This window comes from Chelonus insularis, unplaced genomic scaffold (genome assembly GCF_013357705.1).
Source record: "Chelonus insularis isolate UGA/USDA-ARS -01 unplaced genomic scaffold, ASM1335770v1 contig_121_pilon, whole genome shotgun sequence".
NCBI classification, from domain to species: domain Eukaryota; kingdom Metazoa; phylum Arthropoda; class Insecta; order Hymenoptera; family Braconidae; genus Chelonus; species Chelonus insularis.
In genome coordinates, this window is record NW_023276363.1 from 729,054 (window position 1) to 988,433 (window position 259,380).

Genomic DNA, 259,380 nt, shown 5'->3' on the forward strand with positions numbered 1-259,380 from the left:
TTTATTTTTATAATTATTTAATTTATTTTAATTAAACTATTATATTAGATTGTTTATTTTTAATAAACATTCACACAACCTTATTTTTTTTTTCATACGAAAAAATTGCAGTGTTGAAAAGTCGAATAACTTATTCTACAATTTTCAGTTGTTATGCACTTATATAATAATTTATACATTACATATCTGTTTTTTTCATTTTTTAATAGTACGGTTTTCTTATTATCTTTCACACCACTGCTTAAATCTACTACCTTTCCGTCATATAAAAATAACACGCAATGCGAAGCTATCCGGCATTGCTTTGTACATTTGCCTGTGCTCCAATAAAACCAGATAATTAAAAACCAATTAATTATGAATAAAGTTGCTCTATTATTTTTTGTCTTATTGTGTTTCAAGCTCAATTGTATATCTGCATAGAAAAATTATTGCTGAAAATTTTTTGTGATTCTTAAAATATTGATAATTCAAAATGTTCCAATTTTCCTTTTTCAAATAATTTTAATGAATACATTAAATAAATATGATTCTTATTTCTTTAGATATTAAGTATCCCTTTAAACTTAAAATGTTAATATTTTTCCCTTTCTATTCTTTATTTAAATGAAATTGAGATCGAATGAAGGCGGAAGATCGATTGTGTATCGATTTCTCTAAATTAAAAATTAATTCTTTTTTTAAGTTGTGAAACTAACATTTTTTACATCTTAATTTATAAAACTAATTTTCTCAAAACATTTATATATTTATATATATCACTAAGATTGTCAAAACACAATAATTTTTCAATTAATTCAATTTTAGATAATCACTTGTAATAATTTTCGTTTATACTTAAAATAATTGACATTGAAAAGAACCATAGAACATCAAATATTTTAAGATCAAAATTCACGCAAATTAATATATTTCTTGTTGGTAATAAATATAATTTATATTCTATTAAATAATTCCATTTTTGATTCACACAATATAAATAAAATATTAAATAGCCTATTATTCTATAAATTTAATTTATAATAATCATCCTACTGGTCATATGATAATTTTAACATATACTTTTGGTATATGAAATCTTTAAAAAAATCATCCTATCTCAACCGATCAAACGCCTCAACAGATATTTTTATCATCTGTCATTATTTACACCCCATCAACTAAAGTTTTCGTAAAAATTATTTTTCTCTTACAATGTATACTTATGAATAATCAAATAAAGACTTATTACAAAAGTTTTATATACAAGAAGATGGACAAAGAAATAGTCAGCGATCATAGCAGAATTTTTCGATTCATCACTCATTTTGTATATATTTCATGATAAATTGATTCTATATTCTATTTTTTTAAATTTTTATTAGCCTAGCTCCTGATGTTTCCATTCAGATATTCCAATTATTTTTAAATAGAAACTATGTGAAATGGTATATACTTAATCATTTAATCCTTTCATTGGAAGACGACACATAAAATGAAAAATAAAAAATTTTCTCATAAAATTGCCCACTATCACGTTTAAAACCAAATATGCAGCTGAGGATAGAATTAACTCGCATATAATACCTAAAAGTTACGTAGATAATTTAACTTACCAATGACGAAATAAATCGAACATTGAACGAATTATAGCAGTTCTACAGCTGTTAGTTAATGTCTTCCTGACTCTGTCTTTTATGTCCATTTAATAAGAGGGTTGAATCTGTATTACCTTTTCACGAGTTTCATACAGATTTAATTGCACAAGTTTGTAACTATTGTTACGTTGTCAATTTTTAAGTTGACGAATAATCTACTATCTATATTATACTTTGAAAATGAAAGTTGGTTTTCATAAACTTTCATCATCAATGTTCTATGTCGACCGACAATCGAGTTCTCCATACACTATTGTTGATGCCTAAAATATAAAAAATATTTATAAATTAGTTATATTTTGATATTAATTTGAATCATGATAAAGAATAAAAATTAAAATTACCGTAGGAGATCTTGATGATGAAGAACAGTCATAATCATCTGAATCGAAATAAATTTCTGCACCTGGGAATATGTATTTACCGGGAGCAACTTGATAATATGAATTTTCAGGTAATCTGCTTGCTAGACTCTCTTTGATTTCAGACTGCCAACAATGTCTTTCTAAATCATGTCTTTTAGATTCCTCGTGTCCCAATGGACCTTTATCTTCAGAACTATCAACACTATTACAACTATCACCAATTCCCGAATCAATGGCAGAGTCAATAGACACGTGTCGAGATTTACCACTCGATTTGTCTGAATCTACTAAATCTCCTGCATCGCTCAAAGAATCAGCATCACCTCTACTTGTGGAATCAGTTGATCGATTTAATTCCACTTGAGAGTACATTAACGAATCCTTTTGCGAATCGTCAATGGTTCTTGGTACAACATGACACTCTTCAAGATTATACACATGACCATTATTTTCTGAAGTTGATTCAACAGAAATAACTCGACTGTATCGTGACGATGAATATGTAATATCATCTGAATCATCCGACGATCTGGGAGTTGATCCAGATGATGTTGGTAACGTTCTCATTCCTAATTGAATCCTTTTCGGACTACTTTCACTACTAGATTCATCTAACGGCCTCTTAGGGCTTTCTCCCAATAACGAAAAACTTGCTTCGGCAGTCTCCATATGGCCTGCATGGAATGGTGATATACAAATATCGGTGTTCTCTAATCTCTTAGGTGTGGTATTTGAATTTATCATTAAGCTGTCTTGACTCTCTGATGATACATTGTGGTATGACTTGAGGACAACTTCAGTACTATCCTGTGATAGATCTGGAGTCACCGTTGTGTCTTGACTTTGTTCCCAAGAGTCATCAGAGGTAAATCGAGGAGGTAAAAGGTGTGGAGCTTCTTCTAAAATTTCTCTTTTCCAACAAACTTCTTTAAATTCACCACTGATTAAATGGCATAATTGGTTGATTATAATATCGCCATCTCCCAAAAATTCAACATCGAAATTCAAATGTGGTAAAGATTCTCTATTGATAAGAATCTGTGGAACGTGTGATGGAATGGAGGATGGAATGAGTGCTACTGGTCGAACTTTTAATGAAGATCCAATTACTATTAATAAATCACACTCATCTTTATCCTTTGCAATTGCATCGTGGAACGCATCTGGTAAACCTTCACCAAAGAAAACAATATCTGGCTTCATTATACCTTGAGAAACTAATTCCGAAAAATTGTCATTACTGTTCATACTAGCTAATGATGGTGATAAATCGATGAAACATTTAGGACATAAAGGTATTCTTTGTGCAAAAATATCTTCTCGAATATCTTCTGCAGTTACTTGAAACTTGCAATTAGTACACGAAGCTGTGGCAAAAGATCCGTGACATTCAATAACATTTTCTATCCCAGCTACTTGTTCTAATGTATCAATATTTTGTGAGTAATTCCTCAATAACTTTTTTTGTTTTTCTAACATTTTAATAAATCGATGACATGGACTTGGTTTGAACTGACCAGGATATATTTCTCGGGCAAACTTGAAAAATGGTCTAGGGTCTTGGCCAAAGTAGTTGATATCAAACATGGCTTGTGGATCCGGTAAATCAGGAAAGTCTTGAGCTAATCGAGAATATATTCCATCTCTACTCCGAAAATCTGGTATTCCACAACTTACACTGACTCCTGCTCCAGTGAGGACAATAATTTTTTTACTATTTTTAATTAGCCGAACGACGTCGGTTATTGTATTAATATGATTAAGTTTCTGTCTTCTAGGTGGATCTGACATGATGTTAAGAACAAGCTTCCATAAAGTAATGTCATCCACCTGTTCTGGAATCTGAGTTGGATCCATGAGTAAATTTTGAAGAAGTTCCCGAGGATTAGCACCAGTCAACATCTGCTTCTGCACCCAAGAGGATGCGTTTCGCCATAAATGACCAGAGTCTTCGGAAAGTTCAGATAATCCTGATAAATCAGATAAGTTGGAAACTGTTGATGAAACTTCGTCTTTTTCATCTGCTGTATCAAGTCTAAAAAAAATTGACAAATATTTTTTAGACTTTTAGATAAATAATTTATCTTTCGAAAATCAAAAGTATTTCTACATACGGGCATCCAGTATCATCACTAGTTGAATCTGTACGAGACGGAGTTGATGATAGATGCATCAGGTCAGGGGTGGTAGACATAGATTTAGAACCGTCACTTAATTCGGTGAAACCACTATCACCGCCAAGTGGTTCTGTAAAATAAAATTATTTCTTTAAAAATAATCACAGCAATATTACCGATAACTATTATTAAATCAAAAAAATTATGGCCAAATAAAACGGTTATTATTTACTTTGAATTTTGATAAATATTCATTCATCGAAGATTTGAAACAATAAAAATTTATACTATGTATACTAATACTCATGAACGCTTTGAGTTATAGAAAATTATTGAATGTTAGGTGTAAAGGTCCAATAAACTGTAAACACGTGGGGCTAACAGATGACTTTGACAGTTTAGTTAATTTCGCGCGCTTTATAAACGTCAAAAGTTCATATTTTCTCTTTACCACGTTTTTCACTTTTATGACTAGTGCCATCTACAAGAATGTATAGAATGCATAATAATTCACTGTCACTGACCCTGTACTTCCCGCGTTAAAACTTTTAGGACTAAAAATATGAATCATCCGATAATTTTACATAAAAATAATAAAACAAATAATTAAATTTTTGAAAAATATCCTTTTTTATAGAACTCTAATAACTTTTACACCGAAAATAACACAGAATTATTGAGCAGAAAATTACGACGCAGTCAATGTACAACAATGGCGGCGTTCCCCTTCCTTTTGAGTAGTTGGAAAGGAAAAGACGCATCACGTATTGGGCGTTTACCGTTTTCGACGCCATCTTGAAATATTAAGAATTGCAATTAAAAATTAGCCATATTTTTTAATAAAATACCTTCTATTTCTCCACGCGGAGATGAACGTTGCGGTTTGCGCCCTGGAAAATCGAGATCCAAAGAGGCCGAAACACCGTAAACGTCACCTTCAATTTTCCGACGTTTCACTGAGGACGAATATTCTGGCAGCTCCGAACCTGACGCCATTTTCGACAGCAATGCAACACATAAGTTCAAACGATGACCGCTTTTCCAGTAGAGGTCGCCAGAAATTCCCCCACCCCCATTCTAAACTACCAATCCTATTCAATAATCACACCTCCCCCACTAATTTAACCAATAGCCACCTACGCGTAAAGATTTACCGTGAAGAACCCAAGACTTGGCAGCAATGCATCCATTTGTCCTATCATCTTGATTATTTTTTCCTTTATACAACGAATTTTAATCCTTATGAAACGTTTAATAATATTTCAACAATTATATAAATTTCAAGTATGATTTCTCCTTTTCACCGCTTCTCTTAGGAATTTTTTTTCATTATAAAAGCTATAAAAAATGTCGTAAAATTTTGTTGGCTTGTAGAAGTTCTTAGCTGTCTGAAGTATATTGTCATATAACCAGATAATTTATAAAAAAGATCTTTCGTATCTATTTGCAACAATAAATGTTGTTCAAAACCTTTTTAATTTCGAAAATTACATGAATTATTATAAAATATAAATAGAAGCCCTGGAAGTAAAGTTGAAATTCAATTTGTAAAAGATACTTGGCTTGGCGTATACTCGCAGTGCAAGCAATTGTTATAAATGAAAATTCGATGCCATCCTAATTTTTCTCTTATTGTTGGTAACATTGTTTGTTGTTCATGCTCTAACCGTATTCAGCGCCACACGCTTCCTTCTAGGCCTTTTCTAAGTAGCACGGCAATTCAGGCAAAATGGTATGTATTTTAATCCGTAAAATAAGTGATAATCAATAAATAATGAGAATATTAATCAAGATAAAAGTGTTCGCCGATTATCAATTGTTTATAATATGTGAATAGTGCTGAATTTTTGTCGTGAAAAGTGAAAAGAAATGCATACAAAGTTGTCAAACTAGGTTATCCACAGTCAATTACTAGGACAAATAATTAAAAGCCGAATACTTCAATCTAAACAATTATTCATTATTATAATAGTTATTTAAATTTGCAAATTATACTCACTATGAATTGATTTCATAATATTGGTCTAAAAATAATAGTTTTTGAAACGAAGAACTTACTAGTCTAATTATGTTAGTAAATAATATAACCTCAAAGTCATGTATACAAAATCTTTTATTTATTTCTAGACTGAAGGAACAGCTACAATCAGAACGAGAAAGTTCATGACCAATCGACTGTTATGTCGAAAACAAATGGTAAGTTTTTTTTAATCATTTGAAATAATTTAACAATACTTTAATCTAGTATACAACTATTTATGAGATTTATTAATAATTACATTTTTTTGATAGGTCGTGGATGTACTTCACCCTGGTCAACCTTCAGTTCGCAAGACTGAAATCAGAGAAAAACTTGCAAAAATGTATAAAGTTACTCCAGACGTTGTTTTTGTATTTGGTTTCCGTACAAACTTCGGTGGTGGTAAATCAACTGGATTTGCATTAATCTATGAAACTCTGGATTTCGCAAAGAAATTTGAACCTAAATATAGGCTCGCAAGGCATGGTCTCTTTGAAAAACAAAAACAGACTAGAAAACAGAGGAAAGAACGTAAGAACAGAATGAAGAAAGTTCGAGGTACTGGTAAAAGCAAGGTCGGAGCGGCCTCTAAGAAGGTAAGATTTATTCTTAACATTCGAAAATATTTTATAATTATTATCCAATATTCTATTTATTGAATTACCATTAAGAAAAACGATTAAGAAGTTTCTATGATTTATCTATTGTAAATGTATTTTATTTTTAATTGCTGCAATTTTAGAGAAATTTTATTGGCGTAATATTCTCGCAAAATTATAGAAACTTACTAATTAATTTATGATTAATTGGAATAATTTATTGGTGCATGAATATCAAAATTTTCAATTGGCATTTTATTCAATGAGCTTATTCTTATTGCAAAATTTCAATTCATAAATTAAAACTATTGTTTCATTTTGATAATAATTGGTGGAGGACAAAATTCTTTTCAGGCATTAATTCACATAAAACATTGTATACATATCATTTTAACGATTATGCTGATAACAGTAGAAATTAAAATAATTTCAATGTTACAATGGATGCTTATATTAATTTTTGCATGTTGTCATAAATGTATATTTTTATTTACATTTTAGGGAAAGAAGTAAAACAAACCATTTTTGTATATCAATAATTTCGAAAGAAGATGGTATTATAATTATGATGATGTATCAAATGGTCAGCATGTCTACTTATTTTGTTGGGATCTTCAGTTCATTACTTTTACTGCTTCTAATTCATCATTTTATGTTTAAACTTACATCACCGTGCCAATTATACGTACTTATCTGTGAAAAATTTAATTTCATCGATAGCTTTTTTTATTATCATTTATATTTGCTTTGAAAACAATCTATTAGTGCATGTTTCTGTATAAATTATGGTGTTGGAATTTATCATTTGAATCGATTATTTTTTAATTCAATGTCTCATGCATGTTGAAAACAAATTGGTGGTGGCTACGGAATCTATTTTCAAAATTAAATTACTCAAAATTATCAATGAACTCTGATTTATTTGGAAAAATCTTTTTTCTTTCTTACAGTAATTTTTCAACACCATCACGCAGGCTCCAATTTGTACATCAGCGTGAAAATTATTGTAATGTATTATTTGTTCATATAAAAATATTTATAATAAATTTCGCGCAATAAAAATTATAATAACTTTAATTTTTAAAAATTCTCAATTTATTTAGTTTAATTTTACATATTAAGTGAAAATTTTTAACTCTTCCATGGAGTGTTTTATTGTGGCGAGATAACTTCAGCAGATAGAGGATCTCTCATTGGGATTTCATTTTCATTATCATGTTTTAGTCGTGTTTCAACGATTTGTGTCGTTGGAGCTACAGACGTATTGATATCATTGACTCCAACAGACTCTTGAGTAGACATGAAACTTTCTCCAATAGTTGTTTCAGCAATGGTAGAAACATCAGTTGTGAATATTGTATGTTCAGGTTGGATTTTTTCACTGTTTTCAGTATTTTCAACTGGATTCAGTGAAGTAGAATCTACACGTCCATGGTCTAATGTTTCAATTTCTTCAGTATAAATAGATGGTTGAGCTGGAGTGGAAGTAATAAGTTCTTCTCGTTCTCGAGTGACTTCATCAACAGATTCAGTAGTTGTAGTTGTTGGTACATAATCAGGAAATTTATCATCAGAAGAATCATCAACTTTTTTAATGAAGTACCAACTTCCCATGCGAAAGCCCCAGTCACGATCAGGATTAAATCGAGTATTTGCTATTACATAACAAGCAATTATAGATTATTGTCGAAACAATTATCTTTTTAAAACTAGCACAAAAAACTGATAAATAAATTCATAATTACCTAAATCTAAAAAGAATTTATTCATAATTTCTTTTTTGACTGATTCAATTTCTACAGGTGGTGGAGATGGTGTAGTTGTTGTTGGCTTAAAAAAATGTCGAACTTTGTCCCTTACACCCCGAAACCAATCTCGAACACCTTCACCGAATTCTGCATGTTGACGTAGAGCAGGATGAAAAGTTCTTTCTGAAAAATTTAATATAACACCGAATCCTTAGTATAAAACAAACACTATATCCATTCCAAACAAATTACCAATTTATTTAATTTAAGTCTAAGATAAAATTTTAATGCTTTCACATAACGACCATAACAAATTTCTTATAGCTAATACCTTGTAACGGTGCAAAAGGAGTTACTACCGTAAATAAATTGTAACCAACGAATAAACAAAGAAAAACTTTAAAACCCTTCAAATTCATTTTTTTGTTTTTAGAGATTCTAAGAACAAACTGAAAATGCGATGCTAGAGTTCTGATGGGTCTTTTATAACATCTAGAATAGCGGAAATGCATGCGATGATCTTGTTAAAGTAATTTTATCGAGAATCTAAGCTGACAATTCACAACGTTATGAAATATGATGTCCTTGAATATTTCTAATATAATATAACTTGGATTTATATATTTTATTAAAAAAAAAATATTTTTTTTTAAAAGCATCACGGAGTGAAAAGTATTAATACTAGAATATTTCATCTTATTTTTTTTATTCTATCAACATATCTGATCGGTCAAATGATAAACTGAATTGCAAAAATAACAAAAGTTTATAGAATTTTCAAACAATGCTTCTATTTAAAAATATTAGGTATTAATAATTTTAATAATTCATGATTATTTAGAAAATTCCCGCGCAAAATAAATTTGTAAATTATTTGGTAATGCTATCTGTAGGATAATTTCAGAATTACTTGATCACATGACCGTGTATTATTGTTAGCATGTGATGTTTAGTCGTGAGCACAACAAAAACATTCGTTAATCATAATTAATTTGAATATTAACTAAAAATCAAACAAAAAATATTCTATGCATAGAAAATTTAAACGAAGATCGATAAAAATTATCGGTAAGTTTATCTGTGATATTTTTATAAATCAATCAATACTTTGCTGTAAACATTAGACATTCTACTCATGATTACAACAAAACAAAAATTTCCAATTATATAGAAATACATGACATAAAAAGTGTATTAATAATAATAAAATAAATTTTTTTTCAGATCATATCAGTGAATTATAACAAGATGATTGGTCAAAGACTAATTCTTTTTTACTGCTCGTTCACTTGCATTTATTTCCCCTGTATTCTCTTTTTACTCAATTATAACAATACTTTATATAATGTGGGAAAGTACAAATTTATTCCAATTTTATTGATATTAATGTTTGCAGAAGTGATAAAGTATCTATTTTCAATTCTCTATAATCAACGACATCATTTTGATAAGATTGATTCTAAGGCATTATTGAATTCAAAACCAAGAAAATCATGGTCTAAAACATTCAAAGATATTCTTCGATTTTTTATTATACTTATTTCATTATGTATCATATATTATGGTGCAATTGTTTTGTTTGGAGCACCATTATCTACTCATCATGAAGAAACAACAATGCTCACAATAGTTTTAAGTACATTAACATTTATTCCACCTTGCTTACATTTGGGTGTAGAAACAGCATTAGCGGTTTTAACAGGAGCTCAATCTGCTAACGGCAATATTATTGTAGAAGCAATGGGTCGTAATATTAACTACACTCTACTGGGTACTTGGCTTGGGGCAATTGTGATACCATTAGATTGGGATAGACCCTGGCAAATATGGCCAATTCCTTGTGGTATTGGTGCTCTTGTTGGATACATGGTTGCACATTATGTTACTCTTATAAAGACTTTATATATTGTAAAGCCTTGGCGAACCAGCAAAAAAGTTCATAGGCAATTATGATGATTTTTTCATTGATTCATATTTTATAGCTTTCAGTAAGAAAGACATTTTTAATTAAATATGTACATTAAATTTACGTAATTTTTAAATTCTTCGATAATAAATGTTTATAAAAAAAAGACATTAGTGACATTTATTTATTAATTTTTTTGTTCACTAGGATATAATACTTAAGTATATATAATTTATTAGTTGGCCATTTGATCCAACAATTCAATTTGACTTGAATTCAAATTATATTAATTATAGGTTTCAATGCCTACGAGATGTCACTACCATTGCATTTGCAAGTGATGTAATTGTAATGTGTATATAATACACAATAGCATGACAAGGGTGGTATAAGTTTCAATTGATCGTAATATTGATATTGTACGATTAATTGCGAAGCTACAATTGCGGAAATCACTAGTTATCAATCAATCTCTCATTAAATAACAATACATAGTATAAAATAACTTACTATCATTTTTTATCTGTGCTCTTTCCGGTTATTTTTTATCTATTTAATTATATCGGAATGGCTGGCACTACAGGAAAAGTAAGTATTATTTTATCATCTTTATTAATAATTATATTTATGAATTTATTTAGAAATATAAAATATTCAATACTAAAGCAAATAACTTACATAATTATTTTGTGCAATGATGATCATCTTAGGTTAAAGTCTTAATGTCAATAGGTTATCAAGTGTCGCGCAGCAGTAGCCTGGAAAGAAAAAGAACCATTATCTATTGAAGAAATCGAAGTTGCACCACCAAAAGCTCATGAAGTGAGAATTAAAGTTATAGCTGTTGCCTTGTGTCATACCGATGCTTATACTTTATCTGGAGCAGATCCTGAAGGAATATTTCCTTGTGTTCTCGGTCATGAAGGTAGCGGTATTGTTGAGAGTGTTGGAGAAGATGTTACTGAATTCAAGCCGGGTACATATTACTGCAACCTTATTTAGTTAATTATAATTATATTCAAATATTAAATCTAACTATCATGCTGCAGGTGATCATGTTGTACCTTTGTATATTCCTCAATGTAGAGAATGTAAATTTTGCAAATCTCCAAAAACTAATTTATGCAGCGTTATTCGTTTAACTCAAGGAAAAGGGCAAATGCCTGATGGAACTTCCAGATTTACATGCAAAGGAAAAACTTTAGCACATTTCATGGGCTGTTCGACATTTTCTGAATACACTGTTGTAGCAGATATTTCATTAGCCAAGGTAGTACATACTTTTATCAATGAAAAAATTTTTCAATTAAATATGAATTACCTGGATAAAATTAAATTTAAATATAGATTGATCCTGCTGCACCTTTAGACAAAGTTTGCTTGTTGGGATGTGGAGTTTCCACAGGTTATGGAGCTGCTTTGAATACTGCTAAAGTAGAACCAGGAAGCAATTGTGCGATTTGGGGTCTAGGTGCTGTAGGATTAGCTGCTGCACTTGGCTGTAAAGCTGCTGGTGCTTCACGTATTATTGGCATTGATGTTGATGAATCTAAGTTTGAAAAAGGTTGCTTTTTGATCCCATATTCTACAGAATTGTTGTACAGTTGATTACACAGATATTATCGTTATAGGAAAAATCTTTGGATGCACTGAATTTATCAATCCAAAAAAACTGACCCGTCCAATAACTGAGGAGTTAATTGAATTAACAGATGGAGGATTAGATTATACATTTGAATGTGTTGGAAATGTAGTAACTATGGTAAAATCACAACTTAATAATATGTAGATGTTTTCAACAAATAAGAATAACGTTCTATTAATTTCATAGCGCCAAGCATTAGAGTCTTGTCATAAAGGTTGGGGCACTTCAGTCATTGTTGGTGTAGCAGCCGCTGGACAAGAAATTAGTACTCGTCCATTCCAATTAGTCACAGGGCGAGTATGGAAAGGTACCGCTTTTGGGGGATGGAAATCCAAAGATAGTGTGCCAAAACTGGTTGATGAATATCTGAAAAAGAAACTAAATCTTGATGATTTTGTTACTCACCAAATGCAATTCGATAAAATTAACGAAGGTTTTGACCTACTTCATGCTGGAAAAAGGTATAAATTCGAACTAATGTAAAAAAACAATTTAGATAAATTTTTTCGATCTAAATAATTATTTTTTCAGCTTAAGAGTGGTCCTAAAGTTCTAAAAATGAGGATAATCCAATGTTTACACTTTTATAAATGACAATATTTTTATAAATCTTATTGACATTTTCTTATGTGTATTTGAAAATAAAGTTCAGTTAATACTAAATAATATTGAATGTTTATTGTTATTAAGATATATTTATTATGATATAAGCGAAATCTCCATCTAGACATAATAAAAAACTTATAAGAAATAAAGTCTTTCGAAATGTAAATTTTGTGGGGTATAAAAACGGTATCATGTGGGTTTAACGATACGAGCATTTTACTACTTCATCGTCGTTCTGTAAGTAAAATACAAAAAATAATCACCAACATGAACTTCATTGTCTTCTGTTTGATGATAGTCCTCGTCGCTGTTTTGGCTCTTGCCAATGCTGCTCCAGGCTGCAATGATTGCGACGGGTAAAATTTTCTCTTAGAAATCTTATTTATTTTCAATCTAATAATACTCTTGTTCCAACTTATATTTATGGGTTTAACTAATTTATTATTTTTCATTCCTTTTAGTGGAAGCCTTGTCAATGTTTCTCCAGCTCTTGCTACTGCTGTTGGACTAGTAAGAAATAATCTTTTATAAATAGCATAGAAAATGAATTATTAAACTAACAATTAATCCAATTATTTATTTTTCTTTCAGAATGTACTTTCAGGATAAATGAAATTAGATAAATTTAGCTAGAAGAATTTATTAATAATTATTACATCAAACAATTCGTACCTAACAAATGCAGAAATGTCAAAGTTGGAATTTTCATTATTTAAATGATTCACAACAGTATTGTATGTTCACTAAATTTTCAAACGCCCAGGATCCACCAAATCAAATAGTACAACAAATATACAACAGTTCACATCAAAAAGTTTTATCCTGCAATAGACATAGACACAACACATATGACTGCTATCATAAATAATTCATTTAAATTTTGGAAATAACACTGCATTACGAAAATTAGGCGAAAAATAAACAAACTTTTTTAACAAAAAAAACTTTTTATTGTTTTTTTTCCCTAAAACTTTATTTAATGTATTCAAGGAAATCTTTCGGGATAACTGATCGATGCAGAATGACTGATAAGCATATCTTTGAATCAAATGTATCAAGTCATGTTGTAGATTTATTATACATATTACGTTGTCTTGTTCTTGAATGGATGTATGTACATATTGATAAGAAGAAGTGTAAAAGTAGATGTAATATATTCAGCAATTCCAAACATTGGTATTGCCAAACAATTATTGACAATTAAACTGCTGAGAAAATAAGGAAAATTCAAGCAACATAAATTATTTTTGACAAATTCAAAGTATAAAAGGAAAAAGAACAAATTGAATTGTTTAAGTGAATAAAATGACATCACTTACAGCAATTTCTGTAGCTATTTTGCTTGCTGCTTGTCTAGTGCCATACATTGTATGTCAGAGACCTTACGGAAGCCCGGTAATTATTTTAATTGTTCATTTTGAATAAATAAATGATAAATCAATGATAAATAAATAAATATTTTACAGTGTACGGAAAGCATTCAATGCCAAACTAATTACTGTCGTGCTTCACGTTGTATCAATTGTAAGCGAATTATTTGAAGAAAAAAGATTTTATTCAATTAAATAATACTAATTACGGTTTGTTATTACAGATGGAGACGTAAGTGATGATGTAGATGTTAATCCATGTGCTACTGTCTTATGTAGATACCCATCAATCTGTGTTCTTCATGAAGTTCAGTGCATTCGAGCTCCATGTCCACCAATAGCTAGTTGTGAGAGACGTCGAAATCGTCCTGGATGCTAAAATAACATTAACATTAAAAAATATTAATTCTATTGATAATATTACGATGTTATCTAAAAATATTACGAATTAAAATTAAAAATGATTTTAATAGATCTTTATTAACATTGTACTCTCATTATTTCTATGATTCATCAATATTTTTCATTGCTCGTATTAGTATGAGGATAATTCCGGGATTCCCCGCACGAGACATACCTCAAAAGAGAGGTAATTGTAACACATGTTCATGAAACAGCCTTGGCCATTATCTGAAACAACATTACATACATTCAAAATGAAAATATTAATTCATTAAATAAAACCGACCTACTTCAAAGGCTATTATATATTATTATCGAATATCGATAATTTTATTTGAAATTTATTTAAAAATGAAAAAGAATTCAATATAAACTTATAGGAATATTGAAGGTAACATTAAAAAGTTATTGAATTGCTTATTTACATACAAAAGAATTTGATAGATGAGAAATTTGCGACATTAAAAATACATGTATTGTCATACAATAACATTCTTATGTTGTAAATATTAATAAAAGGAGGAAAACCGCTATTTTTAGTTTACATTGTGAGTATAAAAGCGGATAAGTGAGTTAGTAGCTTCCAACGCGAACATCAAGGCACGTTATATAACATCACTGGCAGTTAAAGTTGATATAATATATTTTAGAAATTGTATTAATTAATAATAAGCCATAAATCACAAAATGACACACTATTCTGTCATCTCTATCGCTATCTTCTTGGTGGCTGTGGTAGTATCCAGCACTGCAGCTCAAGATGTTGAGGTATTTTCATCATTAATCGTCTAATAATTAATAAAAAGTGTGCAGAAAAATGATTTAACTTGAAAACATTTCAGTGTACAGATAGTGTCCAATGTAGTACCAACTATTGTCGTAATGGACAGTGCATTAATTGTAAGTAAAGTAATGAGAAAAAATTTTAAGAATTACAAGATCATTAATTAATTCAATTTTAGATGGAGATGATCCTAATGATGTAGGCATGAATCCTTGCAGTAGAGTACGATGTGCTGGTTATTGTGTTCTCGAACAAGTTCAATGTATCCAGTTTCCTTGCCCACCTGTGGCGAAATGTGTTCCATACAGAGGATCTCCAAGTTCTTAAATTATAAATTTTTCAAAGTTGATCTTAGTGCATAGATCTGAAGTACTCATATAATGAAAGTGTACTGTTGGAACATAATCTTCTAATACTGTAAATTCACATATCCAAATGACCTATAATTGATGATAAGCTTTGAATAATTCACCTCTACTAATTTTGACTAGAATATTTATCATTAGCAGTCTATAATTAATCAACTCAAGTATGAAACATGTTATATCACTTCTCTAGGATTCGAATCAAATATTATTTGTGATATATACATAATTTATAGAAGGAAATGGATACAGTTAATCATTATATTTACTTTTTTCAATTTTAATCCTAAAACATTCCAGCGATTATTGATCTCAAATACGTCAGTATACATATGAATATCTGTCTTCGATAATCATGATTAATTGACTATTTACTCTTTTATAAAATGATTCAAACTACCACTAATTTTCAAAATTGTGGAAAATCTTGTTTCAATCCATTAAACAATCATGTCAAGCTCAATTAAATTATAAACTATTTAATATTTTACAAATCAAGATTCATCACAAATTAAAATTAAAAAAACAATTAAATATTTATATGTATGCATAAATGAAATATGTATTATTTGTTTGAAAAATTCCATCAAAGAATTTTTATTTTAAATAAATATATAAATATTGAAAAATGTTAATCCAAGTATGTTACGATACACAATATGCAATTGATTTTTGATTGCATTAGCTGTGATGAAATTCGTGGTTCTGTATATTATTTACTCATGAGTAAAATTCGATAAATATGATGATAAAAATGAATGCCACCAGATAGACATATATTTTTTTTTATGATGAAGGTGCCGATATGTCGCAAATATTTAAATCAATAAAATCTTGATATTAAAAAAATATTATACTTGTCAACAGTGAATAATTCTATACTCGATATACTTAGGACAGTCTTTTATTTATTCAATATGTAATAAAAAACGCGAGTAATTAAATAAAAAATATTTATTTCAGTAGAAAGTAATTTAATTCGTTGATTATTAATATGAAAAGAGATTTAAAAACTTATGTACTAGATAGAAGATGAATAATATTGAATTATGAATTAGAAGTACCTTTCTTCTGAGAGAGATAAAATTAAATTTTTGTTACGATCTTATAAGATAAATTCTTACCCTTCAACACCATTTATCTTTAAAATTTATTTTATTTTTTTTAATTCACACAAATGAAAACGAGTGTCATTATTCAATTGATCAAAATTAACAGTAAGAAAATATTTGTAATTAATTATTTCATAAAATCAATATGTCAAATTGAAAAACAAGGAAGAATGTATATTTTTAGAATACATGAAACATATAAAGGAGATTTACTTGATACATAAATTGCAGTAAAGATTTACATTCAATCATAAAAATCTCGTTACAGTGAATTCCATCATAAAATGGCACAATTTTCAACGATATCTATCGCCATTATCCTTGCAATTTTTGTTATATCGGATGTTTCATGTCGATGTTTCTGGGTATAGTTATTATTTTCGCAATTATTTACATTCATATAAATCATATAAATAATCCATACATGATATAAATTTTTCATCATGATTTACAGTGCAGTGAAAGTAATCAATGTAAAACCAAATATTGTCGAGATGGACGTTGCATCGAATGTGAGAAAATACTTTTATAAGCTAACGAAATGTTTGTAGCAACAAACGAATTCATCCGAGTTTGTATTTCAGTTGGAGATGATCCTAATGATGTAGGAATGAATCCATGCTTCACAGTACGCTGCGCAGCTGGTACAGTTTGTGTGCTCCAACAGGTTCAATGTTACCAGTTTCCTTGTCCACCTATAGCTAGATGTGCTCCATGTACATCAATATCATGTAATTAATTATCATGTAGCAATAAGAAACGATAATTACAATATATAATTTAATGATTATTACAATGTTGTCGTTGTTCATTGTTAATAATTTCTAAATTTTTTAATTATTATCAATATCATTGTATATGGTATATGTGTGTGGAAGATATAAGATCAATATTTCTACAACAATCTTTATTAATAATAAGTTCTTACAGCCATATGTATAATACTAATCATACGTGGTACCTACAATAGCTTTAAAATCAAGTAAAAATTTTTTATTCAGTTTAATCTGGAGTTTGTTTTTGACTTATAAATTAATAATTGCAGTATGAAGTACCATAGTTTCATAGTTCACTTATTATTGTATATTTAATTATATACAATGTGTTATACATTATATTAATTAAAGAATCTATCCCATTATCGAATTATTTATCAATTAAGCTAACTGGATGTTGCAGAATAATATGGCGAGATGCTTTAACAGGCATTGTTATTGTAACAATAACATTCAGCTAAATTTTCAGCAACAACTATTTCATTGGGTTTTTCAAAACACCAAATAATGAGATATCATAATCTTATTATAGATAATTAATTGATTAATTAATTAAATATTAACGCATGGTTTTTTAAAAATAAACATCAATCATCGAATTGTTGGAAATTAATAACAGCATCATTTCATAAAATATGTAATTTGTCAAATAATTTCCTTTAAAAATTTTTATACAGAGAAATAATATTGAAAAACGAAATGAATTTAAATTTACGGGGACGGAAGAGCTTAATGTGTTGACATCTTTAGCTTCACCTATTTCATGGCATCTAAGATATTTTTCTATTCACATTGTTCACACCAATTTTATCTCTATAAGTTATACATACATATATATATTTTTTCATTAAATCTATTCTTCTAAAACATTACCACAGTACTTGTTTTGAATACAAGTAGCAAGTAAAAATGTTTATTATTACATGAGGATAAATGGAATGTGAATCACGAGTTTGACCGTTATTGCTTACTAAGTAACAGAAAAATGATTAGAAAATAATGATTTATTAATAACTATTAATATGAGTACTAATGATACTGAACAGTGGCTTTTGATGTTTTCGGAAATCAAAGTATCATTGCTCTTTAATAAGTAAAGTATCTTAAGGCGTTAAATAGTATCATGCTGAATATTATACTTAATACTTGTACAATTTGCAGTACTATCAGCTTAATGATTACAAATGATAACAAATAATATTTTTAATACATAGTTTAGCTTGGAATGTTTATACTTTTTGTAATAATGATTTTTATTTCAAATTTTATTATTTTCATTAAATTTTTTAGTCTTATAAATAATCGATAATTAGAATATTTATAAATGTCGTGTGCATGAGGCCGAAGTTTCATTTATGTACTATTTAATTATTCAATAATTAAATATATGTTGATTAAGATCGTGCGAGAATTACTTTTGATTGAGTTGAAATGCAAATTTAAAAAATGTGTGAAACTAGATTTAGTATTACCGGCCGCTATTGTGTTCACAAATTAGCGAGGGACGGCAGGGTCTTTATTTATTATTTAATTAGCAAGAGCTCAATCTGCTTAAGAGACTCTCAAACATTGACAACATTGATAATATTGCCCTTGAGAAGTCAAAAAGCTGATAAAGTTTGTCTCATACTTTCTGCGCACGGGAAAATGCTTTCCAAGATGATTTACAAATAAGTTTCAAGGATGTTTAGAAGTCAAGTGGTTGATCAGCAGAACCCTCAAGATCGTTTGCAGAGTCTACGCCATCATCGTCTTCATCGTCGTCATCACTTAGTTCGTTCTCCAAATTGACACTGTTTGTTTTTAAGCCGTCATTACTTATCTTACTGACAATTGCATCTGTGTAAATAAATTCACATTTGAATAAATCTCAATTTCATTTTCAAGAAACCTTGACAATATATTACTCACCACAATCAGGTTTAGTACCGCGTGTTCGGGTACCAGCAAATTCAACACCATGAGGATCAACACACCAACAAAGACCAAGTCCACGATGACATTGTGTACTGCGGTAATATCCCCGAGAATCACAAACTGGAGCTACTTCTGGTGATGAACGTCTACGTACTGCAGCACAAGGCCTTTCTGCTTTTGAGAAACATCCGCACCATTCTGGTCCACTGACAAAAATGTCTCTGCAAAAATTCATAAATCGTTTTGAAAAAGGCAATTTTTTTAAACTACTCATTTTACTTGTTTCGAATTAATTATTTATTAATCATTAAATTATTCTACATGTGTTATCTTTTTATTCTAATTTAACTTCCTACATAAATGCTTTATTAATTAAAAATATTCTCAAGTAATGTTCAGTTTTATTTAATTAAAAACCATTTCTGTTATAACTAGTGAAAAAAAAAATTTATAACATTTTTCAATTCAAGAATTTCTCTCAGAAATTAACAATTTAAAGTTATGTATTTTAATATTAAAGTATAAAGAAGTTTTTTGTAATATGATAATTAAAATTTTGTTAAAATGAAATGTTGCTTTTCAATATAATTTAAAAATGTAAATTAGATTTCTTTAATGATAAATTACAAAGAAAATTTTATTATATGTTGAAATGATTAATATTCAAAAGAATACTTTTTTCCTGAAAGTAATTCAAATTTATAAATAACAAAGCAATTTTATATATTACATTTAGATAAAATGAAGTTATATTTTTAAAAAAGCAGTCTCTTTCAGCTGAATTATTAAGAGGAAAAAACTTCAAGACTAATTTTATGTTACAGTATTTATCTTGGAACACTTGTAATCGAAGTTTATTGAATACTTCTCTTTGATAGCTAAAATAATTCTGAAGTAAATCAAGTAGAATAGATTTAAACTGAGGAAACTAATGAACTTATAAGAATTTTTAATTAATAATTATCTAAATTTTAAACTTATATTATTTCTTCAATAATTTATTGGATTTATAAAAATAAAAAATTTCTAAAGTAATAAAAATTCAATAAAACGTTTAACATCAAACATAATCATTATATTTTATGTTTCAGAAACCTTCAATGTCATGCAAAATTGATTAAAACTTCAAGGTATATTCTAATGACTCCCGGATAACTACTAAAAACCTCTGAAAAATTATATTTTAGGAATAAAGTAGATAATCTGTTGAAGTTTTAAATAGAAGACTTTTAAATAATGAATTGGATTTTAGAATATATTTAAATGAATAGAAATAAAATTTAAAAATTGACCTTTCATATTTAACTGTCTTATAAAACTCGAAAGCATTAATGAGGCTTTGAAAAAATCATTTTATTTCATATCCTATTACATTACAAGCGTAGTCTGATGTAATCATGTGACAAGTGGAAATGGAATTATTTGACTTACCCGTCTGTGTCACATGCATCAAGGAAAGGCTTTAGACACGGTTCATTTTGATCATGTTCTAGGCTATAAAGTTCTCCAAGTGAAATTCTACGATCTCCATCACTATCCAGGTGTCCAAACATCCATCTCACTTCAATTTGACATCCAGCCGGGAAGTGACCTAAAGTTAGGAGAAATGACCAATAACTCTTAGATAATTCGAAAATTTCTGAACTAGTTTGGGTTATTGGCACTATTACCACTAAATTCCATCAACTTTCTTCATTACTTTAGTACTGAACAGAGCTTAACTACTCTTAATAAATACGATTCAAGTTTCTGAATAATAATTAAAAAAAATATTATTACCTTTTGATTTAACACGTTGACGACGGTATTTAGAATCTGCCATTACCACTGAGAACCAATCCAATAACCTATTAGCCATAGCTGGTCTAGATGATGGTGGACAGTCTGCATTTCGTAATCGGTTGAATTTAGCATCTGGAGATTCAAAGGTGGGCTTTACAGTTACCAAGCTTTTGCCAACTTCGTTGCTCATAGAATGCTTGATGTCTTCTTCATATTTACTCTCCAAACCCTTCAACAATCAGATAAATAAATATTAGAACTGTCAAGTTTTGATGATCCTTGAAAGTTTCTACACAGTATTCATTGCAAGAGGATTAGAATAACAATTTTTCAATGTTTTATCAAAAAAAAATCTACATTAATCTATATCATAATAATTTGAATAAATTCTTTTTCAATTCTGAAATTTTTAAATTCATAGTTGCAAATGAATTCTCCAAGTGTCTTTTGTCATAAATATCCATAACGTTCAGAAACCTGGATTCCTTCTGTAGGAGTTTGCAGTTCAAGTAATGGTCGAGGAATAAATGAATCTAAAGATGGGATAAATTTAGTTATTGAAGGAATATGGGTTAATTGTCGATTAAATATGATTAAACCTTCAGTTTATATGTTAATAAAGTTTTTTTATCATAATATATTAAAGTAATATAGAAATATGAGCATAACTATATTAATATTTTCACTATCAAATCAACTTGGTGCTTTTATTATATTAAAATAGTTTGCTAATACTTAGTCAGGCTCTGAAACCCTTAACTACATCTAGCTCCATACTTTTCAGTTTTGTGAGTTGAAAATTAAGCTCTTATGTAATATACAAACTGCTTGACGGACAATGAAGTCAATCTGGATGAGGTTGGGGGTTTGAATTAGCGGTTTCAGAGCCTTCGTATTGAAACTCCAAAATAGCTTCCACAATATTTGGTAAGGTAATACACAACCATTCAATATAGAAAACTAATTAGTTAATTAATTAAAAGTAATTTGTGGAATAACATGCTGTATATGGTGTAATTTGGTATTAAATTTCTATTCGTATGGCCTTTGTTGACAATTCTACTCTTTTATATTTACTTTAAAATGTAATCAAGTGTTTTTCAAGATTATTTATACCTTTACTCAGTTAGTAGTAGTCTCGTATACTTCACTTGTTTACGTGACAGAAAAAACTATCGTAAAATTTCTTTTTGGTTTCTTCATTAAAATTTTATATCTTTGTAAAGTATATTACTCATAAAATATTTTACAACCATCTCTATTCTCTTGGTAGGATCAAAATTTAATTTTAAAGGAGATTTTTTTGTAATTGTTAATCATCCTTAAAAATATTTTTTTAATGTATTTTCTATTAAGAACTTTACATATTATATGCGAAGTGCAACTCCAACTTGCAGTCTGAATAATTATTAACTTTTCCAACCCACACGTTTACAGAAATTTCTCGAAAGTTTTAATTATTTTTAACACGAGATATTTCTTTATATAATTATTAGTTGTAGCTATTTCAATTAACTCAATTAATAGTCCCTTTATCTATAGTAGTAATCTTTTGACTTTTAATTTTATATATGCAACATTAAATGTTCCATTCACAAAACACTAGAAACATTAAACAACGTTGGACGTTTCTTTGATTGTACGAATAAAGCCAAAACATTCACAGTAATTCGAATAGTATAAAATTACGTGCACTTGAAGTCAAAACTGATTACAACTTGCCTAAGTAAAATTTTACCCTTTAAATTCAGTTGGTTGGTTTCGTTAGTGTATCGCTTTTATACTTGGGTAATTATTTTCAATGTGCTCATTCACTCTAGTCATTTTTATCACTCATTGATACAAATATTATGTTACGTAAAAAAATTACATTAAATCAAAAAGGATTCCCTTTACATAAGAGACTCATTCATTTACTATTTCTTAGACTTTATTTAGTAGCTGAAAATATCTCATTTTATTGTGAATAACTCACTTTGTTACTCAATTTTTGTTTAATTCTTTGAAATCTAATATCAATTACAAACATATCTTCATTTATAATAATTTTTAATAACTTCATAATATAAATCTGTCATAATTTATATTTTAATTAATCTCCTAAAATTTATCTGTGATTTTTATAATAGGCATATTTTCATTTAAATACAAAATTAATCTTATCACATAACAAATCCACTCGTTCTAACTGTGAGCTTACACCACAGTGCATATTTAAATGGTTGGGAGGCATGAAACAATCAAAGGTAACATTCAATATTTAAGTTGAGTCATGCAAGTGTCAAATTCTAGAAAACTAGTGCGTGCTCTAGTGCTACATATCATACATATAACATACATAGTATATACACTCGAAGTCATTTCGGAAATTACTTTCAAAAGCACTCACATACATAGCTATTCTATTCAGCAATCTCTCTAGTATTTTAGTGTTGGGAAATCCATCGTGAAAATAAATCGAAAAATAAAAATTTTAAAAACACATTCTCACATCCGAGTATTTTTTTTCATCTATTGACAATTCATTTAATTGAATTTAAACATAAAAGCAAGTCCTAATAAAATGACTGTGGCAAGTTTTAGTGAGTCGATTTCCAAAACAAAATTAATTTTATTTATCATCCTATAATTCTGGATATATAGTGCACATTTTCTTTCCTCCAGTTTCCTAGTTTCTACCTTCTCTTATCCACTTACATTATTACGTCATGATCATGTAATATTATTTAATACTCGCCGAGTACACAAGCACAGCGGTTAAAGGATGAATGCACGTATCAGTAAACCGAGACCCGTATATCATCAGTGTATACGTGCCTACATTTATAACGTTAGCAATATATAATAACTCTAAATTATCAGAAACTTCTCTAGTGGTCTACTCTATTTAGATACTTGATTTTCTCCATGAGGATATTATTATTTTTATGTGATTTTTGATCAACTATTTTTCTTTAACATTCCAGTGTCTACACGCAGATAATTTTTTTACTAAATATAAGTGCAAAAAGTGCACGTGCAAGTTCACGTTTTGAAGTTTAGAAGTAAAAATACTTCTATTTGATAGTAAATTTGGAGTTCTTGTAAGTTTACTTGATACTTAAGAGGTGTCTTAGTAAAATAATTACTTAGGATAACTCAAAAATTACTTATGACAACCCAAAATTTACTGTTGAATAGAAATATTTTTACTTCTAAATTTCGAAACGTGGACTTGTCACTTTTTGAACTTACATTTAGTAAAAAAATTCTCTCTGTGTACTAATAGTGTTGCAAATTTTTACATATCAATAATTCTACAACTCATATCATGATTTGCATAAAATATGAATATTTATAAATTTACCTTAATTTTCTTGCTATATTTAAGGTACTGATAATGATGGTTATCATAATTAAAATCTCGTGGAGTGAGGGTGATGTCTCGGTTACGGCCAGTCTTTCCCAAGAAAGTTTTCTGAAGTTTAGATGGTGGTATTTTTTTCGTGTGTACCTTGAGATCAGATCCACCTAGAATATTATGAGAATAAATATTTGATAAATTGATTATGTTTTAGTGGATGTTATGATAAAAGTAACAAATTGTGTATGGACATTCAATGAATTGTGGAACGATTGTGCGTGAATATTCGTTTTACGCGGACAAATTCAATTAGTGTGGTAGCTTTCAATAGTGGGTGGTGGAACTGGAGGGTAACGGGTAACGTACGTTTGTACGTAGATATTCGAAAAGTTAAATTTTTTCAATAAAACCCTGATATATATTTTAAGAACGATTATTTCACAAATGTGTTATCTAAAATATATGTATACACATGGCGCCATGTGTGCATTTTTTCAATATATGGTCGTTATTCGTACATATTTCAGAATCAGCCAACTGCGTTATGTTCAATTAAATATGTTACGTGATCTTTTTATTGAATTTTTATCTACGCAACAGAGAACGAGAGGAAAAGGAAGTTTAGTGATGGATTAATTTCACTTCACTGATTACTACACTGATGAAAAACAAGATGTAGGGATGTCTATTATACAAGCACATAAGTTACCTTTACACGGACAAAATCCTTTGCACGCGATATGAACTGAAGTGTGATGAATGCAGTTATGGTACTCGAGACGGCATGGAGAACTGTAGGTACGATTGTCAGAACCACACAGGAAGTTAGGCTTTACGACCGGACACCACTGGCACCTGGAAATTGATTAATGTATTAATCACCAAATGATCTAGTGATAACTAAAGATTTATTGATACGACTGACACACATGGAGCTTAAGTAAGTTATGAACATCAATCCGGAAGTTCCAAAACAAATTATGTTTAATATATTGCCATTTCTACCACAAAAAAATATTATATTCTTACAGCTTATGATCTGCATCATTTGTGAACATTAAATGTTTCAAACAATAATTACTGTTCTTATGTTTAAAAATAATTAATGTAATATTATGGTTGATTTTAAAATGATAAAACTTTTTTTAACAGTAGATACTACGACCAGGTAAAGCAGGTCTATGGTCTATCCTGCTATGCTAAATGAGAAATAAATTCTCTTTTTCATCAAGGAAAATGTACTATACAATGGATTCAAAAAATTCTCTCCAGAAAATGAACATAAAGAACGCATCTTGAAAACGACGCTGCCCTAAAAATATTTCAGAAGCTTTTTGTTCGTCCTTTATTTTCGCAATGCTCATTTCTCATATTCTGCATGTGAATTATGACATCGCTTATTTAAAATGTTTTTTATACATCATTGTTTACTCCAATCTATTTGTAAAACTCTTTTTTAAAAATATTCAAGCCAGACTGAAAAAAATATAACGTTTCAATAAGATCAGCTGTTCATTGTAGTAGTCTATTTACTCCAATTAGACCAACTCTAATTTGATGATGGTTAATGCAATAATCGTAGAAACAAATAAGATATTTAGACCATGTCTCTTGGTAATAAAAAGTCTTGGAAACTTGTATTTTTTTGTAAAAAAAAATGCATTAAAAAGAGAGGGAATTCGTTGACTAGAAGCTATTTTCATGTACATAATAAACATTTCAAAAGATTCAACATAACAAGTATTTTACATTACTTCGATACTGAATCTGTTCAATGGGGGATCATTTAGAGAATGTTTTCTACTTTGATGCTGAAAACAATCGTTTGATGCAGAAATCAACATGAATCTATAGCAAAATACGGTTTCAATTTATTTGTTTATACTACCATAGAATTTTTTTTCCTCTTATTCGTGACACAAAGTAATTCCAATAACAGATAGTTCTATTGCAAGACTTGAAATTAATATCCGATGTGTTTCCTGTAAACAATCGATTGAAATTGTCAAATTTAACGGAAAACGAAATTATCTTTTTCAATACAATGATTATGGAAATTATTGATTCCTGAATTTGATGTTACCTCAATTACTTTTTAATTTAAACTTGAATAAAGATTCTGATTTCAACTAAATAATTATTTCCTGTTATTTCTAAATGATTCAATAAAATATAAACTATTGATAGATTAATAAAAGCTGTAGAATGGAAATTTTCAATCATCATCAATTCATTGTGAAAATTCATAATTCACAGTATTCCATCTTCTCTAATGCATATACATCGCTCAGAGTCTCATGAAATACTAGCCATAAAATTACATTTTGAACAGTTCGAATAATTCTCAGTCTCTCCACCTATTATTTATGGATTTATTTTCGATTTTCTCATGAAATTTCTTATTAAATTGTTATTATTTTTTTTTTAACTGAACGGAATAAAACGTCATCAGGTCGTTAATAGTAAATGCATTCACAAGCATTTACAAATATTTTTTCATTCTTTTTATCACAATAGAAAGCACTTTATTGTAGACTGAGAAAAAATTGTAACATAGATAAAGCTTTTTTCTATAGTATAATTCCAAAATAAACGTTATTTGTAAATGCTGAGCAGAATGCCTCACTAATTCTTCACACAGAATTATTTAAACAAGTAAAATAGATCTTAAGAAGTAGAATCACACAAACGAAAGCATCTTCAAGTGATGAGAATCAAGATGAGCATAAGCGTATGCTCTGTAAGTTACTACCAAGTTTTACTCTCCATATCACAATCCAAAGTCAAAGAACATCATATAGAACATTTTCTTTGTTATTTTGTTTCAACATACTTTTAAAACTTTTTTTTGATGTTTCAAAGGTAATAGCAGCTGTTTTTAGTTTTTAAGATTGTTCTTTACAAACATTTGAATTTACTAAATTACTTTGCAAACAATAAATATAAAATATGAATTAATTGAATTCATGTTGAATGAAAATTATAATGATGTTTTAAATATTTAAAAAGTCTGTGGAAAATAATTAATTGCGACTGAAAATATTAATTAAAGCATAAAGTCAAATAATGTCTTTCACAGTAAAATTATTTGTTTTTTACTGATATATGAGCATTCATTTAATTAGTCATTAAAATATTATTAAACCTGCGCACTGCTAAACTAGTTATACTATCCATAGGGTCAATACACCAATAATTAAATATGTACCCGTAAATATGGGCAATCGTTTATGTGTAATTTTTGAATATTAAATAAGCTCTTTCACTAGCTATTTATGTAAATTATTTATTTGCTATTTATTGACGGTTTCAGATATCCTCTATTCTACTGTATTATACGGTCCTCGAAATTTTATAAAATATTCTTTTATTTACCTTTTTATAATTAGCATGTTTTATGATATTTAATTATTCTGGCCTATTTTAATAAAGCTTTTAATGAACTTTTTGTTATTGTTCATATCAATCCTTTCAACGTTGAATTCATTGACCTCTTTGTTTTACATCTCGATACCGACAAAAAACAGTTAATTTTCACAAATAATTAATTTTAATTACTGACATAGTCATTACTTAGTTATTGTAATGAGTTTAATAAATTTTCAACTTGAGAAATGCTAAATAAATAAAATGGCATAACAAATAAAGACTAATTTATATTTGTGATAAACAAATGTGTTTTAATGTACTCAATAATAATATTTTTAATATAATATAAATGTTTTTATTTTTTAAATAAAGATTTATGTTATAAATTAATGGACTACAATATTATTGCTATGAAAATCTGGTTGCATTTAGATGTTTAATGATGGCATGGTAATTGAATCGGGTATTTTTAGGAGAGTGGTGAGGGTTGATGAATAATAATTGATGTGCAGTTGTAATCTCCTTTATCATAAAACACGTGAAACGCATAAAGTTAGTTGATGAGGACTTTTTATTTGGAATATAATTGATTAAAAAAAAAAAAGGAATTAATTTTTCTTACGTTATTGGTACAAGTTTATAACCAAGTTTTTAGTTGAAAATTGGGTGAAGATAAATGGTGGTTTGGACTCCAATTCATAAAATATTTGTATAAGAAGTTTAGTTTTCTAAATTCAAAGCGTCAATATTTGAATAATAAAAAGGTGAGGTGTGAAAGTTTATAGATTTTTGTTTTCTAGTAAAAAGCTTGTGTATTGTGTATGTATTGTTAGTAATAGAACTCCCACGCATTCACGTGAAAAACTTTTGATTCACGTCAACCGATAAAATTCTATGAATGCGAAATGTAATCCCCAACGGCACTCATACAAAACTTGATATTTTTCAATCGCGTTTCCTCTCTCGTTACGAATACTTTGACTTTCAACATGTAATAAATAAAAGTATCTATTTTTTTTATTAAAGTTTGGTGGCACGTTAGAGAAATAGTAGATAAAAAATTGTCACTAAATTCCAAGTATAAATTTTTATAGCCTTTATACCAGACGAATTCAAGCTTTCTTTTGTGAAATATTTTTCTAAATTTCTTTATAATTAATTTTTAAATTAGCATTCATGGAGGATTAAATATTATTAATTATTCTACAGCCTTTTAATTGAGAGAGAATATTTTAAATGGTAAAAAAAATTATTTAAGCAATTAATAAACTTATTAATAAAATTAATTAAAACAAAGTATTCTGTTTTATTGGATATTTTTTTTAAATTTCTATATTTCAGCCTAATTTCCAACTTCTTTTCAACATCATGAATTATTCATCTTACGATACAACGTATTATAAAACAAACTTTAACAGAGAATAACTTTTATTGAATCCATGATAAGTTGCATATTACAAAACATAAAAATACCAACAGACTTAAACACTAAAAAAATAATATGATTCTGTAGCAATAATATAAAAGTTGACTACCACACCTAAATGTGAACTCGTAATAGTTCTAATGCTATAAACCAATTATTATTCTTTAAAAGTTAAGAAACACATAAACGAAAGCAGCCATAAATAATAAATGTGCCTTTACATTTTAGACAAACAACTCTCTTAGTCTATATGACAATAGAGAGAACAAAGAGAACAAGCAAAGGATTCATGAAGGCGGAAGAGTAGGAAGTAAGGGAGAATAAGGAGGTGAATCTTCTCTCTTTCGGTCGTATATGCTAGTATACTTGGCATCGTGCAACTCCTTCGCTTTTATAATGTACGAGGCCAGTCACCACTTTTATTGCCAAGTGAGCTTGCGTCTACCAAGACTTGACTCGTGCTTCTAACCATTGCTTAGAGTCATTTCGTTTTCTCGAAAATTGTGGCCACATCATGGATAACGCTATGACATGCTACCGCATCTAATCGTTATCTTTTATCCTGCATACCCTCAACCTATATACATTTATAAACCCCAAACTATAGCTTCATCTCCTTTGTTCGTTTATCTGCTTCTAAAAAATCCTCCAAACGAATCCGAGGATATTGACCGTGCCAATACGGATTAATTCCGTAAATCAAGTGTCTTAACTAACGTATTGTCTCTCAACAGACTTTCATTTATTTCGAAACAATTTTTTCCGACCTTCATCCGGGTTATCTCATATTTATCTACCACCAGATTGTGTAAGCAGACTAATAGGTGAATGCCACCAGATAAATGACAAATTGTTCTAATTTAAGAAAAGTAGATTTCTTTTTTTTTGGAGCTTTAAATTAAAAGTTTTTCTAGATTAAAAATATAGTGAAGTGATTTTTCGATATTGGAGGTTTTATTTTCAATATCAAATTTTCATTTATTGGAATTAAAAGAATACTTTTCCATACCAACCATTAGCTAATTGCCATTTTATTATTTCAAAATTGTCGGACTAAAATCGAATATCTCTACTGCTTTCTCATATTCATTTGGTATATCTTTATAATTACATTTATCATCATTTCTGGAGTTGGAAAAAAATTTTTCTTCATATTTCTAAAATAATTTTTTGAGGATTTAAATGTATCATTTATAAAATATGTAAATAAAAAAAAGAAATTCCGTTTCTTCAATATAAAAATATGCAATGAAGAATGTTAAAATTGCATTACAACATTTTTTGATTCTTCATGCAATAAAAATTCATAGAATTATTAGAAATGTATATTTCTCATAATGTAGAATAAAAATAGATCAATTTATAACTGAAAAATTTCCGTAAAAATTCCCATGCGTATATATAAAGAATTATGCTGCTTTTTAAATTGTACGGATAGCCTTTTTAGTGAATAAGTTTTAATTTACGCGAACCCTGGGGTAACTTTAATTATAAACAAACATAGAAAGCTAGTGTACGTACTCGTATAATTAAAACTGGAATAGAAGAGACCACTTTAAGATTCTGAGATTGTTTATGTATATATATATATAAATTTAAATAGTACATAGATGATGAGGTAGACGTAACAATTTAATTGTGATATAGTTTAGGGCATATAAATTATTCTGGACAGATTGTGATGGACAGAATTTCTAGATAATTGAATAATGGATTAGAAGAATAAATGAAAAATTTCAAAGAGTTAATTGGCTTAGTGAGGATATGTGGAATTGAGGTAAAAGAGGTTGGTAGAAATGTCCTTTACTACTCTGTGGGGCATTCGAAACGATGCATGCACGAGCCCAAAATTCTCTGAATTAAACATGAGTCGCCTCAACTGTACGTCGATTGACGATAACGAGACTAGACAGGATGTTGGACAATTTCACGCTTGGAATTCTGATCATGTCGACTTTCTTTACATTTAAGTTTCTCTAAACACACATATTTACATAGATTTGCAGTTTATTTTACATTATTTTCAACCCTCCAAGGAATCATTTTAATGATGAGTATTCTTTTAACAGTATGTCAAGTGTGAAGACAATTGTCTTCCTCCCTCCCTCCCTCTCTTTCTCTCTCTGGGTCATTTGCAAAAAAATTATTCTCAACTTCAGCAAACTTTCTTTGTTTCAACGCATTATGTTGAACTTGTAAAAAAGTCAAAGACAAAGCACAAAGAAACATGCACTTGGATCAATAGCTAGATGTAACACTTGTGTTTCACATGTTGCCTACGGTTGTGACAGTTTTAGGTCAACCTCATGCTATTTTTCTTCCAAAAAACAAGACAACGTGCAGAGAATGCTATTTTAAATTCTTGTAATTTTTTTATAATGATACTTGTACCTACTTAAGATTGAATAGAGAAACATAAAGATTGCTATATACTACTTTTACATTATATACTTGACTTGGGTGGTATTTTAAATTACAAAATTAATGGAATACAGAGAATGCATTTCCATTTACCAATCTACTATTATAAATGAGCAGGTTCAATATATATCCAGTTAAAGCAATGCTATCTTCAGATATAATTTAATAAAATTTGACCAATGCTCAAAAATAAATTAATCCTCTTGGTAAATAATTAATCAACTTGTCATTTATAACATGGATATGTAGAAGTGGATGCTTCATATTATTGGTATGAATTTATTTGACGATTCAAGCGCTACCAATCATCTTCAGAATATTAATTATGTGTATAAATAACATGATGAAATTAAAAAGTTGAATTTACTAAAATCGATAAAGTTTTAATACCAATAGTGGACATCTTATGAGTGATAGAAATTATTTAGAGATGAAATTATTCACCATGAGACTACTTGAGAGATATTTCGACAAATAAAATCATCATATTCACATGAAATTATCATTTTAATTAATATTAATATCCATCAAACTAATTTATTGGTAATATACATAAATAAATGTACTGAAGTCTAATTTATTATCAGAAAAGTGTCAACAATATGTCTTGTCATTTTTATTTAAATTTATATTTATTTTTAACTGAAAAGTTGGAATTATTTTGCTATTCACGTCTCAACAAGACGTAGAAATAAATTATATGTATTTTATTATGAAGAAATGTTTCTCAATGCAATAACTCCGTTAGGAATATCAAATTAAAATATTGAAATTCTCACTTGACTTCATCCTGGTCTTCATCATCATCTTCAGAATCAAAGAACGCATCATCATCGTCATCATCATCATCACTATCAGTTGAAGCATCCTTTCGCAGTCTTCTTTGTTGAACAGCACGTGATTTGGGAATGACAATATCTCTGTAGATGAAATTAATGAATAAATTAGCAATTATATGTCAATAAAAATTAATTAAATGGTTAATACTTCATTTAAAATGGGTAGAAATGAGAAAATTAATCTGAATATGTACTCTAGAGGCTTCATATAGGGTATTCTGCTAGGTAGGGCAGGTAGATGAGAATTTTGGCGCTTCGTTACGGCATTTGAGACTAATATGGTCATTTATCGTTGCGAATAAATGTAACGGTAGTTGAGCAAACTCGCTGTGGATATTTGGTGGTTTACATTGAACATTATTAGTATACCAATTAGCTAGCTTAATACCTTCTCAATAAATTCATCTCTGATATTATATTTCTTTACAGATATCTATTGAAAATAAAACCACTAGTTAATCCGTAGTTTATTAGTACTTACTGATAATGTTCAATTTACTATTGAAGATCTTATCTTGTCGTATTAATTAAATATTCGTTACCCAGATTTATGCAGTTCTTTCTTTGAGACACAAACTGCAGTGAAGGTATCCTCCAAAAGACACAGCTCTTTCTTCTTGCAATTCAAAGGACGACAAAGTTCACCTGTGAAAAGAAAATTTTGTGATTATAATTGCAAATTGAAAAATGATCATTCAAAAGATGAATTGCAATTTTGTAAATTATTTTTTTCGTTTTATTTATTGTTTTATTGATTTTACTTTACAGCAATTGACAATTTGAATTTAATAAACTTGTCAATACCGTTAGAAGCATAGTAGCACAACTTAATTATCGATTTAATTGAAATAAATAACAATATCAAGTGTATTGAACTAAAAATAAATGTCAGAATCTAAATTGTTTTTTAGATGTGTTTTAGAACATTATCTGCAAGACACAATTGACCTTAGCTAATAGTCAACATGAGTATTACGTAAATGTAGCATATTTGCTGTGGATATGTTAAAAACACTTCACAGTGGCAATGTCTGTAAGAACATTTATGTAATTAAGTTTTATGTAGATTAAATTCAATGTACAAATTAATTAAGATTGGTCTATGAAAATTATATTACGTACAGACTATTGTGCAATGAAAAGGTATAATCATAAAAATAAGAAAATTTAATGGATCAAAATAAACATAGAATTTTCTGTTATTTTATATCTATATTTTAATTATTTAGTATTATCTTCTTGAAAGGTATTTCCTCAGACCATTTGGGTGTCTGGATGACTGAAAAATTAAAATTGTAGCTCTAGTGTACATTCGAATGGTTTTAGACTAATAAAATAATTTATTAGGAACGAAAAGGTATCGTTCTATTCTCATAACAAAAGGTCACTATTTCTGTTGTAGAATAAAATTTCCAGTGAATACATTTATCAATACAAAAAATAATGTATGAAAAATCAATTAATATTATTAAGGAAAAATACTGAAGATAAAAAAAAGCTAAAAAACTTTTCTGGTTGTTGCTTAAATATTTGTTCATTTTTTAAGAATTTTTTAAAACAAGTAGTATGACCTGGTTTTGTACCGACACAATGACTATGATCCATAAAGACTTTTCCCTGAGCTTCTATCGAAATTCCCTCATGTTTTCCAATCTTTTTAAGCGAAACTTTGTTAGTTTTACAGAAAAATAACGAACTCATGAGTGAAGATAATTTGTTTTTTCCATAAAAATTTTTTTTAATCAATCATTTCACATTTATAAAACAAAATTCGACTATCACAACTGACTGCAGACGATAGTTTTGATTTCTGTTAAACTCAAATGGTTAAATGTCGATTACAAGGATCTTTTGACAAGCAGAAACGAAACGGGGTGGATTTGTTTTTACCATTTCACCCCATACGTGTAGTTCTCAAAACATGAAAGTTAGTAAAAAGGTTTTTGAAAGAAAGCTGTGGTATCGACAACATCAGACAAATTCTGCGTTAAAATAATCTTAGCAGGGGTAGTGGAATAGAAGAAAAAGTTAGAAAGACGGAAAGAATGGAACAAGGGCGAATTACTGGATTTACAGAAAGGGAAGGAAATCGAATGGTTGGCCGTGTAAAGTTCGAGACGTGGATCTTGGAGTAGACAGACGGAAAAACTTACTAGAACAAATTTTATCGTGAAAACCGGAGGGAACTCTCGTAGTTTTCAAATAGACACTTTCAAGAATTTACGTTTATGCACATGTCATTTCAATCGAAACTTTCAAGTGATAATGAATAGAATCAATAGAATTCTCTAGTACCATTGAAAATAGAGAAAAGTTTTGATATGGTGGTTGATCTACTTTTTTCTATTTACTCTTTAAATTTTTTTATAGGATTCTCTTACAGCTATACTCATTTAATTAATTTCATTTTATACTTTTATGTCCCGTATTACCGACTACGTTGTAAAACTATAGCATAACGCATTAATTTGTGATTAACTGCCTCAAAAGCGTACTTTTTTTACCCTCTAGTATTTTAATTCTCTTTGAAAACCATAAACGTAAGAAATACTTTCTGCACTCGTAAAATTGCACGTTAGTGTAATTAGAGAAAATTAAATTAGTGTTTTCATTTTCATCTAAACCAACATGGATTAATCTTCATGGTCTACATGTATCTATGTACCCTCAACTCTGTAACAGATATTCTCCTAACTTAATTTATTGCACGTTTAAATGTGTTTTCACGCATTTTAAAGGTCACTTTAAATAAAAAAAAATGACAGCTACAGATATTATTGATAATTTTTTCATTTTTAAATAAAAGAAACAAAACATACAAAAAAATACTAGAATATCATAGTCTAATTAGAGATTGAAATAATACCCAAGCTTTGAAAATAACAATAGACATTTTATTTCCTATTGTTCGATATTCATTCTCCTTTGAAAATATACGATTGTTGAGACATCAATATGATTCTGGTTCCGACGAACAATAATTAATGGAACGTCATGAAAAAATTCTAGCCAAATTGATTGAGTAGTTTTTTTTTATTCATGACTTTCAAAAAAATATGTCAATTTAGTTTATTCTTTCATTACTTAATATTTAATATCTATTGATTTTCATTGATAAAAAAAATACATCTATAAATATAAAGAGTGCTATCAATATGTGCAAATAAAAACTCAAAGGAGGATTTATTTTCTACTTAGTACTACAGAGAAGTAAGTTTTCCATTGTTATAACAGAGTTTGTGTTTTTTTTAGAATAAAAAAGTTTGACGAATGCAACTTATTCGAGGATTCAATGAATATATTTTCAGTGAATGTATGCAAGAAATATTAAAGTGTATCAAAGGTTAAGACCTACGACTGATAGCTTAGAGAATCGAACAGGGTGAGGAGGAAACAAGCGCATTGAATGTGGCGGTTACCATGGTAATAGGGGAGGATATTCCCTCCACCATTTTAGGGACGCCAATGAGACTTCAAACTACCAAACTTGTCAGCGTGAACGTAATAAAATTTCTACTCCGTTTTTCAATGCAAAAAATAATATGGATTTGGACTAGATAAAAAGATAAGATTTAGGAGATAGCTAACTTCTAAAAGGTAGTGTTGATGATCCTTCAGAATAGTATAGCTTTGAGAATATTGATGACACTTAAATGAAGAGTGATGTACACACTTTTCCAAGTAAATATTAACCATAAATAGGAATTTATAAAAGTTTTTTTTCGAGCGTTTTAAAAGTTTACACCAGAGTCTTTTTTCTATGAAAAATATTGCGAGTCAATAAACTATTTTAATATTTTCAAAATAAAAGTCTATGTAAAATAAAACTTTGGATGGAATAAATGAATAAAAAATATGATTATAAGAGAGATTGATTACTCAATAAAAATGACGTTATCAATCCTGTCATATTTGTTATGCAATTTAAATCTAAAAATGTTCTATTTATGTACATCGTATATTCGCTGTGGATAATGAAAGGTACATAATATTAAAATAGTACATTATTAACTAAGGGAGCAAAGTATAATATTCTGACTGGGGTGTAAAATTGCATTCCGAGCCGAAAGCGAGGGTGGCAAATACCTAGGTAAGGATATCTCACTTTACTCCCATGGCAAACATACTATTTTTTATCATACTATCGTCCAAACTTAAAGTTTTTTGTCTATTTTGAGGTTGGAAAAGTGACGTTTTCTCACAGTGAAAGACAACACCCGTCTGGGCATGTGCACAGATTTTTTTTTTGTCTTTTTATGCGGGATAGAATACGTCGCTTTAGAACCTGAAAACGGGGAGCAAATGTTAACTTTGGGCGGGGATATGAGAAAAAATAATTTTTAAGCTCTTTGAAATTGGAAAACTGATATTATTTACATTTATGTCTTTCAATATATTTATAAATATTATCCACAAATATTTATTTCATTGCAGTACTTATATCTTATTATTTTAAATTGAAAATAAAATGAATTCTGAATGAAAATAAATATTTGAATATGACTTAAAAATTACTATTTAACAAAATGTTTGATATTTGTTAATAAAGTATTCAAAATAAATGATATGAAATTACCTGATAATTTATATCACTGAAAAATATTTGTGAAAAAAATTTTACACATGCAAAGATCAATATGAGACTACGCTTCACTGGATGATGTACTCAGACCACTTGAGAAGATATTACTCGGTTGGTATGACCAGTCAAAGGTCATATAGTTTTACCTGGACCTTTCACCCTTCTTTCACTATCATGCTCGGCTTTTTTATTAATATTTCAGCACACCAGCATTACTGAGTAATCATCTATCAAAATAGTTTCTTCATATAATATATTAATGTCGAAAAAATTTTCATTCGATTTATCATCAGCTTTATAGATAAATGTAAGAAACGTTACTTTTTATTCACGCGAAAAGAAGAATGAAATTTTCTAAGTATATACAATGTGATTGGATTAGAATATCAACTATCTTGCAGACACGTTTCGACACCTTGCATATCAATTTACTCAGGGAGTTGAAAAATAAGGTTACTTTTCATTCTCATTATTTTTGGAATAAAATTCTTTTCGATTTCATTTTATAGTTTCGTGCTGGCTAAAATCGAATTTCAACTTTGACTGGGCAACGATATTGTCATATTGATCTCTATAAAATTGAGTTAATAATTTTTAATAGTATTACTGAACAAAAAAAATTAATTTTATCAAAAAAAAAAATTCTTATTATAAGAATGTATGGTAATTTTATACTATCGCGGTCCCTTCGTTATTTGGCTCTAGAAAATTGAACAATCAACATTTTGGAGTGATTTTTTTTCTAAAATCTTCGTTTTTACGGCGAATTTATGAAAAAAATTATGTAAATGGAAAAAAATGAAAATTTATATTGGTTTCAGGGCTTTAAATGTTTATGTAAATGCACTCATTCACGTATAACTGTTGATAACTTTTTTACCAGTTATCGTATGGAGTTGTTATATTTTTTTTCATAATCTACACACAAAAACAAACAAATTAAAAAAAAATTTTATGCAAAAATGTTGATTTTCCATATTTTTACAATTTAAAATAATAACAACTTTTCTTAAAATTGACGATTTCTTATATATCATCGTTTGTGCCTTTCTGATTAAGTAATTATCGAAATAATGTGAATAAAAATATTCTCAAAATTTTTCAATTTTCTAGAGCCAAAGAACGAGGAGACCGTGAAATTATAAAATTACCGAATGTATTTTAAATGTTTTGTAAAAAAGAAAATACGGTAATTATTCGGAAGTGGGGTCCACCCTATTTTTAGCTATAAAAAATCGAAAAATTATGATATAGGAATTTTTTTTTTTTTCATTTTTACGGCGCATTTATGATAAAAAATAGAGCTATATCGAAAATACTTAGGAATTAGTATAACAAACTTTTTGTTTTTCTAAGTCTATTTTATTTGCAACTTTCCGTCTCAAATGTAACTCAACACATCTGTACAAATTCAGCAAATTGAAATTAGGACTAATCGAACCACAAGGACGAGATCAGACTGAAACCCGGTTCGACTCAAACCGAAAAAAGGATCAGATCAACTCGAACCGGACGAGATAAGTCGATAAGTTGTGTAAACAGGTCAAAGTTGAAAGGATAGATAAAAGACGGCTAGTTATTTTATGGAATTTCGATTCGAGTTAGTAATTGATATAATTTAATATTTCTTCAATGAATTTCAACAAGTCAATTTCCAATGATAAGAAAAAACGACAAAATGATTGTATCAACTGAAATAACATAGACAATAAATTTTTAGAGGATATCAAAAGTATAAAGATGAATAAAATAGGTCATTTTTGACGTAAAACTTTGGTTATTCGTAGGAATATTGAATGAAATCCAGAGAATATTGAATGATATTGAATAGATGCTTCAAAAATGGAATGTGATAGCTTATTTTCAAATTCAGATTTCTGAGGGGAAATTTTTTTGAATTAATCTTGTACATTCCTCAGGAAAAACCTTGCATACCAAAATAATCCAGTAATAATGCATGAAAAAAAGGATTTCAAGAATAATATCCAATAATTTCACTCTATAAATAATTGCCGTTATATTTGGATTTCAATTAATCATTGCTTTTTCATTTTTTAATGTTACTTCCAATGAAACAATAATATTTTTCTATTGGAAATACCTTGAAGCACTGAACTAAATCAAATAATTTTTTCAATGATTTCTATTAATTTTTAAAACATTTTTAAAAAATTTGAACAATCGGATTTTATTTTTTTTCTAAAACTATTTTTAAAATAAATTTTATATAAAAAAATAGTCTCTTAAAAATTGATAGCATTCCATTAACTTCCTCTTAAATAACTTTCCAATATTAAATGGATCAATAAAAAGCATCGTCTTTTAAAAAGATTATTTTTACAGAGTAGACTTTGGTGGCCTGTATCTAATAATATTCTGCATAATAAATATTCTCTTCATCAACGATATTTATCCCAACTAAGAAGTTTAAATTTTTTATCCAAAGATAATGTAATTATTTTCATAACCAATTAAGCTTCAATAATGCTTTCAAAGCAGCTAAACTACGTAGGTGTATAAATTATATTGGTAGTGATGCAGTAGAATAATCAAGATAATTTGACAGGATAATAGTAAGGATCAAACGTCTAGTACAGAATCGTTGAGTATAATCCTCAACGTGCTAATGAGAATCCCTAGATCGTACATTTTGCCATGCAAATGACATGAGAATGATGTTCATACGTAGAAGAGACGCAGTAAACGGGTATATACTCTCTAGGAAATGCATGAAGCTGAGCTGAATGTCTGGATGGTGATGGACCCAAGATAATAGCTCTATCCACAATCTTGGAAAGGGAACGAAAGACCAGAGAAGCTTGAGACAAATCAATTGGGATCACAAATATGGTAGGGTGAGATGAGTCGACAACTATTGAATAGTGTTGGAGCCATAAAGGATCCCAACATGCTCATGAAAGATTTCTCTGTCTTAACATCGACTACATGTATATACATATTCATACAAGCATGTATATGTTGCATTCGACACCCTCCACACTCGAGGGAAATTCTAGAAAACGAGATTTCTAAATGCGATTGAGGACAAAACTGCAGTCTATACTACTATTAAGCATTCTAGTCAGCTATAAGACTTACTAAGATCTGACTTGCATTTATTATTTTTCGCCATTCGGTGACTAAAAAATTCGATAGGAATATTTCCATAAAGTATTTTAATTTTATCTATTTCATTAAAAAATACTCAATACCTGAATATTAATAAAAGATTGAATTTATGCAGCATCGTGTCTGCATTTTATACACCTCGAAAACACTAATAAAAAATTCATTTCGTATCTAGAAAAAGGCCAACGGCTGTACGAATTCTCCATGATTCGTGATAAAGACATATAAAGACGAAATATAGATCACACACTTCCAACAAACCGTATTAAATACGTGATCTGACTTGGGCCTTTTTATGTTTGTTTATTGCATCCATTTCATATGACTTTATTTTTATTCCTCACGTTTGAATAAGGGTTAATGAGAAAAATAGCATTTACAGCAACGTCGTCACTTTTTATAGAGAAAATGATAAAGTTTTATTCATTTTAGTGAAAATTATGAAATTATTAATGATATTAAATTTAAAACTTAAGTGTCCTCAAACTTTTAATATTTCATTCTGTCTTAGTTTTTGTCACACTTTTTTTTACAAACTATTTTTTAGAAAAAAAATTCATGTGTAGTCTCTGATTCCAGAAGGTTTCTTTTCAAACATTGTTTCCATTTTTTGCAAAAAAATTTAAAGATTTTCAAACTTTTTCTTCGCATTCCTTTTCATCAAAGAAGCTGAGATAAAGCATAATCGTTTTCAAAAAATTCTAAAACATTCTCTTGGAATTGCTGAACTCTATTTTTATGTTTATGTATATAAAAGGTTTAATATGTTAATCAAAAGTCCAATAAAATTCATCAAAATATTAAATTACAAAACTCATCGTTAAATAACTCGATTGACATTGGAGTTTTGATTAATGATCAAAACTAAAATATTACTAATCAAAATACGTTTAACATTACTCACTGTTTGGATCATGTATCCATCGCTTTTTATCTCCAACTTTCATGATTTTCGTATCATCCTGAAACATAAAACATAATAATTAATTAATAGATTGATCGAAAATTGAACTTTCAAATTAGTTTGAACCAATTAATGAGTTAACAGAGTGTATAAAAGTTTTTTTCCTGACGTATATCAATATAAAAATATGAGATTAAAAATTTTCGATATCATATTTTACTTTTGGAGCATCAGATTTAACTTTTTTATGTCGTTATGAGTGTGCTTGTACTGTAAACTTCGATGGGGTAATACTCTCACGTAGCCAGATATTGAATCCAATCCAGATTTTAATCCAAAAAACCACTCAATAGATATAGTTGCTCCCTGGTATTACATGGATTATATAGGAAGATAATTACATAAAATAAATATTATCTAATATGACGAGAAAAATGGAATTTCGTTACAAACGAAGTAAAAGATAAGCCAATATTTGATTTAGTCTTTGAAAATAAATTGAAGGTTTGAGTCCAAGAGAGGAGTTTTTATAGAAATTCCAGTCGTGCATCTTTCGGGTCCCAAAGAGACGTGTTTAATTGCACGTTAATTAACGCCAGGTACTAGCAGTAAGTACAGAAAATTCTGTTGGGAATACGTAGCAGAAAAACGATAAAGTTGAAAAGATTTAGAAAGTTACCTACTAATGTAACTTTCAATATAATTTTTAAGTAAAAGTAAAGAAGTGCTAGATGAATGCAAATTATTATTTTAAAATAAAAAAAAATTTGTCTTTTTTGGGAATTCAATTAATAGAAATCATACTATCAGAATTTAATGCGTTTCAAATTATTAAATTTATTGCTAGTCATTTCCGACGCTTTATGTCCACCACCATACTATAATAGGTTATCTTCAACTAATTGTTCGGAATGGTAAACTTTCCCAATTACCACTCTTATGGTCCGATTTAGTTTCATCGAACTCGGACCATACGATTGGAGTCTAAAACTTTGGATATATTAAATGAAGGAGTCCAATTTGTGGTTAACATTCTTTATCTTTCATATATATGCAACACTTATTCTTTCATCGGACAGAAAAGTATTGCTCGAAATGAAAAAATTCTCCACTGGAATGGATAAAATATTGCAACGAATAGATCGTTTATCAAGTGGTATATATTATTTTTTTTTTACAATACTTGCGATAACAATATGATCTACATTAGTGGAAATTATTGGTATGATAAAAATGGAAAAAAGTTCAAGTTGATACTTTCACGCCAACTATTAGTTATATTTAATCCACTTGAGCATGAAAGAAGAGCTTGATAATTAGCTGTGTGCAATTATTGGATTTTTATAGAGATTAAAAATTAAAGATAAGAGGATTTTCTAGTAATCAATAAATATTTATAAATAAAAAAAGAAAGATTGTAGAAAAATTCACTGTTAATTATTTTTTTTTTATGATATTTATTTACATTTTAGCAAAGTTAGCAGAGTTTTAACTAACTAGCAGTTTAATCTAACCAAACTAAATTCTGCTGAGTAAGAGAAGCAACAAAACACACTGTTATTTATATTCATAAAAATTTTTTTACATTATTTTATAGCACCTGATTTAAATATTTTGATAAATCCCTTATTAATAATTTCCAGTTGAATAATTTGTCTTTAATATTCAATATCATCAGATCATGAATGAAATATGTAAATAATGAAACGTTTTTCGAAGATAATCCATCATAAGCCATTTAACCAAGTATTTAAATTTACTATGTAAAGAGGAAATAGAACATTGAAAATATATCGGTAAATTCTGTGTGTAGATTTTATAAACTGAGTATACATAATACAATCTGCAATAACTAAAATTTATTACCAGCATATTTTGTAGTTTTATTTAAATATGTCATTATTTAAATACCTTTAAAAAGAATAATTCATTTTTGTTTCTTATGCCTTTTTTTTAAAGCAGCTGAAGATCTAAAAGCTTTCTTGTTTAGTATTGTTATCCTAACAGTAACAGAAGTGTAACAGTGCGAACCATTAAACTTTTCACATTTATTGTGAAATTTCTTTGAATTCGCTTCTCGAAAAGTTGAATGGCAATCAGAAAGAATAAATCGAAACTAAGTGTCGAGTAGAACAATGTAACGAGAAAGAATGCTTTCCAAGTAAAGTAACGAACTAAATAAAAGCATAAAAGTGAGAAAACGACAACCTAAATGAAAAGGATAGTTTTTATAATTATAAAAAATGCTTTAAATATAGTGAAACATTTCACTATTACTGTAAAAATATTTTTTTTATAGTAATAAAGCGTCATTGAGATAAAAAAATGAGAGAAAAAATAAATGGTACTTTTTTACAGTATATTATTTACTTTTAAGTGAAATGTCTTGAACCATTGATTTAAATCCTTATCGATTTATCGTAAAGTAATATTTCATTAAAAATAGATACTGAACTGGGAAACTAAAATACCGCAAAGTTTGTGGCAAAATAGAAAGTTCTTCAGATACATTATTTATTGTATGCACTGAGTGGAATAAAATTAGAAAATAAATCTTGTTGAAGTTCAACTTTCGAAACAGAAATGTACTAGTTATTTAGGGGGGGGAGAAAAAAATTTTGATTCCTTTTATTGAGAAATATTTTATTAAGTATAGTATAATATTCCAAAAGTAAATTTCCAATTCATATCACATTTCAATAATTTGATATCAAATTCGTGATACTATTTTCCGTTTGTACTTACCTTTCTATAAACATATGAAAAATTTTCTACGCAAGCAAAATCAAAATTGTTAAAGAGATATGCAGGACAGTAAAAGTAATATATGAAGTTAGAAATAAGAGATAAAATCATGTTATAGGAATTGCAGTTACAGAGGTCAGCAGATTTTCGTTCAACTTTTTTATCTTTCGCTTCGGCAATTTACTACCATCCATTACGTTCCTTTGTTACACGTCTCTACTTGCTCCTTCCTTCTTCTTACTACTCTATAGATAATGATGATTCGTCAGAGACATTCGATAAACGGCGTAAGTGGTTTTCATATTATTTTATTCATTGAACACAATTTTTACACTTATTGAACTTTGGTCTTGAGTTATTTCAACTTTTTTAAGTTTTAAATCAAATATTGCAGCTAAAATTTTCATTTTATTTTTATAATACTTTGAATTAAAAAGGAGTAGTACATATTACATGAAAGAAAAAAAGAGAAAAATTAAAAGGGTTAAACCGTAGTTAAAAATATCTAGACCGCAAACAACCTTTGAGCTCATTTTTTTGTAACATTACCAGAGCCTATTGATTAAGTATGGCTCTCGAATCGCTGTTATTTGAGTGAACTTCTAATTTTAGATTTTGCCTAAAGTTATCCTAAAAATTTACGTGATAAAAAATGGGAAACGAGTAATCAATCAAAAGCATTTGAATTTTTATTTTTTTTTAAATACTTTTCCGATGAAAAATGATAATTGAAAAAAAATCAAATCTTCTTTTTTCAGTGAATTTGGCAATTTAGTATAGCAGCAATAAATATACTGATAAAGATGAGCTTAACATGAAGTTAAACAATAAACCCAATGGCACTCAATGATTTCGTATAATTTATAAACAAAAAGGTTAAAAGGTTTACAACTTTCTATAAAGTGAATTTCGGTTGCCAAGTGTTATTTAAAAATAATTTAAATCATTGTAGAATAAATACTATAAACATTCGAAATTTGTTTTGTTCTTTCCCGTGAGACAGAATTTAAAATATTTTTTTAACTTCAAAGTCTTCAATTACAACTTTGAAGTTTAAATTCGAACTACAAATATATCATTATACATATAATCTAAGTACTTTCGATTTGAATTTTGTTGTTTTGTCGGCTTTAACAAAGTTGAGATTAAAAATGGATCTTATAAAATTTATTTTGAATCTCAAAAATGTATCAATGGCATAAAAACAATTTTATAAAAATTTATGATGACATCGATGACCAAAATAAGATTTTTAGATCAATTTAAGACACCAAAATCTTCGATGAGGTTGATAATTCCCAAAATGGAATTAAATTATAAGCGGAAATTAGAACATCAAAGGAATAGAAGATTTTGAAGTTAAAACTGAATTTTAAATTTAGTCTTGGGTTTCTATACTTTCTTAAATTAAGTCATTAACTATTGACTGGAGGCAGGATTCTGAAGCAGATAGAAAACCAAGAATACAATTGATAAAACGTATTCCGAATGTGTGCTTGAAATTTTAGATCAGTCTAAAGATTGGAACTATTATTAATGGTTTTTCAATATTAACAGATAACCATCTGATTTTGAATCACTTTTTCCCATGTTAAAGATGACTTAAAACCCATTGTTATTTATGATTCTCAATCATAAGTAAAAAAAAAAATCTTTCCAATCTAAAATCTTTCTTTTTTGTTACGATATTCAAATGAGTTGGTTTTTTTTTCAAATAAAATGCAAGAAACTCTAAGAATCTTCTCATTGGAATGTTCACTTTTAAGTAGATCAATGAGTTACATAGATAATCGACGTAAACCAACAGACAAATATAAATATTTACCAATTAAAAGTGAATAATAGTACTTCTAACTTCTCTCTTTGTAGTTCACTTCAAGTTGACTTACTTCAATAATTTAGCTACTTTTTACTTTTCTTTTAAATCTAACAATTAAATTACCCCATAAGATTTATTTAATTAGATAAACCTTAAATAAAAATATTAGATTTACGAGATCTTTGCTTCATATAATAGTAAAACGAATAATGATAATTTTAAAGCAATAAATTACGTATGAAACATCTTAACCTGCAGCAATTTTATATACATTAAGCTAAGCATAATTACATCTAGGCTGCAAGAGTTGGACCATATAAATAGAGGAGTTTTCGTAGTGTGGGTGTTCACTGACATCCGTTTATGAAATAGTACACAGATGTTCATACACTAGTGCCTGCCTATATAATCTGTTTCGCTAGGTGTGAGCCCACTAAAATCCTGTACCTCCTCACTATACTCCGATTTTCATTTGTGTAAAACGTAATCGCTTTTACACAATATATATGGATATACTCAACACTCAACCAACATATGAACTTACAGTCGTTATTGTACACAGTGCTTGTATTTCCTGGAGAACAAGATGAGAGAAAAGCCCTAGAGTCCATACTCTGAAATACACTAGACACAAATATTTCTTGACCTTACCATTTATCTTCCCTCTATTCCCTTTTTGGGCTTTTTTTAGTTATTTATTTAAATCTAATAGAAGTTTGTGTGTGCATGTCCTATTTACTTATTAATTTGGTGGTTGAAACAGGTATTTCTCGAGAGGATAACCACGTTATTTTAATTTTTTATTTATCAACAAAACAATAAATGATTGATATTTGATAAAAAGTTATGGTAAATTTATTGGTTACCATTTTATTTATGGATTCACTTTATATCAATTTATTAGTAGTAATATTTTTTATGCACTCAGTAAATGGAAGTAAAATTTTTGGTAGATTAACAGAGATGCTAATAAAGTGATATAAAATACTCAACTGAATTAAAAGTGTTCAATACATTTGTGCATATACATTATTTAATCCAATGGCATTGTACATGGTAAATTTGCACATTGCAAAATATAGCTTAATCGAGTACGATGGAGAAAGATCACTTGATGTCATGTACTTTTAAAGGTTTAATATAAATTCTTGTAATTTAAATGAGTTTGCTGAAACTCATCATTCAAACGATTAATCAAGTATTTGATCATTTAACCTTGTTTATAATTCTTTAAACTTTTTAAATTAAACTCTTCTTTAATCAACTCAATTACACTTGGATAGATTTATAATAAGTAATAAAAAAGTTGTTAATGATCTGCAATTTTAAGCATTTTCATAAAACACTAAATTTTAGCCATGTGCTTAAAATTATCAGATTCTTCAAAGTTCTCGAGAATGAAAACAGTCTACTTTTGTGAAGTAAAAGTTTGAGTGGAGTTTAGAACGACATGTGGTGTACGTATTTACATGGGTAAATTATTTGAATAGCTTGTTGAAATATGCGAATATGTATTTACCATATGAGCTTATGTTTGTCGTCTTGTTGAAAGCATACCACTTTTACCTTGATCAACATCATCACCAACTTTTTTATAAATTAATCTAAACTCATTTGCAGCTGTAGAAGTTGAAATTTATTTAAATCAACCTTATGTTAATGTTTTAAAAATTTTTACAGAACCAACAGTTATTGCTAAAGTACATTCAAAGTATTCATGTGGTAAAGATACCATTTATCATTCAGGATATGTAGAACTTGCTTTAAAGAATTTTGTAATCAAAAAACATATCTTATTTGTCACAATCCGTTGATGGTTTATGATCTTGGAGAACCATAAAACTTGATGTTCTACTGAATGATTAATTATACAGTCAATTGATACTTTCTTGACTGTACACAAACATTTATCAATTTCCATCAACTATTAATTAAGCTGACTGTTATCTTCATGAATTGAGTTGACTTTAAAAAACATACTAAAGTTAGAAGTACGTTATTCATCTATATTATTAATATACTCGTAATTATATTTACTTATTATTCATTTAAAATAATGAATTACTTCACAACTCTTCTTGTTGATTTATAAGAGAGGATATTGGCTATAAATGCCAATATATAAATACTACGAATTTTATTCATATTCATATTATAGATAATGAATGCAGCTTCGTGAATTGCAGTAAAAAATTTGAGGTATAACCTGGAATTGACAGATAAATTTTTACAGCAAATGCACGTTCATAAATTCTGTAGACTATTGAAATGGACATAAATTTATTACGTGACTCAATCTTGCTTCAACGCATGAAATATTTTATATTATAATACGTATTTCTTTATTCTATTATACAAAGTTTAATAAATAAATAAAAAAATAAGGTTTAAGAGTGTGCTAGAGACAAGCAATATTAAATAAATATAAAAAAATGTATAAAAGATAAATTAATAGATAAAGTTGTGAGTAGTAGAGTCAGGAAGGCGTTTAAAAGTTTTACTGACAGTTTGCGACAACAGTGGTTGGTTATCGATAATACGTCAGGTGTTAAAAAAATATTGACTTTCTAAAACCATCAAGATCGAAGGTAAATGACTAGGACATGGCACTTTTTTTTAAAATCAATTTTTAAATATATTTTTGTAAACAAGATGTAGAACAAGATAAAGAATCATGACGAGTGGAAGTAACTGAACGGATCCAGTGTTGGTATTTAAATTCGTCACGTTTCAGATAACGTCGTGAGGTTGTCATGCTTACTTGCTTACGCTATCCTCTGCTCTGGGAGAAGAGAATAGCACCAGAGGCGAGACTTTTCGTGCATAAACTCTGATAAAAACGTATTTTAAATTTTTCCATGATATAATATTACGCGAGTAATAATTTTCGTATATTCATATATTTCATGGACGTTTATGTAGCCACAATAATTCAAAATTTTCTCTTGAAAATAAAACCTCAAGTGATATATTAGTTTCTACGACCTAATTGTCCATTTATTGTGATAGGAAATTTATTTTCTAACAGTCATCTTTTTTCTTTTTGATACAAAAAGCAAATTGGCTGGATCAAGTCTGTTACTATGGAATGAAAACTGAATTTAATTATTATCAAAAACATAATCATTACTTGGTATTTCAGTTGTCAAATAATCTGTGTACTGTTACAACTGTATTCAAATACAGTTTAATTCGAACAATTTTTTTTCAAAATGAATAGTATGTTTTTTTCGAATAAAAATTTCTTCTTTTTCTAAAGTTTTTAGTTCAGTATTTTTAGAATAAAATGAACAACCAGGTTCACAAAAATAATTGGCAATCTGTGGAATGCATTAATATTCAAAGCATAAAAATTGTTTGTTTTTTTAGTATTATGAAATATTGTTGATAAATATGAATCATCATTGTAAAACCATTCAAAATAAAATATTCAAAAAATATTCACTCAATAATTAATAAAAAAAACATCAAATAATACGCTATTTTTTAAAGCCATATTACTAATTAAATTCCTATCTATTGAGTGACGTTTTAATTGATATTGCCAAGGTTCTATTGTTTTCATAAATTCAACAATAATTTAATTTCTCAAAATAACTTATCAATATTAGCAGTGAATTGATATTCAGATTCTATTCATAAGATATCTTCAACAGTCTGTATGGTTAAAACAAAACTAGCATATAAAAACAATATGAAAAAGAAGAAAAATTGCCAGAGAAAAAAAAAGGCAAAAGAAATGATTTTCTTCTTCTGTCGTATTCTGTTTATTTGAAGAGCTGCTGAAGTAATCAAATACTGGCTACTTCCTACTTTTCTCTTATTCTCTTTACTTCTCCACTTTCACTAGGCTCATAAGCGATCTTGCTTTTGTATTTCTCTTTTATAGCATTATTACCTTTCTGCACTATTAGCTAAGACAATATTTACTCAGAATCAATGGAATACTTATAAAAACTTGAGTATCAAATACTTTCATTCTTTTCTTGTTGTTAAAAAAAAAGATAAATTTTCTTTTCTTTCTTTATTATTTGTTGAATTATTTTTTACAACAATTTGTGAGAAATACTATTATTATATCCCACAAACTATAATTTACTTTATAAACGCTGACAAGAGCTTATGCAAAAATGAGATTCAAAGTTGTAGAACTTTGAAAGTAAAAAGAGGCGATAAAAAAAGTGTAACCATCTAAATATAGAAATACAAACAACAGTGTAGGCAGACACTGTATAGAGACATAATGTAAGTAGAGCAAGCAAGTAGTATAATACCGGAAGGTCAGCCTGGCCATTAGTTGAACAAACGAGGATTCAACTCATTCAAAGATAAGACTTACTATGGAGTGTCTTGACTAACCGCAGTCTTATTTCGATCCCGTATAACTTCTCTTTCTATTTCCGGTCTACTGTTCGCTTTATAATTAATATTGTTCGGTATTAGTTTGTTATGAACTCGGATGTAGTCAACTTACGGATTACTCGGGGAATTTCAAGTTTTTCTGTCAAAGTTTTTGTTTATTCATCGACTTTAGCATTAACTATGCACTACACAGAAGATTATTTATTAATTTTTTTCTTTATTATTATTAGAACGAGACATGATTTATTAACGTTGGACATTTATTATCAAAAAAAATTAATAATAAAAACTGAGAATTTTTTTTTCAGCAGTAAAGTGAATTTAATAGCCAACCATCAAGCTTTTTTCCTAAACACTAATAGATACCATCAAAATCCTGACCTAAATTTGTAACAAGTTCGCCCTATAAGTCTACCAAAAATAGCATGTTTTTTTTAACGATTTGCCCAATAGTCTGGAAATAAAAAATATTTTTGTCACGGTGTATTCACGGAAATAAAAAAAGAAGAAAAAATCTATATTGATACATATCTACACTGCAGTCTACCAGGAACAAATAACTGTTGAGTGATAGATAATACCATTGATCATTAATCAAATAAATTGAACGATAACATAATATTTATATTTACATAAATGATTCGTCAGGAAACATCTGATCCTAGAATATTAATATACAAATAAAACGTTTGAATGTTGAAATAAATACAATGAAAAAATTTTAATTATCCTCAAGAGTCAGTATACATGTCGACTTGGCTATAAAAGCGAATAGGAGTGGTGCTACATAATTGAAATGCACTTCAAGTGGAAACAGTCTACGTTAGGTCAGTCTTTTGAGACCAGTTTCCACGTTTCTGTCATCTAAATTCATAATAAGCCGATCTAACCTGTAACTTAGAGGTGATGGTTTAGATTTATAGCAAGACGAATAGGACATGAAGCGAATTCTATATGTATTTCTAGTGTTATATGTTCAGAAAACCATACTATCACTGAAGTTGACATTTAGACATAACACGAGATCCGTATGACATGTATAGCACTCTAGAGAATGAACTTAATATTATTACCATGTCTATCCATAAATATAAATATATATATTCACGTTGAAATTATTTTATGAGAGCAATGTGCTTTGAATATATATTTGCAAATAATAACCATGAAATATGCTCTTCTGATACACACTGGTCACATTATGGCTGATAAAAATTTTATTATAGAAGTCAACGTGTGCAATATTGATAGAAAGTAACACTCTGGTCAACTAGAGTTCAAGACCAAATGATATATTATTTATATCCATCATTTTTTGGTATCAAAAAATGATATATTAATAAAAACAAAAAATTAATTGTTTTGAAAAAAATATTTTATAAATGGAAAGAAGTAATGTTTGATGAGAAAATATTTATTTGCACTGCCATCAAAAATACTCGACTGTCTCAAAAATAGCTGATGAATTGGAATGAGAAAATATTTATTGATGGCTATTTAAAAAAATATTGTTTCGTTTGAATTAATTTTTCCTGTAGCCCAGATAGTGTAAAATACCACATGTTTACAAAGTAGAGAGTTTTTCCAATAATATTTTTTTTTTTTTTCGAATTGCAAAAATTATGAGTAAACGGTTATCGGCTTTTGATGATAAACCAAAAAAACTCGTTGATATTGAATTTATTTATTTATCAGGTAAATATTTAGTAAGCTATATTTTTTCAAAAACTATTGATTACAGAGAAACACATCGAAATAAAATTTAATTCATTTTAGTGATTCTTTTTTTTTTTAATTTCCCTTAAATGATAGTAACGATACTATAATCAAATTTATAATTCTTCTCAGACTTCCTAAAATTATGATGTTAATGTATCTTATTATCTAACTATTTTGTGTTAAAACTACTTGCTTTTATTTCCCCTTTTTTATTTTGTGTTAATTTCATTGACCTTTTTATGTTTATAGAATGCTAAAAATGATTTTACAGTTGAATTTATTTCAATTTAATGATCAATTCGTCATTTTGCAACGACTAATTTCAATTTGATGAGGGAATAAATTTTATATTAACATCAAAAAACCAACTTTAATACACACATTGGACATGAAGAAATAATTTATCAAAAATAAATCAGCTCTGCTGAATTTTATTTTAGTATATAGAAATAAACTCAAGGTTAGTTACTTCATTCGACGCATTGCGCTTGGCTTTCATCGATCGTTGGAAAATTCACAGAGGTCACAATAAATTCTAGTGACCTATCGAACTCCAGAGTCAATGATGGTTTTCAACTATATGCTTATTTCTTGCACGTGAATTACATCTACATGTATATTAGGATAATACAACACCTGTACTTGTTAGGCTGGTATGCATAGCATACTTGTAGCTATACATAACTCAACTATGCAACATGTAGCTAACACGCAAAGCGCACCACTTAACTTCCACACTTGTCAATATACAATATGATATAATAAATACCTCAAACCACGAGCCTAACTGCATTACGAAGTCATTTCCGCGATGTGTAAAGTATTTTTACGATTTTATAGATGATACATAACCTTCAGGACATCATATGTACACGTGTATACTAGTTGTTACATCCCCATTTAACTACATGTGATAACAGTAAGGAAATTCATAAAGGAACATGTAATGAGACAACGAGGTAAACGGTTTTCCAATATGCAATATCTACTCAAGCCACATAAAGATTTATCTGGATAATTTTTCATCGAGATCTAGATTGAGGAAAAGGAAATGAAAATAGTTATGACATTATTGAAGATTTTTTCCATTTATAATATTATTTTATTTGCTTCATGTTATTTTTCAAACATCACTTATGACTGAGATTGAAAAAAAAAGAGACACTAGTGATTAATTTTAAAAGCAATAAATGAAGGTGATGTCAACTATAAAAAAAAATTATTTTAAAAAGGAAATTCTTGTTCGTGTAAGCTAAGAAATAAAACTTTAATCTTACAGATAAATGATTGGTGGAGAAAATAAAACTGGAAATAACATGAGTGCATTCAAGTAGCTAATGTCGTTAATCTCATTACAGCCTTGACATAGAACATAATTTTTTTTAAAAATAAGATCCAAGCTTCAGATTTTTTAAGTTCATAAGTTCGTTTCAAGAGGAAAAATTACAGACTTAAATCTTAAAATAGACTAAGATCTATTTTAGAATTTAATTGAATCATTCAAAGATGTGGAACTTTGATATTTGACTTGAGTAGATAAAGTAGTTTGATATATCAAGCAAATATACATTGTTAAATTGTGGATAAGTTTTTTTATGTATCAATACACATTGTAATTGTTTTAATAGATTCCCTAGATACTTTATCAGCTCATGAATATGTAGACATTACAAAAATTTTTTACTGGTAGATTTTAAAAACGAAACATTGCAATAAATTCTCTTTTTATCAAGTTAAGTTATTTCATTATGCATTTACACTCATAACGAGTAGATTATTATCAAGATGATTATGTTTAATTTCAGTTCTTTGCTTTTTTTTACTACATTCATCTTACAATTAGCAACTTTTTCTTCAAATTATTACACTCATGGTAGAAGACGTATATAATTTTGCATATTCAGTTAAAATTTTCAAGTGTTCACTTTGTTGAATTACAAGAAAAGAGACATTTTCTCTGTGACATGTTGATGACAAAGCGAGATTAATTATTATTCTTACAATTAATTACAGACTTACAGAAGTTTAATTACAAATTGAGTAATGTTCTGCATAAGTTAAATTCTTTCTATGATTCAATCTTTACTTTAATTCATTTCAACAAGAGGAATAAGAATAAATCATTTTTTACATTTCATTTTAAAGATAAGAAAGATAAAAAAAAACTGAATTCAAAGATATATTTTTTTTTCATACCGTCAGGAAGCGTTCAAAATCCACGTTTGGTTTGAATTTGGAATGTCTATACGTCGAGCAGCTTGAAAGCTATTAGTCTGTGATGGATCACAAACAGGTAGACATTCCTCTTTTCGCATTAGATCTATTTATAGATTAGTGAGATCCATATCCGTCTAATTTTTATTTCAAATCCACGTATAATCAGCTTTACTCTGACATTTATCTTAAATTTATGAATAAAAAATTCTTTCACACTTTTTATACATATATTACTTTTATTTTAGATTCAATCGCATAACTTGAATATAAAAGAACCAAATGATACTCGATTGGGATAGAGAATATTCTAACAAAACCTCAATGTTGTACTAGAGTTCAAACTGGATCTATGCCATTCCACAATATTTCACGAAAAAATTTGCTTAGTTCTGCATTGATTGAGATATTACATCCATATGCTGGAAGCTGGTGGTAGAATACAGGCATATCAAGTTTCGTTTCGTAATATAAGAAATCGAATCTGTCATTTTCAGCTCAAAATATTGAAATAATACTGCTGATAGTTGAATAATTATTTTAATTGGAAAATGAAAAAATGGTAAATATTGAAGATAAAATTGGATATATAGATTTTCAACGTCAAGTAGTCTAAATAAAGTTTCATAAAATTTAACAGCTTAGACAGCACGATTTCTACTTCTGTCTAGATTTAATCGACCAATCCTAGGGTTTAAACTAGTTACTGTTCGAAAATTTCCATTGGCAATGCCAAAACTTTTTTTATCTTTCTTTATTTGAACTTTAACATTGCCTGAGGGTTATCTAGATCTATTTCATCTACGTTTCAAGTGTCTGCGGCAAACGGCATGGTACTAAAATTATCAGTTGGAGGTTGAATTCATAAATACGTCAGATTGTTGATTTTAAAAGATATTCGTGAAAATATCTACAAAATATTAATAGAATAATATTTGATAATGAAAAGTAATCGACTTCACAAGTTGCAAAATAAAATAATTATAAAACTATCAATATTGAATGAGTTCTTTAAATAATAATTGTAAAATAATATGCCTGACAAAACGTTGATGATACTACTGTTTCACTTTTTGAAAATTATACAAAATTTTAATTGATTATAAGTTAAATACTTTTGTGCACTCAAATATTATATTCAGGTAATTAAATATATGATGAATTTTATCAAGATTGTATTAAATTAAAAAAATACAATGACTCGTCTTCATTGCGATGTTCCTTGAGTAATATAATTATTTGAAATTAAACTACCGTCATATTTTTAATGCAAAATATAATAAAAGAATGTTCTTTGAGATAATATTTAATTAAAAAACAAAAAAAATTGTCTTTTTTTAACTTCATTAAAAAAACCTATTACAACAAAATATATGTGATTATGTTCAAACAAGAAATTTATTAACTGTAACAAAATCCTTTTTCACCGAGTACTAATTAATAATTAAGAACATTAATGTGTACTTTATTTTAAAACATAAATATTAAAGGAATTTTTTGCCTGTTAATAAATGAAAAGTTTTTTTTTTAAATCGTAGAATACGGTCTTTATATATTATTATATTATTACCCTCTTGAGTAATTTTTTTTGTTTCATTACATTTCCCAAAGGAAATAGAATCCAAGAGACTGCATTTGACTGCTGCATTTCTCCACCCACAGTATACAAAGAGCAGAGTAAACAGACTAGGATTCATATAGAAGTTAGTGCCGTGTACAGTCATACGGATGCCGTATCTAGTGTGTTTGCACGTACATACGTAATGGACAAAAATATAGGTACAGAATGAGCGAGTGGGATACCAACACTGGCTAGGCAGCAGAGAATTAAGAGAACATAGCCTGTCGCAATGCCTTGGGGAGCTCCCAGATATACTAGACATCAAGTGGAAACTAGGAAACGACGAAACAAAAGAAAAAAAGATTAACATAAAAACGAATAATGTTATTTTCTCCATCTATTATAGCTTCTAGCTTCTTACCATGAATTTTTTATATAATATCCACTCATATTGGCATCTATTACCACTTGATCATTCCAGTAGAAAATAAAGTTTTGGTTGTTTTTTCGCAATAAATATTAATTTATGAATAAGATTAGAAAGAGAAATAATTTTATAGCAGTGATAAAATATACCGTTATATACAGTAGCTTTGCTCGAAAAACTGAGGAGAAATACAATGTAAAAAAAAGCTATTTTATCACACCACTGTTGTATGTATAAGAGAAAAAGCGGTTGGGAATTTGAAAGCTGAACTGCACGTGTCACATATCTCTTCAATCACTCCAATTTCATTATTATGATTTTTTATTATATAAAATTCATTCAAGAAACATTTTTTTCCAAAGAAAATTCCTTAATTTTTGTTTCCACATTGCAAATTCGGAAAAATTCATGTGTTTAGTAATAAATCACCTAAAGTGTTTAATAATTAAACACCCAAGTGTTTACAATGTTGAACACCGTAAACAAACCATGGCATTTTTGTAAACAACAAAAAGTGTTTTAGAATCGACTACAAAATTACCATAGTTTGTTTATGATGTTTAACATTGCAAACACTTTAAGTGTTTAGTTTCTAAATACTTGGGTTTGCAGTGTATTGTTGGGATATTTGCGATAATGAATATAATTTTGTAACATTGTTTAGTGATGATTAGCAACAAAATAAGTTTTGTGGTAGGGTTTATGGTATTGAAACAATAAAACTAAAACAAGAAAGTGTTTTGTGCCTGATATAGGACAGTTGTGTTGCAAGCACAGTTTTTTCCATGCAATATAAATTGCATCTAGGATTTAAAGTTTATTCAACTTTGGAGAAACTTTAGAGGTTAATTCAAAAAAAAAAAGTTTGGGAAAAACCGAAGAACTATTCTTAAAAATTCGTACTTTTGGATTAAGGGAAAAATTGTTTAACATGTCAGAGAAAATCCAAGCATAACCAAGTGCTAAGTTTAAATAAAATTAAAGAATTCTTTTGATAAAAATTCTCAAGTTTTTCTTCACCAAAATGTGAATTTATATTTTTTACATATTTAAAAAAAGTCAGTGGATATCTGTAATTAGCATAATTTTTGAATACTGTATACTGATAGAAACAAAAGTACTGTTCCATGGAAATAATTTTTTAGGAATTTTTATTAGTCAATTTAGAGTAAAATTTACTAGTGAAAAAAAAATTAAAAATTACTATTTTATTTTGTTTTTTTTTTTAGTAAAAATAGCTAACAAACTCGAGAAAAATGACTATTCTTGTTGGTAAAAATTACCCAAAAATGGTAACAAGTCCTCTGTTGGATGGTGAAAATTTCTGGAAAAACATTTATAAATTCAAAAATGTACTTTTTATTCAATATATTCATTAAAAATACACTGCGAGTCCAAATTGTAGACACTTTTAAAACGCTAAGCCTCTTCAATTTTAAATGTCATAAACAAACTACAGATTTTTGACACACTACGAAACGTGTAAAAAGTGTCTACAAATCATGCATAGTTTGTAAATGGGCATTTTACATTGAACACACTTCACGCGTGTTATTTTAACACGTTTGTGAAATCCTGGGTTTTGCAGTGTACTTATATTCTTATACTGACATTAAACATTAAATAGAAAGTACATTTTTGAATTTATAAATTTTTTTTTTTAAATTTTTTCCAACCAGAATAGTACTTTTTTCTAAGTTTATTAGATATTTTTACTAAAAAAAACTAGTAATTTTTCATTTTCTTGGCTAGTAAATTTTACTCTAAATTTCCTAAACTGAATACCAGTAAAATTTCCTATAAATTTTTTCCGTGTCGATATTTGGATAGAATCTCAGCTAAAACAGGGGGAAAATTTAAAGTAAATTAATTTTATTGTTTAAATAAATGTGGTGTTAAATATATAACTGTTATTTGTGGTTACTTTTTTATCCGAAGCAATAAATTTTAAACCACGTTTTTCAGTTTCTTAACAGTAGAGTATTCCAGATAGTTGTTAAAAAGTGCACGTAACACTTGATTACCTAAAAAAAAAACTCATACAATTTGCCGCAAATTTCTGTAAGTGTACTTTACTATTACCCCAGTTTGCCTTGATATTTCTTGAAGTTTAAGATATAATTTAATATTAACATAATTTTATTACAATATAATTCATCAAAAATACTACTTTTATGAAATTTCATTGCATAACAGAATAAAACTTATCGCAATGCTACTTCCTGTTAGAAACTCATAAAAAATAAAATAATAATGATACAACTAAATTATTAGAGCATTAGTTTTATATGAAATATTACATTTAAATTCTACCAATTATGTGTACTAATTTTTCATCAAATAATATCATTATCCTAATTACTGTTCGAAGGAAAATTCATTAATTTCCTCAATTAATATCGAAGCTGATAAATCATCATATTGTAACAAGCTTGATTAATATTTTAATTATAATAATATTCAATACTATAATTGCGATTGGTTAGAATCAATAAAACTCCTTTAAAGATATTGATTCTTACAAAAAAAAAAATATTACTATTTAAATAAATGATTTTTCATATCACTATAATTTAAAATGGTTTTTAATAACTTATGCTTTTAAATAATGAATAGAATAAGTACGAATAGCAAACTTGTGATAGTCAGACAATCCAGACAACATATCAATGCTTAGGAAAGCTTTTGTGATTCTCCAGAGCTAGAAAATTTTTATTCCTACCAATCTGTCAAACGTCGTATAACACAACAGACAGCACCTAGACAGTAGAAATATGTAAAATCACACGTATCTATTGATTTACCGAGGTAAATGGAATGAAAAGTTTTTTTTTATATTACTTGAAGTATTTATCATATACTCCAGAAAAGAAAGAAAAGAAAAATAAATCAAATTAAAAAATATAAAATATCTACAGTAAAAAAAATCCCATTATAAATGTATAAATTTAGATGAGAACTTTGTGTAAAATTAATCTTAAACGAACAAAAAATGGTATATTCCAGTTATTTCTCGTGCATTCTACTGTTTTGACAAAACACAAAGGAATGTATGTTATAAGTTTAAAATATTGCGCAATATAAATTTTGCAGAATAAAAATAATGACTAGAGTGACTAAAGTATTGTAAAATATTTAATAGTCTTATGAAAAAAAAAGAAAAACAAAATAAAAAAAGAGAAAAAAAATTCATATTAAAAGTGTAAAATAGAAATCTCATAATAATATTACTACTTAAGCAAAGTACTTTCACAATCCGTACGAATTTTAATTAAGATGAAAATGAAGATTTCATTGAAACTGAGAAAAAATAATCAAAGGATTATTTTACAGGTCAATGCTAATGATAATTTCAAAAGATACTTTTCTTTTGTTAGAATTACAAAAAAAATTGCAAATTTCAGCCCAACTTTTGCTAATGCATTAATCATTAAAAATAGAAACTCAAAGATGTGAAACCAAATCATTCTAGAGTATGATTGTCGTTTTATTCATTTCTTATGCTATTAAATGTTTAAGAGTAGAATGCAATCGCACTCTAGGATGAAGTAGAACGGAAGTGAATTCAATTCCACTGAGTAACGTGCAATGCAGACTCTGCTTCAGTTTTATTTACATACATTTGTGAATTAGAAATTGCAAAGGACATTTTCAATAGACACCAAGTACGTAAGAGAATTCACATTCAAAGTAAAGACATTATGTAAAAATATTTCGCCAACAGCAGATGCTTTTTTTCAGATCAAAAAATTATTGTACTTTAATAGGAGAGAAAAGTTAAAAATTCATATGAAAATATTAAAAAAATACTCCATTTAATTCACAAGAAAAAATGTTAAAAAACCATATTACCTAAATTACAAATGGAAATAAACCAAAAAAAAAAAATAGGTAATATGAAAAATGTTGAATAAAAATGGAAAACTAAGTAGAAATATCCCTTTTTATTCCGACATTTTTCATATAAAAAGTCCAAAGAAGAAACTAATTAAATTTTCTCAATTTTTAAAAATATAAAAAATGGTAGTGGTATTAGTCTTTCCTTTAATCTGAATGCAGGTATTACGTTAAGTTCTTGATGGAAAAAATGGCATCAAAATGAAAAGGACTCTTTGAAAAGCGATAGAAAGTACGAGGATTTTCTTTGCTGAAACGAATCAAGTCAGCTAAGGCGAAAGTAGTGCCAAGAGTTCGGAGAGCTGACAGAGTATGAAACCTCTTGTACAATCGCAAATCGACGAAGGTGATCATAAAACGAAAAGGCTGCTTTTTCAAACTTCTAGAGCTTAAAAAAAAGTGTTTGAATTTTAATGCTGTTATAAATTACATATAAATCTTATTTTTAGTCTTAAGACGACGTGTATGATGTGTTTTTTCCTTCATTTACTGTGTAAATGCTTAACCTGAGGAGTTAAAGCTTTTTTTTTAGTCATTTTTCTTCCAAAAATAGAAGAAGATATGTAATAAGCGTGAAATTGAGGGATTTAACGGTAAGAACATTCAATTTTCATATACTTTACTACCTTTTTTACATCAAAGCACTTTAAAGATAAAAAAATTATTGCAAGTAGTTGAAATAAATTGATTCTAAAGTCACTTTTATGGATAACAAGAATAAAGAAGAACTCTTGTGATCATTAGACATAGATATGAAAAGTAAAAAAAAAATTTAAGAATAAAAATTACTACAAAAAGATATAAGATTTAACAGATAAAACCTCGAGAAGATTTTCTATCTTGCTACATCCTCAGGGAGATTGTTATCTTGCTTCAATAGTTCGTTGGTCGTTTTAGCTTATTCAAGATATCAAAAAGTCTCTTACTATCTTACTAACAAAAAAAATTCACTTGTGAAAGGTTTTATTGCATTTTTTATATCATCATTAAACATTTCTTTTGAATTTTAAAATTTTTTTCCCCCATCAAAAAGTGTCCACTATCCATCAAATTTAAGATAGCGACAACTTTTGAATATTTCAAATTATTTTGATGATGATAACAATTTTTATCACTGGAAAAAAGTTTCTTTTTACTGGTCACCTATTTTTAAAAACCTTTGAGAAAAAAATATTAAATCTAGAGACAGCATTTTAGAGAGAAAGAGTTTTTTTTCCCTCCAATGTACCTTTTTGTACTTTGCTGTACCAATTTTTTTGATCGAGTTATCTGTCGCTAAGACGAGGGCTTGCTCTCGAAAATAAAATGCTGAGAGTGTGTGACTAAAATTGATAAGAAAAATGAGATAATGGTACAAAGACAGAGCTTAGAATTATTATAATAATAATAACAATAATGAGAGTGCAGCTCTTTTATGTAATTTTTTTTTTGTTAAATCCTAGAGAAAAAGAATAATAAAGTATTTCTACATGAACAAGTTTTATTACATATATACATATATATATATACATTCACGAAATATTTGCCAAGGACATCTCGATAACGATTCAAACAATTTTGTTGACTAGCCAACTAATCGATATGTCTTAAAGTAACTTAAAGCTGACGATGTTTTAAATCAACTCTACCCAAGCTGGTTTTAAAACATTTAGAAATTGATTAAAAATCAAAAATATTACTATCTAATTTATTTAATCAGGTCAATGTTATTTTTAAATTAAAACTGAAATATTATAAATCTAATTTAAAGTTAATTAAATGATTGTTTAAAAATAATTTTTGTTTAACTGTCAGCAAAAAAGTTTTTAATTAAATAGATATTTTTTATACTAAATAAAAAAAATTTAATAAACTATTCAATTGACAGATTGATATAATTTGAGTTTAAATACTACTTCAACTTGAACTCTCGAATATGGTCTACTTAATTCTTGAGTTGCTTTGCCTAATATGACACTTATAGAAGAGTAAACTCAGACTCAGAAAAGCAACTAAGACCAGGGCCATTTAGCAATTATTTATGTAATGGGTAACTCTATGGTAATTTGAGGGTAACTAAAAGGTACCAATACAAAAATGATCAGACAAATTATTGATCAATAATTAGTTTACTATAAGTTTTTTAAAACCTGTGATTGATCAACTATTGATTTATGATAAGAGTATTATTGGTTGACATCGAAGCCATTAATGTTGGCATATTTTATGGCACATCTAAAGCTACTCTAGTAGTTGGGTCATGTTTGGGACTTTAAATTAGGGTCAGATATAAATTACTTCCTGGTGTGTTTAATTAAAATAATGAATTAATTATTATTTCTAATACATTTAACTAAATTGGAAGCTTCTGATGATTTTTTGTAGCTTTAAAAATCCATGAATACTTGCAGAAGGCATAAAAGCGGCTAATACAGCTAATGATGTTGGTCTTTGATATTATGCTCCAACTCAAATGACAGATTATAATAAAAAACTTTGCATGAAAACTTTTGATTCAACATATCACCACAGATAGCCACTTACTCTTCATTCCATCTATAAAAAGACTTCACTCAGGCCAATCGCCGTTGACTCTTATTTCTTATGAAAAGAAAAAATGTGAAACAAAAAAAAGAAAGAAATAAGCAGTGAAGCAGAAAAAAGGAAAACGTGAGCGCAGGGATTATCCTCATGATTTATAAGTATATTCGCTTGTCTCGTTTGCTCTTTATTTTAATCCACCGTCTTCCCAACATAGGATCTGGTGTCATTCAAAGTATATCTCTTACCTTCCTCATGAAGCTTGATTAAAGGAACAAGTAAAACAACTTACACATTATCGAGATAAAAAAATTCACACAGAGGTAATTTTCTGCTTCTTAAATTACACTATAATAATAAAATGAATTATAAAGAAATAAAATAAAAGCAGATTAATTTAATCATCGATTCATAATCTGTAAGGATGAATAAGTTTTAATTATTAAGGTTTCACTTTCACTAGATCAGCAACTGAGTAATGATAAGCAGTGGTAGTTTTCATATCACAGATTAATGAAAGGCTCTATCCTGGACAGTGCTGCGTATGCATAATGGTATTTGTGCTTCATGTGTTACGCATATTTGTATGGTATGAAGATAGAAACTCATCGGGAAGACGTATATCGTCAAACGGCGTGATAGAGATAGAGAGATGCATTGTATGTTACTGCTCCAATCACTACATACCTCTGTGATTTGCTTGCTTGCTATCTCAGTTAATGTGTTTACGAATTTGCCAATTGTGTGCATCCCAGGTTATTCCAACAAAAGCACACTATGTATTCAGGTCAAAATCAATAATTATAGCCTATAAATTAAAATTAAACATACTAACATTCCTTTTGCTTTGTGAATTCTATATTTAGATCAATGATTTACTCCAGTCACTCTTTTATTTAGATAAGTTCAGATTATTTTCAACAATGAAAATTATTCCAATGATACTTTAGCTGTATTGCTATTATGTTGGCAGAGGTTTTCATTTGGAAAAGCTTATTTCTTCTAGGAAGAAGATAAGTAAAATGCTTTTAATGAATTCTAGCAACTAATTTGACTTTAGTTAGTCAGTCAAAAAAATTGAACATTCATTGTCATAATCCTTGAGTCAATTTTCCATTCAGTCTAGCCGGAAATTGAACATAAACCAAAAGGAATGGGTGAAGATGAAGCCCTAGAATTGTTATTGAACTTTGGATTTCTATAGAGAGATATATCTTCATATAACTAAAGTGATATTGTGGTTAGCACTTAAGCAAAAATCTTGATTTTTTTCAAGAAACAATAAAAAATCTATTAATTGAGAAATTTTTTTCTCAAGAAAAAGTTTCTTTTCTTGGAGAGAAGAAAGTTTTTACTTAGGAGGTAAAATTAGAAATAAGTTTCTTCAAGTGTTATACAAGTTGAGCTGGAAAAAAAGTTTGTTTATGAGTAGACATGTAAATTGACAATTGTATGAATTCTCTAAATTACATCTTGACCTATTCAATAAGAAATGTCATTCCTTTAATGACGTAATTTTTTAATTATATCAAGTTGAAAATGTCTCTAAGAGAGTGCAATTTATTTAATTATAAATTTGAAAAAAGTTTTATTTTTGAAAATCTTTTCAAAACTTAAGAAGATTTAAAATTTATTACATAAAATCTGAAAGTGCATTTTATTCTCACGGTATTACCTGCTGAAAGTAGGATTGAATTGACAACAGGAGAGATTGTTAGAGAAAATGTGTAACTCTCTGCAATCCTGAAAATTTTTAGAATTTTATCTTTGGCCATTATGGAAAAAGATGAGTCAACAGATTTTTTGCGAACAGACCAAAGGGAACGTTTCGTTTAAAATGGCTTTTAGTTTTCAGCTATGTAAAAAGCTAAAGAAATACCAAAATTTATCAATGTCAATTCTAACCGGAAACAATACTCGTGTAATTACCAAACTAATCAAAAGTCAGAAGGTGAATTTTTTATTTTAAAACTCATACCCAACAATAAATACAAACATTTTAAAAACTAGATTACGTTAATGAGAGTTTTTTTACTAAAAGAGTTAGAAGTTTGCAGTTAAATAAAAGATATATCATTAACCTAAATTGTTACGGATATATTTTTGAGATGGATAAAAAAGAATCCAAAACAAACTAGAGAGACTTTTTGACGTAATTTTGAAACCGGAAATTGTTAAACGATTATTTCTTTGAGAGTTATGAAAGTTCAAAGCCACAGTAACTTCTTTATTTGAACAGTCTATACTCACTGGAAAAATTGTACGATTAAAAGAACAGTACTTTTATTAACAAAAAAAACATACTTGCTTTGATAGTTCCTTCATTTCAATAAAATTCAATACCAAAATTAAAAAAATTTAAAAAAACAATATTTCACTTCAGAAGTCTATGAATTTTTAAATACCTCTCTATTGCTCCCCATCCATGTCTCTCTTTTTACTTATTGGTAAAAAATTTCATTAAAATGGTTGCTTTCAAGATATTTCAATTAGTTTGATGGGTAATCAAATTATTTTTATTAAAAATTGAATATACGAATAGAACAATGTTCAATGTATTGCACTGTCCATTTTAATTAAAGACTCTGATTCTTTACATAAAAATTATCAAGTTTTTTTTAGATGTAATTCAACGTCCAACTCTCGGTCATTCATTTTCAGCTCCATCAACATATTTTTTATATCAGAACTTGACTTATTAATGGAGAGAAAAGAATTAAAAGCTAGTACTGACATCAAATGATGTTGTTTTTGACATAAAATTAATTAAGTATTTATTCAAATTTTCGTAATTATTTCTTAATGATTAACTAATGTCATTTATTTATAGAAAATTGAAAGAAATTTTCTACAAAGTTATAACCGACGACAACACAGTAAATCATAATATTTTTTCAATGCACTTCGATTGTTTTTATTCAACGTCACCTATTGAAATAAAACACTTTAAAATTTAAGATTGACAGTGAAATAATTTTTTAGTAAGAATTAAAAGATGATAATAAGCTAATTAATGACTATAACTGTGATCGTTCTAAGATCCACTAATATTTCATTCTTATTTTTTCAGAAAAAATTATTTTTCGCTGAATAAATTCCATCCAACTATTCTCTTTATGTACTATACTAATGAATATTTGTTTACTTATAAATTTTGTAGAATAATTTTAATGATTTATTTAACTCAACAGGCAATTTAACTCACCAAAATCTTAATTATGCATACGCAATCATTGTTATTTAAACTAGGTTCCCTACTTTTTTTTTTCACTTAATATTGTGCACCGACTCCATTTCCATTTTCATTAGTGTGCAACTTACTACAGCTCTATGTATACATTCAAATTCTAAGCTTTTATTATCCAATTATTTGTCTGTTAATGAATGTATATGATATATGTAATCGTTATTGAAGTGCAAGCAATTCAATTAGTTTTATGAATAGGCCGTGCACTTACGAAATAGGAATAACGAGTGTACAAAAAATAAATGAGCAGAAGAAAATGCAACAAAAAAGGACTACAAAAAAAATGTATATTCATCTCTCTTTCTCTTTCTCTCTCTCTCTTTCTTTCTAGTTTCTAGTGAATAACGAGAGGGATGTTCGTAGGTGTTTGCTTCAATCGTACCAGCAGTTTTTATCTTTCTCCCTTTTTTCTGTCTGCAGTCAGTCACATTGTCTTTTTGTTTTATCTCACGTACTTTATGGTTCAGTTAATATACGAGTTGAAATATGCACGTCAGAAAGGTGATCGTGAATTTTCTATGTTAACGCTGACAAACCTACACACTTGTATTTTTTATTTACTGTTGAAAAGTAGCTTTTTAAATGTAAGCAATCAATGCCTTATTGACTTGTCATCAAATTTATATTGTAAGATACCGCAACATATATATCTATGCTAAATAATATTTAAGTGATATAACGATGGAAAATATCGAGCAATAATGCAAAACAATAAATACACTTAAATTAAATTTTTGCATGATTTTTGTTTTCAATCAAAATATTTTTTTTATTAATAATTCCTAATTTTTTTCGCATAAACTCATTATTCTATTGTTAAGGTATTTTAATCGTTTCGGGTCGTATCAAAAAAAAGAACCAGGGCTCTTTGAAAACAAATTAATATTTTTTATTAAATATACACACTAGATTTTTGCATATTAATTGTCTTTTATTACTTCGAAGAACATAAAAAGATTCAATAAAGAAGGTTAATACCTTTTTTATAGGAGAATTTAGACTAAAATTATAAATAATAATTTATTTTTTCAGGAAAGGTACGATAAAACTTGATTTTTTTTTGGGACAAAGTATTTATTATAAATGTATTTGCACTACACAATTTTTTTAAAAAAATTTAAAAAAGTTTTTGAAGGAATTTTAAAAAAACCTAGTCTTGTAGTCAATTATTATTATTATTAGTATTAGTTTAAATAAAGAAAAGAGTGAACTTTGAATTCTAAACGGCAAATCGCTTTTTTTCTTCAAAACAATCGTTTTATTTTCTAATAATCTTCAATTCTAATCTAATCCGAAAAAAATCTTAACAAATAATTAATTTTGATCGAAATACCTCAAGTGATTTTTTTAGCTAAAATTTTTCACAAAAAATTATTCAAATTTTTTAAAAATGATTTTTAAAACTTCATCACTGTTCAAGTCAAATTTTTTACAAAAGCTATATCATGATATTGAAATTTTCCATTTTATTTATGTTGTGTTCAAGCTAAAAATTTAAAATTTTATTATACTCCATAATTTATGTATATTGTGTATAAAATATCAAATAAACATTACGAACATTGGTTTGTGTATATAAACAGGCACGGCTTAGCTTGTTTTACGTTATAACAGCCTCCGTAGAATATCGATTCCTGCCTACATGTCCTTGCTTCACTTTCCTTGTATTCTGTCTTTCTCGTGTCGCGGTTATACCACAAGAGCGATTTGCGGAGGGTGTAATACGCTGAAAATGGGCTTTTACCGCGTTACGCAGACGTTAAGAAGTTACGAGACTTGCTGACTATTGCTTCGATTGAGAACACGGAAATGCTGAAATGGGATTTATTTTTTTTTTTGTACTTTTTTCACATATCACGATACATTTATTTAATTTTATTAAAAAGATACACTCAGGATAAAATCACTTTTAAATTGCTCGAATTTATAGTAAAGGATTTCACACATTTTTGTGGTGAGCTGAATGAATGTATGTATACCAAATATAAAAAACAAAAATAAATAAATAAATTGAAAGAATACTAGATAATGATCATGATGTCAAACAAAAAATTATAAACTGTCAAAATAAAAAATAATAAAATGAAAATATAAATTTTTTATTAACAATAAAACAACAGGTGAATATTTTTAATGCACTCCTAGTCTTATTCACTCTCATCTCTGATGAAAATTTTGATGAGATAAATTTTTTTAGATTACCAGAACGAAATAAATTGATTAAATGATACAAGTACACACATCAGTACTTTGACATTCTAGATCTAATCAGGTTTAATCAGATCAAAAAACACTAACATTGTTGATCAATAAAGCCTGATTTATTTGAATCTTATTTGATCTGAACTAGTCTGAGGAGATTAAATAAGGTTTACACAAATTCTAAGTCAATAAGAACTAGTCTATCCAGATTTAATGTTATGTGAATGAATATGAATAAATCGTATAGGATTAAATACAATCACAATACTAACTAGATTTAATTCAATGTAACAAAACCTCTCAGTTACACTGAATTAAACCACACAAACAACAGTATTTTTGTAAGAAAAAAAATGAATCCCTTTATACAATTTAAAAGTAATGAAATCATACATCATTTCCTGACCTTCTTCAAGCCCTTTTTTTAATATTCTTACCAAGCATGTACTTTATTTTTTGACAACAAAGGACTTATTTAGTGTAATTGCCAAAGAGGAAAGGCTCAAACAAAACCAAACAAATGTTTTGATATTATGAAACAAACGAGAGTTGATTAATCAAGTTGTAACATTGTATCAATGCAAATTAGATAATATAAATGTAAAGACTACGCTGCTCGACATTTTGTATGTATCATACTGACAATGAGTTTAAATACAGTTGATAATGGATTGATTTGGCAAACAAGAGGTAACATGGAAAATTGAGAACAGAATGAGTTTAACAGTCTCGCAAAATAATGTGTATAGCCAAACTTTGCTACCAGATTGACGTTATTCCCTCAATCGGCCTCGTTGCTCGTCCATTGAGCGTAGTAAAATCCCACGAGATCAGTGAAACCTGTGCGTGATGCACGAAAGATTGACATCATTCACTAACTCACATTCATGTCAAATGTTCAAAATGAAGGTTCAGTTCAATCTTTCTACTAAATAATGCTCCATGTGTAGAACAACATCAGCTAAACAATTACATAAAAGATAATGATGTCAATATAGCTGAAGTGTGGAGATAAAATAGTGCAGTGTAATATAAAATATATTTTGATGCGTTTGTTTCAGTGGGATGAGTTGTTTTAATGAGAAATAAATTTCTGATGTTGCATAATTGAGCAACGTTTAACAATATCACATTAGCTTATTATTATTATGTTCTAAAAATATTTATTGAGAGATGTCTATCAATCTAATAAAATCTTTCAACTTTCAACAATGAACAATTTCATGATTTTTTTTAAAATTAATTGTTGAAATTTTCGACAGCTCAATAAAGTCAATTAACATCGGAGTATTGTTTAATTAATGATCCATAGACCGAAAAATTAAATTAATTAATAGCTTTGTCCTAGATATCGATTCATGAATTTATTATTCATGATGATGGATTTCGAAATCAACCTCTTTGAAGTTCTATTCTTTTACAAGAGAATCAAATATTACATTAATCGATTTACTTATTACTATCAGACCCACTTATAGAGATACCTTTGAGAATATCTGTTACATTAAAAGATTAAATATTCATAAAAAGAAACTTTGTAAAGCAGAAAGAATTAATTTATTTTATTTTTATCTAAATTAATTTTTACTCCAAAAAATGAAAACTCATAAAATAATGAAAAAAAAAAATCAATGATGGAACGATTAACGATACTAAAAGTTTTTGCGTGTGTCATAACTAAAAGTCTGGCGCACGTGTTCGTTCCTGACGTGATAAAAATGTTGCAGACCATCTGCATAGAAAAGAAGAAATGGTGAAGAAAAAATATTAAACTGGACTACGAATAGCGTGAAGAAATGGGTATGAGAAAAAGTTTTACAAGAGACGAGTAACACAGCGGAAACTTCTTAAAATATTTCATGTTTAGACTATGACAGAAACATCTTTCCCTTTAACGTTGAAATTTTCTTTAGTTTACACTGATAATAATGATAACAATCGGAAATCGATCGTCTATTTTCACCCATAAAATACATAAGAAAATTTCACTTCACAAGTGCTACAATCAAGAAATACTTGAATATTCTTTTCATGATCATCGTTACTTTTTACTTATAAAAAGTGATCACCAAGTTTTTTAACTACCCTCATATTCAATGTAAGTAATGACATTTTTATCCCATGAAAAATATATTTCAATGCAGAATTTTTTCGTTATTCATGAATGAATGTGTAATAAATATGTATTTAAATATTAATAATTTTTTTCCAATTTCATGCTTCAATGTGAACCAAATGAATTAAAAAACAATTATGACTACAAAATTTCTGATATCTCATTAATAAAAAGTAATCTAGCTTATCAACTATTACAATTACAAATCGGCTTAAAACTTCTCCTCTCAAACAAACATCATAAATGGTATCAAAATATTTGTTAAAAAATGTTACAGACAGTTCCAATTTACACCGGCTAGTATTTTCTAGTTTCCGACAGAAAAAAGACTGTGTTTCCGTTCATCTATATCGTACAGAAAAAAAGAAAAATATCATCTATCGAACCAATTTTAAACGTACGCATTCGACAACGCAAAGCTTCCTTTCGGAAAAAAAAGATAAAAAAACTGACTGAAGAGTTCCAGGTCATGTCTCTCACGTTTATGTAATCGTATTGAGAATATTCAATATACGGATATATTTTACATTGAGAGTTCTGTTACTTTTACTAGCTTTTTCGTGCCTTTATAAACTTCCAAAATGCTGTGAAAAGTACAGGAGAAGACGTATGACAAAAAGAAGTCGTCTTGGCCGGCGCCCGACAGTCTAGCCAATATTTTACTAGTGTTATAAGCACTGCCAAGTTATATATATATGACATAAGAGTTTTTCTTTGAACCAGTGACGCGTCAACGTTCTGCTTGATCTTTTATTCCTTGTTTGAGAAGTCAAATAGGGGAGTGTTTAGAATTGCTGAATGTGAAAGAAAAAATAAACAATAATACCATGGAATCACTGTGACGAAGTATTTTACGTATTTCTCTTGTGACTACTTTCCCTGATCCTTCCTTTTCTTTTTCATTTATATACACTTCAATGCTTGTATATAACTGTTCAAGTCTATATAACAACTCGGAAAATACTCTTTCCTTCTCTTGCTCCCTTTCAACCTGAAAAATGATTGCACCATCACAACTTTGTACTTTATTCTCTCATCACTATCCCTTGGGTGATAAGTTTCCGGAATTTCAGAGTTACAGACTCACGACAATGAGATTGCAAATGCTCATAGGAAGGAGTAGCATACACACATGGACTTTTGCACATTGATAATAAAGAGTCTGAGTAAATAGAAATCCTTGGTGTGTGTACGAAGGAAATTTTATATAATTTTTTTTTTTTTTCACGACAAAAAATAAACCTCTAACTAAAGTCTCAGTTTAGTATTTCATTGTCAATCATTTTTTTTTAAAGATTTATAAAACCAATTATCAAATTTTAGGCAATAAAAAGCAGATTTGATTTTATTATTAATAAAATTAATTAATTAAAAATACTAATAATGAAATTTACATTTTTTTCGTCAATTAAAAATGCTCAGTTAAATAAAAATTATTTACCAAATAATTCATAACTCAAACTAATTAAAGTTAATTAAATTTTCATTTTTCAGAATTCGTAAAATAGATTCAATGACGATAATAAAATCTTTTTATGTTGAATACTCCATCGTTTAAATTTTCCAAAAGAGAATGTTATTTTAAAATTTGCACCTTTAATGGAACAATACTCACATCATAATCATAATCTAACCATTCATACATATGCTTATGTATGCACATCAACAATCAGATCACTTGGGTTTAAGTGTGGAACAACATAAGTGGTAAATTCTCCAGACAAGACTCTATAGTAAACTCCAAGATCTCCAGTAGTTTTCTGAATTTTCGAGATCTCGTTTTTCTGGTGAGGATATATACACATATACATATATATATATAACACAGATATATATATATAACAGTTGGCAAACTCTACACGACTCAGTTGTGATTTTCTTTTTTATCCTATCGAATTAAATTTTATTGGTCGCTAGACGGTTTCAAATAAAACATGGACAACCGTATAAACGTAGAATATATACGTGCAAATCAGAAGTATTAAATTCATGGAATACGATATTTTTTTAAAATTTTTATTATGAAGAAATCGAATTGTGAATCGATGGACATTTTACAGGAAAATATCCACAGTAACGATATGCATGAGTATTGAAATTGGAGTTATAAAAACATAGTTACAAGGTTGTGATGTAAAAATATGGATATTGATCGGTTGAAATATCTATAGAGTCACGTCCAAATTTCGGCCTTCCTACTCAATTTGTAATTATAATTATTCCCTTCATCGCGTGATGATTAGTCAAATTAAAACCTATATTCAAATGTTAGGTCACCGATTATTAACATTTTATTCCTCAAAAATAATTCAACAGAAGAAGAATTAAAATTTAACTAAAAAGATAATACGAAATTAAAATTCTCCACGGTCATAAAAAAATTATATGCACTTAAACTACCTCTGATTTTAATAAAAATATCACTCGAGATTTTTGTATTTAAAGTTTAAAATGAAATTAAATCTATCCTCAAATGTCATTAAGACTTTTTTGGCTGTAAAAATGTTCTGTTCTGTGTAATGACACGAGAGTAAAATTCTACATCATGGCACCATTAACCCTAACCAATCGTTAATCTTTTACACTATTATAATCGATGATTCGATTAACGATATCTTTACTTTTATTTCTTTTCAACGTATCTTCCAGTAAAAAATGCCGTGTTTTCTTTGATATTGTTCATAAAATGTTTAATCGCATTTTTTGCGATATGAAATATCATCTGGAGGCATTTTACCGAGAGAATGATACTGTGAAAAATTTGAAATAAAAAATATCTAGATTAAAAAAAAAAACTAATAATTTAAAAAATGAGGACAGTGTAATTGTTGAAAATAAATGATCAATGTTATGAAGCTGAATTTGAAATTATATATTTATTCTGATGATTATTATATCTAAATAAATATAAACAATGCTGTGCTAATCTGAAAAAGAACACTTAACTGAACTATACAGCATGTATAATAAAAATAAAACAAAAGTACATATTTTTCTCTCATTGTTATATTTTTCTCTAGACGTTTTTATTTTCATTTTAAACTCAGAGAAAATAGTAAGCAGGTCAATCTATGAAACCCTACAGCTTTGCAACCTACTACTCCTCTTGCGAAAGACTTAATATGCGCACATAACAATGTTGAAATACTCGTCTTTCTATCCACTACAAAGCTTTGATATTGAGCTAACCAGAAGAAGTCCAGAGATAAATTTTCATTCAAGACATCATACACCATTTGATATCTTATGATTCTCATGTAATTTAATTTCTATCAAAAATATATCAAATGATAGACACCCTTCAGCAGTTTAAGTGCAAACACGTAACACATTGCGTGACGTGCATGGGCGTGGAATGTAGCGGATCACTATATTTCTTCAACATAGCAGTATCCTCGATTATTCATTGTAAAAATAAAAATGTAAAATGCCTTGGTGATATATTTATTTTTAGATTTCTCACTTTTTTTTTATGTGTATGTCATTCTTATTAATAATTGTGCAGTTTATTTATATTTATGCAACTGACAAGATTTATCAAATTACCATTAATGGTTATTGCATATTGTTTTTACCTTCGTCATCTCAAAACTCTCATACTGCTGCTAAATTATCGATTAGTATTTTAAAAAATGTCATAATAAATCCAATTACTCCAATGGTATTGAGATCAACTAATTTACATATGAATATACCGTAATATAACTTGAGTTTTAGAGTAATGGCATTGCTTAAAATTTTCGAAAATCCATTTATCTAAATGCCATTGTTATTCAGGTTTATTATATTTAACCGATATTCATTAGTGTCAATCAATTAACTCGATTATTGAATTTCTTCAGAGATTAAAAATTATATCTAAGATTAAATTGTATACTATTTTTAAGAGGCTAATATATTTATAGGATGAGACTAATCAACTAATTAATGAAAATCCAATTTTTGTAATTAAACTTGACTGGTATTTTATATTCACTTAGAATCTTCAATAATAGTTTTTATCAATTAATTAAATTTATCAATTCTAAATAATACTGGCTCAATTATAAACTGTTTCAAGCACCGATAAATAAATTAAATTCATGATAAATTTTAAATAAATGATTAATGTAATATTATCATTAATTTAAATAATTAATTATAAGTGTAATTAATTAAAACTACATTCACTTGTTTCAGGCAATCAGATAAATGTGTTTACTTCGAATAAAACTTTTGTTCTTAGTACTTCCGTACTTGTCGAATTTGTTCTAGAGATTGTAACAAAAGAATATATAGACCACAATAAAGTTGTAGATGTATAGAAATTTATTTTAAAAGGAAAATTTAGTAAAATGATATTTTTGCATTAATATTGATTTTATGTTCAAAATAAACTTGATGAGAAATAATGTAAAATTATTAATTAACAAGTTGATTTAAGTTTCAAAGTGTAATTCAATCTTGGCCCTATAATTTTGGCATCTTTGTTCAAACAACCTATACTATATCGCCATTGAGAACAGGTTTTTGAATGTTGGGAAGCGCAAGAATGTCGACGCATGTTGCTGCACCTTTTTATTTATTTTATATTAGTCCTCAAATTCATGAGACCGCAGAGAACATTGTATGAAATAAGAAATGTGAAGACATATTTTCCATCGTACATCTTCATTGTACATTTATGAAGATACCTCATATTTAAATGATGTAAAAAATATTTATCTTAATAACAATGACTATTTGTACTAGAAAGAAATATATTAATTTAATATGTACAGAATTGTTTTTAAGATATAGAAGTATATATAATTAAAATAATATCATTATCAAGTACGTATAAAACTTTTGTCTGTAAAATCTTTTCAACAGAAAAGTCTCGGTAAGAAATTAACGAAGTAACTTTAACGTATCCCAATCGCTGACTAAAAGTTTTTAAGTTTTTTTTTTCTGTTTTCAGCCGTTGAGAATATTAGCGAAGTCGAAAGTAAAAAAATGAACGGATGAAATGAGTTTTAATTGTAGATATAATGATAAAAAAAAGACCCAAAGTAGAATACCTATCTCATTTGCACGTTCTATGTTCTTTCAATAACAAGAATTATACAATATCCATGCTGTAGCTTTGATTTATTTCAAAGGCAGCTAATTTCCTTGAATTGTTCATTATTTTTTATTCACACTTCAAACGAAGCTATTTTTATGAAAATTTATATTTATTTTGAATGTAAATTTATTCATCTATCTTGACATAACAAAAAATGTATGAATAAATTAAATGATATTGAATGAAAAAAAATTCATAGATACATGCTTCAATATTATTGAAAGAGCATAATAAATATTTTACGATATTTATTTAGACACGCATTATCAAATTAACTTGTAATTAAAAAAAAAACATAAATAAACTCACCTCTTCAGCAAACTCAAAATCGCCATCAAATTTACGCTTGCCATCAGTTGTTGCAATCACAGCAAAAATTGCTATGAGCAGGAACACCTTACACTGAAGCCGCCTCATATTTCCTTTTTTCACTCCCACGAGTATGGTTATTTTTGTGTGTTATCCGCAAATTAAACTAAACGTAAAAACGATAATAAATAATATCACTTGATAAAGAAAATGTCAAAATAATTGGGATAAAAATCCCGAAAAAGTGATTAAATTAATAACACAAATATATTGTAATTAAAAAAATCTTTGCTATGATTAATTGTACGAAATAAATAAATAATTTAAAATTTAACTATAAGACAATAACGACAAATATTAGTTTTGTTGTTGGTACACACGCGACGAGAGCTACACGCACGATGTAGTAAAACGCGTTATGTGAAAGCCAGCGACCCCAATTGTGTCGTGCTACTCTCCAGGAGTCGAGAGGATTATGACTGTGCGCGAAGAGAAGGGTACGGTTACACCGCCAACGCACAGATACACACTTGACGCCATTGGTTGAATTCCGGGGCAGGTATGAGCAAGACAGTAAGGGAGATAGAGAGAGAATCAAGCGATCGAGTGTGTAGCAGATAAGGAAATGATGAGAGTAGTGGTGTATACATAGGGACGATACTCACTCCACCCTACGCCATTTCCTCGGCATGGATCGCGCGAGCGCGGCGTCATCCGCGATGAAGTCGATATTTAGTCTCGATGTCTAGCTTTTCTTTTCCTTCTTCATAACATTTCACTTCTTTCAGACTTTAATCTCTTCTTTTAGATTCATCTAATCATACCAAAAAATAATACCATTCATTAAAATAATCTGTTGAATATTAATTACCTCAATTCTCACTATTTTTTATTTTCATTAATCTTGTACTTTCCACGATACAAATTTGTTTTATAAAGCAGTTAGTGTTTAAATTGAAATGCAATTGTTACATCTAATGTACCTTCTTTTTGCTGTGCAATAAATGATTGTTCTCAATGTAATTACAATAGAACTTAATTAACAATATCATGGAATTTGTTATGCGCAAGATAGATAATCAGTACATACAGAAGAAAAAACCTGCATTGCGTTACAGTTAATTTATTTCCGATCTTATCACCTTGTCCTTCGTGTTTTAATGTTTGCATCTTCACTTAAGATGCACGTAATGCCATTTATCAACTGCAATAATACACATGAGAATTCAGTTAATCAAATAATAGGTTTTACTCTATTACAACTTACCAGTTGGCTCTGGTTGTTCAGGCTCAGCAGGTTCAGGGGCTTGATTTAAAATATCTTCAGCTGCACTTGCATCAATTTTAAATGGGCTCCCATCCACAGTTAAATTCATACTAAAATTACATACATGTCTACCTTTAATGAGATTTTCTTCAAGTAATTTATATGTAAATAATCATATTATAACTACCATGAAATTCCAGAAGTTTCAGTCTCACGTTTGATAAGATTTTTCCAGTGCTCGTGAACTTCTTCTATAATGTGTAAAGCAAAATCACGAGGTTTTGCTTCACCATTAAAAGCAAATTGATTTTCTGGTTTTCCATCAGGAATTTTATAAATTTTAAACCACTCAATTGTTGCCTTCAATAAACCAGGATAGTGTTTTTCCACATCTCCGATATCTAAAATTAAATATACTCATGTAATATTTCATGCGAAAATTGTAAGCTGCTTGAAAGATTATTACACGTCATCTAATACTATGCAATCATCTTATAAAATGACAATAACAGTATGACTAATAGATGAGGGAATGAAATTCTGAATAATTTAGACTTTTATAATAAATTATTTAGATTACCATTCATCTGCTCTGCTAACGGATCATCAACATTGATAACTATAATTTTCCAATCAGTTTCACCTACACAAAAAAATAGTTAGAGTAAAACATAAGGTCAATTTAATTAAATGGTATTAATAAACCGTGAAAAAGTAAATCTTACCTTCATCAATTAGAGCTACAGTACCAAGAACTTTAACTTTCAAAACTTCTCCTCTCTTTGCTACCTAAAGAATAAATATGAAACATCAAGTAGTAATAGAAATTTTTTAGAGTGAATGATATCATTTATTATACTAATTACCCGGTAACCAATTTCAAGAACATCAATGGGATCATTATCTCCTTTGAAACCGGTAGCTTCGTCAAGTACTTCCGGATTTTCCCAAGTCTGAAAGAAATTTTATTATTTTTATCGCTCTTAGATGTTTATTTTTTTCATAGAATAGTACTAATAATAACAATATTATTTTTACCTGAGGAATTGCACCGTAATTCCAAATATATCCATGATGAGGGAAACAATTAGGTACAAATCGAAGCTTCCCTTTTTTGACATCTTGCTTAATTGGATTTAATTGTTCTTTCAAATTAATTTCCATTTTTGCATTTGTCCATCGTGGAATCTCAACAATCATGTGAAAGATTTTGTTACCTTCGTCAGCATAGAGAGGTATATCGTGCATGGGTGAGATAGGACTTTCGTCATTTCCTGAAATAGAAATAATTAATTATTCTTTGTGCTATCTATCATTACAGCAATTGAACATTCAAGGACATTGAATTATTTCTGGAGTAATTTTTCTATTTAAAAATTCCAAAAGACATTTTGAAATCATCATCATCATCAATATAATTAAATTAATTGGAAAAATACAGTTACTTCTCTGATAATTACTTGTGTATTTATTTTCAATTGTAACATTTCTAATATTTTCAACTTTCACTAGTTGACTTGATTCAGAAATTTTATACAATAAATGTCAAAGGTAAACCCAAGAATATTCATAAGAAAATGTCATTCCGGATTTATTTCATAAAAAAAATATAACTTGCAAAATAAAATCATTACTAGTTTACTAGGTTGTGAGTTCATGATATGACGATGAAAGAAACAAATAATTGTGCTTATTATCGCATGAAAAGTCAATTGCGGATATTACGGCAAAAAATAATGAGCATTAAGATATCATTACTCTTGACCTTTTAAGTAAAAAAAAAAAATAATGTTGTTGGTCGGTAAAGCGTTAGGTTATATCAAGATCCAATTGTTATACTTACTAAAGTATATTCGGAAATCTGTAGTGTTTGGTGCACCACGCTCTACCGTTGAATAAGACATTGTTAATTTTGGTTTTTTAATTTGTAATAACTGTCTAGAGCTATTCAAACGTCTTTTTGTTACTAATCGAAATGGAAAGACAAATCTGTTTAAACTGAAGCTACGAAACACGTGTAAACTCGTTACGGCTGCCATTGTGACATCTGACGGGGATAGATAACACTAGATAAGAAATTTAAAATCAGGTAATAATCTATCAGTAATGACGTGATAATAAAAAATTAATTGTCTTTTAGTTTACAGTTATATTAATAGTCTGACTACATATTGGTTACTCTACTCATTCATTGAGCTAATTATATACATATGAATAAACATACTTTTTTAAAAAAGTTGTGTATAAAAAATGTATTAAATAGATTCATTGTCTTTAATAATTCATAAGCATTAATATTATATGATAATCATACATATTTCAAAATAAATGGATTCTTCGAAAATGAGTATTGTAATATCTTTGTACAGGGTTTAATAAAAAAAAACTTACAACTAAAAATAAATATTGGTTTAGAATGTAAAATTTTCTGAATTAAAAAATATTATCAAAGATACAAATTATATAAAATTTGTTTAAATCTAATCTCTTCTATATCAGGTAGCTTCTTGGTAAATAAATTTTTTAATCGCTGCAATACTTATTTATCCTATAATAGTCATGTAGATTATTTTGATTAATAACACTGAATTGTGAAAAAAAAAATACCTTTGTAATATAAATACGAAAATTCAACAACTAAAATATGTTTTTTGTTATTGATAGTGTCAGATTAAAAAAAGTACTGAAAACAGTATGTTTTTAAATAGATGAAAGAGTTCAGAATTCTGATTAATTTAAATTATTTCGAATAAAATCTAGGAATGCAGCAGTTTTTGTGTAAACTCCAGGAATTCCAGGTTCAGCACAACGCCAACCATATGAAATAATACCAATAAGGTAAAATGCTTTTCTTTTATATGCACTATTTTTGTTAGCCCACGTGTACATCAAAGGACCACCACTATCTCCCTAAAATCCCAAAAAAAAAATTACAAAATAAGATATAGAAATATTACAAACAATAAAACAAAAAATAATTTTACCTGACAAGCATCTTTGGCTCCATCATTGTAACCAGCACATAATACACGATTATCGATAATAGTATTTTTAAATCGTTTGAAAACATCTTGACATTTCTTTAAATCGATAATTGGTACTTGTAACTGTTGCAAGTGCGTTGCACTTGGACCTCGGAAATAAACAGAACCCCAACCAGCAATAAATGGGGTATGCCAGAGCAAATCCTTGTTGGCTATTTCATCAGGATATGGTATGCATATAGGTTTTATAAGATCTGTGACAAAATTATCAATTACTTCATCGATTCTCTTACATCCATTATAAATATTAATTGAAATAAAATTAAAAATATTGTCCTCTTACATGAAAACTGAACGTCTTGTTCGAGTCTCAGAATACCGATATCATTGGTATAGTGTTTAGGGCTATACTCTGGATGTATTATAGACCGGTCAATCGGTATATCTATTGGTGATGCTCCATCGTTAACAGAATCATTAAGATCAAGATCACCAAGTCGAACAATATAGAGATCGTTACGCTCATAGATACAATGTGCAGCAGTTACAACATGACGCGAAGAAACTAAACTACCACCACATAGCCATCCAACTCGATTGGTTTTTTGATTGAGATATCCAAGTGCAGCCATCCAAGGCCAGTTTCCTGTAATAAAATAAAATTTTAATAAAAAAAATAGTTTATGTATGAAACTAATAACTAACAAAAATAAAAGATCACCTAATGATGCAGGATTTCCACCAACAACTCTTGTGTAAGTACCATTGTCGACTATACCACAATCAGGAGCAAAAAGTGGTCCAAATTTAGAATTTGGTGATATATCTTTCGGTGGTGGAGTTGGTGCTGGTGTTGTGGTGGAAAGTGGAGTTCGATCATCATTGCTCATTCGGCAACATACTTTTGGATCTAGACCTTCAAAACCACATACAGAGCTTCGTAGAAAATCACCAACTGCAGTACCATGAATACGAAGTAATGTTATAAGGGGTTGACATTGTCTAATATTCAAACATACTCCCAACTCTCCTGTAGGAGTTCGACAATCATATTCTGTAAAAATATAGAAGTATTTAGTATTTTCTGTGATTGTTTGCTGCTTATTTATACTACTTTTCAATTAATGATGATATCAATTCTTGAGAAATTGTATCATAGTCATGAGAATTTCTGTAATTAAAAAAAAAATCAAAAATTGCGCAAAATTTGCTATCAATAAATTAGTTCTACGTCGATAAATAAATGATCAATAGTTTTATTGAGTTATTATGCAATAGTAATCTAGATGTTTCGCTTGATCTTCTAATAACTGTCAACAGTATAAAATATTTTATGTACAAATAAATATGTCAATGATTTTTTACAAAGTTTTCCTGCCAATGACTCATAAATAATTAAATCTTATTCTGGTGACATTTCTATTCTATTAGATGTTGAAGAATAAATATTTTCATCTGAGAATTCTTTGCAAATTGCTACTAGTTAAAGATCATCTATGTCAAACGAAAAAATATTCTAACACGTAAATAACTTTTCAAAGAATTCTCTACTCTAATGAATTAACGATTCAGAGAAGTATTAAATTTCAACATCCAATATCGAATGTCCTTGTCTTTGCTTAATTCGTATGTATAAACACATACGGAGATTGACCACATGCCTTTCGCGGCCAAAAAGACCTGAACCTTGACCTCGTTAGTTTAATGTTTGATTAAGATAAAGGATTCTGTATCATTCTGAAGACGTACTGACCCTGAGATTTGGCTGACGAGATGATAAATAACGTCAGAACTAGGAAGATGGAGCTCATCGATCGCTGGCACATAATCTACAACAATTAAAAGAATTAGTTGAATAATAAAAAAGTCATCAATCATAAAGAGAACTAATAACTAAAGTATAAATAATGTTATTCTTACATAAATGTTAGAAAAAAATTAAAGGTACTTGAAAAGCAGAATATGTATAAAGTATTCCCAAGAGGTTTTCTTTTCACGTCAATTTTTTACTAAACAAGTTATTGTATTTGAAGGTCAGTTATCTACGAATTGTTTACTATTTTAATTGACCGGTTTATGTAAATGCGTGTTATATAAATTAGTTGAATTGATAAATCCAATGTTGGTTCAAATAATTATCATGCGTACGCTTGACTGCTTTAAGTTGACAGAAATTATTATACTACCCCATAATTATAATTTGGAAATCCCCTAGTACCTGTTACTTTCTCAAAACCGGAAAAAGATGTACGTAACATTCAAAAAGAGTGGGTTCAAGGCTATATGAGAAATTTTTTGCCTCTCTACAATATATTAAAAACCTGAAAATTATATCACAATTATCCTTGATGACTTTTGATTTTGATTGTCAGGTTGGAGCATCAAAAATTCCATTAGGTTTAATTTTTATATTTTACTTGATTACTTTTTATATGAATAAAAAATAATTCGAGTTTCTATTTAACTGTTTTAAAATAAAAATAAACAGTTATTATTTTTTTTATTTTATTATATTTTACCACGTGTACCAACCAATTCAATTGTTTATTAATCACGAATGTACACTTATAAAAAATAGTTATTATCAGAAAAAAGTAAAAGAAAAATTAAAGAAAGAACAATTTTGAAAATAATCATATTATAAAATCGAAAACATGTGTATAAAATAAAAAAAACATTATAAAAAATAGTGTTATATTAAAATGAAAAATCTACGTAAAAAATAAAAAGTTTCTAATCAATTTTCTTTTCATAGTATTAAGACATTTGCAATATGCAAGCACTACACTTCAAATCAATTATTTTTATTTCATATTGACTAGATTCCACACAATTATACGATAATTATGAATAATACCTTTGTAAAGTTGTAGAATCTCTAGATGAGAAGGAGAAAATAGGAATGAATTAAAAATGATCGAACTAGCTGTTTGACACGCAGCTTCAAGAAGACTACGTCGGCAGAAGACTGGTGAAGTTCACGCTGACATTCTCTTTATATCCACCAGTGATTCCTCACCGAACGGAGATCAGACTTCTACTCTTTAAATTATGCTTCCACGATGACGTATAATTTTGAGTGGACTTGTAAAAATAATTTGTAAATTACTTAAAAGTTATAATTTTCAAGGTTGAAAATTACTTTAAACTCATAAAAAAATACTATGATAGAATTCAAAAAATAATTGGTGAATACAAATCGTTAGAGAAATATGAATATTATTGCGTACTTGGGTTGAAGAAATGAATCATCGTACATTTAATTACAGATTCTATAAAAAAAATCCTTTTTGTTGTTTATGTTGACTTCATTTCATATTTAATGGATACCGTGCTGGAATTGAGTAGGCTTCAGTGAAATGAGCAAGTGGGTAATTCCATCGATTTAAATAATGCTGGAAGGTGACAACACGCAAAAAAAAAATTAAATGTGTCACTAATGTAATTTTTCAGACAAGATCTTGATTTAGATCCGATATGATAAAATACAAAATACCGGATGAATTAATTCACCCATTACTATTAATCAGAGTCAGGAAAAAATAGAGTATAATTGGCATGATGTTTGAAATTAGGATGATCTTGAACAAAAATATATCTAAATGTAACTGATTTTAATGGATAATAAATTGAAAAATAATCACAAAGAAGTTATATAATTTTAAATGATTGTGTATTTTTTTTTTTTCTTTAAATTGTTGATGGATTATTATAGATAAACCTTTGCAAGTAACAATAAGTTCAATTGGTTTGATATTTACATCAGACAATTTTTCAAATCATTCAAACTTACAAAATTGATAAATTGTTACAATCTTTATTTGATTTATTTACTTAACGAATAAGTGATAAATGTACTGAAAGTGTATAATTATATTATATTATCTACACACTTAATACACATAACAAGAAATGCAGCACCTCATTTCATCGCCTATTGTTATGATTAAATATTCTTAATAATAATACAATATTACAGTATACAAAATTCTTTGTTATATCTTAAAAATATTTCAAAAGAATAGAAAATTATTCATAAGCGAATAGTGTATTTTGGAAGTCACATTTTGTTAACAACATTTAGATTACATGACTGAAAATCAATAATGAATTTTCGTCGAATTTTGAAAATATTACAAATAAGTAAAGTCTATTTGGCAGTAAAATGATAAGTGAATTTTTTTAGTTCAGCTTTTCAATTTATTATACATACCTAAAATTTTTGTCTCTTACTAAATTATTTACTAAACACGTTAGAAAAAATAGGAATCGATAAAAAATCACATTTTGGCTTTTTTATGTTATAAACATTACAAAAAGTATCAATAACAAATTTAAATGAACAATAATTACTAAAATAAGATCAATCGGTCGATACATGAATAAGATAAATTTTAACGTTAATACATTTAGATTCAAAAATAAAAGATAAATTATTTCTTATTCAATAAAAATATTTCGCAATAAATTTTCAAAAATCTAACTTTTGAATAATACGAAATTTAAATATTATTATTATTCTATATAATAATGATAATTTGATTGTAATAAAATTTTTTAATGTCAGTAAAAAATTTATTTCAATTTCTTATCATTCTTTTATCAATCAGGAAATTACATAGATCTTTTTTCATTTTCTATATTTAAGTTAACATTAGTGTCATCAATAATGTTATATTTACAAAAATTGAAAAGGAAAAATAGATTCTCTAATCTATTTGATAATTATTACAACAGGATATCTCAAGTATTTTTATGTTCATTCCATAGAATTTCTATAGTTTTTTCACTACAGAATATTATTACAGCACCATCAGTGAAATCGAAAAAATGATGTGCCGAATAAGTGTCGTGAATCAGGTCGATTTAAATGAGTCTAATAAATAGATAAGATAATAAAATGAAACAGTTGATCGAACATTCTTTTCTCCTCTATTTACTCTGTAATTATTGATAGTTTCTATATTTCGATTCATTATTCTAATTTTTTAACCACACAGTTGATTCAAATACATTCATTACATATATAAATATATTTCGAAAAGAATTGTTATTCTATCAAATTAATTCATTTATTATCTTGAATTTAGACTTTGGTTAAATAAATATATACACTGTTCATTGAGTACATATTTGACCATGTACACGATTAATCATTAAAAAATTGCTGACTAAATGTTTTGTAAAATTTCAATAATTTACAATATAAAATCGCATTAATTATTCATACAAATTTTCGCTAATTCGCAATATATGACAATATAAGGCCCTTATAATATTAACGTAAGTAAACAATAAAAATAATGTATAGACAATTGTAAAAATTATAAGTGAACATGACCGACCTTAGACTATGTAGCAGCAGTTAGTTCTTTGTGAAGAAAAGTTTCTATATCCACTCGACAGATAGGACATCGTTTATTAGTACACAGCCATTGATCCACACAGTCTATATGGAATAAATGCATGCACGGTAGTCTTCGGACACTTTCCAAGTCTTCGAACTCCGACAAACATATTGTACATTTTTCAATGGCATCTTCTCCATTTTCAACCTTTTTTACCTGTATTAAGAAATATACGAAAAAAATCAATTGATTGATTAAAAATATTAATGACCATTTTGTAAAAATAAGAGAATATATAAAATGTTATGACCCGAAATACATGAAAAATGTATCGAATACTTAGTTAAATTTTAAAATTTAAATTTTGGCATAAGCTCGTATCACAAGTTTTTGAATTTAGTTAAAATTTGAAATAAGCTGTTTAATATTAGTGATAGAAAATTATACACTTATATCTTTTGTGATGTAAATTTAAGAATGCTCCACTTTTATAAATCAAAAAGAACTTCGTAAATTTTAATAAAATTTTTAAACATATTTATAAACTTCAAATATGTAAAACATGAATGTCTTCTGTTTTAATTTTGAGAATATTAAAACTATAAGTAAATAGTAATAACCGTATAAAGTAGTATATTTTGAATGTTATTTTACACAGATTATTTCATAATATTGCTTTAAAGGTAAATATTGTTTACTTACGCGCTTATATTTGTGAGGGAATGTATGACTTTCTATGGATTCTTGTGTGGCGCCACAACTAATATGAGACATTCGTCGTAAGTCAACGATGCGCATAAAATTTTCCAAATTTGTTGACATTTGTCTTCTTGCATGTTGAACAAAATCTGATATTGGTATTCTGATGTCTCTTACCCTTTCACGAGATACATTTGGCTAAAAAAATTGGAATGTAAAGAAGAAATCACCAAATAGTTGAGGTGAAATAATAAATTGTTAAGTAGTGTAAAAATAGTTACATATGACTGAAGAATGTGAACATGTGGTATATTATGGTTACGAACCATGTGTGGTCTTCCTAGATATGGCTGCCAGTGATACATATGATGATGAAAATGTTGATGCACTGGCTGAATGACTGGATGAATGGTATCTGGTGCAGGAGCTTCTAATTCTGAATGAGGAGGCATTGTATTCATCTGTAAAAAAAAATTATTAAATTAGCTAATGACAATTTTATCTATATATAGAGAAAAAATTTCAAATTACCATTATCGGAGGCGGTGGATAAATGGGATTCGTAACTAAAGATTCAGGTCCACTAGCTTCTGGATGACTATACACTGTTGGTTGTTGTGGAGGTGGTAAAATAGGATATTCAGGATGATTGTCGAGATGATTTACATTTTCACTTCCTGCACAACAAATTCTAGAAATACTACCGGGATTCGAGTTTTCATTTGGTACGAACCGTCCTGATTGGTACATATGGGCATTCGGTGGAGTACACCTGGAATAATAAAAAAAATAAGTACTTAAATTTTATAGCACCTTTGTATTATAATCATAGATACTTACGTATGCACTACCGATCTTCGCTGATAAAGTCTACGACGGTGTATTTCCTGAATACGTTGTTGAAGTAGCCACATTCTTTGGTAAACTGGATGCATTCTCGGGCTCGATAAGCCAGTTGTTCCTGATGCATCTTATAAACAATGAGTATACATTTGAAATTGGTTACTTGAAAAAATTCAAGAAGAAAGAAAAATAAATGAATACCTTGATAAGGAGGCCTATGGTGATCTAGGTATCCACCGACTCGACGATAGTTCCCATTTGGATACATATGCACATAGTCAGATGGCCGATGTATACAATACGAATTATTTCTATAACATAATTAATATGAAAAACCTTATAAAAATAGAGTAACTTATAATAACAAAATACCTAGAAGCAATGTCTTCTGCAGTTGATACTGTTGGAGAAGTATTAGCTGTCGTAGGAAGAGTATGGTTTTCTTCATCAGATTCTGCTGTTAAATCTACAAGCGTGACCGTACGATCGTTTTGCTCATTATTCTGAGTTGTATTCTGCATGAAAATAAAATTCAAGATTTTAGAATATATTTCTCATTTATTTTATTAAAAAATAAAATCTTTTCTGATCTACCGATTTATTATTAGAATTTGAAATCCCTAAAACTTCAATTGATTCATCTTCATCATCGCTTTCACTACTTGAAGACCAATCTAATTGCAAATCTGGTGCTGATGGGATATCATCGTGACCTAATAAAAGATGTTGATATAGCTACATTCTTTTGTAGATAAAAATATAATATCATTAATGATACTTACGTGATGGTGGTAGTTGTCGAGATGATCCATCAGAGTTTTGAGCAGAAGTTGTTCCAGATTGGGATGGTGATCTGCGATAGGTTAAAACTTGTCTTGCCACATGGTTGGAGTTGTCATCAATCGTGCCCGTAATATGGTTGGCAGAGCCGGTTATGCTAGGAATATTCAAGAGATATGGGTTTAAAGTCTAATGCAGTTTTATCTTTTCGAAGCGCCGTGATTATGCTGAAAATACAAATCACATCACAGTAGCAACAATTGGCTGCAAGGCCAATCGAAGATCCTTCTACTAAAGCGATTAATCATTGACATAAGTGTTGAATTGCGTCTTTGTTTCATTATAATTATCACAACAATAAATGATACGTAAGTAAATGATACCTGTAATCAACTGGTGCATCCATGGGTCTTGATGGTCCAGCTGTGTGAATATTGTTCTGTTGTTGATAAACGACTTTATTAACCTCCCGTTCCATTATTCTATAGTACATTTGTCTCCGACGAAGTTCACTTATACGTTTTTCTATTTCACTATATATCCTCTGAGTTGACGGAATTCTAAAGGACCTGGGTCGGCACCTATTGTTATTTATATGAAGTTGTCGCCAATATTCAATATTAGCGGCTCTTCTAGTAGAAGATGGTGGATATACAAAATGATGATCGGATGAAGATTGTGTAGGTTGATTTAAAGTTGATCCACTACGACTTTGTAATTCAGCTTCTTCAATATCACTTTCAGCAAACAAATGCTCATACTCCATTTCCGTACCTTTAGATTTTCCATCGTCAAAAGTTACCATCATTTAGTCATTTTCAATTCAAATTCTATATGTGTCTAAAGTATACATACCTGCAGGACACCTTTGGGGAGAAGGATCAGCTGCTGAAGAGAAAGCTGTATCAAATATATCGGCTAAGGATGTAGAATTAGTGTCTACAGATCCTGTAGCTGAGTCAGCATTGAAAAGTCCATTTCTATCTTCTGTTTTTGCTCTTCGCAGAGTTTCCTCAGTATTTTGACCCTCTGCCATACTATATAAGAATAGAAAAATATTATAGAATCGAAAATATTGTCATTCTATGATTCTTTCATTAATATTTCTATTAGATTGACGTTAATCATAGTAAAATTTGTATGGGAGTTGAATCAACTATGCATTGATGGCTGTTTTATTCTTATTTTTTCGCTTTCTATTAATAAAACTATGATAACTGCAGGATGATTTAATCAAGGTAAATCTTCTATCGTACAATGAACCACATGAAATAATGAGGTTGAACTTAATTGACCATTGATCTAACTAGTGAAACTTATATTTTATGCATCTTTATGTACAAATATAGCTTTATGCAACAAGGGAAAAATGTTTAAACATTTTGACTTGATATGCAATATGCGTAATAGAGTGTCAAATATCATCAAGGTCATGTTTCCAAATTTGATTTCTTCTTTAAAAAACTATCCGACTAATATACCGACGAAAAAGCAATGGAGATAGCACACACATTAAATATCAAAAAAATTCTTTAAGATTGTTTTTTAAAACAAGGACGTACCTTTCACAAAGTTTTCAAAGTTGATAGTCTAAACCTGCTTTTTTTACCACGTCATTTTGTGTGCTATAAATTTTCTCACATTGATACCGTCGTTATTAATATAATAAAACCCCACAGCACATCGATAAAAACTCATGATTCACACATTTAAGAAATTATACTAACTAAAAATTGTATAAAAGATACCACTCTGACGTAATTTCATTTCCGTAGAAACAATAAAGTTCTGCAGGGTCCACAGAACGTCATTACAAGTTTGTACTTCTGTACAGTTCTGTAGATGAGGAAAGGTGATAGCCCCTGCGGCTCACTTCGCAAGGCTAAGAATAACGTGTTCACTTGAAGAAGGCACAACTTCTTTTTACAAAAGAGTAAATTCACGAACTCTCTACTCATGAACACATAACTTGACAGCCATTTTGAAAATACTCATTCTATTGATATGGTAGGATGCAATTTTTCCAACTGCAAGAGAATCTTCTTGATTCGCCATCTATGATAAAAATACTGAAACTTCAATTTGTTTTTTTTTTCTATGCAGAATTGGTAAATAACAAACGTCAAAATACGGCATTTTCGAGAGGTTATATCCAATAACAATAAACAATTATAAACACACCAAATAATTGTTTATCCAAAATATCACTTTATATAAATCACTTCTAATCATGGTAAGTCAATTTTTTAATCGATCATTATTAAAATTTAAAGACTTTATTAATGAAAAATGTTTTTATTCTTTTAGGCTCGAAATGCTGAAAAGGCTATGTAAGTATAACCAAATAATTTATTATTAAGCTAAATAAATTTTATACATCTTTTTTGAAATTTATTTTTATTTTCTCATTAACATTATAGACTTGATGTACCTAAAGTTCAATTATTTAAGTGTATTTATTCATTTTTTTATTCAGGACAACGCTGGCTCGTTGGAGAGCAGCTCAGAGTAATGATGGATTTAAAAAAGAATTGGAACGACGGCCTTATCTTGCATCAGAATGTAGAGATTTGAGGAAAGCAGAAAAATGGAGATTACAAATTGTACGAGAAATAGCGAAAAAAGTCACACAAATACAAAATGCGGGTTTAGGAGAGTTTAGAATACGTGATCTTAATGATGAGATTAATAAATTGTTAAGAGAAAAACGACATTGGGAAGCACAAATTAAAGAACTCGGTGGACCAGATTATTCTCGAGTTGGACCTCGCATGTTAGATCATGAAGGAAGAGAAGTAATTAATAATTAATCAAAAACTATTGTGTCAAAATGATAGAAAGTATGTATTAATTGATGAATATTAATTTGAATGGTTTAGGTACCTGGTAATCGTGGTTACAAATATTTTGGAGCAGCAAAAGAATTACCGGGAGTAAGGGAATTATTCGAACAAGAACCACCACCGCCACCAAAGAAAACTCGAGCTGAACTTATGAAAGATATTGATGCTGATTATTATGGGTACAGAGATGATGATGATGGAATTTTAGAACCTTTAGAATTGAGAGAAGAGAAGAAGAAAAGAGAAGAAACAATTAGCACGTGGGTCTTTAAGGAAAATAATGAACCTGAAATAGAAATGGAAATTGAGAAAACGGCACAGAAGTCAATACCAACTCAGGAAGAAATTCAAGCTGTATTGTTAGCAAGGAAAAAACAAGAATTAATGGAAAAATATGGACTTTGATCAGTATCTTTTTTATTTTTAGCTTACGTGATTAAGTAACAACTATCATAAATGTATTAATTTTGTAATATCGGAATACATTTCTTTTTATAAAACGCGACAAGTGTAATTGATTAATTAAGTAATAACATTGATCAAGGTAATTTTTTGTTTGTGCAGTAGACGTTTAATTTTCAATGAATTAATCATTGAGAAAAAGGGTGCGTTAGATAAAACGTGGACAAAAATCCAATCACATCTTTATCAACACTCCTTAAATTTCAATCTATAAGTTTTAAATTGAACGATTCTTAACTTCTTGTTCCCTTTCTTTTCTTTATTAGCAATGACAGATTGACAAATTAATTGAAATCCAATCACATAGATTATCATTATTATTATAATTCTTATTAAATACGAACCAACTGTAGAAAAAATTGTGATTCCATCAATTACAAATAGATCACTCTTATATTGAATACAACATTATTTACGAGAACCTCATAAAGATTCTAGTATTATTCGAAAAATGCTTAGCAGTAATACATCGAAAGTATATTCGATTTTCGTGAAATTCTTTGTAAAAATGTAGATAATCTATACTTTTTTGGCAAATATTTCTAGTCGCAATATTTATTTTCTCATTAAAACTTATTTAAACTTTAATCAGGCAATGATTCTGGATTTTTTTTCTTCAACTATGTACTTCTTTCAGAAGTGAATGAAATAACGATATGAATGTAGATTAAACTGTAGTAAATAATGTTGAATGGTTTAAAAATTCAAAATCTATAATTACTGAAAAATTCACAGCATTCATTTTTTTGACCATTATTTGTCAAATTTTCATACTATACTCAATATATTAATTTTAATTTAGCATTACTATATCTGTCATTCATCAAGATCAATATTATTCTAACTGTAGCCAAATAGTATCAATACTAAAAATCACAATCTGCATTATGAGGTGCGGATGTGAATTGTGCGTCGTTGAGTGTTAAATACTAAATCGCAACGTACTTAATTAGCACGTTTTAAAATATGTTTTTTTTTGTTTATTTTTTTTTCTCTTTCAGAGAAAATCTAGATTAATCGGCAATGGTTTAATCTAGAACAATTTTTTTAGTAAGAATTTTCTGATATTGTGCTGAATTAAATTTACAATGAATAAGCGTTTAAAAGATTAAAGGCACGAAAAGTAAAACTGAATAAGTGACAATTGTTGACCCAGGCACAGGTGATTAATACATGAAAAAAAAAGATAAAATAAAAAAAGATAAAATTCATGTTGTAAATTAAAACCGGTTGACAATGTGTTCATGTAAACAAGATTCTTTTGTTTTTACCAGTTTCACAAAAAATGACTTCGTCTTGTGACGAAACAATCAAAAGTTGAAGCTGCCCATAACCGAAGTACGTTCATTAATACATACAAATAATGTCACCAAATATTCTTCATGAAAAGGATGACAACAATGGAAAATTGACTTCGGTGTTCCATCGGGCAGTAAAAATTGTTATGAGGATTATTGATCTCTCAAAAAAATGTTTCCACGTCTCAAAATTACACTTCCAAAACTAATCAGGAACCGTCTGTCCCACTCTCGAAGTATTCTCCGTCATTTCATTAACGGAATATCTTCAATTGAACAATTCTCTCAATACGAGATTTCAATTAAATAAACTTTCCCACAAAACTTTTCCATTTCCAAATTACGGTCGTAAAAGAGCGTGCCAACGCTGTACTTGAGTTGGTTGTCTAGAAGCACGCATATCATTCCAATGTTGAAGCTCTTCCGGCCCAGAGCTATTTAATCCAAGACACAACCAACCAATCATTTCCCGTCCTTTTTTACCCATCGCTGAACGTCGTCTATTATAAACTGAGATAAAAAGCGTAACATCACCAAGCTGAAATAGGGCTACCTGAAATATAAAAGTCTCTTTGTAGAGTGGATTTGGTTGTGCTCGTCTCAATCCAGTTTTAGATCGCCCCATTTCATGACTGTTGCTATCAACGAGTGTAAGCTTCACATATGTATCCGGTGGTTTTGAATCATTGCCTCCACCACCTCGAAAATGCGAACCTTTGATTATCTCCACTGACAATCGACCGGTAGTTCCATTGTAGGCAAGCCCGATTAAAATTTCAGCTATGCTACCACCCTTCATACTACTTCCATAGGGTGGTGTCGTTGGAGATGCGTATGACTGAACTGACTGTTGAGAACCTGTCGAATCACTTCGAGTTAAACTCGTTGTTGTACCCCACTTCTGAACCTGTGAAATGAATAATTCATCATAATTTACTTTGTTTCATATATTGAAGTGTACGTTAATAGCATGTCAACTATACCGGTGAAGAAGGTGGAGATTGAAGAGGTAAACACAATGTAGTTTCAAGTTGAAGATTTATTTGATCAAAACAAACACGAGCTTCTCCCAAAAGTCGTTCTCGACGCATTCTGCCTCCCAACAAATAAACTCGTAGCCTCACTCCCATAGCATTAACATCTTCTGGGTTGACACGAGGCAACAAGAAACTCTCCATATACTGTGGTGATGTACCTTGACGAACACGAGTCTTACGTCTCTGCTTCTTTGATGGAAGTAGCACAAGTCGTACTTGGCTTCCTCCTATTCCCGAAGGATAATTAAGTCCTTGAAGAACTTGTACAGTCATTTCGCGCATTGGCGCATCATATAAAAATGCAACTTCTAAACTTCCCAGTTCATCAATGATTCCTGTTAGTGGTGGTGCTGTCTCACTCGAAGAAGGAGTACAAACTTCTTCAATTACTTCTTCTGATTCTCTTGTTTCCAAAAGAATGTTAGAAGATCCAACCTCGACAATACACTGATGAAAAATAAAATATATTATTAGATATGTGTTCTTGTTTATTTAAAAAAGTTTTATTAGTCTTTAAATACCTCTTGTTGATCGGAAAGGTGTTCTTCGTTGCAGTTATGAGAAGGCGTAACTGTATCTAGAGATAACAATATATCATTTGAAAATCTGTCTCTCAATAATTTTCTATAAAACTTAGACGATAGTTGAAATGCATATCATACCAACAACCATTGGTCCATCTTCAGCTTGAATAGTGAGTGTGTCAATGTGGTGTCGAGAATGAGAGTTTTGTAATCGCCGTAAAGCATCTTCTTCAGAATCAGAACTTGTTTCAGGATCTGAATAAGAGAATATTTTATCTAAAAATAAAGAAAAATGAGTTAGTTCAAAGATAAAACTTTTTTATATAAATGACATTTATGAGAAATTATACCTAAATTTTTTGAAACTGGTGATGTAGAACAATTGTTAGGATCATTAAGTGGTACATAAATTCCACCGAACAGAGCTGTTTGTGAGACAGGTGTAAATGTCCATTTTTTTGCCAGATATAAAAAGAGGACTAGAAGAACAGTGACAAATGCGGCTATAGCTCCTAGGAAAGCAGTCACCCCTATAGAGCCTGAAATAATGCATAAATTTTATTTTATATATTCTTTATCAAATATAGAAAAAGATGAAGTTGATAAAAAATTGAAAACTTTTTTTCATTTATATTTTCTATTTTTAAGCGTTTTAATAAGATGAGGAGTATCGTTACACTAAACGAAGTGGAATAAGGTCAATGGTGGGATTGCATCTATGAATGAAGAACGTTCTATACTGCGTATATATTCTTCCGTAGATCCTTGACGTGTACATGTGTGTGTGTAAAGCTCAACTAAAAGAAAATTCTACGCCTCATCGACTATAAAATATTTTTTAAATCTTGAACATTTCCTAAGCAACGATAAAAAACGTATAAAAATATATTCCAAGAGTATAAAATACAATTTTCCCTATGAGACCTTGAAAGTAATATGGAAAAACTATCTACAGACAACAGATTCGATACAATAATTGACGAGCAAAGTGGACTTACCCGTTAGAAAATGGTCTGATCCAGTAAGAATCATTATTCTTCCGTGTTGATAATTTTGGTAGACTACTTGATGGCTGGGAAATAGCCACAATGAAATGAAGCAGACATTATTTAATGTCTAAGACGACACTCGTCTGGTTTGTTTGATTACAAACGTGGTTATACGCCGAATAATACGTGGGCGGGGGTATACAGCACTCTGTTGCTCACCAGGACGTGTTAGCAAGGGTTGAACGATGACATACGCTTGCGCAACTCTTCTTGAAGGGTGGTCTTGGCGCAAGTCTTTGCCCGCAATTCCCTCACATACCCCGGTTAATTTAATGATGAAATATTTTTTTCTATTTGTTTTTATTCTGTTCTTTCATTTATATTATCAATGATTATACATAAGCTTTAAATTAATTAAAAAGTTAATAACGTGATGAACAAACCCTTGCATGTATTTCAATGTTGATATACTCATATTCTTGAAATTATAATAAACTAATATAATATGAAGCACTTTCGAGATTATCTTCATTTCTTTTATCATGCTGAATAAACAGTTGGATTGTTAATTTCGTCAACAATAAAACATTTGAAAATATTCTTGTAAATAACAAGTTTCTCATTTTTAATTTATTTATGATTTTTTGAAAAGTTATTTATGAATTGATTTCTGAATGAAATCATTTTTAATAATATATACAATTTTTTGTTTAATAATAGTTATTTATTTATTATAAATTTTAGAGAATTATTTTTTACGTAATCTGTTATGAAATTAAATGTAAGTCATGTTTTCTACAGCTGATCAGTTATAGCGAAATCATACATGTGTGTATGAAATTGGAATACAGCCTAGTTAGAATACAGTACAAAAATTTCAAGTGAATCTTTGATTATCATTTCATCGAAATAATTATTTTTAATAATTTAAGTAAATTACATAGCAAGTGATCATTAATTATTTTATTATTAATCAGAAAATATTGAATTGGAGTAGTAAAAATATAATCCTTTTAAAGAGACCAATAAATCCGGTTTATATGTATTCATTAAAAGTATAACCTCACTCGAAAAATCAGTAGAGTGGTATATTTTTAAATTAAATCATAATAAAAACAATGTAAGTCATTCTTCTTTAATTTTTAAATGTCATTATTTACTCTAATATGGATTAATATTTTTTTCTCTGTCGTAAACATAATGATTTTTGTTTTAGGAGAAATTTGAGCATGAGTTGTATGATGATGTTACGGCTAAAACCCAATAGGATAATAAAAATGTATAATTGGAACAAATGTTTGTTCAATTTAAGTGATAGATTATATTGTAAAGCTGATAAAAGAACAAATGGATTTCGAATGGACAAATTAAACATTAAAGCAAGAAGAAAGGCATTAAGATTGAAATTAGCACAAAACATCAGAGCAACTAGAGATAAAATGGAAAAGATTATAGAAAGAGAAAATATTTGGACTATTCCTAATTTTCTTTGTGTAGGTCGAATTGTATCAACCCCATATCTAGGTTATTTAATAATTCACTCACAAGACTATCATGTAAGCTCCTTCATGTTCTAAATCAAATAATAATCGTCAGTCGTTTATATGGTTCAATCTATTTCAACTAATTTTTATAAAATATATATATATATATTTAGGCAGCGTTATGGATTCTGGGATTTGCAGGATTTACAGATTTAATTGATGGATGGATCGCTAGAACGTGGGTATCCCAAGCTTCTAAATTAGGAAGCTTTCTGGACCCAATGGCTGATAAATTGCTTGTTGGCACACTATTTTTATCACTAACATGGGTTGATTTGATACCTATTTCTCTAACATGTCTAGTAGTCATGCGTGATGTTATTCTAATAGGTGCTGCATCTTATATACGATATCGGTCGATGCCTAAACCTGTAAGCTACTCATCATATTTATTATTAATCTATTATTCCAATATTAAATAAAACTAATGATTGCGGTCTTTTTTAGAGAACTTGGAGCAGGTATTTTGATCCTAGTCATGCAACAGTTCAATTAACACCCACATTTATAAGTAAATTAAATACTGCAGTTCAACTATCTTTAGTCGCTGGTACTCTAGCAGCTCCAGTATTTAATTACGTAAACCATCCAATTTTACAAGGTCTTTGCTATCTTACAGCAGCTACAACAATCGCTGGTGGATTTAGTTATCTTTTTACGAAAAATACCTACAAGTTACTATCAAAAAAATCATGACCATTATAGAATTAACTTATATTGTTGATTTTTTTATAAAATTAAATTTTTATATTATTGTTATATTTATAAAATTATTGTAAATCAAAGGAACTTATTTTAAAATAAAAAAATTCGCCGTACTAAACTTTATTATCTGAAAATATAAATAACAATATATATATTAAATATATAAATTCAAGTATAGAAGGGAAATGGTGATATATATAATTCATAAGCAGAATGTTCTTGAAATCTGTCATCTCGTTCAACACCTACAAAATCAATTTCTAGTTTAAATGGACCAGCCGGTTCTACAGCTGTAATGCTAATAAATGTAAGCTTATACATAAGAACACCAGCCTGTTTATCTTGTATTCTTCCTTTGCTAGAGAAGAAAAATTTTGAAAAAGGTATTTTAACATATTGCCAATACGGTCCACCTCGAGTATGCAGAACGTAACTCCAAAGATCATGCCACGATATGTCAAATTCGTTAGTGGGATGAAGGTTTATCATATAATTTCTTCCATCTCCACGAACGCGTAATACTATGTGAGTGTAAGCATCCCATCCAAGTGGAATAGTTCGATGAAATGCTGCTCTACGTCTTACAGATCTAAGATTGCAATATCCTGTTCTTTTTATTACTCCATCTTGAATTGGACGAGTATCAATATTTCCATGAAATATCCCATGACCTTCTGGTGTCATTTCCAATCTATAAATTAAAATAAGTCAAGTATTTTTGTTCTAATTTTAATATTTATGTCATTACATGTTTTACAATGGTCTCTTACGTAGCATATGATCTTCCAAAACCAAAATCACTATCCATAGATACAACCCAATCATTTATTCTTGCTGGATCACCTTTGAACTGCCATTGAATATCAACTTCATCATGTGGCAATCGCCATATCGGATCCTGGGTAAGTTTGGTCTTAATCTCTTGTCCCATTAATTTAAATTCATCTATTACAAATTGAAGTCGTTCCTTGAGTTCTGTCAAAGGATCATCTGAATATTTGATCTCTTCTTTTCCATCAGTTTTTCTATAGGCAGCAGGTTTTCTTGGTTCATAAAAATTACATGTGTGACTAGTTGTACTAATAGTTCGACAATGATATATTTTAGAAAATTTCAATAATTTTATCAGTCGTGATGACATGTCACATAAATTAAATATTTTTAAATATTGGAGTAATATAACTTAACCAACCACTGAATTCAACTCAGGGCGAATTTATAAACAAAAATATTGTTATGTCAAGGAATATGATCATCATAGAAAGCGGCATATGTGAACCGTAGCGCTACACAGCGTCAGCTCATGTACTAAGCATTTCATGTATTGTCAAAGGTTTCAGATTCGCACTTCTGTGTTACAAAGGTTGTGTTTTTTTCTTTGCTTCTGTCAAAATAATGTGCGGTGCATTTTCCATAAACATTCATATTATTTTGTAAAACTTTGTTAAAAGTATATAATACCCTTAATTTATTGGAAAATCTGTATACCTCGTAAATAATATATAAATAATAATGCAAATACTTTGTAATTGTTGATTAAATTATATTATATATTCGATATTATCCAAAATGTTTTGTTGTTTGCGAAACTGTTTTGATGGCCTTGGTTTTTCGGCTGTAAAAACTCCACATAAAGAAGTAAATCCTATCACACTTGACACATCGCACATGGGTAATTTAATTATTTATATTTTTGATAGTAAAATAATCTAACATTATAATATCAATCATTATATTTATAGGTCATGAGGTCGTCATAGTAATGAATGGGTTACGAGTTTGTGGACAAGGTTGTGCTCTAACTAATGTTCCTCTAGTTCAAAGTAAAAGCTACTTTGAAGTAAAAATTAGGCAAGATGGCATCTGGGCTGTTGGTTTAGCAACTAGATCTACTGATCTAAATACTGGAGTTGGTGGTAATGATGCTGAAAGCTGGGCTTTGAATTCTGATGGCATCATTAGACATAATCAGCAAGAAATCTGCAAAGTCCAAAATCTCGCCCAAGAAGGGGATATTATTGTAAGTTAATTGTCGATAAAAATATTGAAAAAATATATTTAATAATAATTCATATTTCAGGGTGTGTCTTTTGATCATATAGAATTAAATTTCTACGTCAATGGCAAATCATTAAATGCACCAGTAATGGGTATTAAAAGTACAATATATCCAGCTCTCTATGGTAATTTTTATAAATTGATACTTCTTTTAATTTAATTACTAACAAAATGTTTGTTTTTTTTATTAATATTTTTTCTTACGTTTTGCAGTCGATGATGGAGCTATTTTAGATTTAATTCTACAAGATTTTATCCATCCAGTCCCAGGTTTTGAAAAAATCATGGTGGAACAATCTTTACTTTAATTCAGCTATTATATTTATTATAACAAAGTATAAATATTGTTTTTGATCGTAACAAAACATATGGTATTATAAAAATATTTTGCAAAAGTATTTTAAAGAGATTAAAGAATTAATAAATCTATAAGAATTGTATAAAAAAATATAATAATTTATTTAATTTTGTTCACGATGTATTAAATGGTGTGTGTGAGTGTGATTGTAATAAAAGCTGCATTTAAATCAATAAAAATTTCTATCAATTCAATACTAAGCTTATTTAATTATTCATTTACCCAAAACAGAATAAATAATTCATATAAAGTGGATTAAATGAGAATAAGCTCATGGAGAATAATCAGAATTTATTAAAAATTTTACACAATAAATATTATAATTTAGTTACAATTACTACATGATTCTTAATTTTTTTTTACTAAGTAGTTAAGAATTGAATAATCAATTATTTTTTTACACATATGCGTATACAATTTTTTATGTTACAACATTAATGTAATTTTATGGCCATCAAATTTAAGTTGTATATTTCGTTGATTTCTCTAGTAATTAATTTACTTACATATAGTGGAAATTTTTTAACATTGTAGCATACATCCGTTAGAATTGATACAATATAAATTTATGTTAGTAATCTGAGATAGACATTGATTATTAAATTTTTAAACAAATTCATGTAAAAATTTTTTAATTTTTTTAATGTACACTATAACTTGCATTCATATCAAATAAATTGAACCACAAGTATTATTAAAAATATTTTTCAAAACAGTTTCACATTCAGAAAAGCTTTTAATTGTAAAGTTTTGAACAAGAGAAGAATTCTTTTTACACGCTTTTCGTTCTTAATAATCAATAACTGTCACAAAGAAAAGATCCTTGAGTTTCTTGAATATTGATATTTACTGAACGAAAAAGATGAAAAATTATCAACAATTTATTGACATGGTTTGTATTTTGTTCAAAACTTTTTGTGCTGTAAAATACTTAATAGATTATGAATTATTTGAAATGATCAATAAACCACACAAATCTTTGGTTATTACATAGAACAAATAAAATGTAAAATGTTAACGTATGTATATGTTTATAAAAATACGAATCAGAGCTCAATAGATTCGAAATAAGATTAGAAAATGATATGCGTATGGATACATGAAACATATGTATATAAAAAAATAAGACTAGTTAGATTAATGAGATTTTTATCCTGCTTATATAATTCATGGCTACCCTACTTAAAAAAAAAACAAATACATAATATTATGAAGTATATCCGTCGGTGGCATTTTTCTTAATTCTATATGAATTTTTTCAATGATTTAGATTAGTAGTAATATACCAGTGACAATTGATAACTATATTGTCATTCATTTAAAAAACTGACAAAAATTGTAAAAATGATACTGTGTATATAAATATCATTAATAGATTTGTTTATTATTTACGTCTTATTTATAATAATTACGGTAACCAATTAAGTCTTATTGCACTTGATGTGTTTATGTTGCATACCGATTAAAACTATTGATCAATAATTTGACTTTAGATTATAAACAATAAATTTTTATTCTGAAAGCTAAACTAATTTGTTTTTAATTAATATTAAGCGTATCTTACTATTATACACATTATCTACGCAACATTTCAACTGTTATAAACATATTCACAAAGAATATACAAATACTATCACTGTTGAACTTACATGTTTTATATATACACGCGCTTTATTATTCGATCTAAAATTTATTTATCTACTTGCATATATGTGCGTGGCAACTTTCAAATGTAAGAATCAATGTATATATGGCAATTTCATCTACTTCTTAATTATTTTTTTTTAGTAAAATTTTCCGATTATAAAATTATTTATTTATAAATTTTGATGAATAATATCTGAGTTTTAACATTCAAAAATTAAATTATAACAATTTTATAATGAATTAATTCAATTTCTTGATAAATATTTACATACATTAGTTCTCAACTTTCTAATTTCATTAATAAACGATTACATATAATCATATAAATTTCTTCATTCAAGTGTATAAGACCGAAAACATATGAAATATTTATTCAATAATCAATAGATAGATTGTTCATCTATAAATGGACACTATTCAATAAATAGTATCAGTATATCTTCAAAATTACGTTACAAAACGTACATAATAAAAGTTTAATATTATTTTCAAATAAATCTATACGACTTCCTGCTCGGACGTACAATTCTGAATACTAATTTCAGATCTTTGTATAACATTCTTAATGACATGAATATTACATTATATACTTCAAAAGACACTTGCATTCATCAAAATTTAGTTATTTTAATATCCGAAAAGAATATTAAGTGTAATATATATTCTATCGACTATGTATTGTTCATCATTATCTTAATGTAGTTACAGATAAATTATTAGTATCAATTCGTATATTTATTTCTGAAAATGGCAGTAATATATTAAATTAAACTTATTTCTTTTGTATACTTTTATCTAAAAATAATAAAAGAAACAAAGCATAAAATCTCTGTAAATGATATGAAGATTTTCGAATCACTACATTATCACTTATTATCTTGCAAATATTTCTAATCATTTCTTAAAAAAAGATATGTTAAGCAGTATTATAAAACTTAATTTTAGAATAGAGCAGAGGAATTTCGAACGTTGACTATGTACAAAATTCATGCTGTAATATGTATTAATTATTGTTAGAATTAGTGTAGTATGTGTAGGATATAATAGAATATATGTTGAATAATAACTATCAATAAAACATAATTTTTGAGCTCTTCTTAAATTGTGCATAGAATTAAAAGCAAATCTTATTATTGGAAAATAAAATATCTAAACACAATAATATATTTAAAGAAAAATGGTTGAAATATTATTATGCTTAATTTTTTCTTAATTTGTTAATGAAAATAATTCTCATTTCTTTTTCTGATCAACGAAAATTTTTCATAAAAATATTTTTTTAACAAATATATGTATAATGAATTGAACAAAATATATTTAAAATCCATGTAGACGAATAATTAATAATAGAATGAATTTTGTGGCTCTGCTCAACTATTTAACAATTTATAAAAAAGCGAATTTTCGGGGATTTCTTTGGTTAGAATGGTTAAACTTTTGGTAAGTGGGACAAATTGAAAATCTGTACAATCAGCAGATCCCTGAGTTACTTGAGAATTCTGCACTGCTTTTATATTTATCAATAAAAGCAATTTAATCATTATCTGTCGTATCTTCAATTACTGAATCCCAATTAAATTCCGTAGCACTTTGTCGTGATGGCAACTCACCAAGATGCTGAAAGCGTTGAATAAAGTATGGATCACGATCTCTTAAACGCCTGAACCTCTGAAATACAAGATCTTTGGCAAAATCATAGAGCTGAAGATCAAGATGATTCAGTTTCCGCACTTGCTCCAATTTGTCTGGACTCAACGTAGCCATTGTCGCTGCACTTAATGTAGCATTATGTTGTTCGAATGCAACAGCAAACCTCATGCCAAAAATTTCTTCAAATGAATATTGTCCTACCTGAAAGAAGGATGAATATTAAAATGATATAAATCCTATCGTTTCAAAGAATCACTAAAAATAGAAGAGAGAGAGTCAGTTCTATTCATTAATAAATATTCATATCCTTTTCGAAGAAATTTCTTCAATGACATTTTGTTTTTGTAACGTACGTACTTTTTGATATTCGGTGAGCATAATAAATGGCATAAATTTTAGATTTCGTTTAGCACTTTTTATCATAAGGTTATCACGTTCTGTACTGGATAAAGACGAATTGTAACACCCAACAAGTGATAAATCTGCAAGCATTCGTGTTTGTCGATTGTTTGCCAGGTTTGTTGGACATTCCATGAACTGTGAAAGAAGAATAGAATTAAAATTTTGTACACGTCAATTTTACGTTTCAACAATATACCGTGTGACAGGTGTTAATAATCATTTATAATTGTTCTATTTAAGATATCGTAAGTAGAGATAATTATAAATAATTACTTAAGATAACTTAAGTAGAATAAATAATTATAAATAATTACTAACACCTTGATTTGGTTACTAGGGATGAGTTATGTAAAAACTCGTATGTGTTGTTTTTACATTTTAACGATGCATTGTGTGACAGTTGTCAGTAATTTACTCTATTTGAGTAATGTAAAAAAGACTATCAATCATGAATGATGAGTTATAAATAAAGCGTGTACCTCTTCTAATGTAACTCCTTGCCAATTAGGGCCAGAATAACATTGCCGAATGTTAGCTACGTTACCACCACACCAATGTCTTGCACCACGCCATGTGGCTCCTCTCTGAACATGTCGAAATTCTGACAAATATCTTGCAACTGGATCACGAATAATAGTTATGTAAAAATATCTTCGTTTTATTCCTTCGCCTTCAATTTTATTCAACTCTGAGTCCACACAATTCGTGAGTTCTGTCCAATCCGCGTGGAGTCCACATTTCCAACCAGTTGAATAGCGAGAAAATAACCAGTTCTCATCACGGTTCGGACGATAACAGAAACAACGTTTTTTTTTTTTTTGACATGAACATGGTCTTTGCAGATCCAAATCTCTAACTAAATGTTTCCCAAAGAGAGTTCCTCCTGCAACATGAATTGATTAATCAATTGAAGAGGCAGCTACGAATGCAATTATTGCTACTTATGTCTTGCGTCGATTTATCCATGTAAAATAAATCAATTTTAATCTATTAAAATATTTACAAATAATTACCTGTTTTCTGAATGTGTAAAAAAACTATCACATCATGAGCGTTGATATCAAACTGAGAAGTATCATTATTAAAAATATCATCATATCCTAAGCTTCCCTGAATGCTTTGCAGCTTTGATGATGGGTTAAGTGATAATAATGAGTTTTTGTAAGCATCTCCTGAATATGTAGTTGGGCCATATCCTGATCTTGGGAGAAACCCTTCAGATAATCGCGTTGATTCCTTGATATCACGATTAGTCAATGCACAAACATGATCTGGACAAAAATAACCGAGATACACAATACCAGTAAGGGCTAACACAACACAAATACCAATTACACCCCGTAACCGATTGCTACGGATACGAGTTTCCATGGTAGACGTTTTGTCATGTGTATCTTGTGATAAAAAAACCACCAGTTCACTAAAACCATTTCCATTCAGTCGTTTGCCCATCCTCCCCCATTATTCTATTTGTTTTTTTCTGCATTTAATTTTTTCTTCTTCGATTTATTTATACTCTCTGATTAAAATGTTAAATGTCTGTCTCGTTCAGTTACCGCAAAACAACGCTTGATCATTCTTAATCATGTTATATGGAGAAACTGACCAAAGAAACGATTCCCCCCTACTTGAACTGTAATATAAAGTACGTGTCTTGCACTACTGATTGAAAGTTACATCTTTGGCTAATTCAACTATACATTGATATTTAGTTTCAATTGGCGGTAGATAAAAAAGAAAATATTTTTATTTATACTAGTCGGTAAAATAGAACTTTGAATATTTTTTATCGACTGAATTCATTGCATCTGATCTAGGTACATGAGGTCGTCACTCTGACGTCCACGCCCTTTTAGAGAGTGTGTAGAGAGCGTCCAGAACAAGTTCATTTTGTTGTTTGATCGTAGTATTTCGTTTTTTGATGCAGTTTTAACTTATTTTTTCTGATATTACATTTATTTTGTGAATTTAATTATCATCAAACAATCCAAGGTAAATAAATACATCGAATTATATCTTTTTTATTAATATCTTTCACTTTCAGTGTCATCAACGGTTATATTTCACATCTTCATTTGATCAGGTTATTGGTTATCCCATCATTCATCGTTTTTAAATCACAGTAATAAATGTATTGGGAGTGATTTAAAACAAATATAAATATTACTATATCCTTAAAGTAATTATAATATCATTGATTTCATTTAGAACAATTATTCATAACTAAAAAAAGATATGATATATCTAATTGCCGTAATTGTCTTTGAGTCATCAAAAAATCGATTAATAATTTCTGAATATTAGTTGGCTTTATAAGATTCAAGTATTTTTATAAATGATTGTTCATTTGTGTAATCATTGTCTCAATATAGATGTTGGTCAAAAATAATTCATATCCATCTCTACCTTGAATCAAAACAAAATCCAGTACCAGTCTTACCTTGAAAAAGTAATCTTTCCATGTCTCGTAACAGCTGCGCATGATAACTTCCGCGGCGCAACAACGCGATGACCCATGCTCGTTTCTATTGATTTTACCGTTGGCGGTCGCCAGAAGACAGTCCCTGTTCGATGTTGAACCAAGTCAAGTCGTTGTGACATTAAAAATTCTATCTTGAACTTTGGTAAAGTTCTTGCTTATTTACTAAGAATTTTATTCAACAAGTATACTTTTTTTGAAATTGTTTATTATATTTCAATAATCATAATTGAATTTTCTAAATTAGATAATTTTAACTTAATGTACATTCATTGTGCAATCATATTCAGTGACTTTCATAATTAGGGTGTTATTTTTTAGAATAATTCTAATGCTGAAACTCTGACGTGTTATTGTTTACAGTTATCCCCGGACATCCATCAACGTTTTCGTGACAGAAAGAGCCATTTGAAGAAGTCTTTGTAAAATAACGAGGCGGGAAAGAAAGAAACATGCCAGCACCAACGTCAGATACGGCTGGACCAGGAGAGGGTGGTCCTCCTCGAACGGAGCTCCAAGAGTTACAGTTAAAAGCTGATCAGACAACTGATGAAGTGAGTTAATGACATTACAATTAATAAGATCAATTTTATTGATTTTAGAACATCATAGAATAACTAGGCTATCAGAAGTAAAGTACTCGATTAGCATATCAATATTAATGACAATCGAATACCTAATTTCATTTTTTGAAAATGATAAATGATATTTCAATACAATGCCCAGTTTTTATGATGAATGATAAATCTTTTTACTTCTTCATGAGTTATCGTACATGTAAGATGATTTTTAGCATCGTAAAATTATAAGAATTGTTTTATCATTCGTGGGCGTAGAAATGAGAGAGAGAGAGAGAGAGAGAGAGAGAGAGTAAAGATTATAGAAACACTATTGCAAAAAATGTAAAATCAATGTAATTACAGAGTTGTTAAATTTCAGTTAAAAGTAAATAAAGATTAAACATGTTAATAAAGAAAATTTAAGAGTTAGGTACACAATCACAAAATAATATATTTGTGAGTATTTTAAAATAATGATTTTTTTTTGTTACAGTCCTTGGAGGCGACAAGGCGTATGCTGGCGCTATGCGAGGAGGTAAGTGATCAGCCGTATTTATTCCATTCGTTCGCGTGACTTCTCTCCTTACCCCGTTGGACTCTCTTATCCATATTCTGTTTTTCCCGTTTGTTCATTATAATAATGATTTTTAAAAAAATCGAGGGTACTTTAATCGTAATCAGCATTCTTACATTTGAATTTTCATCTCGTTTCAGTAATAATATAAATTATAACTATGATAATAAGTTTCAATAATTATTTTAAAATAATTTTAATATCAATGTTGTTAATAATAGTAATGATTAATGATAGTAATATGATAGTATTATTAATAATAGTAATATTAGAGATAAAAAGGATAAATATTATTTAAGTCGTTTGTCGACTTGATCCTTTGCAACGACGTTGAGGCAGCAAGGATGGAAATTTGTGTATTTGCACTAAATTTTTTTCGTTAATCATTTTATTTTTTGATCTTTCTTCCTGTTAATCCTTTCACAAAATGTGAATCAAGACCATGCACTTGTCGGTGAGGCAAATTTAATAACGCACGTAGATAAAAATAAATATTTTGTCGAGCTACCGAGCGTTTCTTTTTTTTTCTGTTTGAATTTTTTTCTATTAATTCAATTATCTTGTTATGAAATTGTCCCAATTGCAATGATACAAAATCGTTTGCTGTAAAAATCCTTGCACTACTTTCTTGATTAAAATTTTGTTTTTATTTATAATTTCATTTTTATTGAATACATTGAGTTTTAATTTTAGTTTGAAATAATAAAAAATAAGTTAAATTTTTTGGTAAATCGCGATTTTAATTTATGTGTGTCTTTCTAACTACTACTATTACTACTGTTTACTGTGATCTATTCTTATTCTTTAGTTTCTAAGTCTAGACTCTGCTGCACAAAGCAACAAAGTCTTGATTGCGCTTGAATATTTTCTCTTGCACTATCGCGACTCACAAAAAATAGCTGGATGTTGTCGATCTTATATAATATTAACGTTTGCCCGTCCTTAATGTTAATTATATTTATTAATATTTATCTGTCTGTCAATCTGTCCGCTTGCTTTTCTGTCTTTGCGCGAAGTCAATTCGTGATTCATGTGAACGTACGTGTGGTATGTCTGTCGTCTGTCTGTCTGTCTTTCTGTTTACCTATTTATTAATTAATCACATCGATTTGTCTATATTAATTAACTTTGCCTGTCTGGCTGCCCGAGTGCTTGCACATCCGACACTTTGTAATCTATTAAACAATGTATGGCTGCTCTTTACACGTCACGGACTTAAAGTCTCTTTAGAATTAAATACTCCAGCGCAACTTAAGAAAATGAAAAAAAAAATAATCTTTGTCAAAATAATAAATATCAACAAAAAATAAATAATAAATAAATGTGGGTAATGTGCATGGAAGAAAATAATAATCTATACGCAACATTTGCAAATTCCATACACCTTCTTGTTACTTTAATACCAACATATATCCCCTTACTGCCTCTCTACTGGCCTTTAATTAAACTATAAAACCCTGCAATGTCTTTAATATCTATACTATTTTTTCCAACCATAACATTTTCATTAAATAATCATACCTACTCGCTTATTCATTACTTTTAATAACATACATGCAATTATCTTACTATATACTATAGAATATAAACGAATAATCAATAAATATTTTATAATCACGATGGTATATGATAAATAGCAATAACAAATGAAATGTAATGCAATATATCATACATCATCAACAATATATACTATATATACTTTATATACTAAAAAATACTGTATACTAAACCATTTAATACTCCGACTCTTTAACACTCGTGGTGGTTGTGTGTGTTGTGCTGCCTCTGTCTGTCAAAATAGAGCAAGGAGGCCGGCATCCGCACTCTGGTCGCACTCGACGACCAGGGAGGTGAGTTAAAACTCCTCTATACTAAGTCATTCATTCGCGTTTATCACATTTATCAAATATTGTATGTCAGATTATATCAAACTTCTTGATTTCGATGTATATTAAGTATTAATCCTTGATTGCCGCACTATTCAGTCGACAAACGTCATTTTTTTTTGACACCATAACATTGTTGAAGCTTTTCCCTATTTTTTGAACATTTTTTTTTTAGTATATTTTCATTATTATATTCAAGTAAATCAAATTTATCATCAACTTTTGAGTAACCCTTGATCCTTTTAGTTTGCTCAATTAAAAGTTACATTTTTTTGACATTTTATTAATTCATAAGAAATGTGTGAAATGTATATAGCGAAGTATTGTAGTTTTAAAGAAACTTTCAAATAAAATTATATTAAAAAAAAATAAAAACGGTCAGGTAAGATGTTGTTATGATGGTAATTGATGAACATATGACGCGTTTTTATGTAGAGTCTTGTGACTGCAGTAGATTATCCTGATCTTTATAGGTTGGTTGGTGGGTTAAATTGTTAGGAAGTAAAAGAAAAAAAAAACTTCTATAAAGGAATTGAATATGAAATAAAAAATGATATTATTGAGATTGAGGATAAATCAAGAGAGGTGTTAGGTATTTTATCTATTGTTTGAGCCATATTATAATGACATTGAATTGAATCGAGACAAAAGAACAACTGATTGCGCCTATTTTTTGTGTGACAGTTTCATATTTTACCTTTGACTGGTTTGACCACAACCTTCATATTCCTTAAAACCATCCTACTGCCACCACAACCACCACCACACCACTTCAACGTCACTTCCACTGTCACCCTCTCGATGTTCAAAATAATCAGACAGGATATATTTAAATATATAAATATTCCAAACAATACAAGTATCACACAGCTCTCTCTTTTTTCTCTTTCTAGATGCATAGGATAAGTCGGGATAAGTCTAAGTAATTCATTTATTTATATAATTGATTAATTAATTGTTTAGTTTTTTATTTGCATATATCTTGATTTATTGCTCTCCGGAATTACCCTATGCAAACTTCATTCACTATATTCTATTTATGCTGTTAATTATTTATTTTCTTTTTTTTTTTTTTTTTATAAACATCAACATGAATGAGAATAAAAAAAAAAGTAAGCAGAAAATTGAAATTAAATGATAAAAAATAAATGAAAATGATTGAAAAAGTAATTAAGTGAAAAAAAAAAAAAGAACCACTAATCATCTCTTTGCTCTCTCTTTCTCTATCTCTAATATCGCATCTTTCTATAATTTCTTTTTTTCTATTTATACATATATTTCAATGGGCATATTTCAATAACTATAAATACTCATTCATTCTTAAACCTCAACATATATACATTTGACAATTACTTATATATGCTCACTATAAGTTTAAAAGGGAGCTTCTTACTGTTTTGCTTTTTAATATTAATCGTCATCTACGAGTCGTGCAACTCGTATATATAAGTAGCAGTAGTTGAATGTGTTGCTATGTAACTTATGAATATTTCAAATAAAGTTCAACATCGGGTCATTCTTTTAAAATTTTCACTAGTTTTTTAATATTAATATATATGATTTTTTTATTTATTTTTTTTTTAATTTTCAATGTACTCATCTTATATTTTTTTATTGTTATATGCATTAGAATGTCTCGTTGTATTATTTCCGGGGCCAGGATGCTTGCTAGTTGATAAATTATTAATAAAAAACTCGTGGAATATTATTTTATCTTGCTTTTATTATTCATAATTCTAAAGTTATTTCTAATAATAGAATGTATTTTAATGAAATTACAATAATTTGATATTAAAAATGAATTTATTCAATTACTAATGACAATTCTTAGTGGCCTATTTTTATCATTTAATTATTGTCCAAAGTAGAAAATAATTATTTACTAAATGAAATTGAATGATAAGTAATGAAATATAAAGGGTGCAATCTTCCTGGTCTTAAAAAAAATTAGCTGATGGATCTAGATAGGAACGTGTAATAATTGAATTTAGAGAGATATTTTAGAAAACTTTGTTAGTGAATCTCTTGGTAATATCGGACGGGCTTTTTAATGTGCTTGTCCACATACACATGCCTGCCTTGTCTATACGTATATTAATACCTATATACTATCTCTATACTTCTACATATTCAACTATTATAGGCACCTAATACCCTTCTATTTGCGTCACTAGTTTCCTTATTCTACCTCCACTCAGTACCTTTATCATTCTACGACATATTACTAAACTTATACTACTTACCTTTACTTTTTACTTTGATACTTGAATTACTATACTATAATTACTAATAATTATACTACTACCTAACTACCTACTATTACTGTCACTACTACTTAAACTCAATGTTATGTTCGGCAGATATAATAGGCGCTTTCATGTCTCTTCTTAATTGTTATATATATATATATTTATTTGTTTACTTTCTCGAATAAAAAAACGACACTATGCACAACAAATGTCGTTGTCCTGAATTAATATTAATAATAATTCGTCGTACTATTTAATTGTGTTATCATTGTGTTTAGCTATCAACAATGTGTCAACAAAGAGCAAAAAAATTAATTGGACTGGAAAATTTATTATTTGCCATTTTATTTTGTTGACTAATTATTATTTTGTGGCTTATTTAAATTTAACAGGTTAAGTGGAGTAAATTGAATACAATAAAAAATATTTTTAGCATCACTGAAGAATTTTTTTTGTTAATCATAGTTTATGAATTGGTGCATACACAGATATTTTTAAGAATAGTTAAAAAAAAAAAAAAATATCGATATTTTTATTGAAAAATTTTTTAATATTCGCATCTATTTCAATAGACAGACTCTCATCAAAAATGATGAGGACTATGCAATGCTAACTTTTATGACCACTAAAAATCGTTTCAAACTGAAATTAGAATTCTTTCTCTCAGAGAAAGAAAAAAAAGATTAATGATAGTCATTATTATGCTACACATGTTACGTTTACTCTACTTAATCTCGAATAAAAAGTTAAACATTTCTTTATTTTATTATACGGTAATAGAAAAATGATTTTTAAAAATAATTCAAAAAATCCAAATGTGTTTCAGAGCATTAAATAAATAATTCAATAATAATTACTGGCAATGGTATTAACATAAAAATCAGGTATCTAATAAAATAAAATAAAAGAATGCATTGTCCCAATTAATTTTTTTTAATGAAATAAATTTCTTCTTTTCATCCTTCTTCTCTTCTATACGGGGAATGTAACAATGTGAAAATCGGACTAAAATCTTTCATTTCCGTCGTTGAAGCACTTGAATATATTTATTCGTGTAAATGATTCTATATTATTTGTCTTGATGGCTGATTATTTGACCACTGTGCTTGCTGCCATGAGGGACGCAAATAATCGTATGATGAATAGATGGGCTTAGAACGCGTCGATATTATATAATAACCATCCCTACATAGTAGTGCACAATATTCTATCTATCATTTCGTAACCTTTTATTATTATTTTTTTTTAATTACTCTTATGAATGTCCCTGTATTACTCGTGGCCCTCTGGCCATTTATTGTTGGGGTTAGTCTTTGGCCAAATTATCCCTCAGGGCATACAGCACGGTGGGCGTTTCTTTTTCATTCATTTCGCAGTTTAATCACACTGAATGATGTTTCGTTCCGGTTGCATCATTGGCCGTCTTAGAGCGAGGATATTGGGGCGAATACTCTGGTGATGTTAGATCATCAAGGCGGTAAGCTCTTTCTCAACCGTTATGATTTTTTTTTTAAAATTCGTCTGTAACTTCTTCTGAAACAATTTATACTTGACGCCGCAATAAAAGATAACTAATTATTGACGTTCAACAAATTTTTCATTATTAATTTTACTGACTACTAGAAAACATTTATGGCATTGATTATTGCTCTTTACTGGTGACGCAGTGATTCATATCATATTAATATACTAACAACAATAACAACACAAACAGCACCAGAATTAATATCAAGTAGTTTACCATTAGAAAGACTGAAAAATAATGTCAGGAGTATGACACTAGTATTTTTACCTAAAATATAAAGAAAGATATTTTAAAATTGAAAAATTTTCCATTCTTTACTGGTTTTGATTTTGAATTTAAATGATTATTTTAGTTTGTAGTAAAATAAATGATTAAAATATTTTAGAAAATATTTTCAATTAAAACCAAATAAATTGGGAAGACTTTTTCAATTGAGAAATATTTTTTTTTTTAAATAGATGGTATAAAGATAAATCCCTCCCTCAACAGACCAGCAATCCTTTTAGGCACTGATGCGTTAGTTTAGTTGTATGGTATATAAATATTATCATAGATTGAATTAGTTGTTTGTAACCGTGTTGATACGCATTTGTATGCACATATTCGGCCAAAAAAGACGTGCCGCTTTGTATTATTGACATTCATTGTAGAAAGTAAAATTGATTAATTAATTAACTAATTGATCATAGTTAATTATTAATTACTTACACATAGTTATATATTATAATAAAAAATTAAGATCAAGTATAAATAATGCTAGTAATCTGACAAGGCTTTATCAATGCTATATATATATATATTTATTAATGCGTAATAATGTAATATTAATTATCGTCTTTTAGCCTTTTCGCACGTTGCGTTTTTTCGCGCTATCATCAAATTAATAGTTATTTATTGAGCGTAATACTGAAAAAAATATCGACAAGAAATTTTTGTAAAAAAATGATATGAGCATCTATTAGACACATTTTGTTGATTTTCGTCCAGCTAGCCGTCCGCCCGCTCGCCAAAGGCTGCGCTTTCGGGCATTCGACGACGCTTTTTTTGCTTCAATCCAGGGTTTGGATGGAAGTATTTAGTCTTTGTAAATTTTTTTTTTCTTTTTTATTTATTTATAAAGCCTTTTAAGCCATTAATGTTCAAGTAGATGAGGCAGAATCATAGCAACATCGGCAGCGGTGTGACGGCTGCGACGATTTTTTCTCATGTTAACATTTTCTTATTGACCGGTTGCCTGTTTAGAGCCACGAAGTCGGGATGAAATCTCTTGTAATGCTGGATGAACAAGGCGGTAAGCCATTTAACTAGACTAACTAATTAATAAATCCGTAAACTTTAGAACAAAATCGACATTGTATGAATATTTATTATCATGTATGGCATCAGATGTTAATTAATGCCTAATTTAAACAAAAAAAAAATACGCCAGCGTTTTATTACGAATTTTTATTACTCAATACATGCGTGAAACCAAACACAATTTTAATTGTTATATAATTATTCAATTAATTTTATTTATAAGTAAAACAATACAATATACTTCATATTTATCGACTTGGAAATAACGAAATTACGTTGACGTAAAGACGAATTAGTTGAAACATTTATCAATATTTATTACGAACTAGTAGGATAATGAATACTAACAATTATTTACAAAGCAAAACACTAATATATTCAGTCAAATAAATGAATTTAATTAAAATAGATAATTAAATTAAAAACAAAAGCCCACTATTAACCAGTCATCTAGTCCGCCAACCAACCAAAATAAATTAACATAATAATACTTTTCTATTGGTGTTAAATAATGGTTATATATTTATGTCTAATTTATATATATTTACACTTGAAATAAACTTTACAACTAACTAAAACCTTTGACTATATACTGCAAGCACCAATATTGATATTTTTAACAGCTTCCATTCTACATGCAGACCCAATTTATGACTTTACGTAATATCTACTTTGTACGTATAAAAAGTATCAGTAACATTTTATTAACATTATTCAATCTTTAATTAATCACTCAGTCATATATTTTATAAATTACAATCATGACGCTGTTACTTTTGCTAATTTTATCATCATTAACTGTCATCAACATCATCGGTCTCACGAAAAATGAAAGTTTTTAATAAATTTAGATAACAATTATGATTTTTCTTTTTATTTACACACTTAAAAGTTGATATAATTTTATTTGATTGAACGAAATAATCTGTTTCGTATTATTAAAAACTTTCAATTAATAAAATAACTATTAGCAGAAAAAAAAAAACAGTTTTGAAAGTTTTTAATATGATTTTATAGATCGAATTTCTATTTGTAAATAGTTTATATATTTATTGAGAATTTTTAAATGATGATGAATTTTTTATGTGTTACGATAACACATATGGTAAGTTTTGAATAAATCACATGATATACTGCAATTGGTATTTATAAAAAGTATTCAGTAAATATTAATGTTGAATAAAAATACTCTACTTCAATCACGAATATTTATTTTGTTAGTGTGTCATGGAAAAGAGAAAATTATGTTTCATTAGTTCCATGTAAGAAAAAAATTATGGTAATATTAATATTAAAAGCTTTCAAATACTTTTTGAGAAATATAAAAATATTCAAAAAATACCAATGAATATATTCTTTTAGCTTATTGTTGGCCATTGAATAGTGGCAAATAAGGGAAACAACATTTAAATTGATGCTTCGAAAGTAGTTGATGTAATATAACATAAATTAATGCTCATCCCTTTGTTCTTGTTTTTGCCAATTAACAGAGCAATTGGACCGAATCGAAGAGGGAATGGATCAGATCAATGCAGACATGAGAGAGGCAGAGAAAAATCTCACGGGAATGGAAAAATGTTGTGGCCTTTGCGTGCTGCCTTGCAACAAGTATAATTTTTTTTTAATACCTATAGATTTTAGCCACACATGTGTGTAATTACACTATCGATTGGAAGTTTATTTGTTGCAACGGTTAAATGAAACAGAAGTTAAAATAATAGATAAATAACAATTTTTGTAATGTTCGATTTTAAGGGGAGCGAGTTTCAAGGAGGATGAAGGAACGTGGAAGGGTAATGACGATGGAAAAGTTGTGAATAATCAACCACAGCGAGTGATGGACGAACGTAATGGACTTGGACCTCAAGGTGGTTATATTGCTAAAATCACTAATGATGCTCGTGAAAATGAGATGGAAGACAATATGGGTCAGGTTAATACAATGATTGGAAATCTAAGAAATATGGCTATTGATATGGGAAGTGAACTCGAAAATCAGAATCGTCAAATTGATAGGATCAATCGTAAAGTAAGTCATCTATTCAAATTTTTTACATTTATGCACATTTAATATTCATTTCTTCTATTTAATAGTTATAGTATTTTTTTAATTTAATTTAATTTTCATATGAAATTATCCTTTAATGAGATTCAAAAGTTTCTAATTATTTGCAAAGAACTTTATTATTCATTATTCATTATTATGATAGATTTAAAATAGAAATGCCAATTAATATACTTTGTTGTTATAAACTTTAGTAAAATCCCTTACTTGACATTCTTCGATATTTTCATTGATATATACTTGCATTACATCAACATTGAAATTAATTTACAGGGTGAATCAAATGAAACACGAATACAAGTGGCAAACGAACGAGCACATCAATTACTTAAATAAGCAGTTGAAAATCGTCAGAAGTATATTAAACAAAAATTTATTTTATTCCCATATCCAGCCTATTCGCTAAATTACAAAAAATTATAACCAGAGAATGATCAGATTAAGATTCTCTGTGTATGTAATTGAAGTTTTGTGCATCATCCATCATGTTTGCAATATGCAAATCGAGATATTTGATTGATAGTTTAGATTTTCTGGGATCCAATCCATTTATAGTTAGATATTTTTGACTTGAAGATTCATTAGAACATTCATTAGAAATCAGATTAAAGTTTGAATATTCAAGTATTGGATTAAATTAACAGTTAACACCATTAAAAAGGAAAACAAATAAATTAATAAACGAATAAAAACATATGAACATACACCCAAACCTAAACAATCATAAGCATACAATACATCATAATATAAATCTCGATTATTGCATTTATTGTTGTAAAACATTTATTATTATATATAAAGTATTATTATAATCAGTTTTAAAATGTGTTAGATTTGCATATTAATAATTATTAATTTATCTATTTATATTGTCATTATAAAAGAAGAGACAAATAATGCTGTTGCTTATTTTATAAAAATATTAAATAATTAGTTAATTAGTAATTAATTATGCACAAATTAATCTATAAATTACACGAAGTTTATGAAAATATTGTCGATGGGAATAAAGAGAAATTGTCGTGGTAACATTAATAAAATTACGTTGCCTTGTGTACAGAATGTTCTATTGACCATTGAATTCTAAAGAATGAAATATAAAATAGAATTATTGTAAATCATAAAATATGTTATCTTTTTTTTTACCATAATCATAACTATAATAGCTGTGCTTGTGTTAATTTATGCATTCCATTGTGTTTTTCCTGTTTTTTATTTTTTGAAACTATGGTACGCTCGTAGTGAAGATGACTGTTGTGAAATATATTGCAATAAATAGTTAAAAAAATTTTTGAAAAAAAAACCTGCTTCAAAAAGCAGATTAACGGCGCTACCGTAGAAATTCACGTATTTAATCTCCCTCGTGTATGCTGTCTTCATTTATTATCTTGCACATTACATAATAAATAATAATAGTAATAAAAGTAATATTAATAATAATGGTGATGATAATGATGATAATGATGATGATAATTATTGAAATCAGATGAAAGATAAATTATTTAAGAAAGAAAAATCATTGAGTACCTGTCTTGTGTGAATTGTACAGAATATTTGCTTTTGAAAGATACTTATGACAGACATATCGATTTCGATACTGTAAAATGTGACGGTGAACTCGATTTTGTACAACACGTGAATGTCTACGTTTATCGAATAAAAGATTCAATGTATTATTAAATGAATTCAACGCGTTAAAGTAGATTTAATTTTTCTTAAACTAATTGAACAGATTGTGAATAAATGTAGATATGAACAAACTAACAAAAATGATAAGGAAGCAACAAGCACTAGAACAATTCATAAAATTTTCTCATTTTTTCGTAGTGATTCTAAAAATAATTGATAGTATATTTAATAAAAATTAACTAAAAACATAAAATAAAATAAAGAAAGCAAACGAGGGGGAAAAATTTGTTCCACTGGTTGCGGGCAAATATGAACAATGTGCTGCGCACGGTTCCACTTAATTATAAATTTTGATTAATAGTCTTATTTATAGACTATATTACGTATTATATTATCAACTTTTATTCCTAATCCTACGTAAAATGTATAATAACGTAATGAAGTGAGATTGAAAATGCCTATGTACTTTGGATCTTGAAGAATAATAAACTGCTGTGACATGTAAAGAACTTCTATTGCTATAATCCTTTTACTCTTTTTATGTAAAATTAAAAATAATCAAAAGTACGATAACTGTGCTGAGCAATAATTACTAAAATGAGTTCTCTATTACAGCATCTTTTTAAAATTAATCTTTACTGTGAAATAAAAATAAATAAATAATAGATTAAAACAAACATTTATTTGGAGTTTTTTTTTTACTTATTAAAAAAAAAGTGTTTTTCAAATTTATTGATCATCTTTTTACATAAAAATTCTTTGTTCATCGATAAAATTGATTCAAAAAAGATCCTTTGAGATCAACTACTGGTAAATGTGTCATTGAATATTTCGTCAGTTAAAAACGTTATCCTTAATTAATATTTCTGGTTAATTGTCTTGATTTGTATCCATATCGTGGACTCTGACGTTTTGGCGTAGTTAAAGTTGGTACTGCTTTTAGTGGAGTTCTCCTTGAATCGACTACTGGTCTTCGTACTAAAGACCGTGCACTTTTTGGTGTCTTTGTTGAAAGTGGTTTTTTGATATGAGGAGTATTGCTTATACTAGTCACGTTCATCATTTCAACAGCATGATTCACCAATTCATTTTCACGTACTGTTGCATTCGTCTTTGCAGATGCATAAAGACGTCCTTGTGAATTTAAATTCTTTGTGATTTCCTCTTTTGAATTGTCTGTTTGTCTATTTTCTTGATCTGATATAGGACTCTGTCGTCGACGTTTTTCCAACGATTGACGACTATTCCCATTCAAATCACTTGGAGATTCAGATTTAAGCCTCGCTCCATTACTCTTAGGACTTTTAAATTTTTTCTTCCGAGTTTCTATCGAATTTTTTGCTTCTTTTGAATCTCTCGAAATACTTATTCTTTGCTGTTGTTCTATTATAGTTTCTGGGGTAGTTTTACCTTTATTGTGATCAAATAATTTGGCCTTTGCCAGCACCATTCCAGCATTCTGTGTACGAAGTTTAGCAACCGATGCTCGACCTGTTTGAACTACGGATGCATTAAACGTAGGTCTCAAAGGAGTCACTGCATCTAAATATGTACTTGCATTCTTCCAAGATATTCTCTTATCTAATCCAATTTCAGATACGGGTGTATCGCTTTTTTGTTTAATACTTACTTGACTATTTATTTTTTTAAATTTATCTACACGATCAGTAAACTTTGAGTATTCTTCAATAAGTTCATTTCCATGAAAAGAAGATGCTCGGCGTACAGGTGTGGATTTAGGTATATTGATGATTGATACATCTTCTTCATCATTCAAAAAAGAGCCTGTATGTTCAGCAGTATGATTGATTAACGTGCACAGTTGTTGTTGTAAGTAATTCAATCTTGCATTAGTTTCTTCACTGCAAAAAGAATTGACGTTTTGATCTTGATATGATCCTGATTTAGTTGTTACAGGCTTTGGAGTTAAATCGATATTATCAGTTTGCTCCGAAACATGCCAAGATGACATACGACTTACGCGCTTGCGTCCAGTTATCGGTTTTTCTTGTGATCGTCTGCGCAAACTACTGATTCTCCGAGCACTGGGTGACCTTATAACTTTATGTTCTGCTGATCTTCTAATTTTCAATTCTTTAGAAAGACGTCTTGCTAGGTGATCTGCTGAAGTAATACTTTCAATACTCGCTTCGCCTAAAGTTTTTTCATATTCGCTTTGTACTTGGTTCAACGAGTTAATCTTAACATTTCTATTAACAGTGTGATCATGCAAAGCATCTAACTCTTGAGAAATACGTGACTCAATGGCCGATACTCTATTTTTAATTTCTTCATATTCACTTTTTGGAATTTTAACATATTCTTCAGATGGTTCGTCTGTGTCAAAAGATTCTTCATTTCTGTAAGATAATGTAGAATCTAATTTTTTATTTAATGCTGAATGACGCCTTGGAGATTTTCTTGAATGGTTAGATGAATTAACGTCTTCTCCATTCTCATCTGACAAATTTATTTCTGCATCCGTAAAAATTTTGTCATATTGATCCATTTCATTTTGTACATTCAATTCTGTTTGTTTTTTTCTGGGTGGCGAAGAAATAAGTGATGAAGCACTCCAATTCTGTAATCGACGTTTCTTCATACTCTTTTTAGATGATACTCCACTTGATGTACTCCAGCGTCGTTCGATAGGTGAACTTTCTGAGTTATTTCTATCTTTGTCAACCTCTAATTCATTAATCTTTTGCTTACTACGGGACACGAAACGATCTAAACTTATACCCAATTTTTTTGGTTTATCAATCTTTGTATGTACTCCATTTGCTTGAATATTATGTGATAAATATTTTCGAACTTTAGATTTCTGGGTCGTAAAATTTCTTTCTTGAGAATTTTGATCTCTCACCGGCGAAGGAATTATTGATTGCGAAGAAAGTACTGTACTTTCTATTATACCATCTAAAGATGGTCGTTTCTTTTTATTATTGATAGATGCTATCGCGATTTCTCCATTCTTTCGTTTTTTACAAATTTTTGTAGGAGAACTTTGTGGAGTATCTAAGACTGATGATCTCAATCGATTTTCATTGATAGGAGGAATATTTTCAAGAGATCCGTTCTTCCCTACTATTTTCTTTAGCCCATTAAACATTCCTAAAAATTGAATAATTAAATTAATGGAAAAGTAACAGAAATAACTAAACGAATATAATTTATTTCAATATATCTAGTTTGCACATAGATTTCAAATATCTTGAACAAATGTAAAAAGTTTCTCGAATGGTTAAAACTTTTTTCACTATTCGATGTAACTTATTTTCTTTTGTTCAAGACGTCATTAATAACTTACGAGTAAGACTTCCACTCCTATGCTTCTTTTTCTTTTCTCTAAAACGATCTCCACTCAACCGATCAATATCTCCTTCAGTGCTACAATAAGATTCAGCTTGAATATTCTCCATTATATCTTTTGGTATGACACCAATTTGTGAAGAGTTTTCTATCAAAATCTATCAATGAGAATGAAAAATAAGTAGTATGAAATGTCAACTATGAATGTATAATAAACTTCATTGCTATAAACAATACCTTTACAATAGATAAATGTGCTTCTAAACGGTTTTGCATGGCAGTTATTGTAGTTTCTCTTAAAGGCATAATATTTGGACCGATAACTTTAGCAAGATTATCAGAACTCATTTTATTTTGGTCTTCATGTTCGGAAACTCGACGTAAAAAATCCATAAGAAAAGCTAGTGTATTCAGATGAGGAGCTGGTAAAAGTAAACAAGCCATCAAAATATTGTCTACCTTCGAACTCCTCATCATCCCACATCGTACGAATAAATCATGATAAGTAAAAGGAATTATTGGTTCAGGTAGATCTCTGAAATACTTTTTTAAACAATTAGCTACATCAATAGCATGATGTTTCCCTCCTAAACCATGACCATTGTCTATTCGAGTAACCAGCTCTTTTAATCGTGCTTGAGATCCAGCTTTTCTGAATAATCCTTCTTGATTTAAAAATTTTTCCAAATATAAAATTGTGTGCTTGACAAATACCGGAACATAAACGATTGCTCCAGATGCCAATTGAACTCCATCCAACGGTTGAATCGACAACGGAACATTGAACACTTTTTTGGAGTTATTTACATGTTTGTCATTACTCTCTACTTTTCTGGCACTTTTCTTCACTCTATGTTTTATCCCAAGATTTTTTAAATGACTCGTAACAATGTCAAATACTTTATCTTTATCGGAAAGATCATATATTAACATTTTTAAAATAACAAATAAACTTTTTAAACATTAGCCTTGCGCTGTGAGCGGCTAACTTGTAAGCAAACAATACCGGAAAAAGCATTTAGTTATTAGTTCAATGCATAGGTGTCGCCACCCAATACTTCTCTATCTTGAAAAAATCAATTGAAAATAAATGAAAACCTCAATCAAAATATAAAATAATTTTATTCAAAAGAGAAGGATTTTTTATTTGATTTTGACTAATTTTACATTTTTTTTTTACTAAAAACGATGATTGCAATACTTTATAAAAATTTTTATCGACTGAAGCTTCAAAGTCAAAAAAGAAACTATAGATGATTACAGTTGACAATTCCACTGAAGTTTGCTTTAGCTGTTCTGTACGTGAATCCTCAAGTCATCCAGGTTAACCAAAAAAAATTTTTTTGCCGTCAATAAGTACCACTAATTAATAGAGGCGATGGAAAAGTCAGGAAACGTCTTAACACTTACTGTAAGTATTTTAGAAAGATTTCATTTATTATTTACAAATAATTTTCGATGAAGAATTGGTACTACTGGATATCGCTTTATACTAAGAGTTATGTACAGTTCTTCATAGCGAAATAATTAATTTTGAAACGAAATTATTTTAATAGGATTATAGTGAAATGGAATCCAAACCAGTAATGGGTCATTACTCTGGAATTGATGATGATTTAGATGTTGAAGATCTTTACACAAAATATAAGGTAATAAATAAGTGTAAAGAATTTTGAACGTGTTCTTTAATGATTCATTTCTTTGCAGAAACTTCAACGTATGTTAGAATTTTTACAAGTTCAAGAAGAGTACATTAAAGACGAGCAACGTAACTTGAAAAAAGAATATTTACATGCTCAAGAAGAAGTAAAACGTATTCAAAGTGTTCCTCTTGTAATTGGACAATTCTTAGAAGCTGTTGATCAAAACACCGGAATTGTTGGTTCAACAACAGGCTCTAATTATTACGTTCGAATTTTATCTACGATAGATCGTGAATTGTTAAAGCCTTCGGCTAGTGTTGCTCTACATAAACATAGCAATGCTCTCGTCGATGTTCTTCCACCAGAAGCAGACTCTAGTATTTCTATGCTTCAAGCTGGTAAAATTTATTTTAATTATGTTACGAAACAATTAATTAAATTGAAAGAAATCAATTCATATTGTTTTATTTTTATAGATGAAAAACCTGATATCCAATATAGTGACATTGGAGGCATGGACATGCAAAAACAAGAAATTCGTGAAGCAGTAGAACTCCCATTAACTCACTTTGAGTTATACAAGCAAATTGGAATAGATCCGCCAAGAGGAGTTTTGATGTATGGTCCACCAGGATGTGGCAAGACTATGCTGGCAAAGGCTGTAGCTAGACATACTACAGCTGCATTTATACGCGTTGTTGGTTCTGAGTTTGTCCAGAAATATTTGGGTGAAGGTCCAAGAATGGTTAGAGATGTATTTCGTCTAGCAAAAGAAAATTCACCGGCTATCATTTTTGTTGATGAGATTGATGCAATTGCAACTAAACGGTTTGATGCTCAAACTGGCGCTGATCGTGAAGTTCAGAGAATTCTTTTAGAGTTGTTGAATCAGATGGATGGATTTGATCAAACAACCAATGTTAAAGTAATTATGGCTACTAATCGAGCTGATACATTAGATCCTGCTCTTTTACGTCCTGGAAGATTAGATCGTAAAATTGAATTTCCATTACCTGATCGTCGACAAAAACGACTTATTTTCTCGACTATCACCGCTAAAATGAATCTTAGTGAAGAAGTCGATCTCGAAGACTATGTAGCAAGACCGGACAGAATTTCAGGAGCTGATATAAATGCTATCTGTCAAGAGGCAGGAATGCACGCAGTACGTGAGAATCGTTACATAGTTCTTGCTAAAGACTTTGAGAAAGGATATAAAAATAATATTAAAAAAGATGAAGCCGAGCATGAATTTTATAAATAAACAAACAGCTTATGAAATTAAATTTCAATTTTTTACTTACAATAATACATTACATGTATATGATAATTTAGTAATATTTGTCAAATTTCAATGCTAACAAAATAAATTGTCTGATGAATTAATTATAAATATATACAGTGTTATTTATTTCATTTATTCCTATATCGTATGTAAAAAAGATATGTATTCAAAAAAAAAATCAATTTGACGGAAAATTATTTCTAAAAGCGCTAGTGTCACTCATAAGAGATAGAGCACTATTATTGTTTTCAGTTGATAATTCTTATTTTCTATCATTTAGCTGTAATCATATTAATAAAAAAAATATTAACGATACAGTAACAATTAAAATGGACTTACCGAAAGTATTAATTGTTAGTACTGAAATTGGAAAAGCAAGTTCACTTGTTCAAGGTAAAATTAATTGTCATCTAAAGGTTATGTCAATATAAATTTATTGTTATAGAAATTTTATTTATAATTCATTTTTTATAAATAGAAATGGATGGAAAACTTTTCATGGATAACAATGACGTAAAATATTTTTCATGGGACATTAACAACAAATATTATTCAGCACAAATATTATTGTGTGTAACAGAAAGGATACCTCCAGAAATTCCTGCTGACAGTATTGAAGCAGTAATACTTCATTATGAATCAAAGGCAATAATAAGCAATTTAAGAAATTTTAATTTACTGTTTCATGTGTGAATTTACGTATAATTAATTGACTCAGGGGGAGGAGCCACTCATATTGGATAAATATGTACCATTTATCCAGACACTCAATGAAGCTGAGATATTTTTATTGGCTTGTGAACCAATTGATGATTCACAAAAAAAAGAAGAAGGTATTTTTCCAGATGTGATTGAGGATTTCCTAAATGTTAATTTAATTTATTGAAATTTTTAGTAACCGAATGGTGTTATACTCATAAATTTGAACTAGTAGATATGAAAGTACCAGAAGCAACTAGTGAAATGGATGATGATGGAGCTCATGAAAAATATGGATTAGAAAGGCTAATAGAAGCTTTACATACTCATACTTGGCCTAATAGAATATTAAAAGGTTTTTATTTCATTTTATATATATATAAAAAAAAAACAATTAAATGGTAAATGATTGATGTATTACATTAAAAACAAAATCAAACATACTTTAGGCATTCCTAATGGACGAATTTCAACTTCAAATGAACCCGATGTAAATGAAATTAAAGAACAATTAGACAATATTCAATTGAACTCCGCTCGAGATGGAACAGATTTTTCGTTAGTAGATCGAGCATTACTAGGTAGGTATTTGTGTTATTATTTGGTTCAATAATTGATATAAAGAAATGAGATTTGATTCATTCTTTGCCAAAAATTTTATTATTAGATGGTATTCTTGGAGATACGAATGCTGATTTTGGTGAATTATTGAGTCAATTAATGGCAATGAAAGAACATGTAGCAACCTTGGAACCCAGCAATCGGCGAGTTGCAGCCGAACAACTTGTTACAGCTTTTTGGAAAGCAATGGGAGGTGATTCGTCAGAAATTGAAGATCCTAACGAATGAACTTTCAAAACTTTAATTGTTCAATATAAATATTAACTGTATATCTCAATATTATATAAATAAAAAGGTAAATTTATAGAAGCAATGAGTTGATGCAATTGACTTAATTTGAAATTAGCGGGCAAAATTTTAAGTCATACCACCATTGCACACTTAAATTTGTATCGTCCTGTATTAGCCTGTCACGTTGGTAGTCTTTAGTTTAACCAAAATGACCGTCGCGTTTGTGTACGGCCTGATTTCGTTTACAGTTTATAATTATTTATAGTGTTTTTTGTAACTAATTTGCAGAAGTAATACCTAAAATAATTTTCATTATTGTAGAGTGTATACAAATATTTTATAATTGTTCGAATAATTATGAAAATTATTCACGTGGTTAACTTTGTAAGCATTCATTAATATATATATTTTTATTGAACAATTATTATTTATATGGCACGACTACGGTTTCCGTGGCGCCACGAAATGATAATGAATTTCGATAGAACAGTCCAAAATAAGACGAAAATGAAGAATAAAATTTTTTCATATCTCACTTAGTTTTCGAGATATTGATACTTTAAATTTTGGGTTTATATGGGCTTATACATGGGCATAATTTTGGACTACAGAATTAGAGGGTTCTCTCCGGTGGCGGCCTTCGGCCGCACCGTTTAATGAAAAAAAATCACCCTGCAAGTACATTGTACCAAGTTACAACAATTTTGCGAGGCAAAAAAAAATCGCGGCGCCACGGAAACCGTAGTCTCCCCATTTATATTAACAAAAAAATTTTTTAACATATTTTAGGTAGTGAAGATATTATAGTTGAGTCGTACAAATTGAATAATCATGGAAGTATCAAAAAATAACGATACTCCTACCTCAGATGACGTGTCTCAAGTTTGTCCTGGTATCATAAAACTAAGAGACTCAGATACTCCTGATAGTAATAAAGGATTACAAGAACATGATTCTGCAACTGATAGTCCTAAAATTACGAAGCCGGTTTTAGGAAAAGCACAAGCTAAAAAGAGATTAATGGCTTTTGCAAATAATTTTAGAGTATCTCCTGTGTTGAAACTTAAAGATAAGGACGCCAATGTTAGTAAGAATCAAACGATGAATATTTTTGCATCAAGTAAAAAATCTAGCAATGTAAAAGATTTAATGGAAGAAGTAAAAGATGCACGAAATCGAATAGAAAATGAAATTGACTTCCAAGAACTGTTAAGTAATGCTAGTTCCGAAAAGAAAAATTATAAAAAACATAAGAAAAAGTCAGAACCAAAAATATCAGCCATAGAAGAAATTATTCGTGAAGAATCCAAGCAAAAAATGTTATTGGCAAACATTCCCGATAGAATAACATTAGAAAATTCTGAAAAAAGTGAAAGAGATGATCGTGATAGAAATTATGGTAGATATTCACAATGGGATAGAAAAAGATTTCGTCGCTCAAGTAGCCGGGGCAGAGGCGATCGCAGACGACGTAATAATAGACGAAGAGAGCGATCTAGGAGTCGTGATAAAAGAGAAGGAAGCCAAAATAGTGATAAAAGAAAAAGTGCTTCACCAGAGACTGATCAAAAAAATAAAATAAAATTAGATAAGTCAGACAAGTCATCTAAAAAAAATGATAAACCTCGTGAGAAAAGAAAAAATGATAGTCGAAAAGATGATTACAAGAAAGATAAAAAAAATGAAGAAAATCATCTTCTGAATAATTGTGAATCTTGGAAAACTTTTAAATCTCACGGTAGACAAATAAGAGAAAGATCATTATCTGATAATTATGAAGATGCAAGTACAGATGTTAAATTTAAAACTGCTGAAGAATATAATGGACATTTAGAGCAAATGTTAATGCTCGGATCAAATCGGTTAGAAAGATCCTATGCTGTTGCTGATGGTAAAAATGATGACAGAAAAGTTTATCCACCAGAATCCATACGAGTGACTAAATGTAAAGGATCTTCTATTTTTTATAGTGAAAATCCAGATATTTCTCTATTTTTTTCGAAAAAACAACTTTTTCAGTTACTTCCTGCCGATCGTTGCAATTTGCTCAAAAAAATTATTGATTCTACAAAAGAAGTAAAAGTAGAAGAAAAAAACGAAAAAATAAGTGAACGTACATGGCTTAAAAAATGGGATGAATCAATCAATAAAATTGAAAAACTACATCATAATGAAACGTCATTCAATAAACAGGACACCAATATATTACCGAAATCCAAATGGGATAGTGAAGAGTCAATAGAAATACCGAAAGATAGTACACCTAGTAATTCACCAGAAAATAAAAATGAAACTGAATCAGCAGATGATACTTCAGTAGCAGCCGAAAGTAAAGAAAGTAAATCAGAAGAACAAATGGAAGTAACATCAATTCCTTTGGTATCTGCTTTTGTTCCGAAGGTTGAAAATGTAAGTAACAGTCCTAGAAATGATGAGAAAACAGTTGAGGATATTCCAAAAATGGTTGAAACAACAGCTGATATAAATTCGCCTAAAATTGGAGAAAATCTTATTTCAGAGTACGAACAATTTATAAAAATTGTGAATAATGATAGTGAAGAATTAAAAAATTCAAAAGATAAATACTCAGGAGCAGAGTTTAATGATATTAAACAAGTAGATGACAAAAGTGTTGAAGAAAATAGCAATAAATCAGTTGGTATAATTAATGATAAAGAAATAACTGAAATTCCATTGAAAATGAAGAGCAATAAAGAAGATAAAGCTTGTAATAGTAAGAAAAGTGATGGTGACGAACACATAATTACTAAAAATTCGAAAAATGTCATAGAAAAATTGAATACGAGTGATTGGGAAAACGAAGCAAAAAAAGATGAAAAAGAAGATGATTATATAAAAGACAATAAGAGAATAGAACGCAAGAAAATAAAAACTAAAAAAAAAGTATCATCTAGTGAAAGTAGTAGTTCATCTTCTTCAAGTTCATCCGATTCTGAATCACAAGAAACTAAAAAAAAACGAAGAAGAAAGAGTAAGAAAAGAGCATCAAGTTCTGATAGTTCTAGCAGTGAAAGTGAAGAAAGTAGTGATGACACAGAACGTGATAGAAAGAAAAGAAGAAGAAGAAGTAAACGGAGAAAGAATAGAAAAAAATCTAGAGCGAAAAAGAAAAGAATCAAAGTGGAAGATACTGAATCAAACTCGAGTGATTCTGACGAGGAACATGTCGTAAGAAAGAAAAAACAAAAAAGAGATTCTAGTAAATATCGAAAAACAATCAAACGACGATCAAAGTCTGCTGATAATAAGAAAGTACAAAAAACAAAAAAAGAAGAAAAAATGATATTGTTGGATGATGAAACTCTTAATGAATCTGATTTGGAAAATTTGAAGAAAAAAATAGTATTAGAGGCGGAAAGTATTGATAAACAGTGGCCAAAAGATGATCCATTGAATTCTGAAGAACCTGAAGAAACAGCCAAATTTGAAATTGTAAAAAATGAACAAAAATTAAATGATGTTGAAAAAAGCGAAACTACTGATGCAAAAAATACTGTTAAAGATAGTAAATCTATTCAACCATCATCAGGTGATAAAGAAGTAGAGAAAAATACTGATAGTGAAGCCACCAATGATCATCTCAGTGAAAAAGCGGCCCATAGTGATAACTCTAAAAGTAAAAAATTGAGAAAAATGAAAAATAGACGTCGAAATAGTAGTACAAGCAGTTCCTCAAGTGTCAGTAGCTCTTCATCTTCATCATCAAGTTCAGAAACAAAAAGTCAAAGCAGTAAAAAACAAACTAAAGAACGATCAAAACGAAAATCTCCAGATTTATCATCAAAATTAATTAAAAAATTCAGAAAGTATCATTCCAAGTTAGCAACATCATTAGATTTCGATGCTTTAAATTTTCCATCATTAACTCAGCTTGAACAAAAAATTAGTAAAAATCGTAACACAATAGATGACTGGGAAGTTGATAGTCAGGATGAAACAAACGAATTTATTGAAAAATTAAAAGAAAAGGCATTGAAAAAAGAAAAAAAGATTGAACAAGAGGTTAGATATGACAGTAAAACTGATACTTATATTGCTGTAGAGAAAAAAAGTCAACGTGAAAACAAAAAGAAGCAAACTGGACCTGTATGTGCTTTGAGAATTTGGGAAGATGAGGAAGAAGAAGGTGAACGAGAAGCAATGATGTTAATGAAACAGAAAATCGAAACTGATTCGAAATTAAAACTATGGGAATCAAATACTACCGAAAATCCTGTTGAAGAGAATAAAATCATAATATCAGAAGAACCAAAACCCGTTGAATCGCCGATAGTTCTTGAAGAAAAAGAAGAGAATAAAGGTGGATGGGTAGAAATCATTCCTGAAGGTGGTATTAAGCCCACTGAAGTAGTGTCTAATTCAGAAAGAAAGAAACCTTCAAGATGGTCTGATCGAAGTCCAAACTTAAAAGACGTTTCTGAAGAAAATTTAGTACCAGTGAATTGGGAAGAAGAAGAAGTCGTAGATTGGGTTAGAACGTCACCAGAAATAAAAAATAAATCATTTTCTTTGAAAAGGTCGAGAGATTCAAGTGATAGCAGTAGTGATAGCTCTGATAGTAGCAGTAGCAGTGATAGCAGTGATAGTGAAGAAGAATCGTCACCAATACGTCCAGAGTTATCGAAAAAGTTAGAACTTCGTGATGAAAACTCTCATTCAAGCAGTAGATCTGGATCGAAAGATCTGTACCTGAAGAGTGGTTTAGAAGAACCTTATGTTGAAACTGAAGCTATGAAAAAATTACGCATGAATATATTTGCTGATTTTGTTGCTAAAGATTCACGAGATGGATTTTCAGAACAGCTTGATTCAAGAGGGTCTTCAGAAATACCTCTATTGGTGTCAAGAATTTCAAGCCGTCCATTATCTTCACCTCTCAATGACAATTCATGCTTTGCTCCTAAGCCACATGAAATTGATAGTACTGCTGAAAGAGAAGCAATTCGACGAGGCTTCCGTGATTTTACTCCGAGATCTGATTCGAGATCTTCGTCTCATGATTCAAGACGTAGACTATCACCAAAAAGAGATAAAGAAAGGCCAATAATTCGTAACAGTGAAGAAAAGGGAAGTAATTGTAGTTATCGAAGTGAAAGTAGATGTTCATTAAGAGATTCTTCTAGAGATCGAGGAAGAAAAGATGATAGAAGTTTGCGAGGACATTCTCCTGAAGTTGAACGTAAATACAGTCCTTTTAATGAACGTGATTTTAGAGAAAAACGGCGTTCCCCAATTTCTTGGGATAGAGCTCGTAGCCGAAGTTGGAGTCGAAGTCGTAGTAGAAGCCCCTATAGAAGAGACGATCGATCTTGGGACCGATACAAACAATCTAATTATACTGATGATCGAAGAGAAAGATTTTCTTCAAGGAGTCCACTACGAGAACGATCACCATTCAGACGAGATCGTGGAAGAAGAAGTCCTGAAAAAGATAAAATCCGAGAGCGAAGCCGTGATAGAACTTGGAGTCGTGATAGGAGTGTTGACCGGCCTTATAATCATTTGGAATCTGTTAGAAATGAATATGATAGAAGAAAGCGTGAAGATGATATCGAAGAACAAAACCATTGGAGAGACGATAGAAGAATGAGTAGAGAACCATTGAATGCTATGTATGTTAATAGGCTTTCTCCTGATGTTGATTTTAATGACAGACCGTATCACAGAAATAGTAGTTTAGATAGAAATATTGACCGTGGTTCGCTAGAAACTGATTTCGATAAACCTCACTACAGAAGTAGAAGTAGAGAGAGAAAACCCCGTGATTTCGATTGGGATCGATCACGAGAATCACCTGGATTAGATCAATTTGACTCTAGAAGTAGAAAATTATCAGAAACAAGACCGAGATCGAGGTTATCTCCAAGACCACATAGCCCATTACGGCTTAATCGTCGATGCCGTTCGCGATCCCCATCTTGGAGTAGATCTAGGACTTATTCAAGATCACGTTCTCGATCAGTCAGTCGAAATAGATCAAGGTCTAGGTCAAGATCAAGATCAAGGTCACGATCATCATCGAGATCAAGATTAAGGGTAAATACTTCAGAACGTTCTTCGAGATTCCGACGCTCGAGATCCCTTTCTCCACAAAGATTTTCAAGAATCGATGATGATAGATTTAGAAGAAGTATCAGTCAAGAACGTGGTAGACGTATTGAAACGATCATTCATCCTTCAGGAATCAAGTCGACACCTCTTGAAGAGCCTTCAAACATTTCGGAATCATCTGAAGTTAATTTGCCTCCAACAGCAGCTCCATATGAATATCCTTACTATCAAGGAAATAATCTTACCTATCCACCGCGTTTAGATAACGCTAATCCTCCATCAGGATCACCAAAACGTCTTTCTCTTGATGATAGATTAGAATTAGAGCTTGGAATTAAAAAAGCTCATGAACCATCACCTGTGCCACTTCCTTACAATCATCCAAAGTATACTCAACCAGTGTTACAATATCCTGGCATGCCAAGTGCTCCAAGAGGTATAATACCTCAAGCATTAGGTTCTTCAGAGTCAATGCAACAAATTGGTGGTCCACCTCGACCAAATTTTCATTGTCCAAGTGGTAGTTCTATCATTCCTCCAAGCTCTCTTGTACCACCTACATTTAATCGTCAACATGCCTCTGTTGTACAAGTAGGAAATGTTCTTCAAGTGGTTCCCGGTGACTTTGGTGGTCCACTTCCTTCAACTACAGTCAGAAATGTAATACCAAATCCATCATTACCTGGTACATCGTCGAATGCTGAAAATCCTAATCGAGTAGTTCGTGTAGGAAATGTTTTACAAGTTGTTCCAACTACAACATTGGATTGGAGTGGTAGATCACCGTTACAAACAGGACCTATTTTAGCTAACTCAATGCATATGGGAGTACGCCCATCCGTGCCTCTAGCTCCATTTTCTACTACTTCTGTTTTACATCCCAATTCACATCCGATTCCTACTGTTTCTAGTACAGTTCCTATTAGGCCGCAGAATAAACCTACATCTACACCAGCATTACCCATTACTGCTCTCCCTAAACTTGAACCTCCTAAAGCACCGCCAGTAATACAACCTGTTTACAATTATGAAGCTATTATGGAAGCAAAACGTAAGGAAAAAGAAGAACGCAGGCGATTAAGGGCAGAGAAAAGGCTTGAGAAAAAACAGAAAAAGTTAGAAAGGTTAAAGCGTCGAGCTAAACGTATGCAGATGAAAGCTGAAGCAAAACCTGAAGGTGTGGAAACAGAAGTAACTGGTGAAGATGAAATAGAATCATCTATTTCAGTTCAAGAGCCTAAACCTGGTACTAGTGAAGATTCAAATGATCAAATTATTGAACAGCCAGAACAAACTACTCTTCCTGGAGGTGAAGATGAATACGATGAAGAGGGTGATATAGAGGAAGATGAAGATGATATGGAATTTGTAAATGAAGAAGAGGTTGAAGACGACATATCTAAAGCAATGAGTTCAATAAGCCAACAAGTTGATGCTGATATTATTAAATTAGCAGAAAATCCGGATGCTGAAACAGTAATAAGTGGTTTTAAGACTGCAGTTCCTTTACCTTCACCACCTAAGAAGGGTATTTTAGTTCCTCCAGGATATTGGGAAGAGAAATTTCCACATGATGGTTCTGAAAAAATAATGAACAATGCAGAAGTCAATGAAAATGACGAGTTAAATCTTAACGAAAATCAATTGGCTGCAGAGCAGAAAGATAATGATGAAGGAAATGATGAAAATGATAAAGATACAAAGTTGAAAACGCCAAGACAACGTAGAGCTCGTAAATCTGTACAATTCGCCGATGGAGTAAGACCTGGCGAAGGAACAAGTCCTAGTGGTTGCGAAGGAGACTTACCATCTCCTCCACCACCAGTTCCTATTTCAGCAAATGATCCTATGCATGAACAAATTAAAAGATCAAGAATTCGGAAGAATCGTAAAAAGGCTAAACGTATCAAACCAATGAAGATAAAAAAGAAAGTCAAGGTAAATTTTTTATACATTTAATAATCATTCACAAGCATGTATTTCTTTATTTATGATTAATTATCAATTTGTTATTTTCAGGTAAAAATAATAAAATTGAAAAAGCCAAAAGTAACACCATTACAAGCTATGATGATGGGTGATTCAGATGAAGCGGATGATCGTTCACCACCACCGCCACCACCTGGGTCTCCACCGCCTCCTCATTTGTGGCCAAGTTATCTTGCTGCTTACAGTGCAACTCTACGTCCTGCTGATACTGTATCACCCAGTGGAAATCAAGCACCACCTCCACCTACTCCTTTACCATTACTTGTTCCTCCACCACCACTTAATTATACCATTCAACCGTTGGGTAAAATATAACCCTGAATATCAAGCTATGCTCTTCCGGATACTGTGTAAAATGTTCATCTAATATAGATCATTGACATTCTTCCTGAACTTAGACACAAGTTATTTCTACTCTCGTCCAAATTATGAATGTATATATGTAGTAAACTTTCAATGTATTTAATTAATATTGTTTTCAGTTAATATATTTTTGGTAAAGAAAAGCCTGAATACAGTTTTTGTTATATCAAAGTTCAGAATGTATGTAATAACAAATTAACTTTTTTTAAAGAAGTTTAATTTTTAAGATTATGCGAATTTTTTGGCGATAATGTTAAAATGTATATATCCTCCTTAAACGTATTAAATACAACTGTATTATAAAAAAATTAAGTTTAAATATTTATTCAACTCAATTCGTAAAAAAGAATAAAAAGTTATTTTTAAAATACATTAAAAAAAGTTCATTTAAAACTTATAAATTGTTTGTAAAAATGATAAACAAACTAATGAAAAAAAATTCTAAAATTTTTTAAGTACTAATAATAAAGAATTTATATAATCACCAATAATAAAAAATAAAAAAATTCTGACTTAGCTTTTTCTTCAATTCAAATTTCGCGTCTGTTCCACGATTGCGCAACAGCTGTTATTTGATTGGCGGAAAGAGTATTTAAAATCAAATGTTTCTCACTCGGTCACCTCAGTTCATACTGAGGACACTTCTGTGAACGTTCGTTCATTATTCCGGTCGACAAGAGTACATTTTGAGTACATATGCACTCGCGTGACCTTAAAACAGAACGTCAAACAATAGTTTTTTGGCAAAATTAATCAATAAAAATAGTAGAAAAAATTGAATTAACCTTTAAATTAGTTTCCAATTATTATCAATCCATCAAAAATTCATTCTGATGAATCATTCATTACATGAGCATTGCAAATATGAAAATAAATTACATGATCAGTTTAAAGTTCAGTCAGCTAAGTGATATGTATAGGTGCGAGAGCATGTATTTGCTTACTTGGTCATAGTATTCGAAAAACTGTTGTGAGTTGCAGTTAGTGCGCGAGTACTTGGATAATTTGTTTCCTTGTACTCGTGTACCTCATCTATTTTGATTTTTTACCACTACTTTATTTATTAATTAAATAATCAATATAAACATTGAAGTCGCAACAACATTGAAAAAAGGATGCCGGCCAAATTAAGTAAATTTATCGTAGAAACTGCCAACTGTAAGGATTATGTCCATCCTTGGGTTAATTCTTGTGTAATGGCACAAGTTGGACTTGGATTACATGCTTTACAAGAATCTCTTAGAGTGTATTCGACTGTTTACATTGTATGTTGAATGTTACAAATTACTAATTATACTTTCATGTGTTTATTATTCAAGTTTTTATAACATAATCATCAATTGAGCTAATTATTGGATGATATTTACATATATAAGCACGTTTGTGCATAATGTTACCATTAATAGTGCATAATATTGGTATTATGATTAAAATACTAAGTATATCGCAATCGATTATAATAATATTTTTTTGAAATTACAGCTAACTTTATTAATGAGAGGAAAAACACCATCTAAAAATGATATTTTACGAACAATACTAGGAATTTTACAATCAACAGCTTTCTTATCATGGAGTGCGCTTACATATCCTGCATTTATTTGTCTATTGAGGTAAAAATTAATATTTGTTTAAATTTCAAAAAATTGTTAATTATTTTAATAATATTCTTTGTTATAGGAGAATCTTAGGACATTTCAATATTTTAACAGTATCATTTTTACCAGCTTTTTTGTCCAGTTTATCAGCTATTTTAATTGAAAGACCTTCTAGGAGACCATTGTTATGTCTATATGTTGCTAATATTGTGAGTATTCAGAACAGTACGCATTGTTTTTAAAATGATTATCAGTGATATGCGAAAACATACTTTTCAAACACATTATAATTAACAATAACGTTAAAAAATTATTGAGTACTTATTGTTGTATGTTATGAAGTACTTATTTTCATAAAAAAAAAAATTTATAAAGACAATATTTCTAAGAATTTATTAATATTTAATTATCTTTTTCCGATCCACTAATATGTTTTTTTGTAATAATCTGTATTGATCAAAAAGCTTTTAATTGATACAATTATCTGTATAAGTAAAAAATTTTCAGGCGACAGAAACGTTGTTTAGAATGGGGGTGTGGCGCGGCTACTTCAAAGAAATTCCTTATGCTAATGTTGGAATATTTGCTGCAAGCATGGCCACGTTACTTTATTTTTTTCGTAGTAAATCTTCCAAACAAGACTCCATATTTAAGATTATAAAACTCATGGTGGGTCCATATGAAAATCCTGATTATGTTGAAACGCGACGTCTATCTCCTGAACCTTCCACGAGTAAACATGAAGACAATCCATTTAGTGATAAAATTTCATCGCGTATTAAATTGAACACATCATTAAATCTTTTGCAAAAATCTTTAAAAACATATAGAAATCTTATCAATTGGATTAAATGTTCAGGAAAACATCGTACGTGTCCTCATCCATACAGTTGTTCATCTTTTATCTTAGGAGTAAGTATAAAACATTTCATCATGATATATCATTAATAATTTAAATTGTTGATCGTTTAAATGCAATTTTATTTGAACGATTCAATAGCTGTATATAAATAAATATGATAAACATATATAATTAATTCGTTATTTCTGTTTTTTTAGGGTAGTATAAAATTATTTAGTATTGGATTATGCATACAATTAGGACTCAAATTAGCATTTCAAGTAAAACAATTACTATCTAAACCGGGAGTCTTAAAGGCTGAACTATGTAAAAAAGATAATTTCAATTTAGCTCTCTTCCTTGGTGGATTTAGCGGGATATATCGGGTAAAATAGATCGTAAATACATAATTGAATATATTTGAAATTACTCAATATTGATACTGATCAAAGCATTTTACTATCATTGCAGTTACTTTCGTGTTTATTAAGGAGAACATTTAATAAAAATTCAAAAATGCATGCTATTCCAGCTGGTTTATTAGCGAGCGTTGCATTTTTAATGTTTCCTAATAATACTATTGCTTTGTATGTCATGTGGAAGGCATTGCAGGTAATTAAAATCAATTTGAATAATTTATATCAAAATAAATATTCATAATCCACTAATTTTTTTTAGTTGTCGTGGAATAAAGGAGTTGAGAATAGAATAGTACCAGAAGTTAAATGGTTCGTTATATTTTTGTATTGTTTTTCTACAGCTGTACTTTTTCATGCAGCTATTATTGAACCACAAAATTTACGAGCATCATATTGGAAGTTTCTATTGTCATTATCAGGCGGAAGGTTTGTTAATTCAAAATTTTATGCATATAAATAATAATAATATAATCATTTAAACAAATTATAAAATGAATAATGATTATTATTTTATTTAGAGTGGCTGCAATGGCGCGTGTTCCACTGGACCCATTTGGTCTAGAATCATCAAAATACGTAGAAGAAGTTATGACGAAAACGAAAACCCCAAGAAACTTCAATTTTTCATTTTAAGTATTTTTAAGTAAGTTACCAATCGTTTAATGAATTAAAAGTCTCTCAGGTTGATGGGACATGAAAATATTATAATCATTATGAGAGAAAAAAAGTCTAATTATTTATTTACTATAATATAAAATTAGAGCTATTAAAAATTCAACACAATAGACATAAGACATTATTAATTGAACAAAATTAAATACTAATTATTGCAGAATTATTGAGTTATTCGCGATATTTTATTTTTGAAGTGAAAAGTATTCCAAAATATGGCAATAATTCTGAAAACTTTAAAGGGTCCAATAAAAACATTTCAAAATATTGAAACCAAAGAAATGAGAGTATAAAATTAGCAAAAAATGTCAACCATTAAAAAGTAGTTTCAACAACGAACTAGTTAAGATTTACCTGATGAGTTATTACTCAAGTTCTGGTTTATAAAACGTTTATGAATGCGAATTATATACATATATATATTAGTTAGATTATGCTAAAATTTTGTTATTACTATTCGTATATTCCTAAAAAAAAGATAATTATTAATAAAACAGCCGTCCACTTTTCATAATGAAAAGTTTGTTTAGCTGTAGGAAAAAACCGGCTTTGAGAAGTGTACAAAAACATAAAATTCATTAAAGTAGTTTATAAAAACATGATTATACAAATGGTGCCTAGATGTTGTGATTATATTGAAAGTTTTTATACTTTTCGTTATGCTTTAATTTTATTCATTATTCAACGTAACAATTAGATGCAATGGTAATAAAAAATGTATCGTAATTTTAATAAAAAAGTTAATGATATATTTTCTTAATCTTCGTGTCATAATCATATCTAATAAGTAAAAATAATACATTCAATATTTTTTGTCGATTTATATAAAATTTCTTTTTGCTTGATCTTTATGTAACAAAGTAGCTGTAATGAGATTATCATTTTAATTAATTTTATTTTTTTTAACTACCTCTATAGCTTTAGTAATTGTAACACCCGCATTAATATCTATTTTTTTTCTCTTTCGTCTCTGTTTCTTTCTCAATACTTCTTCCCATTTCACTTGACTATCAGAAATTAAATTCTCTAAATCTACAAATCCTGCAGTAGTATTCATTGACTTACGTGTAATTGGATAAAGAACCTTTGATTGGTCATCATTTAATTCCAACATATCTAATTTACCTATTTGCCAAGGTAGAATTCCAATATCACTAGTTGCCCAATTAATATTTTCTGATTCTTCTGATAATTTCCAACTACTGTTTCTCTTTTCGTTGTCAGCCAAATCAAATTCTTTAACTATTTCTTCTTCATTCATTGGTTCATTCTCATCACTAAGATCCAAATACTTACGTCCAGTTATTTCGATTAAGTCTTCACGAGTATATACCTTATCTTTCTTATCACATGAAATATTAAAAAAAGACTTCTTTCCAAGGTAAATTCCGATTAAATCTAACATCTTGTTTCTTACTTCAGTTTCTATGCTGGGCACTACTAAATCTAGAAGTGGTTCTACATATTCCAAAGTAAATTCATTTGGATTAATTATTACTTTTTTAACAAAATTTATATCACTAAATATTGTTGGAATGTCAGATTTAATGTCTAACCACAATCCATATTGTAATTGTGGATATAAAGATTTCATTTTTTCTTTTATTTTTGACTCTAGTATTTTTGGAGTTAACTTTTTCTTGCTGTTATTATATGATTGTTCTAACACTTGCATTTCTTTTTGACAAAATTTTAATTTAATTAATCCCTGTGCAATAGATTTTATCCACAATGCTGCAATTAATTTTTTTTGTTTCGTTCCATTGCTTACACTATCCGAATTAATGAATTCAATTAATTTAAATACCAGAGAATCTAACATATTTCTCTCATGTAACATAGCAATAAAAGGTTGCCAAAATTTAATAATTGCTTTAGGTAAATGAGTCTTTTCCCAGTTATTTTTTAGATTGGATTTAGTCAAGAACAATTGAAGAAATTCTCCAGTAGGTAAAAATAATTCACTGTTCATAATAACATTCAATGTTGTTGTCGTTGAATCAAATGATAGTTTCTTTTTGTTCAAAATGGAGTAAATTTCTGTTAATAAATAAAACTTGGCTGTTGCTAAACGATAACCACTGTCATTATTTTCATTTATATTTGCATTTAGATAACGTTTCGATTTTTTAGAAGATATTCGTAACTCATTAAGTGTTTCTTGAAGCTGTTCATCCGGTAGACTAGATACAGAGGGGTATTCTGCAGTGTTATAGAGGCCTACGGCTATCCATAATTCAATCAGGTTAATAAGAGTATTTGGAGATTCATTCTCGGCATCTACAGGTTGTGAATCATTAATGAATTCTTTTTGAAGAGCACGAGCTTCTGCAACCCAATACTCATTGTGTAGCCAAGTAAGTAAGAAATTTGCTGCAATTCTAAATAAATCAATAGAAGGTAATTGATGACCATGAGCAGCATCGTGTCTTAAGTTGACAATCCATTCAGGAATATTTAATTGCTTGGCAATTTGGAACAGCGATGTTTGTTTTGTATGACCAATATTGGAGATATGATTTAGAAATCTCATGATTGTTGTTGAGTATAGTAAACACAAATCATTTTCATATGATAATGGCAATTTTCCAACGTTGATTTTTGGAGTCCACTCTCGGTCTCGAAGACAAACGTGAATTAAAGAAAAAGTACAATCTACCCCCACTGGTAGTTTTGGCATTCTAAAGTATATTAATAAAATAAGTACAAACGTTAATATATAAATTTCAAATACATATTTACCGAGCCTTCCATACGAGTAAAGTGTCGTAAGCTTTCAACTGTTTGGAGTTATCATTAGAATAAATTTGTTTATAAACTTGATACCACTCTGGGCTGAAAAAATATTAATAATTTAAATCAATTATAATTAATAGTTTTATTTGTAAAAAAACATAAATAAATTTCATAACATACAATGATAACCATGGTACACGTTTAAAGCCTTCATTTCTTGAGAAAAATGCCATTTTGATTTATTTATATAATTGTCATGGAAAATTAGCTAATTATATATTTATCGAAGAATATAACTTTGATGATTTTTATTTAATTACAAGACAATTAATTCAAATTATAAAACATGTGATATAACCTATTAAATGTGTTTTGATAATTCTAACATGTGACATGCAGCTCTGTCGATAAAGAAGTTTCATCGTAAACTTGCGTTCAACTTCCCTCTCTCACTTCCGGTTGCAAATTTTTTCGGTTTTACAAATCTAACCGACACTATTTACGCAGTAGAAAAATCCCATTAGAAATGAGATTTTAACATTAGTACATAAATATTAGTACAGGAAACGAATTCAATGTGGTGTGTCAAATTTTTGATGAAATATTTCCTGTAGTGTATATAAATTATTAGTGTATTTTGATGCACAATAAATGAATAAAATATTTAGTTGCCGAAACAATACGTTTTTTCACTATTTTGATTTTTTTTCTTTCGGTTCATAGTGAAATTAATGACAAAAATAGCAACCCAACTAAAACAATTGAACCATACAGTAGTAATCGCACATTGCAATGCTAAACCTGTATTAATTTCATCACCACGCCTCCAATTATTAGCATCAGGCTCAATGTAATCCATGTAATCAAAAATAGCACCACAGTTTAAACGATTATAAATTGCCTGTAAAATAAAATTATTATTAGATAGGTTTACGTTGACTAACTAGAATTCATAGAATACACTTGTTAGAGATACACGTTTTTGCATTAACATTTTATGTATCATACCTCAGCTTCACGACCTGATGATCCTAATAAATGGATCAGATTTTTTTTGTATTGCTCACAAGTCTTGTAATATCCATCAGTTATGACAACTGTATGAGCTAGTGATAAGCAAGTAATTAACGCAGCTAGGAAAGTGGTTGGCATCCAGCTTTTACAAGAAGTACGTCTCTTGGGAGTTATCACTACAACATGTTCACTATTATTTTCCCTGTAAGTATTATTAATATTAGTTTAATTAAACTGATAAACTCAAATCAATTTTATTTAGATTATTTATCAATTGATAGAAATTATCATACCTGTTATAGCATACTGGTTGACAAGCAACAATTCTAGGGTCACTTAATTTTTTATTAATTAATGATCTGTAGCCATGGTAGAGACCGAACATCAATCCAAACACTATAGCTGGAATAGCAGCTAATGAAACGAAATGGCAGATTTTCACATCACCGCCCATAAATTTACTAAAAGTATTAACACTGTATAAAATACACCCACAGTCAACATCAATACAGAGATTCAAGGTCCGAGTCCAATATTGCCAAACAGTCACAATACATATTACTGATATGACAGACAATAGTGCAGATACTAAGTATAAAACTGCCAAAAATTTTTCTGCTTGTGCAAAGTTCATTTTTGATTACTTTTATGATAGATCACAATGTAGTTTTCAGATCGTGGTCATCACTTTTTGATTTTTTTCAAGTTTTCAACATGGTCACTTTAAAATACACTGAAACATGAGTTTGAAAAAATACATTTCAATTATTTACACAAGAAAACATTCCGGATTTCAAAAGTGTGAAGAAACTCTAAAATTAGTTATGACAATAATCAACATAGTTTTTATTTGGTACAATTTGTATTTTATTAATATTATTTTTATTTCATATAACATTTAAGATAATGATATTTTTTTAATTATCAAGTGTTTGATAAAATTTAAACGTTGTAAGTTTATTTGAAATATCTGGTACGATTATAAATAGTTTGTTTAGATTAATGAAATTAGAACGAATCCATAGTTAAAATTTATAATCAACAAAAATTAAAAAACAAACCCCGCCCTTTGTTATATTAACTTTACAATTTTCAATGTATTCCTATCAACAAATTAATATCTCACCATTAAATAAAGATCTTCACTCGTTATCGTCATCAGGCGTAAATAGACATACTGTTCCACACCAAATGTGACATCTAATATCGAAGTTCAAATATTTAATCAGTATTTGTAGAACTTTTATAGATGAAATCAATTAATTATTGATAAAATTTATTATTCAGAATATTGAGTTGATTAACTTGAATCTATCATCTATGATATTCAGATTAAAAGTAAGCTATCAAGAAAACTTTTAGAAAAGAAATTTTACTCTTCGTAGTACTCTGAATTGATATGCTTATCATCACAACACTCAACCTTTGTTATCATTGATGAAAATAGTCATTCAATACGAGACACTTGTGTATTTTAACCATTTTTCTCAATTAGGATTAACACATTTAAACTTTGCACTCACTAGTTCATCTATGGATACAAAGTGAGTATTTTCACTTTAGCAAGGTGCGTCTGATTCATATTCTGATGCATGTGTAGACATAGTTGGTACCATGCCCCTTTTGTAATGTCAAGTTATCATAGATATGATGAGATAAGATTGTGACATGTTGAACAATATTGTGTAGAATAGTGTCAATAATTATCGTCAATAAAATATTTAATTAATACACCTGCCTAATTAGTTATAAAATAATATACGCAGTAAATTATAATAAGTAAAAATTGTTCTAAATTAAGTATAATTTATATTAACGGTAATAGTAAAATACATTATTACTATTATTTTGTTGTGACAGCATATACTATATTTATTAACATAATATTCGTTTATGAAATTCACTATTTACATGATGTTGGAGATTTCGTTGCCAACGCAATATTCATCGGAGAACGATACTCATTTAGATCTACAAAAAAAAAAATTATCTAATTAAAATAAATTTAATATGTTATCTTGAGGAGCTAATAGAAATGTTTGGTGTCAATAGATAAACACTGAGACGGGACACACTTTATCTATTTAGAGGAAATTCAACCCAAAAAGCATATCATATACTAATAAATGCATTTCTCAAACAGTATACTTATTTTAATTAAAGTTAATAAATGATTCATTTTCCTGTTCATAGTTGTTCATCTATTGACTGGAAAATTCAGTATTTTCATTTGATAATATTAGTAAAATAAAAACTGTAAATAATGATTTTTTATCAAGTTGCAGTAGTATTTCTCAATATTAAAGCATGAGTGTTTATTTCTAAATTCTTCAAGAATTGATGATACATGTTTATAATCAAGATATTTCAATAATTAGAATATTTAGATAGCTTGTCATATTAAAAGTTTTTTTTTAAAAACATTTATGAGAGCCATTTTGAAAATTGAAAACTTGTATAAAATTAACTTGGGAGTCATTTATTCGTACTATATACATAATTAATAACGATCAAATTTAGAAATAATCTTAAAATCTACAGATTATTATATTCTACTCCTGACGTTACGAATCAATTTTTTAGGATAATTATTGTGATAATGTGGAATATTTTGTTGTGGGAAAAATATTTACGAAATGATTAAGTTTCATATAAATAATGAAGCTTCAGCTTTCGAAACAAATACGAAAATTTAGATGCAATTGCTGACTAATGGTACTTCTGGTACACACGTGGTCTTACGCTGGATTAATGTTGTGATGCCTGAACTCAGCAAGAACCTCTCGACTGTTCCATAAACAATACATAGATGCTATGGCAAGACCAACTCCACCACCCATCATACATTTTGGTAGTCCAGCTGTAAATATAAATCAATTGATTAAATCCATTCTCAGTAATTTAAGTCTTTAAATATAAATTTATTAAAAATTAGACTAACCTGTCGATTTAAAGAGCATCCCAGTAGCCGTTGCGGCTGCGAGTGTATTTAGTGAATCATCAGTACCTCTTATCCATGAAAGAAATACTCCAAAACTACTATACATCACTGAGACAATTCCTAATGTGTTTGCAACAGAAGCACCATTTTTCATAACATGATTGATTAATCTGAAAATAATATATATGTAAAATCATGATTGATAATTGTTAATATTTAAAATAAAATATCATACTGTGTTCTCCTAAGTGCTCCAGTTTGACCTGCCAATGTTGTTGCTTTAAGTCCTTTATAGAAACCGGCTGATCCACCGATTCCTGCACCCAATATACATGCAGCCCCAATTTGACTAAATGCTAACTCAAATCGTCCTCTTTGTTTTGCAGCTCCTTCAGGAAATATAAATTCTGGTTGGCTAGTTGGTATATATGCTGGATCAAAGTTTAAATATGGACTAAATGGAACCAATTTTTGTTGCGAAGATCCTGAAAATGAACAAAAAAATTATTTATTCTTAGAATAAAAATATAACATCAACTAAATTTGGTGGTTTTATTATAAAAGTGTTTAATTATTATTTATTTTGGAAACCAAAGTAAATTCTAAAATCAAATAGTGTATCAAAAATAGTAATTCTTTATGTAGCATGCTTTGAATCATATAGATATAGGTTAAAATTACGAAATTTTGAGAAAGACTACATTTTTTATAAATAAAAATATACCATACCAGGAATATTAAGATTATCCTTGTCCAACGGCGATCCTGGATAAGTACTATCTGGTATTTGATTATTTATTTCTATCATTTTTCTGAATTTATGAAACTAATGGAGTTAAATAAGCAGTCCGCAAATGTTAAAACATACGAATGAGCATGTAATATAGTTTAACACATATAGTTCAACGCAACACAAAATTTAAGGAGAGGGGTGATTATCGTGTGAGGTTTTTTACTCAATACGAGTAACTAATAAAAATGAGTCCGTTTGAATCTTTGTTTTCATATTATTTTGATAATTTTAAACTTTCATAAATTTTATTACATTTGAGCTGAGTACATAAATCAGTCATAAAAGTAACAATATGGGAATCTTTATCTTTCTGTTTTCCACTTTCATAAGCAATCACTAATGTCATTTTTGCATCTATATTTGTTAATACATATGTTAATAAAGTAGATTGTGCATCTTTTATATTTTTAATATAGGAAATTTTATCCATTTGCATTAGTTCTGCTTGACGTTCTTTTATTTCTTGTCTAATGTTATCCCAATAGATCGTTGGTTTTTGAGCTAATGCCTGAAAATTTTAATTAATAATCAATTTTTAAACAGTTAAAGAAAACAAATTTTCTAAACTTACATTTGGACAACTTATAACTATTGGGAAGTCCTCAGTATGATTGGATTCTCGATCAGGATGTCGATATCCAGGACCTGAATTTTCAGTACCTCTTGCATCAAAAATAATCAGTACAGCAGATAAATCCCACTTTCGTTGAAAGCTCTGTATCCTGAAATTAAAAAAAAATCGAAAGAATGAAATAACTAGATAGAAAATGGTATCAAAAAAAAATTGATGATTTACTTGTGATAATAATCAAGATTTTGTTTGCTCATGATATTTCTCATTTCTCCAGGACTTGTTTGTTGACTCAATGTCGTATGAAAATATAAAGAACATTTTGCTAAAATAGCACTACGTAATTTCACAAGCCACTGGTACAGTGCTGGTTGCTGATTCGCTTTCCGAAATGGAGCTCCAAAACCTAATTTCCATGACTGTTAATAATTCAGAACATTTTAAGTAGTATTATTCATAAATTTAATGAATGTTATTGAATAATATTATAAATTTACCTCTTTACTTTGTAAAGTCCTCTCCCAGGCAGACATTCGAGTTTGAGCACCATAAAGTGCCATTAATGTAGGTAAAAATCGCCAGTTTTGTACTTCTACTTGAGCTTTTGTTAATTGATATAATATTTCACATTCTAATCTGAAACAAATTTCTGTATTTGCATATATGAATGAAAAGAAAAACTAATCAAAGGCAAAACTTACGTAAGAGTAGTTTTTATAGCAGTTAACGCTAAATGAGAGCATGATAGCAAATGCATTTCAATAATTCCTTCAATGATTTTCAAAATTTCTTGATGTTTCATTGCCTTATTTCCAATACTCATGTTATACATTTTCTCATAGCTTGAGTAGAAAAAAAAAAATATTTTATTCTGATAATAACCAATAAATAAAAGTTCAGTACTAACAAATCAATAAGCTGAATGCGAGCAGTGATAAATTGGCAAAGTTGACTAGAAGCTTCAGCTACTGATGCACCACTAGAATTTGTTCCTCTTGTCATATCTTCAACTCTCTTAAGATCTCCTTTTAAAATTTCATAAATTGTTTTCAATGAATTCTAAAAAGAATAAATATTTGAAAATAAAATATTTTGTACCATTGAAAAAAAGGAATCATACATCTTTTCGTAGGAAGCCTTTGTTTTTTGTATGTAAAAATCCTAGATCAACATATGATCTTTCTGCTAAAACAATTTGAGGCAGGTGCATTAACAACATTCCCCATGGTCCCATTTGAGTTGATTTACATGATTCTCGCTCTTTTTCCTAATTATTTGTACAATTTTAAAAAACTTTACATCATGTCTAAATTAATCATTATAAATTGCATAATTACCACTGATTCTTTGGCTTTTTCGAAGCACAATTGAGTTACGTGTGTAAAAAAATTATTTAAAAATTCTTCTTCATGGTCCATTTTCAGTTATTAATTTTTTAAAACTAATTAAAATTTAAACTATCTTATTTTTATTATTATTGTCTTGTTTTTTATTACAATATTACTTAGTAAATATTTCATCTTATACATATCTCTATAATATAGTTTGACTGATGAAAGAAGTGGCTTCGGACTTTGAGCTTGACTATCCACAAAACATACGCCAGCGCAAGCGCGTAAGGATTTTTATGAAATGATGTTTTGAATGATTTATTTTACAGTACTTAAATTCATTATAACAAAAAAAATTATTTATTAATTTTATCTACAAATAAAAATAAGATAAAAGTTAATTACAATCATTTACAATGCCAATATAGCTCTTTTCAAGGCACGTTCTTTGTTTTTGCGTTTCTTGTTGGTTCTTCTTCTTGATAATGTTGCATTGCGGAATAACTGTACTTCTTCTTTTTCTTCTAATTCATGTTGTATGAATATCATCCCATAAAGATTACGTCCCATAGTATCCTAAAAAATTGAATTTTCAATCATTTTTTTTTGAGAATTTAACGTTGAATAATATGATTACATGAACATGCAAAATCTGAACTTACTCTTAATTCAGTCATTTTTTGTAACGTTAAATCTCTGATTTCTTCTAAAATAGGTATCAATTTAGCGTTGGCTACTATTGGTCCATGATGAGCACTAATTAAATGCAATGAAATTCTGGATAACAACTCTGAATGATAACCAGCACGTAAAAGTTGTGGTAAATAATTTAGGATTTCGCAAGCAGCAGAATACGGTAAAAGTGAAAGAGTTTCTTCCATATCACTGAAAGAAATTACATAATTTGAAAATAATTGTCAAAATTACGTATACTAATAAGATTTTTTCATTTTATAATTTGTTCTATACCTTGCTCGAACTCGTTTGAAAGTTTCCAATAAATAATCTTCCGTCGTTTGAACATTTAAAGCTTGCATTAATAACGGTAATGGTGGAGGAGCATTTGGTGGTTTAATTTCAGCACATTCTTCATTGTAAGTTTTTGTTATTTCCAAACACTCTAAGATCAATTCTGCCTATAAATGAAAAAATTACATAAATGAGGTAATCATGTAAATATTTTTTTTATTTAGAATCATTCTTATTACTTACTGCTTTCTCAGTATTGACTGTTTTTCTGGAAGGAAATAATTGCTGTTTTTGTCCTGAAACCATCGTTGTTTCACCTGAAATCATTTCATTTTCTTCTTTCTCTCGCTCTTCTTCAGCTTCATCTTCTAATACCAATGGCTCTGATGATTTTTCATATAATCTAATTGCTTTATCTGAACCTGAAGATGCAACCCATATACCATTTGGTGATACAGCACAACTCCAAGCTTCTCCAGAATGGCCTCGTAATGTAGTAATCTTCCGAAAATTATCAGCATCCCAATATTTTATTTTCCCATCTTTACCACAAGTAAATAAATAGTGCGTCTTAGGAACAAAACACAAACCCATTACGGAATCTTCATGTGCAAATAGAGATTTATGACAATCTCCAAAGTCCATTCCCCAGATTTTAATATTTCTGTCTGCAGATCCAGTTGCAATTAGCGTACTGTCGCTAGATATATCCATGCATAATACTGGCAATTTATGTCCGTAGAGAGAAACAAAAAACTTGAAAGTATCCATATAAAAAATTTTTACGGTAGAATCAAGAAGCGCTACGGCTATGAATTTATTATTAGGACTTATTCTAATGCACAGTACACCTTCATCTAATGTCAAAGTCTTTAAATGAATCAAGGATAAAACTTTACCCTTCACTTCAGGATCTGTATTATCAATTAATTCAAAATCCCAAACTTTAACAGTTTTATCGCTACTACCGCTAGCAATTCCTTTCATATTTGGAAGTAACACAATGCTCCATAATTCTGCAGTGTGTGCTGCAATTTCTTCCAGAATAATACCAGCGGCAATATCCACAATCAACATTTTACCATCTTTCATGCCAACAATGAGATGTCGATCACCAGGTACAAAAATTAAAGATACTGCATAGCCACATTCTACTGTTCTTAAACAAGCTAATGATGGTCTGTTCCATAATTTAATAGCATCACCACTTGCTGTCGCAAAAGCGAGATTATCTGAGCTAAAACAAATTGCGCGAATATCAGTTCGATGCCCATGAATAGTAAGAGAGCGCAATCGTGAAGCTTCATTTTTCTTGTTGTCTAGTGATAACGAATATAATTCTACACTGTTATTGTTTAATCCAGTACACACTCGGATTTCACCTCCTTTACCCATCACTAAATCTATTGACTTTGCAGCACTTGAAATTTGAATTGGTTGAAGACGTTGAACTTCATCTTTTAACGTAGCGGCAGCATTTGAACTAATTAATTCTCTACCTTCTTTCTCGGCTTCTTTTTTTTCTTTATTGAGGCGTTTGGTTAATTTTTTTTTCACTTCATCTTCCGCAGTGATAGAAAATAGCTCCACACTTTTATCAGACCCATGACAGGCAAAGACTTTTTTTAATGGATCAGCACGTAAAGATACAACTCGACCGCGACCAGCGCGGAGAATACTACCAACTTTCTCAAATTTCAAAGGTCCCTTTTCTTTGTCAGTATTTTCATCATTTATATTCAAGTTATCTAAATCAATATATGTAGAAGTTTCGGCATTATTAGGAGATATTTTCCAAACTTGTAATTCATTATTATTACATCCTGTAACAAGATACTCATCATTTTTTATGAGAGTAAATGCCCATACTTCTGAACGATGGCCAACAATTGTTTTGAAATTATATTCTGTATCAAGATCCCAGCATTTAACAAAAGTATCTTTCGAAGAGCTGATTAAAATATTATATTCTTCCATGAACATTACTTGAGTTATTATTCCTTTGTGGCCTGTTAAACGACAAATGCCTGTTTCTGCAATGACATCCCAAACGACAATATCACAATCCTATAAATATTATAACATAAAATTAATATTGGAATTCATTCGATTCTTAAATAACAATAAAAATTGTACAACCTTTGAGCCAGAAGCCAAACGATGACCCAATGAATCATATGCTAGAGTTGTAATATCACTTTTATGACCAACGAAAATACTTTTGTTCTCTGCCGATCGAAGATGAAAGGTCTTAATTATACCATCGGCATAGCCAACGGCTATATGTCGTTTGTCTGGTGATGCTGATAAGTATGAAACATCAGATTTTTCACCACTCAGTACTTGTGCCTAAATTGAAAATGAAATTAATAATCTAAGTTAATTAGAAATAGTATATTATAAATACCTTTTCTCCAAGTTTGAGATCCCAGATATAAATATGTTCACATCCTCCAACAGCAACAAATCTACCTTCTTGATCTTCCAAAGCAACAAAAACAACATTGCATTTTGCACTAGCAATAATATTTAAACTACCGGCTGGAATATAACGCAAATATTGCTTCGTTAGTCCCATGGTGAATTTTTATAAGAACTTTCAATAAATTATGGAATTTTTTCTTTAAAAATATTTTTTACACAGATGATTGTAAAAACGTGTTTACATGACGCTACTCCAAATTGGAGGTTATAAATACAAACTCACGTGTTGCTAATTTGGTATAGTCAAGTCTCTCAAAAAATCATCTTCGGCTGAAATCGGAAGACGAAAGGAGTCGCTACTAGACACTTCTCGTGTTTGCACCGGATTAAAGTGCTCAAAAAAATTGTTAACCTAATGCGAAATAATTTTTATAACTCATCACAAGTTGTAATAAATAAATTAATTAGTTCATTTGATTAAATTTTCAAAATGTTAATGATTCCATTACTAGAAAAAAATCCAAAGTCTTTTAAAGATTGATATGAGGTTACTCATGTTCCATTTACAGCAGGTATTTTAAAAAACTTGTAATATAAATCTTTTCTTCTATTCATTTAATTTACATTAAATTACAGTAATTACAAAAAGAGAGTTAAAAAAATATTATATTTTCAATATATAACGTATTATCATGTGATAACATGAGCGTATTTTTTTACAATTTCTCTGTAAAAGTCAAATACACATTGACTTGCATCACGACATTTTTTTAAAGATTCGATTAATTCTTCATCATTGAACCTTCCTGTTGTATAACAACTAATACAATTCTTTTTTATGTTGTCAAAAGCAAAGGTGAATGTTGCTCTAGCATTCTGGAATACATAAAGAAATTGAACCACGATTAAATATAAGATAATTTTATTTTTGAAAAAAAGGTAGAAGTATACCTGAAGTTGTACTTCACTAGGATCAATAATAATATTCCTGGAATCTTTATCTATCATACAATGTACAGCAGCTACAGTGAATTTCATAGGTAGATTAGAATTAATTAAAGCCACACAGGATGAATTGATAGAACAAGCAAGTAACTGTAAATTATAAAAAATTACAAACGTTTAGAATTTATTCTGATATAATAAGATAAGAATGTTAAATGGACTTACACCACCAGAATCTTCCATTTCTTGAACATTAATTGAAATGGATGTACTAGGATGAAGAGATACCATAAGAGTAGATTCAAATGTTTCTTTAATATATAGCTCTTTCACTCTATTGTCAATACCTTAAATAATAGATTTGATAATAATTGATCTGAGTAGTTTGATTAGTTTAATTCAATAATCGATAAAGTATTTACTTGGAGGTCCTTTAACCGGAGTAAATATAACCTCTACACTTGCTTTATCATGCATTAATTTCTGTAATTTAACTTCGATAGGTCCATAAACTCCTGTGACTGTGCATGTATTATCTGAAAATAAATTCTAAAACTTAACATTCTGTTTCGTTTAATACTTTAGTTAGAAAACAAATAAAAACCTTTTATGAATATTGAAGAACCATCCGGCATAGATAACAGATTTGTTTCACAGTTCATCGGTTGTAAAATATATTCAGAATTTTCCATCTTCAACAATTTATTTATTCGGACATAAAAGTGTATTGAAATGAATTTATTTAAAATTAATTTAAAGTTTAAATATAATAGCTCAATAGGTACATGACATGTGACAAATTCAATGAGTTCTCGCTTTTTACTATAGTCCAAACGCTCATTGATTACGAATAAACACATGTGGTATTGTAAAGCTTCTCTCATTTTGCATAATAAAGATATATCTTTTTTTAACTTTGTTGAAAAATTTAATATTAATATTTTAAAAAAATATGCAATGCATATTACATAAAATCGATTATTTTAATAAGTTTGAATATTTAATAAATTTACATAAATTTTCATTTTTTTTCTTCATTATAAATTTTAACACTTTCACAAAGTTTAAAAATTTTTATGCATAATTTATGGCTAATTAAAACTAAAATCTGAGTTAATCATTAAATAATTATAATTATGAATAATAAGAAACAAACTAAGATTTTCTTAACAATGATTACCTAAATTAATTATCATTATCTACACTTTTTGTAATGGGATCTTGTTGTTCCATTACTTCTGGTCCTATAACATATTGATTTTGGATAGGAAATTTCAATGGAGGATGATAATTATTCATATCATATTTCTGTCCAGTACCAATATATATATTTCCAATTTCTCTAAAAAAAAAACAAATATATAAAGTTAAAGAATACTTAATATTGAAATAATAATGAAATACGCTACTTATTCGTGGTAAAAGCATAAGCTCCTGGCCAGACATGGGATCTAACAATAGCAACGCCTGTATTTGATTGCATTGAAGTAGATAGTCTTGTGCTCCAGACTGGTATATTATCTGGAGTGCTATCATTTGATAATGGCGTTAGTAGTGGTGGTCCAACTTCCTCATGATGATCCACATGCTTTTCAGATTCTTCGTCATTTTCACTTTCTTCATCCTCAGTTTCTTCGTCTTCACTCCTTTCAGTCTATGCTGAAAATGAGTATTTTAAACAACTGATATTTATTAAAGTGATGTTAATTTTAAAATAATATTACATTTGTTCTTCTTTCTGATGGATTCCACCAACTTGTTCTGCCTTGTTGAAAAATGTAAGCACTGTGGTGGCACCAATTAGATAATAGTTGATACTTTCTTAGTGGCAGTTGTTTAAAGTCTGGATTTATCTCTATTGTAATTTCTGAAATTTTATGTGATAAATTAATTTATATAATAAAAGCTTCTATTAATCTGGTTGCTTTCAATCATTCAGTATATATTATTGCTATAATTTTTGTTTATGATCCAGGAATCAATGATAACTGTTCAGAGTCATCTGGTTATTGTCACTATTCGTTTATAAAATAAGAAGTACTCTCTAAAAATATAACCTTCTGCATTGTCTTCTGTTTCCTCAATACTATCGGTTGAATCTTGGTTTAAGGTAAAGTAATCTTTAGGTGACACAAGTGTTGCTGCACTAATTCTTGCAATTTGAGCTCGAAGGTAGTTACTTTCATTCCCAACAAAAGGTGGAAGCGTGCGCACCTAAAATAATTATCTCATATATATTTATAAGCATACTTGTTAGATTGACACACGTTGTAATTAGGAAATTGCATTATTACCGGAGCTGTTAGATATCCTGTAAAATTCCAAGTAATCTGTTTTGCTAATACAATCTGTTGTGGCGCCACCAGAGGTAATTCAATCCAATCATCTATGCCAGGAGAGTTGCAAACAAAATAAATCTATCCACAGAATGTTATTTAATAACCAAATGTTTTACTAATCATAAAAGAATGACGAAATAAAATATAAACATTTACAGTTTTATTCAAACCCGTTCCTATGACTTCATGAGGAATCGGCATTGAGGATATTAAATCATATTGGTATGGCTGAAGAAATGTTGAATCAACAATTTCTTTTTCATCATGAGTGAGTTCAGTATTTTCTATTGGATCAGTTGCAGAATTAGAATTTTCTTCGCTAGTTCCATCATCATTTTTCTGTGCTTCTATTCGATGAACAATCTCTTCATCATTTAACTTAGCTTCAATGATATAATAATTCTTGACACTGCCAAGAATTTTACCCCAAAAGCGTACATCTGTGATCGGTTTTTCTTGAATAAGGTTTTGTATGGAAAAATTGAGTAAAATGCATTCTGATCTAGATAAAGCAATATCAAAATGTTCTAAGCAATGGATTATATCTAACAAATTTGGAGTAGATGTCTTTTCAGATTCATTGGAAGGATTGTCATTATCTTCATCATCATTATCATCATCTTCATCAAGCTCTTTTTCATTTTTCACAGATAATACCTTGAAAATAAAATATAAAATTCACTATAAAACCGTTTTCCTCATAGAGGATTCATCAATTTGCATAATTTCACATACCTGAAAAAGTTTTGAAAGTTTTTCAACTTCTCCATGTTCTATCGGTATATCAAAAATTTCTCGATGATTCAATTGATGTCTTAACCTCTCCTGCTTTAGACGATAACTATATATTTCAAAATTGTCCATGACATTTTCAGGACGTTCTGTTAGAATTTTTGCCAAAAGCTCTGATATATGGGTATACCTTATTTATGACAGAAAAATTTTTTATTCACAAATCTTAACATGTCATTTTCAAATAATATTACAAATAAAAATTATCATAAATTACAAATCTTCTCCACAATGAGAGCTTTGTTTGTGAAGAAACATCTTTGCTTCATGAAGTTTAAGTTTGGTGCTAGAAGTTGATTGAGACTCGTTATCATCATCCATGTCATTCGATGATCCTAAATATTGGTGATCCATGTTCATGCAATGTTAGTCTACTAATTTGACTATCGTGAATCATTTGTTTATCTAAACATCAAATCTATTGTGGGTAGCTTTTTGTCACATGATCATTTTATTTCATATGACTATCACATGGAAACCACATACATTTTTATCAAAAATCTGACCCAGTTAAATTAATGAATCGCACTTCCAAAATGGGAGGATTCGCTAATTAAAATTTAGGCATTGAGATAAAATGTGATATTAAGAGAAAAGAATGATAATGAAACAAATCAAAAAACCTCATATAAGATAAATTAACGTAATTTTTTATTGTACTAGTGCAATGCTTCAATGAATGAAGTGCATAATGAATGAAATGAAATGGATGAATTCTATAATGGTATAGATTTTTTCATTTCCTTATTCATTCAAGCATTTTAGTGATAAGATACCATATAAATAGCAAAATTGTGTCATCAACGACGAAAAAAGCTAGAACTTTAAAAATTTTTAAAACAGATTTTTATTATAGAGTGAATCAAATTATAAGTTAATCTTGTAATAATTTATTCGTTGTGGTTTAAAATTTATTTTTGTTATTACAATAATAAATATATTATTGTAGACACGTACGTATGAAAATAAGTGCGTGGACAAATCTATTTATCACTACTCCGCACATCCTGAATAGTCGTCTAATCAGGTTTTCTAAATGAGGGCAGTACCAAGGATGATCGTCATTTCCTCTCCTGTCAGATACCACCTCCGCATAATTGTTCGTAATTATAATACTGTCATTATTAACACTCGTAAAAAAGAATTGATTCAAAAAACCTACTGTTTCTGTTATACATCAGAGGTCTGTTAGGGTATGTTCTAGATGTATCCACAAAACTTGCTTCGCAATTAGTCTAGACAATAGTACATTTTAATTCGTAGATGTTAATTGAATTGATTAAAAAAGGATAATATTTCAATTATCTTAAGAAGCACGAATCAAGTACATAAAACTTTATCGTCTCATTATTGCATCAGATTAGATTGAATCATTGACATGATAAAACGAATCAGGATGTAATTTCACTCGTTCTTTAGACCAGAATCCGTCTCGAGTAAATTGTAATGTAAGAAGCAAGGAAGGAAGGAAGTATGAGTATAGGTTCGTTTTGTGGTCCCTGACCAGTCGGCACAGCTTCTTGGTCTTGGTCTATCCGGCAAGCAGAGGCCGGCGCAGCTGCCCAACGCGGTACATAGAGTTTGCTGGAGTGATTCGTTTTTAGTTGGTGGCCGACTTGCGTATGCGGAGGTGGTGTTTGCGCGCGTATATTATATGATCTACACGTAACATCAGTTTGTGTATTCAAGAGAATTTTAAATAGCAAGAATTTACAGAGATTTCAACATATCTGCAGTGGTTTTGTCTTTGTGTCGGCAATGACCAACGTCCATAGAACGTGGTTAGTTATTTTTATTAAATATTTTTTTTTTTCATCTATTATTGAATGAAAAATTGATTCACTGAATCAAACGTGTTTGACCAACATCGAATACATTTTTTAAGTTAAAAGTATATTTGCAAGAATTATTTGATTATTGAAGAATGATTTAGCTTTCTTGATGATGTTCTGATGTTGTTTGATGAATTAAATAATTTCTGAAATTTATTTTCAATTTCTCGTGACTATTATATGGTCATGAACAAATTTAACATTCATCATTTTACAAATAATCAAAATTTATCGTATCACTAGACTCTTCAGTGAAAACTAAACTGCCTTCTCGTGACTCACGAGGTCTTCTCAATTCTTAAGAGTCTAAGCATGCCGTTAATTCGTGCGCTAGGATGTATATGTATATATATATATTCTACGAACTTTCAGAAATTACTATGTAGATACACTTTCAAATACTATTAGGTTTTTATATAATTCTTAACCTTGATTTTTTATTCGCGCACAACTCTTTCAGGAACCTCAACCAACTTACTCTGCATTGATTATTTATTTTTCTATTACATCATATCCATCACCATTCATCAATTTCATTATAAAAATCCCTTAATTGTTTTGATTATCTTCTATCAAAATATTATCGTAGATTCATAAAATATTTTATTTCCTGAATTAAAAAGTTTGGAAATTTTTTCTTCTTTAACTCGACTTTTTATATCTGTGTGAAAAAAAGACATTTAGAGTATTAATAACTAAAGTTTATTGGATAGAAGAAGTAATTACAGCTTCATGTTTGAAAGATTGTAAATGAATGTAAAAATTCAAAATACTCAAATGTTTAATTTGTCTATTCATTGAACAGAAGTTAAAGAATTCTGAAAAGAGGCAAAAAGAAAATACAAGAGGGATGTTACATTCAACACGCTAACTCCGTTACATGTTTTTCTCGTGTACCCAAGTAATGGTTTGGATAACACGTGTTTTCCAGTGTCATTCTTCACAGCATTTGTTAGAGAAATTACGTTGGTTGACCTCCCGCATTATCCCTATTTTTTCTATTAACACTTCACAAAAAACGTCGATTTAAATTTTTTCATTCATCTTAGAAATAAAGTCTCGTGATTCTCAGCCCTTTCATATAAAAAGTTAATGCAATAATATGCGTATCAGTATAAATCAATTGGGTAGTATTAATTATGATAATAAACTAAATGATTTTCTAAATCAATAACTGAAGAAGTATGATTGTTTTTTATTCATAAAATAGATCTTATCTCATAAATATTCTCGTAATAATTTCAAAGAAACCTATATATTTTAACAAATGACACATGATTGTACAAAGATCACTTTTATCTGTAACTTAGCCGCCCCTAAAAAAGTTGAGGAAAGACATTCCACACATGTTCATTGATGCAGTGCTTAAGTATTCATGAGAATTGAATGGTAGTGTTTCTTTAAAATGAAAAATATTTATGTCTGACATGATTGAATGAAACTTATGCACATAAATTTTTCATGTATTTATTTAAGATAGTTAAGAGTATAACACATTCATTTCTAGATTTGTTACTACTCAGAATTTCATCATGATGCTCAAAAAAAAATAAATTCTTATTTCTTTCATTAATTATTGTTCATAACGAAATTAAATCCCACAATCCTAGTATTTCAATGATTATTCATTAATTAATTTGGCAATAATTAATATTCAAACTCGTAAAATTGAAAAAATGAGGAAGAGAAATTTGATGTATTCTGTGCTAAAATATTACCACCATAAAAGTCGGGTTGGGAGGAAGTGATGACTTCTAGGTACAGATAAATATTATGGTGTAATATTTATAGAACAATATAACATTGACGTAAGCTACCGTTGAAAATTTTTTTTTCGTTTCACAAATCAATTTTTTATTTTTTTTGGTATGAGTTAAATCATATTGATTTGTAATGTTAACATTTCTATTTTAATATTTGTTTATTTATGTATTTTCGCTAATGCTAAAATGAAATTACATCTGTAATCTTTTTGATATTTATTTGTTTTAATATCAAAGCATGAATTTAAATGACTAAGATTTAAGTTATTTCTTCCACGCGTTATTTTATCTTTTTAACTCTTAATTTCGTACGTTCAGTTTTTTATTTGCTTAATAATATGATAAACATGCAGGGTATTCAAGTTTTATCTATTTACATTTTTTGCTACAATGCTTGTTGCTATCATGTGTAATATATCGTCTCTCATATATTCTTTTACTAATCTCAATCTTTTTACACTATAAAATTTCATGATAGTTTACGTTGTCGTTATGTTTATTGCTAAGCTTCGTCAGCGTATGTTACTCTGATGTTGCAAAGACCTCAAACGCGCTGTGCTTGGTTGCTTTTAAGTTACTTGTATTTCCTCGACGCACCCAATATATATTTCTCACCATAAAATATCTATCTTGCTCCTTTACTTATGTACATACGTTGTTTTCACTTCTTCTTTGTGCCTTCACATGCTTAGCTAGTCAGTTTTTGTTTGCCAAGTACACGCGAAAAAGCCTCCTTTCGTTGTCATATCCTTTTTTTTCTCTTTACATGCGTGTTGTTAAACAAACCCGGTGGTATTCTACTGAATTGCTCATTTATTATCAAATATACTAATAACTTTAATTTTATCATTATTAAAATAAGCATAATAATTTTTTTTTATAAAATGAAATGATTATTTTTAATAATCATTAAATTTTTATGTCTAAAATGAAAAAGAATGTAAACCACCCTTGGGCAGACAGAACAGAGTAATTTTTAATTTTTTTAAATCACTGGAAATCTCGAGAAAATCCAAATGTTTAGTAATAAAACGCTTAAAGTGTTTAATAATAATAAAACACCTGTTTACAATGTTAAACACCATGAACAAGCGTTTAAAATTCATCTACAAAATTACTATAATTTGTTTATGGCATTTAACATTATAAACACTTTGAGTGTTTAGTTTCTAAACACTTGGATTTGTAGTGAGATATACTAAAATAAATTGATAGATGTAGAAACAATATCGGACTCCTTAGATGAACTATTTAGCCTTTAACATCTATAGTATTGCTATCATAGCAATATTTCGCTGGTTCATACGATTAAGATAGTTGTGACAGCTATCTAGATAGTTATAATAGCTATCCAAATAATTAGAGTAGTCATAAGGATTGATGTGATAGCAATCTACTGAAACTATACTTTGGATTGGTCCTACAGCAATATATTATCTCGTGATAGTAAAAGTTATCTTGCAAAATAGTAAAATTGTCTCTTTACTTCTATTCCATAAGTACTCTAGAGTACAGCTGTTCTTCTCTTGCAGAGTAAATTTTATTTTATCTGTGTAAAGTATGATGGTTATCCTAAATGGCAAGGAAATTTTTATTCTATCCTTTTCTCCATGTAGAAATTGAACAAAATTAGGAATATTTTTAAAATTATTTGTTACATTTTCCTTTAGAAATAATACGATTTTCAAGATTATACTTGGATTATTTTTATGACTTTTCCTTTAAAAGAATCATGACGCAAGTGCTGTCTCGCCGTCTTCTCGGTGCAGACAGCCTGGCGTCGATTTGAGATTGACCTTCAGTTACATACATGTGAATATGATAAAATTGTGTTCTTTTACGATATTCCTAATTTTACTTAAAACAAAACGTATGATGTCACTGAGAAACTAAACTTTTTAGATTTTAACATAATTAAGCGTGGCGATAAGTGAAGACTTCTCTATCTCTGATTGAACTCCGATAGAGAAAGTCACGCTTTCGTATCAAATCTCGATTAAACTGTATAAAATTCATAAACTTAGTAAATCAAAAAATAATTTATATCTAAGAATAATGAAAATATTTAAAATTTTCTTGAAATACCTCGAAATGTGCAATTTTATCTCCAAGCTTTCTCCAATAATATCAATAGTTGTAAATAATACATTTTTTCATGATAATTATGATGATTATTTGCAAGTAATTTAGTGATATAGTAAATTTAGAGAAGTAATTTTAATATAAAAGGTGTAGTATAAATATATACATAAATTGAGAGTTAATTTATATTGGAAAGTAATCATGGTTATCTGAATAAATATACTACGAGTCATTGAATACTATAATGCCTTTACATTTACCATGTCCTACGTGATACATATCCTAAGTTAATGGAGTACAGATATTACGATCAGTAATCGAATAGCCATGCATGAATAAAAAAGTTGAAAAAATTGATAAAAACTTAAGTAAGCTAGCAGGGCATGACTTTATCATTAATGCTGTAATATGATTAAAATACTTTTAATCATACAAGCATTCAACTTCTTTTTCACTAATTTTATTGATATTATGCAGAATTTTGAAAAAAAAAACACCTTCGATAGTTACAACTTGAGGAGTAATTAATCAGAAAAAAAAAAATTTTAATATGAATGATAATTTAATAATAATAATGATAGCAATGATGAGGAAACTTAATAAAAATTTAATGACATTAATTACATCAGAGTTAATCAGGCTGCGGCTACAAGAGGTGTTGTGGCTGCAATCTGTGTTAAGTGGGTAATTCCCAAGATCAGCATCCACGAGGAATTTTTCACTTATTAAGAATTTCTTTGATATAATTGCGTAGGCTGAGATACGAAGAGTAATGTCCGTCCGGATAATGTTTGTTTCCCGGATGTAAATATGCTTCTATCTCATCCCCCGCATTTCCTTATATCCTTAAGTGTTTAAATTAAGTTGCGTACTCAGAACATTCTTCCATCTTTAACTGATAAAAAAATTGAAATAAAATAAGAAAATGTTGTTTAAAAATGTTAATATTAAAAAATAATTCAGATGGTTTAAAATCGAGACATTCGAAATGTAAGCAGTCCCAATTAGTCCAGTCAATATAGGAGGCTTGGCTCCATTTGTCTTGAAAATTTTTGTACAAAGGGCAATTTTTAATTTTCTAATGTCAAAATATCCGTAATGACCTGTAGAAAAAATGTGCCCAAAAACGAAAGTGCGCTGATTTTTTTTTATATGATTTTTTCGCATTTTAGTGGTCCCGTGTATCTAAGCGAGACAGCACTATAGGCGGCACCACGTGCTAGAGAAGGACATAACTATCGGAATGAAAAAATCGTATTTTCGATAAAAAAAATGGAGTTTTCTTGTTCAATATTATTTTATTAATTATTTGATATTATTATTAATTTGATATTTTTTTTTATTTTTTGGGTCGAATATTTGCCTAAAATAAGTAAATAAATAATGAATGAATATAATAAATAAATATATTATTTACTATAATGAAGAAATTTTTTATACATAAATAAAAAAACAAATTTTTATAAATAAATGAAAAAATTACCAACTTTAAGAAATTGATGATTTTGTAGGTTTTTTTGTTCATCAAATAATTAATAAAATAATATTGAACAAGAAAACTCCATTTTTTTTATCGAAAATACGATTTTTTCATTCCGATAGTTATGTCCTTCTCTAGCACGTGGTGCCGCCTATAGTGCTGTCTCGCTTAGATACACGGGACCACTAAAATGCGAAAAAATCATATAAAAAAAAATCAGCGCACTTTCGTTTTTGGGCACATTTTTTCTACAGGTCATTACGGATATTTTGACATTAGAAAATTAAAAATTGCCCTTTGTACAAAAATTTTCAAGACAAATGGAGCCAAGCCTCCTATATTGACTGGACTAAATCCCTTGACTGAATAGTGAAGACCCTTTTTTACCTTTGCGTCTCATAAATGTCGAGATGCTGTTTCAATAGCGTGCCTACAACCGATTATTTTCCGCACGGGCCATTTTTTGCTCCTCAATCGTGGCTAGACGGCTTCGCTCATGCCTCTATCTAATTTTGCTTCCTTCTCCTCTTTTTACATTCTCAATCGTTTGATGAAATTTTTTTCTTATTTTCTATCTATTTAACATCGATTAATCATTATACAAAAAATGTAGAAAAAATGTCTTTTCTACATTTATTATTGTTAATATTTCACAAAACTGATAAAATTATCTGATGAAATATTCATGAAGTGTCATGTAATATGACTTTACAAACACTCGTTGAAGATAATTTAATCATGATTTTAGTCTTGTTATTAGCGAGGAATTGAGAAAGTATCAGTGAAAAAACTAATATGCTACTACGTTAAATGAATAGAGATTTAAACATAGTGTCAGCACAGCAGCATATAATAGGGTAAAAGTTTTGTTTGCTCTTCCATGAATATGTAAATTTATCGAAGACACACTAAGAGTTACATAGCTGGTCTGACGGGATACCAGATATCTGTAACTATAGCACTAACGAACAGACCGCCAACATCAGGTGATTCTTCTTTATTCCTCTTTTATAAGTCGTGAAAGTTATATTGAAAAATATGCACTTACCATAGTAGCTGTGCTAAGTTATTTAAATTGTTTTTTTACATTTTTCCCTCTTCAATATTATTCTAAAGATTTTCCCTTCAGCAAACTATTACTTAATAAGATAAATATTGAGAATGGCAGAATTTTTAGAAAAATTTATCATGCATTAATGTTTTTTAAATAATTTTAATTTCAATTGGTTATTAAATATTGTCAGCTAAGGTAAATGGTTTTAAATTTATTTTTCATAACCCTTGAAAAATATATACCATTGAAAATTGAACATTAACATAATAATATCTTTTAATTTTTATCAGAACCGGAAACATCATGAAATAAATGATTTAATTCTGATTCATCTTTACATTGGAAAACACAATCACCATAGATAAAGTTGAATAAGCTATGATTCTTGGTAAATTATCAAATCAAAATACTGCATTTTTAAGTCATCGATTAAATTACGTAATAGTTTATTTTATCTGAATTGTTAGAAATGAAAGAACTAAAGTTTAATTTAAAATAAAAAAAAATTCTATCTATTCTATGTAGCATGTCTGTATTTTTCTTATTTCTTAATATTATCTCATATAAGATATATCTGTAGCTCTTGATGCAAGTAAAAACGAAAGAATTCAAGTACTAAAAAAAATACAGATAACTTACAAGGCTTGGTGGATAGGAATAGAAAAAAGAGCGGAGGAGAATAATGAACAGATGGTCGATGATATAATTATAAGAAATTCTTTCCAATGTTTTATGATCATTTGTTTATTTAATTTTTCATTTTTAAGCTTCATCAAAGTTTTCTAAAACAACTTTCATCGTTAGATGTAAAAAGAGATGAAATAAGTTAAATATTTTTTTTAAAATGAACTTTTTTAATTACAGGTCATTGGTATTATTAGTATCAATAGCAATATGGCAAATCACCGACACTGCAGCCAAATATGTAAGTAATAATAAATTAATAATCAATTAAAATTTTTTATTTTGTTCAATCAAACATAAACATTTTTTGTTACAATCGTGTATTTGCTAATCTTATGTAAAAGGGCTTGAAAGTAGATTTAATCATGACCTTGGAGGAATAAAGTTGCAAGTGTATAGCAGAAAAAGAAGGAAAATAAGATGAAATAGGAGGAAGAATGTCTCGCAGCCTGAACGAGTCCCGCCGGCATTCTTCTAACTTTTATTACCTTCCCACATAAACGCCAATAAGCTGCAGCTTCGAGTTCATTCGATCACTGTTTTCCATTCTTATTTTGTTTTTTTTCATCAACTCTAACTGTTCGAAAAATCATTCATTAATATTTACACTGAATTATAGTTTATATAAAAAAGAAGATATGCTAAATGACAATTTTTTTAATCAAACATAAAAGTTTAATGACTTGCACATAATTGAAATATTAAAAAGCAATTTTGTCGTATTACTAAAAAATGCCATAATAAAAGTAATCAATTCAATATTAAGATGCATCATAAAAGAGGCCGTAAGTAATATAATGATATAAAAATGAGTAAAAAAATTTTTGTACATACACTACGTTTGATATTCACCTCTTCATAGCATTAAATTCAATTTTATACCATGAATAAGAATGTGGCTCCAAAAAAAAAAAAAATTAATTTTATTCTGAATATATTGATGACTAAAATATGTAGTACGTGTTTGTAGTGATTGAATCATCTTCATCTGTTTAATTATTGGTAAACATAACGCAATAGTGTTTGACAAACTGTGACTCAGAGTTAATTTAGTACATCGAAGTCAAGGAAAATAATTATTTCCCCTAAAGGCAACTAATCTCTGATGATAATAAAATCATGACATGTCTACGCTATGTAACTTAATTTTATTTATGACGTGTTTCAGCATCATATTAAATTTCGACATGGTAAACATAGAAGACGACACACGGAAGGATATCTTCCAAGCAGTTTTGTGACAGACAACAATGATCCTGAAGAAGGACTTTGGGGAGCATGGTCAACACCAAGTTCATGCTCTCGATCCTGTGGTGGTGGTATTGCTTATCAGACCAGGCATTGCTTGGATGTTGAGTAAGAATTATAGCCTTGTTATTTTTTATTTATATATTTTTACATTTCCAGCACCATTAATTTCGGATTTCATCACTCCAAAATCAGAGATAACTTATTTTACAATCAGATTTCATTGATTATTTATGATGATGAAAATTTTTAATTAATTTAACACATAGATTGTGATAGTTTGGTGATTGTATGAAGAAGACATGAAATTGAAAAATTTGTGAAACAAAAGATTATGAGAAGAAATTAATCGCCAGCAGTGCATGAAAGAATCACACGAGTGTGGTGGTTTGTTTGAAATATTATTCACTAGAAACCGGTTTTGTCAGTAACCCAAATTTAATAGCGACCTCCTAGCAACTCTCGTGCAAAAGAATTGAATTATTAAGAAGTAAAATAGAATGGAAGATTCAAACAATAATGAAAGAGAGGTGCAGAAAAAGGTCCCACTTTCAAAACATTTTCCATAGGAAATTTATAACTCATTTTCTTTTATTTCTTTCTTTCAAATTTTATTTTTATCCTATGGGATATAAATTATTTCTTCAACTATATTTTGATAATGACTTAGAATAAAATTATGAATGCAACCTGTAAACATTGAATGAATTGCAAAAGTGTATAAACTACAGTTAATTGTCATTTTTAGATCTAAAACCTTTTAACTTTGCTAGAATTGTTTTGAAACTTGATTTTTATTTTTCGTTTACAGTAGCAATGGTTATGACAGGTGTACAGGAGCAAAAAAAAGATTTTTTTCGTGTAATATCCAAGTAAGTGAGCTGAAAAAGAGTTGTAATTCATAAAATAATAATTCTATTCAATAGTCAAAGAGATTTATCGATTGAATGAACTTTTATCATAGCCATGCCCCAATCCAGTGGACTTTCGAGCTGAACAATGTGCTGAGTTCAATTCTAAACCTTTCGAAGGTGTATTTTATGAGTGAGTATTATAAAATAATTTCAAATTTAAAAATATTAAATCAACATTACACATACAAGTACTCTTGAATATCCATATGTTGTTGTTATGGTTTGATCGTGCAAATTTGCAGTTCTTTGATATAAAAACATTGGTGGAAATAAAATGATTTTTTTATTGCAGATGGATCCCCTACACCGGTGCACCTAACAAGTGTGAATTAAACTGTATGCCTCGAGGCGAAAGGTTTTTTTACAGACATAAACGCAGTGTAATCGACGGTACGCCGTGTGATGTCGAAAAAAATGATGTTTGTGTGGAAGGAAAATGCATGGTAGGCATAGCTTAATTTTACTTTTTATGATTACTTTCTCCCCTTCTATCAAAAGAAATTACAATATTTATAAAAGTTCGAGAATGATATTACCCGTTACAATAATTCTAGGGAAAAAATAATCTAATTATAGTGAACCAGGGTGTATTTTATCTTACAAACCTTTCATTAAAATTTTTTATCACCTTGATATTTTGTAAAAACATCACGAAGACGAGTAAATTTGATCGATTTCATGGTACCAAAAAATTGGATTCAGCAGATTGGCGTAATGAATTTTTATATGATTTTTAGACAGTGGGATGCGACATGATGTTAGGCAGCGATGCACGAGAAGATGCTTGTAGAGAATGCGGTGGTGATGGTTCCGATTGCAATACTGTCAACGGCTCCTTCGAGACCAATGACCTTCAAGCCGGTAAGTAAATCTTGAGATTAGTCTTATGACCTTTTCCCACACTTTATAAGCATACATAAGCTTTGTTATTCTAATTTTTATCTTCATATGCTTGGTTCATTTCTTCTAGGATATATTGACATACTTCTTATCCCTGAAGGGGCAACAAATATAGTTATTAAAGAAGTCGCACCATCCAATAACTATCTTGGTAAAACTTTTCATTTAATTCACTTGTTTTCTAATACTATATTCATAAATTATCGGTATATCATGTATATTATTGAGATTAATGAGATGATTAAATAGTAATTTTTCTATTTGAATGTAACTAGCAATTCGTAATACAACGGGTCATTATTATCTAAATGGCAACTGGAGAATAGACTTTCCCCGAAGCATAAAATTTGCTAACACGATATTTCATTATTCAAGAGATCCACAAGGTTTCTCCGCACCAGACATGATTACAGCTTTAGGACCAACTAATGAAGCAATTTACGTAGTGGTAAATACGTACAATTATTATATACTTATTTACGAGTCGTGTTGAAGAATATTCATTGTTTTCTTTTACAAAAAAAAGCTCTAAAAAAATTTTCTCCCCATTTAAAGCTACTTTACCAAGATCGAAATGTTGGGGTTCAATATGAATATAGTATTCCTAAAAAATTGGCACCTCAAGCTGATCCAGATAGTTATACTTGGACTGCTGATGAATTTTCTGAATGCAGTGTATCATGTGGTGGAGGTAAAATTTTGTAATTATTTTTTAGAACTGTTATTATTTCCGTTGAAACAAATGTTAAATCGTAAAAAATGAATAAACAGGTTATCAATCTCGACAAGTAATGTGTATCCGACGTCGTGATAATGAACAAGTTGACGACCATCTATGCGATCTACAGTTGGAGCCAGATGATACTCAATCTTGCAATGAAGAAGCGTGTCCACCTCAATGGGTTGAAAGCGAATGGACCCCGTGCAACAAACTTTGTGGTGAGGGCGGTGAACGTACGAGAGAAATCAAGTGTGAACAAATCATCGCTGGTGGTATACCCACCGTTGTCGATGACTCTGTGTGTATCGAGAAAGTCGGTGTTAAAAATGAGACCACCCAGAAATGTAATGAAAATGTTGAATGTCCTATGTGGCATATCGGACCTTGGAAACCAGTAAAATTTATTTTATTTTATTGAATTAAAATCCAGACTTGTAAATAACAATCACAATTTTAATTACAATTATTTTATTATGTAGTGTGATCATCTTTGTGGAAAGGGTAAACAAACAAGAAAAATAACATGCTACAGAAAGAATGAATCGGGTAAAATAGAAGTTTTACCCAATTCCTCATGTGAAGGTGAAATGCCAGAAAGTGAAAAGCCCTGTGAGTTGAGGCCATGTGCAGGACTTGATTGGGTCGTATCTGAATGGAGTGGAGTAAGTTCATTTATTTTACATCTCTTGAATAAATCTCAGAAAATGGCTCTTTATGCGGCTTTTCTTCTAGCAATTATTTTTATGGTGTTTTTATTATTGTTATTAGTGTAATGATAAATGTGGACTAGTTCAAGAAACAAGAACAGCTCATTGTACAACTCAGGATGGTACAGTTTATCCAGATGATAAATGTGATCCCGACAAAAAGCCTGAATTAACACGAGAATGTGAAAGTGCTAAGGACTGTGAATACCAATGGTATACGACTCAATGGAGTGAGGTAATTTACAATTTTTTTAAATTATGAAATTACATTGGATGACAATATATAAATAAGAACATATATTACAGTGTTCAGCAAAATGTGGAAAAGGTGTACAAACCCGTATAGTTTTTTGCGCTACCTTCGAAGATGAAACGACTCTGAAAAAAGTGTCAGATGACAATTGCGATGCTGCAAAACGTTACAATGATACAAAAGAATGTACTGCCGACATAGTTGAGTGTAAAGGTGAATGGTTCGCTGGACCGTGGAGCAAGGTTTGTTTTTGCTGATATTGATTGATTTTATCTATTTTATGCATCATACATCATGTGCATTATTACAGTGTTCGAAACCGTGTGGAGGCGGCGATATGACTCGAAAGGTAATATGTATGAAGAACAACATGAGTGTTTCAGTAAGTGAATGCGATGAAGATTCTATCATGTTTTCGACTGAAGAGTGCAATAAACATCCTTGTAGTGAAGGTAGTGAATTGAGAAAGTTTTTTATTTTATTTATTACTCGACTGCCACTCAGATCTCTTTTATATGTTTTTTATTTACAATAGGAATGCCAATTTTTTTATCATTGATTTGAGTTAATAAATTTTTATAGACGAAATTCTACCGGTAGAGCCCATGATGAGTACCATTCCACCTGATGAAGACGATGAGTGTGAAGTATATGAAGATGAAGATTATGTTACAATGACTTCAATATTAACAAGTGATGAAGATGAACAAACTGGCTCAACAGAATCGTCTAGTGATATTAAATCATCTATGGACACCGATTCTACAGTTTCTGATGACATTATGCTGAGTGATTCTCCACGTGGAGATACAGCACCTACAGATATTGGAAGTGGTTATGGAAGTGGAGAAGGTAGCGACGACGATATCCTTAGTACTCTTTTTACTAATATTCCGGTATCAGGCAGTGATTTATCTACCTTCGAAGGCAGTGGAGCATCTGTCGATGATAAGCTTACAACTATAGATATAAGTAGTATTGAAACCGTGAGTGCTTCATCAGAAACTTCTTTAGGTATTACTGATACCACAGAAAAATCGACAACGGTAGAATCATCAAGTTACAGTGGTATTACTGATGTTACATTCGATGAAACTTCTTCTGTCACACAGCAATCATCCTCTGATGAAACATCATCAATATTTTCAACCTTGTTCTCATCATCTACTTTGTCATCATTATTTTCCTCATCATCAGATACGAGTACTGAAATGGAATCATCAGAATCTTCTAGTTCTTCACCTTTATCCACTGATAGTATAATGACTGATAGCTCCACTGTTTCATCTGCATCAGAAATAACTGACGCAACAGAGTCAACATCTGACTCATCTTCAGATGTGACATCAACCGATGAAACTCAATCATCAACTGTGTCATCCTCAGATACAACACTATCAGCATCTCAATCATCTACAGTATCATCTTCTGATGAAACAGAGTCAACGTCTGAATCCTCTACAGTGTCATCCTCTGATGTAACATCAACTGATATGACGGAATCAACAATGTCAACATCTTCTGATGAAACAGAATCAACATCTGAATTTTCAACAATGTCAACATCTTCCGATATAACAGAATCAACACCTGAATCGTCTACAATGCTTTCTTCAACTTCAGATACATCATCAACTGATGCATCACAATCAACATCTGAATCATCTTCAGATGAAACATTAAGTACAGATGCAACAACAGAAACGAGTGATTCTACTACTGATTTTAGTTCTTCTGAAATTTCGACTACATCAGATCGATCAACAGCAGGGACTACTACAAAATTGCCTTTCAGTATTTTACCCATAGATGGAGAAAGTGAAATTGAAAAACCTCATGAAGGAACAACAAAATTGTCAACGAGTGATGTAACTTCTGAGTCGACATCACCGGACATGAGCACTACTGAATCTTCAGGTTCTACCGAGTCATCTATGATGACAACATCATTTGAAGATTCCACAACATCTAGCAGTACCGATACATCTTTAAGTACATCAGAGGAAACAACTTTAACAGGAATTACAGAGTCATCTTCATCCAGTACAATGGAATCTGAAAAAATGACAGAGTCCGGTGAAACGACGGAAACAACAGAATCAATGGAAACATCTACTCCGTTTGGATCTAGTACAATGACAAGTGAATCCGAAAGTTCGTCTGTATCAGAAGAGACAAGTCAATCAAGTGTAAGCACAGAAGTTAGTATGTCTACTGAATCTGTGACAGATGCATCGAGTACTTCTACTGAAACTTCAGTATCTGGCGTTACTGAGATGACTGATGAAGAAGATACAGATTTGACCAGCAAATCAAGTGTATTGGATCTATTTACTACAGCTAATCCTCTCAGCACAGCAATTGCCAAAGAGCATAAGCTTCGAAAATGCAAAATTAAGAGGAAAAAGAAGACTTGTAAAACTTCTAAATTTGGTTGTTGTTACGATGGTGTTAGTGAGGCTCAAGGGCCATTCGGTAAAGGTTGTCCTACACCTGAAACCTGTGCCGAAACTAAATTCGGATGCTGTCCAGATGGTGTTTCTGTTGCAACTGGACCTAATAATGACGATTGTCCATCATCACATTGTAATGAGACTCTTTTCGGTTGTTGTCAAAACGGAATAACTCCTGCTGAAGGCAATGATTTCGAAGGATGCAAAAAACCTTGTAATGAAACTGAATTTGGTTGTTGTCCTGACAAAGAAACACCTGCTAGTGGTAAAAATAATTATGGCTGCTGCAATACTACCAAACATGGTTGTTGTCCAGATGGTATAGAAGCTGCAAGTGGTCCTAACCAAGAAGGCTGTAAAAAGAAATTAGAAGAAGATAATAAGACTGATTGTTCAAACTCTACTTATGGTTGTTGTCCTGACGGTCAAAAACCAGCTACTGGAATCAATTTCGAGGGATGCGGAGTTATTAACACCGATAATTGTTCAGCTTCTTACTTTGGATGTTGTTCTGATAATGTAACAGCAGCATTAGGACCAAATGGAGAAGGTTGCCATGCTCCATGTGAATCATCAGAATTCGGATGTTGCCAAGATCGAGTAACTCCTGCTCATGGTCCTAATGGTGAAGGTTGTTGTTTAACTTCACCATATAAATGTTGCCCTGATAATATTCTTCCCGCACGTGGTCCAGATCTTTACGGTTGTGGCTGTCAATACACTCGTTTCCGGTGTTGCCCAGATAACACCACAGCTGCACGTGGGCCTAATAATGAAGGATGTGGGTGTGAATATACCACACATGGATGCTGTCCAAATAAATTTACCCCCGCAACTGGACCCAATTACGAAGGATGTCCGTGTTATACCTATCAATTTGGTTGTTGTCCAGATGGAATAAGTATTGCTAAAGGGCCTCGTGGTCATGGATGTAATTGTGAAACCACAGAATTTAAATGTTGCTCAGATGGAAGAACACCAGCAAAAGGACCGAACTTTGCCGGATGTGCATGTGATGCTTCTAAATATGGCTGTTGTCCAGATGGTATTGAAGAAGCACAAGGTGACCACTTTGAAGGATGCCGAACTGTGCCAACTCCGCCAGGCAGTGCTTGTTCACTTGCTAAAGATCGTGGATCATGTCGTGACTTTAGTGTTAAATGGTTCTTTGATACTGAGTATGGTGGATGTTCAAGATTTTGGTATGGTGGTTGCGAAGGCAATAACAATCGCTTTAATACTCAAGAAGAGTGTAGACAAGTTTGTGTCGAACCGAAAGGACGAGGTAAATTAATATATAATTTATCTTTAAACGATAAAATTTTTTTCAAGTTAGGAGGTTTATAATAATATTAATTGGATTATAGATGCTTGTTACCTTCCAAAAAGCACTGGCCCATGTGAAGGATATCATCCAATGTGGTATTACGATACTGAAAGAGAGCAATGTGGCCAATTTATTTACGGTGGCTGTCTCGGTAATGATAATAAATTCGAGACCCGAGAAAAATGTGAAGACCTCTGTGTTATTCCTGATGACATTGGTACTATTGAATTTAATTAGCTTTAAAGTAATAAGTAAGATTTTTTAATGTTAAAATTTAAATTTTTATTTTAGATCCTTGTGAGTTAGAGAAAGAAAAAGGTCCATGCAATGGTAATTATACTCGTTGGTACTTCAACAAAGAATCTCAGATATGTGAACAATTCCAATATGGAGGTTGCAAATCCAATACAAATAACTTCCCGACTGAAGCTGCTTGTCATCAACAATGCCTTCAACCGGGCCGCCGACGTGGTAAATCATGTTTATATTTTTTTAAATACAAGTATGAGATGCAATAATAATTACATAGAAGTGAAGAAAAAATAACTCTTGAATTGCGATGAATAATATTATTATTATTATTATTCAAGAAATTCGATTCAATCATTTTTCAGTAATTAACGAAGTTTGTATATTGGAGAAAGATCCCGGACCATGTTCAGGATCTTTGCTGCGTTGGTATTTTGATGAAAAACTTGGAGCTTGTAGGCAATTTGTCTATGGCGGTTGTAAAGGCAACGGCAATAAATTTCGCACACGCGTGGCGTGCGAACGACGTTGTCTGGTTCGAGGTACAAGCAAAAATCAAAGCTTCACACTTGAACTGATAACTAGCCAATTTTCGTAACACGCTGGACACAAAAATTGTAATGCTGTATTTTTCGTTGAACTAATTTTTTCTGTAGAATTTTTTCAAATTTTTTGACACTATCGACATTGAAGGTGGTGGTTTTAGAATTCGTACACGTATTAAATTAATTATTACGTTTCATTCAATTGATAAAATTAATTATACTTTCATCGACCGTTGCCTTTCACGTAATTGTTTTTAATGCCTATATCAGTTCCCTCATAAAATATGAAATTCTAAATACTGATTTTTATTCAATATTATCGTAACAAATAATTTATATTGCACCATTAGCTTTTTATGCATGTTAAAATATTATTTGATAAAATGATACAGATTATTGTTTACTGCCACGAACCGAGGGTAATTGCACAGAAAAATATCCTAAATGGTACTTTGATCCATCGGAAAATCGATGCATGCCATTTTATTACACGGGATGCAATGGAAATAAAAATAATTTTGATACTAGAGAAGCATGTGAACTTGATTGCCCACCCAAGATTGGTAAGCATGAGATGTTTAAACGGCACGAAAGTTACTTTCACTTATCAAATCTCACTATCACTTTGTCCTTTAATTAACAAATCATTTATGCTAATTAATAAATCTACATCTTGAACTAAACTATTAATTTAGTGTATAAGAAGAACGTTGATGCACAAGACTAACTCACTAACTGTCTCTTTGATACGTAGAATATCCATTTTAATCAAAACAGTAATGGAAGAATCTATTCATTAGTATAAATCAATTTTTATATTCGTTTTTTTTTCATCAGCCACTTAAACCTCCACTTGTAAACAAATACTTAATATTGATAAAAAAATTCTCATCACGATTTGTATAAAGTAAATAATTAGCTTTTCAATCATTTAGAGCAAGACATCTGTCTTCTTCCTGCTGTGCTTGGAAAATGTCACAATTACACTCAACGATGGTACTATGATTCCTTCGAAAAACGTTGTCGACAATTTTATTATGGGGGATGTGAAGGAAATGAAAACAATTTTCTCAGCGAACAGGAATGTTCTAACCGCTGTGAAACCTCAGGCACTCCACCGCCAACTCAACCTCAAAGATTTTCGCCAGGTAAATAGAAAAAAAAATATTCTAGAAAATTATTAACAGAGATTATTAATATCTTCATACATTACAGCAATGTGTTTCCTTCCATATGAGCATGGACCATGTACTAATGAGCAAACCAAGTGGTTTTATGACAGCCGAGACGGTACATGTAAGCAATTTAATTATGGAGGTTGTGCAACTAATGGGAATAAATTTGAATCTCTTGAAGAATGTGAATATCGCTGTGGCAATATACAAGGTATGTAATTATAAAGTTTAAAATATATAATAGAAGTTAATTTCTATTGGAAATTATATATTTATTCTTAATAATAGATGTATGCAGTATGCCGAAAGTGATAGGACCTTGCAGCGGATCATTAATGCAGTTTTACTATAATCGTGATACTGACACTTGTGAAGAATTTGAATATAGCGAATGTGGAGGCAATAAAAATCGATTCCAAGACCGTGAAACTTGCGAATCTAGATGTAAACGAAGACCAGCAGTTGTTAGACCTGAACCTCCTACATCAGCACCAACACCATCTTCTGAAATTGTACCTAGTAGTCCTATATGTACAGCTCCAGTTGACGCCGGATCATGTGATCTAGATATTACTGCTTATTATTATGATTCGAGAACTGGTGTTTGCCAAGCTTTCTTATATGGCGGATGTGAAGGAAATGCTAACAGATTCCAAAGTGAAGAACAGTGTGAACGACTTTGTGGTCGCTTCCAAGGTCAAGGTAATAAAATAATCTTTTTATGGCACAATTTTTTATAAAGCCAGCAACACTAATACATTTGTGATTTTAGAAGTGTGCAATCTTCCAATGGATAGTGGGCCATGTAGAGGCTCGTTTGCTAAATATTACTATGATTCAAATGCAAGAATTTGTCGACCATTCTACTATGGTGGATGTGACGGAAATGCTAATAGATTCAGTTCAGTTGCTGAATGTGAATCAGTTTGCTTACATCGTGAAGAACCCACTCCCCTCGGCAACAACACGGGACTTTCTCAACTCGGTAAAATTTAATGTCTAAACTTTTAAAAGTCTGTCATGTTAACTAAAAAACTACAAAATTAACAAATGGTTTGAGAATGCTTACAAATATAATTTTGCCAATAATTTAGCGATTTGTCATGAACCAGTGGATGTTGGGTCTTGTCTAGCTGGTAGTTTTAAAAGATTTTATTTTGATGAAGAACGTCAAACTTGCATGGGTTTTGTATATACTGGTTGTGGTGGGAATCGTAACAGATTTAAGACATTTGAGTCTTGTATGAATACCTGCTTTAGATGTGAGTTCTTTATTTATTTCTTTCTTCCATTTTTCGGACTATTGTTAAATAATAATTCGATTAATCATGAAAATAATAATTATTTGCATGTTTCTTTTTTTCTTTAACATCTATTTTGATTAATCACAACTGTTTAACTAATAAAAATTACATAAAATTAATTCATTTCATTTTTTCTTCATCTAGCCGCTAATAATGAGCTAAGTCCAGATAGAAATGAAACAAAGGATCCATGTAGCGATCAGGAAGACCAATGTAATGTTATTCAATGTCCTTATGGTAAAGAGGCATTTGTGGATGAACAGAACTGCGAGCGTTGTCGATGTGTTAATCCTTGTAGAAGCGTCCAGTGTTCTGAAGGTTCTCAATGTTCAATAACTTTAGTAGCTTCACCTAGTGGAGGAACAGAATACAGAGCAGTATGCCGTACAAGTAAGTATTGACATGATTTTATATTATTTTCAACTGAATACAATATTTTCTATAATATATAACTAATAATTTTCAGCAACAAAACCGGGACAATGTCCTCAGGTATCGAATAGTACTCGATGTGAAAGAGAATGCTCAAGCGATGCAGACTGTCCACAAGATTGGAAATGTTGTGATAATGGTTGTGGTACATCATGCTTAGAGCCAGCACTTGAACAACCACCTCCAGTACCCGTTCACAATATTACTGCACCACCGCATGGTGCTGAACCAGCTGCAATTCAACAACCAGAACAACCTCATGTTAGTGGCGAAGAAGGCGGTTACGTTCAAATGAAATGTATCGCCACTGGTAATCCTAAACCAGTACTAACGTGGAAAAAAGATGCAACAGTAGTAAGTATTTAACTCATACTATCAAGCACATAAATTACTGAAGTCTAGAGAATAAAATAATATTTTTATTAGATTAACGTATCGGAACCGAGAAGAAGAATTTTAAGTGATGGAACGTTAGAAATTATCAATTTATATAGTTACGATAGAGGTATTTACATTTGTATAGCTGATAACGGGCTCGCACCACCAGTTAAAACAGAATATCAATTGGAAGTAACAGGTAAAATTTTTTATAATTTGTGTATTTTTATGGTGTGGGAATTTATTTGTAGTCTTGTATTTAACAAAAACTGTAGTTAATTAATTTTTACATAACATTTATTAATTTACTTGAATGTATACTAATTAAGTTTGTTTGGCATGTGATTGTTTCTCGATACACTAGAACCTCATGATCGTTCAGCTGCTATCGTTGGTGAAACAAATTCATCTATAACAGTAGTCATGAATTCTCCAAGTGTGTTACATTGTTATGCTATGGGTTGGCCGCGACCTTCTGTTACTTGGTGGCATGGTGAACGTTTGCTTCCACTTTCCTCAGAGTCTTATGAACAAGACTCTGAATATACCTTATTAATCCGTTCAGTCACTATAACAAATCTTGGTGTATATACTTGTCAAGCATATAATGGTATTGAACGTCCAGCATCTTGGTCTATAACACTTCAAGCAATTGGTCCAGTTTATAATGTAAAACCTGAATATGCTGAGTATACTAAATATTTAGTTCAACCACCAAAAAGTCCTAACATAGATAGACCGCAATATCCTTATCGGCCTTCAAAACCAAACGAATTAGATACTTATCATCAAACTTATGCTCCAATTTATTCAGATAATAAACCTTATATCCCTCCAGTTATCTCTCTAACTGAATCTCCTCCACAACCAACTGTATTTAAAGGTAAGAGGGATATCTTCATGAAAGTTTATTTTACTTTACGCATTTGTCTTGTGCATCTATCTATTTTTTGCTTACGCATTATTTTAGAGCTTTTAAAGTATTGCTACCATTTTAATAAATAGATAAAATTATTTCCAATTATCTCAAAATTGTTTTTCAAAAATAGTACCAGTATCAGTGAACGTATCAACACCAAGCAATGAAGTTCAACATGGAAGTCAATTTAGTATCACTTGCAAAGTTGATGGTTATCCAATTCCACAAGTATTGTGGTACAAAGACAATGATATCATCCGTACCGATGGACGAGTCAGCATTTCCGGTAAGCATTTAAATTGATTAAATTTCATTTACCATATATTTATAACTATATTATTAAATATATATTTTCCTGTTTTAGAGTCAAACACACTTGTTGTTGATAATGCTGGTTCCAATGATACTGGTGTATATCGATGTGAAGCTTATAATGCATACTCAAGTAGTTCAGATTATCTAAAAATATCTGTTCAAGGTATGTATTGTTTTAAATTTTAAGCTCTGATAAATAATTAAATTTAAAAAAGATTACTTCATAAGAGTTTATTAATTACAGGTTCATATATTAGTGCAGACTGCATAGACACTAAATTCTTCGCACGCTGTGATTTAATTGTAATGGGAAAATATTGTCAACACCCATACTACGCAAAGTTCTGTTGTAGATCATGTACAGAAGCTGGTCAATTACCTGGTGGTTATCACAGTGTTAACAATGTTGTTAGAAAAAGACGATCCATAGGACATTTCTAGGCAGATAGTCAAGTAGATATATTTAAAAAAAAAATTAAAACTTGACGAATTTATTCAAACCCAATTTTAATAGTTCATTCAAGACGTATGATTAAGAAAGAAATTTCTTTGAAACGTCTAGAAAAGTAAACTGCATTCAAATAAGTCTCGTTCACTGCCAAAGTCTCAGAACGTTTATACGTAGATACTCATTAGAAGCAAAGGATAATTTTGATGAATAATTATGAAAATTTTTATAAACACGATCTGAAACTGATTAACTAGTCGTTAAGAAACTTCACATCAGTATTCTCTCAAGTCATACATAATTATATGAGAGATCATCAATACAGTTTTCATAATTACAGTTTTCCTCATAAATCTTTTTGATTAATCGTAACTAAATAATAGTGTCCATGTTCTGTAAGTACTGTTAACGTGTCATTGGAATATTCAATATTTTATTATATTCTATAATAGCATAAAAATAATAGACAATATACATCGTTCAATCAGAATAATATCATAGTTGAATATTTTGAAGTTTCTAAAAGTAATATTCTTATAAAAGATGAGAAAAAAGAATATTATCAGTAATTCGGAGGTGAAAACAATTTTTTATAAATATTTATCGATCGATATGTTTTTAAATAAAATGATTATTTATCGTCTTGATTATTTACTAAAAAAATCACTAATGAGCATTTCATATGAAATTTTATCATAGTATGTATAGAGATTTATAAGGTAATATTACTGCTTATTTAATAATTTTTTATGGATTAAATATATTTTATTTACATTATCATCGTTTTCATATAATATTGATAATAAATCAAAAAAATTTTGTCACAACTTGGAATTTGTTTATGCTAAAATATATTGAAAATAAAATTACGATTATAATAAAATTTAATTATTTGTTAAACATCTAATCATTCATATATTTCTAGTATAACAATGAATATTTATATGTCTTATTTGAAATTAGTGCCTTAAATAAATCTGTAAAAATATATATCAATATAAAATGCAATAATCTTATTTCTTAAAATGTAATATTTCATATATGATAGTAGTAAAATAGATTTAGAAAATATTTATAGTTACAATGTTAGGTACTTAGAAATATGTATAATGTAAAATTAATTTATGTATTCATATAAAAACTGCATGTTTTCGATAAATGTTTATTTTTGGCAGCACAACAAACAGATTCTTTATTTCTCTATTTAAAAACATCTATCATTAATATGATAAAAATAAAATAAAGAAAAAAAATTTGACTATAGATCTATGATTTGAATAATATGTTTTCATAAATAATTAAGATCTATTACAGAGCAAAAAATCTTTGTTGTACTGTCGATTTTTTAGACGTGTGTTTTTTATATTTGGGATGCTTTATATATTATGTTATACTAATATTCTTTTTAATTAAAAATACAATTTGTTTCACTTTTATACATGAAAAATAAATATTTTTAACCATAAGTAATTACAATAAGTTTATATTTATTGAAACATTAAAATAATATATCATATAAAACAATTGATTTCGTAATAAAATATTAATGATGTCGAGTTTCTATAATATATTAAATTTAATACCAAAATTTAATAATCATATACCAATTTTCGTACCGTACGAAGCCACTTCATTGAATGTATTTAAAAAAATTAGACTTGGATGTCTAGCAACTCATAAACATCCAAAAAGTTATAAATTTTTCAGAAGTGTTGCATCTATTAACAAAGAAAGAAAAAGACAATTTCTGTATTCAAAACCGTGGATTATTCATCCATTTAGTATTATCAGGTACAATAATATTAGTGAAATAATACAAATTTAATAAATATTATTTCGTAATATATTTTTTCTTTTTTAGATTCTATTGGGAGATCATAATGACATTTACTTATATGATTTCTTTTATCACTATTCCATTTATGATAAGTTTTATAATATTTGATTATGAAAAAATTCGTTATGACGAAGTAAACCCTTTCTTGTATATATTTTTTTGGCTTGACATTTGTTTTAACTTAATCACAGGAGTTTATTATAAAAGTAAAAAAAAAATCAGTTTACTACAAAAGGAAATTTTTATGTTTGTAGAGCTACTTTAATCTCTTAATCCTAGTGGAAATTTTATATTTAATATAACAAAGGGGAATTCTTTTTTTTTAAAGGAATTATCTCAAAGGTTTTCTTATCATTGACATCCTTACGTCATTGCCTTACGACCATATGTTTCATCAGTGGCGAAATATTCCTGGACCAAAATCTTCCGTATTTATCGCTGTTCTTAATTTCCTACCTGTGTTGAAGATTACAAGATTTATGACCTTTTATTGTTACATTTCCCAAATATTTGAAGTGAATGTTTGAGTTCTACTCGACCTATTATAATAATCTAGTATTTTACCAACTGTTTTTTTCAGTATTTTCAAATAAAGGATTTAGTTTATCGTGTGACTAAAATATTAATCCTATCATTTTTTTTAATTTATTGGATGACATGTCTATTTTATCTAACTACAGTTCTTATTATGTATTTAAATCAAGTTTCAGTTGATGTAAAATCAATTCAATTTCTGCAAAATGAATAATTAGCAAAGAAAAAAATTAACTTTGTTCTTTTTTAGGAGTGTGATTGCTGGCTAGAAGATACTGTAAATAGAACTATTTCAATAAGATTTAAAAAAGCATTTTTTATTATACTTCAAAACTTCATGACAAGTGGTTTTGATGAAGTTGAAGCTGAATATACTATTCATACTATTATTTGCACTTTTATGATGATCATGGGAATTTTTTTTGAAGTATATGTAATCAGTATGTGTCTATTTATTTAACTATGAAAACAAAATGATTCATCCAGAGCAATTTTTTTTTTCAGTTATGTTTCTTCAAATATATACCAATAAGAATGCATCTGAGTACAGTTATCAAGAAATTATTAATCAAATACAAGCATACACAAGACAAAAGCAAATGCCAGTTGACATGAAAAAACGATTAGAAGCTTATTACTTTTATCGTTTTGGGAATAGTTACTTTAGAGAGAAGAAAATTTTATCAAACTTATCAAGTACGTTGTTATTTATTATACTTACTGAACTCAGAAATAATAACATTGTTATGCATAGATATATTACGTGAAGAAATTGCTCTACATTCCTGTCATCATCTTATACAGAATGCCATTCTCTTCAGAAACACTCCAAAAAATATAATTACTTCCATCGTCTCTCAGTTAAGATGTGAAATTTATTTGCCTAATGATGTAATTATAAAAGCTGATAGCTATGGAGACTGTATGTTCTTTCTAGGGGGTGGAACAGTAGCAGTTTTTACACCAACAGGACATGAAGTTTGTTATTAAAAATTAATAATGTTAGTCATTTATAAAAATATGACTGTTCGTATTCGATAATTTTCTAGATATGTCATTTAGAAGTGGGCTCATACTTTGGAGAAGTAGCATTATTAGTCCAAGATCAACGAAGAGTTGCAACAGTTATTGCTACTGAAGTTTGTGAAGTATACAGACTTGATCGTCGAGATTTTCGTAGATATGTTGCTGTTCATTCCGAATTATTTGAAGAAATTGAACTAACAGCTACTGTAAGAATCGAAAAAGCAATACTCGTTGAAGAATACTATAAAAGACATCCTGGAAAAAAATTTAAGTAATCAAATATTCAAATAGATTTTTAATCACCTTCAATAATAATAATAATAATGATAATAATGGAGTGTATCTCTTCAGAGGCACTTAAGGTACTATTTTTATACTTTCAAATCAATAAAGGTTTATAAATATAAAAAATATATATGTAAAAGTTGATTCTATTCTAAGCTTTTTTATTGTTGAACACAATATATACGATAGTTAAATATTATGAGAATAAAAAATTCATTTCCAGAGTAGCATCTTTAAGAAAACTAGTCAATATATATTATTTTATGTAAAAAAAATTTGTTTATCATATTTAGTCGATATGTTAACATAGAAAATGAGTCAATTTCAGAATAAGAGATTAATCAATAATTAACTAACATAGTAATTTATGTAAATGATTGTAAAAATTTAGATTTGCATGAGTACACTGACTACTTTAATGTGTATAATTATTTTTTCTTTATATTATAAAACATTAATATTATTGAAAGAAAACATAGTTGTTCTTTCTTTCATGTAAACGTCAATTTTTTTCAATCATAACAAAATATCTTTACACATATTTAATTCCATTTTCAAGTTTTCTAGACTACTAATTATATATAGTAAAAAGACCCTTCAATGTTAGACATTTTAGCAGTATTAATATTATAAAGGACTTATCACTTTCAATATATATAAATTATAGTAAAAGACTTTATCAAACTGATGCCCTTTTCAAACGTAGACTTGTAGTACTTGAAGGCGGTCTGTAGCCTTGATAACCAGAAGGATCAAAAAGTTCAGTATTAGCGGTTCCAAGGCACGTACATGAACACACACTCACACAATCATCTGTATCATGTATCATTGGTATATGACTTGCCAAAACTTTTCCATTTACAGCTACAACCTCACCATCAAGTGTGAGAACATGATGTGATGTAGCTTGAATCTCATTATCATCTCTAAGACCTTCTCCAGCATTCCTGTGAATTTATTTCGAATTAATTTGATACTAATTTAGATATAAAATACTTTTAAAGATCTTTTAAAATTTCTTACATTGTCATAAAACGTAAAACTAGCAAATTAATACTGGCTGCTACAACTGCTAACCCGAACAAAATAAATACTAAACTTAAAGCAACATATCCTGGTTTCGTTGATAATGCATGATCATTCTATAAAATAAGAAGATGAATAGTGAGCAATAAATTTTTGATTAAATTATTTATTTATGTCTGAATATTACCTGTAGAGCTACGTAGTCGCCAAATCCAATGGTAGTCAATGTTACAAAACAATAATAAAAACTATCAAAATAACTCCATCCCTCATATCGTGAAAATACAGCAGCACCAGTTGTGATAATAATACTTGAAAGCATTCCCGTGGCAAACATAAGATTCATTTCTGTTGCCTCAGTTCTATGACATTTCATATATTTTTTTGCTCTTCTAATTATCACTGAGGCACATTTATTTAAACGTTCACCAATACTTTGAAACATAACCAACCCTAATGGGATGCCAACCATTGCATAAACCATACAAAAAGCTTTACCCCATGCTGTTACTGGAGTCGAATGACCATATCCTGATTGATAATAAATTCTTTATCAGTATTTATGAATAAGTTAATTAATTAACTTTTTGCATCAGTTGTATTATTTTAAGTAAATAATATTTATTAAAATATTACTGCATTTTGAATGATTAACTTACCTATCATAGCAAGTACTACAGTTGCAAAATAGAATGCACCAGCAAATTTCCATTGAGGTCCAGCTTTGTTTGGTTTATTTTCTATTATCATTACTTCAACCATCCTATAATCTTCCTGAGAGATATTGTATTTTCTCATCATATTTCGTCGAATCTCTGTAAATTATTATTAAATATATATATTCTTAAAAATTAAATTGATTAAAAAAAAATATAAATACCTGATAAATATTCCCATCGTTTGCGCTCTGTATCAGATTCAAGTGCATCAAAAACAGCTGCTCCAATTAGTAAATACGTAAATGTACACACAACTAATGACAGTGTTCGAACATTTTGTCTTTTCATTTTAGAAACTGATTCGTCATCAGCCATTGTTGTTTATGTATATAAATTTCTGATGGAATACAAAATCACTTTTCTTAACTTATAAATTCATCATAAAATAACATTTGTTTATGTTAATTGAGTTCATAGACAGTGAGATAAGATAAAACTTATCCAACTAGTAAACTACACTGTGGAATAATTTCACTTCTTTATAAAAAACTATAAATTTAATCAAGCAATGAAAAATAGTAGTTGATGTTCGGCACATTATACTTCTTTACATGAATTTTGAATAAATGTGACACCAAAACATTTCACTAAATATGGATGCTGAGCAAGAAATGTCTACTCAAACTCGAATTATTGATCGTATCTCAGGCTTTCGTGGAACAGTTCTACAACGCATCAAGTTGAATGTAGTCATATAGATAATTTTCTATCAATAAAAAAATTACATTTTTATCAATAACGTCTATCCAATACCATTATAATTTTATTAAACAATAAGAAAATTTTTAGAATTATATGATAGAAAAATTGGTCATTTAAATACTCATCTTTCTAGATTTTAAGTCAAACTGTAGAAATGCAGGGTTCGTATCTCGAGTTTGCGCTGTTCTAGTTGTAATTGGAGATTGCGCAATATCATCCAATAAATTTAATTTTGACATCCCATACACATGATCAAAAAAACAGTGAAAAACAATGGGAAATAGAAATGGTAGAAATATCTTGGGTAGATTATTTTATTCTAGCACTCACTGCGTTAGAAGATGAGAAAAAAATGGTTGGGGAAATTTCTCAATCCCCTTTTTTAAATTTATAAAATAGTACCTTTGAAGAAATGCAACACGTGTTATTCACGTGTGAAATATTTGAATACAGCAATCAGATGTGTCGTCAAAGAGTTGGTACTTGTATTTTATGAAACAAGCTGTTGCTTTACAAGTTAATCCTTGCTCAAAGTGAATAATTTTATTGCATCTGGGAAATTTAAATTTTTTATAACTCTATACAGTTTGTCATGTGGTTAGTCCTATGCTAACCAGTCTTTGCTTATTCTTCATTCAGAAGTACCAAAAGTTTCCAGTCATATAAAATTTTTCCCAAAGTTGGGTACACAACGCAATTCTGATAACAAATGGTTGACATGTGTTGGAGTTTGCAATTGCAGTGCTTATTATTAAACTTTAATAATCAAAAATAATTCACTGCTTTTCTAGGATGTCTACCAGTGTAACAGAACCTGAAATATAGGTTCAAAGCACGTAATTATGACAGCCATAAACATTTATATCATCTTGGAAGTTTGGTAATTATTAGTTTGGTTACAAGCTTTAATATATATTAACTACCTGTTACCAGGATTACGTAGTGTATCCTACTTTTAGAAAAATTTTGTATGACTGGAAATATTGATATTGATGCTTTCAAAAAGTAAACAATGGTTGGTGGATGAAGAAGTGACCATATGACGAACTTATTAGTTCTGTCAATAAGCTACTTAGAGTTATAAAAAATAAAAAATCCCTGATGCAATAAAAACCTTCACTTCAGGAAAGTGTTAACTAAACAGTTTTTCCCATAAAATATAAATGTCAACTCTTTGATAGTACCTGGACTTTTTTATTTAAACATTCCACACGTGAAAAACATGTGTTGCATTTTTTTAAAGGTATTATTCTATAATCGCACCTTTAGCGGGAATTTTTTCAACAGCAGAAGGAATGGATTAAAAAAGGTTCCCAACTCTTTTAACCTAAAAAAATGGAATAAATATTTCAGTAACTAATTTGTAATTTATTAAAAAAACATTGTTATTAATTATCATGAACTCCATTTATTTTGTTATTTGATTGATTTTATTTTTTTTTATTCATTGAACTTTATGTTCATCAATCTAATAATATTATAGTTATTTTTTAAATAAAAAAATAAATAAATAGAATTCACATTGAATCTCTAATTCAATCTGTTGCATAAAAAGTTCTAACATTCTTTAATTACAATTACTGTTGGATCAAATTTTTTAAATGTTAAAAAATATTTTTTACATTTTTTTAAATAAACTAAAGCAATGGTCAGCATGGATCAAGAGTGGTGAGGGACTTAAAAGATGTCCGCTCAAAAAATTTTACCCAATTGAGTTGAGAAAATTTTATGATCCTCTCCCTCTCCAGAATCGTAGGGTATAAATACGTACTGTTTAGGCCGAAAAACTCATACTTGAGTGTAGTCTAGCCAAGTGCAGTTGTGTTGATTACTCTAATGATCTTTCACGTTTACAAGTGACACGAATCTTGAACTATTATAGTGAACTTCTGTTTTAAAAAAGTGACAAGGATCCTGTGATTTTTATCAGCGAGTTTCCCTGCTTACAAGTGACACGGATTTTGAGGTTTCCATAAGAGAATATTAACACTTACCAGTGACATCAGTTCTGATAAATTCAATCACCTGTTTTCGCTTGTTGTCTTCAATCTCTTGGTAAGTTGCAATATTTTTACTCATCAAGTTTAAATGTTGATATTCTCTTTTTCATACATATCCTTCAGCTTTGACATTTTCTTTTCTATTTTCTTTCCTACATTTAATGTTTCTAATTGTCAGTTTTTATTTTTCTTTTATCTTTTGAAAATGGCTATTTTAAATCGGTTAATCATGCAAAAGTATTTTTTTTAATTATGCTTCTATCAACTTTGAAAGTAAATGTTTTTCAAAATTAAAAATTCTGTTCATATAATGAAATACTTATCATTAATTTGAACTTGCAAATTTGTTACAGAAAATGTACCAAACAACGCAACCCATGTATCAGGGCCATTGGCAGCAAAATTATTATACTGGTTACCAACCTGTGCAAAGTCCACAATACATTCACTACGACAACAACAACAATAATTATTATGATTATGGCTACAATAGAAGAGTGGTATGTTTACAATCAATATTATTCTCTTTACCGATAAAATGTATATTTATTTTCAATTTCAAGTTTGTCCTAATTGATGATAATTATTAGCTGGAAGAAAGTGGGAAATATTTCTATAAATACAACAATCATTTCAGCTGTCGTCTACTTCATCCTCAATGGATTCGCTGAACGACCCATATTATTATTCGTATCCTGCAACGACGATGCCGCAAGCTCCAGATTATCGTCAGATATCATCACCTGAGCTGGCTTATTATAGTCATCCAGTATCTCCAATTTACTCTTCAGTACCATCTCCATGTTATTCGCCACAGCCATCAAGTTATTCACCACAACCATTAAGTTATTCACCACAACCATTAAGTTATTCGCCACAACTATCAAGTTATTCGTCACAACTATCAAGTTATTCGCCACAACCATCAAGTTATTCGCCACAACCACCCACTTATCCGCCACAGCCATCAAGTATTTCGTCACAACCACCCACTTATCCGCTACAGCCACCAACTTATTCAACTCAACCACCAACTTATTCTCCACTACCTCCATCATATCCATCAACAATGCCTTACATAAGCTCGGTAAGTTATTGATGTCTCCAAAATTAACTTAAATCTGAAATCTTTAATTTGAAATTCATCACAAGTACTTGGGTAACATCAATATTTTTATATTTTATAGAACTCATTCTACCCAGTGCAACCTATCAATTACACGAAAACCATGCGAACCATACCAAAATCTCCAAGTCAACCAAAAGACAACCAGGATAAAGGATTCTACATTGGAATGAAGCCTACGGAACGATTGCAATGGATTCGAGAAACTTTCCCCAAACAACCACTCCCAACCAAAACTCCAACCAAAACTCCAACCAAAACTCCTACCAAAACTCCTACCAAAACTCCTACCAAAACTCCAACCAAGACACCACAAACATTATGGGAATCAGCTGCTCCAGTTAAACCTCTGCGTCGACCATATAAGTCTACCATCAAAAGTTAAACTAGGTATTAAATAATACTTTATGCGTTTCATATCATCAAATTTAGTCAGCTGAAGTTATATTGTTCATTGCAATTAACTATCAGATAATTTTTTATCTTACTTCTGTGATCAATTTGCAATTTTATCATAAAAATTGTCATTATGTCCGAGTAAAAACATTCAAATATTATTGAGATTTTCACCTAGTGATAAATTTCAATAATTGTTTTGATTGATGATTAATATCTAATCGAGCTAAATTTATTCTTGTTGAAATGTATTTCTATTTTAATATTTACATATGATAATGTTTCGAGAATAATTTAAAGTGTTAAACAATTCAGACGAAACAATTTTGAATCAAATTAATCATCGTTAAATATTTAACTCGTAGAATTATTATGAATATTTTGCAAACATTGAAAATGTTCCATTCCAAACAAATTTGAAATTGCAATAATTGCTTGGTTCAGACGATAACAGTGGTCACTATAGTAGTTAGAGTAGAAATCTACGTTAGCGGCATTAATTAATTATCTTGAGTTGGTATATCAGTCAATAGAATGAAACCTACTATTCCGACTATTAATACTTGCATTATAAATTATTTTTGGCGGCTGATTACATAAATCTTTTAATATTTTGACATTGTTGCTAAATAATTAATAATTTAATTTAAATTAACAAATATTACAGTATTTTTCCAAATAACATGACTGAATTTACATAGAGACGAATAAGATTTTTTTATGCTTAGATTTTTTTAATTTTCAACTTGAGAGATGAATTATTTAAAGTTAATTCAATAATAATAAAAAATTTTAAAGATGTAATTATTTTAAATGTTCAAAGATGAGTTAATGAAGTTGAAATTTAATCGAAATTGTGTAGGGAATAATTCTCTGATAGTTTAAATAAGTATGTATATTTTATTTATTTATTTGTCTGACCAAAGTTATTCATAAAATCTTTAATACATACACATATGTATCTTTGTGATATAACTTGCATCGATGATTTATGCATATCGAAAGTTTTAGGTTCATGTAATAAATAACTACTTATATTTAAGACTGTAAAAAATATCATAAGCATAATATCCTACACAATGTATTCTTAAATTATTTTAAATAATAATTAATTCAAATAAATAAACAAATTGTTTTTTTTATCTGTAATAGTTGTTAGGTACATACGAGGCGATATATCCATGAAAAGTTGATTGAAATCGGTAAAAAATTTCACTACAGTAACATTAATTGAATTGTTGGATGGAATCTGAACAAAATAGAGTATAGTTCAATCATGTTGTTAATGTTACGAAATTTTTGTGACATGTTATACAATTTAGAGGTTTCTAAGTGGGCTGTACCTCATTGGGTGGCCATGGTTGATGCCATGAAATCCCCCACTTAGTTTTGGAGTCGTTCGATAGGCTTCGAGCAACCCTCTACATGTATTCCAGCACCAACGAAGTGTCGAGAAACCCTACATCAACTCCAAAGATACTGCAACGATTGTAGCCAATCCGGAGTGAGGAATAATGCGATTGGTAAATTTCAACCAATGGTAGGGTGTCTTGTATGCACTTACCGTGTCCCCTCTTTCCTAGCTAAGTCCTCTCATACGCAAAAGGGGACATCTCATCACGACTCTTGGTACCAGGCACTTCTCCGTAGTGGGCACTCCACTCATCGTGTCGTCTACGGGTTCGTGAGGCTGTGAGCCACCCGGGCGAACGAGCGAGCGAGCGAACGTTGGTCGAGTGGGTCTAAGCGGCCGTGAGGACCTCTCCAGGAACCCAACAGTCCTCTCCATTCATTCATCCATCCATCCAGTCAGCCATCCATCCATCTATCCATAGAGCCGCTCCTCTCTCCGGAGAGAGAGTGTATCCTCGGCGAAGGTGGAGGCGAAAAGTAGAGTGGCACATCTACCATCGTCTATCGGCAGAGTCCAAGGACTTGAAAACCCTCCGGGTGATTTCAGTCGGCCGCCGGCCGGCTCTGCCGGCCACTTCTACTTATGTGTTTTTAATTTTACTTATCAATCCATTTGTATAGTCTAAAGTGATCTATTCGGAACCAAGTGCTAGCATTGTCTGATGAAAATTGTGCGAATATGGGACACGTTCGACTTTTTTTCCCACGGTCTAGGACGTATTCGAAGGAGCCAACGAGGCTTGCTTCATTTATCATCAACATTTAGTGAAATTTATCAACAAAGTTGTTTAGTGAATAATGAAAACTTCGATATTATGGTGTAGTTCTCATAGGTGTGGTGATTTTCATTTCAAGTATTATCAATTCTACCTGACATTGTTATTACAGTTCATGAACTGTAATAACTAATCATACATATATACATATTCTAATATATGCTAATATATATCATTATGTATATATACATGAATATACATTGTTATCAATGCTGATAAAATCAGTGTTAATATTATATCTTTTATTATGTGAGGTAGAATCCTATTTGATGATTAACTGCTACTACTAATGAAACATATCGTTCAAGAGTGAAAGTCATAAAAGTTTGTTAAGTGAAATAAAGAGATATTTTTTAAGAAATTTTCAAAAAAATTCATGTCATAAGAAAATGTAATTGATTGAAGATACTAAAATTTTCATTGCAAAGTATTTAAACGTCGTGAATTTGGACGAAATGAGTGGCGGTAGTGGCGGAAGTGGAAATGCTGGCAATCAAGGCAGCAACAATGCTACAAGTTACCATCAACATCAGCAACAACAGCAAAGTCAATTGGAACAAACCGGTCTGCTACCAGACCTTAATGGTGTTGATTTGGCAATGAGTTTATCTCCTAAACAGCATACTTCTCATGTTCAAGGTGGTAGTGGTGCTCATACAACACCCTTTAGTGTAACAGACATTTTATCACCAATCGAAGAATCATATCGAAAGTTAGAACTCGCAGCAGCAGCCGTCGGAGTTGGTGTTGTTTCACATCCTCAAAGTTCACCTTATACGAACGCTTGTGGCGCTAGAGTAAGTGGTAATACCGGCAGTTCTAGTGCAAGTAGTGGAAGTCCTCCTCTTCACGGAGGATCAACACCTGGAGGTAGCACCCCAGGTCCTGTAAGTGGTGCCAACGGCAGCGGTGGAACTGGTGCAGTAGTTGGAAATGGTGGAATGAGTACCATGGGCAATCCGTACGCAACCATGCAATTAACGTCCCAATATCAGTATTGTGCAGCTGAATTATCTCCATATCATCATGCTGGTCCTGGAGTTGGTGGTGGTGCTGCAGCTTCCGATCCTATGCGATCTCATGCTGTATCATCACATCATCATCCTTGGTATGCACCTGCACCACCAACCACCAATGATCCACGATTTGCCAGTGAGTATTTGCATGGTAATGTTATCAAAATTATTCATTTTTTATTATTATTAATTACCTATCACATACTTATTCAGCATCAATGAAGCTTTTTCATAAATATCCAAAAATCTATCAAATAAATAGCTCCGTTAAATTCAAGTAATCCATAAAATCTACAGCTCACATCTGAAATCTGATGCTGAATCACACTTTGATATCGATTTTGCTATCAACTATTGTACGTACTTCAAATTATTGGAATATAAAACTCAGAAGAAAAAAAGATTATAATATTTCTCTGATTTAGAAAGTAATTCTGGATTAATATATGAAAAAGCTTCAGCTACTTCAAGTTTCTAATATCATCAATTCATTGAAAGCAATTTCAAATGAAATGATTTTGACTCCATACGAGAATTAAATAAAATCATTTAAATATAATAAATTAAATATTCTATAACCAATAACTGGAAAAGCAATTATTGATGATTTAGAGTGAGACATATATTTCCAACACGTTAGAGTACTTCCTTCCATTAAAGAAGTATAAGTTTCATCTTTTCAAATTCGTATATCTGAGCCTTTATTACAGATACTCATGATTCGATAATGTCAATACAAATACATTTATTCTTGGGCAGTATAATAATCTGCGGATTCTTTGTTTGTAGCACGCACAGAGCATGTATATGTCGATATTCGATTCTGGCCGATTGGTGAAATAGCAATTGAGTTTATATACTATCAGTATATAAAGCATATACAGAAATACATATATATATATATATGTGTGTTCAATTGCTATTTCACCAATCGGCCAGAATCAAATATCGATTTGCTGACGCGTGGCGAGTAGATGGGACGAGAGGATTTTAGTTAAACAAATATGCACGAAAGCTTCTGCTACTTTCATCGCATACGAGCTAGGGGTTTGATCTTAAGTTACAGATTTCATTTTATAAATACATATTCTTTGAAAAATCATCATATTCTTTCTTTTTAAAACCCAAGAAATGCAGACTGGTTTATAGGGAAATTTAATTTTAAACTATTGGAGTACTTTTTCAATATAAAAAAAAGTTCTTGGTAAAAAGCTATTCAAAAATACTTGAACTTATAATTTATAGTAGTATTATATTTTCATATTTATCTCTGCAAATTCCAGTTGAATATTTTTATTTCCAAATGCATTTAATATGAAAAAAAAAAAAAGATAATTCTTCTAAATCTTCATTTAGATGAGTGTTCAGAATCATTATTTCTGTAAGCTTATTTATTTTGTAAGACCGTAAGAAGTTTTGTTCCTATATCAAACGCCTGTCTTCGTTAACAATATATAAAATATTATATCATTCTTGTCAAGTATTCTTTTTTTCATTCAAAAAAGTCAATAGCTGTGTAATGATTATTATGAGTCAAATTGTCTGTCAGACCTCCCGCGTGAGATGACCAAGCAAATATTGTACATACAGTCATCAAGTCTTCTCATCGTAAAATCGTCTCACGTTTCCAAAAGATTGACAAGGGACTACCTTTATTATTTTTTTTTTTTTGGTAGCGCCAGTTTCCAAAATAACTCTTTAACGCCTCATTACCTTTAGGCTTTAGCCTGCTTTAATCACCTTCAATTATCGAAACAAAGTATTTGATCGTTTGAAACTTTAATCGTTGATTCATTCATTCTTTATCATGAGATGACATTACAAATATCATTTTAATATAAAATAAACATTCTAAATGAAATGAAAATAAAAATAAATTCAACTAAACATGAAATGATTAACAAAGAAAATGATTCAAAAAAAATAACTGGACATCTGAAAAATATGTTTTGCAGTTTCACGACTGATGGGAGCTGCTGCAGGTGCTGGAACCAATATGACAGGTTGTTCAGTTGGTCAGTCTATGGCAGACGTAAGCAAGTCATCAGGAATGGGTGTAGGTGTTGGTGTTGGCGTCGGCGTTGGAATGGGTGTTGGTGCCATGCAATTCCCTTTAGCACAACGACGAAAGCGACGGGTACTGTTCACGCAAGCTCAAGTTTATGAATTAGAAAGACGTTTTAAACAACAAAAATATCTTAGTGCACCTGAACGTGAACATCTTGCATCTTTAATTCATTTGACACCAACTCAGGTAATTATTTCTGCTAAATAGATATTTTATTTTGTAAATTAAGTAGTGATCAATAGGTAGGATGGATTAGAAAAGGTGTAGGAAATGCTCCAAAAAAGCATCTAGTGATGGAAAGATTAACAAAAGTGTATGGAGATGTGAAAGAATAAAGGACTGAAGGTAAAGTTATACTTTTGGTAACATAATATATTGTTGGAGAGTACATTCAACTGAGGATCAATTACTGCAAACGGATTAATTGTCAGTTAATCGTAACATGATATAAATATAGAAGAGATTTAACAGCAGAGTTGATGACATCTATTTATTCATCAATTATTTTATGTAAAAAAGTTCTTCATCAACTCCAGCGATAAACTAATTCAATTGGCTAAACGTTAGAGTTACTCTAAAAATCTTGAATTTTTTGATCAAATAAAAGAGGCTTATACTATTTCAGAAGATTTGAACAATAACTTTACATAAAGTGATTCAAGTATGCAAGTGGACTTGAATAAATAAGCAAACGACAAGTGAAGTTGAGAACCGTCTTAAAATTAACGAGCTATCGATGTAACGGATCTCATCGTCAAGAAGCTGTTGCGGAAGCAATCTTCAGTTGATCATACTTCACTGATGGCTCTCATATACCCTCGATTTCGAAGAAAATGATTCTTCACCATTTCCATAAAAGGAAAAAAATATCTTGTGTATAAATTAAAAAAGAGTATCAACTGCTAACTCACATCATTTTATTCTACATTTACATTTTATTGATACAAGCTATTTAAATGCAATAGACATATGGTCATTTTCTATATCAATGAGTCGAAATAGAGTTTAAAAATTTTTGATTTCCGCCATGCATATTGAAGTTCCGATATCATCAAGCACACAAGCAGTACTCCATTTTGTTATACAGCATTGTATTTTAAGTACAGTCCCCTATTGTTCATTGCCAACCACTTTTGGCATTGTTAACTGTGTTGTTATTATTATCGTTACTGTTGCGCAGACGACAACCACGCATAAGGGATAGGGATTTGTCAGTGTGGTATACATACAGACGACAAAAAAAAAACGAAGAATTGTCATGTCTCTCTCATCGGTTTATAGACCAGCTGCTGTTGGAGTGGTACATTATAACTAAATTATATCGTCAGAATAATTTTACATCCCTTCTAAATACATACTCGGAGTTGATCAATAAAATATCTTTTTTTCATCGAAACAATACTCTTTAAAATTTTCAAATACTCGTGATTGAAGAATTAGATTATATTTTAGTCTTCAACTAACTGGACAATAAACTCTTTCTGTAATCCCTCAATAAATAAATATATTTGTTTCTCAAGAGATAAAATAATTTATTAAATTTATCAGCTCTGTCGAAACCTTTGAAGTTCTTCTCAAGAATAAAACATGAGTTTAATTTTAACAAAATCAAATTTGATAAAAAAACATCAGTTTCAAACATATGTATGTAATTTACTGTATAGCTAACATTATTCAAGAAAATTTCACTTCAAAAGAATATAAATACTTTGAAATGAAAATAAAAATTTCTTAAATATACTTGCTTTAATATTCATATTAATTTAGAATACTTACACATTATAATGTGTATCATTTAAAGAGAAAATTATAGGACTATCTTAAACTTAAGAGAGTCTCAAGTTCAAAAGAAATTTTCATTTTTTTCCACTTAAAAGTTGAAGAAGACATGAAAACACCCTAAAGATCTCAATTAATTTTTCATGTCTTTCACTTTAATGTCTCTTTTACCACCAAAAAAAAAAGTGTAATAGAATTATATCATCTATTTTTAAGATAATTTAGAATGATTATTTACATTTTGTTTTAAATAAATCATAAAATAAATGCTGATGTCAGGAAAATGTAGATAAGACTGTAAAATATGGCGTATGACATACAAGTATTTATTAAGAGCATGCAACCAAGTAAGTCCATAATCAAGGGGTGCATACATTGCGACCGCAAACATCAGGAATTTCCCTGAGGGGTTTTTACCCTAGAGTATGATCTTTTTGTGACTTGTCGGCATTCCCAGTCAGAGTGGAAAAAATTTCAAATTCTGCTAATTTTTGAGGGCTCATTACAATAATAAATGACTTTATAATCTCTTAGAATTTAAATCAAGTAGCAATGTTAATTCATAATAAAGTATGACAATGTTTCATTTCATCAACAATCGAACAAATAAATAATAAAGTATCTGATGATCAGGATGAATTTCACTCCTCAGACATCTTGAAATGACTACATGCAAGAATATGTACTTGATATAGGGATGATAAATATTTTTTCAAAGAAATAAGCCTATAGCATTACCACAAGAAAAACAAAAAGCTGTGGAACAAGCAATTGTTTCGGTAGGTGAACAAGATAACAAAAATAGAATAGTCCCTTTTAGATTGTGCATAAACGACAACTTGCCCAAGGCATATTGTGAGTGTAGGGTGGTTCAAGTAATATGTTGCAAGTTGGCGATAGGTTCAATTGCCCGAAAAGAAACTGTTAAAGTGACGAGGGGATGTGATCCAGATGTAAACCCTAATTCTCCAATGACAACCCTCAGTCCAACCGCAGCACCAAGCTACGTTTGACTATAACTCGATCAATCGTGTCCACTAGGGCAACCACACATTTATCTTATCTGCTTAACACTAACATTCATTGACATGGTTATTAGTTGCTGAACATTTCTCAACAGCTACTCTCACCTCTTCAATGACATCATTGGTAATGTGAATTATAATTAACTATCCTAATGATTTACATGCAACATTAATTGTATTGGCAAGTAATTGGTCCAATCAAGCCTCAACTCAGACACGTTTACCACACTCAAAGCTAACTTTTGCCTTTGGAAGTAATTATCATTGAAATGGAATTGAAGTGATAAAAATCAAATTCTATTGAATAAATATGGATTTAATTGATGAAGTCCAAGAATATCACTTCAACTTATTCAATATTGGAGCATATTATGTTACTGGTACATTTATCTTGAATATGGTTTGGAAATAAGATGCTAAAAAGTTGCATTTCATTTTCTGTTCATATATACACATATAAATCGAATGGACTAAATGGATGAGACCTACTTCTCCAGTCTGTAGTATAAAGTAAACAATGACAGGTATAACAGCTTAGCAAGCTGACAGCTTTACTTGTTCGTGCAATTTACTTAATCTACTTCTTTTCTCTATTTTTGTTTGAATATTTTAGGTTTATAATTGATTGTTTTTATAGTTTTTAACAGCTGGTTTCAATTCTCTAAATACAATTAATAATAAATCAATTACCTTTTATTTAATTATTTAAATGAATTATATTTTCACTCCAAAAAATTTATTGATATTTCATTAAACAATTTTTTTATATTAAAAAAAAAAAACAAAATCCTTTTTTATTATCAATAAAGCTGCGTTCATGTACAATAAAAAACAAAAAATGTAGAGTGGTATTATCTCGCCGACGGATATAAAGAATGAATTCAACTTATATAATAGACTCATCTTTGCAGTACCAAGGTATACTATGGGATTATGACACCGCCCTATCATAAGCAGATGTTAATCCGATTCTATGTCCACACGCTAGGCTTCCCTAATCGCGTTCAATTGCCGTAAAAGCGGTTTTGAGTATAGAGAGCAGCCAAGAACCGTCGGAGCAGAGTGATTCCGCGCACCACTGAATGTCAAAACTTGTTGAATTTGAACAACGTTCTATCAGTTCCTATGGACATTATTGGCTATTTTCACACAATCATTTTAAACATACTACATCCGCTTATCACTACATCCAATTTTTTATTACTTTTTAGAAAATAATTCGTTTAAATACCAAGATTTTCACTTGTAAAATTATTGACAAATTCAGTTTACTTTTGCATAAAAAAGAAAAAAAATAAATGAATGGAACTAAGCACGGATTAGAGACTTATATATAAAAATTTTCAAATGAATGGAAGCAAAAATAACGTCAAATCATCTTGTCAGAAACGTCAGTCCTACAAAAACAACACATATTTTACCTGAACTCACAGTTGCATGTTATTTTTAAAGAAACTGCTTCGTCAAATCACAGTTAATATTTTAACGGAAATAAATTTACATTAATAAATAAAATTGATATGTTTCAGGTTAAAATTTGGTTTCAAAATCATCGGTATAAGTGCAAGAGACAAGCAAAAGAAAAGGCCATGGCTGAACAGAATGCACAAAATCAGGTATGTCAACTATTCATTTTTTTTTCTTCTTCTTCTTCTTCTTAAATAAATAATCAACTATTAATTTCTTAAACTATTTATAGACTTTAAATAAAGCACAAGACAAGTTAAACATATGAAAAATTTATGAAGATATCTTATTGCCAAACACACAAAGACATATATACATAACAAATGCATATAGCAAAATGCGAATAAATGTATATTTTATTTGATGCATGAGTTCATCATTTTTTCATGAGATTGATTTTAATCCAAAATCAACAGAGGATTGTCATCATCAATAGATGTACCAAATGATTGAGTAACAACTGAAACTGATAAACATCAGTGTTTTTTAAGAAAGACTACACTTCAAAATATCAATTGAAAAGCATTTATTTATGTTCAATATGATTCTCTTTAGCACAAAAGTGGTGTTGCGATAACTGCATAAGATTGATCAGCAATAAACTCCGACACAATTGAGGACATGAACGTCAGAGAAAAGTATCAGCAGTCCGATCAAATATATAGTTATATTACTCGACCGAATAGCACCCCATAATTTACTTGTTAGTCTTCATATGTGTGTGCGTTTTCCTGCCTTAAACCTCCCCTTTGTAATTTTGATTTCAATTCCGGACCTTGGGCTTTGTTTACGCCGCCCGGACTTTATCTTGATCAAACTCAGCGATACGTGCAATTGCCGATCTCCGCCTTCGTATAACACGTTCGTTCTAAACTTCGTTACGACCCTCTCGTCCATTAGAGGCGTTCCGTTTACACGATTGCTAATCAACTTCACCACTACTCTATTATACTTCACTTTATTTGATATTTCAACTAATTATGATTGACTAAACGATCATGACATCATATTTATATTCAATTACTCTACAACACAGAAAATCATTACTCCAATTTAAATCATCAGTTTCCTGTGATTGATAAAAATTCCAAAATTGAAAGGAAAAATAATAATTTCTAGCTCTCGAGTTTTTAATGAAATTAGCTTGGATATTATCTATAATTATATGAATTATTTTACAACAAATATGGTACTGGTTCAATTGACATATTTATGTAAAGATTATTTGTATAAATAATATGCTATAAATGATCCTTCCTAACGATCAACGACGATGTACCTGGTAGTTTGCCATGCTCAGATTTTCAATTTTTCGTTCTCTTTTTTTTCCCCGTTTCATTCCATCCGACTCTCTGCCGCTCTTCACATGCAAGAGGTAAAAAATCTCAAGTATCGAAGCAAACGAGCGAGCGGACGTAACTTAACGTGCGGATGAGAGAAAGAGAAAGAATTGAGAGTTGTCGCGAAGAGGGAGGAGAGGGTGAGGAAGCAGGCTCACTCAAGAGTCTTCAGTCGCCATCTTGCTGTAGGTACAGTCACTCTCAGCACCTGGTATTTATAAAAATATATTTTTTCTTTTGTTGTTGTGCATATTGCATATAAATTCCTTACAAGTCATTCAATATATTTTTATATCCATATGAGCAAAAAATTATTTATATTCAGATATATTGAGTTCAAATCAACAACATTCATTTTTTATTTTTTTTCGTACAAGAGCACTTCTTAATATCAATATTATATAATCAGAGCGATTCTCTATGGACCATGGTCATTTTCACCGGATATCATTTAACACGTATATATTCAAGTGTCTAGAGTGGCATGGCGCGTGACGCGCGCGGACCGTCACACATTTAACATGATCATCATTTTGTCAGCTTCAAGTATATAGCTACTTATGCACTTAGTTAGCTCAAATCAAACGACGATCTCTCTTCAATATATGTGCAGACTAAACGGAGGTCTTAATGCTCCAATTAACGCTATTCAAAAGTATCCTATTATTTGACATCCTGTGATATGTTCATCATCAACATCATCATTCAAGTATTAGTCATCATCTAGACTTTGTATGGAATAACAATTTTTCACGAGTTTAATAAAAGTTGTAATAATTATCAATGTTTGCTAGACAAAGTTATTATGTATGTACTTTCAATACAATTGGGAAAATTTACTTTGGAAAGATAATAATATTGAGTTTCATTTGAAAGACTTGGAATTGATATAAAGAAAGATATATAAATGTACAAGTATAAATAATGTGAGAGCAGCAAAGACCATCATTGTAGACCTTCACAGCAGACAAAGTTGTTATTGGAACGCAGAGGGACCGAGAAAAGATCGAAGAGGAATGTCATGTACTTGATGTTGATACAGCTGAGTGGTCCACTGGGTTTCACAGGTACGGTCGAAGCATGCTTAGGCTTCTGTTTGGCATACCGGTCGAACGGACAGACATACAGTAATTCCAACTGAAGAAAAAGAAAGAGGAATAGACACTGGCAAACAGATAAAGATAGAAATAGGTTGAATGTTACTGACGAGGTGGTCTTGAATGACGGTAGCCACCTGTATTTATTCATAATGAGATGATTCCTTCAAGAAAAATCTTAACACATCGTTTGTACTTACAACGTTCGTATATCTTTAGGTACAGATTTATAAATGTACATACATGCACGCCCACGTTCTGTTTACTCAGCACACGGTCGAAATGTTTCGTGAATCGAGCTTCTCATTTTTGTCTGACATCAGACAATGTATATTTGAAAACCGTAGCCTACGGACAGAAAATTATCATTCATAAATTTATTCAAGTACTTAATGTCTAAAAAATATTATATTATTCCTTTGCAAATAATTTCAAATTAATACTTGACAGTAATACAATATTTTGTGTTGTAAATAAAATACTAATATGTTTGTGATGAATATTATTTTCAGAGTGCAAGTTCACCCCGTCGGGTAGCAGTACCAGTGCTAGTGAAAGACGGTAAACCCTGTGGAAGTGGTGGTGGTGGTGGTGGAAATGAAGGTAGTCGAAGTGGACCGAGTGCAGCATTAGCTAGTCCAGCACCACACATGACAGCTGCATCAAGTCCTCATGGAACTCATCATGCAGCTAGTGTGTCTCATCACTCAGTAGTTGGTGTCAGTCATGTTATGTCTTCTAGCCAAAGTCTTCAGCATTGCTCGTATACTAGAGCTGGTGCACAACAAGGCATGCAACAACAACAACAAACTCAATGTGGTGCTTATTTACCACTACAGGGTAGAGCTTGGTAGTGCGCGCCATCCGCGGCGGGGGCCGCGGCCTACGCCAATCCCTCCGTCGCAGGCCCCTGGGCCCTCGCCGCGGATCCAACTGCATGGTATACCATTACCGATGATAGTCCCTAAAAAATCACCAATTGTTACACGAACTTTAGTTACATTCACATTTGTCTTATTCTTGTATCATATATACATCATTTTCCAGCTTTACTATTCTCTTCTCTTCAATTTAACAAACAATTACTCCAAAAGACGAAATAGTATTTCATCAAAATTGACAAGTTTTTTCATTGGATTCAAATTTTAAAGATGTTGAGATATTTAAAAACAAATTAACACTGTAAAAAATTTATTTATATATGGTGTCTAATTTATATATTTGTATTAGTTATAGTGTCAGTCATCATCAGTGTTAACTTATAAATAATATATCCAACAATTGATGCATGAAATGATTATAATACGGTATATTTAAGCATGTATAATTTACAAATTATTGATTTGACATTTATTCAAACCTTAGTTGTTATGGTGACACTTATTAATGTACACTATCGTCAAACAAACAGTACAACATTTTTTCATAATTATTCATTAATACTGGACACCATTTAAAATTCTCAAAGATCAAGATATAATTTAAAAATTTTTTACAGTGAAAAAATACTTATATTATTGAAAAACATATAGTTCGGAGCATCGATCAAAATACAATACTTGTTATTCATATTTCTTTCTGTTAAATTATCTCTAAAAAGTATATTATATATGATATGTAATGTAAGGATATCACCAAATTATCCACGGCAATATAATTCCAACGAATATAAAATAGAATAAGTCTGGGAACGACGGTGATCATTAATTAAGTAATGTATACGTCACACAAATTTTTACTTCAAAGAGATTATTCTTATAATTATCAGAACCAAAAGTATTAATTATTGTAGGAAGATCAATCGAATTCGTATGTTGTATAACAATTTCACAGTATCAATGAAAATTGATAATAAATAATAAATAGTGGAAAATACAGAATTGTAACATCAATAAGATAATTTATATTATTTAACAAAAACATCACAAGATCAATTTAATTGTTTAATTTGAAAAATTTTATATTTCAGACATTTATTAAACAGCATTTTTTATATTTAAATACATTACAATGGCATAAATAAATTAATTTTGAATTAATTAAATAAATTGTCTCCAATTATACAAAAAAATTGATTAAAATCATAACAAAAAATATCACATATAAATATATCCCTGTACATAATGAACATCAATTAGCTGTTAAACATCAATATTACCATATTCTAAATCATACAGTAATACTTACAATTCTGTTATCTTCCTAATCATAATTCAATGAAAATTTCTTTATTTAGAAATAAAATAACAAACATTAAAAACTCCAATCTTTAAATGAAAAATTTTTCAACATTTCTTCTTTACCTCAATGGAGACTAAAATTGTTTACTCAGTTGAATTTAAAATTCAAAATATTGAGTAATTATTATAAATAATAAGAAGATTGTTATTGAAAGAATTAATTTAAAGATTAGAGTACTTGATAGTATCCAGTAAAAGTCTTGTGTCATCACTAATTATTTAAATAGTCTTTTCTCGACTATTCTTATACTGTATATGAATACACTTACAATTGGTGATTATGTATATATTATTTTAAAACGAAATGACATTAGGAATCTAAACAATTCAAAAAATAATGTATAAATATATAGATAAATCGCGTGCGAAAGGTACGAAGGGATATGAATTGATATAAAATTCAAATGAGAAGAAATATTTGTACTTTTAAATAAATAAAATGAAATATTTCTTCACAGGACCTTTCTTAAAAGCGATATATGTATAAGTTGAACTAAGAAAAGATAAATATAGGCAAAAGTAATAATATTGATAATTATAAAAAAAAAAATATAGTGGGTAGAATTGAGGGTGAAAATGTAGTAGAAAATTATTATAATTAACATTTTGTAAATAATAATGAAATATAAAGAGATATTAATAAAACTATATATACTAATACTGCAGATAAAAGTTTAAACATTTATTACAATTTAAAATAATTTTTTTATACAAGTTTATATAAATAGATATATTGATGATAATGATTTCACTGTAAAAAAAAAAACAAAAAAAAGATTAAAATTGAATGAATAGTTATATCTTTGAATACACTACTCACAATAATACTAAATAAAACTAAGAATGTTTCATTACATTTCTCGCAATTTTATATCTACTGAATGTATGAACACCCTTGACTACTTTGTCAGTACCATGGAAACCCCCATCGAATATAATCATTTTCCCTTGTAACAATCCTACTACGATTACTAAGGTAAGCCGATCTCGTCTATACAACGGTAAATGCGCACACAGCGACTTAAAAGTCTTGTCAGTATTTTTATTTCTTTGTTCCAGGTATTAGAATATTTTTTATTTACTTCAATTTTATTGTGGACAAGTTGAAGTGAATTTTCATCTTGATTTTCCAACTTCTTTAATTCAATTAATATCAGGAAAATCCATAACTAACAGAATCTTTTTCAGATCCTCGATTCGTTCCACACTTAAATGCATTAATGCTTCAGATAGGAAGAATATATACAGCAGAATAACTGCGACGAATGCGTGTGTGCGTTGGGGTGACATACGAGGTATGTCTGACAATGACAGGTCACCAATGATGCTTCTACTGGTCACTCTTATACACGTATCCTATCACACCCTTCGTTCCCTTCATTCGTAACGCGTTCTCGAGCCCACCATTATCATATTTATTAACTGCTGTGCACTGCTTATATCTATACCTATTTCAACTGGCATTGCTGTATAATATAATACATGTTGGTGACAGCAGCACGTGGCATAGAACTCATGGCATGGAGCACTTTGGATTTGTTGTCGTTTGATGCGATTATCTTTTATATATTAACGTCCTGAGAATATGACATTTTTTACTGTATTTTGTCCATCAGTTTGGAAGAAAGCTTTTCTTTGGATCATCATTATTATTATAACATTAACATCGAAGGGTCTATATCCTATAGATTGATAAATCTCAATAAAATGTATTTTTTCCACTGGCAAAAAATTACCACGAATATAAACATCCATGTAAAATCTTATATAAACTCTCGAGAAGATTTGGAAAACATATTTTCAACGCCTTTATATTTTAACGACGTTATAAATTCATAGAGGGTGGCACATTCAAATTTTCCCTTGTCTTACATCCATGAATACCCAAGACGATATGGGGGTGTTTTGAGGAACACTCCAAGACGCTAGTCAGTTAAAGCTGTTTAGAAAGGGTGTATTTAAAGTATGTATGAACATAAATATATATATATTAAATACATAGATAGAAATATATACACATAATCTTTGAACGTCAAAAGCATTCCGATCAGGATAATAGAACGAGATATTGACACTCAACAATTTGTGCAGTAATTGCAACCTGTACACCCCTCTGACACGATCAAACACGATAAAGTGCGCGCTACTGGAATATTCATTGCTGTGTAGCAGCTATGAGAGCTTATGCACTCAACCTTTTGTGTCCTCATTACAGATATTTTCAGGTCATTCTTTGAAGTTATGAATAGAAAGGATTTTTAAGTTTGATTTACGATGATTTTTCATATTTTTTCTTTCCTATCTACGTTGATTTACAGAAAAAAAAAGTTTTCACCATCACACTCTGTCTAATTAATTCAACATTGCAGAATGTTAAATATAACGAGACTAAATAGAATTTAATCGAACCACCAATTAGATTAGATGTAATTGAATCCATTTCAATTTAATCTATGTGGTACGTTGGAATTGTCATTTCGTTGGAATTTCTAGTTTTTCAGGAAAACTTTAAAAATAATTAAAAATAACAGCAAAAAATCTAGAAAAAAAAATTCATGCTCTCTTGTCAGGTACTTGAAAATAATTTTTACAGTGTTTTTCATGTGTGCACAAGAATTGACGAAAATGCATAGTTGAATGTGAAATAAGAGAAAAATTAAAAAATGATTTCAGATGATTGGCTTGATGCAATAAATAGTGCGCAATAGTCTCCTCTTGCAAGTAGTCGAGTAAAAGATTGACTATATTTGTAGTTTGAAACGCGAGTTCAGTCATACATTCGATTTATACTTCATAAGGTAGAAGCTATGCTGTGCTAGTGCTTTAGTGATAACACTCTATGCGCAGTGTGCAAAACGTAGAGGAGATTCAAGAGGATTCAATGGTGGGAACAAAGCTCCGCCTATCTACGGTCTTGCACAAGTAAAACCGCGCCCTAAATGCTCCACCTATTGAAACTCCCCGCTTTAGTCGACTTTTCTCTTTGTACAGCATCCGTCGTCTAGCAATGCGAGAATTCGTAACAACTCTGTCGAATAATTGCTCGAAAAGCATATATCAAGGTTGCTGTGGCTAAAAAGTGTTTTTTACTTTTCCTGCTACATTGGCGACCATGGAAACATTGGTACACTAGTCAAAAGTTAGCTTTCAGATACATTTTCCCTTCATAGTTGCATCACAAATTTTTTTTTATTCATCCTGACTTAATTTTTACCAAAAAAAAAAAATATTCCTTATTTTACATAAATATCGTAGTCAAGAAATAATGTTTAGTCATTTGGAGTAATTTTAGAGAAAGCTCCAAAATTATTCAATAAATTTTACTCCAAAAAATCTTGATGACAACACTGCAAATCCAAGTGCATTTTTATTACACATCTAAACGTGTTAAATATAACATCATCCATTTAATTAACATTGCAGTAATTTTTTACACACTTAGAAACGTATTAAAAGTGATTACAATGTTAATTAAATGGGTGACGTTATATTTAGCACGTTTAGATGTGTCATAAAAATGCACTTGGATTTGTAGTGAACTTATTCTAAAGAAATCTTATCGTTATTAGTCTGTTAATTTTTGATCAATCAATTGAACAAGTTTATATAAATATAAACTGTTGAAATAATTAACTATTATTGTTGAATTGATTATTTCGAACGAGAAATAACTTTGAATGTATGTCCAACTATTTTTGGAGTCAACGATAATTACTGGCGTTGATGAAGGAGGTATTATACGTACCAAAATAACCGTTATATATTAAAAAATATGTCGTGCATTTATACGTTATAGAATTTCACATATGAGATTATAAGTACTTGAGTATCCGTTGGCATGGACTCGATAGGATATTGTTTAATGCCTATAAAGAAGGTGTAGGGGCCTAAAATGTATACTGGCTGTGGCCCTCATGCAAACCGTAGTCCTTATTGATGCAGATAAAGCACAGAAGCAAATCTTTTTCAAGCTCTGCATGTGGTTGGTAGTCCCTACACAGTAGCGTCGGTCATTCAACGTTTCAAGATCAGTTCAAGCACTTGAAATCTCTCAATTCGCGATTGGTTCCCACACACAGTGTTGCCACCAAGGGTGCGCGAATTATGTACCTTAACATGAAAGTCGCTTGTTTCGGTGTTCGAGTACCTTTTTTTCTAAATGAGTGTATCGATATTTCCGCGAGACTGGACGGTCGAGAATCAAGAAGTCGACGTCAACGCTGCAGGGGTTCAGACGTTATATGGGAGGGCTGTTGGTCTTGACTACTTGACACGAACACCCGTGACGTGCTTCTGTGGGTTCATGTGACGGTAAGACATTATCGACAAGCGGATGCTCCGCGCGGGAAAAATCCCGGGGGGTCACTACTCTTCTCTTTATGATTTATACGCATTAAGATTACTAATATCCTTTCTTATTATACAGACGTTATGATTATTTTTTTTTTTTTTGCTTTCTATTTTTAGACTCGGTGAAATAAAATGAAAAAAACAACCATTCTAGTTTGAATTACTATAGAAACATTTTACATTAGACAAAGCACTCTACACAATTGATTGGAAGGAATAATAAATAATTTTTAAGCTAAAAAATAATTATAAAAAAGATTGGAAATGTTTTTGATAGTCTTTGACTTTGGTGGCATCAATTAGGTAGTAAAGTAGTAGAGAATAATTAGTGAAAATGAAACAACAGTTGAGGTGTTAATGAAAAAAAATAGAAACGACAAAATATAACATTACTCTACACCTGGACATTCATCATCTTCGAAGGCACACAAGGGTCCTCTTGCATCCACTCGACAATTCAACCATCCAAAAGAGTGCCTCTATTCTCGTCTCGTGTGTTCTTGCTTCTTTTTTATTCCTCTCATTCCATATACGAAAACGCACGTGCGTGCCTTTTCCCTTCTTCGCAAGGTACTCTTTTATTTTGTAGTACAGTACGCTGCAGGCAAGAGTATGCTACCCTACGAATATGAACCACTCGAATATTCATTGTGACAAGGATTTGTACGTATAACTGGCATGGTCGAGTCGGTATGTCGTTTGTCATCGTCAACGTCTCGTTCACTAGAAGAGTCGTCGATTTTATAAGAGAGAAAATTCTCAGAGACTCATTGACAACTGCAAGTAGAGTATTGTTCACTGGTGTTTGAGTATGTACTAATTATTTTTTACATATTTATATCCTGCAGAGACAATCAAAATGCAAGATAGGGATAAGTAAACTCTAAAATCCAATTGTTGATAATTATTTGAAAGTTATCAATGTAAATGAGAGGCTATTGCATTGAAGGAATCATCAAGAAACTCAAGAATCATACAATTGAGAGTAAGATAAGTGCGATTTAAGAATCACTTTTTAATGATCGCATCAAGCCCATTGAATTATCATCAATTGGAATGATTTCTGGCACAATTAGCTTGCCGGAAATATAATTCTATACATATCACATTTGACTTCGTCATCTATTCTTCTAACAGGAAACCTCAAGATTTATGGTTCAGCAATGGAGCGTAGGATTTGCATGTAAAAATTGAACGGATACCCCCGTCTGTGGTAAGATTTAGAAAGCTTCATTGTGTAGTGTCGACACACAGGAGAATGTGAAGTAAAGAGGTTAGATATGGAGGAGAAAATAAAGGGCGTAAGTGCGAGCCCACATCTACATCATTGAGGGGTAGATCTCGGCGCGGATAGTGCTTTATTTCATCAGAGAAAGGGGCAAATTCTAGATAGCATGCGGTACTTACTCGACCAGGTCCAATCCTTTGTATTCTGCATTTAATATTCTTTCGCGAACAAAGTAAAAACTGTTGGAATAACACTACGTAATCTTATCACCAACTTCGCCAAACGTGCAAATCTATAAATAATATTACATTGTTAAAGCACGATCGTGCTTTGAAATTTATAAAATATCTTCAAAACTCATCAATATATTTTGATACATTATATTTATTGCGAATATTTACTTCCATCAAGCCCGCATCTTTTTTTGTCTTCATCAACTTCATTTTGTCTTTTTGTCAATGAACCGAAGAATTCAAGATGATACTTCCGATAGCCCGCATTATTCCACAAGATTTCCTCTCTTGTTGTACTTTTATGTATTTATTACCTGATAATGTTACATAATATATCTATATTACTCATTATTCATAGAGATATTTGACGCATAAAATAAAGACTTAAATATATAAAGTTAAAACTATAGTTTTAACTTTATATAATTAAATCTATCTCTAATTTGATATATCTAATTTTTAATAAATTTATTTACTCTTAATAATTAAAAAAAGGTTCATAATTATACTACTTTATTTATTACTAATAAATAAAAAACATCATGATTATTTAATGATTAATATTAATTTATTCAAAAATAATTAAAAATTAATTTACAATAGTAAGTATCCTAATACATTTATTAGATTATTAACATTATTTATTAATAGTAAAAATTTGTCAATTTCATTCCTAAATCCTCTTACAATTTTTCCTAATCGATATTTATAAATAAATACATTACATTTGTGTGGTATGTAGATGATATATGTGTAAAAATAAAATCCAAAGTTCCGAAGAACGATAGAGAAATACGTAAGAGAAAGGAGAATGGAAAAGAGAGAACAAGAGCGTTGCTCGCTATTGTTTTCTCGAGTGGCACTCGCTGGTTCAATGCACATTTTCTACCAGAATATACTACCAGATGTGCGATACCAACTCCCTGTAGACGACGCTATACCTTCTGTATAGTTTTTCCACCTAACATTTGGTCTATTTCTTTCAAAATATTTCCATTTTTTTTCTATAATTTTCCAATTTATTACAATCTATTAAATTATTATAACTTAACACAAATTACTAAGATACTTAATTTAATAAGTAGCAAATGAATAAATGCTAAATAAAAATATTTACATTCTGTTATTTTTCATGATTCATAGTTTCTATCTAGCAAATAAACTCTTGATATTTATCAAAAAATTAAAAATATAAATTTATTATCTAAACTTTATTGAATTAAGAATGAAAATTAACCTAAAGATTCAAAATTCATTTTTTGAAAAAATATTATCAAATTCTATATATAGATATATATATATATATAAAGTATGCTTAGTTGAAACTTATTTGATAGGAATTAAATACAATTTTCACAAATTAATTACAATTCCATTGCACTATAAGAATTGAAAAATCAACGTGTTCTCCTGTTGCTATTATCACCTCCACCATTACTATTACTGCTATAATAATTTAGTTGCCTGTTTTTATCTGGACGTGAATAATAACCAGATTGTGAATTTTGTGGTCGATTATGCCAATTAGGTCTATTTGATGATTGCGAATGATAACCCATATGAAACTGTTGATTATAATTAGATGATGATTGATAATGCTGGAAAGGTGGGTGAGATCCGTATCCAGACGACCAAGGTCCATTGTTGTTGTTGTAGTTGTGGTTATTGTTACTGTCGTTATTATTATTGTTGTTATAACTTTGATAATTTCGATTATTCGAGTAATTCCCACTGTTCCTGCTTCCACTTACGTATCCAGAATATGTTTGATATCCACTTGAATATCCTGAAACAAAAAAAAGAAATACAATGTCAATTAAGTAAATAATAAATACATTATGGATATAATTTATTTAAAAATTTGGTATTCTAAAAGTACGTGCTTTATCAATCAATTGATAGTGCCAAGCGTCGAGTGAGGAGTCAATTCTTCGTATTTCAGAAACAATACGATATTAAATTTGAATAGAAACGTGGCGACGCGTGTCTCTCATCTATACGTGAGGTCGACTGGGGTTATATATTTGTTAGCATCATGAAACGTCATAACACCGCGTATTACACTTGTGATGCTAACAATGAATTTGTCAAATCGTTAGGACGATAAATAAACCTTTTTTTTTAATATAGCATGACACTCTATTAATCCATACAAAATTTACTCTGCTACATTACATAAATATCATAATAATTTTTTCTAATATTTTTTTTTTTGAGTATAAAAAATATTCAAACATATATGAAAGAAAAATTTCTCAAAAATGCTGATAAAGCGGATTAAAAATAATAAAACAATTAGGAGTATGTTGAAGTGCCCTCATTACTTGTGATACATACTAATCGCATAGCTCAGTTCAATTGAGCTCGTAATAAAAAGCGATAAGCGACAGTAATATTATGGAAGGGAAAACTAAATATTTTTCGTCCTCTTCTTGCTCTCTGACTCGCGGTAACAATAACAACCCCCATGGATTCCACACAGGAGAATGTAGGGGGCCATAATAATCCTTCCTGGTTAGAGAAAGAAGGGAGGTTTGGATGGTTTACATGTCGGATGATCCCTCGTTATTGTTGCATTTATGATAATAGTGTTCATTGACAGCTCAAATCGACCCGATCGACCTAATCCTTTTCTGACCAAACTTTACTTCATTTATGTAATATGTTGATCTGTCACAAAGTATATAAATGTATGTATGCATGTGTCTATGGATTTTTGCTACTATCCACTGGATGGACCCTGAATTGGATTGGATCGCCGCGTCAGCAATACAAACACTCGAAGCACGATGTCGGTCGGCGTCTGCCTCTCAGTCCTCGCTTGCTCTTGTTTCCAACTGAAATTACATTTTCCCCGTGCACATTCACCCTGCTACAGTCCGCTTCAATAACGTTTTTTTGTCCTCACTTCCGCTTTACCTTCTAATTTTCTAACTTTTCCCATTACATTCGTCATATTTTTTTTTTTATATTTTATTTTTTTAACTCGAGCCAAGCTTCGGTCACTGAAAGTACAATCTCTAATGCACCTACGCGTTTATTCTGGTGGCAACTACCACAAGAATAAAAAAAAGATTAAGTACGAAAGAAGACTGCTTGTTTCAAAGAACTAACGTTTATTTAACGTGGCTTTTACTCACACGCTATCTACAATATTTACTTATGCATAAGTAAACACGTGTACAGAGGCGAGAGGTACCGGTTAAGCTATAGAAAGAACCAGCTTCGAATGATGTTGGAAAAAAATGGATATTTTAAAATATGTAGATTAAATTATTCATATTATTATACAATACGAAAATTCGACTACATTGTTTATCTCTCTTTTATACAAGATTTTTTTTAATAAACATAATTGTTAAAAATTTGATGAAATAAATTTAAAAAATTTCAATAATTTTTCTGGAAGTATAAATTGGCTAATATTTGATCAGCACATCAATCTTTTTAAATATCCTTTGACATTTAATATCTTATGAAATTGAAAAAGTTACTATCACGAATGATCACTAAGAGCTGAATAATTTTTAAATATTAAAAAAATTTTTAATGAAATTTCAACATCTCTGTAAATTTAACTCTGACTACACGGTAAGAAACGTCAGAAAAAAATGTGGAAAAACTCCACAAACAAATTGCAAAGACGTTCAGCAAAGCATTATATAATCATTACATTTCAATGTTTTATTATTTCATATGTTTTTGATGTTTAATCTTGCATAATATGATTAAAAACAGATTAAATTATAAAAGTTAAGTATGGAGGAAAAATAATAGGAATGAATGATAAAAAAAAAACAAATGTGATAGGATGATAATGAAATACCGAGATTATGTTTGATGAATTTTGTACTAGATTCAAAGGAACGAACGGGAAGAGGAAAAAGCAGCAGCACGTAAAGACACCACAGCATTTCGCTGTGTTGCTGTCGACCAATAAATTTATCGAGCGGGTGTTGGCATGGTGACTACCGGACAGAGCTCGGTTGGGTGGTCCTGGAGGGCGCTGAGAGGGTACTTGAAGATCCTCCAGGAGGCCGGTATGGGCCAAATAGGGGGAGAACTAGCATCCGGAGGGAGCAAACGGTGAGGCGTAAGATGAAGAGCTGAGGGAGAAGAATAAGTAAAGGACGATATGCTTAGAACGGACGGAAGAGTAGAATGAAGAGGGGAAAAGTATCGATTTCTTGCGGTGATCCAATCAACGATGGCGCCATTTGCTAATATTTTCGCGCATATTATTATCAATCCTTTAATTAACTCAGTCAACATTAAAATATTACACATCTTTTTTCTATCTATCAACATATTAACCTTGAATTCCAGGTGTATTGTTAGTAATCCACTACTCAGACAAAAGCTCTTTTTATTTCTTATGCATTCTGATCAACTGTAACTCATTCCTAAGAGTATGATGGAATAACCTATGTATTGAGCATTACATGCAGTTAGAAGATTTACTGAAACACAGACAAACTCAATCCTAATCCCTTCGATATTGTTCCAAAACAATGCAACTACCCCCTAATTTGTTCCGGTTTCACGAATCTTTCTTCAAGCGTATCTAATGTCAAGTCAATATTTTCATAACTTACTTTGATAACAATTTTAACTTTAGACTTAAAATTTATATTTTAAAACAAAAGAATAATGATTATTTGTTAGGGTTTTTATCAAAATACATTACCAGTTTAGCAGAAAAAAATTAATGTATTCAGCTGGTAATTTTTTGTTTATAAAATAAGCAAAAATGTAAATTAGGATTCATACATGAAAGAATGCAAAAGTGGAAGGTCTAACGATGAAGGATTGTGGCGTTGTAGGACTCTTTACTAAAGAGTTCTCTCGAACCTACTCCTGTTCTTTTTTCAAGTCCTTTTTACTACTCAATTATTAAATAAATCAACATGACTATTTATACATATATTTATGGACAAGGTTTTATCACAAGTATTATTACTGATATCTAAATAAAAATTCACTCAATTGTCTTTAATTGTTGAGGTATTTTAAACAATTTAAATAAAATAGAATTTTCAAAGTGACAAATTTTTGGTGGACCATCAAATGTGGTGATAAACAATTGAAATAAATTAGATGATATTTAAAGAAAATTGACGAAACTTGAAAAACAAAAGATGATAAAAAAATTAGGAGATCAACTTGACGTATTGTAAAGTATACAGACAGTGTCCTCGACTCTTCTCATCTCACTTTCCTTTGATTGTTGAGTTTAGTGACTAATGGCACACGAAAGTAAAGAGCGTAGATACGAAGAAGAAAAGCGTCGTCGAGATTTGTGCTTCGTCCGCGGCGCCTCAAGGGTTTTTTACCGCGCAATCGTGTACGTTCCTACTTCGTATTAAGTACGTATAGAAGACTTGCCTACGTAGGTGTAAGAATCCCTTTTCGCGTGTTAGTGCCGCCAAGAGCCCTTGCTTTGACTCCAAACTCAGAGTCTCACTGAATGCCTCTCTATTTCTGAGTACGTGCTTCTAAGTGCATCCTGATTTTTTCGAACTTCTTTTAACATGCGCTCACTGTTCACATGCTTCCTATTTCACATAATTTCAAATCATCTCGATAGCTTTTTCCCCTGTCATTAAATTTATTACCACCAATTCACTGTTCCTGTTTTTACCCTATTTAGCTACTTTTTTGTTTACTTTTTTTCCCCTTTTTATTCATCAATCAAAATTATATTATTAATCATTAAATATTCATTCAATAGGGTAAAATAATTTTATTTACTTCATGTAATGTACATAATACTTATAATTTACGATCAAAAAATGCTATAAAAAATACATGCAATTAATTTATCAATATAACACTTCCAAAAGAAGGACATACTATTGTGTGCTGAGATATTGACATTAAAAAGTTACCTTTATTATTATCGGAAATAGAATAATAAAATGTAATTTGATAGCATATTATTAAAGTTAGAAATAGTCAATAAATGTATCATCACTTGTCTAATAGTATTTTACCAACAAGATAGATCATTTTCCCATCTAACACCCAACAGCATCATCAATTGTATTTCTATGTTATGGATACCATGAGTAATTTGATATTTTTCATTCTTGATTTTTCTATTGTTAGAATTTTTCCAAATTATTGATATTGATCTTCAAAAAATCAAAATCTAATATTAGTCATGCAATTTATTGTTAAGAGAAAAAAATTAATAGCATTCTGTATAACATTCTTTTCATAGCTTTTTATTATTATTATTTTTGTTGATTGTTATAAATAGCACGCATGAACGAATCAAGATCGAACGAGCGAGAATAAATGAGGTCTCTAGTGAAAATCCGATTGGACGGATCATCCGGTGACGCACAGTAGCACAATAGCCGCGAGAAGAGTCCTCTCTACAATCAGGTTCCCTCACTCGACGTGGAAATGAGGTGGAAAACCGTACCCCATCATATTTTACCCATCAACCTTCTTATTTGTTCAGCATCCTCTAGTCTGACGGATTTATGCTTTATATGGTTTTGATATTACTATTACGAAGCAACGACCTGTGAGGTCCATCATCTAATTGCGGTCACTTACGCACCAACGCACTTTACTTTACCGGAAGATCTAGATGGTGTACATCAGCTTATTTCTACTAAGAGACTCTAACTAACTATCTTCAATGAATTGTTAATAAATTATTTTAAATCATCTAAAAAATTGAATTAAATCTCAACCTTTTACTTGAATGTTTTATAAATAGCATCATGAGAACTAAAAAATAATGATAAAGCACAGGTGTAGGATACCTGTAGTGAATTGTTCATAGAAGATTCTATAGACGATTACGAAGAATAGTTCCTTTTGCATCACGGAAACACGGTTTATTTACTAACATCAAGATTTTATACTGCTTCATTAATTTTAACGGCTCTATTCTATACTATAATTTCGATCAAAAAATGAATGTAGCTGTCTAGAAGTATACCTCAAGAGTATCAATGTGCTTAAACTAGCAAATTGTCCAATTGAAATGATTGTATATTGTGCTCATAATTATCACTTTATTCATAAATGAAATATTGAATAACAATAGATGATGGTATGTTTTGTGAAGGGTATGTATTCTGAAAAGATAGATGTAGAGAATGAAAAAGGGGCATTTAAAGTACAATACATTTCAATACCAGAGTTAAATTAGCCGCGACACTGGCAGTGACGCTTGTCACCCTCTTAGTGATGATAGTCGCGTGTCACTGATATGATGATAGACCGTTAGATTCTAAAATAATCAACTTGCATTTTCTACTGCGTTCAAAATTGATAGAAGAAGATTTGTCTAATTTATTAATCAATTTATTTAATTTATTGATTAATGGAGATATGTTAATAAAACGAATATGATAGGTGGAAAAATAAAAAAACGATAATTTAACTTTTCATCTGATACATAAAATCATGAAAAGAATATAAAAACAATGATAAAAATAAAGACAGTAAGTAGGCGAGAAGCTTGGCACATGGAAAAGAGGGAACCGCCCTCGCAACTCACTCTCAGTCAAGTACCAAACTGGCAGACAGTCTCACTAATTACACCGTGCCTCATTAGTGAGAAAGACCCTGGTACCTTAGGGGGTACGCGAACACGTACGACCTCCCTTTGGCCTCATTGAGAAATTGATTTTCACTTCACTGACAAGGAGTGAAACAAAATCAAGGAGATACGAAGCCTCTGTGAAATGTGAAGGACGTTCTTTACTCAGCACAAATTTTTTATGTTATATAACAAGGAAAAATACATCACACTTATTAGTTCATTCTAAACTATCATATATTAACGCTAAGATTATAATTGAAAATACTTTTTTGAAATATACGAAAATGAGAATTTTATATAGAACATAAAATAAAATACTAATTCGGTGAATTGGTAGGTGGGTAGCAGAGCATAGCACTCAAACTGGTGGCTTGTCTTGTGCCATGGCAGTCCCGTGCTAGCTTCGAGTGTTTGCAGTCCACTCAAAGCTCGACCTGAACGAGCCCAGTGAGTTGGGACCTGCTGCTATCCGTTGGCACTATTGCAGCACTGCTATATACTCATACACATTTGCCTATCTATATATCATTCTATGTATTTATATCCATATATATATATGTAGATAGATGGGGAACTGAGAACAGAACATGATTTGTCTAACGAGGATCTCCACCTGTCATCTGAATGAACACAGTGAGATGGATGGATTGCTAAATGCTCGTTCCTATCCTTTTTCCATTCATTATCATTTTTTTCCTTTCTGTCTTTCAATCATACATTTTATACGATTAACCTTATTTCATTTATATCTAATATCAAGTGCTGTCCAAAAATATCTTCACGTTTTTATTTTATTTTCTCGAATTTTTCATAACGGAAGAAAAAAGAACTTTATTTCTTCATGAAATTAATATATCAAGTCTGTCATTAAAATAAAATCACTAATTGGTAAGTTTACCTTAAACGAATATTCTCTTTAAAATAATTAAACTACAGATTCGGTAACATATTAAAACAAAAAAAATATTATCGATATATGAAATAAACGTGCATACATACATATATATTAACGGAATATAACTGGAATTTTTATAGAAGCGTGAGATTGCAAGAGATCACAATGGATCACGGTTTGAATTGATCGTCAATGAACATAAGGGGCGTAAACGGCACGTTGCCAGGATTCGAATAGGGAGTATACGCTAATTGGATAATTACGGCGTACACTGGGTTTGTTTTATAATTGGGCAAAACGTACAAGCAATGTAGAACCATTTGATGGATGTGTTAAACAACAAAACGTTCGGAGTCACGCTCTACGTGACAAACTACCCTCACAGCTAATCCAACAACAAATCCTTCGGCCCGATAACAAACCCCAACTTTTATTCACTATTTCGCTCATCATCACTAATCTACACTCAAATTTTTTTTTTTTTATTACCATCTCTTGACGAATCTATTGACGAATTTTTTTTAATCATTTTAATCCACTGACAGCTTTGAAATTTAACTGGTAAAATACACTATGATCTCCAATAATTTTCAGGATAAAAGCAACACCGAGAAGAGAACTTTTTGAATTTTATGCGGATTTTTCGTAGAACTTTGGTAAGATAATAAAAATGAAATTGAACCCTCATACACATTTTAATTGTACTCTAGTCGACTACGATATAGGAATAAGGGAGATCGAGTACAAACAGTAAAGAGCGATTGACTGAGTGACTAACTCTGGGATTCATGGGGTTATACAAGTCGTTTCTCATCCCATCATTAAAGCACCCTCGCAAATATACATGTGCAAATACTAGACCGACTTTTTGAACTTTTATCTTCCATTTTAAAGCATTTCTGCCAATCAATAAATATCTCATATTATTGCAATTATTGCTCTCAGGTTATATTATTATTCCTATCCTATCAAGTCCCTATTTCGCTTTAAAATATTAAATCAGTCAAAAACTTACCATAAGACGACTGCTGATATGATGAATTGTTTGGTGCAGGAACTGATGAATACTGTCCTTGGTGTCTGCTTACATGATGTCCCAACATTCGGTGTCCAGCATCTCCTAGGGAAGCTTTATGTTTCGGAGGACCAAAGCCAATCCTAGGTACCCATGAATTGTTGTGATCCTTATTCATTTGTTCAAAGTCTTGAGGCTTCAAGACACGTAGTGGCTCCTTGACGCCTTTTAATCGTCTCGCCGGAAATATGAAATCGCTATGGTATTTAGGATCTCGGAACCTTACACTGAAAAGATAACATTTTATTATTAGCTTGATTGCTTTAATCATTAAATTGATATCATTAGATTTGTAGGAAAATAGACTTACCAGTAGACCATATTGCTGCGAACGGGTAAGCCGTTGATGGGAGATGGTAACGTCGCACCTTCTCCGACACAATCTTCAGCTAATAAAACAGTTCCACGCATGCCATCTATGGATATGTCAATCTCTGCATTTGGATCTACTTTATTGGTATAAAGTCCTTTTATCAAGTTATATCCACTATTTCCTGGACCAACGTATAATCTATCATCACCTCGTACGTTACGTTTTTCTAAGAATCATTAAATACAAAAATTAGTTATCACATTATGAAAAATTTTTCATGTTGATCAGAAGATGAATTAGTTTTATACTTACTTTCAGCTTCTGTTAAACATTCGTAGTAAGGTTCCAGGGCTTTGAATAATCGAGTTTCATCCACAAATGGCAATAAAGCAACTCCTTGCCAAGCAAATTTCTTTCCATTGAGATCGATTTTGAAATCTTCCGGATAAAAATCAATGATTGGAGATTTCTGAGACAAAAAAGGGGGAAAAAATTTATTATTACATGAAAAAATAATAGGCAATACTAAAAAAATTGGTGATTATTATTTTAATTACTTACCGGATCTTTCATCAAGGCTGCCCATGGTTCAGGAACATGACGACTACTTGCTGCTGGGAAGACCCCCATTAGTTGTTCAAGTGGTCGAAACTGAAATTTTAAATAATACCAAGTTAATTTTACATTCACAAATACAAGTTAAATTTATTTTGCTAATCTTTATTAATGAATATTATAGCTTACCGGTACAGTTCCTTTCTCGAATTCCGTTGATAATCCACCAATGTTGATGAAGTCACTTGCAAATGGAGCATAGTGGTAAGGAAAATACCATTTCCAAGAAGCACAGCCTTGATAATAATACCGCAGAACCCAGCACAATCCACGAACATACTGAAGAGCAACATTATTTCTGAATTCAAAATTATCTGACTTGACATCAAATTTTGATTCATAGTATCGGTCTTTGAAACCATCCTCCCAGAGTCTAACTTCATCATTAGCTTGATAATCATCTTCTTCTTCGTCAGTATTATCTTCATGTGACCTTTTTTTACCACGATTGTTTGAATTCTCTGGTACTAACATACTATCTAAAGCTGTTTTAGAATTAGTATTTTCTAAAGCACGTTCAGTAGCACTTGTATGGTAATTTTGACCAATCATACGCATTTGATATGCTTCATAACGTGCATTTTGAACTGGTTTGACTTCTTGACCCAAAGGAACTGGTGCAAATTGTCCAGTAGGTATCCATTTTGGTTTGAAATTGCTGATTGCTTCCAATCTTCTTTTCTTGTTTTTCTCACGTTGTTTGAAAGCGATTTCATTTTGTTGACGTTTCTTGAAAATTTCATCCTCCATCTCACCCAACTCTGACAATATTAGTTGCACTCGATCCAAGTTAACATCACCACTATCTGTTAAAAATCCTCCTGTCTTATAGACGGTTTTTTTATATAAAGTAACCAGTCTATCAATTGCTCCTTCTCTGATTTCCAACGATGGTAGATGAGGTAAAAAGTCATTACCCACAAAGAAACACATGAATACCCAATCGTCCACTGCACGTTCAAAATCATATTGGAATGGTAGATTGGGCATTTGTAACTCTCTTTCCAAATATTCACGTAGAACATTGAGGCGCACAAAAATAAATTGACACTCAGATCCAAATGCAAGTTCTTCTTTCTTTTGATCAGGCTCAGCTCCAGTACAGTCTTTCATTTCATGTCCTAGTTGTCCACAAATATCACACGGTCTCGGTTTATTTGGCTTAAACTCTTCACGAATAATAGTAAAGTTTGGTTCGTGAGTAGCAAGTCCAAGCATAATTAAATCAGCATCAGCTCCACACAAGACGTGTTGTGTATTAGGATCATGATCTGGTTGAGCTGAAAATAATTTATTTCGTTAGATAACAGTAAATTTTTGTATTAATGCAAAATTTGTGTAAAAAATATTAGAGTTGGAAATTTACCTCTTTGTCGTCGAATAAAATCCATGATTTTATGTTCACCTTCTCCTGGTACATTAGCATCGCTTAAAATGACTTTGATATTCTTCCATCCAGGATCATTATTCAATCTTTCATGAATATAATAATGTAAACAAGTCGATAAGCGGGCCATAAATGGAGTACCCGGAGTAATACAATTACTATCAAAATGATCTTCTTTGGGCTTTTGTGGAGGCAAAAATGCACCTTTTAATGCTAATTCTGATCGTATCCTATCCATTTCGGATATCTTTTCAGTAGTTTCCTTGGATGCTCGGAATCTACGAGATCGTTGTTGATTCATTTTAGCTCTTGGTGCTACTCCATCAATCGCCATATACAACAGCTTCCTGGGTCGTACAATGCAGAACAATCTATCGATGCATTCGAAGATTGCTTCCATCATTTCATCTTCATTTTTTGGAGCGGGTCTAAAAACAATAATCACTTAATGATTTCTCAATTCTAATTAATGAAAAATTATCAAATCACTTTAAAAAACGGTACTCACTTATCTTCTGGATGTGTGCAAGGATGAATGATGCCATTCATATCCAAATATAAATTGTCAAACTCGACTCCATTAGGATTTGGCTCGGCCGAATTAATTGGAACTTGCATTCCATCAACATTGAACGACTGTAAAAAATGCAAAATGTAAGTATTTGCAATAGGCAACTGTATAAAGATGAATTATAAATCGAAGTTTTAGAAATATCTTTTAATGTTTGCAAAACAACCTAACCTAAAATGCTCCGAAACATTACATACCTTTTGTTCAATACATTCCACTATCACCGACGGATATTTCCGACTAAGCCAACGGAAGAATGCTGGTACACCCATGATTCTATGCTTTTTTCACTTTAATGAATTTATATTGCTATAAAAACAATCAACACAACAATGGCACTATTGAAAAACTATAGCGATGTTCACTCAATAAGACGCACTGTGCAACTGATGAGTCTGGCGTTGGAGGGGCTGGGGTATACTGAAAATCTGGCAGCACCGTCGCTAAAGCGCCTTCAATGGCAGAAATAAGAACTAAATAACAATAGGAAGTTCAACGTCATCGCTATGAGTCCCCACTCTACCTTCTAAACTGTGCATTCATTGGCTGTACGGGTACGACCCAAAGGCCAGCTGGAGCCAACCCAGAAAAGGAAAAATAAAACCGTGCATTCGAATTGTAATATTTTTTAAAAAAAAGTGAAAAATCATAATTTCATCGATTAAACAAACATGTAATGAATGATTTATCTAAAAAAATGATTTTTATACAAATAAATAAATTTTTCCATTAGTTTTTATAGAAAAATATGAAACAGGATCAACTGTCTTTTATTTAGCATTGAATATTTTATCAAAGCAAAGTTTAATTTATAAAATACTCAAATTACATCCCTTAATACGATTTAACACATGACTCTCAGCAATTTTTGAGAATTGCGGACGTTTTAGAAGATCATATGACATTTTAAGCATTCGGAGTGCAGTCTGTTGAACATATTTACTTCCAAAACTAAATAAATCATGACCTAGCTCAAGAGGAGTTCCAAAATCACATTCATCAGCTGCAATTGTTGCAAGTCTGATAACTTCTTGAAGCTTACTTAAATAAATTTGTCGAATTTCATCAGATTCTGCTTCATCTATTTGTTTCAATAATTTCAAAAGATGACCTTAAATAATCAAAGCAATGCATGTTTTATTTTATTATTAATTCTTTATAACTAATATTTATTGAAACGATACAAGATGAATCTACTTACTATCAGTTTCTGCTAATGGTCTATAACCTAATTGAGTTTTTGGATCAAACGGAACAACAATTCCAGCACCATGAATTGTTTTAGCTACAACTTTTTTATTTCGTAAAGTCATTTTCTCAGAAGTTTTATCTAAATTAATATTATACTTTTTAGAATAATTTGTTAACTTTTGCAATAACTGCGATATTTTACTTTTTTCGAATAAATTTGCTGATTTTAATTTTTCTGCTATGTGTATTCTGAAATAAATTTAATTATCTTTTACTTTCTAAACTTATCGTTTTCATATAATTTGGAGAGTAACAATAATTCATATTTAACGTTGAACCATCGGAAAATTTCCCATACCTTACTGCACTAAATAAGTCAGGTGCTAAGGGGATTATCTTGTAATCCCTATTCGCAGAATTTTTAGCTACAAAAACCGGGTTTTCCCCAGGATCATCACGCCAATATCCATAGTGCAATCCGTCTTTATTATCTCCTTTTAAAATGGTCTATGGAATACCAAGTAATGTTATTAAAGAATTTTATGACCTGCAATAGAAGAGAAAGAATACCTGAAACTCCGGAACATCATGAAAATATCGCCAATGTCTCAAGTATTTAGTTTTATCATCAGGTACACAAGTTATTTTCCCATTTAATACATCATAAGGACCGACAAGTTCTAAATTGACAACACTTAGAGCAGAACATGGATTTTGAGGAGATAAAGAACAGCAAAATTCATAAAATTGATAGAAATCGTTTGGCATTCGCACCAAAAATGTTTCAAGGATGATTTGCTGTTTGTCAATGGGAATTTTTATTCCATTACTATTGTCATCTGCATGAGTATCATCATTTTCATTACAAATATCTGGAGATTGACTTTCATCGGTGACTTTACGTTTGTGATCCTGTGTTGAAACAAATTCTTCATCAACTTCACTACTTCTACGTTTTCTCTGTTTACTATCATCTTCTGTATGATTCTGAAAATTAGTAATTTAACGTAAAAGATTTACATATGATTTTCTTAAATTGTAAATAATATTTTATTAAAAATGTTCCTTATTTTAACATACAGGTTGTCTAGGTAAAGGATGCTTGTATTTTTCATGATGCTGTTTATTTCTCTGGTAACACTCGGTACCGTATTTACAAGGAATACGGGTGTCTTCATATTCTGTTAACATTCCTTTCTTGTCACCCATTTTATGAAAGAATATAAGCTTGTTATTTACAATCGAGTTTTCAAGAGTTTAAATTTTAAATATTTAAGTAAAAGAAATAAGAAAAGACAAAACTCCACTAGTCAAAATAATATAACCTCTAAAGAGATTTATTACACGAGGGATTAGCATACAAGTAGATGTTTCATAAAGGTATAGCAGGTCAATAATTTAGAAAGCCTCTACAGACCGACCGATAGTTGCCGCTACCCTAAATCAAGCAACGTCACGCTTCCAACCTGCACGTGGTACATCAAGGTAACATGGATTATGTTTACTAACGTTCTTTCGATTTTTATTCTATTTTGTAATTAAAAAAAAAGAATATACTTAAAAAGTTAACAATAAATTTGCTTAAATCTAATTTCAGTGATTTAAAAAGTGTTTTGCAGGAAGCTTGTCTTTTTGATTAAGTCAATTGAATTTTAAATTCTGTGTTGTGTAGTTCAATAAGCGTTTGTTGTATTTATTTTATAAGCATATAAATATTAGATAGTAATCTAATTATAATGTTATTGAATAAGGTAAATTTTTTAAAATTTTAATGAATTATGTAGTTTTTATTCTTTCTCTATTTCTTTTTTTAAACAAAAACTTTACTCAAGTAATAAATTTTATTTATAGGTTATCAACTCAACATTCCGGCATACATGCCGGTTAAACAGTCGACTCTTTTCAAGTAATGTTACTGAACTAAACCATCTAGAAAAAAGTAAGACAAATATTAATTGTCAATAATATAATATATAATAATATAATTTATTTTCGTTTTTTATAATATCTTGAAATATTTTAAAATTGAATAATTATTCGTTTTTATAGCATTAAATCAAGTTAGTCTTCTTGGGAGAGTTGGAGGAGATCCTCAAAAAAGAGGTTCAGAAGAGCATCCTGTAGTTATTTTTTCTCTTGCTACACATACTAATTATAAAGTCGAGGGCGGTGAGTTATTAATTTTGCACAATATTGATATAAAAAAAAATGTCGTTGGAAATGCGTTTAGCAAAAATATTTCATTGAATTTATTCTAGGCGATTATGTTCAACGTACTGATTGGCACAGAATATGCGTATTTAAACCTTTTCTTAGAGATACCGTTTACACTAATTTAAAAAAAGGCCAACGAGTGTTAGTCAATGGACGATTAAGTTATGGTGAAATAAAGGATGATAATGGGAATCAAAAGACCACTACAGCAATCATAGCTAATGATGTAATATTTTTCCCATTCCAAAAAAGTTAAATTGTATATAAATATGCTAGAGGTTTTTGATATAAATATTTGAAGTATATTTTTTGCAGCGTAAAATTACTTTTTTTGTAAGGAAAAATAAAAAAAAAAGTATAATCAGTTGATGAATTTATATTTACATCATCCAGAATAATTTTATAACAATTAGAATAAAATGACATTAAATCTAAAATTTTACACTTTATATATTTGTCTTTACACAATATGTTTATTTCTTACAAGGTAGTTGTATAAATGTTCTTGACATTGCTGTGACGGTTGAAAGCATATCCTATAACATATACTTTCTATTCTCATAATATAATTGTAGATTACTAAATTAACGGCATTGTTTGCATTTATCGCCGCTAATGTGTTATCTATATACATTTGATAGATGGAAAATTAAACATTTATATATTTTCAAAATTTTTAATAATATTATGCTCTCATAAATTTATAAATTCTACTCTGCACACATTCATTTATCCTTTAATGAATGAAATATTTCTTTTTACCTTATAGAGATCACAGTATATGAGAAGCCAGATATTAATTTTTATATTTATTCTAATATACTAATTTTCACACATTTTTTTTTAATAGAATTTCTATCGCATTAATTCACAAGTATCATGATAAGTGAGTTTCGTGAAAAAATACATTTTATAGACCATCGTATGATACATTTACGAAATTGTCAATATTGTAAATGAGGTACTTTATGAACAGATACTGGTATAATTAAATTTTTACCCGATTGTGGCTTTGAATTTTCCGAAATACATATCAATTTAGTTACTACGTGGAATGTAAAGCCACCAAAGAATTCTAAATAATATACAAATTTCGAATATAAATTTTGGTATTAAAATATATTTATATATATGTATATGTACATAAAATTAAATGTATATATACACATATATACTGTTTGGAGACATATATATCCATTATCTTTTTATATATAAATTTAAATATAACTCTGGCCCCAAATTTTTATAAAACATTTTTTCTATTCTTGTGATTACTTTTTTCTTAAATCGCATATATATATATTTATATTTATATTGTTATATCTAAAAGATATTTATTTACACTAAAATTTCTATACTTGCTCATATAAATCTATTTTTTTTTTAAGATTGCAACCTGCCAAATATATTCGCACATGCTTAACTTTGTATTGTTGAAAAATTCGTTAAGGCTTAGTGCAAAAATTGGCGAGCCTTAATAATACATACATTTCGTACATTGAAAGCTTATTATAATAAATCAGCCTTCATGTACATAAAACAAAATTATTTTTTCTAATATTAAGGTAACGTTCTTGGCACATCTTTATCCGAATATGTACGGATTATTTTTCTCTTAATTCAATAGTTTATATATTCGATTTATGCGCACAATTTCTTATTATGACTATTTTAACTCACTGCAACTCTACCACTCACACTATTATTCTTTATTAAAAATCATTTATTACTCTGAGTATATCATTATTACTATCAACAATAGCTTTCCTCTTTATATTCACATTTTCTTTATAAAAGTCAAAATAATAAGAATGACTGGATATTGAGCAGATGGCATAAAAATAGTCACATCTCGATTAAATTTATATTTAATTATTCAATCTCAGCTTGAATTTCTTTTTCCATTTTCCTTTGAATTAAAGAAAAATAAAAAATATCACGACTGTACTGAAGTCACTGGAAATCCAGTTGAAATCTCATACGGTAATTTAAATGATATACATTTTACATTTAAACAGATCATTAATGAACGTAGGAGATTTTATAAAACGTTCCAAAAAAGAAAAAAAAACAAATTACGATCATTTTGGATTGTCAATTTGTATGAATCAGTCTTCTTTTTAGATTCACTTCGGTACAATAATAAGCTTGTAAAACGTAATAGTCTTTTTAAGACATCTGATAACAGCGACTATTTATAAATGTAATCGAATGTGTCGCTGCTAAGTTTCGCGTCACTTCCGCTCTTCCGGTTCTTGATTAGTTTTGACAAGATTATATGCATGGCTGCGATACTTAGCAGGAGGATCATGAAGAGAAAGAGGCTGCTCACATGTTGGTTGATTCATGCTTGACATTGAAAGATCTGTTGGCATATCAATTTCTGCTTCTATTCCATTGCCAGACACTGTACTCTCATCATCAGGCTCTGACTTTATTCGCATTTGCTGACGTAATAATGAAATATTCTTTATATTTTTTAACTCCGTTGGATTACGAAGAAATCTAAAATTATATTTAAAATATTTGTTAAATATTGCCTATTTTAAAATTCAATCAAATTATTGCAATAAAAAATCATTTCCACTTACTGATAACAATGACGTTCTCCTTGAACTTTCCTGAGTATATTAACACGATAATAATAACGAAGTGCTCTACTCATTTTATCATAATTCATTGACAAATGATTTTTTTGAATACCCCAAAGACGAGCAAGCCCTGGTGGATCAACTATTTTGAAAACTCCAGTTTCTCGACTTTTCCACGCTATGTAATGTGTATATCTTTGTGATGGATCATTTAATAGCTGTTGAAGAAAGTCCCATAATAGTCTGCCATCTTTATTTTAAAAATAAAAAGCATACATTAGAAAAAATGTTATTATGTAAAGTAGACGATAAATATTTTGTTGACATGTTAAAACATACTTGTATTTGGTTCGGATGTGTCACTGGAAAAAAATTCTCGTGCGACAGTTGAAGCAGGTCGAAATCCTCCAGGCGTGAGCGGCATCAATTGAGATGACAAAGTGGGACTTGGTTGATCCTTGACGCAAACTTCACTGAGTCTCTGAGCCGTAAGAGCCGTAGGTGTTGCAGGCGGGCTACTACTACTTTGATGATTGTCTTCATCTGAATCACTTTTATATACTTGAATCTGATTACTACTTTCTGTGTGACCGGGAGATCCCGCCTGACTATCAACTGACGGTGCCGGCGAAAGTGTCACCGAGTTGGCAGACATGAGTGAGGCAAGATTTGCCGCATATGGACTTTCTACCCATGTCGGCGTTGGAGGATGAGAATGAGGACTCAGAGGGTAAGCTGAAGACCTCGTAGGCGTTACTGGACTGCTTGGAAGACATCGTTGCAGTTGATTGAAATCTCGCGCTAACATTCCGAGAACATTATGTAAAACATCACCCGCACCTGGACACCTCTCACCTAAATCGGATTTCGTTAAGAGACACAACGCTTTTCCATTCATTTGAAACATGTCCATATCGATTTGCGGTAAATCAAACTCTCTTTCAGCCCATCGTAGAAATGTTACAACATCCTCCCTCGACCATACTCTTGGATCAGAAGCTGAAATAAATATTTATTTATATTAGTTGCATAATTACAGTTATCACTTATACAATATTCATTAGATTCTAAAAAAAAATACCAACCTAAACTTGAAGGCAAATGGGTTTTAAAATCTAGTAAAGGACTCTGTGGTGGATGCGATGGAAAGCTCATGGTTGGATATCGCCATAACAAATCTGTAGGACTGAAAGGTAGAGATATCCCTGGTGGGAGACGGGACTCCATTCCCGTCATGCCGCCAGCAGTAGAGACCGGCGGTAGTTGCGGCAACTGAATCGTCGGCAATAGTTTCATAACACAACGTTCACTCTATCACTCGAGCTGTAACAAAAAATAAACAAGTTATTAATGTCGTAAAAATTTATCTTTCATTTTCTTCCTATTAAGGTTGATTTAAAAATATTAATCAGATTTTCGTAATTCTATCATATAAGAAATACAAGTAAACAATTAATTTAATATCATTAATTAAAATTAAATGTTTGAAATAAAATTTCCGTTTTACTAAGTAATAGTATTTACAAAATTTTCATTGTTCAATGTACGCGAAACGTTTGGCAGCATGTTGCATATATAAGAAATATTGATGGCAATAGCAGGAAGAACAGTATCCGTTCTTGTCCCGGATTTGCATATTATATTTTCATCGACGTCCAAGGTACTTCCGTTAAAAAATCGACCTCGACAAGAAGAAAGAGAACACATATATTTTTAATTACATTGGCCTCGAAATTGAAATTCTGACGAGATTAATATTAATTCTTTAAAGACACACCACGAGTGAAGTCATCGTCAATTGGCTTCAGTATGTATACTGACCAATATTGACCCCACTTACTACAATTTATTTATTAAACAATGAACGTTGCGAGAAATTATTGATGAAGAAAAATATTGGCTAGCACACATGTTGCTTGAATATTTCGTGTAACTGCAGACTGCTAGATTAACGTTAAAGTATCACCATTGAAAGGCCATGACGTGGAAGATGGCAATTTCCTGGTGCGAGTGAGCAACACGAGACAACGGCACATCGACCTTCGCGTGCCGGGAGTCCGCCTTCTCTTCATGCCTTCTCTCCTCTCTTTTCTCTTCCATGTTCCCCTGCTTCTTCTCTTTCCTTGTCACCACAACATCACTGTCATCGTTGTCCCGATCGTTTCCTTCTCTCACTTGCTCTTTCTTTTTCTTACTTCTGGTTTCTTTATCTCATGCCTTCATGTATATACGTTACCTTTCCGCTCTCCACTACTTCAATTCTTACGCAAGAAAAGTAACAGACCAGATTCTCCTACGTAGCGGGTTCTATACTTTGAGTGCTAGAACTTGGAAGTTTTTTTTTTCCTACAGACATCACACATTATATTATGTACTTGGATCATCATATCTTAATCAGAACGATTACAATGAGGATGAAAAAGAAAACAAACGTACTCTTCTGCGAATTAAAACTTAGTCTAATGAAATATCAATTAGTGTTATATCATAATGAAGTATTTTATTCAAATGATAACTTGAAATGATTTTTAAAAAATTGACATAGAAGATTAAAGTGGAAACAAATAATGTATAAAATGAGAATAATCATGACAATGTTAAAAGAATAATGACATAAAGGATGCATGTACAGAATTAAGGAGAGTATGTACGAGGTCGAGATACGGGATCGCCTTAATCGACTTGTCGGAAGTCGATACAGCGAAAGGTCTCACGTTTGAAACGCGACCTCGTGGCTAAACAAGCGACGTTCTTAGTCTGCAGCTGGCCCACTAAGTCAGGCCAAGTGAGGCCAGGCCAGGTCGACTCCAACTTTACAGTATTATCAGAATCAGCAAGAAAACCATAGGTGCGCCTTACATTGTCTTGGTTCATGTCAAAAGTTTGTAATATAATGCTTTATTCATAAAGCAACACGAGAGCTTTACATAATACATATCGGCCAACCAACGGCAATCGGCTTTAGGTCTCGCTTTCTCGCAGGAGAACGCGTAAGAATGGCGCAATCCGGAAGCTTAACACTCAAGTCAATTGAGCACCACTGTAGTCGATTCCGCGATACTACGAGCCTGCTTGTTTGCTACTATACGATGCACGATCTCGCAAGAAGTTACGCTCCTGGGAAGAGTAGTGACCTCTTCTCTTCCTCCTCTTTTTCTTTTCCTTCTTCACTTCTGTCCCCATCTTCTTTACAGCTTCTGCCAAAGAGTACGTTGCTTAAATGGTTTTAATAACGTCACTTGTGCAATTGTCGAGGCGAAAATTCATCTGCCGCTTCCTTATTTTCGTTCAATTCCAAGCCTTTAATTCCTTAAATCATGCGAATTGTGTTTATTTTCATTTATTCCAATTGCAAGCTAACTATTTTCTTAATTACTCTTTTTTTTTTCTCTTCAACTGCGTAATATAGACAGCTGAAATAATCATGATTGCTCATTGATTTTCATTTTATTAGAACTTGAGATATAAAATAATTCGTATATACAGCCGATTAGTATTCTCAACAATTAGCTCTTTACATTTGTCTTCCACGAATAAATAATACTTTTTTTGCTCACGTTCCTTCATTAATATTACTTATATCCTTCCGGGTTCGTCACCTTTTTTTTTCCTGCAGTATTGCCGCACTTGGTCGTATTCGAAGAGAAAATTACTTCTCATGTTGGCGTCACTACGTGGGATTAAGAAATATTTAAACAGGTGATATAACCTGTTGATATAACAAATTTTAGATAGAATTACGTATTTAAAGAATATTGATAATTGATAACGCAATAATGTATTCTGTACTTTTCTTCATAGTAAATGAATAGTTCTTTTCAATTTAATGATATCTACAATAATATGGAGGACGATTGAAAAAAACATAAATTTTTTTTATTATTACAATTTAAATATTGTTTTATGATATGTTTAAGTTTGAAGTCCAAAATTCATTGCTCATAAATTCAATTTATATAGATAAATGTGATAAAACAACGGGAGCAGTAACTCGAATATTTCCGAATGATGTTCGGGAATAATCGGTCATTCCCGAGATGAAATAACGAGACACAAGATGGTACGCGACATCGACATGACGCCCAGCTAGTGTAGGGAGGAGGTCTGAGTCGTTTGTTAACTAGTTGAGCATGCGCCATATTATGTGTGCAAACATAATCGTTCGTTATGCGTGCGTCAACGTATAGTAAACACATAGTAGACAATGTTAGTTTAATCGCTCAATTATAAATTATATTCCTAAATTATAAAATTAATATTAATTTTAATCAACTTCCTAGTGGGAAATTATTAACCGATTAATAATCAATGAAGAAAATGAACATTATTAGCATAAATCATATATCATCGAATACCACTATTGTTTTTTCTTTTGAATTAATTGATTATTCATTAGTAATCTAATTATATTAAAAGAATTACTTGGAAAGAATGATAGAAGCTTTAATAAATCAAGTTGGAGTTTGATTGTAAGAAAAATCGCACGTGGTAATGATAGTCCTAAATAAAAGAAAAAGAAGCCTTGTGGAGGCCAAAAGGCGCCAGTATGATGGTGTTTGGGGTCACCGACCGATCCAGGGTCGCACACAAGGAACCAAGAATTCGCAAGACACATCTACTAACATTTATTTCTAATGAAAATGACGTATGAGGAAACTATGAGATCCTTCGAAGAATAACTTTGATTCAATTATCCCTGTTTTATCATTCGTAATTTGTCTTTTAGATATGTATGTTAATAAATTAATGTATCAAAATGATAGTCACATATATTGAAGAAACTTAACAATTTTACATATGATGATTTACAATTGAATGATATCTTATCAAAAAAAAACCCAGGTGTTTTAATTCGACTTATGTATACACGGAAATATTTTCGTGATGATTGTTTTAAATTGAATGTGATAAATGTCGATTAATATAAAAAATGTGTTAGTATGAAATACAAATAAAGTACATTAAAAAAATAGATATTGAATATGGAATGAAGGGTAAATAAGTGACTCCAAAGCAACCTGTTACACTTGGTTAAGTCAAGTGACGATTGAGAATCACTGAGGCCCCCACAAAGAGAGCAGCGAGGCCGTAGCTGCACGTGCAAGCGAGTAACATCAACCGGAAGTCGATAAAAAGCCCAGTTCACCCTCGTCACTCGCCACCAGCTCCTCGTCATGGGAACGAATCACTTCAGTGAGCGGTCCAGATCTTAAAACCTGCCTGAAGAGGATTCTTTCCTTGCTCCCCCATCTTGTGACCATCCATCTAAGAGTCGGGTTGCTTCTCCGCCTCTTATACAATCCACATATTTTGCCTCCATATCCTGTACTCTACAAGTCTTCTTAATTTCACCCTAAGCAAGTAAAAACACGACCCACAATCCCTCTATGGCTTCATCAGTCTCATCTCACCAAAACTATTCATTTTTTTTCTTCCCTGATAGATCCATTATGCATTTTTAGCTTCGTCAAGTGTTTAACGGAACTGTTAAGTATTTTCTTTCAAATTACATGGCCCCATCATCTGTGCATAACTTTTTCTTTTTTTACTTTTTCTAAATTTGTCATCATTTACTCCAAATTTTCTCACGTTCTCATTGATGTTTAATTAGTGTTTACTCTAGAGGATAACATGATTAATAAAATATAAATAAGTAAATGTCAAATGATGATGGTAAAAGTTAACAATCTTCTTCTTTATAATAATAATTGTGAAAAGACAAAAAGTTCAAGATATATACTTCATTGCATAACTGTATTTGAAAATAATTTTAATAAAAAAATATTAACGAAACTAAAATAGACATGCGAACAGATAACTATTATGATCTATGAAAGGGTGACGTTGGAATTTTTGGTAGAAGTACTTTATTCTTTTTAATTCATCTAAAGAGTGTCGTGTCATCTTACTCTCACGCAGCTCCGCCCCTTACATCACATTCTGTTCAACCTATATTCCAGGCTTTGTCAGTGCTTCCGAGTATAGCCTTAAGCATTTTACTCTCTACATGTGTATACACATGGACTCAAGTATATCTTCAACGCCAAATTCAGATAAATTTTCAATAATAAAAATATTCAAAATTTTTTTTGGCAATTTTTATGAAATTTATGTACATAATTTATCGTCAATGGTATACATTTGAACTTAGTATCTATATAAAGTAGTACATTATAGCTGAATAAATGACTAAATATGATGTAATATGATGGAATCGTTCCGACTTTCTTATTTCCAGTTTCTCACTTTTTTTAATTTCTTCCTTTTTCTTTTTTTAATTTCCTGTTTCGTAAGATATGATTACATAACGATTCATCGATTCGACTGCGGCCAAGCTGCTTCAAGTCTCTCGCACTCAGTTAATTCTTACGCAATGCAGTCGATTACTACGTGCAAGACCTGTTAATGATGATAATCGCTGGTATGTAAGAGACGCTGTAGACAACAAGCACTTTATTCTCACACTGATCTACTTTTATTCATTCGAATGGACTGTCATACATATCATAATAAATATTATAACAATTTATGCAAATACTTATTTGTCAGGTAATGTCCTTATTTCTATTGTTCTCATTGGAATAATGATCATAACTCTTCTGATCATCATTTACTTTAAGATAACTTATGTATTAGTGAGTTATTATGTCTTGATATAGAAGATGTATGCTAAAATAATATTATTTCCAATTCTTAGGACTCTTGATCACTGACAATCACAAGAACATGTCCTTAAGGAGAATTAAATTGTACAAGACGGAAATACTGAGTTGTCTACGACAGTGTGCTTCCTTCGGACCAATGACGAACTGGATTAGAGTTTCCGGGAAATGACTTCACGGTTGTGGAAGCTCACCTTAATAATTGTATTCCTCTTTCCCTTCTTTGCGCACTCAACATTTCACTAAGTACAAGAATAATGTTCAAATTTAAGTGCACGCCTGTACAATGATTGAAAATCACGAGTAGACAATTATTCAAGTTTAACAATGATGTATTTAAAGAGAAAAAAAAAATTAAATGGATGATTTCATAAGTCTTATAATCACTTGTATGTAAATTTAAATTTAAAAAAAACTGATCTCATATAATTTTCATTAATTATAATAGAATCAAACTGTTCTCATTAATTAAAAAAAATAATAATAATAAAAAAAAAAGGAAGGTAGGATATTTCTATAAAAATATTCTAAGCATTTTAACCAACATATTGGATAAAAGGAGCAGTCTACCTGCATATATCCGGCTAGAAGCCGACTACCTGCTTCTATCGACATCTCAAAAACTTGCTCATCTATATGACTATGCTTTAAATTCTAAGCTCTTCAAGTTTGGAGTACAGAGAGTTGAGTCTTCAGTTCAATGTCTAGTGGGTGGCTGCTACTATATTTATGTATACTATTATATATACACTGAACAAGGTTCGATATCGAAATACAATGGCATCACTAGGTGGACTAAGAATTCTTTTTGTATATATAGTAAAAGAAATGAAGAATTTATTGTATAAGTGTGACTGAGCGTGAGAAAAGATTTTAAATTTATTTTTTTTTTTATCTAGGTAAAGGAACCTTATTCATCACTTCTTTTTATTGTTCGATTAAAAATGATTTTTGTAACTGTCCTATGTCCAGATGCTAGTGTATAGTAATTCGTATCGCTGCAAGCTCTTCAAATGTTATTATGAAATAAGAATAAATCTAACGCTGCGTTGGTCTCATCTGAGCTTGATTGAAATCATAAACCTACAAAAAATGTTTACCGCATGGAAAAGACATAAAATAACATTCTTACTATATTTATACTAATTATGGAGTATATAAATATTACATTTCACTAAACTATTTTTGGTAAACTTAGTATTGATAACAACAACAAATTATTGTTGAGTTTTTTTTAAATAAAAAATAGATAATAGGGTAATATAAATATTTTAAAATAAAATAGTGATATTAAGAATTGGCTTATTTATCATGAGTGAAAACGACTGCATAGGTGTAAATTTCTGTCTTGTACTAATTGTATAAATACGCGTTAGACGGAAGTGAGTACAATAATAGATTCTAAACGTAGATCTGACCGGACAAGATAAGGAAGCAAAATACCTAGAACGAAGACAGAATGTTTCAGAGTTAAAATGATGAAAGGAATAATCATCATTTAAATTCCAACTGAAACATGAATTTATGATAAATATCTTTGTATAAATAATTCACGTTAATCTATAAATCCTGTAGAATATGCACTTTTTTTCTTGAAATGACAATTTATAATATATTTATATTTTCTATGATTTTATTTACAGTGCAGATATATTTATAAAAAAAGATTTTTAAAATAAATATTAGACTAAAAACAGCAGACAAAACAAGATATTTAAAATGAATTCTAATTTTATGCGCAATCCCGACGAAAATATTTGTAGCTCTTGAGAAGAATAAATGCACAATACAAAAGGACAGTGGTTATATTTTCACCATTTATCAAATTCTTTTTCTTTTCATTATTTTTTCGCTTTCACAATTTACCAAGCTAGTCGTATCATTTTAAAATGCATTCTTTAAGAAAGTAACGAGGGTCCGCCGGATGTTCTCCATCCGTGCTGTTACAGTCTCTCTTTTGCTTAGCTTTTCGCATTTCTTATTTTTGAAAAAAAAGAAGAAAGAGGGAGACAGAAAAAATACCGAGAGAATGTGAGAGGAAAACAGAATACAAAATCTAGGAACCGGCAAAGTCGACTGGGCGGTCTTGTTCTACCACTTTGTCATTTCCACTACCTTTAAAAACGAACGAAAGAAACATTTGTGACGCAGTCCAAGGTCCGTACTTCCGGTCCGGATACTGGACCGGTTTTCTTCTCTGCTAAGTCATCGAATACTCCTCTGACGACGAGCTATAACCTCTCTCACGGTAAGAACTAACATTTATACCGGATAACATACCGTTATTCATCTTACTAATTATCTTACTTTATCAAAACATAAAACGTATAGGCTAGATATTTTCATCCGTATACGATCAAGTATTTTTTACTCTTTTTGTCGATACAATTACATCTCCCCAGTTTCCTATTTTATTTCACTCCAATCCATGTGAATATATTATATCTAACTTGTACTAAGAAATTAAAAATCATGAGTAAAAGAAAAAAAAACACATATTAATGTCAGGGAAAAAACAATCGTTCATTGTTTCATCGAAACAGAAACATACGTGTGTGTTTAAAAATAATTTTAAATACTTCTAAACAAAATAAAAAAAATAAGATGAAAAGAAAATCAATTTTCATCTTTAATCTCAGATCTACTGTGAATGTATAGCTGATATATTTTCAGAAAAATATACTTCTGTCGGGAGAGTTACTTCCTCATCACCCTAGCTTCCGGGTTTTACTCTCTTCCGGCAGTCCCGACAGAGCTACGCTTCGAAAGCCCTTTTCAACCCTATTTTCACCCACCCTATAGCTTTACATCACCCCCTTCTTTACTGGCATCATCCCGACAGTATAAGTAACCCCTAACGATAAGGGGGAGAGTACACAACGAATAGAAATTCACAACAAAACGCTCGACTCAAAAATAAATCGATAATAGAAACACCAAAAATATATTCCTCCATCTACTACTACTACTACTACTACTACTATTTATTATCTTGAATCATTATTAGCAACTTGTTTTATCAATATTATATTTATTTTATCATTTTTAATATCCATTTTTATATTAGATCCAAGAGAGAATGAAATCCCTATACTATGCATAAATCAAACTCATTTTGGAGTCAATTTGCAAAATGGAATATATAATCATGGTATCCATATAATTTAAACAAATTATGAGTTGAATCTTATCACTTTATAAAGAATTTATTGTCAAATTTATTACTATTTATGCTGAAAGCGAATAAATACAAATTGAAACTAACTATCTGTAAAGTCAAAATAAAAGATTAATCTAGCATGATTATAAACGGGAGGAAAACAAATAGATAAGATGATGAGTAATACATAACTAAACAACTAAAAATAACTGCATGCGATACTCGTCGTTTGGTGCGGCAAGTTCTTCCGGCATAGTAAAGTTAAGTTAAAGAGGGGAGGAAATGCGAATGTCTTTGTGTTTCATGTCCAAGAGATGGCAGCTCAAATCATAAAGAAACATTTTGTATATAAAAAAAAATATTTATGCAATAAACTTTTTTTTTTATTTTAATTAGTTCACGTTTGAAAAAAAATTTTTAAAAAACATTCATTTTTGTATCAATGAATATTGGAGTAAACAACAACATATGTTGAATTTAAATACCATTTTTTATCATTCAATTGTGAACTTCATATTTTATATAAAAAATATGCAATACAAAAGTAATAAAAAATAATAAGTTGTTATTTTTATAGCGAATACAAAAAAAAAAAATAAATTCATATAGATTGTATGGATGATAAAAATGGAGTAATTGTTGTGAATTGATTAAAATGGAATATTTTCCATTATAAAATATAATAAATTGTCAAGTAAAAAATGTTTTCACATTATTTAGCATAGATATGACTGGCATACGAATGTAAGCATTTCCGTTTTAAACGTATTCTTTAATAGCTTACGTCATTACTTTTATTTCCTGGCAATCGATCATCAAAGATTGATGGTCAAATATACACCATATAACAATCTTAATATGATCTTGTAAAATCTAGATAAAGTTGGCTTATCAGATACACAATTTAATTCACGAACTTATTTCGTGTTGCCTTATATTTATTTATGACAAAAAGCAAAAGCATAGAGTTTTAATCGTTGTATTGAACTGTTTAGAATTGATTTATTGAATATAATGAGAGTGCAAATTGGATGTTTGTTTCAAATATTAGAAAAAAAAAAATCAATATTTAATAGATGATGATAAAATATAATTCCAATTGTATTTAATATTTTTTTTTTTTTTTTAATTACCTTGATCTTTTACTTATGTTGAACTCGAGGATGAGTGTCACTGGTTGTCGTCTCGCCGTTGCGATAGACCATGCACTTTACCACTGTTCATTGGTCAATCTGAGCGACGAATGAAAAACAATACGTTATTCCTTGAGGAATAATAATATACATAAAAAACCTCACGGAAGCACTATTTAGCAAAATGTCTTGATAAAACTTTTGTTTTGACTATAAATATAAATCACAAGAGATTGTATATAATCTCATTACCAATAATTGTATAACTAAAACACCATGAGATTATGAAATCTTGTAATGAACCTAAATAAAAAATGATCAAATAAACTGCGGTAGTATCACAGTCAATTTTAAGATTTAGGTTAGAAAGTTTTTGAATGTCTTTTTAACATGAATTTGCACTCCATTCAATATATTCGTAGTATATTTCAGATGATAATTATAACAGCATTTTTATGTACCATAATAAGTCGAGTGAATAAAAAACAATTAATAACTGATACTTGATTTTGAGTTATTTACACTCAATGTTTACGCACTATATGAAGTAAAATAACACGGACGGCACCAAATAGCACCGCCACTTTTTAAGGTTGACGAGCGACTGAACCAAACTGAACTGAGAATGCTAAGAATCGTCGCCTCACTCAATTCCACTCTTCAGCTTTAGGAAATGTTGGATGGCGGAAGGTTGTCTTTTTCTTCCCCTTCTCTGATATTCACAAAGTCGAGTGACAAAGGGAGTGAGAGAAGAGGCATTTTTTAGACGAAAGAAGCCGAAGTGTATTCAACTAAAGTCATTGGATCATTTGAGTTGCGTTCACAACATGTATTGGCCAAAATATTCCTATCGTAACGGAAACACGCGAAGCTGGACCACTGGAGTGAGACGAATGGCGCCGATTATTCCCGAACAGCAGCTCCGTCTGATAGACTAATGTGGAAGGGGATCAAACAGCGAGAATTGTTGACTGGGTGAAGACTTCCTTGTAGCTGCCTGTAGCTTCCTTATCTCATACTATAACTGCAAGTGGCTAACAATCAGCCGCTTAGTCTTTATCGTTTCTTCTCTCTTATTTACTTATGCCTTGCATCTCTCATCCAATACTACATATTCTCTCTTTCTCACCACTCACTTCTCGCCCTTTCTCTCTTTTTCCTGATTGCGTCGTCACGTGCGGCATTTATAATATTCTCATCGGTGATCTGTCTTACGGAAATTGTACCAATCTTCACGATGTGGGCAATGCTATCGTTCCACGCTCGTTTGACCTTTTCAATTTGCGTGGCGCAATTGATTTAAATGTAAAGGCATTTTTTTTTTTTATTATACTCAAGATTGAACGTGATTTGACAAAATCTTTTTTTTACATCATATTTCTTCTTATTAGACATCTTCTTGACTTTTAAAATTACATTGATCACAATATGACAATTCATTCTTCTGATGATTATCATAAAGTGAACAAAGAATAGACTTGTTAAATGACTTGGGTCTTATGGTGAACCTTAAGTATTTTTTATGACATTTGTACATCAGGATATTGATTGAATCTTTTACATTAATTCAACAAAAATGTAAATTTTCGTGTATCAATTATTGATCTTTTTAGAGTACAAAAATATTTTAATCTGTAGTATATTGGAAATCTAGGTCAAATTATTAAATTTCCACAGCTCCATTATCATTTGATTATGATTAATGGCTTTTAAAAATATTTACAATCTATAAAGTACATAAAAAAAATTTTTTTCAACCAAAAATTAGGTTTAAACTACTTGTGACATTCATACATATTGCGCAGTTAAAATAAAACTTATGTATACAGATATCTGAAGCAGTAAGTGAGTGGGCCTTTTTTTATTCAGCTCGTTTTCCTTCTGGATCCGCGTTGCATTCTTTCCTCCACATTCCATACTACTACTGCATAAATGTACATCTACTCAAGATGGGATCACGGGTCAGAAAGTTTACCTAAGTGAGATATATTTTTGTTTCTCATCATCATCATCTTGACTATACTAAAAAATTTTCCACCCTCTTGTTGAAAAACACTTTCCATATAAGAATCAATAATAAAGAAACTCAAGTTTCGTGTGTGTGTCAGATTGGTGGTAAGGGTGATGTAGATGAAGAGAAGAAGGGTAAGTTAAAGCAGGACAGGTAGTTCAAGACACCCACAAACCTGTTTTACCTGTTATATCTTGCCAGAGCTTATGAGTTCCACTTCGATGGTTTGCTGTGGTGGTGAAATAGTGGTCGTCTGTAACGTCTCCGATGATCAAGGTAGAAAGGATGTGGTAGGCTGCTGATCCTTCTATAGGTGACGAATAATCTTCAATTTTTTTCCCAGACAACATAAATGATATCCTATCTGAAATAATAACAAACTCTTGCATTTCATTCTTTTCCTCAATATTGTGTAATAACATAATTTTAATTTTTTGTAAAAAATAAATAATACCATGCTATCTATACTTTCATGAACTACTAAATATTAATTACGTAAAACTATAACATGTAATCGATAAATTAATATTTCGTTAATAAATCAAAGATTTTAAATAAAAAAAAAAGCATTAAAAAGAAATAGCTTAAATGAATGTTTTGTAAATAATATAATAATAATAATGAAGCTAACGATTATATTGAGTATGTTATGCTTGAGTGTATAAAGAAGAAAAGAAAGTGAAAGAGGAGGTGCGGTATTAGGGAGTGGATAAGGTAAGCATTAATACTGATCATCCCGGATGCACCTTCAGTATGTCTCCTGTTGCTCATCGTCTCCGTCGTAGGTTACACGCGTCACATTCCTCAACAACAGCGCAACCTGTCCTGGATCTCACTGGTCGGTCGAGGGACCTGCAAGAGGGTCTTCATTCTCAACGGCCTCACCGCATTGGAATGGCGTAACGGGCGATTTATACATGCCGCAATGTGCAATCCGATGTTGTAACCCGATGCAGGTCTACGATCCTCGCGCCCTTTCTCTTTGCAATTTTCTTTATTTTCATTTTTAACGTGACGCAAAATCTCACCTTTCATGCCTTAAGCACATCTTAAATGTAATATTAATAAGTAAGTAATGTGTTTTTACAATAATAAGATTAATACATTAACTACTTATCAAAGAAATGTCGACCTAACCTAAAAAAAAAAGATATCTGTCAGATGTTTTTTGGTGATAAAAACAGTTTAACGTACAAATAGTAATCAAGAAATTATAAACGGTTGGTTTTTAGAACTGAAACCTTCATAATTATGTTCCTTTATTTTATAAAAGACTTCCGATTCTCACTTACTTCCGTTACATAAAGGTCAAAACTGTTAACTTTATAAAATCGTTGCACGTGAATACAACGGTTAGAACATCCGTAAAGTCTCAAGTTCCTGTTCCGCTTTTGTAGATGAAAAATTATCAACATGTGTCTAAAGACACTGACAATAAATTACCTTCTCCTGATCTTCTTTCATTTACTTCCGTTATCGTTTATCAAATTATGTAAAAAATAAGTGTTGAGTTTTAATTTCCATATACATGTATATTTTTATCAGATTATATATTATAAACAATGATCTGTTCTTTGTTAGTCGGTCAAGACTAAGAATCATTATTTGGAGACGAAAACGAAAGAACAGGCGGAACTAAGGTTCATGTAACTTCCTTTACTTTGGATATGCTTCGCTAACTCTCTTCCTCTCTCACAGATTGTATGACAGGGTGTCCCACCGGAATAGCTACTCACATCAATTGAGATATGCGATCGCACAAGTTAAACTATTATCAAGATCCTTTTCTTATGATGCTTATTGATGATTTCACAACTTAAAGGTGTGATTTGTAATGAAATAAATCGTTATTTATTATCGATGTTATAGTGATTATCATAATATTGCAATTAAATTGGAAATAACATGATAATAAAAAGAGTCATATGATGATTATTATTATCATTATTTATAAAAAGTTAACGTGTAGAAAATCTCGTTATAAGAATGAAAAATAAATTCATTAAAGTTCGTATAATGCACCTTTTATAATTTGAACATGCGCCATAAAATTCTAAGCTCATGCGCTTGCGTGAAAATGAAGGAGGATGCATACAGAGATATTCTAAGCATATATCATAAACCGTAACATATATCAGTGCAAATAACTTTCTCAATTATGTATTGCGAATTCGGTATATGGACAGTTTATTCAGTGATTGTCTCAACTATTTCTATCTCTTGTATCTTGTGAGAATATGTAAGAGTCATAATTACTTATTATGCATTTATACACATACATGAAAATACATATGTATAGATACAAAAAGTAAATGCAATTTCCTTATCATAAACAAATATATGAATAGCAGGTAATATATTCGTGTATTGAACTTTTTAAATAAATTATTCATTTAATTCACTAAGACATCATGATTTACATTTACAGGTTCATTACTTTGACACGAAATATTTAACAAAGTGCAATGTGATTTTCATTATGGAACAAGTAATTTATATAAGCTGGTCAAATAAGATATTATTGATAACGAGTATCATATGCGCAATATTATGTCTTATTATCGAACAATGGAGCGGTCTAACACCATTTTCAATTTATATTTCATTAATTTGGTGTGTAATTATCATTGCAGGATCAACTTGGTGTAGTTGTTACTTATTGAAAGTATCTTTAAAGGCTAATTCACCCATAAATTTGGAATTTCTTAAAAATTTAATATATAAAAGATTAGATATAGAATCTACAGCAATTTCAACACATTCTGATAAAATTCAAAATGACGTAAAAGCAAATAATTATGTAAATAATAATCAAAATAATGCAGCTATATATGAACAAAATTTTATCAATCTAAATAGTAGGCTAGATGCATTATTAAATAATACCATTGATAAAATTGACGAAAAGTTCATTCATAGCTGGTATAATGTTGTAAGTGATGAAAAAATATTTGTTGATGAGTCAAATGAGATTTTGAAAAAACTCTTTAAAAAAATTTATGCAAAAATTACTGTGATTGATGGAACTAAATTGTCACATAAAGTAGCTGACATATTATTGCTACATTTCAAAGAATACAGACGAGCATTACGTCGTGTTGAAAAAGAAAAAGCCAAAAATCTTGAAGAAGCTTATAGATATTCGCATCCAGGATCACGTAATCCTTCGGCTTTAGAGCATACATTGCATCGGCTTGTAACAATTTTACTTAGTGAGTTTCTTCAATGGGAATTAAGTAGTTCATTACCTTGTAAACTATTGATATCAGTACTTGCAAAAAAATTATTAGTTATTCTTCAAGATATTTCTAGTCCTCATTGGATACTTCTTCAAGTAGTTAACTTATTAGAATCGTCAAAAGAAAAATTAAAATCTGAAGATACAAACAATGATATTGTCTCACAAGGTTTGAGTACAGGGTTAACTTCAGCAACAGCAGCCGTAATTACTCGACCTCTACCTCAATTACCGCAATCAGTATCAAATACTCCTCCAATTGTAGAAATCACAGTACCGAAAGAAGCCATTAAGTCTAAAACTACTGACCGTGTTTCTTTATGCCTCGATGGCCTTTCAACAATAGATCATAATGGTCTATGGAATGATTTAAATGACATACAGTTGGGTGATGAAGACGACGATGATCGTATATCACCAGTCTATGAAGAACCAACAGACTTTGCAACTACAATAGCTCGACTTAGAAATGTACTCCAAGAAAAATCAACAACTACTAGCCCATTACCTGTTGAAGAAAAATTTTATACATTGTGTGATAATAATCAATTTGTTAATTTAGCCATTCCTTGGACAGAATTTACAACATCAGCTGATGGGTCTCAACAACTTCTTTATTGTATTCAATTTGATGATGTTGAACAACATGGCGAAGATATGTTTGAAACAACCACAGCCACAGTGAGAAGACAATACGCAGATTTTGTACAATTGCACAAAAGTTTAGAAGAATTGCCAAATTATACAATTATTATGTCAAATATTCATTTACCAGAAGGAGGTCGTGTTGAAATGGAAACATATCTAAAGACTTTGTGCTCACGATTGTCACCTCATACACCAACTCAATTACGACATTTCTTAAGACCCAGCAGTGGAGCTAGTAAAAAAGCTGATGCTGTTGCTCCTAGGTTCGATAGATTCTTAGCAAAGACAGTCACTGGAGTTTTTAATACTTTAAGAACGGTAGTACCAGGTTTTGAAATGGATCAAGAAGAAGACTCTGTACCTGTTTCAACACTTATGCCTTTGTCAGATATACCATGGCGATTTGTGGAAGATATTAAGACAAAAAATATTACACATGAGTTGCGAACATTAATTTCTGATAGAATTGACTATTGCTCTATCGATACTGCTTATGAAGCTGTAGAATCTGTTGAAGGTAGCGGAGACACAGAATTACTTTCACATTGGTGGAAAACAAGAAATACTCTGGATGATGAAGAATTAGATGAGCTTGATAGTAAATTAACAATGACTTGTGCATTTATAGATTTAATTTGTGAAATTTTAGAAGGTGTTGAAAGTAATAACACCTTGAGACGCGAAACAGTGGTTCGATGGACAAAATTATTCATTGGAAATATTACTGAACCATTAATTCATAAGTATACTTCACAATTATTCCAACACATTGATAAGTTCTCTATATTTTCACAATCAATTAATGATGAACAAAAAGATTCAATAGAAGTATTACAAAAAAAGTTATCTAATCTTATAAATTCAAAAATTACAATGGATATAAAATTTATTTTTGGAGAAAATGATATCAATAGAATAATTGAATTCTTAATAGGATCTTTGCGAATAAAAAAAATAAATCATGATTTAATGTTACAAATTTTAGATATTTTTGCATTAGAATTATTAGCTGTGAGCAAAAATGATTTAACAGACTCTGTAACATAAATGTGGTGTTCATTTAAATTTTATTTTAAAACAATATCTAAGTACCTGATTGCACCTTTAAGGCAGAAAGACATTTATGCGTATACATATATTTAATTTTATTATGTATTTCTGAAATAACGAAATATTTATATTAAAGAGAATTAACTTATGTTATTAGTGAAATATTATTTGTGTAGTTTACTTTTTTTATTTTTAACTATTTTTTATAATCAAAATATTTTTTTAATAAAAATAATGTAATAATAAATCCATAAAAGTAGATTATTTATGAAAAAAAATTAATTATATTGACGAAATGATTATCTTAATAAATACAGAATAATATAAACTGTTGATATTAATTTGTAAAGTAACTGTCTAACGTTGAGTAGTGGTTTGTATACATTCTTATTCTTTAGATGCACTTTCAGATTGATTTTTTTGTTTTTCAAGTTGAGCTCTGTTGAAAAAGATAATAAAAATAGATTAAATTCAGTTGAATAAAAATCTTAATCATCTAATAAAATTGTGAACAACCTTAATTGTTGGTTGAAATCGTCTTCAACATCGTCATCATCCCAGTTATCTTCCCAAACGCTTATATCTTCATTGTCTTCATCTTTTGCAGTCCAATCTAAAAGAAACATGTGAATCAGCATATTTGCAATCATTGAAGTTTGTAAATATTGTTTTTCGTAAAACAGTAGATGTTTTTCAAATCCTACCTTCAGTTGGGAATTCTTCGAATTCATCATCTTCTTCTAGTAATCCTAAATCGACTTTAGTTTTATCACTTTTACTATCAGACATTTTACTGATTTACTTGCAGATTATTATCACAAACAAAACAAATTAAATAATATATCAAGTATGAGAGCAATCCGTATACAATCACAATGACCGACTTGAATTGTATTTTGATTTTAGGTTAGTAAATTGAAAAAAAATAGTGTTGAACTTTACTATTGTAGTTGCGATTGTTACGACACTCATAGGATTTTCAATGAACTGAAAATGCAGTTTCTTGTCGATACAAGTATAACAGAACAAATATTAATGACGTCATCCTGTCATGTCATTGCTACACACAGAATATGACTGTTGTGTGATGATAACTTGTAGTGTAGATTTGTGACAATGAAAATAAGATACAAAAAGTGATTATTCTTTTTTTACTTAATGAATTTTATATTTTTGTTAATATTGTAAATTCAAGTAATTTAATATAATCTAGATGCTCAATAGATTTAATTTTTATCGAAATAAGACATTTATTTTATTTCAATTCTCCAAAAATCTTTTTTAACAGGTATTTTTTGTAATTTTTTCTATAATTCCCAAAATTTATATATTTTTCAAGCAATGAAATCATTTTTCATTTATTTTTGATATTACAAATATTTTAAATGATTACATTAATTTTTTTTTTTTTTAGATGACTATCCAAACGATAACAATTTAATTTTTCTAGATGGTCAGAATTTAACAATAATAAATTAATAAAAAGAATAAAAAATGCAAAACTTACGTACCTCCAGAAAGTTTCCAGTGTTTGTTTTTCCACAAAGCATAACGTTTTTTTTAGATGATCAATCAACTCATAAACAAGTTTTAACACTATATAACCCATATGAATTTCCTATAAAATTCAAAGGTAAGCTATTGTTTTTATGCATGAATCCATATGTTGTTTTGAACTTGATTAACCCGTCTACGGTTTTCAGTTTTAAGTACTGCTCCAAATAAATATAAAGTAGTTGATCCAGAAGGAACAATAAAGTCAAGATGTTGTGTGGATATTGTAGTAAGACACACAGCTCTAATGATGGCCAATTGCAATGTAGTTGATAAATTCCGAATTCAAATGCAAGAGCACCACACTAAACAGGTAATAAAATAATTTTTATAATTTTATATTAACAAATAATTGGATTGGTTTATCAATATGTTTTAGATTATAGGAAAAAAAGACATTGAGGCTAAGCTTTTACTTGGAGCTGGTGAATCTGGAAGAGGAACCCCTGACCCTGATATGTTTCAGCAGCTTCCAATCAATGAAAATAAACAACAAAGGTCTTATTCATTACCACCACAAGTTAGAACAATTGATAGTATGCATCTTTTTATTGTTTATTAATTTAAAAACTTTATAAGAAATTCATTTTCAAATATGTATTTTAGGAGGAACAAATTATGTGGCACTCATTGCTGGAATTGTGTGTATAATTGGATTACTTTTACCTACTGAAGGTGATCGAGGTCATCGGATACCTGAATATCTTCATCTTTCTGTTAATTTTAAACTTATATTTTCATTTGTACTAGGTAAGTATACATTTATTAAATTTAATAGCAAAATTGTGTTTCAAAATTTTTCTCAATTTCTCATTTTATATTCGTAGGAATGGTTACAACCATAATTCTACGATTGTAACAACAAAAGTTCAAAAATAATGAAATAAAATCTAAAATATTTACAACGCGCATAATATCTGCAATATGAACATTTAATATATTAAACATTCTTTAACTTATTACTCCATAATTTATGATGCTAGTCTGTAAAATTTTTACTCATTGAAAATAATCGAATAGTCGATTTGTCCTTACATTTCAATACACGTATAAAGTTTTTATGGACTACGTGCGCTTATTATACAATAGACCATATTTTTAATGTCTATAAAATTCATTATAATGGGAATATGCTGCAAAAAGTAAATTCACATTTTTAAATGATTTAAACCTGTCATGAGTTGTGGTCATAAATTTTTTAGATTAAAATGAAACTATATTAACTAATGACTATCCGAATTTTTGTATTTGCTACTGTATAGCATGATAAGGATTACAAAATTAGAGTATAAAAATTAATTTTTAATATAAAATAAAAAATATTTCAAGTTCAATCCTTGAAATATTTTATTTACTCCAAAAATTGTTTTTTAAAAAATTTATTTTTACTATATAACTTTTACAAGTTTTTTTCAATTAGTAATCAAAATTTCGATTAAATCTTTTAATGAACATAATTATATAAAATAAAATAAGGAATAAAAAAAATTAACGTATGAGTATAATTCATTTTTTTTTATTTCACCAAAATTATGCCAAAATAGCATTGAATAAAAATTTATTCTTTTTGTTTTATAAATTTGGTCTGTTTAAGAATGAAACTTTTATTTACAAATAATGTATATTGGATAACTTTCTTTTAAAATGATAAAAATATTTAAAACATTTTATCAATTTAGAAATGAAAAAAATGAATAATTCTATTTTTGTGTTATTATATCAATAACAATTTCAATTATAAAAAATAATACATTTGATGTTATGATATACATAACATCTGATGATTAGTTGTAATTCTATTGTCTTAAAAAGTCGATTTAACAGCTCCTTCACTTTGGCTTTTAATAATTGCATGTTTGAGTCTTTCATTGTGTGGTTTATAGTCCATTAAAGCATCACTAGGCAATTGAAGAACACGCCGAAGAGTATCTTTAATTCGTCCAGTTGTTGCAGTATCTGAAGATGTTTTATTCCATATGCTAACTTTATCTTCCTATTTAAAAAGTACATGAAAAAATTATATGTCATAAAAAATTTCACTTCATATCTTACCTGAAATCTTATAGATACCACTGCTCCACAGATTTCTTCTCCTACCATAAATTGTTCTCCTAACATTGCTAAAATAAGATTTTCCCAACATCTATTTACTAAACCTTTCCTTAATGTCACTGCCCATTTTCCACCCTGTCGATTGGCTAAATCCTCCATACAATATTTATGTCAATTTTTAAATCTTTGTCAAGTTTCATATGGATACATATTAGTACTTACTTCCCACATGGGTTTTATACCATTTTTAAACAGATGGAAATCCGAGTATGGCAATAGTTCTGATGGTCTTGCTAAATGACTGTAGAGAGACCAAAATTGTTCAACACTTCCGAATCGTCCAATAAATTTTAAATTCTCTGCATAACGTCTATCACTTTGTTTGCCAACAGAACGTCTACTAAACCATAATGCATAACCATATTGTAAACGATTTTCATTTGGACCTATTTCTATAGGGGGCTAAAAAATAATGTATGTCATAAATGAAAAAATTCAAATTCAAATGTAAATATTTTCAAAACTAATATACCAGTCTCAATTTGAGAGATACATTCGACTCTTCATCACCACTCTCATCACTCACTTTTGTGCTGAAAAAAATTGTTTACTTTTGAAAAAAAAATGAAATATATTGACCTAATAATTTAATTAATATTACGATAAAAGAAAGTATTTTATAATTTTCTTAAAAAAAAAACAATTAATGTTTTATAATATCTATAAATAAAATAATTTGTTGGACAATTGGAAAATAACAATGAAATGTAACTGACTGTCTCAACAAAACTTACGTATCATATTTTTCAGACATATTAAATAATTTATAAATATGTATTAATATTCATAAAATATTATGAGCAATATTAAAGCAGGTACAATGATATAAAAAATGTGTACTACGTATTCAATATATATCACTTTTATTTCAATACGACGCGCATGTATATCTTTATAATTACAGCTGAGATTGCCTTTCTACAAAAAATATATATATCATACACACAAGTTCCAGAAAAGACGACAAATTTTTACGAAAATACGTAATAGTATAGGATTGTACCGTAGATGGCAATAGTTACGTATGATTCTTTTTTCAATGCAGAAGACTACTTTATCTATTGCAAATAAAATATTTCCTTGATATGTATTTAAAAAAAATCTTCAGTTTATTTATGATTCTATTTGATCAACAACCTATTATAACCAAGACTTTACACGATTATTACAATTTATTTTGTTATTTTTTCTTGAAAATAATACCATTTAAATCATTACTAAATTAAAAACCTTAATAATTGTGTAGGTTACAATCGAGATGCAATTAAGATAAACAAAATAACATGACAGGATGTTCAGCTCCGTTTTGTACAAATTCTTCAACTAAAGGATATTTGATGAAAGTATTTCCTCGGGATCCACTACGTCGAGCAGAATGGATAAAAAATGTAAATTTACCGAATTGGTTACCCAAAGAGAACAGTTGTTTATGTGAGGTATAACATTGTTATTTGATTGATTTATTTTAATTTCTATTTTCTTTAGTATACGAATATTATATATTCATATGAGTATCATATATTATGACAGGTCCACTTTGCTCCAGAAATGTGGGAACAAAAACGAGTTGACAATAAACGAAAATTAAAACCGAATGCAGTACCTACTATTTTTGGATATTATATTAAAAAAAAACCTGTGATACCAATGAGAACCAATGAAGCCCAACAAACTCTAGTGAATTCAGAAACTCTTTCTCATGAATCTATTTCTTTTAATACTGAGAATATTAATCAAAACGAAATTTTAGTCAGTATCAGAACAACCTAATTGTACGGATAATAAACGTAAGATCATATTGTATAACTCATTGTTTTTTAGGTGAATGCTGGTTCAACTACTGAAGATATTAGGTTGTCTGTTACAGACTCCAATTCTCAACTCGATACTTTTATAATATCTGAAGCAGAAAAAGAACATTTGAATGAACGTCTGTTGAAGTTCCTTAATAAGCAGCAGAGAGAAGTAATGATATTACGTAAAAAGTTAAAATGTTGTAAATACAAAGTACGAATATTGGAAGAAAGGCTTGGAAAAGATAAGTACAGAATGGCATTATGTCGTGTTTTCAATGAAGATCAGATAAAAGCTTTATTATCCAAAAAAATACCACGAGAGTGGTCTTACGATACAGTTAAACGTGCTTTGGAATTAAAATCTATTTGCGGTAATAATGGATATGCAGCTCTTAAAAAAATGGGCATTCCACTCCCTTCTACTCGTACATTACAAAGAATGTCAACAAAAATTAATAATTTATAAAACTACGTAATTATTTACAATATTATGAGTCTAAAAAAGTTTTATTAATTTTATGAACAAAACAGAAATAATGATACAGTTGATATTTGACAGATAATAATCATACTTTTGAAGAAATATTATTGAATGTTACATAGATTTACATAATTTTACGTATGTAAATATAAAAGTTATTTGTAGATATGTTTTATTGTACATAAATAATTGACGAATATTAATTATATAATAATTTATCAATTAATAGTATAAAAAATAATAGAAAATAATATATTCATTTTAAATATTTATAAGTTATTTCAATTCTTTGACTAATTATTGTCATTAATATTTTTATAATATTTTATTTGAAATATTAAACTTAATGAGAGAAAGTTTGAGTTAATCTCTTCATTATCTCATGTCGCTGATACAAAACTTCTCCACGACACAAAAAATAAAAGAGCATTGGACATTCATATTTTACTTGCTCAGTACATGTTGTTCCGCTGTTATTTCTGGAAAATTTAAATTCAGAATCTGAACCAACTGTAAAAAAAAAATCGTAAAATTAATTCAATTATATTGAAAAATTTTCTAATTATTTAGTTACTGAGTATTTTTTTTATGGTTACCACAGAAAAATCCTTTCAAAAAGCAGGTAACATGATTAGATATTATAAAATAATCTTTTTCACCATGTTTTGTAGAATACTCAGCTGTTGCTTCATTTTTTATAAATGGTATATAATATAAATGTTCTTTGTAATGAACTGAATATTTCCAATTGTTTGGGGGTCCACTCTCATTTATGATCCGGAATTCTTCACTAAATAATTTGTTAATTCATATGTATGTATTAAAACTATAAAATTCATTAACAATAATCTAAAACAAGTTAGTAAAACAAAAAGATAGTTTTAGCTTACATTGTAGGATTCAACTTCATCATGTTACTAAAGTCTATCACATACTCCCACACTTGTTCAGGAGTTGAATTTTTTATGGTATTTTCCACAACTATTTGGTACGTTGATTTACGGATAACTATCGTGTATAAAGTTACTATAAAAAAAAATAGATAGAAAAATGTCCTAAGCTTCCATTTAAGTGGATTGGAATAAATCTTGCGCTCCAAATGAGACATCTTTGTTGTCAAATTTTTAATGAATTTTTAAATTGAAAACTAAAAGAAATTTGAATAAAATATTATTTTTGTTCGAATTGAAAAAACAAAAAATACAAAAATACCTTAAATTTTCATTGAATCTTTTTGTGAACGATTGAAGTTTTTCGTAAAAAATTTTTTGAATACTGTAAATTGTATACTTTATGTAGACACTGACAAAAGACTCCTCACATCTTGTTCGTTTCCTTTTTCTTCGCCGGGTCTATATTTATCTCGTTTGGAGAAGAGAGGGGATGACGGAGTGAGGAAGAGATAATACATAAAATCATGTGAGTCATTGACTATTCGATTGTATATATTAGTTACAATATTAATATTAAAAAAACGAGCAAATGTAACATTTGTATATGTATACGTAACAAAATAACTCAAATGTTGAATTTATTTATAACAAAAATATTATAATTTAAAATTTTACATTACAGGTAGAATACGTTGCAATTGTAAAAAACGAATAAATTATTATCATTATTCAAAATTGTTTATTTTTTTATAAATATAATTTAAGAAGCACTTGAACATTGTAAATTGTTTTCTTTGTTAATCATTTGCTTAGAATATTCTGCTAGTAACTTCGTTCCAGAATTTTGTGAAGAATATGGCCTTAAATGAAGAACTCTAATTAGTCCATTTTGATATCCAGCAGCTATCCACAAATAACTCCAGGCATTTGGATTCCAAGCAATCTATAAATATTATAATTTTTATCATCAATAATTTAAATGTACACATATATTTTAATTTATATTTTTAAACAAATTTATTTTACCCGATTAACAGATGTGAATTGGTATTGTTCAATTGGTGAAAATTTCATAGCATCAGAATTTAGAGAGCTACGTCTTACGGATTTTTTGGTTCCTTTATTTTTCATATTCTATAGACAAAAAAACAACTCATTATAAATTCTGTTTATTAGTTGAGTTTTATAATAATAAATAATACTTATCCATACATTTAAATCATCATGGAAAATAATTCCGAATTGATTTGCACATTCTTCATAAGTTTCTGGCATATAGTTATGATCCTTCAAACTCGCTTTACTTTTATTTTCTTTTTCAACATCATTTGCTGTTTTCTTTTTTTCTTGCGAGGTTTCAAGATCTACAACTTCAATAGACGAAACTAACCATCTTTTTCTTGTAAGTCTATCAAGATCTTTAAAATATAACATCTGAAAAGGGAATATAGCAGCTATTTCTCCTGACAAAGTTCCATGGCATATGCCATTTGCAAAATCTGAAACTGCTAATCCATATGTTACAGAATTAGTTGGCAGCAAAGGAAATGTTTTACTACATGCTTCACGTAGTCCAATCATGTAAGTTCTAGTGTGTGTTAATCCAAGAACATCATCATGTGCTGTATAAACGTTCGGCCAATGCATTAGCCATGCTCCATTTACAACTACACCTTTTTTGACAACTTCAAAGGCATAAGAGGTGTCTTCTAAATCCCAAAATTTTGTACATCTATCTAAACTAGCAGTAGCTAAGTATCTTTTTCCTTTTATCGGAATTATTTCTACGTAAGTTACAGCTTGTCCATGAGCATAAAAATGTTTATAAGCATTTATATGTAAAGTATCTCCTTTTTTCGTAACAAGAAGAGGAGAATTATTGATTATATTCCATAAAGCAACATAGCCATTAGAAAAACCAGCCGCAATAATGTCGTGATCGACTAATTTACTCCAACTAACTCTTAAGCATTGCCAATTTACCTTATTTTTGTCATGTAAATATTTGTTAACATGTAAAGTTATAACAGGTTCAGTTTTATAAATCGGTAAATCATGATCTTTAATTGTGTTAAAGTTTAATACTTCAGGGAAAGGAAGAGAATAAATATGGACACAGCCATCAGATGAAGCAACAGCAAGAAGTCCCATTCGTTGAAATAAATTTTCCGATTTTTTATTATTTATTAAATTAAAATGTCCATAAGCTCCTGAAGGGCACCATTCCATACACCAAATAGTTCCTTTTTTATGAGCTAATGCATAAGAAAGTTTGGGAGCAACAGGAGTACAAGAATGTGCTTGGGTTAAATGGCCTAGGTTCCATATTTGGATAATATTGTTATATTTATATGATTTTCCTACTACATGAATACTATTCATTGATGGATGGGTGCTGATAGCTAAATATTGATCTATATCGTTAGAATACATTGTAAGAGGAATAGGTAACCAGGCCATTGACCATACCGGACCACCAACGAAAAAAGTAGGAATATTATCAGTAACAGATGATTCAAATTGATTCCACGTTTTCCATTCATTTAAATCTTCAGTGGTTTTCTTTAAATTATTTGATAAATCTTTAGCTCGTTTAGTACGCATTGATTTTTTAACTTTTGGAAGATATTTTTCAGCTTCCGAATTCATTAGTAAATGAAAGGCATTAAGGTGTAAATTTTCAAATAATATTAATCTATAATTTTTTATATAAAAATCCAATGTCCACTTGATTGCTGGAGTGTAAGGAATATTTAAATTATTGTCTTTATAAAATTTAGTTTTTTTCAAAAAATCAGCTCGGTTGTCAGAATTTAGAAATTTATCATACTGTTTTTGTTTACCAGCAGATCTAGGAATATTTGGTTCATCATTAAATGGATCGTTATCACTTTCTTCACTTTGACTTTGATTAAAATCAAATTCATCATCCGAAACTAATTTTTCACGATGATCATTTTCTATGTGATGTTTAAGATTTTCTATTAATTCTGATTCGAACTTACAAATTTTACAAATATAAGTCTTGCGAGGTGTAAAATTACACTGACCATGATGATTACATATTTCTTGTAATGTAGAACCAGCAAAAGTACATCCAGGCTGGCGACACAAAGCTTTTTCATTTGCTGCAAGAGCTTGTATCCAGTATCCTTTCCATACATGAGGAATGGATTTCATTAACTTTGGTTTATCAATAAAACTATCAATGTTATTTTTCTTTGCTTTTTTCGCTGGAGGTTTGACGTCTTCATGTTCTACAAATTCGATTATTTTTGATGCAGCCTTTTCGGCTGCTTTTCGTTTCCGTTTGCCATCATAATCATCCACCTTCACTGAGTTTATGACTTTTTTTGAACGTTCAACATCTCTATGCGTTCGTTCATGAAAATCTTGAGATGATGGCATAAATACACTGTGACATATTGGACAAGTCCACATCATTGATTCTTTTTCTTCTTCAGACTTTCCACAAAATTTATAGTGGGATATAAAACCTAAAACACTCCGTTTTGTAGTGTTACACTTATCACAAAACAATACTCCACGTTTTTGTTTATGAGCTTTTGTTAAGACACTTCTCCATAACTTTTCATTATCTTCATAATTTATTGGTTCATTACCTTCTATCCAAGCTGTATTATTATGCTTATCCAAATTATGCTTTCTCCACTGTTTTTTAACAACATTTTTCTTGCATCTTCCACAAACAACTTCTTCATTTATAAATTCTATTTCAATTGTAGTATATTCTTTATGGAATTCTGTTGGTCTTAATGAAAGTCGTGGTGTATATTCATTATCAGGTTCAATTAGCTTTCTTCCAGGCCGTCTACCACGTCCTTTTCTACGTCTTCTACGTTTGACGTTCGTTTGGTTTGTTTCTTCTTCTGTTAATTCACCACTGCTTAGACTTATATTTGCTGTTGTATCTATATTTTCAGTAGATGAATTTTCACATGGTGGAATTTCTTCTTTGGTAACATTTTGCAACGTCAAATCAGCATTTTCTACTTTTGACATTGTTAGAGGATTTTCAACAATAACTTTTCGTGGCCTGCCACGTCTTCGTTTGATTACTTTATTTGTTTTATCATTGCTGTGTAAGGCAACCTCATTTGAATTAATATTTTCACTGGAATTAGTTTGTTGGGCCATAATGGATTTACTATCTACACAATCACTATTAGTGGAAATAGTTATGACATCTGTCGAAGATGATCCATGAACTGAACGCTTATTTTCTGATAAAGAAGGCGATGGTTGATTATTAATAAATGGATGAAAGTTGAGTTCGGCATTTTACCATAAATATCCGATTTTTCACTATTAATAAATTTAAGCTATTTCAGATGCTATAGGCAAGGATGAAAACAGTGTTTAAAAAAACAGTACATTTCACACCAACGGAGGAAGAGACTACTTTTTCTTCCTTGATGTGCAATACACTATTTTATGTTATTATTCAACTTTATTTCAAAAATTTGCCGGTGCTACAGTACTCCGAATTGTAGATAAGGTTAGTTCAGTACAAGAAAGGTTAGACTGTACATACACTGTAATCATTTTTTGTTATTTGTTCCGAAATGTAATTAAACAAATAATTAAAATAAAAAAAACTTTTATAATAAATATTAATTAAATGTATCGGTAGTTAAACATAGATTAGAAAAAAAATTAATGTAATACATGTTACATCTTATTTTAAAATATAATTTGTTTTATTTAACCCTGTTTTCATCCCTACCCATAGCATTCGAAATACCTTAAAAATTATGAATAATCAATTCTGTCACATAATTATGATAGTATTACGATTGCGAAATTAGGTTATATTACCTGACGAATGATTATTTTTTTTTTTGTTCGTTAAATTTGTACACTTGTTCATTGTTTATAGTTTATGAGTTTAATTTATTTTATTCATAAATTATTACATGTAAAAAAAAAGTTAAAATCAGTATTAAAAAATATCTCTTTATAAAAACCACATTCAGTTAGATTCGAACCAACGACAAACACCGACTCTGAATTCAAGAGCTGAATTATCATAGGAGCCATTCATTGTATGGATGTGTACCGACAGTGCGACTTTTGACACACACACACAAATATGTGGGAACGTCCATGTACGAATGTGTATGCTAAGCAAGCACGTGGTGACTTGTACATAGGTACAAGATCAATAGTTACTTAACTTACGGGGTAAACTTTTAGAATATAAATAATGAGTAATTTGCATTGTATGTGAAACGTACATTTTTTATTTTTCAAGTACATTAGTATAAATTTATACCATTCGCCTTAATAATTCATTAATTTTATCTTCGCGATTACCAAAATCACCACCTTCAACGTAATGATTGGTCTTTTTTCGCCATCCACCGGTTGGTGTGTTGAGCTGTAAAAATTTTATTTGTTATAATATTGTAAAATTTTTTGTATAGAAATGTGTAAAATTCAAACCATGTTGTATATATAAATATAACATACAACAAATGCTAAATTTTGTATTAATTTATGACATAGTGAGAGGCAATGTAATATTGTTTGACTATCATTACCATGCCTATGTCAATACAATCTGTTAATGAATAATAATTTTGTAATTACCTTGAAAGGCCAGAGGAAATTACTAGCGTACTTGAATTTGGGTCCAACTGTGAAAACTTCATGAATTAAATCTTCAACACAAATAATACCAGAGCGTCCTAAAAATCAGAAATCATAATGAGTATTAGTAGAACTAAATAGTTACTTATAAATATACAAATTTATCTCATTGAAATAAAAGAAAGAACTTACCTAATTTTTGTTCAATTATGGAGTTACTGGTGATGGGAATTCGCTGACGCTCAATCTTAGCGAAACCCCGTTTATAAATTAATTCACGAACGGATTTCAAGTTAGGATAACCCCATGTGATGTAAGGTTCGACAATACGAAGCATGTTAATTGTAGCTTTATTCAATTTCACAAATACTCCATTGTTAATTTGCTTCAATCTAAAAAGCTGAAGAATCTTTCGAACCTTTGGAGCAACTTGATTCACACTGTTGGATAAAAATTATAATGAACACAAGTCTTAAAGGGTTTGATGTTTTAACGTAGATTCAATAAATTTTCTCAGTAATAGTAATGAATCTTACCCCCGAATTCGAATAACAAATGCGAGACGTGCTTCACCAGGTATGTAGTAATTACCACGACTTTTAGCTTGTCTCATCAATCTGATTTCATCTCTTTCTTTCATTCGGTATTCCTTCACATATTTTTCTGCACGTTTGAAAATTTCTTTTCGTTTCTTATAATGTGCTGCACGTTGCTAAACAAATCAATTGAAAAAAATAAAATTTAGTATATTTCAATAAAAATTCAATTCATTATGGTGAACAGAAATGTAAAGCTGAAGTACTTTGATAGAAGCCTGAAGACGGGCAACTTTAGCAGTTTGACGTCGTTTTCTTCTTTTTAAAATAGACTCAGGAACTGCAGGTAATTTTTTGGCTGCCGAAACAGCTTCTTTCTTCTGCCTGAAAATGAAATATTTACAATTGTTATATACAGTGCATTCGAATTTCGTTTTTGAGGTTATGATCATGTAGATATCAATATTTTAACAAAATAAGTATCAATTTTTAAAGATTTAGTTTTGATAATGACAAGAATTCAATTAAAATTAGAATTCTAAAATTTAGATAGTTGTTTATAAAATTTAATTGAAATAAATAGGGATAATACAGTAGTTGACAATAATACAGTATTTGACAGTTAGATACATAGACAGACGTAAAATATGAAAAATAAAAATTCTCAGTTATTAAGAAAAGATCGTATTTTTTAGAATAACATTTAATTATTATGAATCTTATCTTATACATGCGATGCTTTGAGATTTTATTTAGCGAATAAAAATACTCACGCGTCCGCCATTCTTCTATTCGGCTGAAAGACTTGACGGTATCCAAAGACAACTTCAAGTGATTGCCGATACATATGAAGCTGCTTGCTATTTTAAAAGGCGGTAATTTTAAAATATTTAAAAAATTTTTGTTACAAAAAAATATTAAATTAATAATTTTACTTTTACAATGTACTTTTGTAATTAATGTAGTGCATCAAATCAAATGTATGAATGAGTACAAAAATATTTATTATGTAAATTATTTAATTTACAGAAGTTGAAATTTATAATTTAAAATATAATTAGATATTTTTTTTGATTCTGTCGATTTTTTTATTCTCTCTATCTGTAAAAAAAATATTCTTAAAATATAGTAATAACTACTAATTGATTATATTAAAATATCTACCAATCGCATCATTTTGTACTTGTAATTCATCTCTTTATAACTTGTAGAAAAAATAGAATATTCCAATCCTCTTGCCAATTGAGCAAGATACTGAATTTCTATATCTGGCTTATTTATACAAGATGCTTTTTCATAATTTTCATTCAAAGCACTTTGCAAAAGCTCATAAATATTACATCTATGCTGAAAATTCGATAAAATATAATATAATTACCAATTAGCAACCTTTAATTGTATAATTGTTATGCTTACTATGGGTTCAAGATCTTTGACAATTCCTCCCGTTTTGTTTAGATTATAAACTGCTATGATAGGTGTCTGTTTAAGCGTTGGTAGTATATCATGTTGATTAGCAAACTCTTTAAACTTTTCCTGCCTCGTCCTTACAATTGATTCTTTTTCACAAAAATCACAAGCATCACCGCAAGGATTTATATTTATTCCAAAGTATCTTGAATAAGTCAAATGACGACATCTAAAATAAAAATGTTAATTAATAACATGGAAAAATGTTAACTTAAACGACTAAATTGGTACAGCATCATACTCAGTAGACAAGCAGTACTGTATCATGGTCTTAAATTCTTCAGAAGTTTGATTGGTCTTTCTCATAACAGTAGCTTGCATATTTATCCAATCTTCAATACCAAAATACATTCTGCAAAGAATTTTTTCATTATTTCTCAAATAACTGCCAATTTGTCGATAGTATTGTTCTAGTCTCAACGGAGGGGACCAGTGTATAATACATCTTAGCGAGGGTTTAATAAATTTCATCCCAAATTTATGTGTAATTGCTAAAATTATGATTTTTCCATCTATCCATTTTTTTTCATTTTGATTCCTTTTTATTTCCTCTAATTCTAAAAGAATTATCTATGTAAAGAAAATGTATGTATACCAAAAAAGAGAAATAAAGAGAGAATGTGATGATTATTACTTGAACAATATGCTGCTGCAGGAATACCAAGTTTAGTTAATTGTTTTGCAATCATCATTGCTTCGTGACATTTGGTACAAGAAATGATTCCCGAAAATTCTTCCGAACTGTTCATAAAATTTTCAATGAGCTTCTTTACATCGTTAATTGGATTATCTAAAATATCTTTATATTTTACTTGAAGATAAATATTTGGAAGCTTCCAATTTGAATAACTTATTTCTCGAGAGTTTTTTAGATGTAAATAGTTTTTTATGTCTGTCATGATATTCTCTGTACCAATTGAAGTTAGAGCTATAAATTTTATATGAGGATAATCATCTCGTACTTTGGTTATTTTTCTATACAACTCTACAGATTCCTCATAATATTCACTTATACAATGTGCTTCATCTACCACAATAAATGAAATTAAATCATGAGCATTTAACATTTTTATAAACGTCTACGAAAACAAAATATTTATTACTTTAATATCAATAATTAAAGCGTCTAGAAAGTGAAATATATACCTGGAACCAAGTGTTCATAAGCATATTTGAAGTCACATAAACAAATTTAAACAACTGAATAAATTTTTCGAAAAATTTCGTTAAATTAAATTCATTAGATCTCGAATGAAAATAAAATGCATCAATATTACATGTTGCTAGAAATCTTCTTTGTTCCTTAAAAAAAAAGAATTATGTATTTGATATTCTGAAAAAATATTATCAAATTATAATAATATAACGTACTTCAGCAGTATATTTGTTCGCTACAATTACAATAGTGATTTTCACATCACACAACATTGTTGGTAATTGATAACAGATAGATTTTCCAGCAGCAGGTGGCAAACTAATTAAAACATCATGTATTTCTGTAAATTAATTTGTCATCAGAATTGAATTTCTTTTTTTTTTTGTGTGGATAAATAATGGTCAAAAACAATTGTTTTTACCTGTTGATATTACAGCTAAAGTAGCATTATATTGATCTTCAGATTTGAATGATTCAAATTTAAAAAAATGTTTTAATTTTTCTTGTAATTCTTCTTTCTTTGTATCTGTCATGATTATTCAGAAGTTGAAATATTTTCTGATATAACTGCAATTACTATAAAAATCATTTAATTCTTTCTAACGTACACTCGATGTCATAGATGCTGTCCAGTTATTTAAAGGTTATAAATGCAATTTCTCCATATCTTCCTACATTTATCAAATTAAGACAGCATTTATGACGCTGAGTGTATGTATGCAAGTGTTTTTTCCGAAAAATTAAATAAGGTGAATGAACAAATGAAGCCGACAACAACAACGGCTTTAGTAATCGCCAGCACACTTGTGTGTAGCGACATAGTTCTGTAGTTATGTGAATTTCCAGTAGAGTATCTACTCTAAACAATTGAAAGTTTAAAGGGCTAAAGC

The 259,380-nt window shown here is 29.7% G+C and overlaps 46 protein-coding genes and 1 long non-coding RNA gene across 69 annotated transcripts; 19 read left to right on the forward strand and 28 right to left on the reverse strand.

Moving 5' to 3' along the window:
- Positions 1 to 969: 969 nt before the first annotated feature.
- Sirt1 (Sirtuin 1) lies at positions 970 to 5,136 on the reverse strand. Its single transcript, XM_035082915.1, has 4 exons — positions 4,968 to 5,136; positions 4,117 to 4,249; positions 1,982 to 4,037; positions 970 to 1,900 (listed from the first exon to the last, which is right to left on the reverse strand). Exons 1-4 carry the CDS (start codon positions 5,113 to 5,115, stop codon positions 1,856 to 1,858), a joined length of 2,382 nt encoding a protein of 793 aa, XP_034938806.1. The 5' UTR covers positions 5,116 to 5,136; the 3' UTR covers positions 970 to 1,855.
- A 624-nt stretch (positions 5,137 to 5,760) lies between these two features.
- RpS24 (ribosomal protein S24) lies at positions 5,761 to 7,815 on the forward strand. Of its 2 annotated transcripts, none has more exons than XM_035082622.1 (4): positions 5,761 to 5,851; positions 6,247 to 6,315; positions 6,412 to 6,735; positions 7,689 to 7,815. In XM_035082622.1, the coding sequence occupies exons 1-4, from the start codon at positions 5,849 to 5,851 to the stop codon at positions 7,689 to 7,691; spliced, it is 399 nt and encodes a 132-aa protein (XP_034938513.1). In that variant the 5' UTR covers positions 5,761 to 5,848; the 3' UTR covers positions 7,692 to 7,815. The 2 variants fall into 2 exon arrangements, with proteins under 2 accessions (XP_034938513.1, XP_034938505.1); XM_035082614.1 differs by lacking the exon at positions 7,689 to 7,815 and adding an exon at positions 7,240 to 7,535.
- On the reverse strand, positions 7,811 to 8,989 carry LOC118066508 (uncharacterized). Its single transcript, XM_035082587.1, has 3 exons — positions 8,818 to 8,989; positions 8,484 to 8,669; positions 7,811 to 8,393 (listed from the first exon to the last, which is right to left on the reverse strand). The coding sequence occupies exons 1-3, from the start codon at positions 8,903 to 8,905 to the stop codon at positions 7,891 to 7,893; spliced, it is 777 nt and encodes a 258-aa protein (XP_034938478.1). The 5' UTR covers positions 8,906 to 8,989; the 3' UTR covers positions 7,811 to 7,890.
- A 426-nt stretch (positions 8,990 to 9,415) lies between these two features.
- PIG-F (phosphatidylinositol glycan anchor biosynthesis class F) lies at positions 9,416 to 10,545 on the forward strand. Its single transcript, XM_035082600.1, has 2 exons — positions 9,416 to 9,554; positions 9,711 to 10,545. Exon 2 carries the CDS (start codon positions 9,735 to 9,737, stop codon positions 10,437 to 10,439), a length of 705 nt encoding a protein of 234 aa, XP_034938491.1. The 5' UTR covers positions 9,416 to 9,554; positions 9,711 to 9,734; the 3' UTR covers positions 10,440 to 10,545.
- A 21-nt stretch (positions 10,546 to 10,566) lies between these two features.
- LOC118066537 (uncharacterized) lies at positions 10,567 to 11,850 on the reverse strand. Of its 3 annotated transcripts, XR_004690267.1 has the most exons (6): positions 11,714 to 11,850; positions 11,457 to 11,633; positions 11,253 to 11,385; positions 11,071 to 11,150; positions 10,903 to 10,969; positions 10,567 to 10,829 (listed from the first exon to the last, which is right to left on the reverse strand). It is a non-coding gene; the product is annotated as an uncharacterized lncRNA (long non-coding RNA). The 3 variants fall into 3 exon arrangements; XR_004690266.1 differs by having other exon boundaries at positions 10,567 to 10,969; positions 11,253 to 11,378; XR_004690265.1 differs by having other exon boundaries at positions 10,567 to 10,969.
- Fdh (alcohol dehydrogenase class-3 Fdh) lies at positions 10,841 to 13,587 on the forward strand. The gene is made up of 9 exons (XM_035082577.1): positions 10,841 to 10,980; positions 11,125 to 11,368; positions 11,442 to 11,662; positions 11,740 to 11,956; positions 12,024 to 12,154; positions 12,224 to 12,498; positions 12,569 to 12,999; positions 13,105 to 13,153; positions 13,235 to 13,587. Exons 1-7 carry the CDS (start codon positions 10,960 to 10,962, stop codon positions 12,591 to 12,593), a joined length of 1,134 nt encoding a protein of 377 aa, XP_034938468.1. The 5' UTR covers positions 10,841 to 10,959; the 3' UTR covers positions 12,594 to 12,999; positions 13,105 to 13,153; positions 13,235 to 13,587.
- A 361-nt stretch (positions 13,588 to 13,948) lies between these two features.
- LOC118065651 (uncharacterized) lies at positions 13,949 to 14,392 on the forward strand. The gene is made up of 3 exons (XM_035081084.1): positions 13,949 to 14,038; positions 14,110 to 14,167; positions 14,238 to 14,392. The coding sequence occupies exons 1-3, from the start codon at positions 13,949 to 13,951 to the stop codon at positions 14,390 to 14,392; spliced, it is 303 nt and encodes a 100-aa protein (XP_034936975.1).
- A 4,176-nt stretch (positions 14,393 to 18,568) lies between these two features.
- Positions 18,569 to 75,963, reverse strand: Cow (Proteoglycan Cow). The gene is made up of 10 exons (XM_035082171.1): positions 75,389 to 75,963; positions 41,165 to 41,222; positions 33,092 to 33,194; positions 32,490 to 32,630; positions 25,204 to 25,349; positions 24,498 to 24,661; positions 21,149 to 21,380; positions 20,801 to 20,960; positions 19,364 to 19,590; positions 18,569 to 19,291 (listed from the first exon to the last, which is right to left on the reverse strand). Exons 1-10 carry the CDS (start codon positions 75,494 to 75,496, stop codon positions 19,140 to 19,142), a joined length of 1,491 nt encoding a protein of 496 aa, XP_034938062.1. The 5' UTR covers positions 75,497 to 75,963; the 3' UTR covers positions 18,569 to 19,139.
- Positions 75,964 to 76,251: 288 nt separating this feature from the next.
- On the reverse strand, positions 76,252 to 78,709 carry Nurf-38 (Inorganic pyrophosphatase Nurf-38). The gene is made up of 8 exons (XM_035082206.1): positions 78,499 to 78,709; positions 77,694 to 77,929; positions 77,522 to 77,608; positions 77,381 to 77,444; positions 77,236 to 77,298; positions 76,843 to 77,056; positions 76,656 to 76,765; positions 76,252 to 76,592 (listed from the first exon to the last, which is right to left on the reverse strand). The coding sequence occupies exons 1-8, from the start codon at positions 78,692 to 78,694 to the stop codon at positions 76,561 to 76,563; spliced, it is 1,002 nt and encodes a 333-aa protein (XP_034938097.1). The 5' UTR covers positions 78,695 to 78,709; the 3' UTR covers positions 76,252 to 76,560.
- A 350-nt stretch (positions 78,710 to 79,059) lies between these two features.
- Positions 79,060 to 82,646, reverse strand: LOC118066272 (venom protease-like). The gene is made up of 6 exons (XM_035082196.1): positions 82,497 to 82,646; positions 81,393 to 81,468; positions 80,361 to 80,693; positions 79,983 to 80,285; positions 79,640 to 79,893; positions 79,060 to 79,565 (listed from the first exon to the last, which is right to left on the reverse strand). The coding sequence occupies exons 2-6, from the start codon at positions 81,463 to 81,465 to the stop codon at positions 79,386 to 79,388; spliced, it is 1,143 nt and encodes a 380-aa protein (XP_034938087.1). The 5' UTR covers positions 81,466 to 81,468; positions 82,497 to 82,646; the 3' UTR covers positions 79,060 to 79,385.
- A 2,071-nt stretch (positions 82,647 to 84,717) lies between these two features.
- On the reverse strand, positions 84,718 to 89,278 carry LOC118066336 (uncharacterized). Of its 5 annotated transcripts, none has more exons than XM_035082318.1 (12): positions 89,058 to 89,278; positions 88,165 to 88,346; positions 87,693 to 88,083; positions 87,312 to 87,466; positions 87,124 to 87,242; positions 86,902 to 87,044; positions 86,731 to 86,840; positions 86,527 to 86,656; positions 86,218 to 86,458; positions 85,968 to 86,147; positions 85,690 to 85,884; positions 84,718 to 85,203 (listed from the first exon to the last, which is right to left on the reverse strand). In XM_035082318.1, exons 2-12 carry the CDS (start codon positions 88,343 to 88,345, stop codon positions 84,991 to 84,993), a joined length of 2,058 nt encoding a protein of 685 aa, XP_034938209.1. In that variant the 5' UTR covers position 88,346; positions 89,058 to 89,278; the 3' UTR covers positions 84,718 to 84,990. The 5 variants fall into 5 exon arrangements, with proteins under 5 accessions (XP_034938209.1, XP_034938200.1, XP_034938218.1 ...); XM_035082309.1 differs by having other exon boundaries at positions 89,037 to 89,278; XM_035082327.1 differs by having other exon boundaries at positions 86,527 to 86,647; positions 88,872 to 89,278.
- A 129-nt stretch (positions 89,279 to 89,407) lies between these two features.
- LOC118066401 (pre-mRNA-splicing factor ISY1 homolog) lies at positions 89,408 to 90,659 on the forward strand. Its single transcript, XM_035082394.1, has 4 exons — positions 89,408 to 89,542; positions 89,617 to 89,639; positions 89,786 to 90,104; positions 90,189 to 90,659. The coding sequence occupies exons 1-4, from the start codon at positions 89,540 to 89,542 to the stop codon at positions 90,555 to 90,557; spliced, it is 714 nt and encodes a 237-aa protein (XP_034938285.1). The 5' UTR covers positions 89,408 to 89,539; the 3' UTR covers positions 90,558 to 90,659.
- Syt14 (Synaptotagmin 14) lies at positions 90,550 to 94,870 on the reverse strand. The gene is made up of 6 exons (XM_035082380.1): positions 94,472 to 94,870; positions 93,824 to 94,012; positions 93,612 to 93,749; positions 93,471 to 93,526; positions 92,896 to 93,396; positions 90,550 to 92,819 (listed from the first exon to the last, which is right to left on the reverse strand). The coding sequence occupies exons 1-6, from the start codon at positions 94,503 to 94,505 to the stop codon at positions 92,253 to 92,255; spliced, it is 1,485 nt and encodes a 494-aa protein (XP_034938271.1). The 5' UTR covers positions 94,506 to 94,870; the 3' UTR covers positions 90,550 to 92,252.
- A 382-nt stretch (positions 94,871 to 95,252) lies between these two features.
- On the forward strand, positions 95,253 to 96,814 carry CLS (cardiolipin synthase). The gene is made up of 4 exons (XM_035082360.1): positions 95,253 to 95,582; positions 95,679 to 96,018; positions 96,120 to 96,377; positions 96,454 to 96,814. Coding segments are annotated over exons 1-4 (849 nt in total). The 5' UTR covers positions 95,253 to 95,580; the 3' UTR covers positions 96,703 to 96,814.
- A 1-nt stretch (position 96,815) lies between these two features.
- CIA30 (complex I intermediate-associated protein 30) lies at positions 96,816 to 97,958 on the reverse strand. Its single transcript, XM_035082349.1, has 2 exons — positions 97,482 to 97,958; positions 96,816 to 97,402 (listed from the first exon to the last, which is right to left on the reverse strand). The coding sequence occupies exons 1-2, from the start codon at positions 97,850 to 97,852 to the stop codon at positions 96,880 to 96,882; spliced, it is 894 nt and encodes a 297-aa protein (XP_034938240.1). The 5' UTR covers positions 97,853 to 97,958; the 3' UTR covers positions 96,816 to 96,879.
- A 71-nt stretch (positions 97,959 to 98,029) lies between these two features.
- LOC118066372 (SPRY domain-containing protein 7) lies at positions 98,030 to 99,276 on the forward strand. The gene is made up of 4 exons (XM_035082365.1): positions 98,030 to 98,383; positions 98,454 to 98,731; positions 98,792 to 98,894; positions 98,983 to 99,276. Exons 1-4 carry the CDS (start codon positions 98,281 to 98,283, stop codon positions 99,075 to 99,077), a joined length of 579 nt encoding a protein of 192 aa, XP_034938256.1. The 5' UTR covers positions 98,030 to 98,280; the 3' UTR covers positions 99,078 to 99,276.
- A 2,803-nt stretch (positions 99,277 to 102,079) lies between these two features.
- Hs6st (heparan sulfate 6-O-sulfotransferase) lies at positions 102,080 to 104,469 on the reverse strand. Its single transcript, XM_035082434.1, has 4 exons — positions 103,840 to 104,469; positions 103,306 to 103,709; positions 102,782 to 102,961; positions 102,080 to 102,625 (listed from the first exon to the last, which is right to left on the reverse strand). The coding sequence occupies exons 1-4, from the start codon at positions 104,276 to 104,278 to the stop codon at positions 102,308 to 102,310; spliced, it is 1,341 nt and encodes a 446-aa protein (XP_034938325.1). The 5' UTR covers positions 104,279 to 104,469; the 3' UTR covers positions 102,080 to 102,307.
- A 208-nt stretch (positions 104,470 to 104,677) lies between these two features.
- LOC118065700 (synaptosomal-associated protein 25) lies at positions 104,678 to 117,598 on the forward strand. 4 transcript variants are annotated; one of them, XM_035081162.1, is made up of 7 exons: positions 104,678 to 104,818; positions 105,669 to 105,859; positions 106,359 to 106,400; positions 108,241 to 108,289; positions 114,889 to 115,006; positions 115,154 to 115,427; positions 115,737 to 115,878. In XM_035081162.1, exons 2-7 carry the CDS (start codon positions 105,758 to 105,760, stop codon positions 115,797 to 115,799), a joined length of 648 nt encoding a protein of 215 aa, XP_034937053.1. In that variant the 5' UTR covers positions 104,678 to 104,818; positions 105,669 to 105,757; the 3' UTR covers positions 115,800 to 115,878. The 4 variants fall into 4 exon arrangements, with proteins under 4 accessions (XP_034937053.1, XP_034937078.1, XP_034937061.1 ...); XM_035081187.1 differs by lacking the exon at positions 104,678 to 104,818 and adding an exon at positions 105,372 to 105,450 and having other exon boundaries at positions 115,737 to 117,598; XM_035081170.1 differs by lacking the exons at positions 104,678 to 104,818; positions 108,241 to 108,289 and adding exons at positions 105,372 to 105,450; positions 112,003 to 112,051.
- A 157-nt stretch (positions 117,599 to 117,755) lies between these two features.
- LOC118065694 (rho GTPase-activating protein 24-like) lies at positions 117,756 to 121,399 on the reverse strand. The gene is made up of 3 exons (XM_035081150.1): positions 120,642 to 121,399; positions 120,403 to 120,562; positions 117,756 to 120,206 (listed from the first exon to the last, which is right to left on the reverse strand). Exons 1-3 carry the CDS (start codon positions 121,335 to 121,337, stop codon positions 117,946 to 117,948), a joined length of 3,117 nt encoding a protein of 1,038 aa, XP_034937041.1. The 5' UTR covers positions 121,338 to 121,399; the 3' UTR covers positions 117,756 to 117,945.
- A 260-nt stretch (positions 121,400 to 121,659) lies between these two features.
- On the forward strand, positions 121,660 to 123,429 carry LOC118066384 (26S proteasome regulatory subunit 6B). Its single transcript, XM_035082370.1, has 4 exons — positions 121,660 to 121,815; positions 121,961 to 122,053; positions 122,112 to 122,445; positions 122,524 to 123,429. Exons 1-4 carry the CDS (start codon positions 121,783 to 121,785, stop codon positions 123,309 to 123,311), a joined length of 1,248 nt encoding a protein of 415 aa, XP_034938261.1. The 5' UTR covers positions 121,660 to 121,782; the 3' UTR covers positions 123,312 to 123,429.
- Positions 123,430 to 123,551: 122 nt separating this feature from the next.
- LOC118066591 (alpha- and gamma-adaptin-binding protein p34-like) lies at positions 123,552 to 124,965 on the forward strand. Its single transcript, XM_035082713.1, has 6 exons — positions 123,552 to 123,725; positions 123,811 to 123,977; positions 124,051 to 124,165; positions 124,228 to 124,386; positions 124,481 to 124,612; positions 124,699 to 124,965. Exons 1-6 carry the CDS (start codon positions 123,662 to 123,664, stop codon positions 124,878 to 124,880), a joined length of 819 nt encoding a protein of 272 aa, XP_034938604.1. The 5' UTR covers positions 123,552 to 123,661; the 3' UTR covers positions 124,881 to 124,965.
- Positions 124,966 to 125,068: 103 nt separating this feature from the next.
- LOC118066580 (zinc finger CCCH domain-containing protein 13-like) lies at positions 125,069 to 133,337 on the forward strand. The gene is made up of 3 exons (XM_035082703.1): positions 125,069 to 125,267; positions 125,673 to 132,893; positions 132,975 to 133,337. Exons 2-3 carry the CDS (start codon positions 125,715 to 125,717, stop codon positions 133,257 to 133,259), a joined length of 7,464 nt encoding a protein of 2,487 aa, XP_034938594.1. The 5' UTR covers positions 125,069 to 125,267; positions 125,673 to 125,714; the 3' UTR covers positions 133,260 to 133,337.
- A 610-nt stretch (positions 133,338 to 133,947) lies between these two features.
- On the forward strand, positions 133,948 to 136,902 carry LOC118065763 (transmembrane protein 135-like). Its single transcript, XM_035081254.1, has 8 exons — positions 133,948 to 134,572; positions 134,790 to 134,920; positions 134,988 to 135,114; positions 135,413 to 135,817; positions 135,965 to 136,132; positions 136,218 to 136,358; positions 136,425 to 136,591; positions 136,684 to 136,902. The coding sequence occupies exons 1-8, from the start codon at positions 134,423 to 134,425 to the stop codon at positions 136,796 to 136,798; spliced, it is 1,404 nt and encodes a 467-aa protein (XP_034937145.1). The 5' UTR covers positions 133,948 to 134,422; the 3' UTR covers positions 136,799 to 136,902.
- A 184-nt stretch (positions 136,903 to 137,086) lies between these two features.
- On the reverse strand, positions 137,087 to 139,887 carry LOC118065755 (uncharacterized). Its single transcript, XM_035081242.1, has 3 exons — positions 139,754 to 139,887; positions 139,580 to 139,672; positions 137,087 to 139,518 (listed from the first exon to the last, which is right to left on the reverse strand). Exons 1-3 carry the CDS (start codon positions 139,804 to 139,806, stop codon positions 137,721 to 137,723), a joined length of 1,944 nt encoding a protein of 647 aa, XP_034937133.1. The 5' UTR covers positions 139,807 to 139,887; the 3' UTR covers positions 137,087 to 137,720.
- A 321-nt stretch (positions 139,888 to 140,208) lies between these two features.
- LOC118065773 (uncharacterized) lies at positions 140,209 to 142,359 on the reverse strand. Its single transcript, XM_035081267.1, has 4 exons — positions 141,714 to 142,359; positions 140,881 to 141,320; positions 140,582 to 140,789; positions 140,209 to 140,474 (listed from the first exon to the last, which is right to left on the reverse strand). Exons 2-4 carry the CDS (start codon positions 141,219 to 141,221, stop codon positions 140,238 to 140,240), a joined length of 786 nt encoding a protein of 261 aa, XP_034937158.1. The 5' UTR covers positions 141,222 to 141,320; positions 141,714 to 142,359; the 3' UTR covers positions 140,209 to 140,237.
- A 48-nt stretch (positions 142,360 to 142,407) lies between these two features.
- Tim23 (translocase of inner mitochondrial membrane 23) lies at positions 142,408 to 144,398 on the reverse strand. Of its 2 annotated transcripts, none has more exons than XM_035081279.1 (5): positions 144,258 to 144,398; positions 143,764 to 144,013; positions 143,529 to 143,698; positions 143,330 to 143,447; positions 142,408 to 142,558 (listed from the first exon to the last, which is right to left on the reverse strand). In XM_035081279.1, the coding sequence occupies exons 1-5, from the start codon at positions 144,334 to 144,336 to the stop codon at positions 142,549 to 142,551; spliced, it is 627 nt and encodes a 208-aa protein (XP_034937170.1). In that variant the 5' UTR covers positions 144,337 to 144,398; the 3' UTR covers positions 142,408 to 142,548. The 2 variants fall into 2 exon arrangements, with proteins under 2 accessions (XP_034937170.1, XP_034937180.1); XM_035081289.1 differs by having other exon boundaries at positions 142,420 to 142,558; positions 143,320 to 143,447.
- Positions 144,399 to 144,523: 125 nt separating this feature from the next.
- Positions 144,524 to 146,394, reverse strand: LOC118066235 (KICSTOR complex protein C12orf66 homolog). The gene is made up of 8 exons (XM_035082120.1): positions 146,230 to 146,394; positions 146,013 to 146,159; positions 145,800 to 145,951; positions 145,594 to 145,734; positions 145,390 to 145,528; positions 145,118 to 145,311; positions 144,893 to 145,043; positions 144,524 to 144,829 (listed from the first exon to the last, which is right to left on the reverse strand). The coding sequence occupies exons 1-8, from the start codon at positions 146,308 to 146,310 to the stop codon at positions 144,536 to 144,538; spliced, it is 1,299 nt and encodes a 432-aa protein (XP_034938011.1). The 5' UTR covers positions 146,311 to 146,394; the 3' UTR covers positions 144,524 to 144,535.
- Positions 146,395 to 146,555: 161 nt separating this feature from the next.
- Positions 146,556 to 149,872, reverse strand: LOC118066413 (WD repeat-containing protein 3). Its single transcript, XM_035082420.1, has 6 exons — positions 149,600 to 149,872; positions 149,332 to 149,541; positions 147,436 to 149,259; positions 147,193 to 147,359; positions 146,886 to 147,108; positions 146,556 to 146,799 (listed from the first exon to the last, which is right to left on the reverse strand). Exons 1-6 carry the CDS (start codon positions 149,768 to 149,770, stop codon positions 146,635 to 146,637), a joined length of 2,760 nt encoding a protein of 919 aa, XP_034938311.1. The 5' UTR covers positions 149,771 to 149,872; the 3' UTR covers positions 146,556 to 146,634.
- Positions 149,873 to 150,246: 374 nt separating this feature from the next.
- Positions 150,247 to 151,407, reverse strand: Rrp46 (exosome complex component Rrp46). The gene is made up of 5 exons (XM_035082145.1): positions 151,166 to 151,407; positions 150,984 to 151,097; positions 150,787 to 150,908; positions 150,568 to 150,711; positions 150,247 to 150,492 (listed from the first exon to the last, which is right to left on the reverse strand). Exons 1-5 carry the CDS (start codon positions 151,251 to 151,253, stop codon positions 150,307 to 150,309), a joined length of 654 nt encoding a protein of 217 aa, XP_034938036.1. The 5' UTR covers positions 151,254 to 151,407; the 3' UTR covers positions 150,247 to 150,306.
- A 339-nt stretch (positions 151,408 to 151,746) lies between these two features.
- On the reverse strand, positions 151,747 to 154,046 carry Rsph4a (Radial spoke head protein 4a). Its single transcript, XM_035081096.1, has 8 exons — positions 153,910 to 154,046; positions 153,636 to 153,822; positions 153,057 to 153,557; positions 152,856 to 152,978; positions 152,619 to 152,775; positions 152,286 to 152,428; positions 151,971 to 152,215; positions 151,747 to 151,903 (listed from the first exon to the last, which is right to left on the reverse strand). Exons 1-8 carry the CDS (start codon positions 154,044 to 154,046, stop codon positions 151,747 to 151,749), a joined length of 1,650 nt encoding a protein of 549 aa, XP_034936987.1.
- Positions 154,047 to 155,197: 1,151 nt separating this feature from the next.
- On the forward strand, positions 155,198 to 177,600 carry Ppn (Papilin). Of its 4 annotated transcripts, XM_035080954.1 has the most exons (31): positions 155,199 to 155,473; positions 162,768 to 162,828; positions 163,756 to 163,943; positions 164,647 to 164,707; positions 164,800 to 164,879; positions 165,042 to 165,192; positions 165,487 to 165,610; positions 165,720 to 165,800; positions 165,925 to 166,097; positions 166,205 to 166,340; positions 166,421 to 166,764; positions 166,850 to 167,032; positions 167,139 to 167,312; positions 167,384 to 167,572; positions 167,641 to 167,782; positions 167,913 to 171,068; positions 171,151 to 171,327; positions 171,402 to 171,581; positions 172,297 to 172,467; positions 172,840 to 173,052; positions 173,120 to 173,290; positions 173,368 to 173,781; positions 173,852 to 174,064; positions 174,174 to 174,341; positions 174,528 to 174,773; positions 174,850 to 175,169; positions 175,242 to 175,392; positions 175,558 to 176,076; positions 176,243 to 176,398; positions 176,477 to 176,590; positions 176,672 to 177,600. In XM_035080954.1, the coding sequence occupies exons 1-31, from the start codon at positions 155,451 to 155,453 to the stop codon at positions 176,866 to 176,868; spliced, it is 8,676 nt and encodes a 2,891-aa protein (XP_034936845.1). In that variant the 5' UTR covers positions 155,199 to 155,450; the 3' UTR covers positions 176,869 to 177,600. The 4 variants fall into 4 exon arrangements, with proteins under 4 accessions (XP_034936862.1, XP_034936845.1, XP_034936871.1 ...); XM_035080971.1 differs by lacking the exon at positions 172,297 to 172,467 and having other exon boundaries at positions 155,198 to 155,473; XM_035080980.1 differs by lacking the exon at positions 175,558 to 176,076.
- A 1,983-nt stretch (positions 177,601 to 179,583) lies between these two features.
- LOC118065669 (uncharacterized) lies at positions 179,584 to 180,564 on the forward strand. Its single transcript, XM_035081105.1, has 4 exons — positions 179,584 to 179,686; positions 179,751 to 179,942; positions 180,001 to 180,224; positions 180,296 to 180,564. Exons 1-4 carry the CDS (start codon positions 179,584 to 179,586, stop codon positions 180,545 to 180,547), a joined length of 771 nt encoding a protein of 256 aa, XP_034936996.1. The 3' UTR covers positions 180,548 to 180,564.
- A 499-nt stretch (positions 180,565 to 181,063) lies between these two features.
- Task7 (TWIK-related acid-sensitive K[+] channel 7) lies at positions 181,064 to 183,166 on the reverse strand. Its single transcript, XM_035082082.1, has 5 exons — positions 182,464 to 183,166; positions 182,243 to 182,398; positions 181,771 to 182,114; positions 181,581 to 181,699; positions 181,064 to 181,504 (listed from the first exon to the last, which is right to left on the reverse strand). Exons 1-5 carry the CDS (start codon positions 182,615 to 182,617, stop codon positions 181,237 to 181,239), a joined length of 1,041 nt encoding a protein of 346 aa, XP_034937973.1. The 5' UTR covers positions 182,618 to 183,166; the 3' UTR covers positions 181,064 to 181,236.
- Positions 183,167 to 184,797: 1,631 nt separating this feature from the next.
- LOC118066456 (DNA-directed RNA polymerase II subunit RPB1-like) lies at positions 184,798 to 187,581 on the forward strand. The gene is made up of 4 exons (XM_035082501.1): positions 184,798 to 185,059; positions 185,358 to 185,504; positions 185,642 to 186,091; positions 186,192 to 187,581. Exons 2-4 carry the CDS (start codon positions 185,361 to 185,363, stop codon positions 186,513 to 186,515), a joined length of 918 nt encoding a protein of 305 aa, XP_034938392.1. The 5' UTR covers positions 184,798 to 185,059; positions 185,358 to 185,360; the 3' UTR covers positions 186,516 to 187,581.
- Positions 187,582 to 188,183: 602 nt separating this feature from the next.
- Positions 188,184 to 200,512, forward strand: LOC118066042 (homeobox protein Nkx-2.4-like). Of its 3 annotated transcripts, none has more exons than XM_035081789.1 (5): positions 188,184 to 189,867; positions 191,687 to 191,985; positions 196,133 to 196,219; positions 199,020 to 199,363; positions 199,425 to 200,512. In XM_035081789.1, the coding sequence occupies exons 1-4, from the start codon at positions 189,171 to 189,173 to the stop codon at positions 199,359 to 199,361; spliced, it is 1,425 nt and encodes a 474-aa protein (XP_034937680.1). In that variant the 5' UTR covers positions 188,184 to 189,170; the 3' UTR covers positions 199,362 to 199,363; positions 199,425 to 200,512. The 3 variants fall into 3 exon arrangements, with proteins under 3 accessions (XP_034937680.1, XP_034937690.1, XP_034937671.1); XM_035081799.1 differs by having other exon boundaries at positions 188,184 to 188,772; positions 188,974 to 189,867; positions 199,020 to 200,512; XM_035081780.1 differs by having other exon boundaries at positions 199,020 to 200,512.
- Positions 200,513 to 207,181: 6,669 nt separating this feature from the next.
- Rat1 (5'-3' exoribonuclease 2 Rat1) lies at positions 207,182 to 219,354 on the reverse strand. The gene is made up of 9 exons (XM_035082261.1): positions 219,179 to 219,354; positions 218,919 to 219,046; positions 218,390 to 218,838; positions 217,153 to 218,303; positions 216,970 to 217,059; positions 216,721 to 216,877; positions 216,406 to 216,634; positions 216,036 to 216,322; positions 207,182 to 208,344 (listed from the first exon to the last, which is right to left on the reverse strand). The coding sequence occupies exons 1-9, from the start codon at positions 219,251 to 219,253 to the stop codon at positions 207,956 to 207,958; spliced, it is 2,955 nt and encodes a 984-aa protein (XP_034938152.1). The 5' UTR covers positions 219,254 to 219,354; the 3' UTR covers positions 207,182 to 207,955.
- A 360-nt stretch (positions 219,355 to 219,714) lies between these two features.
- Hpf1 (Histone PARylation factor 1) lies at positions 219,715 to 221,564 on the reverse strand. Its single transcript, XM_035082468.1, has 5 exons — positions 221,253 to 221,564; positions 220,743 to 221,159; positions 220,531 to 220,679; positions 220,183 to 220,421; positions 219,715 to 220,092 (listed from the first exon to the last, which is right to left on the reverse strand). Exons 1-5 carry the CDS (start codon positions 221,379 to 221,381, stop codon positions 219,791 to 219,793), a joined length of 1,236 nt encoding a protein of 411 aa, XP_034938359.1. The 5' UTR covers positions 221,382 to 221,564; the 3' UTR covers positions 219,715 to 219,790.
- A 36-nt stretch (positions 221,565 to 221,600) lies between these two features.
- Positions 221,601 to 222,699, forward strand: mtSSB (mitochondrial single stranded DNA-binding protein). 2 transcript variants are annotated; one of them, XM_035082490.1, is made up of 5 exons: positions 221,601 to 221,657; positions 221,782 to 221,923; positions 222,024 to 222,111; positions 222,222 to 222,341; positions 222,431 to 222,699. In XM_035082490.1, exons 2-5 carry the CDS (start codon positions 221,909 to 221,911, stop codon positions 222,640 to 222,642), a joined length of 435 nt encoding a protein of 144 aa, XP_034938381.1. In that variant the 5' UTR covers positions 221,601 to 221,657; positions 221,782 to 221,908; the 3' UTR covers positions 222,643 to 222,699. The 2 variants fall into 2 exon arrangements, with proteins under 2 accessions (XP_034938381.1, XP_034938373.1); XM_035082482.1 differs by having other exon boundaries at positions 221,606 to 221,657; positions 221,770 to 221,923.
- Positions 222,700 to 223,761: 1,062 nt separating this feature from the next.
- aop (anterior open) lies at positions 223,762 to 239,550 on the reverse strand. Of its 2 annotated transcripts, XM_035083049.1 has the most exons (6): positions 238,690 to 239,550; positions 238,128 to 238,307; positions 226,063 to 226,300; positions 225,317 to 225,976; positions 224,978 to 225,227; positions 224,621 to 224,891 (listed from the first exon to the last, which is right to left on the reverse strand). In XM_035083049.1, the coding sequence occupies exons 3-6, from the start codon at positions 226,271 to 226,273 to the stop codon at positions 224,621 to 224,623; spliced, it is 1,392 nt and encodes a 463-aa protein (XP_034938940.1). In that variant the 5' UTR covers positions 226,274 to 226,300; positions 238,128 to 238,307; positions 238,690 to 239,550. The 2 variants fall into 2 exon arrangements, with proteins under 2 accessions (XP_034938947.1, XP_034938940.1); XM_035083056.1 differs by lacking the exons at positions 238,128 to 238,307; positions 238,690 to 239,550 and adding an exon at positions 235,933 to 236,630 and having other exon boundaries at positions 223,762 to 224,891.
- A 446-nt stretch (positions 239,551 to 239,996) lies between these two features.
- LOC118066166 (uncharacterized) lies at positions 239,997 to 243,009 on the forward strand. Its single transcript, XM_035081996.1, has 2 exons — positions 239,997 to 240,294; positions 240,372 to 243,009. Exon 2 carries the CDS (start codon positions 240,423 to 240,425, stop codon positions 242,874 to 242,876), a length of 2,454 nt encoding a protein of 817 aa, XP_034937887.1. The 5' UTR covers positions 239,997 to 240,294; positions 240,372 to 240,422; the 3' UTR covers positions 242,877 to 243,009.
- A 114-nt stretch (positions 243,010 to 243,123) lies between these two features.
- Sem1 (Suppressor of exocyst mutations 1) lies at positions 243,124 to 243,831 on the reverse strand. The gene is made up of 3 exons (XM_035082048.1): positions 243,584 to 243,831; positions 243,396 to 243,492; positions 243,124 to 243,318 (listed from the first exon to the last, which is right to left on the reverse strand). Exons 1-3 carry the CDS (start codon positions 243,666 to 243,668, stop codon positions 243,267 to 243,269), a joined length of 234 nt encoding a protein of 77 aa, XP_034937939.1. The 5' UTR covers positions 243,669 to 243,831; the 3' UTR covers positions 243,124 to 243,266.
- A 299-nt stretch (positions 243,832 to 244,130) lies between these two features.
- On the forward strand, positions 244,131 to 248,892 carry LOC118066175 (motile sperm domain-containing protein 1-like). 3 transcript variants are annotated; one of them, XM_035082016.1, is made up of 8 exons: positions 244,131 to 244,167; positions 244,294 to 244,512; positions 244,583 to 244,746; positions 244,813 to 244,969; positions 245,040 to 245,183; positions 247,792 to 247,981; positions 248,076 to 248,294; positions 248,367 to 248,892. In XM_035082016.1, the coding sequence occupies exons 2-6, from the start codon at positions 244,374 to 244,376 to the stop codon at positions 247,830 to 247,832; spliced, it is 645 nt and encodes a 214-aa protein (XP_034937907.1). In that variant the 5' UTR covers positions 244,131 to 244,167; positions 244,294 to 244,373; the 3' UTR covers positions 247,833 to 247,981; positions 248,076 to 248,294; positions 248,367 to 248,892. The 3 variants fall into 3 exon arrangements, with proteins under 3 accessions (XP_034937907.1, XP_034937918.1, XP_034937898.1); XM_035082027.1 differs by lacking the exons at positions 247,792 to 247,981; positions 248,076 to 248,294; positions 248,367 to 248,892 and adding an exon at positions 245,261 to 245,292; XM_035082007.1 differs by lacking the exons at positions 244,131 to 244,167; positions 244,294 to 244,512; positions 244,583 to 244,746; positions 244,813 to 244,969; positions 245,040 to 245,183 and having other exon boundaries at positions 247,671 to 247,981.
- LOC118066187 (eukaryotic translation initiation factor 4E type 2-like) lies at positions 246,098 to 247,516 on the reverse strand. Its single transcript, XM_035082039.1, has 5 exons — positions 247,280 to 247,516; positions 247,018 to 247,078; positions 246,708 to 246,947; positions 246,486 to 246,638; positions 246,098 to 246,426 (listed from the first exon to the last, which is right to left on the reverse strand). Exons 1-5 carry the CDS (start codon positions 247,297 to 247,299, stop codon positions 246,238 to 246,240), a joined length of 663 nt encoding a protein of 220 aa, XP_034937930.1. The 5' UTR covers positions 247,300 to 247,516; the 3' UTR covers positions 246,098 to 246,237.
- Positions 248,893 to 249,068: 176 nt separating the features above from the next.
- LOC118066126 (uncharacterized) lies at positions 249,069 to 250,375 on the reverse strand. Its single transcript, XM_035081926.1, has 4 exons — positions 250,035 to 250,375; positions 249,713 to 249,969; positions 249,419 to 249,612; positions 249,069 to 249,332 (listed from the first exon to the last, which is right to left on the reverse strand). The coding sequence occupies exons 2-4, from the start codon at positions 249,928 to 249,930 to the stop codon at positions 249,166 to 249,168; spliced, it is 579 nt and encodes a 192-aa protein (XP_034937817.1). The 5' UTR covers positions 249,931 to 249,969; positions 250,035 to 250,375; the 3' UTR covers positions 249,069 to 249,165.
- A 59-nt stretch (positions 250,376 to 250,434) lies between these two features.
- Positions 250,435 to 254,742, reverse strand: LOC118066102 (general transcription factor 3C polypeptide 2). Of its 2 annotated transcripts, none has more exons than XM_035081895.1 (4): positions 254,555 to 254,742; positions 250,928 to 253,959; positions 250,742 to 250,849; positions 250,435 to 250,658 (listed from the first exon to the last, which is right to left on the reverse strand). In XM_035081895.1, exons 1-4 carry the CDS (start codon positions 254,604 to 254,606, stop codon positions 250,476 to 250,478), a joined length of 3,375 nt encoding a protein of 1,124 aa, XP_034937786.1. In that variant the 5' UTR covers positions 254,607 to 254,742; the 3' UTR covers positions 250,435 to 250,475. The 2 variants fall into 2 exon arrangements, with proteins under 2 accessions (XP_034937786.1, XP_034937795.1); XM_035081904.1 differs by having other exon boundaries at positions 250,928 to 254,041; positions 254,555 to 254,657.
- A 214-nt stretch (positions 254,743 to 254,956) lies between these two features.
- RpL7 (ribosomal protein L7) lies at positions 254,957 to 256,720 on the reverse strand. Its single transcript, XM_035081916.1, has 6 exons — positions 256,638 to 256,720; positions 256,131 to 256,248; positions 255,865 to 256,040; positions 255,521 to 255,768; positions 255,329 to 255,426; positions 254,957 to 255,116 (listed from the first exon to the last, which is right to left on the reverse strand). The coding sequence occupies exons 1-6, from the start codon at positions 256,709 to 256,711 to the stop codon at positions 255,006 to 255,008; spliced, it is 825 nt and encodes a 274-aa protein (XP_034937807.1). The 5' UTR covers positions 256,712 to 256,720; the 3' UTR covers positions 254,957 to 255,005.
- Positions 256,721 to 256,828: 108 nt separating this feature from the next.
- LOC118066199 (ATP-dependent DNA helicase Q5-like) lies at positions 256,829 to 259,304 on the reverse strand. 2 transcript variants are annotated; one of them, XM_035082069.1, is made up of 9 exons: positions 259,166 to 259,304; positions 258,912 to 259,066; positions 258,706 to 258,830; positions 258,481 to 258,636; positions 257,969 to 258,413; positions 257,576 to 257,891; positions 257,281 to 257,503; positions 257,029 to 257,211; positions 256,829 to 256,965 (listed from the first exon to the last, which is right to left on the reverse strand). In XM_035082069.1, exons 2-9 carry the CDS (start codon positions 259,021 to 259,023, stop codon positions 256,888 to 256,890), a joined length of 1,638 nt encoding a protein of 545 aa, XP_034937960.1. In that variant the 5' UTR covers positions 259,024 to 259,066; positions 259,166 to 259,304; the 3' UTR covers positions 256,829 to 256,887. The 2 variants fall into 2 exon arrangements, with proteins under 2 accessions (XP_034937960.1, XP_034937953.1); XM_035082062.1 differs by having other exon boundaries at positions 258,912 to 259,304.
- Between the last annotated feature and the right edge of the window lie 76 nt (positions 259,305 to 259,380).

Excerpts from the sequence above, each read along its gene's own strand:
- Sirt1 (XM_035082915.1), bottom strand. The coding sequence starts at position 5,115 with ATGGCGTCAGGTTCGGAGCTGCCAGAATATTCGTCCTCAGTGAAACGT. Across the intron at positions 4,250-4,967 it reads TCCGCGTGGAGAAATAGAAG|AACCACTTGGCGGTGATAGT; the intron begins GTATTTTATTAA and ends TTTATTTTACAG. Across the intron at positions 1,901-1,981 it reads CATCATCAAGATCTCCTACG|GCATCAACAATAGTGTATGG; the intron begins GTAATTTTAATT and ends TTTATATTTTAG.
- RpS24 (XM_035082614.1), top strand. Across the intron at positions 6,316-6,411 it reads TGTTATGTCGAAAACAAATG|GTCGTGGATGTACTTCACCC; the intron begins GTAAGTTTTTTT and ends TTTTTTTGATAG.
- LOC118066508 (XM_035082587.1), bottom strand. The coding sequence starts at position 8,905 with ATGAATTTGAAGGGTTTTAAAGTTTTTCTTTGTTTATTCGTTGGTTAC. Across the intron at positions 8,670-8,817 it reads TCCTTTTGCACCGTTACAAG|AAAGAACTTTTCATCCTGCT; the intron begins GTATTAGCTATA and ends TAAATTTTTCAG. Across the intron at positions 8,394-8,483 it reads TAAATTCTTTTTAGATTTAG|CAAATACTCGATTTAATCCT; the intron begins GTAATTATGAAT and ends GTTATGTAATAG.
- PIG-F (XM_035082600.1), top strand. The coding sequence starts at position 9,735 with ATGATTGGTCAAAGACTAATTCTTTTTTACTGCTCGTTCACTTGCATT.
- Fdh (XM_035082577.1), top strand. The coding sequence starts at position 10,960 with ATGGCTGGCACTACAGGAAAA. Across the intron at positions 10,981-11,124 it reads TGGCTGGCACTACAGGAAAA|GTTATCAAGTGTCGCGCAGC; the intron begins GTAAGTATTATT and ends TAATGTCAATAG. Across the intron at positions 11,957-12,023 it reads TGAATCTAAGTTTGAAAAAG|GAAAAATCTTTGGATGCACT; the intron begins GTTGCTTTTTGA and ends TTATCGTTATAG.
- LOC118065651 (XM_035081084.1), top strand. The coding sequence starts at position 13,949 with ATGACATCACTTACAGCAATTTCTGTAGCTATTTTGCTTGCTGCTTGT. Across the intron at positions 14,039-14,109 it reads AGAGACCTTACGGAAGCCCG|TGTACGGAAAGCATTCAATG; the intron begins GTAATTATTTTA and ends AATATTTTACAG. Across the intron at positions 14,168-14,237 it reads TGCTTCACGTTGTATCAATT|ATGGAGACGTAAGTGATGAT; the intron begins GTAAGCGAATTA and ends TTGTTATTACAG.
- Cow (XM_035082171.1), bottom strand. The coding sequence starts at position 75,496 with ATGAGGCGGCTTCAGTGTAAGGTGTTCCTGCTCATAGCAATTTTTGCT. Across the intron at positions 25,350-32,489 it reads GAAGACCAGGATGAAGTCAA|GTGCCAGTGGTGTCCGGTCG; the intron begins GTGAGAATTTCA and ends ATCAATTTCCAG. Across the intron at positions 24,662-25,203 it reads AGGATTTTGTCCGTGTAAAG|GTGGATCTGATCTCAAGGTA; the intron begins GTAACTTATGTG and ends ATAATATTCTAG.
- Nurf-38 (XM_035082206.1), bottom strand. The coding sequence starts at position 78,694 with ATGGCAGCCGTAACGAGTTTACACGTGTTTCGTAGCTTCAGTTTAAAC. Across the intron at positions 77,445-77,521 it reads TTCTTGAAATTGGTTACCGG|GTAGCAAAGAGAGGAGAAGT; the intron begins GTAATTAGTATA and ends TTTATTCTTTAG. Across the intron at positions 76,593-76,655 it reads TGAACAACCAGAGCCAACTG|TTGATAAATGGCATTACGTG; the intron begins GTAAGTTGTAAT and ends GTATTATTGCAG.
- LOC118066272 (XM_035082196.1), bottom strand. The coding sequence starts at position 81,465 with ATGTGCCAGCGATCGATGAGCTCCATCTTCCTAGTTCTGACGTTATTT. Across the intron at positions 80,286-80,360 it reads TGGAAATCCTGCATCATTAG|GAAACTGGCCTTGGATGGCT; the intron begins GTGATCTTTTAT and ends ATTTTATTACAG. Across the intron at positions 79,894-79,982 it reads ACAAGACGTTCAGTTTTCAT|ATCTTATAAAACCTATATGC; the intron begins GTAAGAGGACAA and ends ATTTTGTCACAG.
- LOC118066336 (XM_035082318.1), bottom strand. The coding sequence starts at position 88,345 with ATGGCAGAGGGTCAAAATACTGAGGAAACTCTGCGAAGAGCAAAAACA. Across the intron at positions 86,459-86,526 it reads CGAAGATCGGTAGTGCATAC|GTGTACTCCACCGAATGCCC; the intron begins GTAAGTATCTAT and ends TTATTATTCCAG. Across the intron at positions 85,885-85,967 it reads TTCACATTCTTCAGTCATAT|CCAAATGTATCTCGTGAAAG; the intron begins GTAACTATTTTT and ends CAATTTTTTTAG.
- LOC118066401 (XM_035082394.1), top strand. Across the intron at positions 89,640-89,785 it reads CGAAATGCTGAAAAGGCTAT|GACAACGCTGGCTCGTTGGA; the intron begins GTAAGTATAACC and ends TTTTTTATTCAG. Across the intron at positions 90,105-90,188 it reads TAGATCATGAAGGAAGAGAA|GTACCTGGTAATCGTGGTTA; the intron begins GTAATTAATAAT and ends TGAATGGTTTAG.
- Syt14 (XM_035082380.1), bottom strand. The coding sequence starts at position 94,505 with ATGATTCTTACTGGATCAGACCATTTTCTAACGG. Across the intron at positions 93,397-93,470 it reads ACCTTTCCGATCAACAAGAG|TGTATTGTCGAGGTTGGATC; the intron begins GTATTTAAAGAC and ends ATTTTTCATCAG. Across the intron at positions 92,820-92,895 it reads AATCTCCACCTTCTTCACCG|GTTCAGAAGTGGGGTACAAC; the intron begins GTATAGTTGACA and ends TTCATTTCACAG.
- CLS (XM_035082360.1), top strand. Across the intron at positions 96,019-96,119 it reads TTCACTCACAAGACTATCAT|GCAGCGTTATGGATTCTGGG; the intron begins GTAAGCTCCTTC and ends ATATATATTTAG. Across the intron at positions 96,378-96,453 it reads ATCGGTCGATGCCTAAACCT|AGAACTTGGAGCAGGTATTT; the intron begins GTAAGCTACTCA and ends GGTCTTTTTTAG.
- CIA30 (XM_035082349.1), bottom strand. The coding sequence starts at position 97,852 with ATGTCATCACGACTGATAAAATTATTGAAATTTTCTAAAATATATCAT. Across the intron at positions 97,403-97,481 it reads TTTGGAAGATCATATGCTAC|ATTGGAAATGACACCAGAAG; the intron begins GTAAGAGACCAT and ends TTTAATTTATAG.
- LOC118066372 (XM_035082365.1), top strand. The coding sequence starts at position 98,281 with ATGTTTTGTTGTTTGCGAAACTGTTTTGATGGCCTTGGTTTTTCGGCT. Across the intron at positions 98,384-98,453 it reads ACTTGACACATCGCACATGG|GTCATGAGGTCGTCATAGTA; the intron begins GTAATTTAATTA and ends TTATATTTATAG. Across the intron at positions 98,732-98,791 it reads CCCAAGAAGGGGATATTATT|GGTGTGTCTTTTGATCATAT; the intron begins GTAAGTTAATTG and ends TTCATATTTCAG.
- Hs6st (XM_035082434.1), bottom strand. The coding sequence starts at position 104,278 with ATGGGCAAACGACTGAATGGAAATGGTTTTAGTGAACTGGTGGTTTTT. Across the intron at positions 102,962-103,305 it reads AAGGAGTTACATTAGAAGAG|TTCATGGAATGTCCAACAAA; the intron begins GTACACGCTTTA and ends CTTCTTTCACAG. Across the intron at positions 102,626-102,781 it reads TGCTCACCGAATATCAAAAA|GTAGGACAATATTCATTTGA; the intron begins GTACGTACGTTA and ends TCCTTCTTTCAG.
- LOC118065700 (XM_035081162.1), top strand. The coding sequence starts at position 105,758 with ATGCCAGCACCAACGTCAGATACGGCTGGACCAGGAGAGGGTGGTCCT. Across the intron at positions 105,860-106,358 it reads CTGATCAGACAACTGATGAA|TCCTTGGAGGCGACAAGGCG; the intron begins GTGAGTTAATGA and ends TTTTTGTTACAG. Across the intron at positions 106,401-108,240 it reads TGCTGGCGCTATGCGAGGAG|AGCAAGGAGGCCGGCATCCG; the intron begins GTAAGTGATCAG and ends CTGTCAAAATAG.
- LOC118065694 (XM_035081150.1), bottom strand. The coding sequence starts at position 121,337 with ATGTTAATATATGATCTTTCCGATAAAGATAAAGTATTTGACATTGTT. Across the intron at positions 120,563-120,641 it reads CACATTTATCTATTGTAAAG|ATTTTGATAGAAAACTCTTC; the intron begins GTATTGTTTATA and ends TCTCATTGATAG. Across the intron at positions 120,207-120,402 it reads TAGGAGTGGAAGTCTTACTC|GAATGTTTAATGGGCTAAAG; the intron begins GTAAGTTATTAA and ends TTCAATTTTTAG.
- LOC118066384 (XM_035082370.1), top strand. The coding sequence starts at position 121,783 with ATGGAAAAGTCAGGAAACGTCTTAACACTTACT. Across the intron at positions 121,816-121,960 it reads GAAACGTCTTAACACTTACT|GATTATAGTGAAATGGAATC; the intron begins GTAAGTATTTTA and ends TTATTTTAATAG. Across the intron at positions 122,446-122,523 it reads TATTTCTATGCTTCAAGCTG|ATGAAAAACCTGATATCCAA; the intron begins GTAAAATTTATT and ends TTATTTTTATAG.
- LOC118066591 (XM_035082713.1), top strand. The coding sequence starts at position 123,662 with ATGGACTTACCGAAAGTATTAATTGTTAGTACTGAAATTGGAAAAGCA. Across the intron at positions 123,978-124,050 it reads TACTTCATTATGAATCAAAG|GGGGAGGAGCCACTCATATT; the intron begins GCAATAATAAGC and ends TAATTGACTCAG. Across the intron at positions 124,166-124,227 it reads TTCACAAAAAAAAGAAGAAG|TAACCGAATGGTGTTATACT; the intron begins GTATTTTTCCAG and ends TGAAATTTTTAG.
- LOC118066580 (XM_035082703.1), top strand. The coding sequence starts at position 125,715 with ATGGAAGTATCAAAAAATAACGATACTCCTACCTCAGATGACGTGTCT. Across the intron at positions 132,894-132,974 it reads AGATAAAAAAGAAAGTCAAG|GTAAAAATAATAAAATTGAA; the intron begins GTAAATTTTTTA and ends TGTTATTTTCAG.
- LOC118065763 (XM_035081254.1), top strand. The coding sequence starts at position 134,423 with ATGCCGGCCAAATTAAGTAAATTTATCGTAGAAACTGCCAACTGTAAG. Across the intron at positions 135,818-135,964 it reads GTTCATCTTTTATCTTAGGA|GGTAGTATAAAATTATTTAG; the intron begins GTAAGTATAAAA and ends CTGTTTTTTTAG. Across the intron at positions 136,592-136,683 it reads TTGTCATTATCAGGCGGAAG|AGTGGCTGCAATGGCGCGTG; the intron begins GTTTGTTAATTC and ends TATTTTATTTAG.
- LOC118065755 (XM_035081242.1), bottom strand. The coding sequence starts at position 139,806 with ATGGCATTTTTCTCAAGAAATGAAGGCTTTAAACGTGTACCATGGTTA. Across the intron at positions 139,673-139,753 it reads CGTGTACCATGGTTATCATT|CCCAGAGTGGTATCAAGTTT; the intron begins GTATGTTATGAA and ends ATATTTTTTCAG. Across the intron at positions 139,519-139,579 it reads TTACTCGTATGGAAGGCTCG|AATGCCAAAACTACCAGTGG; the intron begins GTAAATATGTAT and ends AATATACTTTAG.
- LOC118065773 (XM_035081267.1), bottom strand. The coding sequence starts at position 141,221 with ATGAACTTTGCACAAGCAGAAAAATTTTTGGCAGTTTTATACTTAGTA. Across the intron at positions 140,790-140,880 it reads CAACCAGTATGCTATAACAG|GGAAAATAATAGTGAACATG; the intron begins GTATGATAATTT and ends TAATACTTACAG. Across the intron at positions 140,475-140,581 it reads CATCAGGTCGTGAAGCTGAG|GCAATTTATAATCGTTTAAA; the intron begins GTATGATACATA and ends TTTATTTTACAG.
- Tim23 (XM_035081279.1), bottom strand. The coding sequence starts at position 144,336 with ATGATAGAAATAAATAATCAAATACCAGATAGTACTTATCCAGGATCG. Across the intron at positions 143,699-143,763 it reads GGAGCACTTAGGAGAACACA|ATTAATCAATCATGTTATGA; the intron begins GTATGATATTTT and ends TATTATTTTCAG. Across the intron at positions 143,448-143,528 it reads GATGCTCTTTAAATCGACAG|CTGGACTACCAAAATGTATG; the intron begins GTTAGTCTAATT and ends TTATATTTACAG.
- LOC118066235 (XM_035082120.1), bottom strand. The coding sequence starts at position 146,310 with ATGGACCATGAAGAAGAATTTTTAAATAATTTTTTTACACACGTAACT. Across the intron at positions 145,952-146,012 it reads AAGGCTTCCTACGAAAAGAT|AATTCATTGAAAACAATTTA; the intron begins GTATGATTCCTT and ends TATTCTTTTTAG. Across the intron at positions 145,312-145,389 it reads GGACTTTACAAAGTAAAGAG|TCATGGAAATTAGGTTTTGG; the intron begins GTAAATTTATAA and ends AATTATTAACAG.
- LOC118066413 (XM_035082420.1), bottom strand. The coding sequence starts at position 149,770 with ATGGGACTAACGAAGCAATATTTGCGTTATATTCCAGCCGGTAGTTTA. Across the intron at positions 147,360-147,435 it reads CAGTCAATACTGAGAAAGCA|GCAGAATTGATCTTAGAGTG; the intron begins GTAAGTAATAAG and ends TTTCATTTATAG. Across the intron at positions 147,109-147,192 it reads TTCAAACGAGTTCGAGCAAG|TGATATGGAAGAAACTCTTT; the intron begins GTATAGAACAAA and ends AATTTCTTTCAG.
- Rrp46 (XM_035082145.1), bottom strand. The coding sequence starts at position 151,253 with ATGGAAAATTCTGAATATATTTTACAACCGATGAACTGTGAAACAAAT. Across the intron at positions 151,098-151,165 it reads TTCTTCAATATTCATAAAAG|ATAATACATGCACAGTCACA; the intron begins GTTTTTATTTGT and ends ATTTATTTTCAG. Across the intron at positions 150,712-150,786 it reads AAATGGAAGATTCTGGTGGT|TTACTTGCTTGTTCTATCAA; the intron begins GTAAGTCCATTT and ends TATAATTTACAG.
- Rsph4a (XM_035081096.1), bottom strand. The coding sequence starts at position 154,046 with ATGGATCACCAATATTTAGGATCATCGAATGACATGGATGATGATAAC. Across the intron at positions 152,979-153,056 it reads GAACGGGTTTGAATAAAACT|ATTTATTTTGTTTGCAACTC; the intron begins GTAAATGTTTAT and ends TTCTGTGGATAG. Across the intron at positions 152,776-152,855 it reads CAGGATATCTAACAGCTCCG|GTGCGCACGCTTCCACCTTT; the intron begins GTAATAATGCAA and ends TAATTATTTTAG.
- Ppn (XM_035080954.1), top strand. The coding sequence starts at position 155,451 with ATGACCAACGTCCATAGAACGTG. Across the intron at positions 167,573-167,640 it reads TCGCTGGACCGTGGAGCAAG|TGTTCGAAACCGTGTGGAGG; the intron begins GTTTGTTTTTGC and ends GCATTATTACAG. Across the intron at positions 171,069-171,150 it reads TGTCGAACCGAAAGGACGAG|ATGCTTGTTACCTTCCAAAA; the intron begins GTAAATTAATAT and ends ATTGGATTATAG.
- LOC118065669 (XM_035081105.1), top strand. The coding sequence starts at position 179,584 with ATGACAAGTGGTTTTGATGAAGTTGAAGCTGAATATACTATTCATACT. Across the intron at positions 179,687-179,750 it reads TTTTGAAGTATATGTAATCA|TTATGTTTCTTCAAATATAT; the intron begins GTATGTGTCTAT and ends TTTTTTTTTCAG. Across the intron at positions 179,943-180,000 it reads AATTTTATCAAACTTATCAA|ATATATTACGTGAAGAAATT; the intron begins GTACGTTGTTAT and ends TGTTATGCATAG.
- Task7 (XM_035082082.1), bottom strand. The coding sequence starts at position 182,617 with ATGGCTGATGACGAATCAGTTTCTAAAATGAAAAGACAAAATGTTCGA. Across the intron at positions 182,399-182,463 it reads ACGATGGGAATATTTATCAG|AGATTCGACGAAATATGATG; the intron begins GTATTTATATTT and ends AATAATTTACAG. Across the intron at positions 181,700-181,770 it reads GCGACTACGTAGCTCTACAG|AATGATCATGCATTATCAAC; the intron begins GTAATATTCAGA and ends CTTATTTTATAG.
- LOC118066456 (XM_035082501.1), top strand. The coding sequence starts at position 185,361 with ATGTACCAAACAACGCAACCCATGTATCAGGGCCATTGGCAGCAAAAT. Across the intron at positions 185,505-185,641 it reads ATGGCTACAATAGAAGAGTG|CTGTCGTCTACTTCATCCTC; the intron begins GTATGTTTACAA and ends CAATCATTTCAG. Across the intron at positions 186,092-186,191 it reads CAATGCCTTACATAAGCTCG|AACTCATTCTACCCAGTGCA; the intron begins GTAAGTTATTGA and ends TATATTTTATAG.
- LOC118066042 (XM_035081780.1), top strand. The coding sequence starts at position 189,171 with ATGAGTGGCGGTAGTGGCGGAAGTGGAAATGCTGGCAATCAAGGCAGC. Across the intron at positions 189,868-191,686 it reads CAATGATCCACGATTTGCCA|TTTCACGACTGATGGGAGCT; the intron begins GTGAGTATTTGC and ends TATGTTTTGCAG. Across the intron at positions 191,986-196,132 it reads TTCATTTGACACCAACTCAG|GTTAAAATTTGGTTTCAAAA; the intron begins GTAATTATTTCT and ends GATATGTTTCAG.
- Rat1 (XM_035082261.1), bottom strand. The coding sequence starts at position 219,253 with ATGGGTGTACCAGCATTCTTCCGTTGGCTTAGTCGGAAATATCCGTCG. Across the intron at positions 218,839-218,918 it reads TGCACACATCCAGAAGATAA|ACCCGCTCCAAAAAATGAAG; the intron begins GTGAGTACCGTT and ends TATTGTTTTTAG. Across the intron at positions 216,878-216,969 it reads CAGCCTTGATGAAAGATCCG|AAATCTCCAATCATTGATTT; the intron begins GTAAGTAATTAA and ends TTTTTGTCTCAG.
- Hpf1 (XM_035082468.1), bottom strand. The coding sequence starts at position 221,381 with ATGGGTGACAAGAAAGGAATGTTAACAGAATATGAAGACACCCGTATT. Across the intron at positions 221,160-221,252 it reads ATCCTTTACCTAGACAACCT|AATCATACAGAAGATGATAG; the intron begins GTATGTTAAAAT and ends ACTAATTTTCAG. Across the intron at positions 220,680-220,742 it reads ATGATGTTCCGGAGTTTCAG|ACCATTTTAAAAGGAGATAA; the intron begins GTATTCTTTCTC and ends GGTATTCCATAG.
- mtSSB (XM_035082490.1), top strand. Across the intron at positions 222,112-222,221 it reads ACTAAACCATCTAGAAAAAA|CATTAAATCAAGTTAGTCTT; the intron begins GTAAGACAAATA and ends TCGTTTTTATAG. Across the intron at positions 222,342-222,430 it reads TAATTATAAAGTCGAGGGCG|GCGATTATGTTCAACGTACT; the intron begins GTGAGTTATTAA and ends AATTTATTCTAG.
- aop (XM_035083056.1), bottom strand. The coding sequence starts at position 226,273 with ATGAAACTATTGCCGACGATTCAGTTGCCGCAACTACCGCCGGTCTCT. Across the intron at positions 225,228-225,316 it reads CACATCCGAACCAAATACAA|ATGGCAGACTATTATGGGAC; the intron begins GTATGTTTTAAC and ends TTTAAAATAAAG. Across the intron at positions 224,892-224,977 it reads GGAGAACGTCATTGTTATCA|ATTTCTTCGTAATCCAACGG; the intron begins GTAAGTGGAAAT and ends ATATAATTTTAG.
- LOC118066166 (XM_035081996.1), top strand. The coding sequence starts at position 240,423 with ATGGAACAAGTAATTTATATAAGCTGGTCAAATAAGATATTATTGATA.
- Sem1 (XM_035082048.1), bottom strand. The coding sequence starts at position 243,668 with ATGTCTGATAGTAAAAGTGATAAAACTAAAGTCGATTTAGGATTACTA. Across the intron at positions 243,493-243,583 it reads CGAAGAATTCCCAACTGAAG|ATTGGACTGCAAAAGATGAA; the intron begins GTAGGATTTGAA and ends TGTTTCTTTTAG. Across the intron at positions 243,319-243,395 it reads GATTTCAACCAACAATTAAG|AGCTCAACTTGAAAAACAAA; the intron begins GTTGTTCACAAT and ends CTTTTTCAACAG.
- LOC118066187 (XM_035082039.1), bottom strand. The coding sequence starts at position 247,299 with ATGTCTGAAAAATATGATAC. Across the intron at positions 247,079-247,279 it reads ATGTCTGAAAAATATGATAC|CACAAAAGTGAGTGATGAGA; the intron begins GTAAGTTTTGTT and ends AATTTTTTTCAG. Across the intron at positions 246,639-246,707 it reads GTATAAAACCCATGTGGGAA|GATTTAGCCAATCGACAGGG; the intron begins GTAAGTACTAAT and ends TATTGTATGGAG.
- LOC118066175 (XM_035082007.1), top strand. The coding sequence starts at position 247,829 with ATGACAGGATGTTCAGCTCCGTTTTGTACAAATTCTTCAACTAAAGGA. Across the intron at positions 247,982-248,075 it reads AGAACAGTTGTTTATGTGAG|GTCCACTTTGCTCCAGAAAT; the intron begins GTATAACATTGT and ends ATATTATGACAG. Across the intron at positions 248,295-248,366 it reads TTAATCAAAACGAAATTTTA|GTGAATGCTGGTTCAACTAC; the intron begins GTCAGTATCAGA and ends ATTGTTTTTTAG.
- LOC118066126 (XM_035081926.1), bottom strand. The coding sequence starts at position 249,930 with ATGTCTCATTTGGAGCGCAAGATTTATTCCAATCCACTTAAATGGAAG. Across the intron at positions 249,613-249,712 it reads ATGAAGTTGAATCCTACAAT|TGAAGAATTCCGGATCATAA; the intron begins GTAAGCTAAAAC and ends CAAATTATTTAG. Across the intron at positions 249,333-249,418 it reads TTTGAAAGGATTTTTCTGTG|TTGGTTCAGATTCTGAATTT; the intron begins GTAACCATAAAA and ends TTTTTTTTACAG.
- LOC118066102 (XM_035081895.1), bottom strand. The coding sequence starts at position 254,606 with ATGAACAAGTGTACAAATTTAACGAACAAAAAAAAAAATAATCATTCG. Across the intron at positions 253,960-254,554 it reads AAAAAATAATCATTCGTCAG|AAAATAAGCGTTCAGTTCAT; the intron begins GTAATATAACCT and ends CTTCTTTATCAG. Across the intron at positions 250,850-250,927 it reads TTTTCCATGATGATTTAAAT|AATATGAAAAATAAAGGAAC; the intron begins GTATGGATAAGT and ends TTTTGTCTATAG.
- RpL7 (XM_035081916.1), bottom strand. The coding sequence starts at position 256,711 with ATGTATCGGCAATCACTTGAAGTTGTCTTTGGATACCGTCAAGTCTTT. Across the intron at positions 255,769-255,864 it reads TTTGTTATTCGAATTCGGGG|TGTGAATCAAGTTGCTCCAA; the intron begins GTAAGATTCATT and ends TTTATCCAACAG. Across the intron at positions 255,117-255,328 it reads ATTTCCTCTGGCCTTTCAAG|CTCAACACACCAACCGGTGG; the intron begins GTAATTACAAAA and ends AAATTTTTACAG.
- LOC118066199 (XM_035082069.1), bottom strand. The coding sequence starts at position 259,023 with ATGACAGATACAAAGAAAGAAGAATTACAAGAAAAATTAAAACATTTT. Across the intron at positions 258,831-258,911 it reads TTTAGCTGTAATATCAACAG|AAATACATGATGTTTTAATT; the intron begins GTAAAAACAATT and ends ATTAATTTACAG. Across the intron at positions 258,414-258,480 it reads TTATGAACACTTGGTTCCAG|ACGTTTATAAAAATGTTAAA; the intron begins GTATATATTTCA and ends TTGTTTTCGTAG.